Source organism: Dipteris shenzhenensis, chromosome 19, assembly GCF_047967505.1.
Source record: "Dipteris shenzhenensis isolate YYH24624 ecotype China chromosome 19, Dip_SZ_1.0, whole genome shotgun sequence".
Classification (NCBI taxonomy): domain Eukaryota; kingdom Viridiplantae; phylum Streptophyta; class Polypodiopsida; order Gleicheniales; family Dipteridaceae; genus Dipteris; species Dipteris shenzhenensis.
This window is the reverse complement of record NC_141614.1, coordinates 9,443,188-9,731,545: the sequence shown is the minus strand read 5'-3', so window position 1 is coordinate 9,731,545 and position 288,358 is coordinate 9,443,188. Positions and strand designations below refer to the sequence as shown.

Below are 288,358 nucleotides of genomic sequence, written 5' to 3'. Positions count from 1 at the left end.
GACGACGTTTTTCAAAACATTTTTGTGCTAATCAGTGTATGACATTAGATGTTGTTGATGAAAATACATCAAGTGGTGTGACCGGAGAAGCGCCATAATAACTGTCTTGCATTTTCCGTTGCGGAGAGTCGCCTCCGCTCCTTCCTTACGTTTTGCATTGACCGTTTCCACTGTCTTCACACAGGATCTCTGAAACTCTCAAGCTTCTGATTCGTGATTCACATTGTGAGAGCAGTTTCCTGTTCCGATAGCTTCTTTTGTGCTGTGGTGGCACGATAGCTTCTTTTGTGCTGTGGTGGCAGTTGGACTGCCTGGGGCAGCAAAAGAGGCAGCGCGTTAACGCGCTGCCTCTTTTGCTGCCCCAGGCAGTCCAACTGCCACCACAGCATTTGTTCTTTCCTTTCGTTCTTTCCTTTCGGCGCCTCGCTTTCATCTCCCTTTCTCTGGTGGCTTATATTGTAATGCCCATCGTTATGATGGATATTAGCTTGTGTGCCGAGTTTTCACTTCCAGCACGAACAATTCGTAAAACTCGCTTTATATTCAATGCCGAGTTTTCACTTCCAGCACGAACATCTCGGAGGTGGTGGCAGTTGGACTGCCTGGGGTGGCAGTTGGACTGCCTGGGGCAGCAAAAGAGGCACCGCGTTAACGCGCTGCCTCTTTTGCTGCCCCAGGCAGTCCAACTGCCACCACAGCATTTGAACTGTGGGAAGTGTGGGAAGGCATACACACCATAGCCTGGGGCAGCAAAAGAGGCAGCGCGTTAACGCGCTGCCTCTTTTGCTGCCCCAGGCTATGGGATGTACGCCTTTCTGTATAGTCTAATTAGTCTGCATTTTGGCGTCGGATTTTATCTCCTCGGGCTCTTCACGACTTTTTCTTGCTCCATTTTGTTTCGTTACTCCATTTTGCTTGCATTGCTCGGTGGTTGTTGCTTAGGACTCGATGGTGTTCACAGGTTTTTTGTTGACTTGGTTGTGTAGCAGCCCGAGGTTTCATTTCATTTTATAAGACTTGCCGTCAAAAATTTGTGCCCATATTCTACAAACCATATATACGAGGCATGTATGTGGTTGCTAGAGTTACCCAGAGTCATGCAAGGGAGGGGAACTTGGACTGTGAAGGGCAGTAAAAGAGGCAGCGCGTTAACGCGCTGCCTCTTTTGTTGCCCCAGGCAGTCCAAGACCCGCTCCCATGTGAGGCATTCAAGTGATATTCAACTCTTGAACGGATGAAAGAAGTTCACAAAACAAATGAGCGAGTGCAAGTCCAATGTTCAAGTGTAGAGAGATAAGAGGAAAACTTTTAGAAAACCTTGTAGACCATCGGCATCTAGGTAGCATTTCGAAGACAGTCCTATTTATGCTCTAGAATTGCATGAGAGACCAAAAGAGACAGCGCGTTAACGCGTTGCCTATTTTGGTCCCTCGGGCAGTCCAATAGTCCCCTCCTTGCATAGCGATCAAAAGACCATGTGACCTATCCCTCCAAGAGTTCAATAGCATTCCAAAGACCATAAGACTTGTATACCAAAGCATACTTGGAGACAAAAGATGAAATAGTCGAAGCAACCTCTTGTGAGTATTGATACATGGAGGATTGAGTAGAAAAGCCTTGCTGAAAAGCGTTCATCAGAGACAGCTTGAGATGCCAAAAAGGACAGCACGTTAACGCGCTGTCCTTTTTCGCTTCTCAAGGTGTCTTTTCATGAGGGTAAGGGGTAGGCATAGAAGTGCATATTTGCCACTGCAATTCCATATATCTAAGTGTATAGATACCACTGCAAGTTGATATACTATGTGCATTGGAGATGAAACTTTTTCTTTTAGGACACAAGTGGGTGAATGTTCCCTAAACTGGAAATCAATTGCATTGGTAGATACATGTATTTTTGTCTAGATATGTAAAATGATATTTATTCATAAGTGCGAGTTTACACACCTTTGCATTCATATATGTCAGCAGTTTGAGATATTTGTCTGAAGCTTTTTCCTTATGAGGTGTACACACTTCATTATCTGTTTGGGGCTTTGCCCTCGTGATATGTATTGCATATGTTTTCATAAACAAACCCTTTATCATATATATATGTGAAAAAGCTCTCATGTTTTTTTGAGCATATGGAAAGATTTGAGAAGACCTTTGAACCTGCCATAGGTTATACTCTATCTGTTGTTACATGTTGTTTCTTGTTTTTAGTTTTGGTTTTTATTGAAAACGTTTTGAGAACTATGATTGGAAAAATGCCTTGTTTTTTGTCTTTTCAGGATGACAGGAAAAAAAGGCAGAAAAGTTCAAGTGGCACATTCTACAAAGGTGACAAGAGGAACAAAAGTAGATCACAATGTTGAATCATCAGTAGGTGGAACCGAAGAGCAAGAAAGTGTGGTGGGTCTAGAGGTTGAAGTATCATCAACTCAAAGAGATGAAGGTCCAAGAGTGGAGGAGGATGAGTTGGATGATAGTGAAGTTCAGGTGGAAGGAGGAGGTGATGTGATTGGCAAATGTAGGATGCTTGATTCAAACCAGTGTCCTCGCATTCCCTTGTGTAGGTTGATACCTTATGCAAGAGTGAGAGGACTTCGTGATGATGTATCTTCACTCAAAAGTACATTTCAAGTGGAGGGCTATCTCCCGGAGAAAGGGTCTTTCATTGTATCTGTCTGCAAGAGTGATGGAGGGGAGATAGTTGTGACAGATGATATGAGGAAGAGTTGGTCTCCCACCTGGAGAGAGGTGGATGAGGAGTTTGAGAAAGATGTGATGTCTAACACTGACTTTCATTTTATGTCGCAAAAGATGTTATTTGTTTGGGAGGGCAATCATAGGACCACTGCATGGATGAGTGTTATCAAGGAAATCTTTCCTACAAACAAGAAAAGACATGTACGAGTGGTATGCACAATAATTGACCCAAGGAAAATTAGTGAGATTGCTCTCTTGGCAGGGCTACAACGAATGAATTCGTAAGTACATGGACTCTTTGAATCTTCTCCACATTTGTATTTTATGCTACTTTGCATTTATTGATTGGGTTGTGTACTTTATTGTTTGTTTTCTAGCATGAATGAACATGCCATTATCAAACCCAGTCTAAGGGACATACTCATAAATGCACACAACATTTGTGAGTGTGACTCTATGGTGTTTATGAAAACATTGTCTTTGAGTGAGATCAAATCAATAGAGAATTGGAGGGCTCAAGAGAGTAAAGGGAAGAAGCCATGGTTTCCATTGACAAGAGGTTATCTGGCAAGGCTTGTCTTCCAGGTAGAATGTTGCATTTGTATTGATGCTTACTTCTTTATCACTCCTTTGCTTTCTCTAATTGGAACTTATGTATGTAGGTTGAGTACAATACAGAGCTTAAAAAAGCAATGGACAAAATATCTACAAAGCTACCTTTAGATCAAAGGGGAGAGGCAGAAGGAAAGCAGCGTACCATAATTCAAAAGAGAATTGCTGATAGGATGGGAAAGGTGTGAATTGAATTTTCTATACTTTGTTGCATTTATTTTGAAGTTAAGTGACTGACATGTCATCTTTGGATAGGTGTTGAATTGTATAGATCCTGGTCTTGGAGAGGCTTGGTTGGAAAAGTTGTTTGCCTTGCGCTTTGATGGTGCGGACTCTTGCGTGACATTGGAGAAGCTCCAACTCATTGCAAAGTCTGATTTGAGATTAGAAAAAAAAAATATTTTCCTTTCTTTGTTAGAAGCCACTAAACCTATGCGAGACATGTACTTCATGCCTGTGGGCGACCTTGAGTACAGAGGGTGTGTTTCTTCTACCAATACAAATCATCTTTCATGGTGTTTGTTTGTTTCTTGCCAATAACATGACTCTTATTTTTTTATTATAAAATTGCGTCAACTTTTACTGTTTAGGTGGATTAGTAGAGAGATATTTTTGGAGAAGGTGGAGAGACAGTCATTGAAAGTGCTTGAAGATTTGAGGGTAATCACAACAATGGGCATGCCTTTGGATACCCCTAAGGATTACACATTGCAGCAATACATGGAGGATATAAAACTGGAGGGGAGAAAACATATGTTTGTGGTGCTAAGATCAAAGGAAACAAAGATGGAGAGCAAGGGTGGAAAAAAAGGAGATGGACTATCTGAGTTGGACATGGCTGCCCATAGGGTGGTTTATAGGTATGTTGTCAATTCATTCGAAGGTTCATTTTTCATTTGTCTATTTTTGTGCTATTGATTCATGTACTTACACAATCATTGATGGTTGTTCCACTTGATTTTTTGACCTTTTGATGGTTTGGGACATCCAATTTTTTTGTGTTTCTTGGTTGATAGATATCTCTCCCACTTGGCAATAGAGAAAAGGATCTCTGACATTCCAAATTTGTGCAAGAGTTGGGTGGAGATTGGTCATGCTGCATGCATGTATCCACCTGGCATGCACCGTCTCTCTCAATGGGAATTAGCACATTGTCCCTGGTGGATAGATTTTCCTAAAGGACAAGTACTGGTGCGAGAAAGAGACTTGTACAATACTTATGCTTCACAAAAAGCCAATGAAGCAAGTAAGGACAAAGTGGAGGGAAGCTCAAGGAGAGATAAGAAAGAGAAAGAGAAACAAGAACATCCTCCAGAAAAAGGTAAGGAAGATACAATATGATTGTTTGTTGATGCTGTCTTCAATTTGTTTTGACATTGCATTAATAAGTTTATGATTGTTCTCTTTCTAGATGAGGGACCATCTAGTCCTATGCGGCATGAAATGGATCACATAGAGAGTGCAGGTAAGGGTGTTGTTGTGTTTTGCATATGTAGTTGTTCCTTTAACACTAGTTTTACTTGTAATTAATTTGCTTTTGCATATAGGTGGAGAATCAATCTCGGGACTTGTGAAGCAATACGTGTTCCATCGATCACAGTCACCTGACATTTCCTTGGCCCGTGGCATCACACCTTTGTTTGCTTGTACAGTTGGAGATTACATTGCAATGGGCAAAGACTTTGCTGACTCTAAAAGAAATGATAAGTATGCTATTTTGCATGAGTTTTTTATTACAGTGGCTAGTCGAGATCAGGACTACAAGAGGATGGGTAAGAAGGTGAAGTGGGCTTCAGATTTTATATTGCTCGATTTTCCATCTGGCTATCCACTTGATGAGAGAGGATCCACTCCTACTTGGAATGTCTTGCTCGAGGACCATGTGCGGCATGGGCTTGCAGTTGCATCAGCTTCTTTGTCTGATAGTGGTTGGTTGGCATGCATATGTCCTTTGGCAGGTAAGGCACAATACCACAATTGACATTTCACATTTTTGTTTCCATTCTACTAGTTTTAAATAAAATTAATTGCTTGTAGGACAATGTATTGGTTGGATGGAACGGTTTGCATATGTCCAGGGCTTGGAGGTTGTCAGACGTGTGATCATTCATGACAAGTTTCCATATGGATTTTGTAGAGAACATGATAAAAGTGTTAAGGTAAGCTACCATTCCATGCATTCTATGTTTGCATTCCATGATAAAAGTGTCTTTGACAAATGTCTCCTCGTTGGTCCTATGCATGCTATGTTTGGAAGGATAAGTCCTATGCATGCTATCTTTGCCATCTTTCATGCTATAATGCTTGCTAGTTGAAGTCAATATACTATACATGTTTTTCTCCATGTGGTTTCCAGATGCAATCTTCAGTATTAGCTCTAATACGTAGAGCAAAGAAGAATCCAATAGTTTTTTGGGAGGAGAGCTTTCCACTTTTCCAACAGCTTTTGATTGATCCACGTGAAGATGTCTGGACTCATTACATACCTCCCTCTGCAAGGACAATCGTGCCTATGTCTTCTCAGCTAGCACGAGGTGGACTAGAGAGGAGTAGTTTTTTTGTAGGTTGCATTATGTCTCTTCTCTGTGTTCCTGGAGGGCTGGTTCTAGAGATGGGTTGTGGTACAGCCCCTCTTATGCGTGCTTGTCAGGCCATTGGCAGGCCTTGTTTTTCATTTGATTCAGACAACAGTATTATGGCTAGCATTGTTGAGCCACTTGTGGCAGATCGTTCTGGAAAACGGATCAGGTCAGAGCATGATGGAGAGGGGGAAGAAGAGAGAGTGGAACCTGTCACAAACCCCTTTGATGACTAGTATGCTACTGGCCCTGAGTTTTTTTGTTATATATTTTGAATGCTAAAATTGAGGACTTTGAAAGTGTTATTTAGCATCTTTATAATATGGTAGATAGTGAACATTTACGGGTGCCTTTGAATCAAGAAAGTACAAATTTTGATGCTTTGGATAGTGTTTGTAAGGCCTTGATCTAGCAATTGATTTTTTTTGCTTTTTGTTGGTAGCGAATTGTCTTTTGTATAACACATAAGGATGGCAAGACTTTCTTCTTGTTGGAAATTATTTTCATGGTTCCACTTTGACTTACTTTCCTTTGAAATGTATGTTTTGTTGTAGTTTGTTGCCATGCTATGCAGAAAAAATGGCAAGATTCATGACAGCCGACAAGAGATATGATGAGTGGCAATTAGATAAACCACATGCGCGCAACTACTTTCTTGATGATGAATGTCAGGGGGATTAGAACATGGTTTAAAACACCATTTTGTTCATAGACTGATAGTTGTTGTGGTGAACCATGGATACATTTGGAAAGTTTTGGTCTAGTGCATTTTGCGGGTGAAGTGGTATTTCAATAGTCATCTATGTTATGAGTTTGGTAATTAGTTTATGTTCTTCAAGTGAAAGATAGGGTGGATTGTAAGTCTGATTATTGGTATGCTTATTATGACAACATCTTGCTATAGTAAGTTCGGTTTCAAATTTGTTCTCATCGGAGGAATTGTAAAAAAACTCGCTCGCTTCATTGGGCCCGCTCGCTTTTTCTCGCTCGCTCTATTGACTACCTCGTATTTGGTGTGATTCTCTCTTGCAGGCACTAGCATTTGGGATTTTGTTTCATTTGCATCATGGCATCCTCTTCCATGTCTGAAAAGGAGTTTTTCAACATTAAAAAGTTTGATGGGACAAACTTTTCTTTGTGGAAAGAACAAATAAGGGATGTGCTTATTCAAAAGAAGCAGATTAAACCCTTGGCAGGGATTGAAGCTAAGCCTGCAAATATGTCTGAGGATGATTGGAATGAGTTGGATGCATTAGCAAAGTCTACTATTAGACTTCATCTTGCAGAGTCAGTTTATTTCAAAGTAGTAAATGAGCAGACTGAGCAGACTACGGAAGATTTGTGGAAGAAACTGTGTGCCACTTATGAGAAGGAAACTGCCTCTAATAAAGTTTACCTCATGAAGAGGTTGTTTGAGCTGCAGATGAAGGAAGGGGTCTCCATTGCTTCTCACTTGAATGAATTCAATATTATTTTCAGCCAGCTTTAGGCTCAGAAAAATGAATTTTGATGCGGAGACTAAGGAAATATTTCTCTTATGTTCATTGCCATCCTCATGGGATACCTTCCGTACAGCTGTCAGTAACTCTGCACCTGGTGGAGTACTGAAATTTGATGATGTTGTGGGTAGCTTGTTGGCCGAGGAGATTAGACGGAAGTCTATGGATGGCAACAAGCAGGATGCAGCCTTAAATGTGCAAAGGGGCAGATCACAGTTCAGGGGGAAGTCCCAAGAAAGAGGAAAGTCACGTAGCAAATCCAGGACACGGAACATTGAGTGTTACCATTGTGGCAAGAAGGGCCATATGAAAAAGGATTGCTACAAGCTGAAAAGAGAGCAAAAGGATAAGAAAAAGAATGCAAATTGGGGTGTAAATCAAAAGGAAGAGAGTCCAAGGGAGGACAAAGGAAAAGTGAAGATCGAGGAGATCAATGCAGTCACACATGATAGTGACAATGATGTTCTCTTCATGTCTAGTTTATCTGCAGAGTTGCTTACCACTTCAGATGATGCATATTCCTAGGATTGGATTTTGGATTCTGGTGCTTCATTCCATGTTACTCCCCATAGGGAATGGTTCTCCACTTATGATAGTGGAAAGACAGGTTGTGTGCATCTTGGAAATGACTATGCATGTGACATAGTGGGAGCAGGTGTGACATAAAGTTTTCTTTTGCAAATGGGTCTGCATTTGTTTTGAAACATGTGAGACATGTGCCTAAGTTGACCAAGAGTCTTATTTCAGTGGGTCAGCTAGATGATGCTGGTTTTCACACCACTTTTGGCTTTCAAAGTTGGAAAATTCAAAAGGGCTCTATGCTTTTGGCTAGGGGTGCCAAGTGTGGGACTTTGTATCCCTTACATGTATCAGGGGTATTTGATCATGTTGTTGCAATAACCGAGCAGCCAAGCACTTCTTTGTGGCATTGCAGGTTGGGGCACATGAGCCAGAATGGAATGAAACTCTTATGCCGTTTGGGTTATGTACCGCATTTGAGTTTCTCTGATTTTGAATTTTGTGAGCACTGTCTCTATGGGAAGCAGACTAAATCAGCCCATAAAAGAAGGGGAAAGAAAGAGTTTGAAATGCTTGATTTGGTGCATTCAGACGTATGTGGTCCCATGCCTACACGGTCATTAGGCGGGGCTGAATACTATGTGACATTCATTGATGATGCAACTAGGAAAGTGTGGGCTTATGCTATAGCTCGGAAGAGTGATGTGTTGTAGGTATTTCAGAAATGGCTGGCCTTGGTTGAGAATCAGTCAGGTAGAACGCTTAAATGCCTACGGACTGACAATGGTGGAGAGTATCTCTCTCATGACTTTCAGCATTTCTGTGATACTCGTGGGATTAAGAGGAGCTTACATCCCCTCGTACTCCAGAGCAAAATCCAGTTGCAGAAAAGATGAACCGTACCATTCAAGAAAGGTTGCAATGCATGCTTTCCAATGCATGCTTTCCAATGGTTTTTGGGCTGAGGCAATGAAGACTGCAGTGCATGTGATCAATAGATCACCTAGTAAGAGTTTGGATGGTGGTATTCCTGAAGAGGCATGGAGTGGCAAGAAGCCCTCTTACTCTCATTTGCGTATATTTGGGTGTGAGGCATATGCACATGTGCCAAAAGAGCTTCGAAAGAAGCTAGATCCTAAGTCTAGGAAATGCATCTTTCTAGGTTATGGTGAAAGTGGAGAGATGGGCTATCGTCTCTGGGATCCAGAAGCAAAGAAGATCATACGCAGCCATGATGTGGTCTTCAATGAGAAGAAGATGCATAAGGCACCCATGAGGGATGTGGAAATGAGGAGAATCACTTTCCAGGATGTGAATCCACCTACATATGTTGATAGACAGCAAGCTGTCCATGCACCAAATGTGCAAGAAATGGTACAACCAAGTACTCCCACAGGTATACAATCAAGGGTAGATGATCGATCATCTACTGGTGGAAATGATGAGCCAAATGTGGCTGATATGCAAGTGGGACAGCAAGCTGAAATGCCCTTGAGAAGATCACCTAGAGTGTCTAGATCGCTTGATAGGTTTGTTCGAGGGGTAGACTATGTGATGCTTACTGATTGCGGGGAGCCTTCTTGCTACAAAGAGGCTATGATGCGTGAGGATCAACGCAAGTGGGAGTATGCTATGCAATCAGAGATGAGTTCACTTATGAAGAATAAGACTTGGGACTTGGTTTCTTTGCCACATGGAAAGAAAGCATTGCCATGTAAATGGGTCTACAAAATGAAGGTCACAGGTGATGATGTGCCTAGGTACAAGGCCCGTTTGGTTGCTAAAGGGTTCAAGCAAGAGAAGGGTGTGGACTTTGATGAGATATTCTCTCCGGTTGTGAAGATGACCACACTTAGATGCATGCTTGGACTAGTGGCATTAGAGGATATGGAGCTTATGCAGATGGATGTCAAGACAGCTTTCGTGCATGGGGATTTGCATGAGGAAATTTACATGGTGCAACTGGAAGGCTTTGAAGAAAAGGGCAAAGAGCATTTAGTTTGCAAGCTAAAGAAGAGTCTCTATGGTCTTAAGCAAGCGCCTAGAGAATGGTATCAGAAGTTTGATGCTTTCATTCGGTCCCAGGATTTTAGAAGGAGTGAAATTGATCACTGTCTCTACACTAAAAGGGCTAAGGATAATAGCCTGATAATCTTGGCACTATATGTGGATGATATGCTATTGGCTAGCAAGAATACTTATGCGCTAGATGCATTAAAGGCCAAGTTGCATGAGGCCTTTGATATGAAGGATTTGGGACTTGCAGGTCATATTCTTGGTATGCGCATCACGCGTGATCGGAGTAGGAAACTCCTTTGGCTTTCACAAAAAGAGTATGTTACAAAAGTATTGCAGCGTTTCGATATGGAGGGGGGGAAGGCAGTGAGTACTCCATTGCCTCCATATGTGAAACTGAGTCATACAGATAGTCCCAAATCAGATGAGGAAAAGGCCATGATGGCCAAGGTTCTTTATGCATCAGCAGTTGGGAGTCTTATGTATGCTATGATAGCTACTAGACCAGACATTGCATTTGCAGTGGGAGTTGTTAGCCGGTATATGGCTAATCCAGGAAAGAGGCATTGGGAGGAAGTTAAGTGCATCATGAGGTACATGAAGGGTACCAAGGAGATGTGCATCTGCTTTGGTAAAGGAGACATGCGTGTACTTGGGTACACAGATTCAGACTATGCAGGGCATGTGGATAGTAGGAGATCCACTTCTGGTTATGTGTTCACCTTTGCAGGTGGTGCAGTGTCGTGGATGTCTCGCGCACAGAAGTGCGTTGCTTTGTCTACCACAGAGGCTGAGTATGTTGCAGCCACAGAGGGTTGCAAGGAGGCTATATGGCTTGATCGGCTAGTGGGAGATTTGGGGATTCATACAGGTATACCGACATTGCATAGTGATTCCATGAGTGCTATTCAGCTAGCACGGAATCCGGTCTTTCATGCAAAGACCAAACACATTGAGGTCAGGTACCATTTCATCAGGGAGGTACTTGAGGACAAGCGCATAGAGCTTGTCAAGGTTCATACAGATGATAACCCTGCAGATATGCTGACGAAGAGTCTACCTAGTCACGGTTTGAGTATTGTCGTGTATTGATGGGCATTGGACAGTAGTATGCTCACTGGTTGTTCTCCCTTAAAGGCACATTGTCCTTTAAGTGGGAGGTTGTGGGGTTAAAGGTCACTGTGCCTTAACCCCAGTTATGTACAATACTCAAACACATATATAAATGAATGAAAAATAAAATTAGGGTGGTTCTGCACCCACCAAAACTTGTGTGGCTCTCTGTCTCTCTCTCTCTCGCTCTCTCTCCCTTCTTCCGTTCTTGCTTCCGTTGAGAGCACTCTCACAGAGATCTATAACTCTGAAAATCCTCCACCGAATCGCGCAAGAACTGATAGGATGGGGTTTTTGGGCGTCCGAAACGCAATGGGACAGACGGTTTTGGAAACCGTGGTCTCAATCACTGGGTCCAATACACGGGCTGAAAAACGTTTTTTAAAACAGAGCTGTTTGTAAACTCCACCGGAGTGCAAATGATGAGCAACATAGAAGTTTTAGGACCTCCTGAGTCCACCGGAACTGACAAATCGGCAAATGGTTGCTCCAAACTTGAGTTCCAACACCCGGGCAAAAAATGCAGAAACTAACACAGTGAGTCAGAAATCCAATGAAATGATCCCAGATTCAAGAATGAAAGTGTTTCCAAGCTCCTAAAGTGAAGTGGACACTAAAAGCAAGCAATAGTTGTCTCTACAAGTCAATACGGAGTCTCTGTCGTCGAACGGAACAGGGAAAAGCTCAAAAAACGACTTTTTCTTTGGAACCACTTAACAGGCTCTCAAAACCACTTCGAAAAGCCAAAGTGACTTTTCCAAAGGTTCCTCCAAGGTCTCTGCACACTCGAATGCAAGTAAAGTCACCCACAAAGCTTCCCACAGAGCTTCTCCTTCCTCCCACAGAGCTGCTGAGCTTCAAGCATTCACGCACGCTCAGCTAGATCACCCGGGCTCTAATACCAGTTAAGAGTGCTCTCAACGGAAGCAAGAATGGAAGAAGGAGAGAGAGAGAGAGAGAGACAGAGAGCCACACAAGTTTTGGTGGGTGCAGAACCACCCTAATCTTCTTTTTCATTCATTTATATATGTGTTTGAGTATTGTACATAACCGGGGTAAAGGCACAATGACCTTTAACCCCCACATTTTATATTACTTCTCCCATGGACTTTGGGCCATATCTCACTAAATGCAAGCATGGGACCGCCTAGGTGGAGGAGTGGCACATGGAGGAGCCATGCCACCTTAACATTTTATAATATTTCTACCATGGATTATGTACAACACGCCTTATGGGTCCTCTTACGTGGAAGGGTGGCACATGGTCATGCCCTGCCCCCTCAACCTTGGTCCCTATGCACTCCATATTTTATTATACTATTGTCACACTTACAAGCACACACTCATATTTATGCCTTTTTACTTTGGTCAAATTTATCCAGAACAATGTAAGGTGGCATTAACCCCATGCTTCACCTCTCGTTTCTCATCTCCTCACATGGTTGCTTTATTACCTTATGTTCACAATCATTACGCTGTGTAATAGTTCCTCATGTGGTGTCGATTGATCATCCTTTCGAGGGATCCACTTTACGGAAGTTATCACATCTTCTTCCGCATCCTTGGCAGCTTTAGAACATCGATCAATTTGTGTGAAGGATGCTCTTATGCTTCTAAGAAATCCCACTGCTGCATGCTTAAATCCCACACTCGTTCAACATTTTCATCTATACTTCCGTCGCCCCCTTTGACCTTCCCAACATCTATTTTACTTGCATTCGTGATGCCATACCCTTCTCGATGAGGTCTTGCTGCCGTTCCATGCCATCTAAGTCTTGGAAAAGGGGTTGGATGTAAGAGTTAAGGTGAGGAGAGGCTGAGTGGAGGAGCCTCAGTGAGCATGCAAGCATAATCATTTTTTGGTCTCTCTCTCGTTGATTGTAGTAACGTTTGAGCTCCCATCGCCACGACAAATGCTTCTCCTGCGAGATCAAGAGCGAGGCCAAAGTTAGGTTATCACCATTGAGACAACGTAGCATACTATCGGCATATCGAACTCAAGCTGTGAATGCTCGAAAATGGAAGATCCAGAGCAAGTAGTGATTCACAGCAACAATAAGCCACCTTCAAAACATAGTCTGCAGGCCTTCATTCAAGGAAAATAGAGCCAATAAGCTCACCCAAAATTGTGCTCATGAGGGGTCTTAACTTTGCCTTCTTCAATGCAACGTTCTATAGAAAAAGTAACGACAAAGCTTTTGGATCAGTACTTTTCACAGCACTGATTTCGTAGGCAACTACGGCACCGTGATACAACTGCTTTATAATCCTATGTGCTCAAAGCTCTACTTTTCACACGACTTAGGCCACAGCAAAGAGCTCAATGATAAGCATATCAGTGAACGTAGGTTTGTGGCTCACGAACGAAGGTCTGTCGAAGTCTCTTGCAATGATAGCCCCTCCTGCACTCCCTCAGCATAAGTTAGCTACCACGGTCGATGTTACTGATCATAATAGAGTGCCCAAGTCATTTCTCGATTGACCCCAACCCCTTCCTTTCGTACATTACAATCGTTCCATTTCCCATATACCCTTCTATAACACTTATTCGTATTCATACAGAAAAGAGATGATCAGGAAAAACCTTAGTGAACCTCCAATCGTCTGTCAGTTTTAGATTAAATCAACCGAATGCTTGTCAATGCACCCAAAGGAGATATTGAAATGCTTGAGTGAGCATGTGAAGCCAACACATACAGCGACGGCAAAAAGTTGTTGATGCACTTTGAAAAGCAAAAAAAATAAAACTTTGCAAGAGCGTCCGAAATGGAGAGTAAGCAATCCGATTTGCTTGCATCATTGTGCAGGCTGTGGTCATGGAGCTGACTCCTCATTGTGCGTGACTATGCGACGGCGGCTATGGGAAGGCGTATGGAAAGGAGGTTGGCTGAGCTTGTGAGGAGCCATATCCATGACACATGGCAAAGTGTATGAGTGCCACATGGATCTGTGGTCATGGAGTTGACTCCTCATTGTGTGTGACTATGGGAAGGCGGCTATGGGAAGGCGTATGGACAGGAGGTTGGGTGAGCTTGTAAGGAGCCATATACATGACACGTGGCAAACTATATGAGTGCCACATGGATCTTTCAAAATAAGGTAGTATAGATGAATGAGAAAAGAAACGGTAGCTGCAAGGTTGCTAATATGCTTTGTATGCTTAGACAAAGGTGCCAAAAGGATTTTATTCTCAAGAGGCAATGATGTAGGACTTAGGGGCATATCTTGTACCTCCTTGATGATGCACAATGTTCGACAGTCTTCTACAGCTTTGTTGGTCGAAATGTGTTTTTGTTCACACGATATATCGAGTTAAAGCGACTTAAAGTTTGGCATGGCGTATATTCAAGTCTCGAAACTCTCTTCTTGTCAACCTTGAAAATCTTGTGACGACTTGCCTCAACATGCTACAAAATGTTTCTCTGGAAGTTCATTTGTTGTCTCGTAAATCTTTGTAGTCCAATAGCGATTGAAAAAATAGATCAATACCACCGGTCATCTTCTAGTGTTGTGCATTCACATAAATCTCCAGTTCGGTGCTAATGCCTTTGCTTTGAATGTTCTATTCCTAATGATGAGCGCTAAGCACTACATTCTACTCGCAAACTTCAAATGAGTGGTTGATCCACTTATCGGTGCCCTATTGCATGGAGCTCTCAAGGGAGGATAAACGGAGCTAATATTTCTCCTACATATGTTTATAAATCTCCCCGTGTTGGCAGGCCCAAACCCCCTCTCCATATCCAGCACACCCAAGGAGTGTCACAGCGACAGGAGACTGAGCTTCGCAAGTCCTGCCAAACCATTCAGCTCCCCCAGCGGCCTCGTGAAAAGAGGCTTCCCTGCTGCCTTTTCCTGAAGATAGCGATTAGTTTGGGTGAAACGGCATGCATGGAAGGCTTCTCCATTCCCGATTCTCATAGAGTGAAGCATGCCATCTCTATCAAACGGATGATACCCACCTCGTGGCATGTGAAGTGGGTTAGGACCGTTCCTCATGTAAACTCCATCAAGGCATTCCGGAATAGTCCCTGTGACTTCCAAGCAAGGCTGGGGAGGGATCTCATCAAGCAGCAGGAAGAGATTACCGGCGAGGTTGATGGCAAGGTCACTGGTTCATGGCCACGGGGGTTCCAAGGCATTCGCCGCGTCTTCTAAGAGGTTGCAAAGAGCAGAAGCTATCGATGAAGGGTTTGGTTGTCGGCCAATTGGCCAAGCAATGGGCTTGTGAGCCACTGAAGCTCCACTCTGAGGAGTCTCTGCTGGGCGAGGTGATGCGGCTAGCTGGGAGTAGATTGATAGAGCTTGGCATTCCACACCCCCCAACGGACTTACGATGAGAGTGCCCCAGAGTGTAGATGTGCCAACTGGCAAAGGACCTCCTCTTCATTCTCCTGCACCATGCTTCCCAAATCCTTTGCACCCCCTCCCATCCACCATCTCCCCAACAAGTCCACCCTTCTCCTCGCTCTGCTCTTCAGTATGCTTTTCCTCCTCTGGTCTATAGGCTCCAATCACCTCCTCGACAACACCTACACTTACATTGTTGCCCGCCACCCCCCTCCCACCGTTCCTCCTCGGCTTGGCATCGTTGGTGAGTTCTCACCTGCTTCGTCCAAGGCAATGCCTTCTCCCTCTTTTTGTTTCGGTCTTTTATTTTTTGCTCAACGAATGACATGCCATCCAAGGTCTTCTCGATCACGGCCAAGAACCACTCTAAGTTGCTGCATAGGAGTCAATAACTTCTCCAAATGCTAGCAAATAATGGCACTAAGCCTTGTCATAAAGTATCCACTGCTACAGCGCGTTTGTTTGGCCTGCCGATTCCAAAAAAATGATGACCCTATCTACCTACGGTGTGACTTGATCCATGAAGTGAATTTAGTGTCTTACGATGACTCTGGACAGCGGCGATGCATCGGGGGTGACTTCTTTGAAACGGATCTCTCCAGTCCTGGTTGGAAATAAAGACCACCTATCATAGACCTAGGAAATGGGTCGTATTCCATCCGTTTGTAGGTGCACATTGGCCTTGATCAGAGACCTTCGCAACTCGATACAACAGCCGTTCGTTCGAGAAGAGGAAGCGACCCCAATCAACAGCCATTCGTTCGAACGCTCAAAGAAGAGGATACGACCCGCTGATAGAAAAGAAAGCTGTCGACCAAACGAAAGAATGAAGACTAAGAAAAAAACCTTGAGTTTGACACGCTCCCTGAGTTAGTTGAGACGCTCCACACTTGCTCCTACGATAGCAGCTTGCTCCTACGCTCCATGCTCAGAACCCGTCGCCAGCATCATCTCCTACGCTCCACGCTCAGAACGCAATCAAACCCTTCGAATCAAACCCACGCTCAGAACGCAATCGAACCCTTCGAACAAACCCAGCAGCTCCTTCATCGTTGTGCGGGCAATCGGAAGGCGGGCTGGAGACTGGCAATGGGAAGGCGGCTGGAGAGGAGAGGAGAGGAAGAGGAGGACATGTGGAAGGTGGTGGAGAGGAGAGGAGCCTCAAGAGGACACGTGCAATATCCATTGGATGACGTGTGCTTCTTTCAAAATAAGGTAGTATAGAAGTAAGTATGTGATTATGACTATGAATGCGTAAGTAAGGAGTGGGCTTATGAATTTTTCTTTTGGGTATATTCATGGATGATTCGTCTAGGAGACATCCACTTTCCTTAAAATTATTTTTAGAAGGTGCCCAATGAGTTCCCATCGTTGGGGTACTTTAAAAAAATGGGATAGGTAGGTTGTAATGGGGAGAGCCTTTACGAACACATTGGCTGCTTGAAGGTGATAAAAAATTTGAGGCGCCCATTAATGAGCAACAAGTATGGACTGACAAACTCAGAGAGGAGCCCATCGTGGTAGGAAAGCACATTCATGGTGGTTGGTTTAATAGGTGCCCATCCATGGAAAGTTGACGTCAGCTTGATTTGGGCTTGACCTCGGCAACCATCATCGATCGAAGTGTTGGGTGCCCAATGAGTGCCCATTGTTGGGGCACTTAAATAAAACGGGATAGGCACGTTGTAATGGGCAGTGCTTTTACAAACACATTGCCCGCTCGAAGGTGATTAAAAATTTGAGGCACCCATTAATGAGCAGTAGGTATGAAACGGGCAAACTCAGGGAGGAGCCCATCGTGGCGGGAAAGCACATTTGAGGTGGTTGGTTTAATCAGTGTCCATCCATGGGAAGTTGACATTGGCTTGATCTGGGCTTGACTGTGGCAGCCTTCGTGGATTGAAGCGTTCAGTCGAGTGTTCACTTAAAACATTTTTCTCAACAAATCACAAAACTTTGGGTTTCAAAATTTGAAGGTTTTTCCGAGAATTTGTCGATTTTTTGGCTTAAATATAACTAAATTGTCTAAAATTTTACAGATTTTATAAAATTGACAAAATATCTTTGACAGGTGAAAATGAAAATGTTGCAGGTTCATTGTGTATAGTTTGCGAACACTGGTTCAGTCGGGCAGATGGGCAGACTCTGGGCTTGACGTAACAACCAACGTAGATCAAAGCGTTGGAATGGGGTGGGCGGCGTGTAAAGCCTTCTCACACTACGTGATGTGTAAAGCGCCTTACACTCACCTCTGCCGACGGCACGGCAGGATCACTCTTTTGTAAAGGGTCTTCTCGAGGGATTCGAATACGAGCAGCCAGCTGAGGTGGGCGAACTCCAAAAGACCTACATGCAGTTCCACATCCACATGATGAGCCAAGTAATTCCGAAATTGAGGAGGAGTTTGCAGACAGATACGCAAGAGTAGCATTCTTACTAAAACCATCATTTTTTTTTCTGCAACTAACATTTCATTCATATGATGATTGAGCTCCGAAGCCTTCGATTATCTGTAGCACCTCAGAGGTCCCGCAAATGCAAATGCCCACAGAGAGAATCCTGATGATTGATTGTCGGAAAGTTGAATCACCTGGAGCTGCTCTGAATTTTCGAACATCTATCGCCCATGTAAAAAGTTCCTTTTGACAATTTAAATGCACAGAGAAGCCAGTTTATCAATCCATGGAGCCAGCGTTCGCGTCGTCGCAAATTTCTGGCACTAACAGCCGTATGCCGTTGGTTGGGAGCATCCATAGCGGTGACCATTGGTTCCACCATCTTCACGATCTGTTTTTAATCGTGAAATCCAACACAGCAGCACATGTGTCGTGCACTGTGGCTGCGCGGACCCAAGACAGTCTTCAGCACGGCGCCCCAATCGACAGAAAGGAAGGTTAGTCTCTGGTCGCAATCAACTGGTCCAGTCCCGTACTAAGTAGGAATATGAGTTGGTGGGTTCTGGCGTGCAGAGCTGGCAATGGAAACACAACACGTATGGCAGCAAATTTTGGAGGACTCTTCACACTGCCGACACAAGAGGCGGATGAAGGTATGCCTGTATAAGTGTGGCGCGGCATAATATTTCGATGATTATGCTTATTTTTGACAGCAGTGGGTGTGGGCAAGTTTGTTTCTTGACTTGGTGTTGCTTGATCTTACAGAAGAACACCGATGAATTTGTTCATAACACCGATGCCTTATGGATTGACGATTGGAATATTTCTCGTTTAGTGCCATCAAAGCATGATACTTTGATGCAAAGCCATAGTTATACTGTCCGTGAATTAAGGGAACTCCCAGAATATAAGGGGGAGAAGCTCGGCACTCCGAGTGCAGCCTCAGGTGTTCATTTTAATATAAGGTTTGATAGGACTGGAATTTTGCTGCAGCTTTGATTTCATTTTGCGGCTTATGTGTGGCTATCTTCTGTGGTGAAATGGTTGGCTGGTTTTAAATTTAAGTAATAGCAGGTATGATTACAGAGGATGAGGATTCTTCTATTTGTTCTGGAGGAGTCAATGACCTACAGCTCAAGGAGGCAGTTCAGGCAGTAGACCACCTGTATCAACAAGGAGTCCTTGTTTCTACCAACACCTTTTTCCATCTCGTGCAAAGATGCATGAAGGAGAAAGACCACCTTGCAGGGAGGGAACTACACGTCCTGATTATGAAAAGGGGATTGGATTTGGATGCTTTTTTGGGAAGCCACCTGATCCGTATGTTTGCTTCATTTCAGAGTCTGTCAAAGGCAAACCAAGTGTTCTCCAGTCTGTCCAAACCAAATGTATATTCATGGAGTGCGATTATTTCTGCTCACGCCAAGCTTGGGCAGCATGAGGAAGCCATTGGACTTTATCATCAAATGCGAGAGTCAAGTGTGCTACCAGACGGACACATATTCAGTGCAGTTCTCAAAGCAGTTGCTACCACAGCAGACCTAACAGAGGGCAGGCTGATTCATGGCCACATCATTGAAAGGGGGATTGACTCAGATCTACTTGTTGGCAATGCTTTGGTCGAGTTGTATGCAAGATGTGACAACCTTCACGATGCACACATTATGTTTGACAGATTGACAATTCGAGATGTTGCATCATGGAATGCCATTATTGCAAGTTACTGCCAGCATGGGATTGTTAAGGAGGCTTTCCAGCTTCTTCTGCACATGCGACAGATGGGCATGCGGCCAAACATTGTCACAGTTATCAGCATTCTAAGAGCAGTTTCTAATGGAGCAAACTTAGAACAAGGCAAGTTTATTCACTTTCTCATCACAGAAAGTGGGTTTGAGGTGGACACACGTGTGGGCAACATGATCATTGATGTGTACAGCAAAAGTGGGAGCCTCAGGGATGCTCGTATAGTCTTTGACTGGTTGCCAGATCGAGACATAATAACATGGAACACCATGATTTCGGGTTATGGACAGCATGATTGTGGTAAACAGGCGTTTGAACTTTTCCAGCAACTTCTGCATGTAGGCCTGCAGCCCAACAATGTCACATTTATCTGTGTCCTGAAAGCATGCTGTGCCGCAGGTGCGCTAGAGCAGGGGAAAAAGATTCACTTTCAGGTTATAGAAAGTGGGTTGGAGTCAGTTCTGTCTGTTGGCACCACTCTCATAGACATGTATGCTAAGTGTGGAAGCCTCCAGGATGCCCGTACTGTGTTCAATAGATTACCAAAGCGAGATGTGGTCACTTGGAGTGTGTTGATTGGAGGATATGGCCAGCATGGGGACAGTGAGGGGGCTCTTCAGATGTATAAACACATGAAACAAGAGGGCATGGAGCCAGATAAGATAACATGTGTTTGCATCCTCAAAGCGTGTTCTGACACAGCAGACCTTGAGCAAGGCAAGCATGTTCACTCCTATGTCATAGAACTCGGATTTGAGTCTGATTTAGCTGTTGGCAGTGCCCTCATTGACATGCATGTCAAATGTGGGCACCTTGTGGATGCACATACTGTTTTTGACAGGTTGCAAAAGCGGGATGTTATCATGTGGACTGTGTTGATGACAGGGTATGCAGACCATGGACATTTTCAAACAGCTCTCCAACTTTTCCATAGAATGCAAGAGGCTGGCTTGGAGCCAGATAAGGTCACGTTTTTTTCTATCCTGAAAGCATGCTCCAGCATAGCATCCTTAGAGCAAGGAAAGTGGTTCCACTCTAACATTATTGAAAATGGGTTTGAGCTGGATATGTCTGTTGGCAGTGCCCTTATTGACATGTATGCCAAAGTTGGGAGTCTAAAGGAGGCACAGAAAGTGTTTCATAGATTGCCAAACCAGGATATCGTCACATGGAGTGCGTTGATTGCAGGCTATGGGCAGCATGGGCTTGTTAATGAGGCCCTTCGACTGTTTCAACTTATGCAAGAAGATGGAGTGAAACCAAACCAGGTTGCATTTGTCTGCATTCTTAAAGCATGTTCCAGCATATCAGCCTTTCACGAAGGCAGGCAGATTCATGCTCAAATCAGCAAAACTGGCTTTGAGTTGGATGCTTTTGTAGCCAATACTCTCATTGACATGTATGGAAAATGTGGTAGTGTACATGATGCACGTATCATATTTGATAGATTACCAAATCGAGATGTTGTGACATGGAATGCCATGATTGCAGGATATGCCAAGAATGAACATGGTCATGAAGCTCTTCAAAGATACAAACAAATGCTTCAGGAAGGCATTGAGCCAGACAAGTTGACATTTATCGCCATATTGAAAGCCTGTTCCAGCATAGCTGCCTTGCTGCATGGCACACGAATTCATGCGAGCATCGTTGAAAGAGGGCTTGAGTCAGATGTGCTTGTTGGCAGTGCCCTCATTGATATGTACAGCAAATGTGGAAGCCTTGAGGATGGATGCATAGTGTTTGACAGGTGGCCAAAACGAGATGTTGTGACGTGGAGTGCTATGATTGCAGCATATGTCCAGCATGGCGCATATAGTCTTGCTTTTCAGTGTTTTCAGGTTATGCAGAGAGTAGGCTTGAAGCCAAATAGTGTGACATTTCTATGCTTGCTTTCAGCATGCAGCCATCTGGGTCTAGTAGATGAAGGGTGTTTCTATTTCAAGTCATTGAGAGAAGAGCATGGCATATTACCAATCCCTGAACACTGTAACTCTATGGTTGATCTTTTTGGTCAATCAGGATTTGTACTTGAGGCTGAAGACTTGCTTGAAACCGTTCCATTCAGACCCAATATTGCAGGCTGGACAACCTTGCTAGGTTCGTGCAAAACACATGGGAATGTAGAGTTAGGAAGAAAATGCTTTAACTTTATTACCAGAATGGATAGTGAATATTCAACTGGACATGTGCTGATGGCCAAATTGTATGCTGATGCTGGCATGCGAGAGGATGCTGAAGAAATAGAAACGCTGAGAAGAAATGCAAATGTATGGAAGAAGCCAGCAAAGGCCTTTATTGAAATCGATGATCAGCTGCATAGTTTTATTGTGGGAGATGAATCCCACCCACAAAGCGATAACATCTATCAAAAGCTCAAAGCGTTGAGCACACAAATGAGAAAACAAGTATATGTTCCAACTTTGGATTTGTGGGATTCAATTCGAGATGAGCAAGCAGTCAACAGCTTGTGTGGTCATTGTGAGAGACTGGCTATTGCTTTTGGGCTAATCTCGACACCTCAAGGCTCAACAATTCGGGTTACAAAAAATCTTCGAGTGTGTGCTGATTGCCACAATGCAGTAAAAAAGATATGCAAGCTTGAAATGCGGGAGATTATAGTAACAGATTCCTACTGCGTCCATCACTTCAAAGATGGAGCATGTTCTTGTAAAAATTAATGCCAATACACATTAAGACCTGCTTTAAATGAACAACATAAAGACATGCAGAGGTATCTAAATGACTACAATGATCAATATGACAAATACTGATGCACGCAGTGTTTTGATGGTCTGGAAGATTGTCTGCCATGGCTTTTGTAAAAAAGGCAAAGTTTCATCATTAGATGGATGCAGTTTTGAGGTTTTGTGAAGATCTTTAAGGGGTGAACCTTCCCATATAAACACAGCAATATGGGGTCGACTACAGTTCTTGCAACGAAGAATCACTAAACTGCTGATGAAGCTTTTGTGAAGATCTTTAAGCGGTGAACCTTCCCATATAAACACAGCAATATGAGGTGGACTACACCTCTTGCAATGAAGAATCACTAAACTGCTGATGAAGCTTGACCATAGCTTGGGGTGAACAGGGTGGCTATTGCCAGTCCTTATAGATCCAAACAAATTGTACAGCTGCTTGGTCCATTGACAGTGACAAAGCTTTGCATCATTACGGGTATGCTCCCCTGTTCAAAGAACATGAGGAACAGTGTACCACTCCACTACATGTAGAAAAGATGAAGAGATGTCAGACTTAAGTAACATCCATAAATTGGAGAAGCACAATGTAGTGAGCCTCACAAATGCTGATGTCTTGTGGTGTGGGCTATTCTGTTGCACCTTGCACCAACCGCTTAGGTGTTTGATTGCGATTGAACGAAAAGCATCCTGAGCCCACACCTTTGTGTATTGGAGGGGGTTGGGGCAAGCTAGAAAAAAGGAGAGAAGGGGTGGATCGTAACCATAGTTACGCTGAAACGCCGAAATGGCACATCAAAGACCCGAAACGCCGTTTCGGTTGTGCCAGACCCCCCGAAACGTGAAATGGTTCCGAAACGCGAAATGCCGTCTGAAATGGCGATCAAAAACGCTGAAACGGCATCTTAAACGTTGTTTCAGACCTGAAACGCGCCGTTTCAGGTCTGATCTAAAAAGAGGGTAAAAACAGGAAAAAACGCCGTCCGTCGTCGTGTGTTTTCGCCCTTCTGCCTGCTGCTCTCCCCCTCGATTTCTTGCCCATCTGGTTCTCTCCCGAGTCTCGAGTCTCAGCCCTACGAGTGGCTGCTCTTTTGGACACCCGGCTTTGGTCACTGGTGAGCACATTTCCTTTCTCTATGCTTCTCTTGCCTCAAACATCTTGCTGTTTTTTGGCTGCAACCATTGATTCTTGGCTTTTCCCTTTGAAATTTGATCTATTGCAGCTTGTACAAGTGCTCTTTTTGCTCATGGATATGGCTTCACAAAGCGTTGTCCCTCAGCAAGAGAAGGAGTTCAGTAATCCTGATAGGGTCAAATGTCATCTTCTTGGCATTAAGGATGGGGGGATTGGGCTATGCTCCGTAATCTCACCACAAGAGAAAGAAAGGTTGCAAAGAGAGGTTGAAGTATTGCTCACTACAAAAAGGGCAAAGACAATGGCTTCCACTGGTGTAGGCTTCTTCAGGTGCTCATGCAGCACGTGTTCAATAGGCCACTGCATTTCGGAGTCCTCTTCCCTCTGCTACTTCGGCTTCTTCTTCTACGAGTGCACATGGAGCTCTTGCTAATATTCTTGCTACATCTCGGTCTACTTCACATAGGCAGGGCAGTCTTTACACATCATGGCATCCGCAAAGGAAGGCACAAGTAAATGCAGCTGTGGCTCGATTTTTTTACTCCAATGGGATTAGCTTCAATGTTGCTAGATCACCGTACTTCAAAGAGATGGTGTCAGAAATCAAAACATTTGGATCCACATATACCCCTCCCACATTTGATGCTTTGAGGGGCAAGCTTGTAGAGGATGAGGTGGTGGCAGTTAAGCAAGCTATTGAACCTGTGAAAGAGAAATGGGTAAAGTATGGGGTAAGTTTGGTTGCAGATGGATGGAGTGATGCGCGAAGTCACTCACTAGAGGGTATCCTTGCATATTGTAGGGGATCTGCACTCTACATACACTCCATAGAGTGTGGAGTGCAACAAAAAACAGCACCTGTATTGATGCAAATGTGGGCAGATGCAATGGAATATGTGGGGCCGTCTAATGTTTTGCAACTTGTTTCAGATGGGGAAAATACCAATAAGGCAGCATGTGCATTATTGGAGCAAAAGTATCCTCATATCCAGTGGAGTGCTTGTGTAGCACATTGCTTGAATAATTTATTGAAAGACATTGGCAAATTGGATTGGGTCAAGAATGTTATTGACAATGGAAAAGAGGTGGTTAACTTCATCACACGACATAATTTTTCTCTTGCTTTGTACCGTAAATTTGCCAACAAGGAGCTTTTGAAGTATGCAGAGACAAGATTTGCATACAACTTTTTGATGCTTCGCAGGCTCCTTGAAATGAGACCTGCACTGAAACAAGTTGTGGCAAGCCCAGAGTGGGATGCATGGCCCACTTCTTGGCAGGCTCTTGGAATTTATTGTTATGACTTGTGCATAGGCAGTGATGAATTTTGGGCTGATGCATCTCACATTGTTGATCTATGTGTGCCTATTGTGAAGCTGCTTAACTGAGTTGATGGAGATATGCCTTTTCTTGGTAAGGTGTATGAGGGGATGGATCGGATGATTGAGAATATCAGAGAAATAGAAAAGGATCCCCAAAGGTTGAGAGGATCAATATTACTCTCCCATGCATGCAGCAACTGCCTTTGTGTTGGACCCGGAGTTTCAACACAAGGCAAGTGCACAACAGAGTGATGCAGAGGTTGTTCGTGGTTGGAACCTCACTCTTCAAAAGATGGTGCCAACTCCTGATGGACGGCGGAGGATAAAAGACCAGCTTGCCAATTATCGCAATAAGGAAGGCATGTATGGATGGCCAGATGCACAGCATGATAGGTAATATTAACTCATTTTAATTTTCAGATTTTAGGAACTTGTAATTTGTTATTTAATACAAAATTAGAAATCTGAAATTTATGAGTTTTGGAATTTCAGATTTCGAGTTGGGGTTGTTACATGCCAAGATCTTGCAAAAGTTTGTCTTTTCAATCTTCCATTAGTTAACTCTCCATTGCAACGTTGACAGGCAATTAGTCAAGCAAGATTTAAGGATACATTCCATGACTGCCCTGCAACATTTACATTGAGTACCAATCTACACAGCTCATGTCCGAGATGTGGACACACTTTCTTGGTCCGTGAACAAGTCCTTCAACTCATTCATTTGTGTTTCAAAATATGTTTTTCGCTTGACATCTTGCTCTTTTGGGACGAGGTTACCTTCACCAAATTTGATGTCGTCACCCTCTTCTCCTCGAGGCTTTTCAAGTGGAGGTATGCTGGTTGCAGATTCCTCATGCATGACTCCCTCCAACCATGGGTAGGATAATAGAAGAGAAGTTTGGAGGTGAAAAGAGAGGGAAGAGAACTACGAGTAGATGAGTGAAAAGAAATGAGAGCTTAGGTTGGGATTGCAAAAAAACGAGGCACTTAGAATGAGTGATATAAAGAGAGAGAGAGAGAGAGAGAGAGAGAGAGAGAGATGTACAAAATAAAATGAATAGGAGGGTTGGGAATTTCCCAACCCTCAATATTGCTTTCATTTTTACACTGTACAGTGGTGTGTAAGGAGAGGAGAGAGCACGCGAGAGAGAGAGAGAGAGAGAGAGAGAGAGAGAGAGAGAGAGAGAGAGAGATGGTGGGAGGATTATGGAGCTGATTCCCCCAAGCTGCAAAAGCTTGCCATTTGCATTCTAAGCCAAGCTTGCACCTCCTCTTCTTGTGAGCGTTTGTGGAGTAGCTTTGCCCATATCCACACAAAGAAGAGAAATTGTCTGCGAACACAACAGGCCAATGATCTTGTCTTTGTTAATGCAAACTTGCGTTTGCTTAACAAGATGAGACACGAGTATACGCATGACAAATATATTGGATTTCATAGCCCATGATGCCCACTCACCTGATGATGATGATTTGCTAGTAGAGGAGAATGATGATGAGGAGGCAGAGGTTGAGTCTCAGGATGAGGATGAGGATGAGCTTATTATTTGATCATATATGATATGATCCTCAATGTAGCCTTTTTTGGGTTTCAGGCTTTCAGCTTTCTTTTTGTTACTATGACATTTGGGCTTTGAAAGCTGAATTACAATATATGAATCATGATTGGTCTCTTAAATATCATGAATCATAGAATCATTTTTCCTTTTTGTAACTTGTTATAGGATTTATAAATTACCCCACCTTACATAATTGAAATTTGCATTGTGTGATTGGTAACTGGTTGAACAATGAAACTTGAATCTCCAAAGTTCAAAGTTACAATCAATATTAATGGTACTAGGTAGAGCTTTGAGGGGCAAGCTTCTAAACCCCCTTGATGATGTGGCGTTTCCCCGTTTCACCCCCTCTCAAAAATCTCGAAACGTTTTCGTTTCCGTTTCTATTTCCCCGTTTCCCGTAACTCTGATCGTAACCCATATTTGGCTTGAGCCAGGACATAAGACATTGAGAGTTCAAGATGTGGTTGGCCGCTCCACTGATATGCAGAGTCCACATGGAAGAGACACTAAGAATTCCAAATGTGGGTGTGACTTTGCTCATACGTAAGGTCCCTAACCCTCATGCTCTTCTAGGGTCCATGGATTTATGGGCAATCGTGGAGTTTTTTGGGTCTGTGCAACTGCAGGTGCACTTTGTCTCCATTCTTGAATTCTAGATATATATTGTGCTCATTAGCATACTTTTTCTGTTTGGCCTGAACCTTTTCAGCTGTAAGTCACTCCTTGCTTGTTTATATTGACAGGCATGTCTGCAATAGTTGAAGTCATTCAAGCTTATAGCCATACAATGCCTCAAATGGGCTCATTCGAGGATAGACGTTGGTCCATCATAATAACATTCTTCTAGACAAAGCTACTTCTCCCTCTTCCTTTACTGCTGCCTTTGTCATGGCTAAATATGCCATTCACCTCTGGAGTGCTGACAGACACTCCATATGAAAACTTGTTTTAAAAGGGTTGCTTGTATGCATGGTGGATGTATGTATACGAGTGAGAGCATATTTTTATATTATGGTCTACACCCACCATTAGGCGTTGACTTCGATGGGGATGCCATTAGTCTCTGATGGTAGAGATGTTATAGTAGCTAGTGCTTATGATGCGCGAATGAGTCTATGGTGTTGAAGCTTGTGGGTGATGGCATGAGGTTAAAATTGATTGGCATGAGGTTAAAATTGCACTGTTTGTTTTGTTTGTAAAAATTGAGTTGGGCTATGCTCCTAGATTCAAAAGTATATATGTAAGTAAATACATACACGTAATACATATAGGCACTTAAACTCATTCTCGCATATGTTTGTGCCTGCATGTGCCTCTCTCTCTTCTGTTCCATCACTTATCTGGGAGGATTTGGTAGAGTTACCCACATTTAGGACTTTGTTAGCCTCTAGCAAGCTTCCTGTGAAGCTCAGCTTCTATAGAGATCACATCATATGGATATCGGAGGGCTTCAATTTGCTAGGCTATAGACGAGTCCACCTCCCCCATTCTCTAAGGATATCAATCAGGCAGTTTTGTGTTTCATCACACTAACTATGCATTGAGAGCGGACAGGTTCAGGGCATACTAGAGAGGTTCTCATCTACACTCTATATGATGTACAAGAGATTGAGTCAGAGGAGCACTTTGCTTTCACATGCCCTGTGTACTATGAGATATGAGGTCATTATCGTTGCCATTTGAGATATGAATTCGGACCCTGCTCTAACCTCCTATCTGATTAGGGATGTTTGGTGACTTACATTCATGAGGTTGTGTTGTTGACACAAACACTAGCTACTCTGGGCACATGGACGAGATTAAGGTGCTCAGCCAAATCCCAATCATAGTGTGATCACGAAGTTTTTCCAACCAGATAGTATGGCCCAACATACACCCAGGAGTTGGTGTAGTCAAGTCCTGGAGTGAGACATATGGTAGAGTCGTGCTTATGCGGAAGCACAATTTTTAGTTAAATTACTCGGTAAGCTTAAAATTTCAAATAGCCATTATTTTGAGATGAACATTCACACACATGATTCAAATTTCATAGAAAGGGTTTGAAAGAGCAAAAAGAGTTCGGCACCCGATGGGGTGTGAATGAGGTACACTTCCTACTTGGGCTGATCCCAAGTATATATCTTTATTACAATGATGCTCTGCTTCAATTACAATATAATGTAGACCCTTAGACAGAACTCGAGTGACCTAGAAATCCTAGGACATGAATAAGTTGCCCAAAACATATTCAATGATCTCCCCAATGAATGAAAAACGGGAGAACTCAACACATAATATTGTGGGAAACTATAGAAAAGTAACCATTGGTATCCCATGATAAAAATGAGGTGAAGAGAGACCCAAAACTCACCATTCTCAGCAAAAGGCTTGTGAAATGATTGAATTGGCACCAATCTCTCTCTCAATCTTTGAAACACATAGTTCAAATTAGAAATAATTAATAATTTTAACATAAACATGGTTAAAATCTTCGCGATTCTAAGGATATATGTTAGGAATAAATGAAGTCAGTTTTAGAAAGGCCTACAGCTGAAACACGGAATCTGAAAAATCACTTTTAAATGGACTTACAAGTGAAAAACAGAATCTAAACTCATTATTTTCATCCTAGACAAAGCTCGTAGTATTCAAGGCAGATAGTACACTTTTACAATTGATCAAAAGTGAAAAATGAAATTTGCAACAGAGGAAAACAATCTAAAATTGAATTGTGTTTTCAGTAGAAGGATACATTTGCAAATTACACACTTTGAGGCTTGTTGTGGTGGGAAGTTGAAGTAGAATTCTAGCCATTACGAAATTTTGGACTCGAAAAGGGCCTCTTGGTTTAGGCCCTTAAGATTTGTGATTAGCAAACCAACTGATGGGAAGGCTTGGGCATCAAAAGAATGTAGGACTCCATATTGGCCTCTCATTGGTTGAGAGACCGTGGTCCCCATTAGGTCTTGCCTCTCTCACTACCTGGGGCATTTACTCCCCCCCTTGACTTTTGGCTGGTCCCCACTACCCTCCTCCCTCTCTTAGTGGGCCTCAAATTTTTAGATTTTTTCGTCCTTCCAAAAAAATAGAAATTTGGAGAAATTCCCCTACCCCCTCAAACACCTCTCATGAGTTTCGCCAAACTATCCCCATTGACTTACGATCTTCTCTTAGCCTCTTCCACCTCTCAACCTCCTCTCAGCCGCTGCCTCCTCTCAACTTCTTTTGAGTTTCCTCCTCTCAATTTCTTCCTCCCAACCTCTCTCTCTTTGCTTGCTCCCATTCTTTCTACAATGGTGAAGTACTCTCCTTTCTCTAGACCGAAGCTATTAATTTAATTGTCTAGGCTGCATTTTGAAGGATGACAATGATGTTTGGATTGTCCAGTAGTTTAGGCTAATGTCTTCGGTCACAATGCAACCATCTACAATATATCCATTCAAGGTTTCAAGGAAGAGAAACATTGGAAGCAAAGAAAGAGAAGCATTGGAAGGGTCGCATTGTTGGGTTTTCAAATACAAATAAAGGACTCAAGGTGGTTTAGTACATGTACATGGCTCGAGACATGAATTTGGAACTTGTAAGTCGAACTAGCTTTCCTTCAAATTGTATCTTTCTTTTACATTGTCATTTCTGTATTATGGCACTTCATTTGTCCATTCTAATGTGTATGTGTGTTGAGAGAGGCAACCATTTGAGTATGAGAGAGTAGGAGGGAGAGAGAGACAAAGGGGTGAGGGGAGTAAGGGAGAGAGTAGGGATAGTGTGAGGGGGAGAGAGAGAGAGAGAGAGAGAGAGAGAGAGAGGGGTGAGGGGTGTAAGGGAGAGAGTAGGGATAGTGTGAGGGAGTAGTAGGAGGGAGAGAGAGTAGGGATAGTGTGAGGGAGAGAGAGTAGAGGGGGGAGGAGGAGGAATGAGAGAGAGAGAGAGAGAGGGAGGAAGTGTGTGTGTGTGTGTGTGTGAGAGAGAGAGAGAGAGAGAGAGAGAGAGAGAGAGAGAGAGAGAGAGAGTAGCGTGTATGTGAGAGAGAGAGAGAGAGAGAGAGAGAGAGAGAGAGAGAGAGAGAGAAGGAGGGAGAGAGAGAGAGAGGGGTGAGGGGTGTAAGGGAGAGAGTAGGGAGAGAGAGTAGAGGGGGGAGTAGGAGGAAAGAGAGAGAGAGAGAGGGAGGGAGTAGGGGTGGGGTGTGTGTGTGTTTGTGTGGAGAGAGAGAGAGAGAGAGAGAGAGATGTATAACATCTACGGGAGGCCTTGCGGGCCTATGAGGCAAAGTACAAACCCGAAAGTTACTCATACAAGCTGCTATGGGCTAAAGCAAAGGCCTCACTAAGGAGCTTGCTAAATGCTAAATTGCTAAGCTAGTAAACAAATAGAAAATAGCATCAGGTGCTCAAAGATAATGCTCGGAGTACACACCCAGGCTCCATGTATCCAGGAACCATGGTGGCTCTCTGATGAGAAGTAACGAGCTCTCGTATTTGTGTGTAGCGAGTTGTCTCTCGAGGTGGTGGGGGGCATGGTCTCCTCGATCTCTGTATCCGATGGGCTACATTAAGGGTGATGCCTCATCTCTTACGGTCTCCTCTGAGGAGGACTGAGATAGACAAGGCCTCGATTGTGTGTGCTCTGGTCACTCTCCATGCCACATGTGTGGGCATGCCTCTCGCCTAGCAACATCATGGCGGTGACTATCACTGCTAATTCATGATGTCCTCATCTCATCTAGCTTCTCTTCCTCAACCTCCCATGGAGCTAACTTAGATGCATAGAACTTTGTGACACATGTTTGTGCTCGGTCTCGATCTCAGTAACGTGTGGCATCACCCGCTGCTGCTCTCTGATCTATCGCATTTGTATCTCTATGTGGTCAATCTCAATCAAATAGAACGCAATGCAAGCCTGGTCAGGAAAATGGATCAGCCGTGTAAGCAGACCAAATCCATGACCCTCCTAAAAGAGGCCATGATATCATCCTTGGATCTCATAATAGACTAGGCAAACACATAGAAAATGCTCCTCGTCTCAAGCTCCCCCATCATGCTCTTTGGATATGCTTGCGGCTCTCCCTACCTCAATCCTCAACTGATGTGACAAAATTTGTAACTGTCTGACGGAAACCCTCAGTGCATGTGAGACTCTACTATCCTCGAGATACTGAGGTTTGATGACGAGACCATACTCCGAGACCCTCAAGAAGTGGTCATGTTAGAACTGGATCTTCGTGGGGAATTCCTCATCTCCCCCCCCAAAGATTGCAATGTATGAAGCTAGAGTAGATGATATAGTTGATCTCATCTCATGGGATCAGCTCGAGCGGTGCATCCATGCTATATAAAAAGGGGGGAAGTCTGTCCATTTGAATGCCGTGGCTATCAAAACATGTGGATATACCCATGCATCTCAATTTGAGAGAGAGAGAGAGAGAGAGAGAGAGAGAGAGAGAGAGATGTTAGCAGCAATGCAATAACGGAGCAACAATGCGAGAAGTGGAATGCATAAAATACACAATACAGAAAGTGCACGGAATGGAAGAGACAAAGAGACATCGATATATGTGGTTCACACAGTGTGGACTACGTCGAGGGAGAAACAGCTAGTCCTGCGTATTTCTTATCTAGCAAGTGAGAAGATACAAGATACAAGGAGTATGTCCACTACTCTTCTGCTATATGATCCACACCCTTATCTTACAAATTTGACCACACAACTCATAAGCAACTCATGCATCGATATTCATGTATTTTTCAGGGGCGTTGACCTTTCCTTCATGGAATGGGTATAAGCACGCCTCGATTCAAAGCACAACTCAAAATAATCTCTTAGAAAAGGATCAGGCTCCATGTACAACAATCTCCTGCTTGAAGATTGATGATAGTAACTCCACTTATACTACACTCACTGAAATTCTTTGGATCTGGCTGTCCTTCATATTTTCCTCATTCTTGAAGACCAATTGAAATTGAGCAAGAGCTCAACTTCTCCCTGGTTACTAACTTAGTCAACATGTCTACAGATTCTTCTACAAATTCTGACTAGTGTGTATCTTTTCCAGCTTCAATTGTCCATCCTCCAAAATAGACCGGATGAAATGATATCTGAGATGTATATGCTTGGTTCTTGAATGGAAGGCTGAATTCTTTGCGAGATGAATAGCACTCTGGCTATCACTATACAAGCTGCAATTTTCTTGCTTCTTCCCAAGCTCCTCCATAAACCTTTGCAACCAAATCATCTCTTTACTAGCCTCTATAACTGCAACATATTTTGCTTTTGTTGTAGAAAGTGTAGCAACCTTTTGCAACTTTGAAACCTAGCTTACTCTTGTTCCACCTACAGTGAAAACATACCCGGTGGTGCTTCTTCTTCCATCTTTATCACCTGCCATCTCTAAATCAACATATCCTTGTAGAGAAATGTTTGAACCTTTAAAACATAATGCATGAGAAGTCCTACCTCTCAAATATATGAGAATCCACTTTACAATCATCTGATGTTCTTTACCTTGATTATTCATAAATCTTCTCACCTCCTTCTCACATTGCATGTGCAATATCTAGCCTTGTGCATACCATTGCATACATCAAGCTACCAATTGCAGATGCATATGTAACCCTTGACATATAGTCAATCTCCTCCTATGTCTTGGAACACATATCGTTGCATAATCTGAAATGATTAGCCAAAGGTGTAGAAATTGGTTTTGCATTATGTATTTCAAAACTTTCCAATACATTTTCAATTACTCACTCTAAGATAATGTCAACGTGCGGCTTTTCCTATCGCTTATTATTCTCATTCCAAGGATTTGATTTACAGCACCCAAATTCTTCATTGCAAAAGTATTTTCCAACTTCGTCTTGAGCACATCTATATCCTACATGTTAGATCCTGCAATAACCATGTCATCAACATACAATAACAAGATCACGTATCTGCCATTGTCTAGTTTTTGAGAATAAACACAGTGGTATGAATGACATCTACTAAAGCCTTGTTCTGCCATAAAGCTGTCAAACTTCAAATACCACTGCCTTGGAGCTTGATTTAAACCATATAGGCTTTTCTTCAACCCGCATACTAATTCCTCCTTTCCTTTGACCTCATATCCCTGTGGCTGTTGCATATAAATCTCTTCCTCTAGATCCCCATGAAGAAAAGCCATCTTCACATCTAATTGTTTAAGATGCTAGTCTTCTATAGCTACAAGTCTTAGAATAGTTCTAATTGAAGTCATTTTAACAACGGGAGATAATATTTCATCAAAGTCTATATATTTATTTCGCAATGTGGTTTTTCCCATGGGCAAGTGAACCAAATCCCAAGTTTGGTTTTGTAGCAAAAAGTCCATTTCCTCTTCCATGCCTCGCTCCCACTCCTTGAATTCTACTTGCATTTATTCTTCATATGTTTCTGGTTCACCAGAATCAGTCAACCAAACATGATTGAAAGAAGGAGAAATCACTCAGGTGGTCTACTTACCCTCATAGACCTTTTAAGTGAACCTAGAGGAATTTGAGGTTCTTGCTGCTACTGCATATTCTTATTTTCTGCAATCTTTGGAATTTCATCCCCTGTGATTTCATTAAGAGTTGTGTCTTTTGCGTCTGCATTTTCTTTCTTCCTTTTCTACAAGTGATCTTTATAATAACAGTCCCATTGAATACAAAATCTTTGTTCCTAATGATTTTGTTACTTTCATAATCCCACAGGTGATAACCAAAACTCATTACCTTGATATCCAATAAGAATGCTATTCTTGGAGTTTACCTCAAGATTTGTTCTCAATTCCTTTTCAACATGGATAAATGCTTCACAACCAAAAACCTTTAGAAAAGAATAGTTAACCTTTTTACCTGTCCATGCCTCTTCTAAAATGCCACCATCTAAGGAACTTGAAGCCATCTGTTTATCAAGTAAATAGATGTATTCATTGCTTCATCCCAAAGCTATAAGGGCAGCCCTGTGTGCAGTCTCATGCTCCTTGCATGCTCCATGATTGTTTTGTTCATCCTCTCTGACACAAGATTTTCTTGTGGCTTTCTTGGAGTTGTCTTCTCCTGACAAATTCCATTGTATGAACAATAACTATCAAACTCTTTGCTGCAGTATTCACATCCATTATCAAATCTAAGTGCTTTCAACTTCTTTCCTGCCTCATTCTCAGCCAAATATTTCTCAGCCAAAGACATCGAATTTTCTTTGAATGAAATAAACCCAAGCATCGTCAATAAAAGTAACATAATAGTGAGAACCACCAAGAGATGATACATTAGTAGGACATACATATCTATGCACAAGCTCTAGCTTTTCTATCTTCTTTTCTTTCCCAACTCTGAGAAATCTAACTCTCTTCTATCTCCCATAAACACAGTTCTCACAAAAATCCAAATCAACCTGCTTCAAACCAAACAACAGCTTTCTTGAGTGAAGAATTTGCATCCTCTTCTCACTCATGTGTCCAAGACTATGATGCCACAGAGTTGTATCTACTCCTGTAGAAGCTAAAGTAATAGAGGAGTAAGCATTATGAGTACATAAATACAATGTACCTAACTTGGGTCCTTTTGCTATTACCATTGACCCTTTTGTGACCTCCCAAAATTTCCTACGAATGTGTTTGTGCAGCCTTCATCATCCAATTGTCCTACTGAAATTAAGTTTCTTTTTAAATTGTCCTTCATCATCCAATTATCAAGAACATTCCTTACCTCCTTCAGCAACCATTGTTTCCATTCTGTAATTTTATCAACACCTTGCCCTTTCCAACAACCTTCAATGTGCTTATCATCACCTAAATGATGAACAACTTTGAAATCACCTTGAACATAGTCTTGAAAATATTTCCTATGAGGTGTAGCATGAAATGAAGCCACTGAGTCCACTACCCATGCATTAATGATAATATTCAATGAAAGAATTAAGGCTTCCTGCATATTCTCTTGTTGTCCATCTCCTTGCTTTTTCTTTCATGACAACAGTCTTTCTTCAGGTGTCTTTTCTTCCCACAATACTAGTACTCTAGGTTCCCTTTGGATTTGGATTTTCTTTTTCTTGAATTGTCGTGATGTCCTGGGCTCTTTCCTCTCTCCCTTTGTCTTCTCTTGTTCTCATGAGTCAAAGAATTACTTGATGTTTCACCTTTGATTTTCCATCGCATTTCCTTGCTAAGGAGAATATCAACATCATCAAACTTTAAAGTGTTTGACCCAGAAACATAGTTACTCATAGCCATGACCAAGCTATCTCATCTTTTTGGCAATGAGCATAAAATCAAGAGAGCTCGAATCTCATCATCAAAGTTTACTTCCACTGACCTTAGTTGACTTGTACTCATATTGAACTGATTCAAATGATTACTATAGACCCACCTTCTGACATCTTCAGATTGAATAGATGCTTCATAAGAAATACCTTATTAGAAGCTGATGGTTTTTAATACAATGTATCCAGTTGTGCTCATCACGTCTTTGTTGTCTATTTTTTAAAGAACGTTGGAAGCCACTGATGCTCCCAAACACAATCGTTTTGTTCTTAGCGCCTTTCTATCAAGAACCTCCTAGTCTTTGGCTGACATCCTCGTAGTCTTCTTTGCAATCCCACCTAATGGCAAGAAAGGATCCTTTTGATATAGATAATCCTTAATCTAAATCTTCCAATGCTGGTAGTTCTTGCCATTGAATTTCTCAATTTAAACTTGCCTTCTTCTGTCATTGGAACCTCCTTCCTAATGAGTCAATCGATGTTGCTCAAAAAAAGTTCAAACGCTCTCATACCAATTGTTAGGAGCAACGTGATAATGGAGCAACAATGCGAGAAGCAAAATGGGCAAAATACATGATACAAAAAGTGGACGGAAGGAAAGAGACAAAGAGACACCAATATATGTGGTTCATCTAGTGTGGTCTACGTCCACAAAGAAACAACCAGTCTTGTATCTTTATTATCCAGCAAGTAAGAAGATACAAGATACAAGTAGTATATCCACGGCTCTCCTGCTATATGAGCCATACCCTTATCCTTACAATTTTTGACCACACAACTCATAAGCAGCTCATGCACCAAATTTCATGTATTGTTTGATCCGGGGAGCTACCCCCAAAACCCCACCAAGGGGGGCCTAATGCATGTTGCCAAGTCCCCTGGAAACCCCCATGACATCTGAGGGGGGGCATTGCCTCCCCTACCCCCCCTTCATGGAATGGGTATAAGCACACCTGGGTCCAAAACACAATCCAAAAATAACCTCCGAAAAAAGAATCAAACTCTAAATACAATGAGAGAGAGAGAGAGAGAGAGAGAGAGAGAGAGAGAGAGAGAGAGAGAGAGAGAGAGAGAGAGAGAGAGAGAGAGAGAGAGAGAGAGAGAGAGAGAGAGAGAGAGAGAGAGAGAGAGAGAGAGAGAGAGAGATTTGCTAATTGACATTTATCATTGCTTGGTTCCTGTCCATACATTCCATTCTACTAAAGTTGAAACCCAACCCTTGGAAAGCCTCACAGGAACATTCAAGATTTCCATTCAAATGTCAAGGAGTTAATGTTCTCAAGGAAAAATTCTAGCTCCTTAATAAAGTCTATGATTTTTTTATATAATGCATGCTACCAAGTACATCAAAGAGTTGGTGCATAGGCAAGCCTCCATCCTCTTCCTCTTCATAACTTTAATAGTCTAAAATGGCCTCTTTTTGATCCATTTTTTGTACATGCATTTAGGATGAACATGAGGTTTGATGAAGATGAGGTCTGATATTCAATCATCGATGAAATTTGCTTTTGGTTTTTGGTTCAAATTCTGCGGTTCATGCCCTCCATCATATTCATTCATTGCTTCAACGTAGTATTCATCCATAAAACAAAGATGATGTGGGGTTCCAAAGACTTGGTAGAGGAATTTCTTGATAATGTCCTGTAACCAACATGGGATGTTAGGGAAGGTTTCCAGAAGGGAGACCATTTTAGATTTGCAGTTAGTAAGGAAAGTCTAGTAATAAGGTATCAAGTAGTGCCTATCATTTCTTACATGAGATATGCTTATAGATGTTGGAAAAACAATCCTGACACATGGATACCTATGGATTGTGATATAGTGGACACCACAGAGGTAGTGATACATATGCCAAATAGTGAAATCCAATGTCTTGAGGTCATAGATAGTTGGAGCTTGAAGCGCATTCAAGAATACATGGCTATCACCTTTGATGATGACAATGATTTTTTCTTTACATTGAATGGACAAATAGTAAGAGGGCAACTTGAAGCAACATCAATGCTCGATAAATGGAATCCTCCTTATACCTTGGCCATTTATATTGGTATTGAATAAATTTATTAGACTTTGAAGTGTGATGTCAATTTGTGAAGTGGAAGTTCATAATTTTTGGATTCTGTGCAATGAGTCTATATTGTTTTTTAATATTTTGAAATGTTGATTACTTTTGGGAAAGTGTCATGTTAAACAATTTTTAGGCTTTTTAGTATGTAATCATGGTGGTGACAATTGAAAATTGGTTCTTAAATTTATGAGGAATAAGCTAATATATCCCTCCCACCACCACCTCCTTTCCCCCCCCTCCCATCGCCACCCCCTCCCGCCCCCCTCCCCTCCCCCCACCTCCACCACCTCCCCTTCCCCCCTTTCACCACCACCCTCCTCCCCCTCCCTTCCCCCCGCACCTCCACCTCCACCACCTCCCCTTCCCCCCCTCCCACCACTACCCCTCTCCACCCACTACCAATTCCCTCCCCCCCCCCTCCCTCCCCCCCCCCAACCACCCCTCCCACCCCCCCCCCCCTCTTTTCCACCTCCACACCCCCCCTGCCCTTCCACCCCCCTCCATCCACCTCCATGCCCCCCCCTCTCTTAAGGGCCTTAAGGCCTTGCTTGCCAACTGGCGATGGCAGTGCCTGCTAACTGGTGGCGTGATGCCAGCAACGGCCCTCGTCGTCCCGAGGCGACAAATACCTACAAAAAGGCTACGGCACCCGCCACACAAGTAGCTCTCACTTGCCCTCTGTGTCCTGCATGCTCGCCCACCCTCTATGTCCTACATGTGGCACCTGCTCGCCCTTCGTGTCCTATACACATGACACTTGCCCCACCATCGACAACAACGCCCGCGGCGGACCTCGCCCCCCACCCACTCCACAAGCATCCCCCGCTCCATTAGTTCCCACCCCCTGTCACCTTCACCTCTACCAATCTCCCTCCTCTCCCATTCATGACCCTCTCCACATCCACCCCCCATAGGCCCCTTTCCCCCCTCTCACCACCCTCCCCCTTTCCCAACCGCCAGCGGTGGCAACCCCCCCCCCTCCCGCAATTTTCGAAAAAAAGAAAAGAAAAGAAAGAGAGGACCTAACCACTAACCTTAGTTAGGTTAACTATTATTAGGTTAGGTTAGGTTAGGTTAGGTTCGATTAACTAAACTAACTAGTTAGGTTAATTGGACTAATTGTTAGTCAAACTAACTGTCTAGTTAGGCTAACTAACCGAAAAAGGTCACCCCATAAGGACATTTTTTACCCCTCCTTTAACCAACCATAACACGCCCATTTGGGACCCAAATCGGACCCTGTCAAAGGCCACCTTTCACATACTGAAAGAGAATTTTTGGCAAAATTTTTCCACTACTTTAAGTCTCATTTTTTATTTTTAAGGCCAATCATTGCTCCATTTTGAGGCACATTTCAATAGAAAAATGATCATAACTTCAAAATGTACCAGCTTGCAATCTTCACCGACATGATTAGCCATTTGCAAGAAATATATCATCAAAAATTTTAAGGATTATTAGGCAAAATTTTCAATGCATTATTCCATCTCGGTGACAAATTGGCATTGTTTAAAAAGGACATCAGCAAACAATTGGTGCTATAAACATCCCCCAATGGAACCCATATGGGATCAACTTCCAAATGACTACCCCAAATACATAGACATGTGTACCAACAATAAAATGGACCAATTGTGGTTAATTCCACAAGAACTTGACACACAACCAGATCTACTAGTATATCGAAGCTAGATCCTAAGTTTAGGAAATGTATCTTTCTAGGTTATGGTAAAAGTGGAGAGATGGGCTATCGTCTTTGGGATCTAGAAGCAAAGAAGATCATACGAAGCCATGATGTGGTATTCAATGAGAAGAAGATGCATAATACACCCATGAGGGATGTATAAATGAGGAGAATCACTTTTCAAGATGTGAATCCACCTGCATATGTTGATAGACAACAAGTTGTTGATGCATTGAATGTGCAGGAAATGGTGCCACTAGGTACTCCCATAGGTACACAATCAAGGGCAGATGATGGATCATCTAGCGATCATCTATTAGTGAAAATGATGAGCCAAATGTGGCTGATATGAAGGCCGTAGACCAAGCTGAAATGCCCTTGAGAAGATCAATTAGAATGTCTAGACCGCCTGATGATTTGTTCCAAGGTCAGACTATGTGATGCTTATTGATTGCGGGGAGCCTTTTTGCTACAGAGAGGCTATGATGCGCTAGGATCAGCGCAAGAGGGAGTATGATATGCAATAAGAGATGAGTTCACTCATGAAGAATAAGACTTGGGACTTGGTTTCTTTGCCACATGGAAAGAAAGCATTGCCATGTAAATGGGTCTACAAGAGATAAAGGTTACAGGTGATGATGTGCCTACGTACAAGGCCCGTTTGGTTGCTGAAGGGTTCAAGCAAGAGAAGGGTGTGGAATTTGATGAGATATTTTCTCCAGTTGTGAAGATGACCACACTTAGATGTGTACTTGGACTTGTGGTTGTTGGAGTAGCATGGAGACAAGGTGGAGACAAGATGGAGAGACCAAGATGATGGAAAGGGAATGTTTATTCATGAGAGATATGCCCAATATATAGGCACAAGTTACATCCAAGATTGACATTATATGTGAGCTCAAGAGAGCATCTCTAGATTATCTCTCAATCACACACCACACTCCTAGATTCACTCATTCACACCTACTAATTGACATATCATCAGTCACACCTATACACACCATGTGTTCATACACTCACAACCATAGACCTTATGACCCTAGGTATGATCCCATTACATCAATTTGTCCTTCATTCCCTCCCACAAATTGATGACCTCATCCCTCAGCAGTAGTACATGGGATGCTCCATGGCTTGCCCACCATCATGTGACAACACACATGGCCCCAACCTGTGACTCACTCCTAGGACTCTTGGTTTACAACAACTGGGAGATAAACAATGACTATGCATGGGAATACCCTTAGATCTAGCAAGGTAAAACATAAGGCTAACAATCATTTGAGGGGGACATCCCAAGGCAGAGAACCCTTATTGACCAAACACACACAAAAAAATCTGCTTTGAAGATGTGGGGAAATTGCCCCCTTTGATGGCATATCTTGTCCTTTTCCTCCTCCTCTTCCAAGCTACCATAGTGTGAGGTACATTGTCATTGGAGAGGTTCTTGGTGTAGCCCTTCTTGTAACTCCTTTGCCCTTTGATCTTTCTTGCATCCCATATGCCTTCCATAAATCAAATATGAAGAGGGTCTTACCACTTGTTAGCTCACTGGCTATTCTCCCTTAAAGGCACATTGTCCCTTAAGTGGGAGACTGTGGGGGTTAAAGTCCATTGTGCCTTAACCCTGATTATGTACAATACTCAAAGACACACACACACACACACACACACACACATATGGATGACATAGAAGATTAGGGTGTTCTGCACCCACCAAAACTTGTGTGGGTCTCTTTTGGCTCTCCGTCTCTCTCACTCTCTTTCGTTCCGGTTCTATTGAGAGCACTCTCAACAACTTGGGGAATCTCAGTGTTTCAACATGCACTTATGGCTGTGGTATATAGTCCTTACTTGATGCAGAGATTAATGGTAAGATACATGACTTCAGATTTAATCCCTACATCAACATTTGGGACCTCCTATGCCTCAGGGATATCTTATGTTTTCTCAATTGTATTTTGGGATTCTAGTCCTTTATTATGTCAGCTCCATCTTGAGTCTTTGATAGATACTACATCCCATATTGATGGATGTTTAGCTATGTACAAATAAGTCACCTTCAGCTCATGATAGCTGAGTGTCCAAGTTTGACAGGCTGCCATACCTTGTCAAATTTATGGGCCTCTTCTTCAACAAAGAGAGTATTATACTTGCAGCTTTGGCCCCAAATTTTCAGTCCCTGGACCACTTTGTCCACACAGACTATGTGGTCTTCTTCAACCCTCCATCATTTGAAAGAGATTATAGTTCTATTGCAGCATATCTCACATATTGTTGTCACTTCTTTTGGGATGGTGACACCCTTGTTTGTCACAACCTAATGGATTCTTTCTCCATAGCTATATTGACTAGCCTCACATCTGCATGCCTCTTGTATAGAGCAACTGCAACTGCAGAGTCCATGATGACACATGACATGTTTAACATGCAACCATACATGTAGTCATTCATGCAGTCATCTTTTAATCGACTAGTCTTTGATTTAGGTGGACTTTACTTTATGCATTTATGCGTATTTCCTCCCTCTTCCCTTCGGCCTATTTTTTGGGTTTATTAACCCAAAGGCAAAGGATGACCTACAACTTAAGAGGGCGGAAATCACTTTTATGTATAGGATCATAAGTTGTACTCATTGTATAGGCTTCCACTACGTAGTCATTATGCTCACACATGCACATACTACTCTACTTCTTTTCAATTTTCTTTTGCAATTTTGGATGCTACCATATGCACCAAAAAAGACATAAAAAGATCTTGTACATGCACCCTCTACTCACCCAGTGCAATTTAAGAGGGGGTGGTGTAAATTGCACCATATCTTAAGGGCATTAGGCACAAACCCTAACCCTAGCCCTAACCCTAAGGGGTTACCAGGTATATATCCATGATTATGTTCAAAACAACATAGTGTATAGCTAGCTATATTGTGTGCACTCCTCTGTGTGTGTGTGTGTGCGCATGTGTGTGTGTGTGTGTGTCTCTCTCTCTCTCTCTCTCCCCCCCCACTTTATCACCCTTTAGGTGATTGCATGCATACATTGCAAAATAGGTACATCTAATTTTTTAAAAAGGTCTCTTTGATTACAATTGCCAGTGACAAGGGCAAGGACAATGACATAATCATTCTCTTATCTATAATTAGTGCATTGATTGCATTTTATTTTTCCAATATTTAACTTGCCCAATATCTCACAAAATTTGTCGAAAGGGTGGAGAGGGGTAGGCCATCAATGAGATGATAATGAAAGTAGATAGAAAATTGAGAAGTAATGAAAAACCATGATCCAAAGTACCCAAAAATTTGAGATGATAATGAAAAGTATATATATGATTACATTTGTATGTATAAAAGTTGGTTTGTACACCATAATTTAGCTTGGTTTTGTTTACATGAATTTATTTTCTTTCACCTCTACAAATTTTTGCATGATAGCTGCCCTCCTCAAGGGTGCTAACATAGTTGGTTGTGAGAGAGTATCCATAATTTGTGTGGCATCGTAAACACCAATGGCAGCACCCATAGTAGCAGAGCTACCAAAATTCTTTCTGAAAGTTTTATCCCAAAAGTCAATAGCGCCATATTAGTGCCAACACTTCACCAATTCCCCCTTTCTATTTGTCGAGAAGTTTGAGTAATGTGCAAGCGAGGAGTCCACACCCACTCTCTCCCCTTGAACCCTATGTTGCATCCCAAAACTATTGACTTCAAAGGCACCCTAAAAAATGCAATAAAATTTTTAATTCAAAATCATTTATATAGAACGTTAAATCAATAAAACTTATAAAATAAAATTCACTTACAGTACCTTGTGCATTTTTTTGTCAAAACCTTGTTTATTCAGGTTGATAGAGCTCTTTCTCTCATTGAGGTGAGTTGATGAAGAAGATCATAAGGGGCTCTCTAGGGCTTGCTTTTCCTTTGCCCACATCTCGTACTCCATAGAATTCCAAAACTCATCCTCTCTAACTGTTTCTTGCTCCAATAGGAGCATTTCTTCCCAAGTCTAGAATAGTGATTCCTCTAGAGAGTTGATATGTGGTAGATCTATGGGCTGCTGCATCCCTTCTTCTTCAAAGCCTATATTTACATTAGTCTCCCAAGTAGAGAATATGCCCCCAACTTCACCTTCCCTCATCTTAAAAATAAAAAGATATTCTATATCTTCGATTACAACAGGCATAAGAGTCTCTAATAAAATCTCCTCTGACATGTCCTCTTCTTCCATTGTGTCCTCTTTAGGAGGGATTGGCCTTATGGGTGCTCTTCTCCCACCTTGGATGGTCCAGCTTTCTCTTGGTGGAGGGCTGCTCTAACCCTATTTCTTCTTCTATCTCCACCATGTGTTTCCCTTTCTAGAGAGCATCCTGTAACCTCATCAATATTTTCTTCTACCACTGGCTTTAGCTCTGGCACATGTAGAGCTGGAACCTCTTCCAAGAAACCTGGGCAAAGGGGGATCCTCCATCTCTAGCATCACTATGCAAAAGTCCATCCCTCTTGACAAAATTTGGGTTCCTATAGCACCCATTTGAATATGCTTCTCCTCCTCACTCGTTATTTTTATATAGTTTCTAGAGCCTATGGATTTACAAACTCTATACAATCTATTCCTAAACCTACATAGCTGCTACTATGAGATTCTAGGAGGAAAGTGCAGGGGACCCATAGTCATCTCTCGAGGTATACCTGGTAGGGTTTGGAGAGATTATGATGTCCAAGTAGTCTAGGACATCCTTGAAAATGTGCTTGTTCTCTTGTGTCATCTTTAAGAAATCAGATCGTAGTCAAAATTTTTGTAAAGCTCATCCTCTCTACTCACATAAGGAGTAGATGCCACAAAATTGTGGAACACATCACGCATAGTACAATCCAAAAGTTTCACATTCACAAGTGACGTCAAATTCAAAATCTATTAAATTTTTATTCAATCAAACTATGAACGGCCAAGTTACAAGGAGGCTTCCATGTATCAAGAAGTGATGTTGCTCCAAGTTGCCTTCTTACCTTCTTTTCATCCAACCAAAAAAAAGTCTACGTCATCAAAGGTTACAACAATGTATTCTCAAATGTGCTTCAAGATTCACTTATCTATGACCTCAAGAGATTGTATTTCACCATTTGGCATATGTATCTCTACCTCTGTTGTGTTCACTACATCACAATCCATAGGAATCCATGTGCCATGATTATTTTTCCAACCCCTATAAATATATCTCATGTAACAAATACTATGCACTACTTGATACCTGATTACTAAAGTTTCCTTACTAACTACACATCTAAAATGCTCCCCCTTCAGGAAACCTTCTCTGACATCCTACATTGGGTATAGGATATTGTCAAGAAAAAATGAGCTCTGGGGTCTTTGCATATCCACATGGTCTTTATTCCATGGATGAAGATTGATTTTAAAAAGTAAATAAAGACAATGGAGAGCATGGACCAACTCACACCCATATCTTTCAAATTGAAAGGAAAGCTCATGGATGAGTGAATATCAGACCTCATCTTCGTCCTAAATGCATCTACAGAGAATGAATCCAAGAAGAGGCCATTATGGACTCTCAAAGTTGGAAAGAGGAAGTAGATGGACGCTTCCATATGCACCCTCTCTTTGAGGTACTTGATAGCACTCATCAGGAAAAAACATACAAGACTTTGTCAAGGAGTCAAGACTCTACCTTGAGAACCAATGTTTGAAAGGAAGGCTTGAAATGTTCCTGTGAGACTATCCAAGGTGGGTTTTTTATTTGGTGGAAGGAGATATATATGCATAGTAACCAAACAATGATAGGCAAGATGTCAACATGCCATTCTCTCTCTCTCTCTCTCTCTCTCTCTCTCTCTCTCTCTCTCTCAATCTCAATATGGCCGCCGCTCTCAACACATACAAAGATACATAGTAGAATGGACAAATGAAGTTGTCATAATGCAAAATTGACAATGTAAGTGGTACATGCAATTTGAAGGAAAGCAAGCTTTGTTTGTAGGATCCAAGTTCATATCTCAAGCCATGTGCACATGCTAAACTTTCAACTTGAGTCCCTTTTTGGTTTTAAAAAAAGCAACAATGCGACCTTTCTGATGCTTCTCTTTCTTTGCTCTATACTTTATTAAAACCTTGAATGGACCTATTTTAGAAGATTGCATTGTAGCCCCTGGCATCAGTCTAAAAACTTCAGCAATCCAAACACCACTATCATCCTTCAAAATGTGACTGACACAAAATTGAAGAGAGAGCTTCGGTCTAGGGAAAGGTTGAGAGGAAGTTGGTGAGTGAATGGCCATATTTTGGGGAGACTCCTATGAGGTGTTTGGGGTGGTGGGGACACTTTTTCCAAATTTCCTTTTTTCTTTTGGAGGGACAAAAAGCATTAGGGGCAAAATGGGGTCTCAAAAGGGCCTCCAATTAGTGTTTCCTAATTTTAAGGGATTAGAGAGGGATTTGAGGTGTACCAATGAGAGTGATCCTTTGTGTGGGGCAATGGCATGTTGAGGTGGAGGGATGGCAGGCATGCAGAGAGCCCCTATTGGTTATTCCTCTTATGTTGGGGACCACCCAAACCATCCTCCCCACCCTTAACCCATGCTTGAGAACCCTCCCATGTGCACCCACCCCAGATTAGCCCAAATCTCATTTAAGTATTTGTAGGCCCTTGTGGGTGAATTTCTCTTCTCCTTGGGTGTGTTACAAGTCGGCGCCCTCTTTCTCTGCTCCTCTACTTTGGTCCCAACTGCCCTCCCCCTCCATTGTGGGACCTTTCGGATGAATTTCTTTTGTCCTCTAGCCTACTGTAGGCCTACCCCATGTCTTTCTTCTCCTTTGCTCTAGTCTAACTATTCTCTTCCTCCATTTTTCAAAATTTGGGTTGCAGCACCTCCTATAGCTAGTCTTCTCTCCCTCCATTTTTCAAAATTTAGGTTGCAACACCTCCTACAGCTAGTCTTCTCTTTCCTAGTCTTCCCACTTTTTCTGTGCCTCCTCCTACTCTACCTCTTCCTTCTCTTTCCCCTCTTGATCTGCCCTCTCTTGCTTTATGCCCTCTTGCTCATCCCTCTTTTGCAGGTGCTCTTTCCCCTCAAATAGTTGCTTTGTCCCCTCTTCCTTTTACTTTTGTTAGAGCAACTCTTTGCCCTCCTACAGGCGCTTTTTGCCCTCTTGTTTTTCCCTCTCATATAGGATACAATTGATCTTTGGACCCTCCTATAGCTATTATTTTCCCAACAAGAATGGTTTGGAACAAAGTGACACAAGATGGCAATGTTGTGAGCTCTAGTGTGTTCTAGAGGCATAGTCAAGAAGAAAGTGACACAAGCTAGCAATATTGTGAGCTCCAGTGTGTTGTAGAGGCATGGTTAGAAACAAAGTGACCAAAGTTGGTAATATTGTGAGCTCGTGTGTTCTAGAGGGATGGTCAGAAAGAAAGTGACACAAACAAACTTGTCCCTTTGCATTCATTTGTATCCAAAGTAATTACAAATTTATGACCGATATCATAGAGCTACTCATGCTCTCCATTTTGAACTAAAAGGCTTTATAATTGGAGTTATAGTGCAAAAGTTATAGCTATTTTACTATTCTCTTCATATTCCATGCAATTAAGTTCTATTATCTGTATATATGTTTTTGTAAAATTAATTTAGGAATATATTATGAATATTCCAAGTCAAAAAAATACTCTCGACTAAGTTTGGTCATTTTGGTGACCATTTTTGGCAAATGTAGAAGGAATTTGACCGCGGCGTAGAAGGCAAAGTTCATCAGGGTATCATGGGGTGTCCAAAAATGCCAAAACCCACCACGGAGCAAATTTGGCCATTTGTAGGGTGTCCAAATGGCCAAATTTGCACCATGGCAGGTTTTGGCATTTTTGGACACCCCATGATGTCTCGACCAACTTTGTCTTCTACGCTGCAGTCAAATTCTTGCCAAAAATGGACATTGAAATGGCCGAAGTTGTCAAATTCCTTCACCTACCCCTTCAAAATCTATATTTCTTCATGGAAAATCATGAAATGCATCAATCTTTACAAGGTGATATAGCCAACCTAAAAATCAAAATAAAAGATACATGGACATACAACCTCCATGACCAAGAAAACATAGAAAATGAAAATTTTAGATTCCTTTTCAAAAAATATATTTTCTCATGTAATGCATCAAATAATTTCAAGGTGAATTAGTGATATTAAATAAAAAATTACATTGACATAGCCAACCTAAAAGGTGGCTCCAAAGGCAAGATAAACAAAGAAAATGAAAATTGACAAGGTGATCTAGTGGAAGATCAAAGCCTTTTCAATTAAATGAAAAATTACATTGACATAGCCAACCTACAAGGCTCCTCCAAGGGCAAGAAATTATATAGAAAATATATTGCCTAAGGGTCTTACTAGAGTTACTCTATAAGGCATATAAGTTGTCATATTGACCAACCGTCATTTGCTAAGTAACTTTGTAAATATTTTATTTTCTATGTTTATCTATGTTGAAGTTGATGCACCCCATGACTTTCTATGAAGAAACATGGATTTCAAACAGGTAGATGAAGGAATTTGACAATTTTGGCCATTCCAATGTCCATTTTTGGTAAAATGTAGAAGGAATTTGATCACGACACAGAAGACAAAGTTGGTCAGGATGTTCAAATAAACAAATTCGTGCCATGGTGGCTTTTGGTAAATTTGGACACCCCATGATGTCTTGACCAACTTTGCCTTCTGTGCCACGGTCAAATTCCTTCTACATTTGCCAAAAATGGACATTGAAATGGTCGAAGTTGTCCAAATCATGAAATGCATCAATCCTTTACATGGTGATGTAGGAAATGCTCAAAATTTGGTTTTTTAACACTCCATCTAATCAATTTGGTGCGATGGTCAAATCCCTTCTACATATGTATTGGAATGGCCAAACTTGGCAAACAACATTTTATTGACTTGTAATTTACATCAAAATGTGATATAACTTTTGTGTGCAACATGATATAAAAGAAGATGCAATATAAAAACCAACAGATAATTAAAATAACCATAACAAAATATTCACCATTTGGCCATAGATACATGAAAAATTTTAGCTTTAGATAAAAGGACATTATTAGAAATAGGTGTTTGTATTTCAAATTTTATTACAAAGAGGCTTCATAGCATGTTTCTCTTCTTCTTCAGCTCTAATACACCAATAATAGGGTTTTTCAATCCTCAACTAGGTCCTAAGAAACACCGCTATGCTATTTGGAATCTCACATTCAACTTGTAAGTTTTTATAATCTTATGTACAACACATTGGAATGGATCACATAGGTTGCCTTGGGTCAATATTGTGAATTCTCCATGTCTTCTTGCTCTAGGTGGATAGATTCCCCATTCCTTCTTGCTATTGCACACATGAAGAAACATCATTTTAGAAATTTAAATTTAAATAGATCTAATGCATCATGTGAATTCTTCTTCTTGAATTAACTTCTGAGTTGCTTTAGAAAGAGAAAGGTGTTCAAGACTTACATCATCAGCATCACGAGCTCCAGGAATCTCCTTTGCATCGTCATTCCCTTCAAGTCCTACATCACCTCCAAAACAATTTGCTCATGCATGACTTTGTGTCTTTGGATATGAAGAGTCCATATCATCCATGTCCACCATTCTTCTCATCCTCCATGAAGTTCCTGTAACGAATAGCAAAGGGAACCTTAGAAAAAACAATGCACCACTGTGGATAATCCAATTTAAGAAATCTCATTGAAACACTATGGAATTAACCTTTTAGCTTATATTCTCGTCTTTAGAGCACCTCCAATGGTTCAAGATGCTTCTTTTATTGAAAGCAAAGACCATGGATCACATATTTATCATGCAACTGTACGTTCACATGGTAACATGGGAAATCTCCTCAAATGGTGCCATCAATAGTCGCAGAGTTTATAGAGATTGTGATAGGCCATGATATTAGTTAGGTCATGTTTGAGGAGGGATGAGCAGGACCATAAACGAATATGAGGGAGGAGAAGCAAGCAGAGGACTAGGTGTGAGGATGTGGGGAGATGAATAGGCATGAGTAGGAGGGAGGAGAAGCAATAGGAGCATGCTTGAGTAGAAGGAAGGAGAAGCAAAAGGAGGAGTAGGCATGAGCATGAGGGCAGAGGAGAATGGATGAGAATGAGGGAGGAGGAGCAGGAAAAAGCAGCAGGGTGGAGGAGGAGGAGGATGCATGTGGGAAGAGGGAGGAGGAGGAGGAGGAAGTGTGTGGACAAAGGGAGGAGGGGGGGGAGGGGGGGGGGGGAGGGAGGAGGGGGGGGGGGAGAAGGAGGAGGAATGGGACGTGGAAGAGAAGGAGGAGGGAGAAGGGAGACAGGGAGGAGGATGGGGGGAGGAGGGGGAGAGAGGGAATTCAAATTCAAAATTAAAAAATTTGACTTTGGAGGATGGGGGGAGGAGGGAGAGAGAGGGAATTCAAATTCAAAATTTAAAATTTTAACTTTACTCCCTCCTGGGTGTAAGAGGTGGCCCCCTCCCAGTTGTAAGAGGTGTAGGAGGTGGGCTCAACTGGGCTTAACCCACCTAGGTAGGGCAGGTTAGGACTCCCTTGGACCCCACAATGGGGCTTGCATTAGGCCTAATCCATTTCTCAACCCATTCCATATGAGGCCCTTTTGAGACCCCAATTCTCCCATAGTGTGAATTCAGGCCCACCATTGGAGAGGGAGGAGGGTAGGGGGACCATCCAAAAGTCAAGGGGGTGAGTAAATGCCCCAGGAGGTGGGGGACAAGAGGGAGGCAAGTGGTAGGTAGTGGGGACCAAGGGAGGTCTCTCCACCAAGGAGAGGCCAATATGGAATCCTTTATTCTTTTAATTCCCAAGTCTTCCCATTGGCTAGTTTGCTAATCTTAAGGTTAGAGAAATATTAAGGGCGTAATGCAAGAGGCCCTTTTTTAGTCCAAAATTCCCCTACCGAAGCAATGATTTTGTTGATTTTAGGATTTCTAAAACTATCCCCAAAACAAAAATCTATATAAGACTACTATGTAAATGTATAGGTTTAAATTTCACCTCAATTTTAAAATTTAGTTTTTGAGGGAATCTTAAAAGTGGGTAACACACAATATTGTTAACGTAGCCATGATGCATCTTTGAAGGGTACCTAACACTTTGCCTTTGTGCATGGCTATATCTTAACAAATTAAGAATCCCTTACCTCCTCCAAAAATTTTGCCAGTTGATTTCTTTTGCTTTGAATTTAGTTCCCTCCACATCTTTTTTGAATATCATGCATAGTTGTTAGTGTTTCAAACATTGAGGTGAATGCTCATAAATCATTCATAAGGACTGCCGTGCAGTGTGGAAAAGAGGGAAAAAAGCAGAGAGAGAGAGAGAGAGAGAGAGAGAGAGAGAGAGAGAGAGAGAGAGAGAGAGAGAGAGAGAGAGAGAGAGAGAGAGTATTATGTCCAAGTTAGATTCTAGTTGCATGTAGTTGCTTTGGAATATGTCGAAATTTGGAATAAGTTTAGGAGAAAGAATTTATTAAAATGAGAATTCTTAATTTCACTTCTAAGATGAGGCTACCTTTCAGGCAGGCCAAAAATTACAAATGTGAGAATTCCTTGAGAGGTTTATCATTCTTACTTGTTGTAAGACATTGCCCTTAAAAGACACGAGGCCAATGACTAAGAGGCTTTCCTTACCTTTGGTTATTTATGAATGGATATGGATTTTAGTATTCTATGCACAAAAAGTTATAGGATTCTAAAAGCAACAAAGACAAATGGTGCAATAGTGTAAGTGGGGCAAGCGGAGACGTGGGTATAGCTTGAGTGTAGATAAGGGTAACATTGGAAATGAAAATTTAAGGGTAAGAGAGGTGTGAGGAGTAGAATGCAAATGGTGTCGGCATTCAAATTAAGGGAAATAGTGTAGCAAATAAGGACTTGTCAATGAAAATCATTGCATGGATGGGCTTCAATGCAACCTAACAAGGGGATTTAAGGGAGGGTGAGCTACAAATGCAGTTTGATCAACCATGGGTATGAAAAATAAAGGGTTGTCAGGCTGAGGTCCAAAGTTTCAAGGGAAGGACTAAATGACTCACAACACATTAAAGCCTCATTTTTTCTAGCATACATTATGAACCTATAAAATAGGGCATTGCAAACAATTAGGCTAGTTAAAATGGCTGTGCTAATGTATTTGAGGATGCCTTAAATCTCTCCAAGTGTTTCCCGAAATGTGTTGGAATCATTGGCATGTTGATGTGCCATCTCTAAACAAGTGGTCTATTTTACACATGTTGAGGCTTAGCTTGGTTTTCATCAAGGATGTAAAAGAAAACACAAGTTCAAAGTATCATGCTCTATGTTGAATATATCAAATAATATTTTTCTTCATGTTGAAATCTTTTGTACCTTGAAGATCTAAGATGATGTTTCTAGAAAAAGCCTAAAGGATGGGCCATTATTGCCAGAATGAGCCAACTTAGTCATAATGCACCTTAAAGGGTGTGCTTACCACTTGCCTTTATGCATTCTCTTCACACATTAAAATTTCCTCTTTCCTCCTCCAAAAAAAGGCTTGATGAATTGATTTCTTTTGCTTTCAATTATGGTTACTTCCATATCATCTTCAAGCGCGTCATAGTTGGTGTTTAAAGTTTTCAATTAGAAATAAGATAATTCTTAGAGATTCATATAAACATGCATACTCGTCTACATAGCACAAGCTTGCTATTGGATCCTATGTGGTGGCATGTATAGAATTGATCAGTACTAGAGGTAATGAATAACATCCATGATGTAATCTCGGGGGGGTCACTCACAAATATGTAAGCATAGCACGTGGGTTCAACAGAAGGGATCTTAACCTCTCTTTTTTGCACATTTTTTACAGACAGAAGGGTACCATTTAAAGGGGTATTCACAAATTGAATAGAAAAAGGGTGTGTTTTATTCTTGAAAAATTCACAGATAAGGGACTTTTAAATTGGGCCTTGAACGCATGTGATATACAGAATATACATATAGTGACACCCGTGAGGATGTAATGCTCACATACTAGTAACCAAGACCACTATTATTTCAATAATTGCACGTAGGAATTTCGTATGTACCATGTTAAAGGTCTTTCAACTCTCTTGTCACATACTAGTTACCTAGACCACTATTATTTCAATAATTGCACATAGGAATTCCGTATGTACCATGTTAAAGGTCTTTCAACTCTCTTGTCAGAAGACAATCACCAAGAAAAATGTTTAGATTAGTGGGTCTAGTTTTGAGATGTTTAATCTCTTGCAATACAAATTCTTCTTCAAACTACTACCAATTCAAGTATTGAGTGTACTTGGAGCACGTAAAAATATATTCGTAACACTACTCATTAATCAAAGTAGTATTAATCAACTTTTCCTGGATAGAAAAGATAGATTGGTGTATTCGTATCGAGAAATAATAAGTTATCGAACAATCTTGAAGATAAGGAGTTGTCAATGTGAGAATAGAATGAGCAAGAAAGTTGAGGCTAAAACTCCATGTGAAGGTGTTAAATTGTATGACGAGTTGAAGCTAATTAGGTATGCAAGGAGATCTTGAATATATGCAACAATGTATTTTATAGAACGGGAATATTATTAAGCTTTGTATATGCAGTTCTAACATGATGGTAAGGTCCATGATCGGCATCTGTCCAAATACACACACATGGTAGAACACACTTGTTTACAAAGTACTATATGTAGCCCCACCAACAGAGCTTGTGATTGAAATGGTCCATTGCTCTCCAATTGTATCATTGCTCACCACGAGGTTTTGAAATGAGTAGTAAAAATATGGAATGCCAGTTCTTTGGAGTGTGCATGCAAGAAGGCATCCCAAGTCTTATAAAGGCATCCAAGTATTTCCTAGACTTTATGAAAAGCATCACAATTGAGAAGCTTCATCAAAGAAGCTAGCATCACAATTGAAAATCTCATCGAAGAAACAATGACATGTAATGTAGTGCAAAGGGAGGATCCAAAAAATTGAATTACATGCATCATGAAATGCAAAGGGACACGTTGAACATGATTCCAAAATTGAAACATGAAAGTGAGTTTCCAATGCGGAGGGAGGACCCAAACAATTGTTTAACATGATGCAAAGCAAAGGGACACAACCCAAATGTGATTTAAAAAGTTGAAACATGACAGATTTTTTGCAATGTGAAGGGAGGATCCACACAATTAACATACATGTCATGCAAAGGGACGTGACCCAAACGTTTGAATATGATTCAAAAGTTGAAACATGGAAGATGTAAATTAGATTGTTGATGGTTCAACATGAATAAAGATTATAGTATGGTAACATAGAATGCCAAATAGCGACTACCCCAAAATTCCAAAGATAACAAGGCGAGGATTCATATTTGCAATACCCTTAATTCCAAAGATAAGGCGAACCCTTAATTCCAAAGATAAGGCGAGGATTCATATTTGCAATACCCTTACTGATTTCAGACCATCCAATACTACCTTTCATGAGTTAAAGATTATGCAAAAGTGATATATTTGAATTAATAATCCCACTTCAAAACTACCTACCTTTCATGAGTTAAAGATTATGCAAAAGTGATATATTTGAATTAATAATCCCACTTCAAAACTACCTACCTTTCATGAGTTAAAGATTATGCAAAAGTGATATATTTGAATTAATAATCTCACTTCAAAACTACCTACCTCAAAAGAAAGGGATGTCTCGTCTATTGAAACATTCACTTGTATCTTCCGAGGTCTCTTTTGAAAGCCCTTTGTATTTTTGCAACTAAAAACTATAATCCATAATTTCAAGAGTGCATTTAGATTTCATAAGTGCTTCACTTTCCTTTTGTTCATGAACCCCATACGTAATGTGTTTAGTACAAAGTTGACCATGACCTTTTCTAAAGTCGAATAAAACAATAATGACTCATTCGATTTAAGACATTAGACTTTGAAATTTATGTTTCCCTTGGGTCTAGGGAATTTTTACAATTTTCATGAAAGCACTCAACATGAAATTCTGGTTTTTAACATAATGGCAAAGAGCCAAGCAAGGAAGCATGCTTTGTCTGTCGTATATAATTTTCTTTTGGGCATGATTTCAACCAAAAAATGCTCAAGCTAGAATTTGGAGCATTGCCAAACTGTTAGATACAAGAACGTGTCTTCTCCTTTGTGGACTGTTCTGCTGCTGTGAGGTCAATTGCATTCAAAGGTGGAAACATATAAATGAAAGTAACCAAGCAAAGTAATCAAACATCATCATCGTGTGTTGGGTGCGATTCCAAACAAAGCGGAAAAACAGAAAGCTCTAACCCAACAAAGAAAGGGGATCGTTTTCAGCATCCTAAGCTGAGCCATCATCTTCCAAACAAGAGCAACAAGCTGGTGAGCCTACTGGCCAGGCTTTATTCCTACCAGGATTTCAAGCAAAGTGAGCTCTGCTCTAAGCTTCTGAAGTGACGGAAGCTGTTGCTCAGCAACAATGGCCAGTGATGGAAGCTCCACTCCTGTGAACACGCACAATGCTTCAATCTCCTCTGCAATGGAGGGCATTGGTGACCCTTCATACCCCACGATCCTTTTCACAACTTCTATGTCTTGCTCCAGCATCTCTTTTTCCCTTTGCTCTTGTCTCACCCTTTCCGGAGACCTGCACGCATGCACTGAATCAATAGTTTAGTGGCATAACTTATGGACACGTAAATTTGTTTACTGCAAGATTGTTCTCTGATCGGTATGATTTGGCACGTTTTCTACGAAAATTTGTTTACTACATGGTTGTGTTCTGGTCAGTATGATTTGATTGTTTCTTACGTAAATATATATCTCCAGACCAATTTCTGTGTTCCTGACTGTGTATGCTAAGACACTCATGTTTTAACTTTCAAAGAATCAAGGTTCGACTAGTCTCTTACGATCATAAGGCTTGCCTCTCACGAAGAACTGCGCGCACTCTTTGATCTGTGCATGCTCTTGGAGTGGCTTTCAAAATATAGAGCCAATTGAAGGAATTAGATGGCTTAAACGTACAGTTCCGATCAGGAACAATGAAGCATAATGGCATGCATGTTTTTGACCTGGCTATGGGGCAATTCAGAAAACTGCGAAGAGTAAACTACATCGGACGGGAACATGCATGGCCTGGGCATTGCAAATTGAAGCGTTCTAATAAGGAGGCAGGTTTGCGAAACAGAAAATTCTTATTAATGATCACGTACCCGATTGCTAGCTCCTGTGCTTTTGATTCCTCTGCCATCGCAGGTCGATATGTCTTGTCCTGCATCTCTTTCTGCTCTTTCTCGGAGGTCACCGCTTCCCTAAGACGGTTTTCCCTGGCGTGTCCCTCCTTTTCCTCAGAGATGTCCTTCGTCTGCTGCAATTCTACTTCCTCACGCACTCCCCACTCGTCGCCTTCCTCACGATCAGCATCCGTGTATCCACCAATGCGTGCCTTCTCTCGGAAGTGTTCCACTAACTTCTTCAGGGAGACTATGCCTACTACTCCTAAAGCACCACAGCCCACAGGGATAACCAATACCGAGCACACGATCACAGCAGCGGGCAGCAAGACTGGAAGGGATACAACGACTGCAATCTTCAGAGCACACCTTGCACCGGTGTGCAGGATTCTACTGATCAGATCGCTTATCTCCATTCAGGCAACGTCCAGCCTTCATACAGGAAACTGTGGTGAATTCATCAGATGTTAGGGACGCGGTCGTTTGGTTTGCATGTGGCGAATTGTTCGAGGGCGCCTGTGCAATTTGGCGATGGAGGTGTTCCGGAGAGGTGAGTCAGCTGGAGTGAGTGTCTGTTTTGGCAAGTCGACTTGCCGTCATTCCTCGTCCTGCCACCTTCTGCATGACACTCGGTGTTCCGTTTTAGCAAGTGATGGCCATCTTCAATTATTTCTTGTGAGATGTGAGACATTTCCTCTCTCTCTCTCTCTCTCGTCCCACCTTCAATTATTTCTTGTTACACATTTCCTCTCTCTCTCTCTCTCTCTCTCTTCAACTACTTCTTGTGAGATGTGAGACATTTCCTCTCTCTCTCTCTCTCTCTCTCTCTAATTATTTCTTGTGAGATGTGACGTTTCTACTCTCTCTCTCTCTCTAATTATTTCTTGTGAGATGTGAGACATTTAGTGTTTCTCTCTCTCTCTCTCTCTCTCTCACACACACACACACACACACACACACACAACCATGCTTGCATGCAACAACTAGCGCAACTATCATCAAGAAAGAAGATAGCACAGATCATGACAATGAAGTGAGAGAGGAAGAGCAGCCCATCAACGTCCCTACTTGCAAAGTCTTGAATGACGTGAGGACATCAAACTCAAATGTGCCTCCTGTGATAAAGATTACACGGCACTGGCTGTTACTCCATCAAGAGCATCCAAACCAAGATTTATAGAATGAGGGTGCAAGCCCTACAGGACCCGCCTAATGGCCCGTTTCTAGAAACAATAGATGTCCATGAGTGCACATGTGAGCTATCTTCAGCGGCGTAACCGAGCATGCCCACCCCTTGAAGGGTTAAAGGAAACGCAAAAGAGCGGAGAAATCCCACCAGATGATTTATAGCAAGAAAATTGCAGATACCCCAATATTCCCATGTGCGTGCTGTGGGACTTGACAATTGATTCCATCCTGCAGAAGGTACCATCCAGCTGTGAGACCCTCTTGGCAGAGCTAGACACCGACATCGCTAAAACCGTGACCAATGTACGATGCATTCTACTAGTGGTGTGTATCAACTGAATAGACAAAGAGTGCCAAAATTTTACCTGGGAAACATGTCGATGTCTGATCAAACAAAATAAGTGTCCATGCTAAACAAGATGGAGGAACGACTAGGTTACCGTCTACACAAATTTGAGAATTGACACATGAAGGCCAATATGGACTGCACGACAGTGTTGTGAATGTTTTCGCAGACATTGATAGAGCTCAAAACGTTTTACCGCGTTTCATATCTGAGAATGCTATAGTCCTAGTTGCGATCAAGCAAAAGATTCAATACACACAGTGACTACATCAGTAGGCTAGTTCGTCCAATGGCAACAATGTTTGCACTGCAGGAACTGCTTTCCACACCCCTATACGAATAGAACAACATCCGGTTGAACCCACTTTGGCTCAACCACATTTTGGCATTGCGAGAACCAAAAAGCGCCGTCAAGGGTAACACTACGACAGAAGAGCAATCGCCCTCCAAAAATGATATCCAAACAAATAAGTACTATGGTGTAGAGCAACACTGCATGGGGTCCAATCTGCCCCCCCTAGATGGTTGCTCTTGCTTCCCATCTAGAGTATTTATAATTGTAATTCCAAAAAGCAAAGAGCCAATAATAGTACATCCAAAAGTATCCCTTGTCCACAATTAGAGGTATTGCTCAACATAGCTCCATGAGCTTAAAATATCACAAGGCTTAATATGCTCTCATCCACAATTAATTGAATAAATTAGCCCACGGCTTAAAATTCATTACTTTACAATATGGCCCATGGCCTTTGACAACCATTAGATACGTCGATCAATCCAAATCACCTTCACCATCTCCATTCCTCGTTATCCAACTCATCATCTATACTCAAGTCGCCAATTGTGTTGGTTGTTACAATCAATTGATGAATCATCACACCAACTAATCCCAACATAGTTGTACGCTTGATATACAGACATCAAAATACACACCTTGCGACCAATTGCAATAGCACCAGCAACACTAGCGACATTAGTATTAACATGGAATCACCCATAATACTAACTATCTAGCCTGGCAAAACAAGGTAGTTAGGCGTCCCCAATTAAACCCCACAAAGTATCCACTAGGAACCCTGTCGCGTCCGGTGCGCTCCTATGGAATACTTTGCCATAGTCACACTTGACTAAACTAAAATAATTTCCATAGCAAGAAATATTAGAAATACAATTCCGTAACATATATAGCTTCTCTACCATCAACATGCTTTTGGTGCGGGTTGCGAGTGCCTCTTAAGCATGTTTCCTTACCGTAATCATGGAGAACTTGCAATTGTCAATTTGTACAAAAGTCCCCATCGTCCAATAGACGAAATTGCTTTAGCAGCTGCAAAATCTTCTTGACATGCTTCCACCCTCGACACCGACATACGCTTTGGGAGACTTCAACATCGACCTCGGACGACGCTCGACCGCCATCGACAGACTTCAAGACTTCATGATGCACCGCAACATGCACCAACTCATCGAAGGGCCACCGACAATCTATTTTTGCTTGTTCGTACAACCATATCTTGAATGAGACGATGGGGTACTTGCGTCACCAACGTTGCATGGCCCAAGAACTGCAAACGCTATGCATCGACCATTGCAGCTGCCTTGGGAAAGCAAGAGGTAGAAGGTGATACTACCAATGAAGAAAATGACAAAGAGGAAGACCTTATTGGCCTTCCAAACCACAGTGATGATGAGCAAGGTGGTGATGACTCTAATTGTCAAAGACTAGATGATTTGTGAAAGTGGAATAAAATTTGGAACTTGTTTGACAAATGATATAAATGTTTTGAAATTTGAATCTACTTTTGGGATTTGTCGGCTCTCTTTTTAGCTAAAACTTTAGAAGTTATTTAAAAAAAAAAACTTTTTGTTGTATTTAATAGTTAAAGAGATAGATGTTGTTACAATGTAGCATGTTGTCCAATACAAAATTTATTGTATTGTTCACATAATCATTACAGCCAACCTTATCACTTGCCAATAGTATTTCAAAGAGTGAGGTACCCTAAAATAGAGTTGATATTTCCAAGTTACAAGGGTTGCTCAAGTGATTATGTGCACCAGATCATGTTAGAGTTATTTGCTTCTATGCATTGTGTGTTCATTGGTCTAATGTTAGCATGTATTATTGAGAGACCACGCTCAACATCATGTGATTACATGTGAATAGCACTAACACTTATAGAGTGCTATAAAGGAAAGGGTTAGATGCCCTAACCCTAACCCTAACCCTAAATGGGTTTGTATATATTTTACATTTTCAACTAAATCTAGTGTGCAGTTAGTCTTTTGTGGTGTGCTCTCTAGCTATGCCCTCTCTCCTCATCTCCACTCTTCTCCTCTCCCCTCTTCATATTTTGTCATGGTATCAGAGCTCCCTTGCCTTCTGCTGAGGCATTGCGATCCTTGTGAGAGTGAGAGAGAGTGATTGTGAGATTTTCGTTCATTCTTTCATGACAGAGTGATTGAGATTCATCCATTCCTTTGAGAGAAAAATTTTCGTTCATGAGAGACATTTCCATCCATACATTTTATGAGATATTCATGAGTGATTTCTTTGTGAGGATTGAGAGATTTCTATTCATTTCATTGAGAGGAATTCTGTTCTATTGAGAGAGAGAGAGAGAGAGAGAGAGAGAGAGAGAGAGAGAGAGAGAGAGAGAGATTTGTTCTTCTCTTAAGGAGAGAGAGCATTTCAACAAACAAGGCCGCAACCAACAGCCTCTCCAACGAGCTTCAAGTCTGGCTCCTACTCTCTATTGATAGCGAGAGAGCAAGAGAACTAACCTCATCTACAATAATTGACCAAATTAACAAGCAGCTACAAAGCCTCTATTTGACTCTATAGTAGGCAACTCACTACAGTAAGCAAGCAACGTGACCCAGCAGCACAAAGCAACACTCAATGCTCCTACAAGTGCATCATGCAACACAACCGCCTACAACAACTCCTACGAGCAGCCAACAACATAGCGACTAGCTCTACAATGATCCAGCGCATAGACAAGCAAACAACAAGCATCAACGATCAGCATCATCCTCAGCAACATCAGAATCAGCAAAGAGGAAATCATTCCAATTGAGGAAGATTCCAAGGATGAGGGAATGCATCCACCAATGTGTCAAACATCCAATGCAACTACTATCATACGTTTGGACACTATGAAAGAGATTGCTGCAAAAAGCAGTATGACCAAGGCGGTTAATCTAGTAGCAATTGAGGGAATTTTTGCGGTAGAGGAAATCATCATGGTGGACATTCTAGTCATAATCAATTTTGCAAATGAACATGGGAATATGTTTCTTGCAAATGAGGAAATGCAGAAGACTGATACTGTGTATCTAGACATTGATTGCAATACAAAAGAGGATTTCAGTTATCAAGTCGACCAAGCAGATCAAGATTGTTGGTACATTGAGAGCGGTGCATCATCTTATATGACAAATCATTAGGAATGGTTCAGAGAGATGAAACCATTAGAAGGTCAAAAGAATGTCATCTACACAGCAGATAATACAGCGAATCCAGTTCAAGGGATAGGCATTATCCCTATGAACAATTTCATTGGTATGAAAGGATTAGTGAAAGATGTACTCTACGTTTCGAAGCTCAGGAAGAACCTCTTGTCAGTAAGTCAAATGACGGAACACAACTACCGAGTCATCTTCGACAAAAATGAATGCACTATCTGAGACAAATCCAAAAGATTTCAGCTAGTAGGAAAAGGAGTCAAGGAAGGATGCTTGTACAAAATGCTAGCTCCAATACCAGATTTGCATGCCATGTCAGCTCAACCACAACAGATGCCACTATCCGCAAAATGGCACAAGAGATATGGTCATGTCAATTTCAAGAGCTTGCTAGATCTTAGGAATCTGAATATGGCAATCGGGATTTCTAAGCTACAGTTTCTTGGAAAAGTTTGTGAAGAATGCTACTTCGGTAACAAAAGTGAACCAACTTTGGCAGAAGCACCTCTCGAGCAAGAGCTATTCTTGATTCGATACATACAAATGTATGGGGTTATGTCCAGACCCCGCACCATCAATGGTTCACTTTACTACTTGACTTTCATCGACGACTACAATAAATATTGTTGGGTCTATTTTCTGAAAGAGAAATTTGAAGTGTTTTCTAGATTTCAAGAATTCAAAGCCATGGTAGAAAACTAGACAGGCAGAAAGATCAAAGTCATGAGATCAAATAGAGGAGGTGAATACATGTCTTCATCATTCATGAACTTTTGCAAAAGTCATGGCATTCAAAGACAATTCACTTGTGCAAATACTCTTCAGAAGAATGCAAGAGCCAAAAGGAAGAACGGTACTTTAGTAGACAGTGCTAGAGCAATGCTTAGTGAGAAGCATCTTTCGAATCGATATTGGGCAGAAGTAATAGCCACTGCCAACTACTTGCTTAATCGGCTTCCTACCGAACTAATTCAGGTATGACACCTTAAGAAGCATTCACTGGACATAAGCCACACATTGGGCATCTTTGCATATTTAGTTGCATAGCATATGCCTACATACATGATGGTCATTGTAGGAAATTGGATGCAAACTCATGTATCATGGTTGGCTCCAGTGAAGAAAGCAAAGCATACAAGTTGTATGATCCCATCAATCGCAAGGTCATTATCTCCAGAGATGTAATCTTTGATGAGGAATTAGAATGGAAAACCTCAAACACACAGGAGATAGACTCACCAATTTTATAGTCATCTACAAAAAAGGTTGATGAAGAAGAGCAAGAATTGCTAGAAACACCGCAAGCAGAGCCATAGCAACAACTCAGATGGTCTATTAGGGAAAGCAGACCTCCAGCCAGATTGACATATGCTCAAAAAGGCAAAGCAATTCAGGTTGAAACCACCAACTATTCTCTTATGACTACCATCATGGCTAGAGAAGAGCTAGTATACTTTGAATATGCAGTAGGCAGGCCAGAATGACGAACTGCTATGAATGAAGAAATGGATGCTTTGTATACGAATAATACTTCGGAATTATGCGACCTTCCACTCGGAAAGAAGGCCATGGCAAACAAATGGGTATACAAAGTGAAGTACAATCCAGATGGAAGTATTCAAAGATACAAAGCCAGACTAGTTGCAAAAGGATTTGCACAGCAATATGGTCAAGATTATGATGAGACTTATGCTCAAGTAGCAAAGATGGAGTCCATACGGTTCTTGATATCACTAGCAACACTTAGTAGATGGAATTTATACCAGCTCGGTGTCAAGAATGCATTTCTCAACGGTTATCTAGATGAGGAAGTCTACATGTAACAACCAATAGGTTTAGTTGAACCAGGAAAGGAGAATCAGGTTTGCCATCTTAAGAAAAGTCTCTACAGCTTAAAGCAAGCACCTAGAAGTTGGTACAACAGAATCGACAAGTATTTTGCTAATCTGGGATACATGAAGTCCCATGCAGATCATACTCTTTACTACAAAGTTCAACTGGAAGACATTACTATTGCACTTTTGTATGTAGATGATCTGATTGTGATCGGAAGCAAGGATAGCTTCATCAAGAAATTGAAACAAGACTTATCCGCAAAGTTTGACATGAAAGATCTTGGACTTATGCACTATCGTCTTGGTATTGAGTTTTGGAGAGATTTAGACAGCATCTTCATGAGTCAGCTCAAGTATGTTGATAGTCTCTTGAAGAAGTTTCATATGGCAGATTGCAAGATTGTAGCCACTCCCATGGAATAGAGTTTGAAACTTACTAAAGATTTAGAAAAGTCTACAGTCAATGACAGGTACTATAGGTAGATCATCGGATCTCTTATATATCTGACTATCACACGGCCAGATATTTGTTATGCAGTAAGTTCACTAGCATAGTTTATGGCAAAATCCAAAACAATCTCACTGGAATGCAACTAAAAGAGTCTTGAGATGCATCAAAGGTACAAGACAGTTTGGGATAGAATATAGAGGAAGTCATCCACGATTGCATGGATACTGTGATAGTGACTATGCCGTAGATCATGAGACCAAGAGATCCACACAGGGATATGCATTTTTCCTTGGTCAAGGTGCTATATCATGGTTGTCAAATAAACAGCCAACTGTTTCTTTTCTTTGACTGAAGCAGAATATAGGGCACTCACTACAGGTGCATGTGAGGCTATATGGCTCTGAAGACTAGTGTCAGAAACATATTACTTGAATGAATCAAAGCCAAAAACAATATACTGTGATAATCAATTGGCTCAAGCATTGGACAAGAATCTAGTATACCATACGATAAAGCACATTGATATTAGAGAGCACTTCATCAGAGAAAGAGTGTTACTTGGTGACATCACACTGCAGCATTGTGATAGCAAAGAGAATGTTGCAGACATCTTTACCAAACTACTCGATAAAGAGCTTTTCGAGAAACACCGACAAGCTCTTGGTTTGACGCAGAGGAAGGACATTCCCCTTAAAGGGGTGTGATGGAATGTAATGTTCAATCCTTCTTCGATTCCCTAGAATCATCATCTTGAGGGAATGCCTACTTCATGATGTTGATCTTGAGGGAAGGTGTTGAGAGACCACGCTCAACATCATGTGATTACATGTCAATAGCACTAACACTTATAGAGTGCTATAAAGGAAAGGGTTAGATGCCCTAACCCTAACCCTAAATGGGTTTGTATATATTCTACATTTTCAACTAAATCTAGTGTACAATGAGTCATTTGTGGTGTGCTCTCTAGTTGTGCCCTCTCTCCTCATCTCCACTCTTCTCCTCTCCCCTCTTCATATTTTGTCATGTATGTGCTAATGGTTTTCTCTAATGTCTTCATATTTTCTTTAATGGGTTTCTTTGATGAACAATTCCTCAAAAAATATATAGATGGTATACATTCAGAGATTTGAATCTTTTTAGTTCACATGACTCATGAGCTTAGAGCTAATGTGACAATAAATCACCAAGTTCCAAAAACCATATAAAGTGATGGTGAAAGCTCATGATAATAAAAAGTGGGCAGAACCTACTTGTTCATATGGTTCGTATAAAAAATCCAAAGTGAAATCTATTCCCACAAGATCTCACATAAAATTTGGTAGATGCATCAAAACTACCTCGTAAGTAGGACATATGAGTGCATCTCGTTGCTCGTTGGAAGTGCTTCCACTCAAATAGGTTGGTGTGAAAATGATGACACATTACCATCTTTGCATCAGAAAGTTGTGTCATTTTCAATGTGTCCATGCAATCTTGCATAAGTGCATGTTCATGTTCTTTAAGCTTTTGAACTCTGTCTATAGAGCCACTCTAGTGCTCATTGTAACTCCATTATTGTCACACTTCTCAAGCATTGGATAAAATGTGTTTTCATTTTCATCACATACCTTCTCTGCTTTCTCTTCCATTGTCTCTTGTGTTCCCATGAATGCATCTGAGCACATCTCTTGTGCTACTGTGACATCCATTTGAAGCCTTGTGCATTTATTGCTATACAAGGAAAAGTCTGCTAGGAGTCCTTTAACAAAGTGTGGATATAACATCTTTGCAAAGTATGAAGGCACATCACCATGGTGGGGCTTTTTTTCCATATACAAAAATGTATATGTGACATTTTGGAGCTTGGATCTCTGGGTACCAACAATTAATGAGCTTTCATCTCCCATGCTTATTAATGGCATCAATATAACCTAAGGCCAAGAAACTTTTCCTTCTTTTTCTTCCCTTTCCATTAAATTTCTTATCTACATCTAGTGCCTAGATGGACAATACCTTGCCTTGACACCAATCTTGATGTCCTTCCAATGAGTGCCCATAGGATCTATATCGTCTCTGACAATCATTGAGGAAGGGATGTGGCAATATTTTATAGGTGCTTGTAGTGTGCAAAAATTGCATGATTATGCTCCACTTTTTCTTGAGACTCTTCTCATGTCAATAGTCTCTTGCATACTCTTTTGGTTCTATCATCAATGGGCTATCTGAAGGTAGGAATTGATTGGAATGTGTATCTATGGTCATGTGAGAGTTGCAGAGAGTAGGTAAGGTATCTTGCATGCATAAATTCAAGAACATGGACAAATTTTATAACAATGCATGAAGGATGTAACATCTCACAATTCAAGCACATGTAACATTTAATCTCTATGCATGCAGCATCTCACATGAAAAGATGCAACATGGTTATGATATGATACATGATGCAACACAATGATCATCTGATGCATGACGGTGCTACATGACAAAATGTAACATGATGCCACATGATGCAACATGATATGATGCATGATGATGCTACATGATATGATGAAACATGATGATGCTACATGATATGATGCATAACAATATTGCATGATATATTTATAACTGATTCCAAGAAAATTTTACAACTTACAAATTTAAAAGTGCAATAGATCCTCAATAGATCTTGCATGCGTGATACAAAACATGCATGATTCAAAAATGCATTTTAACAAAATGTATGTATCCAACACTATATAGAATTTATTTTATGCATGCAAATGAAAAAATTCGTAAAAAACCTTGTCTCTCTTTGAGAGAGTCCAAGCACCTACACCTCAAGAGTAGTCGCATAGTTGAAAATTACCTCTCAAACCAAAGCATCAAAAAAGCCAAGCGAGAGCCAAGCAACTGTGTTATATAGGGGGGGTATACTAATATCATTGGTACTAGTATTGTTACCACCACTGATAATAGGTGTGTTATTGGTAGTAATACTATCATTACCGATGGTACTAGATCCTTTATCACTGCTGGTAATACTAGTAGTACCAGTGATCCAATTTCTTGCCAAGTTTATCATCAATATTTATGAATTTGTTGGCAATAGTGGCAAGGTCTAGTTCTACCTGTAGTAATCTTTAACGTATTGGTGGTATTGTTGAGACTACCTATAGTAGATTGCTGATTTCTAGTTTCTTAGTATCGATAAGGTCTTTTAGTGATTGCATGAAAATAATTTTTATGTTCATAAATCACATAAAAAGTGCACATGACTACATGAATATGTAATCTCTTTCATCACTTGTCACACAAATGATCTACAAAGCCCTTGTACAAGATACTAGCATCTAGTTAAAGACATGAACTCTCTAAAGGAATGTACTAACTTTGAATGCAATGATTTTAGCATATTCTTAGCATACGAACATGACCGTAGTCTCTAATAGACAAATAAAGTTAAGAATGTTAGGTGATTGCATTAGGAGTAGCCATCATGACATATTTGAAAGGTTGGGATAGTGATAGATGTAGGTTTTTTGAAAAATTTCTAGATGATGTGGCTAGCTACGTGTAGGGTTTTGAAAAGGTTTCCAAATAAGGTTGGACATGCTAAATGCTTGCATTGGGAGTGCCCTTATTGACATGTATGAAAGGTTGGGATACTTAGTGATGGACATAGGGGTTTTGAAAAATTGCTAAATGATGGCTACATCTTGCTGCAATGATTGTAGTTATGCTCATCATGTGTGGGGGCTTAAAATCATTGCAAAGTATTTCAATAGATAATTTCTTGAGACCTTAAATACTCTTATAGTCACTATCGACCTAGATAAGAGCATGTCGATTTATGATCACATTGTTTAAAGTGGCTTCAAAATGGATATTTTCAGCAACAATGCCCTAATTGAAAAATATAGAAAATCCAATAGCCATGGATGAGGATAGAATAATTTATTGTCAACCTACAAATGTTTTTTGGAAATGTAAATAAGTATTTTGAAATGTTTGATAAATTACCAATAGTACAATATGTGGTGACATGGAGTGCAATGATTAGAAGATATTCTCAAAAAACTAGAATTTGGATTGAGCCATTCCATGTCACAGGCCTCCCTCATAAGCTATAGCTCCACCTATATTTGTAAGAATCTATTTGTAATGATATAGAGTAATAAAATCCCTAGTGTTGATAATTCATGGTAAACTACCAAGAGTACATGACTAAGCATCCATGACCCAATTAGTTGGTTCTGTGAGCCTTTTATTTTTTGTAGATGCATCCATCAACACCCCAAGAAAAACACAAACCAAGAATGCATACATAAAGATGAAGATAGACTATAATTCCACTTTATCTTTACTATCCTATTGTTGATGAAGTTTAAAATTGAATACAATAAAGATTATGCCAACTTTTACATTTTTACATCTTTCCTTCTCCAAAGGAACTCTTCACGAAACCATCTATAAAAGACTTGTTTATCAATAGTAGTGATAGTAAGGATAAATGTCCCCCCATTTGGACTATATATTATTGTTGTCAGCCTACCTATCAAGACTCCTTTATGGGTTATAATAGTAATACTACCATATCCCCTATGCGGAGTAAGTACAAGAAAAATATACTCTTGTTGATCTCAACCACTTGTTACAACCAAAAAATCCACTAACACATAAGGAATGAATCCTCACCATTCGAGTGTATAGTAGTAGCATCATAAGGACGTGCCATTGGAGACCCACCAAAAAGCTTACTTAGAATTCGAGAAAAAAGAAAATTGAGCCTAAGAAAGAACACAAATAAGAGGCTTGCAGACATGTAACTAAAATGTTAAATTTGTAAAAGTACATTTCCACAAAAGGGCTAGAAGATGACCCAAAGATGAGGACTAGAAGACAAAGGTGGCGACCTTGCCACAAAATTTTTATACACTTAAGTAGTTTTTGGACTTTAATCATGATGCAAATTGCAATTAGCTCATACACTTAATTTCAATCAAATAAGTTTGGCCAGAACACATATCAACTAGAATGTTTTGTGGCCCTTTATTCTTTGTGTTTTTATTTAATTCCATTCTTTGATTACATTATTCCTTAGATTGCCTCATTCTTTTGAGACTGGTTAACTTTTAAGGCTACAATATTTCATGAAAATATCTTTAACTAAATGCACAGCTATGCATGCATTTTTAATTTCACTTGTGTGAAATCCAATCATATTTATGACAATTAATGATCAACATGTAATTCGAGCCAGTGCAATGGCCTTCATCCATCTTACTCATTGGAATTTACACTGAAATTCATATCATTGCACAAAAAGCTCTTTAATTGTGGCAACCGATCTTTCTTTTTATTGTTACATGAGATAACATATTTTCTAGCAATGAAAATATGAACTCCACAAGTTAATTTTTTATCTCTCATTACATTTAATGAGTCCATATATTCTTGAATACTCTACCTTATGAGCTATAATCATCAACTTCTTTTATATCATTACATGTAATCTGTGGATGTTTTTAGTCATGGGAATATTTATTTTGTGTTTGATATATACAAATAAAGCAAGAAGGAGATTCATCAAATTTGTCTAATCACTATCAAAGGTATAGTTACACTCTTCGAGCACTCTTCAACCAAAATAAAAGGTATATCGTCAAAATTTTCCATGACATTGCATTATGACTACACTTCAACTTTATCCTCTTCCTTAGAATTGACTCGCCACATCTCATTCACCACATCTTCTACAATAACATCTTCTACATAGGTCTCTTGCATGTAAATGAAGAGGAAGTATGAGTGGCCATGACAAAATTATTCTCGAAGAATCTTAATTTTGAGAAAATCTACAGCAAATTATTAGCATGAAATCTATTATGTCTATTCATGTGGATCAAATCAAATGCACGCCAGGAGTGCTTGCACCTACCAAAAGAGGCTACCAAATGTAAGAATACTTGCATGTGTTTTAGCTCAAGAGTTTCATAGCCTAATTCTCTCCACAATGTGGAAGAATCAAATTTATTAATGGCCTCTTGGTGCAAGGTTCTCCAAATAATGCTTCTTTATTAGCATATTTCAATAGTTAAAGATAAAAACCACCAAGAAATTGATTGCAAACCTTGTGAAAGAGTGCAAAGGCAACACCTTGTACTGGCATATGCATTTGCGCATGCTTCCTTGAGTTAAATGCAATTCATTTTTTCACATGCTCAATGTCTCATTTTCAAATACACATACCCAAAAGTAAAATTATCACAATTAGTAATTCTCAATGTAAGAACGAACAATTTTGTTGTAGTTATAAACATTCCACCTAAATCTCAAAGAAGTCATGGGACGCGTACATTTTGTAGCAGCATCATGATATTAAGGATGAGATTCAACCTCAGCACTCTAAGTTCTGTGATGGTTCCTCTTTTTTTGGAAAAAAACTATATTTGTATATAAAGAGGGTAAATGATTTTATCATTCATGTAGTCCACATCCTCTTGTGTGGCTACCATAATTCCCACAAACATACCTCTCTAGGGTACCCACACAATAATGCTCCAATACTTGGACATTGCATATTTCAACACCCCTCCTCAATGTACAATCATATGTGACCATTTCACCTCTCACCCCTTACACTTTGGCATTGCCAAGCTAATCTGTCAACACTCCCCCTCAATGAAAAATTTGGAGTGCACAACCATGTGCGTGTGCATGTGTCTACCAATCTAGACACTTGAACTCCACTTTGTGCACCGTGCTATGCGGGTGGGACACCCAAGTGCTTTTTGAACATCCCATGTGTTCGGGAAAAGGAACCAACCCTGTGCAACGTCCCATGCATGCACAACTCAAAGCACACCATCATTACATATCCTTTTGAGAGCTCTCTCGGCTCGGGCAAGACACCCTCATAAATCTGGGATAGAGGAAAAAGTTACATCCATTTTATGCATCAGTGGCAAGTGCTGGGCACCCACAACAATCTCGAACATAATACAAAATATTCATGACTTGTCACACAAGCCAATGCTGCACCATTTTCTCAAGGCGTAAGAAAAAATTAGCGAGTACCATGGGGGTGTATATGCACCATACACTGAAGGGTAAATGAAATATGACCACAAAATGCAATCCAAGAATGATATGGTTTTGCGACCCTTCCATCCCACAAGAGAATATATCAAATGTCATCTTCTCTATGTCCTTTGAGCAGCCGCCAATTGTCTTCTCCTCGCTCAGTTTTTATTATTTGCTACTTAGGTCTTCGATGGCTTGCTTACTCACCTTGCAGCCCCCAACTTCGGTATCTGATCCTCTTCGAGCCCCCAACTTTCGTTCTTGATTAATGAAAACATCCTTGGAAAATGCTTTCGCAGTAGTTCGTCTTTCATAACTCCAAGAATTCCACTCTGACAATGAAATACGAATGGCCGCAACTGTCCCTATTAATCATTACTCCGGTCTCGAAGACCAACACAATAGGACCAGAGTCCTATCGCGTTATTCCATGCTAATGTATTCAGAGCATAGGCTTGCTTTGAGCACTCTAATTTTTTCAAAGTAACATCGCCGAACCTGCGCATCTCTTTTTAACAATTTTGTTGCTATAATCTAATCTATTCGTGCATAGGATCTTCTCCCTGTCTCCCATCCTAATTTTGCACTTTTTCTTAGTCTCTCTCCCTGTGTAAATCAGATTTAGGGTTCCTTTCTTTCCTCACCCATGAGCGAATCTTTTCCCTTGTGTTATGTTGCTGTGGATTTTCAGTTCCGTTTTTTGACCTAATTTGGCCATGGAATCCACCTTAAAGATATCTTTTTCAACATTTCGATAGCCTTAAGCATTGGGAATCGTATATATATATATATATATATACACACACACACACACACACACACACATCTAGGTACTATTTTCTTGTGGATTTATGTTATTATGGGCTAATTACTAACCCTGAATGGCATGTAGGTGCTATTTTGTAGATTTTCACCCCAGATGGTGTTTCCATTGAGGGCATCTTCTACCAGCGAGTACTTCCTTCGGATTGATACTGTCATACTATGTATCTAGATTTTGCTACCAGTTTTGAGCCAAAAATACCTTGTAACCATCTCAAAAAAGCACCAAAAAAGATATTCAAATACGGTTGTCCTTGTCTTATTTTAGACTTGGCAGTGCGGAGGAAGTGTGCTTATTCACACCCAATCGATGCACCTACGTGCTATTTGTCTTATCTTGTGATTGTTATTGAATGTCTGCTATGGATGGATGTCTTGCTATGGTTGTCTTGAGTGTTTAAGTAATTCAATCGAATTTATGTTTCTACATGAGCACGACTCTTGACAAGAAGGCCAATAAAAATAATGTTCCATTGCCTTCACTATAAAATATATCCCTCTATGTCCTGAAACGAGGGAGCATGGCTCTCTATCATAACCTTTTGCCTCAGTGGCTGTGTAACACACAACTTACCATGCATCATAAGAAAGACTTCTTTCATATGAAACGTGAGCTGTGAGCTCCATCCAGAATCCTGAGAGAGTGTTGTGAGGATCTTTGCATCTGAGAGATGCTTCAATGTAATCTTCACCCTGTGGTGTTTTGACCACGGGGCCTCTTTCTTTTGGAATACAAGTGGCTCTTTTGTTGTCTCTCTGCTCTGTGTATGGGTTTCCTAAGTGTTGAGGTAGAGAGGCTTTCAAGCAATGCTCCCCTTCCCTTCATTGAATTCTGAGTGTGCAGGTCTTTTCGGAAGCTCTCCTTGGAGTCAGGGCTTCCCTTGGCCTAAGGAAGGAGCCTACTAGTGGGCAGCTCGTTTGGAAGCACAAGGGAGGCACCATGCTCATAGAGGTCTTCGCTCAGAAGGTATCTTGGCCGATGCAGAGAGCCGTGAGCCTTTTGTACTAAACCATTGGGTCCACGATCTCATAAGGGTCTGGAGGCCTTCCTAAATATCTCACCTACCAAGTTGCAAGACACACGCAGCTCAGACAAGGGAGAACCGAATCCCTGAGAAACCACATCGACGGACGGGAGCCGACAGAACTTGCAGTTCTGTCATGCCAAATCTTTGGAAGCTTCGTATAGGAACTCTACAGCTCCACTGAGTGAACCCGTTGGTCCAGAGCGTCGCCCCACCAACAAGATCATAGGGCCAAGCCCGTGATATTAGCCGTGCCTCAGATTGCAAGAACAAGCTCAACGAAGTTCTTGCCCATCGATCGAATCCACCAACAGAAGCGGACAAAAAGTTGAGGAGCATCCTCCCGGTCGATAGCGCGAACCATTGCCAGTGCCATCTTCCCTGTGAGCTCCCACCGACCCTTAGAGCTCGTGCGACGCCAGAGTTCCACCCTTTGACGTGTGCATGGTGGCGGGGAGGTCGCCATAGCTCCAAGGCCCCAATGCTTCTATTAAAGCATATGGGCAGGAGTTATACGTAAGCAAGGCCATGGCCCCGAGCCGCTGTGAGGTATTTCGGGTGCATGCGCAGAGGTCAGGGGTTCGATTTCGGGTGCAGAGGCAGGGCACGAGTCGACGAGGGGGCCGACCCCCTTTTGCTTATCTCTAAAGAACACAGTATAGCCAAGGAGCCCTGCTTGGTTACACTAACCAAGATAAGGCTCCGTGGCTAGCTCAACTTTCGGCACTGCGTGTGAGTTCCCGGCCGTGCTGTTTTCGATTCTGAGCATGGTGATGCGCAAACCTTTTGGGAGTGCCCGCGTTCGGGAAAGTACAAAATATAACTAAGTGGTACCGCTTGGTTATATCAACCAGGAGTTGGCTCGGTGGTTGGTGCCTCACGTGCATGGAAGGAGGTCGTGGGTTCAAATACCCTTGCGGCTATGCAGATTTTTGGGAGCCTCACGACCGGGAAGGTACTCTATTTCGCTAAGTGTCTAGCCTTGGTTACACTAACCAAGACTAGGGCACTCGGCTAGCCCAACGATAGGCGTTGCACGTATGAAGCTGGAGGTCTGAGTTCTCTCGGCGGTTGGCCCATTTCTTTTAGCACAATTTGCTAAATTTGGAGGCACACCTAGTCCATTTTGGCGGTCTTGCTAGTTTAGCCCCAACTAAATTTAGTTAGTCCCAACTAGCCAAAGAGGGGGCTTTTGGAATCAGACTTCATAGGCATGTTCCTCCTCTTGTCCTGAGTTTCCGGAGCAAGTAGCAGGCATTACTTTTGCTACACGGCGCTTTGGCAAGCTTTATGCTAAGGAGAGGTTCTTCATAGCCGGAGCTCTCGGAAGGAGTTCTAGTTCATTCCTTTGAGTGTTTGTTGGCCAGGAAACCTTTGTGAAGGTGAAGGATGGCAATCAGGTGGAGTTCCCCTCAGCAAGGTAGTTGCAAAACCAGAGGTCAAGCAGGTACTTTGGGATCTCGGTAGGGGACCAAACCGAGGAGCAAAGGAAAAGAGAAAAGAGAAAAAAACATTTAGGGAAACATTGCCCTCGTGACATCGGGGAGGGGCGAGATGACGTGACGGCCGTCTCACGACGAAAACCCCACCCAAGGTCAAGATGCCCCGAAGATGCACCGGGGAGGGGCGAGACGGCTGTCTCATGGTGAAAACCCCACCCAACGCCGAGACGCCCTGATGACACATCAAGGAGGGGCGACAAGGAGGGGCAAAACGACCGTCTCGCGGTGAAAACCCCACCCAAGGCCAAGACGCTGCGACGATGCATCAGGGAGGGGCGAGACGATGCGACGGCCGTCTTGCGACAAAAACCCCACCCAAGGCCGAGACGTCGCGACGACGCATTGGCGAGGGGCAAGATGACACGATGGCCATCTCGGGCCGAAAACCCCACCCAAGGCCGAGATACCGCGAGGACGCGTCGAGGAGGGGCGAGACGATGCGACGGCCATCTCGAGCCGAGAACCCCACCCAAGGTCAAGACGCCACGATGACACGCCGGGGAGGGGCGAGACGATTTGACGGCCATCTCGCGGTGAAAACCCCACCCAAGGCCGAGATGCCACAATGACGCGTCGGCGAGGGGCGAGACGACGCGACCACCATCTCGGGCCGAAAACCCCACCCAAGGCCGAGACACCATGAGGATGTGCCGACGAGGGGCGAGACGACGCGATGACCGTCTCGGGCCGAAAATGCCACCCAAGGCCGTGACGACGTGACAGGGATGGGCGAGATGACGCGACGGCTATCTCGAGCCGAAAACCCCACCCAAGCCTGAGATGCAGCGACGACACATCGGGGAGAGGTGAGACACGGCCGTCTCGGGCCAAAAACCCCACCCAAGGCCAAGACGCTGCGACGATGCACCGAGGAGGGGCGAGACGATGCGACGGCCGTGTCACGGTGAAAACCCCACCCAAGGTGGAGACATGGCGATGATGCACCGGAGAGGGGCGATAGGATGCGACAGCCGTCTCGTGGCAAAAACCCCACCCAAGGCGGAGACGCCACGATGATGCACCGGGGAGGGGCAAGACGACGGTCGTCTCAAAGCGAAAACCCCCCCAAGGCCAAGACGTCGCGATGACGCATCGAGGAGGGGCGAGACGACACGACGACCATCTTGCGGGGAAAACCCCACCCAAGGCCGAGACGCCGTGATGATACGCCTGAGAGGGGCGAGACGACGTGACGGCCATCTCATGGCAAAAACCCCACCCAAGGCCGAGATGCCGCGATGATGCGTCATGGAGGGGCAAGATGACGGGACGGTTGTCTCAGGGTGAAAACCCCACCCAAGACCGCGACGATGCACCGGGGAGGGGCGAGATGATGAGACGGCCGTTGTTATGGATAAAATTGTGTAAGGAAAAAGGCATTAATATATGTGTGTGTTTGTATATGTGGCAATAGTATAATAAAATATGGTGTGCATAGGGCCCAAGGTTGAGGTGGCAGGGCATGACCATGTGCCACCCTTCCATGTAAGAGGACCCATAAGGTGTGTTGTACATAATCCATGATAGTAATATTATAAAATGTAAGGTGGCATGGCTCCTCCATGTGCCACCCCTCCACCTAGGTTGCATTTAGTGAGATATGGCTCAAAGTCCATGGGAGAAGTAATATAAAATAGGTGGAGATGGATATTATATTGAGTTATTCCCTCCATATGGGATAGGCCCATGTGGGGGAGGTATAGAAGGTCCAAGAGAGCAAGTTAAATAATGGGGAAAGTAGGATGAGGTGGCAAGATTCCTTGTGCCAACCCTCCACTTGTCCTCCTAGAGGTTTGAACATATTATAAAATTGGGAAGAGACCAAGGGAGTATCATAGACTTGAGATATGGGGCTTGATTTATGTGGAAAATTGAGGCAAAGGGTTGTCGCACACAATTGAGAGTGCATAACTGCCTAGCCCACATGGGAGACTTTTCCACACACACCATGCATGTGGGAGGATACATTAATTAGGAGAGACCCCCTCTTTTGGGTATAAAAGGAGGGGGCTATTCCTTGATGAGACACGCTCATTCTTGTAAAGCCACCTAGCTAGTATTTTGATATTTCCCCTCTCATCCTTTCTTTCAAATAAAGTATGGTTCTCTTCCCTTGATGTCTCCATCTCTACATTCCTCCTCCTCTCATGTACATGCTTCTCTTCCCCCTCTCCTTTTCCCCTTGTGTCATAGTCTCCCTCTTCCTTCCCTCCACTTCTAATTCCTTTTTCCCTCCCATGACAACGGTTCGCCCTCACGATCTCCTTTTCTCTATTGCCCTCGAGCGTTGCCATGCTTAGCCTCTAGCCTCTGGTCTTGATTTCTTTTCCAGCTAATAGAAATGGTGTGGCTGCTGGGATACGAATTTCCATGGCTAGTGGTGAATCTTCTACTCGTACCGGTCGCATCTGCAAAACTGTACCATCTGTGCTCCTTCTAAGCTACTGCGTGCGCATTCGATTCGCGCATCTACTGTGTTTGACCGTGCGACAGTTTTTTGGGCTGCTGCAACTTCTGGTCGCAGACAGTTTTCTCACTTCGCATGTCTACTGCATTCACCTGTGCGACAGTTTCCTGGACTACTGCGGCTTCTGGTCGTGGACAGTCTTCTCGCTCCGTGCGTCTACTGCCCACGTGACAGTTTTCTGGGCTGCTGCAACTTCTGGTCACGGACAGTTTTCTCACTTCGCATGTCTACTGCGTTCACCTGTGCGACAATTTCCTGGACTACTGCAGCTTCTGGTCGTGGATAGTCTTCTCACTCCGTGCGTCTACTGCCCGTGCGACAGTTTTCTGGATTGCTGCGGCTTCTGGTCGCGGACAGTTTTCTGAGTTCCTGCAAAACTGTAACAGCAGATCCCGCGCCCCCCTCTCTCTTCTCTTTCTCTTTCTCTTCTCCTTCTCCTCTCCTCTCCTCTCTTTTTATTAAAGAGTAGGATTTGAACCCAAGACCTCCCCCTTCACAAAAGGGAGATTTATCATTGGGCCAACAAGTTGGAAGTGGTAAAAATGTAATGATTTTTGTTCATATATTGAAATTGCGGGAACTGTAACTCTCTAACCGTGGGGAGTTTGCTCTTGCTGTAAAAAGCAAAAATACTTCATTTTATGTGCTCTATCCACATCTCCTGCTAGATCGCCGATTCAGAACTTCTCCAAGATCACTTCACGGACGCATGCCACACGAGGAGGGTGGACATTTATGTCACTTCTCGATGCGTTTAAGGAATTGGTGCCTGGTCCTCCACACCTTACGGCTACCAATGCACGAGATGTCTTCCTTGATCTTCATGTCGACCTTCAACGCCAGCAGCCTTGGTGAGGAGTATTGTTACAGCAAGTCTGCACCTGCAAGTACTTGCAATCAAGCTGAGTACTTGGCGCTCATTTTTGGGCTACAAAAGGCACAAGAACATCATGCCAAGCAACTTGAAGTGCAAGGAGATTCTCAACTAGTGTGTGAACAAGTTAGTGGGAGGTGGAAGGTGCGGAGCAAAGGCTTGGTTCCATGACATCAACAAGCATTGGAACTTTGCAACCAATTTGAAGAGGTAAAAATTCAGCATATCCCTCGAGCTCGAAATCTAGTTGCTGATTTCTTGGCATGTGAAGCTTGTACTTCAATCACGCATGACGCGAGTGGAAGCACCACCCCAACAAAGCCACAAGCCATGAAGGATGGTGATCATTTGTAAGGAATGCAAAGGTTGTGGTCATCATGAAACTAAGTGTTGGGCATACTTGATACGAGTTCACCGACTTCGGAAGATCATCAGAAAGGTCCTCAAGGACATTGCTCAAAAGAACTATGCCAGACCGCACACCCCTTGAAGAAATATCATGGTGACTACAAGAACTAGAAGAAGCTGAAGGTGATGTGCAAGCTCTCCAACTGTTGACATTTGTCATGGCATTCTTGTTTGCCTTGATGAACAACCTCATGCAACGCCACGCCTCTAACCCTCGCTTGTAAAGATGGATGTGATATCATGAGGGTTGGCCCTTTTAAGATTGTCTATGTGCTATTCTATGCTAAAAATTCTTCCCGTGTAGTATTTCACACTACACCAGTCACACCCTACCCTGCCTATGTGTGCTTTGTGGATGTATCTTCACCCGATTTTCAGTTCAAGCTTTCTCTTTCTATTGTTGTCCATAGATAAGCCTCTCTTTTCCATCTTCTAAGCATGGCTGACATTCCCGTGTTTTGTGGACGGGTGGAAGAAAATCCAAATGAGTATCTTGTGGCCTTCAAATGCCATTGTGTTTCTCTCAACTTTCTTACTGAAGACAGATGGCTATTGGTTCTTCCCACATTTCTAGAGGGTTTGGCTCAAGTGTAGTATGAGAAGCAGGCCGAAGACGTTCGCAAAAGCTGGCCAAGGTTGACAGCAGCGATGATTGAGTATTTCAGCAAAGAAGAGGAGCCGGAGAATGTGTACCTGCAGGTGGCAAACTTGAAGCAATCAGAAGGTGAGATGGCACGTCGATATGTGGATCGAGCGGCCGTGCTCCTGGACCATTTAATTGCCACGCAGGAGGACAATGCCGGATTTAGAGCTGGAATGACTCAGCATGTGCTGGGCTACCTTGTAGTAGGAGCAAGTGATGAATTCCGCCTCAAGCTTAAATGGGAGAATCCAGAAACTATGGTGCTAGCACATGAGATTGCTCAAAAGTTTGATAAAGTTCAGTCTGACCCCGCTTCAAAGAAGATGATTGTCCCTCCGCAACCCCCTCAATTCCTGCAACAACAACTTGGGGGGTCTAACTCAGGGCCATACCCCCACCCCTCATCAGGGATGTATCCACCGCCTCCACCTCAAATGTATGGTCCTCCCTTAGATGCTTACCCTCAACAAGGTGTATATTCTCACCCTCCGCCTCGAAGATTTCCCCAGCCTCGCCCACGAGCCCCCCTCCTCTCTACTCCCGTGGCCCCTCCAACTAAAGAGGCCCCCCCTGCAACAGAACCTGGAGTCAATGACCTAGCCAAAGCCCTGAATGATCTTCGGCTTGAGATGGTGGACATCAAAAATCAAGCCAACCGCCCTCCAAGAGATCGTGCTAATGTTGTATGCTACGAGTGCCACCAGAAGGGTCATTATCGCACAGAATGCCCCAATATTCCAAGGGTGAATCTTCTAAGTGAGTCAGGCACTGAGGATTCTGATGAAGAGATCCTTGACCTCGGGAAAAGAAGTCGTGCCACCTCGGACCCCTCTCCAAATCGTGGACCGGGCCACCCCAGGAAGAAGGTGTCCTTTTCAGAGCCCTCAGATGCTGAGATGGCAGACCCACCAACAGAGAAGACTAAAAGATCTCGCAGGAGTAAGTGGTCACCCTCAGATTTTTCCATCGGCTCAAGGCAAGAAGACTATTCGGTCGTCCAGGACCTTGCTCATCAGTCTTTGAGCATCACGCTCCCTCAACTAATAGCATTAAGCCCTAAGGTGAGACGTGAGCTGCAGCAAGGTCTCTCAACAAGGAAAAGCAAGAAAAAGGGAAAGGTACGAGAGGTATCTTCTATCTCCGAAGAAATTGATCGGCACCCAGATACAGTAGATGTCATCATAGATAATTGCCACGTCAAAAATGTGTGTGTTGATGGGGGAGCTGCATGTAATATCATGGTGCCTCGAATCATGAAGAAATTGAATTTGAAATGTACAAGGCATTCCTCCACTCGAATCAAGGTAGCAAATGGTCGATGACTCGCCACCCTAGGAGTCATTGAGGATTTGCCCATCACTGTCAATGGGTAGACGACCACTGTCAATTTCTATGTAGTGGACATTGAAGATACAGGCATAAGTTACCCAGCCATACTCGGGAGACCATGGTTGAGAAAGAGTGATGCAGTCAGCTATTGGAAGACAGGACACATGTCTTTTGGTGCTTCCAAGGAGAAGATCTCGGTGCAACCCGGTGCCATGGAATCGGAAGAAGAAGAGGAGCAAGACAGTGATACTCTCTCATCCTCGATGTCTGAATCCATGGAAGAATCAGACGGGGGGGAGGAATTCTCAGAGGAGGAAGTTTACATGATGGGGGTGTCTCCGACCCTGCCACTTGCAGAAAAGATAATAGCTAGTCCTCAACAGCTTGAATCTATGCTTTCCCTAGACCTCACTCCAAGTGAGAAAGATGAGTTCCTAGAAATGTTCAAAGATTTCCCTGACCTCTTTGCAACTAGCTACCACCACCTTCGCCATGTGACTGCCATGTCCCTGAAGCCTAATGCGAAGCCTGTGGCTCAGAAGTGTCGGAGATTAGGGTCCCTATAGACCAATGCTTTGTGCTCAGAGTTGCAGAAGCTTGTAGAGGCTGGGTTTATTGTTCCGGTTCACAATACTGAATGGGTTTCACCAGTGGTAGTCACCCCAAAGAAAAACAACAAGTGGCGGGTCTGCATTGACGATAAGAAACTCAATGCCGCCACCAAGAGGGATCATCATCCTTTGCCCTTTCAAGACCTCATTCTTGAGAAGGTAAGTGGTCATGAGATGTATACTTTCTGTGATGGTTACTCTGGGTTTTATCAAATCAGAATTGCCGAAGAAGATGTGCTTAAAACCACATTTGCCACACCCTGGGGGACATTTGCATTCAAAGTAATGCCATTTGGCCTCACCAATGCTCCTGCTACCTTTCAAAGATTTATGCAGATGGTGTTTGCTCCTTATTTGGGGGATTTCTTGGAGGTGTTTTTAGATGATTTCTGTACAATCTCGTCACGTAAGGAGCATGTCATGAAGGTTAGATTGGCCTTCCAAAGGGTCAATGATGCAAATGGCAGTCTCAACCCTGAGAAATGCACCATTGGAGCCACTCAAGGGAGGTTATTGGGACATATTATCTCATCCAAGGGCGTTAAGCCTGACCCCGAGAAGGTAGAAGCCATCCTTAAGCTCTCCCCACCTACAACCAAATGTCAGGTACGCTCGTTTGTCAATCTAGCAGGATACTATCGCCGCTTCATTGATCAATATGCTACTTTGACACGACCCATGACTATGCTATTAAAAGATGGGGTTGATTTCTCTTGGGATGAGGATTGTCATCATGGGTTTGCACAAATCAAGAATGCTCTGGTTTCAGAACCCATTCTATGCAATCCAGATTGGTGGTCAAAGACTTTCTATATCAATCCTGGGTTTGGTGAGCACACTCTTGTAGGTATTCTTCTCCAGCAAGGGGAGGATCGGTTCATGTATCCCGTTCGATTTTCTTCTCGACAATTTCTCGACACTGAGCAACGCTATTCAGAGGTTGACAAGCATGCCTTGTCTTTGGTGTTTTGCATTGAGAAATTTAAGCATTATGTGGCTGGAAAGTCCTTCTTTATACTCACTAGCACTGGTCTTGCAAAGCAGGTTCTTCAATCACCAAATCCCATGGGCCGGTTGGCCAAATGGTTGGCAGTTCTACAAGAATATGATTTTTCTTTCAAAATTGTAAAAGGGGGTTGTTCCAACTTGAAGAATGCTTTGATTGATTTAGAGGAGTGCCTTGATGTAACCCTTGTAGCAGCCATAGAAGTTGGGGATCCATGGTATGGTGGTATCTACAAGTTTTTGACTGCTTTCTCCTTTCGTTCAGAAAGTACTAGCTATGAGAGAAAGAAGATCCGTAGAGATAGTAGGCGCTACACCCTCCTTGATGGGGTGTTGTACCGTCAAGGCATGGATGGGGTACTAAGACGGGCCATTGATGCAGATGAAGTGCCTAAGGTATTGAAGCATTATCATGATGGATTTTGTGGAGGCCACTATGCCAGTGACTATACAGCAAAGAAGATTTTACATGCTGGATACTATTGGCCGACCTTGTTCAAGGATGTCACTTTGTAATGCAAAACTTGTGAACCATGCCAATTCTTTGGTAGGAAGGATTTGCGTCCTGGGCAACATCACCCAGTGATGTCCATCCATCCGTTTCAGAAGTGGGGAATAGATTTTGTCAGGCCCTTGCCCATGACTGCCCGCAAAAAGAAGTATCTTTTGATAGCCACTCAGTATGTCACTAAGTGGGTTGAAGCTATCACCCTCCCCGCTGCAAATGGTAAGGCAGTTTCAAATTTCATATTTGAACGTATCTGCACAAGGTTTGGGACACCCATGGAGATTATCTCTGACCATGGGAGTCCATTCTTAAATGAAGCAGTGGAGTTACTCATGGATCGCATGGGTATTGATCATCACACTTCTAGCATCTATTATCCAGCATCCATGGGTCAAACAGAGCGGACCAATGGCCTCCTTTGTAAAACCATGGGAAAAATGGCCACAGGGAACAGGAGCCAATGGGATCAGAAGGTCACTGAAGCTGTGTGGGCTTACAACATCACTCATAAAACATCTATAGGTCACACTCCTTTTGAGTTGGTGTATGGTACTGAGGCAGTTTTACCACTAGAGATAGAGATTCCGGCCTTGAGATTGGCATAGGAACAAAGGATGGCAGAAGATGAACATGTAGAGGCCAGATTGGTACAACTTGAGAAGTTAGATGAAACCCGATGCCTTGCACTACACCAGACAGAGATCCAAAAGAATCGACAAAAGGCCCGCTTGGATGCTAAGATTCACAAGGGATGGGAAAGACAGTTTGCTGAGGGGGATGTTGTGCTATGCTTTGATAATAGATTGGACCACCAAATGGATAAGAAGTTTCTGCCACTGTGGACTGGTCCATACAAAGTCATCAAGGAACGTAGCAATGGCTCTGTACAAGTTCAGGAGTTGCATGAACCATATGGCAAGAAGGTGATCAACAAGCATTACCTCAAGCCTTTCTTTGTGCGTGATGGACCCAGGCATGGAAATGTTGTGCATTCCCTACCTGGGGGGGGGACTGTTATGGATAAAATTGTCTAAGGAAAAAGGCATTAATATATGTGTGTGTTTGTATATGTGGCAATAGTATAATAAAATATGGTGTGCATAGGGACCAAGGTTGAGGGGGCAGGGCATGACCATGTGCCACCCTTCCATGTAAGAGGACCCATAAGGTGTGTTGTACATAATCCATGATAGTAATATTATAAAATGTAAGGTGGCATGGCTCCTCCATGTGCCACCCCTCCACCTAGGCTGCATTTAGTGAGATATGGCTCAAAGTCCATGGGAGAAGTAATATAAAATAGGTGGAGATGGATATTATATTGAGTTATTCCCTCCATATGGGATAGGCCCATGTGGGGGAGGTATAGAAGGTCCAAGAGAGCAAGTTAAATAATGGGGAAAGTAGGATGAGGTGGCAAGATTCCTTGTGCCAACCTTCCACTTGTCCTCCTAGAGGTTTGAACATATTATAAAATTGGGAAGAGACCAAGGGAGTATCATAGACTTGAGATATGGGGCTTGATTTATGTGGAAAATTGAGGCAAAGTGTTGTTGCACACAATTGAGAGTGCGTAACCGCCTAGCCCACATGGGAGACTTTTCCACACACACCATGCATGTGGGAGGATACATCTCGGATACATTAATTAGGAGAGACCCCCTCTTTTGGCTATAAAAGGAGGGGGCTATTCCTTGATGAGACACGCTCATTCTTGTAAAGCCACCTAGCTAGTATTTTGATATTTCCCCTCTCATCCTTTCTTTGAAATAAAGTATGGTTCTCTTCCCTTGATGTCTCCATCTCTACATTCCTCCTCCTATCATGTACATGCTTCTCTTCCCCCTCTCCTTTTCCCCTTGTGTCATAGTCTCCCTCTTCCTTCCCTCCACTTCTAATTCCTTTTCCCCTCCCATGACAACGGTTCGCCCTCACAATCTCCTTTTCTCTATGGCCCTCGAGCATCGCCATGCTTAGCCTCTAGCCTCTGGTCTTGATTTCTTTTCTGGCTAATACTGTCTGGGGGAAAAAACCCCACCCAAGACCGTGATGACACGTCGGGGATGGGCGAGATGACACGATGGCCGTGTCACAACAAAAACCCCACCTAAGGCCAAGACATCGCGACGATGCATCAGGGAGGGGTGAGACGACACGACGGTCGTCTCGTGGCAAAAACCCCATGCAAGGCCCAGACGCCGTGATGATGTGCTGGGAATGGGTGAGACGACGCGATGGCCATATCAGGCTGAAAACCCCATCCACGGCCCAGACGCTGTGATGACGCATCAGGGAGGGGCGAGACGACGCGACGGTTGTCTTGCGGCAAAAACCCCACCCAGGGCCGAGACGCCGCGACGACACGTCGAGGAGGGTCGAGATGATGCGATGGCCGTCTCGCGGTGAAAACCCCACCCAAGCCCGAGAGTGAGAGCCCGCGACGATGCACCGGGTATGGGCGAGATGATGCGACGGCTGCAGAAACCCCACCCATGGCTGAGACGCTGCGACGACTTGTCGAGGATGGGCGAGATGACGAGACGGCTGTCTCAGGTCCGAAACCCCACCCAAGGGCCGAGATGCCACGACGACGCATCGGGGATGGGCAAGACGACGAGATGGCCATCTCCCGGTGAAAACCCCACCCAAGGCCGAGATGCCACGACGATGCATCGGGGAGCGACGAGACGATGCGACAGCCGTCTCGCGATGAAAACCCCACCCAAGGACAAGACGCCGTGACGACGCGTTAGGGATGGGCGAGATGATGCGACGGCTGTTTCGGGCCGAAAACCCCATCCCACGCCAAGGTGCCGAGACAACACGTCGAGGAGGGGTGAGACGACGCGACAGCCATTTCGGGGCGAGAATCCCAGCCACCCAAGGCCGAGACACCGCATCGACCAGAGGGCGGGATAGGGGGGCCGAGACGACAAGAGCATGTTTGGGGGACGAGACGATTGGGGCAGGATGGGGAACCGACTTCAAGTGAAGACCCCGCCATCCTCCTCCCATCATCTCCCACCCATGACTCCACCGGTCCCCCTCCCTTCGGAACAGGCAATCCAAAAAAGGGGGGGGTGGAGGGTGTCACGAGGGCAAAGTTCCCTAACTCTTTTTTTTTTTTTCTCTTCTCTCTTTTCCTTTGCTCCCCGGTTTGGCAGGTAGACCCCCAACAACCTCCAAGGTCCGACCGCAGACCCCTAGACCCAGCCCTCAGAGCCAATCCTTTTCCCGAAGTTACGGATCCATTTTGCCGACCTCCCTTACCTACATTTCTCTATCGACCAGAGGTTATTCACCTCAGAGACCTGATGCGGTTATGAGTACGATCGGGTGTGATCAGCAATCGCTCCTCCAAATTTTCACGGGCCGTCGGGGGTGCAGCGGATGCTGCGAGACGTGCGGCACTTTAACAGCTGCTAAACCCTATCTCCGGTTGATCCGATTCCAAGGTGGACGGGCCATTAAAAAGAAAAGAGAACTCTTCTTGAGGCCTTCGCCGGTGTCTCCGGATTCAGTCACGTTACCGTCCACCACCACATCTCGGTTTGAGAATGAGTCGACCCGATTCCCTTTCGATGCATGGCGCATTGCGCCCTTGACACAGGACTACCCCATCTCTTAGGATCGACTAACCCATGTCCAATTGCTGTTCACATGGAACCTTTCTCCACTTCGCCAAATTCTGCTTCGTAATGATAGGAAGAGCCGACAGTGAAGGATCAAGAAGCAACCTCGCTATGAACGCTTGGCTGCCACAAGCTAGTTATCCCTGTGGTAACTTTTCTGACACCTCTAGCTTCAAGTTCCGAAACACTAAAGGATCAATAGGCCATGCTTTCATACTTCATATTTGTACTGAAAATCAAAATCAAATGAGCTTTTCCCCTTTTGTTCCACACGAGATTTCTGTTCTCATTGAGCTCATCTTAGGACACCTGCGTTATCTTTTAATAGATGTGCCGCCCCAGCCAAACTCCCCACTTGACAATGTCCTTTGCTTGGATCGGCGCACGGGCGTGCCTTAAGGCTAGAAGCAGGGGCCGAGCCCCGCCTCCACCTCATGGAGTAAGTAAAATAATGTTAAAAGTAGTGGTATTTCACTTGTGCCAGAGGTTCCCACTTATTCTACACCTCTCAAGTCATTTCACAAAGTCGGGCTAGAGTCAAGCTCAACAGGGTCTTCTTTCCCCACTGATTCTTCCAAGTCCATTCCCTTGGCTGTGGTTTTGCTACGTAGTAGATAGGGACAGTGGGAATCTCGTTAATCCATTCATGTGCATCACTAATTAGATGATGAGGCATTTGGCTACCTTAAGAGAGTCATAGTTACTCCCGCCGTTTACCCGCGCTCGTTTACCCGCGCTTGGTTGAATTTCTTCACTTTGACATTCAAAGCACTAGGCAGAAATCACATTGCGTCAGCATCCGCTGGGACCATCCCAATGCTTTGTTTTAATTAAACACTCAGATTCCCCTTGTCCACTGGAGCTCACATTCTGTGCTGGGGTTCAACAGAGCCACCCTGGCCACTTACCTATGTAAAGTTTGAGAATAGGTCGAGGGTGTTGCACCCCCGATGCCTCTAATCGTTTGCTTTACCCGATAAACCTACGAGGAGCTCCAGCTATCCTAAGGGAAACTTCGGAGGGAACCAGCTACTAGATGGTTCGATTAGTCTTTTGCCCCTATACCCAAGTCTGATGAACGATTTGCATGTCAGTATCGGTATGAGCCTCCACCAGAGTTTCCTCTGGCTTCGCCCTGCTCGAGCATAGTTCACCATCTTTTGAGTCCCAGCAGGTTCCCACTCGAGCCTTTCACAGAAGATCACGGTCGGTCGATGGTGCACCCCTCGGGGGGGGTCCCACCTGTCAAGTTCCTTGCGCCTCCGTGGGTTTGCCACCCACGAGCTCACATACATGTTAGACTCCTTGGTCCATGTTTCAAGATGGGTCGAATGGAAAGCCCAGAGCGCTAGTGTCTCGAACACGTAGGTGCGTAAAGCCCGCCACGATCGATGCACGCTTCGTTCCTCAGCCCGCACGATGGCATAGGTGGGACTTCGAGAGCTTGCTCTTGTCCCGCCGCGCCAGCCCACGCTGACCAGCACCTCGCATCGAGTGGCGGACCAGCTCGCACCGTTTCACATCCGACTGAGGCACGCCCGCAGCCTCCGTTCGCTTCCCTCCCTTCAATTTCAAGCACTCTTTAACTCTCTTTTCAAAGTCCTTTTCATCTTTCCCTCGTGGTACTTGTTTGCTATCAGTCTTTCACCTGTATTTAGCCTTGGATGGAACTTACCACCTGCTTAGGGCTGCATTCTCAAACAGCCCGACTCACCGATGATGCCTCGTGGAGCGACAGGGTCCGAGCTCGTGACGGGGCTCTCACCCTCTCCGACGCCCCTTTCTAAGGGACCTGGGCTCGGTGTGTCGTAGAGGATGCCTCTCCAGACTACAATTCGTGTGGCGGGGCCGTGCGATTCTCAAGCTGGGCTCTTTCCTGTTCGCTCGCCGCTACTGGGAAAATCCTCGTGAGTTTCTTCTCCTCCACTTAGTGATATGCTTAAACTCAGCAGGTAGCCTCACCTGATCCGAGGTCCATGTCGCGAGCGCGGGTTTGAGGACCCGCGAGCCCTTCCACATCGACCAGCGCACCGTCACGCATCGTCGCGCCGTGAACAACTGCCCCTCGGTCGGGGGACGGCGGACCACCCTCACGGTGAGGCATCGCCCTGTGCCGTTGGTGCGTTTCAGCCGACCACGATGCCTGTGTCGATTGCCCCACTCGGGGAGCACGTCGATGACGGCCGTGTGGACGGCCAGCTCTGCCTCGTCGGTGCCTCACTAGGAGCAGACGGAGGGGCACGGTGGGGGTGTGGACACTCGGGCAAGCGTGCCCTTGGATGGGCCATAGGCGCAAGTTGCATTCAAAGACTCGATGATTTGTGGGATTCTGCAATTCACACTACGTATCGCATTTCGTTGCGTTCTTCATCGTTGTGAGAGCCGAGATATCCGTTAATGAGAGTCATCGCTTCGTGCATCACGTCTTCTCGGAGGGAGGAGGCTCGATTCGGTGCGTTCCCCTACCGGGATCCCAAAGTATCTGCAACTGCCTTGCTGATGGGAATCCACCTGACTGATTGTACTTCACCTTCCCAAGGTTCCCTGGTCCTTCAGACGCTCAGAGGAATTGACTAGAACTCCTTCCGAGAGCTATGGCTTTGGAGAACCGCTCCTTCGCATAATGCTTGCCGAAGCATCGCGTAGCAAAAGTAATGCCCAAGGCTTGCTCTGAAAACTCAGGACAAGAGGGGGAACATGGCTGTGAAGTCTGTTTCCAAAAGCCCCTTGTCTGACTAGTTAGGACTAACTAAAGTTAGTCGGGGCTAAACTGTCCAAATCGCCAAACTGCCTAGCTGTACCGCCAAAGTTAGCGGTCTGTGCAAAAGTATTGGCCAACCTCCAGAACTCAAACTCAGGACCTCCAAGGAACTACGCACAGAACCTGTCGTTGAGCTAGCCAAGTGGGCTGGTCTTAGTTAGTGTAACTAAAACCACTCACTTATATATATCATGTACTTTCTTCCACGCGCGTGTCCCAAATCTCTGCACAGCCGGAGAGTATTTGAACCCACGACCTCCTACCAAATACTCGAAGTGCCAACCACTGCCCCAACACTTCCTTGACGAAACTAGGCGGCGCCACACAGTTATATTCTATCCTTGCCCGAACGCGGGTGCTCGCAAAATGATCGCACCCCACCGCGCTTGGGATTCGAACACAGCACCACCGGGAAAGCAACCGCAGTGCCTATCGTTGCGCTAGCCACGGAGCCAAGTCTTGGTTAGTGTAACCAAGCATGGCCCCTTGGCTATATTGTGTTCTTTCATGATCAGCAAAAGGGTGTCGGCCCCCTCGTCGGCTCGCACTCTGCCTAGGACTCAAACCTGCGACCTCTGTGAAGATCTTACATCACGGCCCGGCTAACCACCGGGGCCGTGGCCTTGCTTGTGACCCAATCCTATCCATATGGTTTTATATTTGCCTTGGGTCGTCGGAGCTACATCACCATGCACACGTCGAAGGGCTGATCTCTCGTGTCGCACGGGTTCTTCAGGTCTATGGGAGTTCGTATGAACAAGGGTGCTGGCGATGGTGCACGCGATCGACCGTGAGGGCTTCCCACGTCTTTTCCGTCATCCTCCATCCGGTTCCGTCGATAAGTTTCTGTCGATGGTCTAGATCTCCGTTGGGTTCGTGCTTGCAAACCGAGGCGCAGTTATGATCCTGGGCTCAGCCCTGTGATCGCGTCAGTGGGGCGGTGCTCTGTACCAGGGGGCTCGATCAATGGAGCTGTGGAGTGGCTGTGTGAAGCTTCCAAAGCTTTGACGTGATGGAAGTGCAATTCCGTCACCTTCCGTTAGATGATGGCGGGATCTCAGTCAGCCAGTCCTCCTTTGTCCGAGCTTCGCAGACTCTGTAGCTTTGTAGGGGAGATATTCAGGAGGGTCTCTAGGCCCTCATGAAGTTCTGGATCGAATGGTCCACTACACGGGTCGCACTGCTCTCTGCATCGACCCGAAGATCCCCTGAGCGAACACCTCGATGGACATGGCTCCTCCCATAGGATACCAATCGATCTGCCCACTTGTAGGCTTCTTCCTTGAGCCAAGGGGAAGCCTTAGCTCAAAGGTGGGCTGATGAAAACACCTCCACGTTCAGAACTTAATGAAGGGGAGGGGAACGATGCTTGCCATCTATCTACCTCAACTTTTAGAGCAAAACACTCACAGAGAGAGACAATGAATGTTCTGTATTAAAAAAGAAGAGGCCCTGTGGTCAAAACGCCACAGGGTAAAGATTACATGGAAGGATCTCTCAGATGTAGAAGAAAAATCCTCACAACACTCTCAGGATTACCACAGGAGCTCGCAGCTCACGTATCCTTCTGGTTCTGGTCTCTTGGACTTCTGATCCCTGTGTGTGTAAGTTGTTTGATTTTTGGAGGGAGTATCCCCCTTGGTTCCGACGTTCAGCCACCTTCATTAAGGCTTCATTCCTCCTTTGGTACCTTTTCCCCAACAGATACTTTGAAGGGCCAATCAATTCAAATTCTCCTATTTGAATTGAGCCCTTTAGAGCCATAGTTGGGAGTCCAACCTTACCGTGGGCTGCTCCCCTTGGTTAGGTCCTAGGGATGTCAAAGGGTTACTCCCCCTTGACCCAAAAAGAGGGCAAGGATTTCCTCCTTGCTGCCGATGTCGAATTCGAAGGTGATGATGAAGGAGGGGCGGCAGACTCAGTCCCTTATCAACGGGCAACCCGTTACATTCCCCCCCTTTTACTCTTGCTCCCCCGCTTCTTTGGAAAGGGGTGTGAATCATTGTAGCTGCGCACGATGTCCACGAACCACCATAGAGAAGGTTCCATCCTCCATGAGTCTTCACTTGAAGGCTGCTCCCTCCAATGACAATGGTATAGCCTATTAGGCTCGAACTGATTCGGTCTATCACGGTGTGCCATGATACTCTCAAGGTCTTCACCCTCTCCACGATCCATCACGAGCGTCGGACCTCTATTCCGCTGCTCATGGGCTGGATCATCATCTTCTTGAGCACCCTTCAACATGGAAACGTGAAAGGTAGGATGAATATGTAGATGGGGAGGAAGTTGCAGATGATAGGCCAGCTTGCCTACCCTCTCAAGGATCTCGTATGGCCCATCGTACTTGCGCCCAAGATGATCCATGAACTCCTTTGGCATGCTGAACTGCTCGGGGTTCAGTTTGAGGTAAACCTTCTCGCCAACCTCGTACTCTACATGCCTCCTCTTGCGATCTACAAATTTTTTCATCCAGTCCTTAGCTTTACCTAGCTACTCCCGGGTAGTTTTAAGCCTTGTTACCCACTCCTTGTGGAAGGCTCCTCCTTTTGGAGCTACTCCCCCTGTAGTAGATAGTACGGATGCTTCCCTTGGAGCCAAAGGCTGATACCCATAGGCTAATTCGAAGGGGGAAAATCCTGTAGATGAATGCTGCCAACTATTGTAGCAGAATTCTGCTGCATCCAGATGCACGTACCAGTCAGCCTGGTGGACATAGTGTCTGAGAAAGTCCTCTGCAAATTGGTTGGTCCTCTCACTTTGTCCGTCAGACTGAGGGTGATACGAGCTGCTAAATGCAAGCTTTGTCCCACATGGCAAACAGTGTGCTCCAGAAACTGCCAGTAAACCTCCCGTCTCTGTCAGACACTATTTCCTTTGGTAGACCATGGTGTTTGACCACAAACTTGAAGAAGAGTTTTGGTGCTACTGGGGCATCCAGTGTACCCTTGTATGGAATGAAGTGGGCAAGCTTGGTGAGCCTACACACCACCATAAGTATGCCCGTATGTCCTCTGCTATTCAGTAGACATGTGATGAAGTCCATGGAGGCGCTCTCCCATGGCTTCGATAGAATGTCGAGGGGTTGAAGAAGCCCCACTGGTTTCATTCTTTCAGCTTCGTCTTGCCCACAAATGTGGCAAGTTCTCACGTATGCATCCGTATCTCTCTCCATCAGTGGCCATCAAAAATTTCTTGAGAGTAACTCAAGGGTCTTTTGTTGTCCCGGATGGCCTGCCCATTGTGGCTCATGATGCTCCTAGATCATCCTTTTTCTCAAGCCTCCTACGCATGGAACATACACTCTCCATTGCTTGAAGTAGATGATCCCATCATGCACCTCTATGTGCACCCTTTTTGCATCAGTCCCGAGTAGCTTCTTGGCGAACTCATCCTCTCCACAGCCTGTTTTGATTTCCTCTAGAACTGTGGATCCATGCAGAATCTGAACTGCAACTAGGTAGGGAACTCGCGAGAGGGCTGCCACTACGTTCTCTTTACCAGGCTTATACTTGATGTCGAAGTCGAAATTCGCCAGAAAATCTTGCCACCTACATTGCTTGGGAGAAAGCTTGGGCTGCGTCACAAAGTATGATGTTGTGACATTATCTGTGAAAACAGTGAATTTAGTGCCCAGTAGATAGTGCTTCCAAGCCCTCAAGCAATGGATTACTGCAGTCATTTCCTTGTCGTGAGTGGGGTAACAGGTCTCTCTATCGATTAGCTTCCGACTCTCGAAAGCTATGGGGTGCCCATCTTGAAGGAGGACTCCTCCTATAGCAAAATCAGAGGCATCCGTCTATACTTCAAAGGGACTCTCAAAGTTTGGAAGGGCTAGGACGGGCTGGCTGCTCAAGGCTTCCTTCAGTTTCTGAAAAGCATTCTCATGCTTGGGACCCCACTTCCACGGTGTATCCTTGCGGGTGAGATTAGTGAGGGGGGTTGTGATCTCACTATACATATCAATGAAGGACCGGTAGAATGAGGCTAACCCGTTGAAGGCCCACACATCATGCACACCCCTCGGGGTAGGCCACTCTACTACAACCTTCACTTTGCTCTCATCCATCATGAGTTTCCCTTGGGTCACCTTGAAACCCAGAAAGTGGATGGTCTCCTTGGCAAAGTCGCACTTGCTCTCTTTCAGAAACAGCCTGTTTGCTCTCAGCCTATCAAACACTTCTTTCAAATGCTTTACATGCTCCTTGAGAGTCTTGGAATAGATAAGGATGTCGTCCAAGTAAATGACTATGCACTCATCTAAAAGATCTATGAAAATACCATTCATGAGTGTCGTGAAGGTCGTCGGGGCATTGGTTAACCCGAAAGTCAAAACTTTCCAATCGTATGACCCATATTTGGTCCTCATGGTGGTCTTTTCCACATCAGCTTCTGCGATTCTGATCTGATGGTACCCTGATCTGAGATCTATGTTTGTAAAATACCTTGCATGCACTAGAGAGTCGAACAACTCCCTCATGTTGGGAAGGGGATACCGGTTCTTGATAGTGACTTTGTTAAGGGCCCAATAACCCACACATAGACGTAGGTCCCCTTTCTTCTTCTTCACAAATAGAACGGGTGCTCCGTATGGGGATTTATAGGGCTAGATAAATCCGGCCTCTAGCAACTCTTGCAACTGCACCTTTAGCTCCTTGTTCTCTTCTTGTGACAACCAGTATGGTGCCTTGGCTGGAGGGTCTGATCCTGGATACACCTCTATCCTATGGTCAATCTCCCGTTTAGGAGAAAGCTCCCTCAGGAGCTTCTCGGGTAGGATATCAGCATACTCCGTCAGTAAACCCTGCACCTCATGTGGTACATGTCCCTTAGATGAAGCTGAGTTCTGCTCATGTTCTTTGATGACCACTAGGTAGGCTTGCTTACCTTTTCTTACTACTTTTTTCAACTGCATAGTGGAGAGGAGTTGGGGCAAAGGGCCCCCCTTTTGCCTTGATGCCTTTACCACCTCCCAACCTCCTTCCTTGCAGAATACCAGCTATTCATCATGGCTGTTGATCAGTACCCTATTAGCTCTTAGCCATGTTTGCCCAAATACCACGTCGAAATCATCCATTTCCACTATAGAAAATTCTAACCTGTGAGAATAGCCTCCCACTTGGACACTTACCCCTTTGGCCACCTTGGCAACTGCTTGTCTCGGGGTATTTACTATTTTCATGACCTTGCCTTTACTGATTTCAGCCTTCAGCCTGATCTCCTTGGCTTTCTTGGAGGTGATGAAGTTATGGCTAGCCCCACTATCCACCATAGCCCTCACTAGGTGTCCGTTTACTGTAGCAGTAATGAACAGCAGATCAGAGGCTACCTTATCTTCACTTATGGCCCCTAGAAGCTGAAGGGGTGTCACGGTTTGAGTGGGCTGTCCATTTTCTATTTCCTGGATAGTCTGCAGTGACTGTCGCATAGGGCAGTCCCTAGCAAAATGAGCTCTTGTACAGATGTAACAACCACCCTTTGGGGGCTGAAAGACTCGACAAAGCCTTTGCTAAACCCACACTACTCTTGGGTTGCACCTTGGGCTGCACAGTACTTACTTTACCTTTACCTTTTTGAGCAGCACTAACTTCAGGTTTGGCCTGCTCAGCTGGAATCTCTCCCATAGGACAGTACTTCTTCTTTTTGAATGGGGGAATCCCTTGTCCCCTTAGCTTGGTCTTGGCTTGACCTTGTCTCTCACCACCATGTTGTTTCTCTTGCCAATTGATGAGGCGATCTGCTACCTTGTATGCTTCAACCACCGTCTTTACATGCTCCCTCATGAGCTCATCATGTGCCCAACGCCTTAGCCTTTTGATGAAGTAGTAAAGTGGATCGGCCTCACTCATCTCCTTGATTTGTAGCATAAGGGAAGAGTGAGCTTTGATGAAGTCCCTCAGGGTTCCAGTGTGTTTGAGACTGTTCAAGGCATCCCGAGCCTTCCATTCTATGTTAGAGGGAGAAACTGCAACCTCAGCCTTTGTGAGAGCTCCTCCCACATGGAAATTGTATATGTGTTGCGGTGGGCTCTCTCATTTTCCTTGTAATTTCTCCACCAAAGCTTGGCATCATCCACCAAGTAGGTTGAGGCATAAAGCACTTGTTCTTCGGGCTTAATTATCTTGGCAAGGGCAAGGTATTGCTGCATGTCATAGATGAACTTCTCTAATACCTTGACTTCTTGCACGCCCGTGTATGGTTCGGGCTCCTTGAGCTTGACCCGATGCCTTCCGGATGGTCCGACTCCATCATCCTTGATTAGCTTGCTCATCACATGGGCAAGCTCTATCTTTGCTTCTGAGAGTTGCTGCTGTAGCAGCCCCTGGCTAGTCTCTGCAACTCAGTTAGAGCAAGCTCTATGGCCTCAAGCCTTGCATCATGCTCATGGAATTTGAGCTTGGTTCTACTCCTGGTGTTGCTTGGCTCAGCACCAGCTACCTCATTTGAATCACCCATGAGAAATGGCCTTCAAATGGGCTGGACTGTCTATTCTGAGAAAATATAGAAGGTGGGAGAAACCTGTCAATTCCACTTGACTTCCCAAATCCTATCAAGCTGATACCTTTGGGGAACTGACTCTGCTCATTTCCTTCAGCTCTGATACCACTGTCACGAGGGCAAAGTTTCCCTAACTCTTTTTTTTTGTTCTCTTTTCTCTTTTCCTTTGCTCCTCGGTTTGGTCCCCTACCGGGATCCCAAAGTACCTGCTTGACCTCTGGATTTGCAACTACCTTGCTGATGGGAATCCACCTGACTGACTATACTTCACCTTCCCAAGGTTCCCTGGCCCTTCAGACGCTCAGAGGAATTGACTAGAACTCCTTCTGAGAGCTATGGCTTTGGAGAATCGCTCCTTCGCATAATGCTTGCCGAAGCATCGTGTAGCAAAAGTAATGCCCGAGGCTTACTCCGAAAACTCAGGACAAGAGGGGAAACACGGCTGTGAAGTCTGTTTCCAAAAGCCCCTTGTCTGACTAGTTAGGACTAACTAAAGTTAGTCGGGGCTAAACTATCCAAACCGCCAAACTACCTAGCTATACCGCCAAAGTTGCGGTCTGTGCAAACGTATTGGCCAACCTCTAGAACTTGAACTCAGGACCTCCTAGGAACTACGCACAGAAACTGTCGTTGAGCTAGCCAAGTGGACTGGTCTTAGTTGGTGTAACTAAAACCACTCACTTATATATATCATGTACTTCTTCCACGCGCGCGTCCCAAATCTCTGCACAGTCGGAGAGTATTCGAACCCCTGCCCGAACTCAAACTCACGACCTCTGTATAGATGCTCGAAATACATCACGGCTCGGCTAACCACCGGGGCCGTGGCCTTGCTTATGACCCGATCGTTGTTGAGAGGTATGGTGCCATGAGCACATAGATTAAAGGGCAAAGGTATGTGATAAGGAATGTATTAAAGTAGCCACCCTAAGATGTGGACTACATGATGTGGAGATGTGGATCAAGGATATCCATAAGGAGAGATGTGGATGAGAGGATCCCACATGGTTGACTATTCAAAGGGCACTCTCTATATAAGAGGCCTGTCATGTATTGTTGAGAACACACATTGCAAGAGATATAGATTTGCTATCTCCCTCTCATGTCTTATTTAGTGTGCTTTGAGCCTCCTTAGTTCTTTCGCTGATCTTGTGTGCACTAGGCTTAGTGGCGATCACATGTTGGCCTTTTAACATGGTATCAGAGCATAGGTTGTCCACTAAGTTTAGGTAGTTTAGTATGTGTTTTCATGCTTTGAGTGTAGAGAAGATTATGGCACACTGATGTTATTAGAGCTTATGCCCTTGGTGCTGTCTAGGAAGAAAGGAGTTGATGATGCATAGAAGGAAAAGCTTGCTGCGGTGAAGAAGATAGGAAGAGAGACTAGTGCTGCAACAAGCGGATGCAAAGCTGTGCAAATGACTCGCTTGGCTGCAGACTCTTTGTTTGTTGTTTATGGTTCAGCCTCCAAGGAACTCTACAGATGAGTTTCAAGCTCGGCCTACAAAGGCGACTCTCAAGAGCAACAAGCACGATTGGCTATCTATATCAAGCTCTTGCATCGCCAACGGAGAGCTGCAAGCTGGAGCCAGCATATCCAAATTTTGCGTGTTGCTGCGTGTTGTTAATCCATGCTCATGTTTTGTTCTGAAACTCAGAATTTGTTCTCCACGGACAGCACGTGCACTCAACACAGCAACAATGAGCAGCCTACACTGCAGAACAGACAACCAATGACTTCGACGAAGGCCAATGCGCAATGAACCATCCAAAGCCTATAGACCAGTGACCTCTCCAACGGCAAAGCATCCTTGAAGGCAAGAAAGCTCATCAGCCTCTGCACGGTATCAAGCCTTCCTCTTCAACAACGCGACAACTCTCAAGCTCCCATAGCGACCCTTCTCCATCAGTAAGCTTCACGGGCTGCTCCAAATGACAAGCAGCAACTCGGAGCTCTTCTATGACTCCACAGATCTCTCCATCCATAGCGACTCAGCGTCCTAGCTCCAAGCGCATCCAATAGCCCCGAACCTTCAAGGCGGCTTCTACAAGCCTCCAAGGGCAAGAAGCAACGATTCGACCCCAGCGCATCTCCTCCAAGCCCATCTTCTCCCCATTGCGATGCCCGCGACAAACCGCCAGCAGCAGGAAGGAAACGACGAGCCGCAGTAGTAGGAGGCACCATAGCCGCAGCGCCAAGGCAGCCGAGCAATCCAGTAGGCCAGCCACCTTCTTCGAACCATTGACAATGCCCCGCTCCAAAACGGTGACATTCCAAGACGAAGGAGAAAGAGTCAGAGAAGAGCCGCACATCATTCCCGTCTCGGCGTCTCGCATCGACATCGCCATAGGTTTCCTAAGGTTCTCAAAAATTGCCACGTGGTAGATAATAACTAACCAGGGTTAGTTAGAAATACCCCTGGTTGAGTTGGTGGTCACACTAGTTCACCCTTGGTCAAATGGGCAACCATGGTTAAGTCAGAGTTAGGGTTAGTTAAGCCACATCAACATGCACAGTCAGCAGTGCCTTCTAAGCACACAGCCTCTTGTTAAGCATAGTATGGAATTTAGCATGTGAATCCCTGTGCCACATCATCAAGGCCCCCTCTTCTTCACAAAACCTTCAACAAGGCGTAACTTGCAATCCAGAAAGAATTCGGACATGTCCAAAAAGGAAAAGTGATCATCTTTTCGAGCTCTACGCGCTTGTTAGATCAGAATCATTGTATGCAATTAGACACTGCCAATATTGAAAGAAATCAATTGGTAAGACCTTTGCAACAATTGGAAAAGCAAAGCATGAATGCAAACATCGATGAAAAAAAAAGCAAGCCGAAAGCACAAGTGTACGAGATGACCATAGCCCGAAACATGGCATCCACACATAAAGCATTAAGGCACATAGAAGAACAAAGCATCATGCATGAAGCTACACCAAGCAAAGAAGCAAATGCCATCGTCATCAAGCCATGAGCCAAAAGGTGACATCAATGGAATGTATTGAGAAACAAAAACCTTGCCAACCTTGCCTATGTTTTGTAAATCAAGCCTGACCACCTGAGAGTAGCTATGAAAGCACCCAGGGGAGGTATTGACATGTAAAAACCACACTTTACCACCTTAAGTAGCAATGCATGCACTAAGGGGAGGTGATGGAATGTAACTCACATCTGACCACCTTGTAGTAGCCAAAGGATCATGGCACCAAGGGGAGGTGTTGAGAGATATGGTGCCATGAGCACATAGATTAAAGGGCAAAGGTATGTGATAAGGAATGTATTAAAGTAGCCACCCTAAGATGTGGACTACATGATGTGGAGATGTGGATCAAGGATATCCACAAGGAGAGATGTGGATGAGAGGATCCCACATGGTTGACTATTCAAAGGGCACTCTCTATATAAGAGGCCTGTCATGTATTGTTGAGAACACACATTGCAAGAGATATAGATTTGCTATCTCCCTCTCATGTCTTATTTAGTGTGCTTTGAGCCTCCTTAGTTCTTTCGCTGATCTTGTGTGCACTAGGCTTAGTGGCGATCACATGTTGGCCTTTTAACAATCCTATCCATATGGTTTTATAGAAGACTTGGGTCGTTGGAGCTATGGCGACCTCCCCGTCACCATGCACACGTCGAAGGGCCGATCTCTGGTGTCGCACGGGTTCTTCAGGTCTGTGGGAGTTCGTATGAACGAGGGTGCTGGCGATGGTGCACGCGATCGACCGTGAGGGCTTCCCACGTCTTTTCCATCGTCCTCCGTCCAGTTCCATCGACGGGTTTCCATCAATGGTCTAGATCTCCGTCGGTCGTGCTTGCAAACCGAGGCACGGTTATGATCATGGGCTCAGCCCTGTGATCGTGTCAGTGGGGCGGTGCTTTGTACCAGGGGGCTCGATCAATGGAGCCGTGGAGTGGCTGTGTGAAGCTTCCAAAGCTTCGATGTGATGAAACTGCAGTTCTGTCACCTTCCGTTAGACGATGGCGGGATCTCAGTCGGCCGGTCCTCCTTCGTCCGAGCTCCACGGACTCTGTAGCTTTGTAGGAGAGATATTCAAGAGGGTTTCCAGACCCTCACGAAGTTCTGGATCGAATGGTCGACTACACGGGTCGCGCTGCTCTCTCCATCGACCCGAAGATCCCCTGAGCAAACACCTCGACGGACATGGCTCCTCCCACAGGATACCAATTGATCTGCCCACTTGTAGGCTTCTTCCTTGAGCCAAGGGGAAGCCTTCGCTCAAAGGTGGGCTGATGAAAACACCTGCATGTTCAGAACTTAACGAAGGGGAGGGGAACGATGCTTGCCATCTATCTACCTCAACTTTTAGAGCAAAACACTCAGAGAGAGAGAGAGAACGAATGTTCTGTATTCAAAAAGAAGAGGCCCTGTGGTCAAAACGCCACAGGGTAAAGATTACATGCTAGCATCTCTCAGATGCAGAAGAAAAATCCTCAGAACACTCTCAGGATTACCGCAGAAGCTCGCAGCTCACGTATCCTTCTGGTTTTGGTCTCCTGGACTTCTGATCCCTATGTGTGTAAGTTGTTTGATTTTTGGAGGGAGTATCCCCCTTAGTTCCAATGTTCAGCCACCTTCATTAAGGCTTCATTCCTCCTTTGGTACCTTTTCCCCAACATATACTTTGAAGGGCCAATCAATTCAAATCCTCCCGTTTGAATTGAGCCCTTTAGAGCCATAGTTGGGAGTCCAACCATACCATGGGCTGCTCCCCTTGGTTAGGTCCTAGGGATGTCAAAAGGTTACTCCCCCTTGACCCAAAAAGAGGGCAAGGACTTCCTCCTTACTGCCGATGTTGAATCCGAAGGTGATGATGAAGGAGGGGCGACGGTGAGTCCCTTGTGAACGGGCCACCCGTTACAGAGGGTGCAGCACTAGGACTTCCCGGGAGGTCACCCATCCCAGTACTATTCTAGCCCAAGCATGCTTAACTACGAAGTTCTGATGGGATCTGGTGTAGTAGCGCTAGTATGACCGCACCACGCAATCATAGTGCACGAGGAACCTCTTAAAGGAGGACTCCATCCATCCACCATTGCAAGCGCAAGTCCCATTGCCTCCCTTTGGCTGCCATCTCTCGAAGGGACATCGAGTCGAGGGGCGAATCGAGCCAAGCAAGGCGAGCACCACCCCACCGCCCAACGGAGATGCGGGCAGTACCCAAGGAAGGGAAGGAAGTGCCACCCCACATGGAAGGGAAGAGACTAGACGGACACGAAACAGCCGCGAGCCTCGGCACACATGCCGATGAGCAGGAAACATCGCACCACTGAGAAATGAAATGAAGGAGGGGCATCCTTTATCGGCGGAGCCGGGACATCGGCCCGGGAGAACCCCTCCCACGGAACGAGGCGGGACAAATCGGTGCGACAGCGGGCTGAATCTTAGTGGGTCATAGTAGCAAGGCTACTCTCCTAATTTCAATACCTGACCACATATTTAAGTCATCTACAAAGGATTTATCTTCCCGATCGTCTGGAATTACCATACGGAGTCCCTAGGGTGGCCGCTTCCACTGCCTTGGGGGGGGCTCTCGACACATGCTCTCGGGGGCGCACAGGCACCTCTACTATCAGTCGGGTAACAACCGGGGAGGTAGAGAGCGCCGCATCTAGCATGGATTCTGACTTAGAGGCATTTAGTCATAATCCTACACATGGTAACTTTGCACCACTGGCTTTTCAACCAAGCGCAATGACCAATTATGTGAATCAACGGTTCCTCTCGTACTAAGTTGGATTACTATTGCGGCACCGCTCATCAATAGGGTAAAACCAACCTTTCTCACGACGGAGCTCACATTCCCTATTGGTGGGTGAAAAATCCAACACTTGGCGAATTCTGCTTCGCAATGATAGGAAGAGCCGACATCGAAGGATAAAAAAGCAATGTCGCTATGAACGCTTGGCTGCCACAAGCCAGCTATCCTTGTGGTAGCTTTTTTGACACCTCTAGCTTCAAGTTTCGAAACACTAAAGGATCGATAAGCCATATGATTTTAATGATGATAATGAGTGGTAGGATTTGGATGAGCTTGCTCCATCTATCATTATGCTGATGTTATCCAAGTCGGTATATTTTAATGTAAAGGAAATTGCAAGTGGTTCTTATGGTGTAGGTAAAAATTGTGTGATTTGTATGACAAGCAAAGTGCTACTAGCCAGCTATATTAGTTAAAGAAACTCATTGATTTGTAGATCAAAGAAGGGATATCTATGTCGAATCATCTTAATGAGTTTAATACTATTTCTAGCCAATTGAGTGCACAAAAGGTTATGTTGAATGATTTAATCAAGGCTATGTTTTTGCTTGTCACTTTATCAAAAAGTTGGGATCGCACTACCATATGCAACTCAACTCATGTGGATAGCCTCACAAGTATGGATGTTGAGATTAGTTTGCTCACTGAAGAGGTCAATCAAAAGAATGTTGATGCAAACAAGAGCTCCAATACATTGACAATAAGAGGGAGATCCCAATCAAAGAGGAAATCTCATGAGAGAGAGAGAGAAAGAGATCACGTAGTAATTCAAGATCCAAAAAGGATATTGAGTGCTATTATTGTGGCAAGAAAGGTCACATAAAGAAAGATTGCTTCCAATGGAAGAAGAACAAGAAGGCCAAAGAAGAATACAAAGATGCAAATAAGGATGCAAAGGCTTAGGCAATAGTGACTGAAGAAGTGAATACCATTTGCAATGACCATGATGATGGTGATGTCTTGTATGCTTCCACTTTGCCAAATGACTTTCTTGTTGCCTAAGATGATGGTTACCATCCAGATTAGATCATTGATTCAGGCACATCTTTTCATGTTACTTTGCATAGAGAGTGGCTTCACTCATATGATGCTAGTACAAGAAGATGTGTAAAGCTGGGCAATGATTATGTGTGTGATATTGTTGGTGTGGGAGACATATATTTATCATTTGCAATTGGATCTACTTTTGTTATAGATAATGTCAAACATGTGTGGAAGCTCACTAAGAGCTTAATTTCTATAAGACAATTGGATGATTGTGGTTATCACGTGTCTTCTAGGAATAAATCCTAGAAGATTGCAAAAGGATCACGAGTTATGGCTAGAAGATCTAGATGTGGTACAGTATATCCATTGCATGTATCCAATGTGAATAAACATGTGATTACCATTACCAATCAATCATCTTCATCCTTGTGGCATTGCCATTTGGGTCACATGAGTAAGACTAGGATGAAAATGCTTTTCTGTTTGCAATATGTCTCAGACTTCAATTTTTTAGATTTTACCATTTGTGAGCATTGCATGTATGGCAAATGTACTAGGTCTCCACATAAGAAATCATGTGGCAAGCAGAAGAGTGAACCATTGGAGTTGGTTCATAGTGATGTATGTGGACCTATGCCTACTATTTCATTGGGTGGTGCATCATATTTTGTCACATTCATTGATGATTCTACATGCAAGGTATGCATATATCTGATTCAATAGAAGAGTGATATCTTTGATGCATTGCATAAGTTCTTGGCATATGCTGAAAATGAGTCTGGCTGTGCATGATGCTAGTGCCTACTCCCACACTTGACCTAAGCTAAATTCTAGACTTGGAAACTCCGAAATACCCCTAAGCTTATAGGCCACCCTTGAGGCCATTCTTCAACCTAGAGCCGTGTGTGTACCCCCAAAAATGGGTAGTGTTATTCCCCCTGTGGCAGCACCACTTTTGGGCTATGTTCATTTTGGGTATGTGGAATGAAGAAGCCACCCAGCCTTCGCATCATGACCTCCACCAACAAGTTGAGATGTTAGGCCTACAACCCCATCCATCTATCATAAGACAGAGAGCTATCCATTGCTAATTCCACCAATCATACCCCTGCTAGGGCCAAGACCCATGGTTACCCCAATTTATACAAACATTATGGTCCCATTCCACCAAACATCTTGCCAACAGTGTATATAATCCCTCCAAATTAACCATTCCCTATCCCAATCCGACCCTCAGGTGAACCGTCCCATGACTATGCAAGATACACCCTAAACCTCCACCTGACCCAACAATAGCTGATCCTATTGATTCCATTACACGCATGATCTAAGCATTGAAGAGAGGTGCGTAATCCTTATGGAGAAGTGGAGAATCATTTGGGAGAGGTGTAGAATCCTTAGGGAGAGGAGAGGTTGTTGTTCCTACAACTTGTAGAGAGTCCACTTACAAGGTACGGTGAACCCTCCCTACACCTCCACCTAACCCAATAATCTATGATCCTATTGATTACACGCATGCTAGAAGCATTGGGGAGAGCTTCATAAGCCTTAAGTAGAGGAGCGGCAGTTGTGCCCACAGCTCACAAACAGTCCATTTACAAGGTAAAACTAAACAATTTATCCAAGTTACTAGACTTCCTCATGGCCAATTAGTAAGAAGTCCTCACATGATAGTTTGAAGACTATCCTTGAGAAAGAACCCGCTCCTACCCAAGCTATGTCAAAGATAGTACCATCAATTCCCAAAGGCCTTGGTGAGTACCCAAACCCTATTAAGATATCAAGCTCCATCCTTGATGTATCTTTTGTGTGACTCTCATTTATGTCACCAACTTTAGTTAGTTGTACTTGTGGCATAGTTAAGAAAACCATGTATGTTTGGATTGGGTTCACATACGAGACATGTATTCTAGCTTGGTTACACATACAGGGTATACACATCTCTCATTGTATTGTTGTTGTGTACTAAAACATTGTATTCATCAATTTTGGACTCGGCCACTATCCAAAATGAGAGAAGACAAGTCCAAAATGAAATTTGTCAAATATATTGGACACTTGTAAGACATATTAAACTTTTAATAAAACATTTTTTTATGAACAATACAAATTATAAAAGAAGTTTTACCTACGATTTATGTAAGCATTTTCACTACTTTAAATTCTAGCAACACCTAACAATGGTTTCAATAAAAAAGATTACACCAAAAATTGATAGAATGATAGAGTGTTTGGCCGTGGTGTTAGCAAACACCTTTTAGTATTTACAAGAAATATAATCAATTACATTTTTTTCACTTTACATGTGAAATAATAATTCTCCTCTGGTTGTAATATAATATCCTCTATGTTGTCGCAATAGGGTTGGACTATTAGGGATTTTGTCTGGTGCGAGAAGAAAAGGTTCTTGCTAGATTTTCTCCATTTGAATATTTAGTTCTTGGACTATGGAAGCAATTAAGTGTTCTACGATGTACAACTTAAAAGCATGTCAATTTGCATCCTTGTATAAAAATCTCGAGTAGCGAAGTTCAAATAAATGATTAGGCACATGAAGCGGTTGAAGTAGACTCTCCAACTATTGTTGTGACTATCCATTTGCTCCACTACACCAACTCCATGGTCCAAGAAGAACCAAGCTTTCTACTTGATTTTAGTATACTTCACCCTCAAATACTCGTTTGCCGTGTAAACTTTTCCCTTGCACGTCAAAGTCTTTCTCTTGAAAAACTTTTCCATGTATTTTCTACCATGCTCCATGATTATAATAATTCCTTTAAGATAAAACAACAAATCAAGTTATAGTTTAAAACAAAAAATTTTATGAATTTAATAAGTCAACTAATAATTTAAAAAATTATTCACTAAACTAGTAAACAATCAAATAATATACAAGGAAAGAAAATTAAGAACCTATTTAACAAAACATTATGTTATCAATGTGTACTTGACTTTCAAAAATGAAAGTAAAGTGTGGAAAACAAATTACAATTTTTTAGTTTTTCAAATTTGAGCAAAAAGTGTGGCAAAAATTTTAAGATCTGAAAACGTGCAAGAGACAAATTTCAAATTTGAAAAAATGCAGGAGACGAAGTTCAAATTTCAAAATGTGCACGAGACGATGAACCTCGAATTTCAAATTTCAAATTTGAATGAAAAGTGTGGGAAAATTTTTAAATTTTAAAAAATGAGACATACTTTGGATTTGGAAAAGTGTGGGAGACAAATTTTGAATTTGAAATTTTTTGAAAAGATGATTAAATCTTTCAGATTTGAAAAAAAAAGTAAGATGAAATTCAAATTTCAAATTTCAAATTTGAATGAAAAGTGTGGGGGATAAATTCGAATTTGGAAAAGTACGAGAGATGAAATTTGAATTTGGAAACATATAGGAAACAAAACTCAAATTTGAAAAAGTGTGGGAGACAAAATTCGAATTTGAAAAAGTACTAGTGAATGAATTTGAATTTGAAAAGCTATGGGAGACAAAAATAGAATTTCAAATTTCAAATTTGAATGAAAAGTGCAAGAAAAATATGGAATTTGAAAAAGTGTGGGAGACAAAATTCGAATTTGAATTTGAAAAAGTGCGGGATATAAAACTTGAATGAAAAGTGCATGAAAATTTTTGAAATTGAAAAAGTACAAGAGAATATGAAATTTTTGAATTTTCACAATGAGAGTGGGAAACAAAATTCAAATTTCAATTCTAGTACACCGTCTAATCCCTCTTATATGGCTATCCCTCTCCTCATTTCTCATTCTACTCTCCCACAGGTATCCTCCTCCTCTTTCTCCTTCACCCTCTCCCCTTCTCTTCCTTCCCTCTTTCGCTCTATGTTTCCCTCCTCTCTCTCTCTCTCTCTCTCTCTCTCTCTCTCTCTCTCTCTCTCTCTCTCTCAGCCCACCCAGTAGCACTACTATCGTCCATTGGCCCCATCTGAATTTTGCACTATCGCAGATGTGGGCACACACAACCTGCGCCCCCACAAGAAATTGTTAAAAATATTTTCAGAAACAAAACTTATGTTGGAAATTTTTTCCAATGCTTGCACTACTCGGGAGTGTGAGGTAAGGGGGAAAATTTTTTTAAAACAAAATTTGTACAATTTTTAGTTTTTTAAAAAATTCAAAGAGAGAGAGAGAGAGAGAAAGAGAGAGAGAGAGAGAGAGAGAGAGAGAGGACAATAGACCACGGAATTCTATTTTTAGATTGAGCTTTTTTCTCCTCTCCCATTAGTTCACATTTACCCTTCTTTATCTCATCTTTCCCTCTAATTTCATGCATCCTTCTCTGCACCTCATTACTTTGCCCTAGACACAATTAACCGTTTTGTTTTAATAATAATTCTTTTCATGCACACATTGGAAAGGTGCGATTGTCTACGCAAGATGATAGATGAAGTACTTGGAAGATGTACGTCACGTCCCAAATATAACTAAAAATTTAGTTTCTATGGAACAGATGGTTGAGCAAGGCTGCAAGTGAAATTTAATTCTCATGGATGCTTTCTAGAAGACATGAAAATGATTGTTTTCTAGTTGCAAAAGGCAACAGAAATGGTAGCATGTTTACTCTAGATGCAGGGATACCATAAATGAGTGCTACAATGTGTGCACATGGAAAAGGGGTTGTTGCAAATATTGATATTTGGCATAAGAGTACAGATGTAACCAGCCCTTCAAGTGGAAATTCAAATGAGTAGAGAGATGTAACCAGCCCTTTGATAAGTTACATCTCTCTACTCTTCACTTTTGATAAGTGAAGAGTAGAGAGGTGTAACTAGCCCTTCAAGTGGAAATTCAAATGAGTTTGCTTTTTATTTAGATTTGGGTAGAGGTAGAGGTGGATGTTCAAGGGGACAGTCTGGAAATCTAAGAATCTGGTTTCTATGGAACAGATGGTTGAGCAAGGTTCCAAGTGAAATTTAATTCTCATGGATGCTTTCTGGAAGACATGAAGATGATTGTTGTCTAGTTGCAAAAGGCAACAAAAATGGTAGCATGTTCACTCTAGATGCAGGGATACCATAAATGAGTGCTACAATGTGTGCACATGGAAAAGGGGTTGTTGCAAATATTGATATTTGGCATAAGTGCATAGGCCATGTCAACATCCAAAGGTTAAAAAAATGCAGGTTCAAAATATTGTTGCAAGGTTTCCAAAGTTTACGGTGGATAATATGCATAAGGTATGTGAGACATGCCAGTTGGGTAAACAAGCAAGGCTGGCATTTCCACATAATGCAGAAATAAGTAAGATACCCTTGGATGTAATACACAGTGATGTGTGGACTACCAACATCTATTGGAGGCTATAATTATTATGTCAGCTTTATTGATAACCACAAAAGGAAGGTGTGGGTCTATTTTAGGAAATAGAAAAGTGAAGCATTCAGCCACTTCAAGAAATTTAGAGCAATGGTGGAAATAAAAAAGGGTATGCATATCAAAGTGCTAGGGTCTAATTGAGGGGGAGAGTATTTCTCTAATGAATTTAGTGAATACCAAGGAATTTAGAGAAAATATTCAGAAGACATACCCCTCAACAAAATGGGGTTGCAAAGAGGAAAAACAGAGATATTGTAGAAGTTGCTCGTGCCTTGATGAATGAGAAAAATATACCAAATTACTATTGGGATGAAGCAATAGCAATAGCAATGTATATCATGAACACAACTCCCACTGTAGTAGTGTAAGGAGTTACAACAAGCAAGTCAAATCTTTCACATCTAAAGGTTTTTAGATGCATTGCATATTTGCACATTCCAGATGAGAAGAGGGCTAAGTTGGACCCTAAAGTAGAAAATCGCATCTTCATTGGTTAATCTCTACACTGAAAAGGGTACATATGCTATGATCTTATGACTTAATAGGTAAGGGTGAGCAAAGATATTGTGTTTGATGAGATGAGTAGCTCGTATGCACTATTGAAAATGATAGAAGATGTAGATGCAAGAAATGACAGTGATGTACAAGATGTATAGCAACAATCATCACAAGTCTTGAGTGGACTATGAGAGTTCTCTAACAGTGGGTCTAACATTTCTCCATAGACAGGGAGATTGCAATCAAGAGCACCATCTCATTGAATTGTAGAAAGTGAAAAGAAAAGGTGAATTAGCCCATATATTTTTATGTGTCTTCAGGACACTCACAAGTTGATGTCAAATCAAGTGGCTCAAAATAGAGCCTTGATGAGGAATTGGGAATACCAAAGGGTTGTAACACCTGGTTCAAGGAGAAGTAGGGATGCTTCAAAGACACCTAGCAATGAGTTAGTGTTTCAGAGATCCACAAGACTAACATACCCTGTAGTTGATAGGCTCAAATATGATGGATATACAACACACCATTATGCATACATGACAAAGGTCATATAGGAATCTAAGCCTACATGCTTTGAGGAAGCAGTAGGAAAGAGAAATTGGGATGTAGCCATGTACAAGGAAATGGCATCTTTGGATGCAAACAAGCATTGGGATTTGGTGCCATTGCCTAATTATGAATCATAAGAGGGCTATTGGATGCAAGTGGGTTTACAAAATAAAGCACAATGATGATGGGTCTCTAAGTAGGTATAAGGCAAGGCTAGTTGCCAAGGGATATGCGTAGACTTATAGCATTGACTATGAAGGGACATTCAACCTAGTTGCAAGGATGGCGACTGTGAGAGTAGTGATTGTAGTGGCTATAGCAAAAGGATGGTCATTGCACCAAATGGATGTCAAGAATGCCTTCTTGCATGGTGATTTGCAAGAGGAAGTTTATATGACAACCACAATGATATGAGGATGATGCACACCCCAATTTTATATGTAGGGTACGCAAAGCCTTATATGGCTTAAAACAGGCACCCAAGGCATGGGCTAATAAGATTGACCAGTATATTATCGCCATTGGATTTTAGATTTCCAATGCTAATTTTTCACTTTTTGTGAAAAAGATAGAGAGGTTGCTTGTGTTTATAGTCATATAGGTTGTTGATTTGATTATCACTAGAGATAATGATGCAGATGTATGTGATATCAAGCTACTCTTGAAGTAGAAATATGAAATCAAGGACTTGGGAGAGATGTAATATTTCTTGGAAATTGAGGTGATTAGATCACCATGTGGCATACAGTTGTTGTAGAGGCAGTCTGGATTGGATATGAATCAAAGCAAAGGGTTGTAAAGGTTATGCACTCATTTGTGATGTTTTTGGCATTGGTTTAGGTGTGGAATGGAGTGGTTTTGTCTCTTTCTAGTTTTGTGGGTTCATACTTGTGGATTGCAGTTACATCACTTGGTAGTGATAGTGACACATGCAATTGCATGCATATTGTTGATGCACATGCCTATGTGATTGTAGAGGGTTGTGGATACTTGCATACTAGTTATTTGGCACATATATTTTGTGGACATATAGAGGTTTTGTAGGGGAAACTCTATCTTTATTTTTTTGGAAATTATGTGAGCTTTGCTATTAGCATTATGGATCATGTCATCATCTCAATCAGAGCGTGAGATGTGCAACATTAAGAAGTTTGATAGCATAAACTTCTCGCTCTAGATAGAGCAAATACAAGATGTGCTCATTAAAAAGAACTAGTTGAAACCTTTGAAGTGGATAAGGGCTAAGCCTATAGCCATGTCTGTAGAGGATTAGAATGACTTGGATGCATTAGTAAAGTCTACTGTCACAGACTTCATCTTGCAGAGCTAGTATACTTCACTACTGTAGTCAATGAAAAGACTATGCATGAGCTATGGAAGAAGCTATGTGCCACATATGAGAAAGAGACTACATCCAACAAAGTCTATCTCATGAAATGGTTGTTTGAGTTGTAGACGAAAGAGTGTGGATCCATTGCATCACACCTAAATGAATTCAATATTAGCTTCAGGCATAGAATCTAAATTTTGATGTGGAGATGAAGGCAATATTTCTCTTATGTTCATTGCCCTCATTATGGGATACTTTTCGCATAGCTATCAGTAACCATGCACCTGGTGGAGTACTAGATTTTGATGATGTTGTGGGTAGCCTGCTTGTAGAGAAAATCAAGAAGAAATCCATGGATCATGGCAAGCAAGATGCAGCTGTTAATGTGGATAGTTGTAAAAAGCAATTCAAGGGGAAGTCCAAGGAAAAAGGCAAATCACATAGTAAGCCAAGAGGATGCAAAGACATAGAGTGTCATCAATGTGGCAAGAAGGGACATATCAAGTGTGATTGCCATGTATGGAAAAGAGAATAAAAGGAAAAAGTCAAGATGTAGATATTTCCAGACATAAGGAAGAGCCATAGAAGACTAAAATCATAGTGAAGATTGAGGAGATCAATACAGTCACTAATGATAGTGACGATGATATTCTTTTCATGTTAGGCCTATCTACAAAATTTCTTACCACTTCAGAGGATGCATATTCCCACGATTGGATTTTGGATTTTGGTGCTTCATTACATGTTACTCCTCATAGTGAATGGTTCACTTATGACAATGGACAAACAGGTTGTATGCATCTTGGCAATAATTATGCATGTGACATAGTGGGAGCAATTGACATAAATTTTGATTTCGCCAACAAGTCTGCATTTATTTTAAAGAATATCAAACATGTACCTAAGCTGGCCAAGAGTCTCATTTTAGTGGGTCAGCTAGATGATGTTGGTTATCATGTCATTTTTTGTTTTTAGAGTTGGAATATTTAGAAGGGCTCTATGCTTTTGGCCAGAGGTGCCAAGTGTGGGACTTTCTACCCTTACATGTATCATGGGTGTTTGATAATGTTGTTGCAATAATTGAGCAGCCACGTACTTCATTGTGACATCGCCGGTTTAGGGTTTAGTGAGACAAAATCGAATGAAAGTCTTATGCCCTTTGGGTTATGTACTGGTCTTGAGTTTTTATAACTTTGAATTATGTGAGCATTGTCTCTATGTGAAGCATACTAAATCAGCCCATAAAGACAGGAAAAGAAAGACCTTGAGAAGCTTGATTTGGTGCATTCAAACGTATGTGGTCCTATGCCAATATGGTCATTATGCAGGGATGAATATTATGTGGCATTGATTGATGATGCAGCTAGGAAAGTGTGGGCTTATGCCATTGCTCAGAAGAGCGATGTTTTCTAGATATTTCAGAAATGGTTGGCTTTGGTTGAGAATCAATCAGTTAGAACACTTAAATGCCTATGGACTGACAATAGTGGAGAGTGCCTTTCTCATGAGTTTTAGCATTTCTGTGATATAGGTGGGATGAAGAGGAAGCTCACATCTCCTTGTACACCACAGCAAAATCTAGTTGTGGAAAATATGAACCACACGATTCAAGAAAGGTTGCAATGCATGCTTTCAAATGCAAGTCTTTCAGGTGGCTTTTGGGCCGAGGCAATGAAGATTGCAATGCATGTGATCAATAGATCACCCAGTAAGAGTTTGGACAGTGGTATTCTTGAAGAAGCATGGACTAGAAAGAAGCCCTCTTACTCTCATTTGCTAATATTTGGGTGTGAGGCATATGCACATGTGCCAAAATAACTTTAGAAGAAGCTAGATCCTAAGGCAAAGAAATGCATTTTTCTGGATTATGGTGAAAGTGGAGAGGTGGAAAGGAGCCATGATGTAATCTTCAATGAGAAGGAAATGCATGAGACACCCCTCAGAGATTTTGAAATGGGCAGAGTCACTTTGTAGGATATCAATCCACTTGCACATGATGGGAGAAGGCAAGCTGTCCATGCACCTAATGTGGATCAAATGGTGCAATCAGGTACTCCCATAGGTTCACAATCAAGGGCAGATGATGGATCATCTATTGGTGAAAGTGATGGGCCAAATGTAGCTGACATGTAGGCGGGATAGCAAGCTGAAATGCCCTTGAGAAGATCAGCTAGAATATCTAAACCGCTTGAGAGATTTGTTCCAGAGGCAGCCTATGTGATGCTTATTAATTGCGGAGAGCCCTCTTGCTACAAAGAGGCTATGATGCATGAGGATCAGCACAAGTGGGAGAATTTTATGCAATCAGAGATGAGTTCATGCATGAAGGATAAAACTTGGCACTTGGTTTCTTTGCCACATGGAAAGAAAGCACTACCATGTAAATGGGTCTACAAGATGAAGGTTACAGGTGACTATATGCCTAAGTTCAAGGCCCGTTTGATTGCTAAAGGGTTCAAACAGGAAAAGGGTGTGGATTTGATGAGATCTTCTCTCCAATTGTGAAGATGACTACACTTAGATGCATACTTGGAGTAGTAGTAGCCAAAGATATGGAACTTATGCAGATGGATGTCAAGACAGCTTTCTTGCATGGGGATCTACATGAGGAGGTATACATGGTGTAGCCAGAAGGCTTTGTGCAAAAAGGCAAAGAAATTTTGGTTTGCAAGCTGAAAAAGAGTATCTATGGAATTAAGCAAGCACCTCGAGAATGGTATCACAAGTTTGATGCTTTCATTCAATCTCAAGGTTTCAAGAGAAGTGAGATTGATCACTGCCTCTACACCAAAAGGGATAAGGACAACAACAGCTTGATACTCTTAGCACTTTATGTTGATGATATGTTGTTGGCTAGCAAGAACACTTATGAGCTGAATGAATGCATTAAAGGCCAAGTTGCGAGGCCTTTGACATGAAGGATTTGGAAGCTACATGTCATATTCTTGGTATGCACACCATGCGTGATCGGAGTAGGAAACTCCTTTGGCTTTTGCAAAAGGAGTATGTTACAAAAGTCTTGTAGCATTTCAATATGGAGGAGGGGAAGGCAGTAAGTATTCCATTGCCTCCATATGTGAAACTGAGTCATGCAAATTGTCCCAAATCAGATGAGGAGAAGTCCATGATGGCCAAGGTTCGTTATGCATCACCAGTTGGGAGTCTTATGTCTCCTATGATAGCTACTAGACTGGACATTGCATTTGCAGTGGGAGTTGTTAGCCGATGTATGGATAATGTAGGAAAGAGGCATTGGGAGGAAGATAAATGCATTATGAGGTACATGAAGGGTACCAAGGAGATGTGCATCTATTTTGGTAGAGGAGATTTGCGTGTACTTGGATAGACAGATTCAGATAATGCAAGGCATGTGGATACCATGAGATCTACTTCTGGTTATGTGTTCACATTTGAAGGTGGTGCAGTGTCATGGATGTCTTGCACACAGAAGTGTGTTGCTTTGTCTACCATAGAGGCCAAGTATGTTGCAACCACAGAGGGTTGCAAAGAGGATATATGGCTTGATCAGCTAGTGGGAGATTTGGAAATTCATACAGGTGTACCAACATTGCATAGTGATTCCATGAGTGCTATTCAGCTAGCACAAAATCCGGTCTTTCATGCAAAGACCAAACACATTGAGTTCAAGTACCATTTCATTAGGGAGGTACTTGAGGACAAGTGTGTAGAGCTTGTCAAGGTTCACATGGATGATAATCCTGTAGACCTTGTCATGAAAGTTCTACTAATAGAGCAGTTTGCATGTCTCAAAGAGATGATGGATATTGGGTGAGCATCATGCTCATATATATCATTCCTGCTTAGAGATACATTGGCCTTAAAGTGGGAGGTTGTGGGGGTAAAGCCCTATGACTATGGTCTTAACGCCTATGTACATTGGGTACATGTAAACCCATCATATATATTTGGATATACTAAAAGTTAAGGTAGTATTGGGCTACCACCAAAATAGGTTTGTTTCTCTCTATGCAAAATCCAAATCCTCTCTCACCTGTGTGGAAGCTAAATCCCCTCAACATGTGGGCGGCACCCACCTAAACCTTCATGCAAAACAAATAAGAAATAATAAAAACCAGATATTTATTAAGTTAAATTAAAACAAAGTACTCAATAAGTAAACTAAGTATGATCTAAAATTAAAGATCAAGTGTGAATTAATTAGGTTAATTAGACATGAAATATATATGATAAGTAAATTGAAGATTAAGTATGGATTGAATATGGTTAAGTAATATGAGTGTCATATCTTTGTTTTAATATATATATATATATATATATATATATATATGTATGTATGTATGTATGTATGTATGTATGTATGTATGTATGTATGTACACACACACACACACACAATTAGCTGGAAAAGAAATCAAGACAAGAGGCTAGAGGATAGGTATGGCGATGCTCGAGGGCCATAGAGGAATAGGGAACGTGAGGGGAGGAGCGTTAACATGGGTGGGGGAAAAGGGAGTAAGAGGGGAGGGAAAGAAGAGGGAGACTATGGCACAAGAGGAGAGGGAGAGGGGAAATAGGAGTATGTACATGGGTGGAGGAGGAATGTAGAGATGGAGACATCAAGGGAAGAGGGGAGGGGGAAATATCAAAGTACTAGCTAGGTGGCTTTACAAGAATGAGCATGTCCCATCAAGGAATAGCCCCCTCCTTTTATAGCCAAGAGAAAGGGTCTCTCCCAATAAATGCATCCTCCCACATGCATGGTGTGTGTGGAAGAGTCTCCCATGTGGGCTAGGTGGTTACACACTCTCAATTGTGTGTGATAACACTTGGCCGCATTTTTCCACATATATCACCTCCCATATCCCAAGTCTATGATACTCCCTTGGTCTCTTCCCAATTTTATAATACGTTCAAACATCTAGGAGGACAAGTGGAGGGTTGGCACAAGGAATCTTGCCACCTCATCCTACTTTCTCCATTATTTAACTTGCACTCTTGGACCTTCTATACCTCCCCCACATGGGCCTATCCTATATGGAGGGAATAACCCAATATAATATCCATCTCCACCTATTTTATATTACTTCTCCCATGGACTTTGAGCCATATCTCACCAAATGCAGGCATGGGACTGCCTAGGTGGAGGGGTGGCACATGGAGGAGCCATGCCACCTTAACATTTTATAATATTACTACCACGGATTATGTACAACACACCTTATGGGTCCTCTTACATGGAAGGGTGGCACATGGTCATGCCCTGCCACCTCAACCCTGGGCCCTATACACTCCATATTTTATTATACTATTGCCACACATACAAGCACACACTCATATTTATGCGAAAGGTGCTAAATGAGAGGGTCAAAAGGTTAATGAACTAGGACCATCAACACCAAGGGGACTTCAAGAATATCCTTACATAACTCTGGGGGAAAAAAGGCTTGCTCAAGCCCAACATTAGTGGAACAATACTAAGATTTCAAGGAGTCAGTTCTTGAAACATGGACTGACTGGGATACTAGGTTCCCAAAATATGACGTATCCACCCCAAAAGAAAGCAGTCACAATACCATTTGTAGTGTTGGAATGTATGAAGAGAAATTCTCCATTGAGAGTCCACTCCTTATGGATCGTATGCTCGATGAAGACCCCGTTATAGCAAGATTATGAGAGGAAGGTCTAAACAATTTGTACGACAACATGGACAAACAATCAAATGGCATTACAATGCCAGATGGACCAAGAGATGTCTCTAGATTGTTGACCGTGTTCCTATCCATGGAAGTCAAGATGCCTATAGCTTCATTGCTAAAGGGTAACCTCACATTATGGCATATGACCTTATAGATTGGATGACTTTTTGCAATATGCAACATTTTCTATCATGGAGTTAACCATCTGTTGCATCACAAAAAGGCACTCATTTTTGCATCACCATGCCCACTGGATGATGCATAGTTGCTTTGCTCCAACTTTCCATTTCTGATATCATTCTACTTTTTATAGCGGGTCTTCTCTTTATGTCAAGGATTCCCACAATAATAGCACTCTGTGTTACTATCTACCCACTAGTTCCTTTGCCATGAACCGCATCCTCTTTGGCTCCCCCTGCCTCTAGAGTTACCATGTCCTCCTCCATAGGACTAGTTTTCTTATTGTTGTTGTTGGTTTTGATTTTGTGAACGGCTACCAAAATGGCCTCTTCCTCTACCTCTGCCTTTATCCTGATTTGAGTAGAGTGCAGACTCTTGAGAACTTCTTGTGGTTGAACCACCATTCCTTTTCTCTTCACTCAATAAGAGAGCAACAAGTTCTTGAAAATCAGGAAAGGACTCATGGACTCTAATGGATGTCCGAAATTGTGGATATTCTCTCTTAAGACCATTCAAGGTCACATACACTAAGTCATCATCAACAATACTCCAATTGAGCCAAGAGAACCTGCAAGGCCTTTAACCTTCATGGAATACTCATTTATGTTCAGCTTATTCCTCTACACATTATGCAACTCCTACTTGAGCTACATCTTCCCCGCAATGGTATCGGTGTTGTACATCTTCACCAATGTATCCCATGTCTCCTTCAATGTCTCTGCATCCTATATATGCACAATTATGGAGTCTAAAACACTAACAAACAACCAATACATGACCTTCCTGGCCTTTTCATGCCACTCTTTGAATGTCTTCAAATTTGTAACAGTAGGAGCAGCACCCAAAATTGGTTCTTACTCATCACCATTGATGAATGGCCATACCCCCTTTCCCATAAGGAGGTTTGTCATCCTGAACTTCCATGCTTGAAAGTTATCTTTCTCAAGCTTCTCACTAACAATAGTGGATAGATTCTTAGACATTTTGCAAAATCAAAATATGTGCCTGTAAGAGAAAAGAACAAAGTTCTGCCTCACTAGGGCAAATCGGCAAAAATTCTACAACACCAAAAATTATGCCTCATAAGGGCAGTGACAAGCAACCATGAGTCACACCAAGTGACAAAAATGCATTAACACAACAACCCAAAATTAGCCTGTGTTTCCCAGTATCTCTGCAATGGGGCACACATCAACCTTTTTATTGCAACTCGCTCGATGGCGAAAAATGGGCATATACAGTAGAAAATGGCCACTCTTTCTGAGTGCCTGTTGAAACTTTGTGACACCAAAACGAAGGCCGAAACGATCTCAAAATGGAAGTTTAAATTTTCCAGGAAATGCTCTCGTGCTTCACAACGAAGGGTGCCTCAATCTGAGGTTGTGCACCAGTATGCTCCCAGAAGCTCGAAAGAAAGGAGACGTTGATCCTCTTACTAGGGTTTCATGACCTCTCCTTGCTACTTGAGCTCCTCACCACGAACCAAGCTCTCATACCATGTAAAGAAGTAGGGAGAGAGGGAGGAGACTCAACTACAGCTTTCTTCACAACTCACAAAAGAGAGAGGACACAAAGTTGGAGGCTGAAGCCTATCTTCACTTTAGCACACAACAACAATATAATGAGAGATGGATATACACTATATGTGTAACCTTAGAATACACGGTTCATATGTGAACCCAATCCAAACATACGTGGCTATCTAACAATGCCATAAGTATGCCTAGTAAATATAGTTCTGAATTGTTATGTGATAGTAGGCAGGTCAACTTTCTCTTGCCAACAACTAACATGGCTTTGTTCCTTGTTTTTAATAGCGTATCCCAATGATGAGCAGAAACATGTACGTGTACAATGTCGCCTGGTGAGTGTGGATGTTAAGCCTTCGATGGAGACTAATGTGTCGTGGGGATCTTCAGCCAAGCCGCTTTGGAGAGCTCGTCCTCCAAGCAACTTCCTTGTGGGAGCTGATTCGCATGCGGTTGCACGATGTTGTCACGGACACCGTCCTTGGATTCAATCTGAGTAGCTAGACGATCGTAAGGGGGAGGGGAATGAGAAGAAGAGAAGAGATAAGCATGCGCGTGGTGAAGGGGGAATCGATCGTAGTCATAGCAACAAGACAAGAGTAAAAGGAAAACAAAGCAATGGACATCAACACAAGGAAAGTTGCTCTCTATTCCATACTTAAGCAAGGAAAGAATGAAGACCAAGTCAACAACCTTGGCTTTTATACATAGACCTTTGAAGGGAGGTTTAACCCTAATTTCCGGCCTTAGCCTTCTAGCCCCTGTTTGACACTCTTTGCCCACGGCCTATAATGAATAGAATACAATCAATTGCCAAAATGGAAGATGCTACTTGCGTAACATGCCCCCCTTCCTGATCCAAATTCCATCCTTGGAATTCATCAAAATTAGGATGGCTTCAAAATGTTAGTTGTCATACATGCTTTAATTAAAGCATGTCTGGCAAACAACTTCTTGGAGAGTCTCGTAAAATATGGATGTGGTGGCAAAAAATGAGTATCTACCATATCCTCAAAGGTGTGGAAATGGTAGGCATGCAAATTGCGGACTCTTTTATATAATCGGCAGATCTGTTTTAAATCCGGCCCAATGTCTGGGTTGAAGTTGATTTCATGCCTTAGCCCCATTTCTTATTCTTCTAAGGTAGGTGAATGTTGAGGCATAATATCTAGCAGTAGTATAATAAGCTGGTTGAAATGACTTGCCACAACAAATGGAGGTGCACACCCTTTTGGGCATTTGGGGGTGTGTACTTTATCTCAGGAAAGGAAAAGGAAGTAGTTAATTTGCTTATGAATACTTTTATTATGTCCAATTCTAAAAGATTCTAAAAGCTTTTGTATGGCCTTGACACTGGTTATAACTCCTAGAGTTTGTGGGTCCTTAATTTAAGACAATTTTTTTGTTATATTTTCACTCATCTCTACACAATGCTAGATTTTCTTTAGTTTTGAGCCCTTATCTTTGTGCATCACTACAACTAGTCCCAAGTATGGTGTGAGGATTTTTTAAAATAATTTGCTGAGATTTTAAAAAAAAAATTAAGGGATTCTTTTCAAAACTTGATGGATTAGATTTACAAGATATTTTTTTGAAATTTGAAGGGATGTTTTTAGATTTCTAAAATTTTTTGGAACTTATAAGGAAAATTTTAAAAAAAATTGGGGGGGGGGGTTTTGAAAATTTGAGGGATTTATTTGGGATTCTCAAGAAAATTATGAGATTCTTTTTATTTTTTCAGATTTTAAATTTTGTTTTTAAAAATTGGCTTAATTTAGCGTCATAAAGGTGGGTGCCAACACCCCCCTTTTCGTGCCAAATTAAGGGCCCAAAAGTTATTGGCCCTATTTTGGCCCCTTTGTGGTGCCAAATTAAAGACAAAATTTTAAATAAAATTCAAGATATATTTTAACAACAAAATAATCGTTCAAAATGTTCCATAAAAATCCCAAAAGATCCTTGAAAATTTCTTCACAAATCCTTACGAAATTCGAAAAAGCCCCGAAAAAATCTAAAAAAATCCCAAGAACATTTAAAAAACCTAAAAAATCTAAAATTAAGGGTAAAAAATAAATTTTAGAGAAAAAGATTTGGACCTTAATTTGGCGCCATAAGGGTGCATCAACACTCCCCTTATGGTGCCAAATTTAAAAAAAAACCCTTAAAATTCCTTCAAAATTTCAAAAAATCCCCAAAAAGTCCCTCAAAATTTTCTTTTAAATCCCTTTTTAAAAACAAAAAATTTATTAAAGTACTAAAAATTTCCCCCAAAATCTAAAATTTTTGCAAAAATATTTGACAAATGTCTCCTAAAAATCCACAAAATTCTTTTAAAATTCCTAAACATCGCAAGAAATCTCTTAAGAACCCCCAAAAATCCCCAAAAAATTCTCTAAAAAATCTTTAAAAACATATGGCCTTAATTTGGCATCAATTTTTGTTCTGTTTTGTTTTTCTAAATTCCCCAAAAAATGTTTTAAGAGAAAATTTAAAAATTTTAAAAAAATTTTATAGAACAAATTTGGCATCGATTTTGGCCCAAAAAAAGTTTCGAATAAAAAAATAATCACTAGCTTGGCACATAAACTACTAGCTGATGGATCCATACTCTTGGGTTGCAAGGTCGTTTTGGGGCCCCAGACGATCTTGGATGGCTCTTGTGAGGCCCATATTCAGTACAATTATAGAAACCATGATTCTGCAACATACAACCTCTGTTGACATTAGAAGTAGCAAGAGGTCGAGAAGGACACATGGAGCTGAGAAGGCAAGAATTCAATAAATAGTACATTAGAATTGTGATCGAGATTCTTGGGATTCACCCCTAAGGAACTTAAAGCAAGGATGCTGAGATAGACCAATAGGAAAATGATGACCAACTCGATCGACCAACTAAGGGAAGTGGTAAAAAGAATTTCGATGTCACCGAGGAACTTGGGAAGTAGACCAATCATAGGAAGCAGCAATGACGATGATGAAGGATGTGGAGAAGGAAAGAACCAATGTCAATCTTCTATAAAGGAGTCCATACATTTGATAGTAGATAGAGATAGTAGAGAGGAAAGACGAAGTCAAAGTAGGAAGAGAGCAGAGACAAGGAGCCAGAATAGAGGTGCTACACAAGGATGAAGGAGATCATCAAATAGTGGATTCACGATATTGAGAAGGCAAAGAAGACACTCATGCTTCTTTGATAGAGGAGGCAAAGATGAGAGAGGAGTTCAAAAATAAACAATTGGAGCGTTGTCAACAGTGTGAGAACACCTTTGCAAATCTTACCAAGGTTAACATGGCAAGAGAGAGGAAAAAGGACTGGATCTTCTTGTAGCTGTCATTTCCAAGGAGCAGTAGTAAGAGCAAGGACTTCCATCCCCATACATAATACTTCCTATTGAGAGTAGATTGACTCATATCCGTTTATTCAAGAGTAGTTAGGATTGTGTGATAGAGAGTAGACCTCATATTTGTAAGGTCTGCCATATGCGCAACAGACCTAGGGGTTGAATGCTTGATGAAGGAATGAAAAGTCTTTGTTTCCCCATTCATCACACTGTATAATTGCAATTATTAATTATTAGCTTCTAGTACCCCATCTACATACAACACCACCATTGCCCGTGTCAGGGACCCATAACTTTGTGTTACATAAAATATATCACTTGTACACCAAGGTTAGCATTTAAGCACCGAGTAATTGCATGAACCCATATGAGTGATGAAATTTTTGGTGATCCTATTGGGGAAGACATTGGAAGGAATGTCAATAGAAGAAGATGTATGAAGATTGATGAAGCGGTTAACCGACACTTTGATGATGGAATGGTTGAAAGAATGTGTGAAGCTACATTGAAGTAGAGTTATGGTCATGGATAGGATGAACAACTTATTATCACTGCTTTGTGATGAGATCTGGAAGGGGGACTTGAAGGCATTGTGTACCTGTTTGTGGTCAGAAGAGTGGATGGAAGAAACTCTTGGAGTTATTGTCAAAATACAAGAAGCCTTGCAAGATGGCAGATGCTCGGGAGTGACAATGAATGGAATATGCATGACATCGAGAGGAGTTTATTCTACATAATCAACCATGGAACCTAGGAGATGACCTACTAGTGAAAGGAATACCTATTCTCTCTAAACTAGGGTAAATGTATGCGACATTGAGATTAAGAAGGGACCAAGAATAGGGAAGGGCTATAGGCATGAGCTTGCCAGGGAAGGGTCTAATCGTCAACAAAACCAACATTGGCACAAAAGACATACCAGGTGGAATCAAGAATATGTCTAGGATGTTGGCTAAGAATTCCATATGTGAGGAGGAGAAGTATATTCCCCCCCCAGGCATCTCAAAGGGAGGGGTTGAGAGCTAAAACTCAGGATTAGCAGACAAGCAAATATAAGACCTTGGGATGAGGAGGAAGAAGTACCATCGAGTCCTCGAGGAAACGAAGGAAAGAAGATGGAGGAACATTTTGACTATTTCAAGAAGACACAGGGAAGTGAAAATTCACATGCATCAACTAAAACATTGAAGTCTGGATGTAGCAAATGTGATTCTCATCATCATTTCCATAATCCCAAAGAGGACATAAATCAAGTGGCAACAAAATTTTGACACCATACGAGATGATGTCACAAGGAACCGCACTAGCGAGAAGGATGCTTGGATAGCTCACCTTCACACTGGTAGTACTCGATTGAATCTAACAAAGCCCAAAGTAGAGTGATTCATTCTAAGGCTAGATGTGATCATTGGGAGAAATAAAATAGTTTTCAACATCAAAGTCAAATTTTTGCAATTCAAGGGAGAAGTGGATGAAGACCCATATAGTCATCTTTGAAGTTTTCTTCAAGCATGTTATTTGCAAGGAGTAAGGACCGATGAAGTGGACATGAATTATTTCCCAAAAATGACTCAATGATGGTTCAATCCATGACTGGGAGCATATGTCGGGAGCTTTTGTGAAATGATTGAGACCCAAGATCAATGAGGAAAATGTATGAATGAGGTTGAGTGAGTTGAGGTAGAATGAAGGCAAATCCATTCAAGATTATGTACTAAAGATTAGTGCCTTGATTAAACAGGAAGGGTGTTTGGATGTACACAAATAGACCCAAAGAAACCCAAGTTTTTAAGTCTAACATGTTCCTTTGAATACCTCCTAGAAAGAGTAGTGGCACTAGAGAAAAAAAATGAAGAGGAGAAAAAAGATTCTAATAAAGTAATTTGTTAAGAGAAAACCTGAGTCTGAGGATGAAATGGAGATGATCGCTAGAAAACTTTGAGCTGAGCTATGATAGGCCTTGAAGAAAATGGGTATTCGAGGTAGGCCAAGAACTCGAGAAAAGTGGTGTACTCGATGTATGGTGTCATGCCGTATAGAACAGGAATACCAAGAAAAGTATTGTGAAGATTGTCAGAAGGTTGGACATACTTAAGAAGAGTGTTGGTTCAACAAAAATAAGAAGACTGAGGACAGACTGGAAAGAACAAAAGTCTAACAAATAGATTGAGATAGACCCAATGAAGGGAGACCTCTGAGAACAGAAAGAGGAAAATCCAAGGATGAGGATGGTAATAGCAATAGCGAACCATCAAGAATTAGCTATTTGTTCTCTAAAAGGCATATGAAGTGTAGCAAGTTGCATGTAGCAAGAAGATCTGAAGATGTTATAAGAAAAAACAGAGAAACGAGATATTAAATGTTGACTAGTATTCACTGAACCATAAGAGTGAGACGTGTCTAGTCATGAGGTCAAAGAGGGTGGTTATCAAGGAAATTACTGAAACAATCCTAGCAAACCTAGTTGAAAGGCCAATAAAAATTGGGTGCAGATAATCGCAATGGATCCAAAGGGACCACTATACAAGTAAAGTTCATACTAAATTTTTGTTCATACCTCCCAAGTTCTGTGCAAGTTCATACCTCCATCATATTTTAGCCTAGAGGTCTATTTGTGTAAGTTCATACCTCCATCGTATTTTAGCCTCGAGGTCTATTTGTGATTAATCATCCCTTGCAAGTGACAAAGTATGTGACAAGTGGTATACCTCTAGTGCAAATTAAAGGTATGTCACATACTTTTTGTCACAATTTTATGTGCCTAGAGGTATTTCATATACCTCTAGGCTAAAATCACTCAAATGTGGGTTAGAATTGACCATACTTAGGGCCACTCCAAATTTCATGGACACACCTAAATAGCCCACTTGGGTTTGCAATAGCTTGCATGCAACCAACATGGCCCCTCTTGTTGACGAGGGGCTAGAGTAGTTGGAAGGAGGGCTACATGTTACTTGCAATAGTAGGTATCATCTCCACAATTTTTTTGGATGTTGTTGTCATGTAGCATATATTTTGTACCCAAAACCAGCTGCACTAGTCAATTGTCCTCTTTAAAGGTTGCACTTTAAGCATGTGGCCTTGAATGAGGGGTCAAAATTAGCTACAAGAGTTATCTACCCAGGGCAAATATGTTGCCACCATTTAGCTCTTGTCTAGTTCGTGTACCTTTGTGTCACAAGTCCATGATTTCAAGGAAAGGTCAACCATTGCTAGTGGCCAATGACTCCCTACAACAAGCTCCTAATGTGTTTTGCAACTAGGGATGCAACACAAGTAAGAGAATGGCAATAGAGCAAGTAGATAACATTTGAAACCATTCATGCTATGTACTTGGTCTACAGAGCAACCTGCTTTCTCCAAGCAACAACTGATAGCCATGCCCATGCCCTCTCCCATGAACATAGCCTTAGGTGCAAGTGGGATTTTTTTCACCTTGATAACAGTCTATGGAAAGTAGCTACTTTTTTGCTAATTTGGACCCATTCCATCTTCTCCTTTGCCTTTGGTCAAAGCCACCCCAATAAGGAAAGTACTTAGGAATAATTTTGTGTTAAGAGTTGACTGCTTTTAATGATTTGCATGGCATCTCAACCACTAGTAATGAGGACTTAAGAAGTGCCTAGCTAATAATTACATGTTAAGAGTTCATTGTTTTAAGCATTTATATGCAACACCATTGAAAGCAACCAAGCACAATGGTTTTATGCCTTGTTTTACTAAGTTGTCATCAGAATCTAGTGTGCATGACTTTATGGGTTAATTTGCCTAGAGTTAGGTTGCAATACCCCCATCAAAATTTGGCATGTCTTGCCAAATGTCTAGTTCTCTTTTCAAAAGATGTACCATAGCTACAAAAAACACACCACTTAAACCCCTTCATGCCACCTAACATTATAGCTGGACTTGGCACAAGGAATGCATAAAAGCCATCCTTGGCCCATTCTAGTATCCAACCTATTAGGGTAAATTGCACTTTGTTAATCAATAATGGCTCATTCAAATGCCTAGTCAAAAAAATAAGTGTACCTTAAACTAAAAAAAGGAAGTAAATATTTTTATGTTAATATTGGTGGTATATTTTGATTACATTTCATGTTTCTACCATATGTTATTATGGCTTACACCATTTGCTTAGAACAAATAGGCACATGTGGAATATAGTACGAGTGTAAATAATGGTCAACCTTTGGTTGGTGAGGTTCATTAGTCTTTTACTTACTTGCATGAGAGCATCATATTGACTCTCTATTGACAAGGAAATTTGCTTGTACAAATTCCCAGCATACATCACAATTTGGAAAATACAAGTTCATTGTTTTATCAAAAGTTATTTCATTGGCTACGTGAGCCTTCATTAGTAATCACATGAATTTCCTATTATTACATGCATAGCTCCACATTCCTTGAAACACATGTGTACTTAATCTAAGCACTCTCAACACTTGTTATGATATTGCTCAATTAGTGCATGGACTCCCACCAAGTTATAGCCACACATACCCATGTTAGGGCATGCCATTAATTTCAAGAATGGATAGAACTTAAATATCTCTTTGTTAGTATTGTAAGAATGGCGTGCCTTATGGCATTAATGGCCCTATGAATATGATATTGCTCAATTTATGCATGGAATCCTACCAAGTTATAGCCACACATACCAATGTTAGTTAATTCCAAGTAGGGCTAGAGCATAAAAGATCTCTTTATAACTATTCTAAGAATGACATGCCTTATGGCATTAATGGCCCTATGAATATGACAAAGATTTAGAGGAATACATGTATAGTGTGTAAGTCTTCTTCTATGTAAATCTACAAGCCCTACACTCCACACGGTTATCTACAATAATAAAACAAACGTTTTAGGCATTATGTGAGAGAATTCATCAATGTTTTAAAAGATACCAACTTTGCTAAAGTGATATTGGCTATGTAGGGTGCAAATAGGTAGAATGCTCATAGTTTAAAATTGGAGCTCAAAGTTTGTAAGGATTTAAAAAATGGGGAATTTTGAAATTAAAGAGCCCATGCCAGCCCACTAGTGCCACAAAACTTGGAGGTGACTGTAAATTCAAATCAAGAAAAGGCAACACTCACAAAATACATCATGGTGTTGCTAAGCAATCGTCCTAGCCATAAGGGTGAAATTAACAAGAAGCAATGAAAATCCCACTATATGAAAACTTTATAGGAATGAGATGATCTCAAAATATTTGTTTTATAATGAGAACTGATGGCTCTCTAGTTCTCCACAAGTCTTCCTCATCTAGAGAAGATTGTGATTCTCGAAGACTTCAACTATTTAGTCCAATGGTCAAGGTGGGCAACTAAAGATGTTTAATGTTAGCAACTTTTTAACATCACAAGCTTTATTTCATTGTATGGAGTTTTCATTTCTTAAAAATCCATACAATGTTAGTGCAATTGATTTTTGCACTTGTTGCAATATTATATGATGTCTGCAACCATACCTAATGCCAAATTTTGTGATACTAATTTTATTGACAATGATATTTTATTGCATTATATACTAATTATTTCATAAGGTTATGGATGTAGAGGTATACATCAAAACATACCAATTCCAATTACACCATGGTATCAAGGAGTTATTGTCTATGTTCTATGCATGTGCATGTGATGCTAGATTATGTGAGGTCCAAGAAGAATCTTTTAGAAGTGGAGAGAGTTCACATCTTGTGAGAACCATGAGACTATGCCCATAATCAATTGTGGAGTCTTGAAAAGGGACCAAGATAAAAATTGCAATCCATCTTTTAAAGATATTTTTATGAAAATATGACAACTATAGATTATGAAGTTTTTGAAAGGGGCGAAAATAAAAATTGGAACCCATATTTTCAATTTTGAATTTTGTGGGCACCTTTAGATAAATATTTCTTCAAATGACTTAAAATGGTATTGTAGAAAGTCATTCATGTTGAGGGGAGGGTGTGGAATAAATAGAGTTTGCACATGGGGGTGTATTCCTACTTATCTTCTAAGATAGGGTCATCAACTTTTCCTAGATAATAAAAGACATTGGTGAAACATTCAATACCATGATTAATAATGGGTGTACAAACAAGAAGAGAAACATAGGTTGATGTGTAGGAGGGCATTGGGATTTATCAGTTGAGACATTTTGTAGGGAAAACTCCCAAAGTGTAGGTACATAGCCATCTAGCCCTCCCACTACCTTTCATGAAAGTTGGCTCATATGTTCAATTTGTGCAATCACTATAGCAAGGACCAGCATGCTAAGACTTCAATTACTCCTTGTACAAAACTCCAAACTATAGAATCCATGGAGCATTTTCATTAACTTGTGGATAGTGCTTAACATTGATCGGCTCTAGCTAATAAATTTTGGTTCACAACTAGTCAACCGCACATAAGAACAAAAGTCGACTGTTGAGAAAAACACACATGAAAAATGTGACCAACAATTTTAGAGACAATTGAGAACATAATAGCAAAGCATTTTATTAATGTTAGTGTAGATACATTTCCTTGATTTGGAAGACCTTCATATCACCAACTTGGAACACTGCATCACATCCAAATAGATTTCTATTAGTTTCAAGCCAGATGAAAAACAATATGCCTCCTCGCATTGTGGTGAATCGATTCACTATGAAGCGAGAGCATGTGCCAAAGGAAGCACTATTTAACTCTTGTATGGTGATTCATATAAACATCATGCAAGAGAGATACAGAGAGAAACTCACTTTTCATGATATGCCAAAAAAATTACTCAAGCATCATCTAAATGGACCTCCAGGAACCAATTCAGCACATCAAGGTAGGGAACTGACTCCACTACCAAAAGTGTTGACACCAGCGAATCAATCTGGAACACCCGATGCTATACATCCTTGGGCAATTGCGAAATAACAAAACTTCATAGAAAACATATCAACAATTAGGCATAAATTTTTAAGCGCCAAGAATGAAAAATTAAGGGAGGATAGAGAAAAGAGTATACCTGAAAACACATCTGAGCACTTTGTCATTGACTTCAGTTCTAGGATCAAACAAAATGTTTATCTCCTCAGCATGAATCGGGAAATGACATATTTGCCCTCTAATATGATAGGGTACATAGAACTCCGGCAATAAAAATTGAAGCGCCTCTCGATTCATGGCGTGGAGTGCACGAACATTTTCTCTTTTTGTCTACAATGCAAGCATTGCCAGACGATGTTCCCTTTGAGCGCTTGCTCGAAAATTCACCCAAGTCTCATGTTCATGTGTTGGAACTTCCTCTATCACCTCTTCAATTCTCACTTTTTGAATGGGACGGACATCCAAAATTTGCACCATTCATGCATCAGTAATTGTGACCGGCCTAAGTAAATTATTATATCTAAAACGTAGGGCTACTAGGCTGAAAAAATCTTTATTCATCACTGTGACCCTGTGTGCATGGGCCGCAAGAACGTAACTATCCAAAAAAAAATCAAGCATTCAATCATCCGCGGCCTTTTGCAAGAAAAACAGGGCCGATGCCTTCCACCTAAACAAAATTCCATTTCGCTCGCAAATTCTCCTGACAAGCCTCTGGAAAGGTAGTCTTGGAATAGCAGCAGTTGGGTGCTTCATAAAGCGTGTGATTTCTCGCAGCACCGATGAATGCTCTGTGAAATGCCTTTGTCTAGGCTACAGTTTGGATAATCAAGAAGGACAGCTTGATTTCCTTGATCTTGAGGCTTTTAGAGTGCCCATCTTCTTCCCACTAGATGAGGGACCTAAATTGTCCTTGGGTCTAGCTATATGCCTTACACGAGCCATCTGAGAATGCAAACAAGTGGAGAAAAGTTAACTATTCAGTAGTACACGATTAACAATTCACCATAATGCGAGAGAGGGTGGCCAAGAAAGCAATATGCACTTCCTCGCCTTATGTTGAACCCATTCACCATAACGCGAGATGAAGGGCCACTGAAAGCACAATAATCATCCTCGCATTATGGTGAATCAATTCGGTGCAATGCGAGGAGGATTATCGTGAATCCTCTGCCATTTTATCTTGCATTATGGTGAATTGATTCACCATAACGCAAGACCAAGAGCCAGTCAAAGCACAAGAATCCTCCTCGCATTATGGTGAATCGATTTACTGCAATGGGAGGAGGATTATCGTGAATTCTTTACCATTCCATCTCGCATTTTGGTGATTTGATTCACCATAACACAAGGAGCTGTATTGAGATCCTAATGGCCCTTCATCTTGCATTATGGTGAATTGAATCACCATAAAGCAAGAGTGAATGGCAGAGGACAGACTGTTAAGGTTTCCTTCTTAACGTGTCATGGGGAACTTGGCATGAGCTTGTGAAGAGCTCATCTTTCACATGAACCTTCATTTGAAAGCTACCAAACCTTCCAACCGGCAAGAGTGTCAATCTTGCTCCCGGTCTCACTCATTCATGCGCCAAACAAGAGGAGAAGAAGGGGAGAGAGAGGAGAGTCAATGCATGAGCGTGGTGAAGGGTGAATACGTAATCGTGAATGCAAGAAGGAAATGAGAACAACAACAATGACAACACAAACAAGAGTGGGAGACAATGTAAGGGAAGCTTGTTGCTCTTTTCATTCCTCAAGTGAGTCCCTCCAAATGGCCAAAAGTTGGCCTTTATACATAGGCTTTTTAGGGTTCAGCCCTAACCCTAAGTACATTTAGCCCTCTTTTGATGTGTACCTTTTGTCGCATAGCCCCATGAGGGCTTTTGCCGACGCTCAAGCTCTTATGGAGGAAAGGAAGAAAATGAATCTATGCTACTTTTGTGGAGAGAACTTGTCCCTAGACAATAGGAGCTGTTAGAATTATTATTGTAATAATTATAAGGCAGTGGCCAATGTGTAGTAGGGTAGGGGCACTTTTTCCCTTCTTAAAAGGTTTCCCCCCCCTAACCCTAGTTGGTTGAGTTAGTATGTGTGTGTGGCACTGTGGCCTAACCCTAGTTAGGGTGACTACTACGGTTTTATCATGTTGACAACTCCACCATGAGTGGTCAAGGTGCAGGACAGCAAACCTGATTTACTTTGATCCCCTTTAGGGTATCATAGAAAACAATCATCCAACTTACTGAGCCACTCCAATTCACTGCGGGTACATGATTCACCCTTGAACTTGGAGAGATCAATCTTGTCATTTACATCTTTGTCTGGATGCAGGGTTCATTTAGGTTCAGTTGCTTGACAGCTTGGATATAATGTTGAAAAGCCAACACTGCCCTGAGATGTGCTGGTAATCCTTTATATTCTTTTTTTTTAATAAACCATCAGCATCAGGACTGTGACCTCTAGGAACATTCAGATCTAGAGGATCCTTGAACATGTGTGACCACTCCACTAGAATGATAAGCCCTCCTAGCAGAGGACATAAATCGCATTGCATCAGCTTCACACACTGGGTCGTCATCTGAATCAGAGTCCCCATCAAGAGTAGGCTTCACAAGTCTCTTCCTATAATATATTTGACTTTTCTTGAGCTGGTCCAGTCTTCTATTGATAGTGGCAGATATATTTTGCATCCTCTGGTCAATCTTCTGATTACTGGCCTTAATTTCAATGGTCAATGTCTAAAAATCTGCAACATAGGATCCAAGCAGTTATTGATCAATTGCTCCTGACAAGATTGGCTTAGATATGGATTAATCGCTTGAGAAGAGACTGATTTATTACCTTGAGGATCATCCCTTTTGTTTAAAGGGGCTGGGCCTACCACAGATATTTGTGAAGGGCTGCGCATGGACAGAAAACACATTGGAAAGCTAGCCATAGCAATAGCTCAACCGAGTAATCATGTCATTAATGATTGCAAGATGTAAGTACAAGTGGTAAATTACACCCTTTTATACTTAATCTGACTATAGGATGTAGAATTGTAATTATGGGATATTCCCCCGAATTGCCACATGGCATCATCCATTTAATCCACCAAAAATAGTACTAACCAACCAACTAGAATAACAACTACTTGGGGGGCCTATGTTACAGCTTCTTGGAGCTTTTAAGGACTTTCCTAGCTGCATAAAGAAAAGGAAGAGAAGGATCGCAAAGAGAACCCAAAAGTTCTACATATAAATTTGTGTTCCTTGATAATCGTCTCTTAAGAAAAAGAGCAAATAGCATAAGTCTTTATTGAAGAATTTAGTTCTCCTCGAAGGCATTGTAGATACAACTTCTTACATGTGAAAACAAAACTATTACGTCATGTGTCTACATCAGAGATGACAAAATGTTTGTGAATTTTGAAATGAAGGCCAAGATTGGGCCAATTTAGAGAAATTTTGGCTAGGGTTGTTCAGGCCTAGAGAGTATAAGTCAAATCCCCACTTGTACGTACCTTGATTTGACATCTTATCATACTACCCTCTTGTTTCTAGCTCTCTTGCTCCTACGTGCCTACTCTCTCTCTTCTGCTCTTGTGTCTCACTCCTCCCTCTCCTCCTTCTCCCCTAGCTCTCCCTTCTGCCATCTTTGGTTGCCCCTTCATTACATTGGTCAACCAGAAAGCTTGGGCAATGCCCAAGACTCAGGGACCTCCACCCATCCTGTCGCATACCTCCACTATGAATTCCACAGGCTGAGGACAACATACAACAACAGACTCTACTTTATGCTGCATGCAGTTATTCTAACTTGTCAAGAATAAATGTCCGTGGATGTTGGTATCACTGGAAGACCACCCATTCATGGCCACATGCAAAAGGTAATGTTGGATCGGAATCATGTTGTTGAAATGAATGGCTGCTTGATAGACAAACTTTCAAGCTTGGATGGAAATGGGTCCATTGTGATTTCAGAGTTGAACATAGTGGCGATGGAACTGAAATTTTTGATACAATTATTTTCACAAGAAAATGAAATACACTGCCTTATGTGCATGCCAATATTTCAGTCCATTCATAATGAGAATTTATGGAAACTTATTGATATGTTGATTGAACATTTTGCAATTAGGAATTGTGCCTTGTATGGAAAGCTTAAGCAAATGCAGCTTTGCAAAAGAACTAACTGAGCTTGAAAGGTGGAACGGAATGATTCCAAGTGGATGTGTGATTAGACCTTTTCATTCCAATTTTAACATTCATGTTACATGCAGCTTGTTGGAACAGCGCCAAAAGCATGCAGCCAGTGAATCGCAATATTATTACAAATATGGTTGCACGTGTCTTGAATATTAACATATGCAAGTTCATGCCTCACTTGCAAGAAAGGAGTATTCATTTGAGTGCATGACTAGATCTTGGTTATTGACATTTGAGGATTATGGAAACGAAGATTGGCTTGATAGTTTTCAGCTGCAGTCAATATGGCACGCACAATCACAACTAAGGATGGGCAAATGTACTTGAGGCTGCACATGGCTGATAGCTTTTTGGGGATCTACATGTTTATATTGTTTCCTTACTACAACGGTGACATGGACAGTTGATGCATTTCAGCCTGAAGCGAATGGAGGTCCAACAGGTTTTGGCAACTGCAAGTTTCATCTAAAGGCCCCTCCTTGCTCCACCAAAACAAGTTCAAATTAGTATTTTGTTGTCAGAGGGTTAGACTTTGGTGTATGCAGTAACAAGGAAAGACTGTGGGACAATGCTTACATGACTCCTAGCAAGCTTGGCTTGTCTCTCTTGGATTATTTGGCTGTTTGGAAACTAGATGCACCATGTTTCAGCAAAGACATGCATGCTAGCATCCATGTATTGAATCCCTACATTGTCTCATAAGTGGAAATTCTAGATCCATGGAATGCTGAGGGACTAGAGAAATTTATGGAGCTGTTTGAGTCCAAACACAGCAGCTATAATGAAGATGTTTTTCAGTTCTTCACAATTGGTAAGGATGGCAGAACCGGAGCTGCAATGCAAAGACAGCTCATTGAAGTTACCATGTGGGGTATATGGCAAAGAAATCAATTATCCCGATGTACAGAAAGCTGCACAGCAAAGCACAATTGGGTGTGCATAATTAAAGTCGAGATGGGTTACCATCCACATGACCCTAGGGTTGCCACATTCAAGGCAAAGAGATATATCAAGTTTTTGACCCTAGTGGCATGCATCCAGGAGTATGCCCTTTTGATTAGCAAGGAGCTGTGGTGCTTAACCATCACCTGCAGTTTTAAAGAAAAAATATTTTTGAGGAGGGATGGTTGTAATGAAGGCTAAGACTGGACCTCTCAGGGCTAATCACTCTTGCCTGGCTTTCAGCATCTAAGGTACCACACCAGCCATACGGACCGCCCCCCGTACACAGCCTCGTATCTGGGTACATTTTGATCATGCACTTGATCTAGTATACATAAGCCATCTCACCCAGGCACTTGCCTTGCTTAGTGAGGAGACGAGACCTCAGCTACGCCTCAGATGCTCTCGTCTCAATGATACATGATGCTGCCACTAGATCCTTTCCCACCACACGATCTTCAGCACATACCCCTGTCGGGACTATGCCTCAGAACACGTGGTATGATGATGAGTGCAGAGAGCTGAGATCTCACTTGACACATCAGCAAGCTTTTTGGGACACATGACAACATAGGAGGCACAACAGACATTACGGTGTGTAAACGGCAGATTTTTTTCTACATGCAAGATGGAGGAGGTGATCAGATCTTTTCGTGGAAATGACCCTACCTTTGGTTAGGGGATTTTATCCGAGGAAAAACCACCTATTCCCATCACAAATCTAAGGATCTAGCACGCATTTGCTAGCTTGCTATATGATGTACCGTTCCAGACTCCACCTGATATGTCTTCCATGCCTCGGCCTACCACATGTCAATTGTTCGCAACACAGAATGTGCGAGAGGCACTTCGTCGACTCCACACTCAGAGAGCTCAGGACCACAAGGGCTTGCAGACTGAGCACTTTGCACATGCACAGGAGGTTCTTGCCCCGATCTTAGCACATATGTTCAACCATGCTGTGTATCATTGTTTTCCACCCAATTGGAGTACTACCACCATTGTGCATATACATAAGGCAGGAGATACCATGGTTTCTAGGAATTACCGCACCTTGATGATTGGTCACACCTTGGCCAAGATTTATGGGTCGGTCCTACAGAGGGAAATCAACAGCTATACATACCCAATGTTTCCAACACCTTCACCAGCCTTAGGGGTGAGCCTTGGTGTGTTTGGAACCAATTGACGCTTACCAGATAGGACAAGATGAACCCGTTCTCGCAATAGATCATGGAGAGATCTATCTAGTGGTTTTAGTTTGAGCTAAATCTGAGTTGTCTAGGTCTAGTTATGGACAAATGTGCGTGTGAACGCATTAATTAATTAAATTTTCCAAAGTAAGGGAGTAGAGTGGTTTATTATTTAAAATTGAGTAGGTTATTGGCCAATTAAATATTCAAATTTGGCGCTTTCGCCATTTTTGGTTGCTTTTTCGCCCGCTTTTCGTGTTTTTCCTTCACTCTCTCATATTTAAACCTAGGCCTCAGGCGACCTGGTTGTGTTGCTCCTTTATTTCCATCGTCCCAGTGTTCCAAATCGACGTGGTGGTGCTGCCGGGATCATCTTTGCATATTCTCTACGTGAGTTTCTATCTTTTTCTGCCAGTTGACAACTTCTTTTGATCTAGGCGCATCTCTTTTTGACGATTTTGTTGCTGTGATATGATCTATTCTTGCATCGGATCTTCTCCATGTCTCCCATCCTAATTTCGCACTTTTTCTTGGTCTCGCTCCTTGCGTAAATCAAATTTAGGATTCCTTTAATTTTCTCAGTCATGAGCGAATCTTTTCCCTTGTGTTATGTTGCTGCGTTTTCAGTTTTACACGCGTGGACTGTTTCCCGGATCGATTCCCTAATTTTGCTGATTTTCAGTTCCGTTTGACCTAATTTGGCCGCAGAATCCATCTTAAAATATTTCAATAGCCTAAAGTGTTGCGAATCATATATATATATACATCTAGTACGATTTCCTTGTGGATTTACGTTACTATGGAATAGTTACTAACCCTGGATGGCATGTGGGTGCTATTTTGTATATTTTCACCCTCGATGGAGTTTCCGTTGAGGGCATCCGCTTCCTTGGAATTGATACTATCATGTCTACCAATTTTGAGCCAAAAATACCTTGTAACTATCTCAAATAAGCACCATAAAGATATTCAAATACTGCTATCCTCGTCTTATTTTAGACTTGGCAGTGCAGGGGAAGTGTGCCCATTCACACCCAGTCGGTGTACTTGCATGCTATTTGTCTTATCTTATGATTGTTATTGAATGTATACTATGGATGGATGTCTTGCTATGGTTGTCTTGAGTGTTTAGATAATTCAATCGGAATTTACATTCCGCATAAGCACAACTCTTAACAAGTATCAGAGCCTAATTGTCCATGATTGCTTGGATTGCTCGAGTCCAACCTACGTCATCCTAGCCGATTCAGTGTGACTTGTGTGTTTGCTTGGAGTCATCAAGGTCAATAATAGAGGAAGATCGGCAGACATCCCTAAGGAAGTACTCGTGGAAGCGCGAAAGACAATGGCAACTAAACGACAAGGAACGAGGCAAAAAGAGCCAACTCCACCACCCGTGAATTCAGCCAATGAGCTATGGCAAGAGATACAAAAGATGCTAGCTGCCCTTACAGAAAGAATGGCGACTTTTGAAAAGAGATTACCAGTTTCAGATAGCAATGACAAGAACAAAGCAAAAGACCTTCAGTGCATAACCGGCAAGCCCTAGAACCCCTAGTTTTCACAGGGATCGAAAATATATTGAAGGATGAAAGAAGAGCAGAAGTGAAGCAAAAAGACAAGTAGTGGCTGAGACAAAGAGAAGAATTGAAGCACAAGAGAATAGAAGAGCAAAAGAGGAGGAAGAGTAAGAAGATGAAGTAGAAGAAGATAGTATGAATGTCGGCCAAACAAGAATATCAAGCTAGGTGAGAAATGTACAGATGATGAAGTACAACTGCAATTCCAAAGCAGAGGAAATACTACTGTGGATTCAAAGCTTGGATACATACTTTGCGCATGAGGAGACAACAGAACGTGCCAAATTGAACTTTGCTACTATTCCTCTCAGTGGATCTGCCGCTCTTTGGCACCAAACTCAGGAAGTACAAGGAACTATGGTTCGCACTTGGGAACGGTTCAAGAAACACATCAAAGGGCAATTTTTATCTCCTGACTTTGGTTCAAAAATATGCTAGAGTGGGATGACTTCGCTCAAGAAATTGGAGAGATTGTTCGGGCATACACGGATCGGTTTAGACATTATTGTTGAAGGTATAGACGATTGAGATAAAAACTAAAGAAGCACAGGCTTGCAAGTATTTCAGTGGACTTTATGGACCAATGCGCAAGAGGTCAAGTGTTCCAACCCAAAGACGCCAACAAATATTATTTCTCTCGCAAATCGGATAGAAGAAAAACATCAGGATGGAAATCAATTTGGTAATGGAAAAGATAGATCACACTTGGAAGAAGATATGGAGACCTCATTGGCATCGAGAAGAGGAGAGTATTTTCCACTAGATCATGGGACAATGGCGCGATATAGGAAAGAAGGCCTATGCATACGGCATGATGGAGCACACAAGTTCTTTCATTGTCCCTTGAGGAAGCCAAAAGATCCAAGGACTACTGAGCCTGAAGCAGGAAAAGACACAGCACAAGTCAAAGCAATTGTAGCTACCGAAGAAGGAGATGAAGAGGAGAAGAAAGTGCGGCAACTTTCTGAAGCATGGGGACATATTGGTGACCGACCCATTCTCTTTTTCTTTAATCCAAGATCTACTCATAATATTATCTCAACCAATATAGCTACTTCACTTGGTATTATTCCGAGTTCAGAAGGGAGGATAGGAGCTTCGGTTGTTTTCAAGGACACTCCAGCCAATATTATCAAACCAGTTATTGAGGATTCAATTGCAGGATTACGTGGACCACATAAACTTTCATGTGGGTAACATCATAGATGATGATGTGATATTGGGACAACCTTGGCATTATAAGATGGAACCTGATTATGGTTGGAGAGAAAAGACAATTACTATTATATCCAAGGGGCACAAGGTGCTTATTCTAGTTGGGGTCTTGAATCATCATATTCCAACGGTTAATCATATTCAAGCACAAGATAGATTCGATTTCACAACAGTGCATGACAATCAATGCTAGAGGATTATGGGCTCACTAGCACTCATCTATACCTTGCCAATTGCCAATTTGGAAGGGTTTACTATTTGGAGCTGATTTTGTGGTTCAGCCTGATCATCATAGTATTTCATACCTTTTTATTACTCTATGTACAGTGCAAGACAAGTACACGCAACAGGCTAATATTTTGGTTGCCTTCAATTTTTAGAATTCAGCATACTCTAGTATTTTTTAGATTATCCTCAGTTCATTCAGCCATATGAGGACGCTTGCAGTTGATACTTCCACTCCATTCTCTTTCAGTTGAGAACAACTAGATTTCACAACAGGGAGTATGTAAAATCCCATGTTTTCGGGAACATTATTATTTACTACTAATCACGCATGTTTATGAGTTCCCTTGTAAGACTCATCATTTTCGGGTTCCCTTGTAATCATCATTTTCGGCCGGCCTACATTTTCTGCTACCATATGCACATGCTATTTGTAGACAGAGTACTCTCATATTCCATGGCTGATCACCATGAGGCTATTCGTGTCATAGCTTAGCACCTTCAGTGTGTTCTTGTCACCTCTAGTGTGACCATCTATCACCTTCAGTGTGATTCATAAACTTCAGTATGACCCTCTTTTCCCCCATCTCTAGTATGGTGTGCCAATCACATCCAGTGACAAGATAACAGAGACTAGAGCATGATTCTTTACCAGATTATCCCTCTTTTTACATTATGTCATACGAGAACGAGATGTCTCCCGCATCCACAAGGATTTTTCATACCCGACATTTCCAACACCTTCATGGCCTAAGGGGTGAGCCTTGGCGTGTTTGGAACCAATTGACACTTACTAGATAGGACAAGATGAACCCATTCTCGCAATAGATTGTGGAGAGATGTATCTTGTGGTTTCAGTTTGAGCTAAATCTGAGTTGTCTAGGTCTAACTATGGCGAAATGTGCGTGTGAATGCATTAATTAATTAGTTTTTACTTGGCCAGCACTAGGACGATTTTCAGAAATCTCAAATCCTAGGCAGCCAAGTGGCTTGAAAGGAACCGTGAGATGTAGGAAGCCTTTAATAGATGTGCTTTTCTTAATTTGTTGGAGCCATTAATAGGTTGACAGCTAATGTTATTGCATCATGTTCAAAAAAATAGCCTCCCCCGTCACTTTCGAGCTTAGCCAGCTGATTTCAGAACTGCGCAGTTCTCTTCGGACTCTCCGGAGCTCTTTCTGAGGCAAGGCGAGAGACTTGCTGGCGAACCTGTTCAATTGCCCGCTCAAACCCCTGACGTTCCTCGTGGTTAGACGACTATTCTTCGGACTCTCCGGAGCTCTTTCTGAGGCATCAACGAGATCCCGCTTCTCCCCCTCCATTTGCGTGAGTCCATTCAGGCGGATCTCATCCGCTTTCACTTTTGCTTGTTGCAAACGAGTCCGAGCCTGCTTGAGTTTTTCGGTAGCCTCTTTATAACGTTCCTCCGCGTCACGAATAGTACTCAAGATTGGATCTTCATCAGCCGCATCAACGAGATCCCGCTTCTCCCCCTCCAATTTGCGTGAGTCCATTCATGCGGATCTCATCCGCTTTCACTTTTGCTTGTCAGTGAGCCAAGGCCGAAGGCTTTGACTGAAAACGCTCCGCGTTTTCTTCTTTCCGAGCCTTCGACCCACGTTTGATTGGGAGAGCGCACAGAGTGATTTTTTGGCGCCCTGGGCATTTTGGAGAAAAAGCTTCGCGTTTTCGAAAGGAAAGAATGACAACCCTCGCCTTCCGGGGACCCTTACCACGCGAAATCGCCCCGTCCCCTCTAAGGCTCCCCCCGCGATTTAATTGGTATATGGCTTTTATATACCTCGATATGCTTCACGTCGCCGGTTTCGTCAACAAGCTGGCGACACAGACTCAGAGGCCGCCGGGCCCTCCGCTCCAGAAGCGGACGCACTCGCTGATGAGTGAAAGAAAAGCCCGCACGCAGTCCGCTAGGCCCTCAACCGCGTGGATATGGGTAGCCAAATGCTATGCTTGTGATACAGAGCTCAACACAGCACTCACCCCTTGACATAACCAAACGAGTACTACATAGTCAAATCGGTTTCCATCGGACCCGGAACGGGGGGGAGTAGGGCATACGAAGACGAGACGAGCCTAGCCATTTGTACAAAAAGATCTCAGGATACGAAGTGTGGATCTCATATTCCGAATTCAAAAAGGGACTCATTTCAAGTGCTATATCCAAAACGTACGAAATTTCGGAAATATGGGGAAGGTGAGTGGAAAGGTCGCAAAAAAGGGTTGAGTTATATGTCAAGGTTTAGTCATATGTCATTGAAGGAAGTTATATGGGTGTCTAATAAGAATATATGAGATCAGAACCTATGAAAGCTTGCGGCTAAATATGAATTAAAACGAATGCTCCATAAAGCCATTTGTTAAGATATAATTCCTTCTGGTCGGGTGCGAAACAAAACTCTAAACAAGTCGTCTAAGTTGCCAAGAAATAGTTCATTTACATGAGTAAGAAACTGACGTATTTCCACCGGTCGCTTTCGTTTCGTATATTAGTTATCTTGTATGTCTCGTATAGTTTCCTGCGAATTAGCATGAAAAGGTGCATACTAATAAAGTAGCTACATGTGATCACTCGACTATCCAAGAACCAATTATGCATGCATAGCATCACTGACAGAGAGAGGATTTGCAAGAACGTCGAGTTGTGTAAATTGTTGTCCTAAGCTCCATAGGTCATTGCAAAGACACATGTCGCAGCTTTTTCTTGCATGTCCTTTATTTTGTTATGTACTGAAACTTGTCCTTGAAATTTTTAACTCTATCCAATCGCTCCCGTCCATTGGAATTGTTCGATCGCTTTCGTCTCGCGGATGAGCTGCAGAAAAACCACAAACAAATCTTTTTTTCTTTCTCAGATTCCTATTGCGAGATGTACTTCATCTCAATGAATTAATATTGACTAATCATGATTGTTTTTCAGATTCCAACATTCCAACAAAGAAATAGGTGACTTCTCCTCGAGTTGTTGACGTCAGAAAGGATACTCCACGTAAGTAGCATGTACGGTCATTTCAATTCTGAAACATATCTGCACCATTTGTTGCTATGGTCCGCATTAATGCGCTACACCTCCAACACTGGAGGTGACTATTCGAAACGGGGGGATGGCACGTTCCCCTATGATATAAAATTTTTGGAGAGACATGTGCCGGCTCTCCACCATACATTACGTATGGTTTTTTTTTTTTTACTCCTCATCTTGAGCACGCACACTTCTTCGCACATTCTGTTTCCGCAAGGGAACATTACATTTGCTTGGTTCGACCAACATACTAATCATGTCTGCAACACTTCTGTTTTCGAGATGTTTGCAGCCTCCAAACGAGTCTCTTCTCCTAAAGGTACGCACAACAAAATGTATTTGCTTGATTCGATTTATTTTATCAATTCTTTCACCTTCTAAAGATAGAGGTTCAGTCCATTTTGTTTTTCCTGTTGCATTTAGACAAAACCACGTGAGTGAAATTGTAGCATGCTTGATTCAATTTATTTTATCAATTCTTTCACCTTCTAAAGATAGATGTTCAGTCCATTTTGTTTTTCCTGTTGCGTTTAGACAAAACCACGTGAGTGAAATTGTAGCAAAGTTTCGGATGGTTTTTATTATTAATCCATATAGGTGTTTAAACCCGAACATAAGACATCGATTCATGTCACGATGTAGAAATGACCACCGGAAACTCCTTCGAACATGACCATTCGTCAACGCTCAGAGCAGCCAGAGATCGAGCTATTCAACTTGATATAACATCAAGAAAGATGTCCTTGAGGCCAGCTACGTCATCGTGGTTGACCATCGCAGATAGATACAAGCAATGGGTTAGTAATTGCGCGGCTATTTTCTCAAGCCTTCAAATCTGCGGTGTCTGTGGCATAACCACGCTAGTGTCTGCAAACCAAAGGATCGTTTCTTCGCAAGGCATAGGGATCTCAAGCCACACCGCCGCACTCGGAAACATGATACTTTTGGATGCCTGCGAGAATATGGGCATGCAAGTGACTTACTGGAAATGCCAAAGCTGCACACGAGATGCCCAGCGGAGCAAATACATTGTGCGGTTGATGCCACAGTACTCTCGGCAGTTGCTTAAAACAAACCACCTCCACACGCAACTGCTAAGCATCATAGATGTATCCATTTCAGTTACCACGACTGCAAATGCGATTGCTCGTGGCACACTCGATCGAAGGTCACTTCTAGACAATCCTCTGATATCTTGGCGAAACGTCCCACTAAGCTCGGCTCAAGAAATCGTGACGAACGAGCTGTCAAGTGTGCTCGCATACAACATCGAGAACAATCCAATATTGCGCAAGTACAATTCTTTAGCAGAGCGTGCGGACATCAAGATGGGTATGTGCATCTTGAGTCCTCAAACCATTGCAGGTATCTTGGAACTACACGATGAGACAGCTCCCTTCGAGTTAATGTCAATAGCGGAATCTCAGCCTGAGCTCCTGCTTTTGCAAAACATGGTGGACCCCGCGAACCGTCGCGCCTTTGATGCAAGGGACAAGCATGAGTTTGCCTCCATACAGCTACGGGGTACAGAAATGCTTTCAGAGAGGGTCGCTTTATTCCACGTCGACGGAATAGCAGCAGCTGGCAGTGCGTGCGTTGACATAACCATGGAGTCAGCAGTGTTCCCATTCCTGTTCCCTTTCGGACGGGGCTACTATGATGGCTGCATACAGTTCAGCAACTATGTGAAAATGAGAATATGCACCTTATTCTCTATCTACACGCTCTACAAGCCGTACCTGTTGATCATGTTCCAGTTAAAACAGGCAGTGATGATTGCCAATTCAAGCAACTCTACATGCTTGCAACGAGACATCGACCAATATAGGAAAGCCAACCCTGCCACGACCGATGAAGACGCAATGAGACACGTGCTTCGCTACAGCATGCCATCAACAATGCCGGGGTCCCCATCGTGGCATCGACGGCAACTGAAGGACCTCATAACGATGGTCGATGCTTGGGGCCTCCCAGATTTCTTTCTGACATTCACTGCAGACGAGGTCACCGATACACGGTGGCAAGAAATTAATGTGATCGAGAGCATCGCAACGCATTATAATGCGCAATTCACTTGGAAGGACTGTCCTGTTGAATGCGTGGCACTTTTCCACGCACGCTTCCACATGTTCATGCGCAAGCATTTGCTTTCATCCGACGGTCTGCTTGGCCGAATACAACACCATGTCGTTCGTTATGAGATACAAAACAGGGGCTCCCTACACGCCCATGTCATATTGTGGGTCCACCATGATGATCGTCGGCGAATTGCAAATGAGATTGCAGCTTACGTCCCCAGGGACGAGTCCCTGGATCCTCGAAACACAAGGCTGCGAGAACTAGTTCTCAGAAAGCAATCGCACGTATGCAGGAAAGCGTGCTATGTCGGACCGTCACACCACAGTTGCAAGCACGGCTTCCCTTTCGCAACACAGCCAGAATATGAACCCATCCTCGACCCTCTGACGCAACGTTGGTTGTATTACCGGCCGGGACATGCGCACCGAAACGTCGTCCCCTACCACCCTTCCGTGTTACTGTTGTGGGGTGCGCACATGAACATACAGCGGGTGACAAACTCTTCAATCTCTCACTACCTCCTCAAGTACGCGATGAAATCTGAACCAATGGGCAAACTGAACATCCGTTCAGAAGACGCCTCACGTTTGGGATTGCAACATCTCGACGAAGTAAAGCTGAAACTCATCGCCGCGAGCCTCCTATCAAAACCAACCTCTCCAACAGAGGCCGCGCTAAACTGCATGCAGATACCAATAATCACAAGGAGCGAGACCGTTCACTATGTCGACTCCTCGCCACCATCTCTAAGACAGCGCATCGTCTCGCGAAACAACAACGTCACCCTGCACCCGGTCGACATATACTGCGGGAGACCGAGCGTCATCGAGGAGAGCACGTTCTACGATTACCATAGGCAGTATGTGATACGAAAGCCCAAGGAAACGCAACGTGGAACGGTCGGTCTTGACCTCTTCGGCAACAGGATCGCAAAATGTGAGCGAGTAGTCAGATTCACTGACTACCACCCTGGACATCAACCAGAGGGGTACTTTTACAACGTGCTCTTGCGAAAACTCAGCTTCAGGAATGAAACGGAGCTCATATCACCTGCCAACACAGCTGGATCCTACTTTGTCGAATGCCAAATGCGCGGCCTCATATTGAGCAACGAGGACCTCGAGATGTATGTGACCGAATACACGCAAAGGAACTTGCTAGCGACTGACCACACGGACCAGTTGATCAATATGATATTGCAAAAGGTTGCGATCATCCGAGACTGCCCGATGGAAGCGCCTAACATCGACCAGCAAACCGTCGAAGGGCCAACACGCGCGAGGATGTTGCAAAAAATGGCCGAGTTTCGCACCGTCGCCAATGCCGCATTGACAGTAGAACAACAAAGAGTCTTCGAAAGCTTGGCTTCAACAAGCTCGGGGCTACACGTTGTCTGTGGAACACCAGGTAGCGGCAAAAGCTTCTTGATACGATACTATGTTTCGCATCTGGTAGCGCAAAACAAAACGGCAATACTCTGTGCATCAACAGGGGCGGCTGCAACGCGGCTGAGCGGGATTGCAACCACTGTACACTACCAATTCAAGATCCCTGTGCGCAGCAGTCAATACCCACTGAACATCCACGAGACGGATGAACGACACCTCGCAATCAAGGAAGCCAACGCGATCATCATTGACGAGATGTCCATGCTAACAAGGATGACTTTCGATCTCGTGGTAAGACAAATCGTCAATGTCACGAATGGCACATTGCATGAGCCATTCAAACACAAAATGCTGATAATTTTTGGAGACCTGGCACAATTACCGCCAGTCTGCAAACACCGCGAGGATCTCTGCGAGCCGTGCCACATCACGTCCTCCGCGCACTGGCCTGCAGCGAAAATGTACCACATGCAATTCTCGGTGCGACATGCACGAGACATGCCGTTCCTGGCATTCTTGCATACCATAAGACTCAGGACGCCCACAACTGACGAGATTTCCGACTGTTTGGGACAGTGCATTGTCGACAAGGAAGGTGCATGCCACTTCATCGATGCCGAAACAACCATCATTTGCACACACAGAGTCGATGTCGCTACCTTCAACGATGAGCTTCTGGAGAAATTCAACACTCCCGAGACGATTGTGCATGTTCAAATACACAGTAACGCCGCGAGCGAACCAGCTCTCAAAGAATGGTTGGAGGACAAAAGCTTCAACGAGATAGGAAAAATTTGCGTGGGGGCGAAGGCAATGATAACGGAAAACATCGACCTCGCAATAGGTGCCGCAAATGGAGCAATGTGCAAAATCAAGAGCATCAATGCAACTAGCAGGGGAGAAATCAACGGTATCACTGTCGTCGTGGACACAACAGCGGCCGTGCTCACATTACGACGCTCGAAGCATCAGCGAAAGGCAATAAATGGAAAATGGTTCCACAAGTCCACATTTCCACTGACCCTAGCATACGCTATCACGGGACACAAATCCCAAGGCGCAACCATATCCAACAAAGCGCTGCTCATATTCCGAGGAGTGTTTGCCCCTGGCCTGGCATACGTGATGTTGTCCAGAGTGACTGAGAGAACGAGGCTGCGCATACTACATTGCCCGCAACCAGACATATTTAGACCAATTCCACGAGAGTTCTCACAGCCGACAACACAACCACGCGCATAAAGGTATTCACTACCAGAGAAAAGGCAGAGGCAAGTCATGAATATGTTGCGTCAAACATGCGTGCAAGGAAAATGGTTTTAATATCTTGTCTGTTGTCGAGAACAGGTGCAGAGAATCATAAAGCTCGGGACATTGCAGCATAAGACATGGACGCAGACAAGGTAAATTCCACCAGCGTGAAAGAATCTTTTCTTCTTGAAGATTTAAAAAGACGGCTCATTTGAAAAGACGGTGTAATAAGTCGTGCCTGCAAGCAGCTATTTGCGCTATACAAAAGCAACGCGAAGGCAACAAAACCTCCACCAGCAAAGAGGAGGTTCTTCCTAACCACAAAGCAATTCCGGCTAGCAAACAATGCAGGAGAACGTCCGGGAGCTTACATCAACGGCTTCAACACGTATGCAGAACTACGCGACTTCATTGACAACTGCAATAGGCGTTTGCCAGCTAAAAGAGAGCCGGGAGGCTTGAGATTCGCAAATGGTGCGTAATGCTTCCGGAAATTTAAAAGAAACACAACAATTGAGAAAAAGATTTAACTAGTTGCAAGAACAACAAAACTCATCATTGATTGCACTTCTCCTGCAGGACTCCTCAAAGAGATCCTTGTCGAGCTTGACATTGAGTTCGATGAGACCGATAGGATGATGGAAAGTTTGGAGGGGCAGAAGCTACTAGACACGAAGACGAAAGGGATCACAGCGTATGCGTGCGAGCTGCTGCATTACGGGTACAACGTATCCTTGGAGTTGCTGAGGGACACGACGCGCGATCAAGCAACGGCTATACTCGAACAATTCATGGAACAATTTGGAGGGACGCACGACGCGACGCACCCGGTGACGACAATGGAGAAGCTAACGTATATTTTCGACAGGGACTTATACGAGGAGCGTTTCGGGATTGGAAACGATCCTTTCACGGCAACAGAGAAAAACCAGGGCAAGTAAATAAATGCATTCTATTATGGACGTCAAATGAAAAAAAAAGACCGAAAACCTCGATGACTAACGTAATTGTCAATGTTTTCGCAGGTACGACATTGAAAGACGCGAGCCTCGAGATGAAGGAGGAGCCTCCACTGAAGCGCCCGCGCAAGGGAATCGCGCGAGCCTCGTCGTCTACTGCATCACGTGCAAGCCCAACAACAGAAAGTACATAGGGAGCACGACGGACCTGCCGCAGAGGATCAAACAGCACAATAAAAAACCACCGGCGAAAATGAAAGAGGACTTGCAACGTTACAAGCCCTTTGAAGAAAATTTCGAAATCAAAGTTTTGGAAACAACAGACACCGTAGACAAAGCACGAACTTTAGAGCAGTACTACATAAGGAGCCACAACACAGTAGGTCCATTAGGTTACAACACGCTCGAGGGCCATCCGGCCAGAGCGCGGAAGTACTATTTCCTAAAGCGTAGGAACATAATTTGACCCAAAAAATATACATTTGTGCCTTCGAAAAAAGGGATCCAATGAAGTTGCAAATGGTCTTGGAACTTTTGTCATACATGCAATGCAGCTTTGGGTTTGGATTTTTCCTGTCACACTTGCATGCTTCTGGCTCAATTTCGTTTAGATTTATTATTTATACATTTCTGAAATACATCTCCTCGTCGTTCGCTCGAAGTGGAATGACAATAGATTTGCTTACAATGCAAAGAATAGGAATTTGTCTTTCTCCGAAGAACATCTCTAAAAAAGGTTACATGCAATTGAACAAGATAGCAAAAAACAAGATAGCCCAGCTGGACAAGCACTCTAGTTACAAAGTAACAGGGTTGAGTGGTTTATTATTGAGTAAGTTATTGGCCAATTAAATAAATGATTAAAATTTAGGAAGCAAAAAATAATTAAATATTCAAATTGGGCGCTTTTGCTCAAAATAGCACTTTTGCTATTTTTGGTTAATTTTTTGCCTACTTTTCGTGTTTTTCCTTCACTCTCTCCTATTTAAACCTAGGCGCCTATCTCTTTCTCTCATCTGAAGCTAGGCAAGTTGGTTGTGCTGCTCCTTCATTTCCATCATCCCAGTGTTCCAAATCTACGCAGTTGTGCTATCGGGATCGTCTTCGCATATTCTCTACGTGAGTTTCCGTCTTTTTCTAACAGTTGACAACTTCTTTTGATCCAGGGGCATCTCTTTTTAACAATTTTGCTGCTATGATCTAATCTATTCGTGCATAGGATCTTCTCCCTGTCTCCCATCCTAATTTTGCACTTTTTCTTGGTCTCTCTCCCTGTGTAAATCAGATTTAGGGTTCCTTTCTTTCCTCAGCCATGAGCGAATCTTTTCCCTTGTGTTATGTTGCTGTGGATTTTCAGTTCCGTTTTTTGACCTAATTTGGCCATGGAATCCACCTTAAAGATATCTTTTTCAACATTTCGATAGCCTTAAGCGTTGGGAATCATATCTATATATATATACACACACACATCTAGGTACTATTTTCTTGTGGATTTATGTTATTATGGGCTAATTACTAACCCTTGGGTGCTATTTTGTAGATTTTCACCCCAGATGGTGTTTCCATTGAGGGCATCCGCTACCAGTGAGTACTTCCTTCGGATTGATACTATCATACTATGTATCTAGATTTTGCTACCAGTTTTGAGCCAAAAATACCTTGTAACCATCTCGAAAAAGCACCAAAAAAGATATTCAAATACGGTTGTCCTTGTCTTATTTTAGACTTGGCAGTGCGGGGGAAGTGTGCTTATTCACACCCAATCGATGCACCTGCATGCTATTTGTCTTATCTTGTGATTGTTATTGAATGTATGCTATGGATGGATGTCTTGCTATGGATGGATGTCTTGAGTGTTTAAGTAATTCAATCGAATTTATGTTTCTGCATGAGCACGACTCTTGACAAGAAGGCCAATAAAAATAATGTTCCATTGCCTTCACTATAACATATATCCCTCTATGTCCTGCAAACGAGGGAGCATGGCTCTCTATCATAACCTTTTGCCTCAGTGGCTGCGTAACACACAACTTACCATGCATCATAAGAAAGACTTCTTTCAAAGTATAATGATCATGCCTCTGACCTTCTACAAGCTGATGATAGATCCTAGCAAAGCGTTCATCAATAGCATACTGATCTTTCATGGCATCCAACTCGTTGTGGCAGGCAATAGATACCGCATTAACTTGTGGCTTCTTTGACATAGCCTTTGTCTAAGGCTTCCTTGAAAGGCATCAGCCACAACATTCTTCTTTTCTGGCAGGGGTATAATATGTAAATGAGACATGGAAAGAAAGTTGTCCCACCTCATGTGCTTATCTGATAACTTTCTCTGAGTGAGAAAGCACCGCAATGACTGATGATTAGTTTGCACATAAAAATCAGCACCTAATAACTAGTGTTTCCACACTGTCAAAGCATGCACAACTGATAGTAATTCTTGCTCATACAGGCATTCATGGAATTCTCAGCATTCTAGAGCAGTCTACTCTCATATGCCACAACCTTTCCATCCTACATCAATACGGCTGCGATGCTATGACCACTAGCATCATACTATAGCACAAAAGGATTAGGCAAGTCTGGAAGAATGATGACGGGATTAGAGCATAACTTATCCTTCAAATTCTCAAAAGTTGTAATCTCTTCCTGACCCCATCCGAAAGGTGTAGTCTTCTTCTATGGTGCATGCAACAGAGAAGCAATCTCAGCGAAATGGCAAATGAACCCCCTGTAGTACGACCAAAGACCAAGGAAACTACGTACTTCATGAAGATTCTTCAAGTGTGGCCAATTCCTGATTACTTCTATCTTGGCAAGATCCATTCTCAACCCATCCTTAGAAATGATGTGGCCCAAGAAATGGATCTCTATCATGTAAAACTCACTTCTCTTACCATTTATAAGCAGCTTGTGCTTGCATAATTCAGCAAACACAATGGCAAGATGAAGGGCATGCGCTTTCATGTCTTTTGAATGCATAATGATGTCATCAAAGGAAGTCCCTACAAACTTTATGTGCACTCTGAATATTATGTCCATCATCATGTTAAAGGTAGTAGGAGCATTGGTCAATCCAAACGGCAAACAAGAAATTCATACAATCCAAATGTTGTTCTAAATGTCATCATGTGCACATCTTTTGGCTTCATGCATATCTGATGGTAACCACTCTTCGAGTCAATGTGACAGAAGATAGTAGACCCCTCCAATCGATCCAAAATGTCATCAATGCGAGGATGGGGAGCCAGTTCTTCATGGTGATCTTATTAAGCGCTCTCTGCAGTCAATGCACATTCTCCAAGAACCATTGTTTTTGTGCACAAGTAAAATTGGTGAACACTATGGGGAAGAGTTGGGTTGAATCAACCCCTTCTATAACAACTCATTGACTTGGTTGATTATCTCCTAATGATGTGCTGCACGTACACGGTAAGGAGGGCGGTTGGGAGGGGAACCACTTGGAATAATATATACTCCATGGTCCTCTAGCCTCTCAGGCAATAACTAGTCACAAGAAGTGCATTAGAAAAACAATCTCTAAACTGAAACAAAAAATCAGATTGCTCTTTTTCTAACTTAGAGAGATTACTTGCTTCTACATCATGCTCTTTATCTTCTACAAATACCAAGTACACTGAAAGATGATGTTTCATTACTAATGAAATGGCAGATGCCAATACAACTCGGGCAGAAGCCCCTTCGGTAGATACTTTCGGCACTTTGGTTTTACCCCTATGGGTGATGGTTATAGTCTTCTCATATGTATCAATTATTGCCTTGTGATCAAAGTGCCATGACATACCCATTAAGACATGACAGTTTGGAAGAGGCATAATGTAATAGTCATCAGTATCAACATAGTCCTTGAGATACCTTAGCTTCCCAAGGATAGAAGTGACAGGTGTGGACAACTCAGGATTATCCACGTTTGCATCACATGTAGGCCCCATTTCTTAAAGATGAATGCCCAACCTCCCTGCAAGCTCCGAAGAAATAAAATTGGCTTTTGCTCCATCATCAAAGAAGAACAGGCATTGTTCATCATCCCTAACTTTTCCACAAGTCTTGCATAATGTTGTCTTCTTTTCATCCTTTGAGTCCCCAATAAATGGCAATATTAAGAAAGAGGAGGCAATGTGGAAGAAGAAGAAGAAGAATGTAAAACAAATATAGAAACCAATAATAAATGAACCCATAAAAATGTAATTTTCAATCAAACGTTGCACCATTAAAAGAAGTACTGGCAATGCATGGATGAATAAGGTACATTTTTAAAAAGCTAATTTCGATAAGAATAACCCAAAGTTCCTTCAAGTGCAAGTGCATTAGTAAGGGAATGCTCAATAGAAGAAGTTTAATAAGAATAAGGTAAAGATAAGGAAACCCACTTATCCATGTGCAATAACTCTTAGTAAGGGAATGCTAAATAAAATAAGATGTTGTATAAGAATAAGGTGAAGACAAGGAAACCCACTTGTCCATGTGCAACAAAAAGTGATTCCTTGGATTGCAAGTGCATTAGTAAATCATGTTGAACTAAATTACATGATCTTAACAAACAAAGCTCATGTTGCCCTAGCACTGAATCAAGTCTCAAAATATTGCACAAGTCTCAAAATTACTAAACATGTTTCTATAAGGCCACGAACTACCAGGCATTAAATTACCGTTTCCAGTTGTATTCTATCACAATTTTCCACAATTTCTAGCATCCTCAAACTGCATCGCTTCTTATCAAGAGCAAGGTCAACAACCTTAAACAAGAGCCTCAATTCATCTACTTGGTTCTATCGATCTAGAAGAGCTCCTCCAACAATCTTTCGATCGGGAGGTAGCTGATGAAGTCTCATCATCAAAACCCACCCAAAAAACAACCATGTCCGAATCCTCAGCACCGACCCCATATTCCGAATACAATCTCATGATCTCTCACCATTTCCCTCTGAGGACTGAGTGGGTGAAGAAACTGAATGGTATAATTGTGCACTCCAACTATCAAGTGGAGGGCACAGAGCACTCTAAAATTACTTAGCATAGTGCATAGTGTTATAAATCTTTGGAGGGCCCGAAGGTGTTGTCGCATGTGCAGGCAATTGGCTTTGGCCCACTACAAACAAAATTTCCATGTCACCTTGGCATGAAATTTGCTGCGCAGTTTGTTAAAAACTACGACTGAAACACACGAGAGAGCTTCATCCTCTCTGAAGATGGTTAACAATAAAAATTTTCATTGAATATTGATGCAGTAAAAAATGCATACGATTTGCTAGTGGTTGTAGCACCATATGTGGATTTAAGGAATCTCACACAAAAACTACAAGGTGCAGCAAAGTATGATCAGCACAAGCACAAGGGCGGTATTCCATTCATGGATGTCACATCTTAACTCCAAAAGGCGGCTCGAGTTTTGAGATTCTTGACATGGATGAAACCTGTAGACCATCATAACATTATACCAACCAATCTACTTTTGAGATTAGATAAGCCACATGTACACAAAACAAATTGGGCTGACTATTTTTACCAGAAGATCAAGAAAGCCTGCGAGAGGCACAACCACCACATATTACATTTGATGTTCCTAGTCCCACTCATTTATCATGCCGCAACCATGAAACTAGATAGGATAACATTTGGATTAGCCTCTAGGTCAAGGGTGGAGGTAGAAGACTTGGAGTCAGACGAGCTTGAAGAAAAGAAGATAAAGATCGATCCGGCAATAAGTTAGATGCAAACCCGCAGTCAAGGGAAAGATGAAGCAAAGGAAAAGAGCCAGGAAGAAAAACAAAAAGAAGCCTCAGAACCACGGTTGGGTGTTCTTTACCTTACAGAAGTGGATATTCTTGTGTATGATTTCCAACTTACACATGGTGGACGTCTCAAAAAGAAGACAATTGACATTCTTTTCTAGAAAATTCCATCCTATGCCTGACATCAAGTTATTGGATCTTCCTCTAAAATGACACGATCACAAATGGAAAGAGCATTAGGTCTTCATAGGGACGAGGAGAATGTTGTTGATAGTGCTGAGGAGGATGGATCATCTACTTTAGAACTTCAAGGATCACACAAGCTATATGGGGTTTTTTGATAGTGATTCTCACTCTCACACACACACACATGCATCTACATTGGTGCACATCTGCACACATATACATTGATAAGCATGCATGCACCACATACACTCATGTTTGTTTTTATAGTGGGGTGTGTGTGTGTGTGTGTGATTTATTAACATCAAGATGCCAAAATGGCCTATGAGACCCAAAAAAGGTACAATGTTGTGATCTTGGTAAGTACATCATCATCAAAAAAAATTTTAAAATAAATGTTTAAATATCCATCTACATGAGAGAGAGAGAGAGAGAGGGAGAGAGAGAGAGAGAGTTGTGAATGCAATAAAAGGGCTTATCCAAGCTCCCACTTGAATTTTCTATTAAAATACATTCCTTTATAGATAAATCTAAATTTTTGTATATTGGAATTGCATACATTTTTCGATCCTTTCTAGAGACACGGTGAAGCGGGTCTCTACCGTACTCGTCATCCTTGATTTCAGTGTTGGATAAAGGATGTTGTACTGAACACAACAATGAAGATAGACACGAATGCATGCTAACTTGGAGTGTGAATTCATGTATTACAATGCTTTCTCAACGCTATCTTCCGGAAATTTCCAAGGAAGAGAGAGTGGCTGTGGAACATTGAGGAGCAGGATTGGGAGAGGAACCCAGAATATTGAGGAATGATTGCCTGATAGCAGTTACAGAGGGGTTTCTGAGCACAAAAAGAAGACCCTGGTGGAGACTCGAGAGCTGAATATGAGACAGACGCACATTCCCTTCTAGCATCTGAACTACTTTCTCCATTGATGGTCTCCACTCTGGATTCTCCAAAACACATAGAAATGCCGTTTTGATCATTGTCTTCAATTGTATCATGTCTTCCTCATTTTCTAGTTTGGCATTTGTCAGCTGATCATGAGCTTTTCCTTCTTGTGCCTGCCAAAATGCCCATTCTGGATAGTAGATTTTCTCCTCAGGTTCTCCTTTAAGATCCAAATTCTTTCGCCCACTTATGATCTCCATCAATAGCATACCAAAACTATACACATCACATTTCTCATCAATTGGACCTTCTTTGAGCCACTCTGGTGCCAAGTAGCCAGGAGTGCCCCTCATTGTTGTGACGACATGGGGTTTGTCTCTCTCCACCAATCTCGACAGCCCAAAATCTGCTACTTTAGGATTGAAATTTTCGTCAAGTAGAATGTTTTGGGGCTTGATGTCCAGGTGAATTATCGTCTCTCTGCACTCTTGATGCAAGTACGCAAGACCCCGAGCTGCACCCAGAGCTATTTTGCACCTAAGATCCCAGGATAATGGCTCCGGAACAGTGAAAAGCCAGTGATCCAAAGACCCATTTTCCATATACTCATACACAAGTAGCCTCTGTACTCCTTGCGCACAGAAGCCCAGCAAGCGTAAAAGATGGTAGTGATGGATTCCTCCCATAATTGCCACTTCTGATCGGAATTCCTTGTCCCCTTGCTTGACACCCTCGAGCTGCTTCACCGCCACTTTGGTGCCGTTTGGCAAAACGCCTGCATACACTGCACCGAACGCACCTTGCCCCAACTTGTTGGTGAATCCGTTTGTGATGGATTGTAACTCTTTGTAAGAAAACCTGGTAGGCAATCCTGGGATCAAATTGAGGATCATGTCTTCTTCTTTGTCAGTCTTAAGATCCGCACAAACCATGCGACGGACGCAAAGGAAGCATACAACAAGTAAAGCTACCAAACCAGAGAGTGTTCCGATCAAGATATTGCGCTTCGAGACATGATCTGAGGCACTGCTGGGCGTAGTGTCCATCTTTAGAAAGACCATGTGAGATTGATTACCAGAGTATTGCAAGCTACCCATTTGATCCACAAGGAAGCAAGCCCGTGTGCCGACCTCCCAAAAAGCAGCAAGGCAGGAGCAGTTTTGCAAACACTGCTCTTGACAACTTTGTTCTGACAAATAATCAAAAGGTTCAAGATATGCGTTTGAGAAATAGTCGTATCCTTGCAATGCTGTCATCTGCTGGCTTTGAGATGCATTTTCTGAGCTGCAGCTGGTTAAGGGCTGAGCGAGGGCACAACCCTTGGCGGGGTTCGAAAAATTGACGGGTGAAAATGTCGGATAAATTGGACATGTTGCGCAATTTCCCTGCACGCAAACAGCATATGGTCCGCAATTATCTGGAAGAGAGCACAATTGAGATGGGCCATAAAGATCATAAAGAGTTTGCCAAGATGTCTCTTGCATAGCAAATGCGTGCAAATTCCCAGATGGATCCAGCCTTAAGAGAGTCATGTTGATCTCATAAGCAGGATCGGTGAATGAAAGAATTGTGTCATAATTGTTTGAGTCTCCGAATTGCAAGCCATGAGCACCGACGAAAGCGGCCACAGTTTTGTTTCCATGGACGCAACTAGAATTCTTGGCACTCTGTAGAGTCGGAGGGTCACAAAGCGGTGACCATATCCAGTAAGGTTGGGGTGCAGGAGAGCTCCAGTAAAGCACAAGCCCACCTGCTTCCACCACAAGACTATAATTGCCTTCAGAAGGGTCGGTCAGAGAAGCCCAGCTAACGAGTTTGCTGCCCACTTGTAGCGATTGTTGAATGGTGAGAGTATCTGTAAGTTGATTCATGCTTTGCCACACCGTAGCATTCTGGGAATCATACAGTATCAAATTGACAGGATATTGAGAGAGCTCCATTCTCACGACACCTTTGTTTGCAGTGTTGGTGATCCAATGAATATTGGAAGCGTTGTTATGATTACCACCATGATCACCAGCTACAACAACAAGATTTCCATCGCTTTGCAAACGTAGAGATACAATTACACCTCCTAATTGCTGGACAGGGTTGTTACGATGAGCAGACCAGACAATGGCAGTAAGAGAAGCAAACCCATCATCGAATGCATGCGCATCCATGCAGATTGAAAAGGTGTAAGAGCGAGGGGAAGGGGGGGAGATGAAGCAAGGAAAAGCATAGAAATCGTTACCATTGACAAGATTTACGTCGGAGAAATTTGCAAAGAATCTCAAAAGATCTGGCTGACTTGAATCCTTAGGGTAACCAAGGTCGGAGGGGAGCACGGTGATGATGGTGGAGTTGAGATTCCACACAAGCGAGTTTGTAGCCCAACAACTACACCAATATTGCAAGAAGAAGAAGAACAAAAACACTACATAATCAAAAGAAAACAACTGCATTGCTCGCAAAGCTTAGTTGCAACAGGATCTCGTCAAAATGGAAGAATATGTCACAAAGAGAGAGACAGAGAGAGAAATGAGATCCAAATTATGCACGAGTTTCACGTGTCACTACCTACTATATATAGCACCAACTAAGCTTCGTTTTTGTTTGCAACGGACCTTGTCAATGATGACCTTGTCAAAAAAATGAATGTCAGCATACTCTAGCTGGCAGTCAAAGTTGTCTTTCTGAATATTTAAAGATTACGTTTAGGAACGAACACGTCTACTGTAATTTAAGGAATTTAAGAAAAGGAAAACATGGAATAGATTAGTGGAAAAGGAAAGGATGAGTGTAAATTTTGATTTTACATCCAATCATAACTGGGAAGGGAAAATGTGTACATCACATATTGCTTGATGCCATGTTATTTCCCCTCACAAAATAACAAAATAAGTGTAGACTTTTGCATGCAATGTTTCACATTTCATTCTAAGTCAATTTGTGTGTGCTAACTTTAATAAATATGGGAGAAATGTAAATTTGAAAAGACAATGGATACAATGATATGATCATATGCTAGGGTCATTGGTGGGGTGGAAACTTTTTAGAACACATACTTTATTTGCTATTTTAACTTGAGTCTACAAGGGGGTGGACAACAAACAATGCATCAGGCTTTCCTCACTCATAGTATTGCAATCAAATGCTTGATGATATTAATTTTTATGTCAGCTCACTACAAGGTATACATTGGCTTCCAATGTTTATTCCGATGGTAAACACAAATGAACTAAAATTTTTCCAAGTCCCAAAACATCGTTAATTTTGTCCAAAAGGGTGCATCGAGATTGGTGTCGGAATATCTGGAATCTTGTTAGTGTCAGTATATATGTCGGTGTATGCGTTGGTTTGGGCAAAATGTAGCTGATCTAACCACATTCTGCCCTTTTTTTTCCCCAATTTGACAGCATCAGTATATGACTCATATACCAACAAATATTGCGAGAAGGAGAAATATTGAGATAGACTGTAAGGAAACATATTAAATAAGTATCCATGTAAAATGGCCACAAGCTCTTGACAATGAGCCGGTCTTATGGGATGAGAGCAAAACAAAGACCGTGGGGGAAGGTGTGATCTTATATGTTTTCCCGGGAGACTCTATAAACTTTGACCTATTGGGTAACGATTGCATTGGTGTGGGTATTGAAAAGAAAGAACAAATTAGAGGAAGTGACTCAGGGTCTTCTACGCAAGATGTACAAGAGAGACACATGTATTAGCATACTACGAAGATGATGTAGAAAAGCAGGAGAGCATTAGGGGAAATTTGGAGTAAAAAAGGGCCTCTTTTCCTAGGGGCTAATCTGTTCTCTAATGCAAAGAGTAAGAATTCACCAATGAGGAGGCTCCAACATTTAAAGTTTGGGGGGGAAGCTCTTTGGCCTCTCATTGGTGGATAGGCCTATCACCCTTTTACTAGGCCTACAACTTGCCCCCCACTCCCACATGCCTTTTGGCTTTTTATGCCTCATCTCCACCCTCACCCCTCTTGGATTCTTGTGCCCCTCCCCCTGGCATTTACTCCCGTCAGTCCACCAACTCAATCTCACAGATTTCCCCCCTCCAAATTTCACTTTTTAAAATTTTTCTCCCAAGCACCCAAAGACCTCCCAAACCACCCCCATGCACCCAAGCCCCTTTCCATGATGAGAACTGCTCTCTCTCCTCTTCCAAACTGTGCCCACAGCTACATCATCTCTTCCATGTAGCACCTTATCCATTACACAATGGTAAAGCCTTCCCCATCCAAGAAGCCAAGGACTTCTGTCCTATCTTGTGTTTGCCACAATGTGAAGGATGTCAATGGAGTGTGGACTCCTCAGGAGTTCAGGATCATGTCTTGGGTTACGATGCAACCCTCTGCAATAGGTCCACACAAGGTTTCCAAAAAGGATCAAGGGAATAAGCTCAAAGATTGGAAAGGATGCATTCTTGGCTTTTTGAATACGTGCCAAGGCATCAAAGCAAGGGTTCAACATGTGTACATGGCACAAGATTTGTGCTTAGAACCTTCCCATGAAGCTCGCTTTCCTCCACATTGTGAGTTCACTTTCTTTTTTGTTGTATATGTCGGTATTTTACTTGTTGTAGATGTGTTTGATTTCTTTGATGCATGTTTTGTTAAACGGTGTATGTGTGTGGATTGTGTTGGGTTTAGGAGAGGGAATACTCTAATGTCATTGCTTGTGCATATAGACATTTTTCCTTTGACAATGATTGAACTTTAATCTTTGGAGACTCTAATAGGAGCATTTCAAGATTTTGATTCCAACATTGGAGAGTTGATGTTTCCAGGTCACAATGGTGCCTCCTTAGTCAATTTAGGTATCTACTTTTATAATGCAAGCTACAATGTGCTGGGTAGAGATGGGGCATACAGAAGCATTTGCTTGCTTTCAGCTCCGACCTTTGAGAGCATGGAATGGCCTCACCATTGATGAATTTAGGATGGGGATGAATAGGGATATCCAAGCATCCATGAAATTCACATTCCGTTCAAAGTGTGTAGGTGTCAATTGGTTCACGCTGAGTTTGGTATTTGTTTACTTTTTTAAGTAGATAGTGTTTCACCGCATGAAGACCATTTGGGTTTGTAAATAAATTACCCCCGGGGGATTCACTCTTCATTAAAGGCGGACGTCACCTGCATGCATGAACTTCAAGAAAACCCCCTATTTAAGATCCATGTAGGATTATAAAACACCCCTATTTAAGCTTATAAGGTACAAGCAAAAGTCTAGTGTGCCCCCCCCCTTTCCTTAAACCTACATCAAGACGGCTATCCTATTTTGTCAAACAACAAGACTATAAGACGGCTATCGTATTTTGTCAAACATCCATCTGTCATCCGCACACTTGTTACCATACATGGTTAGCATGGTGGTTCTTGATTCAAGCCTAATAATGATGATAACAGCATTTGTTAAAGTTACATCTATCAAAATAGATGTTCTTGATTCATGCCTCCCATACACAAGCTTGACTTATGTAACTACAATATATTAAACCATTTCCTTTAAAGTGGGAAAATTGCAAGGCCATTTTGTGGGCCATTTTTTACAAACACTCTTATAACCATAACTACTAATTTGAAAAGCGCACACAATATAGTAAAGTCTTAGAATAGGCTTGAAATATTCTACATGTTTCCAAATTCAAGGGAAAAGTTTTCACTTCAAAGAAAGCATTGTATTGTGGTTTGTAAACCTTCATAAATATGAATTCTTTACAAATTTATTGATTCATCCATTACCTCATCCCTTATTTGGATCAAATAATTCATACCAAAAGTAGAAGATGACAATCCAATGACAATGCACAATAATGGGGTTCTCAACTAGGTGGAAATAGAAGAAACAATACATTTTCTTGTAGTACAACATAATCTTACTCCTTGAAAATCATTTGCTAGCAAATGAAACACAACCCTTCTACACTACATCTCCAAAATTCCTTGATATCAATACAGCAAGAGAATAAGGACAACTTAGGAGAACCAGCTTGTGGTCAAAATCAAAGAGTGAAAGAGTGAAAGAGTGAGAGGGTATAGGTGTGGGTGTGGTGGTGTTCATGTGGCCATGTTATGCTTAATTTGCTTGTAGGAATGCATTACTATGGAACATTTCTTACACCTTTTTCCATAGTCTTTTTTCTTATTTTCTCTAAACATTAGCCCCTTTAATTAGCCATGATTAGTTCTTTGATTACCATAATTAACAATAAGAATCACCATCAATGAAGGAGACCTAATGTTAGTTTTGGGCTTAGTTCATGAACACCCAGTGACTAACTTATCAAATGAGTATTTGTGTGTCATTTCTACATCGGGTCTACATCTAGGGTAAAGATTAGTACCCCCCCAACTTAAATTTAAGATTAGCCAAAACATAAAAGGGCCCCCACCGCTAATGTATAAGCTGATGCATCATCTGCAAAAAACCCCCCTAGTGTACACTCACGTGATATCATCAGGTTCCCCTTGTGAATCCCCCGAGAAATTACCCCACAATTATTGGACAATCTCCTCTACCTAGGCTGGGATGTAAATGAGGGTTTAAAGCATCTCAGAGATTACCTCGCCATTATCTTGGAAACCTCAGACTTCTATTTCGTATTAAATGGGAGAGTGGTGTGCAAAAGACTCGAAGCTATGTCACCATTTGCTCAATGGAAGCCTCCATGTACAATTGTTCTTCACTTGCATAATGAATAAACTTGGTTGAAAAATTGCTTTTGTGGCAAGGGATTTCGAAAGAAATATTTAATGCAAATGGCTTATTTTTGGTATTCAAGTTTTGTGACATTTGAGTCGTGTTTATGTCTAAAGGAATTTGCTACACACAATTATTTATTGCTTTGTTTTTAGAAATACATTCGTTCCTGCCATTTTTTTCTTTGATTATTGCTCATTTTTTCTTAGTTGGGGCAATGTTAGTTCGCGGCTAGGATCTTAACCAACACAGTGGTAGTATGGAAAGTGATTTTAGATTCAACAAGATTGCAAACTAACACAATGGTTGCGCATGATTATCAGCATGATCATAGTAAATGTGATGTTTTAGTCACCATCATGTTCATGGTTGGTCTCTCTTTAGGGCTAGGATCTTAACCAAGGTGGTGGTAGGCAGAATAGGTACATATGATTTAGGATGGTGGTAGGTAGATCAGGTCAGAAGTGATAACTAGCACGGTGGTAGCATGGATTATTGATCATTGTTACATTGGTAGGTGTTCATGATAACTGGCACAGTGGTATAACTGATCACCACTTCCGTCCTTACATCACATAATATTTCATTTAAAAAAGATGAATGCCATAAAATTGGTAGGTGTCCATGATAACCAGTGGAATGGTATAAGTGAGCACTAGTGCATTGGTAACAATCACACGACATTTCGTTTGTAAAATATGAATGCCATAAAATTTAATCCACATATGCAAGTAACATTGGATAATTCATTCCATCTATCGAATTAAATTAATTTTTTATTTTTCTTAGTAAAATTAGACCACATTTTTCCTAGTTTTGAAGACACCCCATGATTTGCTCATGCATTTCTAAATCCTTTTTTCCCCTTCTTTTGTGAAGAAATAGCCTACAACTAAAATTTATGTAGGCTTACCCTAAACCTTCAACCACTACATCCCACTTCTCAAATATATTTCCCCAATGATCCTCAAGTGATTCCTCATCCTTGTGCTTGGGTTTGGTACACTTCAAGGAAGACATTGCACACTACACTATTTCTCTATACTTTTTTGTTCTATGTCATTTGCTCCCCCGTGGAGTGGTTGGGCATTCCACAACTTTTCATGGGGAAATGTTAAATTGGTATTTATACAGATCTCTTTCAATAACAATATCATCATGGGGACTCTATGACTTCTCATGGGGACATTAATATTTGTGTTTATACAATTCTCTCTTAATAATAGTGGACCACATCCCAATAAACTCCACATGAAATTTACACCACTCAAGGGTTTTTGGCCCTCTACTATGGCCTATGGAATGGTGGTGGTTGTTTTGGTTAATGAGGGACACTTTTGAAAATTTCCATGTAGCATGTGAAGTTGACTTTGTAGGAGTTCATGATTGCATATAAGAAGTATCTAGTTGGTTCAATTAAGTCTCAATTGGTCTTTAGTTAGCTTTAGTGATTTGCTAGTTAGAGACTTTTCTGGTAGAGCTAAATAGAGCAGATGGATAGTGTTGTCTTTTAGCTTCTATGGCACCACCTTTATTACAAGCATGTGATGCAATAGGTAAATATAGATAGGGGCTCTAGTGATGCCACCGCACATATCTAATGGTACCAAGTCTTTCACCTCTTTCATCTTCTCTCTTTTCAACTTCACATATTTTGTCTCTTTCCCTTTCTTTCCAATTCTACTCCTAACTTGCAAATAAGAACACCTAATCAAATTCAACTTGACCCACTACTAATAAATAGTATTAAAAAGAAGATGATCAGTAAATGACAATTCCTAAAAATTACTAACTATTTCTAAATAGTTGTGGCATATGACATTTGATATATCATATGTTAGTGGTACCTAGCATATGACAAAGATACTTATCTTTTGAGGATGGTGCCCAAAATCTAAGAGGGAGTGCAAAGTAAGAGATAATAGTAGCTCTATTAAGGGAGTCTTACCAAAGGAAAATAAATAAACACTAATTTGGCAAAAGTGCTTAACAGAATCTTCGATTTCAAATAGCCTAGCTTTGCAATAAAACAAAAAGTACTAGATTTTATGCATGTAAACAAAGCAAATGTATGTTTGGGCTAGTAAAACGAGAGTAAAACTACATCCAACGAGATGGCATATGGATTAAAGAATGCGTGTTCTTCATTAAATTCTTCAACTAACTTGCCAATTCTTTGTAATGGGAGCTCCATGCAATTTTGTAGAGAGTATTAACTATGCACGATCAAAGCTAGCCAACATCCTCCATGCCAAAGAGCTTGCTAGACGGCTAAAGGTTTGCACTCCAACAATGCTATGATTATTTTATGAAGATATCCACAGCATCAACTTAACTTTTTATCGACTCAGTCACCTCATTTTTCTTGCATAGGAAGCTGGTGCTTATGTTATTGCAAACTCTCTACACCCAGGAATAGTAAGGACAAACATTATTCGTGATCGTGGAGGAATTGTTACAAGTAAGGTTATCTTCTACCTTCATATATACTGGTGACCTGAGTGCCACACGCCTAGTTCTTTCTTGGTTTCTAGCTTGCTCATTTGCAGTGACGCTCTAACTTTCTAAGGCCATTCGCTATGCAGATGCTATCTTGAGTGTTGCATCCATTTTCATGAAAACAATTCCCTAGGTTACCCTTCGTGCTTTTGTGCATCAATTTGACATATCGAGAATCATAACAAAGCTATTTTTTATCTTAGCAAGTGCCTCTTGTACTTGCATCAAACTATTTCGAAGTCAATAATTTCAATGTACAGTAATTCCTTGGTGTTATTCTTGATGTGCAATTGATATGTTTTGAAGTTCATAGTGTGATTTTCCAAAACCAACCAAACCAATCTGGTGGTAGGAACATCAAGCAACATACCACCCACCTGTTTCAGGTGTAATATTCGTTGTGTGGTTGGAGAAGAAATAAACAACAACTTGCCACCGAGCTGGTTCAAGTCAAACACCACTCCTAAATCATTATTTGTTGGAATAGAAATAAATAAATATTATTGAGGTGGTGATGTTCTTCATGTGTAATTGATTTGTCTTATATTTAGTAGTACTTGTGACATAAGTGCACACAAAATTCAACTTTACTAGGAGAATTATTATCTTTTGCTTAAGTATTATCTCTTTCTCAATGGCAACTTCATGAATGAAGATCAAGGGAATGATGGTATACATACAATGGAAAGGTCCATATGCATGCCTTATATGTATCTAACTTATATGCATGCAAAAGGATTGTGGTTAATAGTAGCTTGAAATATGACATACTTAGTAGAATCTTACGTGGCTTTCTTTTTAGTTTAATATTGCAGCAACTTATCTATTGTAATAATGGAGTTCAAATATAGTGGAAGACAATAGGTGCATCCCTTATATTAAATGCATGCAAAAGGATGGTGGTCAATGGTAGCCTAGAATATTTGTGGCTTTCTTTTCGTATAATATTGTAGCAACTTATAAATTGTAATATAGGAGTCCACTTGATAGCAAGAGCTTGAAAAGGAGTCCCTTTATGAAGAGACACATTATGCCAAACTAGTTCATTGTGGAATTATCCAACAAATGATAATCATAATTTGACTTTTATGTTTCCTGATGTGCACTCCGTTTGTAATAGCATATTTGTCTTTGAAAAATGGAGACTAAATGAAATTGTAATATAGGAGTCCACTTGATAGCAAGAGCTTGAAAAGGAGTCCCTTTATGAAGAGACACATTATGCCAAACTAGTTCATTGTGGAATTATCCAACAAATGATAATCATAATTTGACTTTTATGTTTCCTGATGTGCACTCCATTTGTAATAGCATATTTGTCTTTGAAAAATGGAGACTAAATGAAATTGTAATATAGGAGTCCACTTGATAGCAAGAGCTTGAAAAGGAGTCCCTTTATGAAGAGACACATTATGCCAAACTAGTTCATTGTGGAATTATCCAACAAATGATAATCATAATTTGACTTTTATGTTTCCTGATGTGCACTCCATTTGTAATAGCATATTTGTCTTTGAAAAATGGAGACTAAATGAAATTGTAATATAGGAGTCCACTTGATAGCAAGAGCTTGAAAAGGAGTCCCTTTATGAAGAGACACATTATGCCAAACTAGTTCATTGTGGAATTATCCAACAAATGATAATCATAATTTGACTTTTATGTTTCCTGATGTGCACTCCATTTGTAATAGCATATTTGTCTTTGAAAAATGGAGACTAAATGTCATATTCAGGACGAGAAGTAAAATAAATATGCATTTTGTGACTTGCATTTATCGGCACTTCGTTTGATGATTGATTGGACATTCAAATATGCAATCCTACTCGACCAAGAAGAATGTATTTTTGTAAAATTCCGACATGAAGCACTCGTTGGAGCCATAAGCCTTAGGTAATTCTAGAGTAGTTAGCATGGGATACCATAGGTTGCATGAAAGCACGATGGCAATCAGGCTGTGGAGTAACTTACGACTGCTATTCGAGTCAAGCAATAGCATGGGCGCAGCATGCTGGTGAAGCTATAGCCAAGACGCCAATATACAGTGAATTCGTCAAGGCGATGCTTTGAAGGCAGCTTGGAAGCATGCACTAGGCGTTCATTGTAGGCTACAGGTTTTCCGGAAGATGCAGGAGTCGTCTCGATATTTCGAGGCAAAAGTTCTTATAACTAGGGCATTTCTACACGACTACATAGCTGCAGGATTTTTACACGTTTATGCAGCAGACATTGTTTATGGAACAAGTAGTCCTGGTTCTGCTTTCGATAATGGATGCACAGTAGACAATAGCCTCCATGTCGGCAAGGTAAGTTAGAAAGGATTGAAAAAAGATTGAAATCTGGCAAGCAAAGGCAGTTGGACCGGCAACAGGGATACACGTTTTCATGAAAGGGTTGACGCCGTCGTTTTTAAAAAGCTTTCTAGAGGCTAGAAGTGTATTCTACAGACAGCCGGAATACAAGTCAAGGATTACTTCATTAACAAAGGGAATTTAGGAAGTGGAAAGTGTAGTGTCTGCATGGAAATTCTAGCCAGCAATTCTAGAAAGAAGACCCAAGATTTGAGGATGGAACATGGATCATGGCCGAAGTTAGCACAAAGAGGAAGATACTAGACAATAAATTATTAAGGAGCTGTGGGAAGTCCAACAAGTACGAGCCGTGGGTTGCAAGCCGAAATGAAAAAAGGTATACCGTATTCACCTGTTGTTTTGTAACCTTTTGTAATTTGTTGGCTCCACAGTCCACCTTTTTGAGAAGTCGGAGAGTGGATTTCTTGGGAAGTTCACTAAGATTAAAAATGTCTACTCGAGGACTCTTATTTCCTACCAACACTAATTCTTAATTAAAGACAAAATATGTCCTAATCTATCCCATTCAGCACCTTGTGAAAGCATAGAAATTTTGCAAATTATGCACCTCCCGACCTTAGAACTTTGCAAATTATATACCTCCATTCTCGTTGTGGCTTGTCAATCGCTTGATGTTGACTACTTTATTTTATGTATGGTTATTAATGTGGGCTTGGTAGTAATTATAATAATTAGTGGGATGATTAGTGGAGTGCATCATTGTAAATACCATGGGTATAAATTATAAATACCTTGGTATAAGGATAGAGTGGTTTGGGAGTGAAATATTATTTAGATTGTATTTGGGAAATAGAAATGAGTCATATATTTAGAGTGGGCCAAAAGCCTACATGGACTCAATAATGTACTAAAATAATAGAGAGAGTACATGGTAAGCATGTGGAGGGCATGTGGAAGAGTGTGGAGGAGTGTGGGATCAAGAGGAATCCTTCTAGAATTCCTAGGTGGAATATGGAGGATGTTGACATGTGGAAAGAGAGAGGAACCTCTTGGGCTCCATGTGGGGGGAACTCTTGACTTTTCCACTTTAGAGGATAAAGAAGCATCTTTTGATGGGACACTTGTACAAATGTGCCTAAAAGGACAATTGATGGTGACCCGTACCCTTATGTCACATGGGGGTGAAAGAATCTATTGGCAAGAAATGTAAATGGTAAAGGAGAGTGAGAATTGCACTATAAAAGAAGCCCCTCCCCTCCCTCTCAAGCATCTCATTTTCTCATTGTAGCCTCGCCGTTGCCTTGTATCTAGCTCGTTCTATGCCTCTCCTTCCCCTTAAGCCTTAGCCCCTCTCTTCTTTGTAGTTCTCTTCCATTGGGGAGCTTTCTTAGCTTCTAGAACCAAGATCTTCTCTTCTTTTTCCATTTTCTCATATTTTTCCCTCTTCACTCGGGAGCTCTGTTTGTGCTCATGTATGGCTTGTTTTGGGATCTGTTCTGAAAGAATTGTCTACCCTTTAGGGCGACCTCATTCCAATATGTAATGTGGAAGCAACCCCTTCAGTAAGAGAAATCATTGCCTCTCTCTATCAGTGTAGCAGAAAAACTTATATCTGTCTGATCAGAGCAGACTTTGTATATGGGACAGTTTTGGCATGTTTTGCTAAAATGGTCATAACTCTTTGCTCGCTTCTCCGTTTCCTACGAAACCTATATGAAAATGTTCATTTTTTTCAAGCTCTATTCATAGCGGCCTCAAATTTTCATGAGGGAAACTAAAAACCATTTGCAAGATAGCTATAATGCTCTAGCAATTACAAAATAAGAGACTTATGATGGTTTCCACTGATGCAATTTTTTACTTGTTTTAGTCAAGTTGTTGAAAAAATTTGCAACGCGTTGTGAGAATGTGTTCTCAACAATGTAATAGTGTATTGATACTCCTTAACAAACTTCACAAGATAAGGTGCAAATTAAGTTTGATAAGACATTTGTAATACCTTATGCAAATGCATTCTAAATGATGCAATAGTGTATTGACAATCAACAAACTTCATTAATAAATTTTTATCTTGCAAGACATGCTAGTTAAAAGGAAACTTTCCAACGTCTTGTAGAAGAAGATTCAAGGTGTATAGACCACAAGGGGCCCAAGTGATCACTTTGTATTTGTATGTGATTAGAGCACCTATAGATTTGTTATTCAATTCATTGTCAATAACGATGGAAATTATATTGTGACATCCACCCACTATTGTAACAGTATGTTTGTATATCTTCACAATTTAATCTAAAGTCTTAGCTTTCGAGGATGTATCATTTTTTCCCAAAAAAATTAGCCCCTTTGTACATATGCACATCACATTCTTTGAAAAATCATCCATCCTTGAATGGCAATGTTACATCCTTATGTATGTGTAGATCTCTTCTGAAGGTACATCCATCAATAGCAATGCTATATTTTTATGCACACACATAGTCAAAAATTGTCCTCGTGAGGTATTTTTCAAAGTGCTTTTTATCTTATCTAAATATCAATTCTCATCTTATTGTACTTAGTATACCAAATTGTCATCCATAAAAAAGGATTTCTAATTACATTAAATGGAAAACTACAAGCAATGAAGTCCTTCATCGGAGCTTGTAGTGTTGTTCAAGCATGAGTTGTTTTCAAATCCTAAACATAAATATGTTGACGTGGTTTTTTATGTTGCCTACCTCTTGTGCCTCTATCTGACATCTTTGCAATATTGTCTGTATAATTTCATCCCCTTTTTCAGCCCATGTCTTCTTTCAAGAATACTAGGACTCATGAAAGGAGGTGTCACATTATCTAGCTTGACAACATCTTTAGCATCAGAATCATGATCTTTACATTGTCCATATTGATAGTAGGCATATACAATCTTCTTCTAGTTGCCTCAATGACAAGGGCACCATCTTAAAAAACAATAGCATGCAAGAAGAAACGTATCAAATGTATTAAATATCACTTATTCTAGGACATATTTAATAAAATATATGCACACAGTCAAAGCTTTGATGAACTCAAAACATCAAAGAAAAGCTAAGAAAAAAGACACACTTTCATCCCCCCCCTCCCATGGGCCTTCTCCTCTCTCACTCCCTTATTCTCTCTCTCATCTACCTTACTTTTCTCATTACTCCTCCCTCCCGCCCCCTCCCCCCCTTCTCTCTCTCTCTCTCTCTCTCTCTCTCTCTCTATCCCCCCCCTCTGCACTTCTTTCTCTCTCTTCTCCCCCCTACCTTATTGACTATGCATCATGAGGGCACCACAAGGAAATGACAACTTATCCCTTTCTCTTCCCTCATCCCTCTCTCCACTCTCCCCCTCCCCCTAGCTTTCTCCCCCCCCCTCCTCCATGATTGCACTAGTGATGGTGATCGTGCTGATGCCCCTTTAAACCATCCCCCTTTGTTTACTCCCCACTCAGACTTCCCCCTTTGATTATAGATGGCGGATCCCTAGCATGCCCCCTTTCCTTGCCCCCCTTTGAATTCTCCCCTTTCATTCCCTTCCCCCAAAAATCCCCCCTTGATTTTCGCTGGTGGCGATTCCCTCACACATCTCCCCCTCCAACTTCCCCCCCCTTTCATCGTGATGGTGCCACCTCACCTACACCCTTCATGCATGCCTGCCCTCCTCGGCCATTGTACCTACCCCAATGACCCCCCGTCACCCCTCCCCTCCCACCATTAATCCCTAACTTAACCCAACCCAATAATCATCTTTAAGATAACTAACTATAACTTGTTAATGTAACCATAGTTAGACAAATTTAGCCTTAGTTAATTTATTCATAATCAAGAGAAAGACAAATGCCCAAAAAAAGGGTGTTTTGGAAATTTTATTCAAACTCAATCCCAAGTTTTAAAGGATATGTTTTGGATGTTTGGGAACCAAATTGAAACTCATCAAAACCCAAATGTCACCCACTCAAAAGAAAATTTGTGGGATTTTTCTATTCTATTAACAATTATTTTTTTACATCATTTGTTTGCCTAATCAATGTGCTAGTTTCATCTAGTATTTTGCACATAACTCATTATAACTTAGTCCAAATGAATCATAATTGAGTGCAACCTTCTCTAGTCTCTTTAATCCATTAAGTGTCAAATATTTGAAGTCATGAAGATTTATGATTAGAATTGAAATTTATCGCTAAGTTTTCCACAAGTGCACAAAGCGCTCTAGCCACAAAATGTCTCACTCAATTTTCCACAAGTGCACAAAATGATCTAACCAAATTAGCTAACTAGGAGTAGTAGCCCTAGTTACATAAAACCACCACCTAGGAGAAAATATAAACACAAATAGGAGAATCAAGTCACAAGATTTATGAAAAACTCTATATCTTAACAAATATCTCATCTTTACTTACTTAAAGAATTATTACCATAGTTACTACAACCAATTCAGGGGTATTTAATTCATAATTCCAAAACTCTCATAAGACAAAGATCTAACTAGATTAGAGAATATAAAAACTAGCAATGGAGTCCATATGGGATCTAATTCAAAAGGATTACCACCAATACATAGCCATCTATACCAATGATCCAATGTGATAGTTGAGAAAATCACTGAAGAACTTGACAATGAACATGATCCACTTTCATACATGCTAGAAATCTTAGGAAAGGGTGACCCCAAGGAATTTATTGCTTTGTTTGGGTGAAGATGGTTACTAGATACATCAATCCAAGAGGAATAAACATATTCTCAAAACTCCAATACAAAAACAATTGATTGTCACCTTAACCTAGATGTGGAGACTTAGTATTCATAGCCCATCCTCCAAAGTTACTTTTTTGATACAATTTACATCATATGATGGAATAATGATGAGTCTAAATTAAATCATATCATCGACAAATCCTTATAGTCATGAAGATTTATACAAAAAGAGAGAAGAATTAACATTATGGATTATTGTTTCAAGAACCTACAAAATAGTGTCATGAAAATGACTAATAAGACAGCAATTAAGAAATTCAAGAGAAATTGAAACATTATAGCTGTCAAACAATGATGGCTAGAATGTTTGATTAAAGAAATAACTACTACTAAACAATGTATATAGTGCTACAATGACTATTGAAGAAGTAATTGAAAGAGAATTTGAAACATTATAGCTATCAAACAATGATGGCTACAATGTTTGATTAAAGAAATAACTACTACTAAACAATGTATATAGCGCTACGATGATTATTGAAGTAATTGAAAGAGATTAGGTATTGATAGAAGCAAAATTGGAAAAGGAAATTTCCAAAGACACAATTGAAACAAGTGGATCCAATTCAACCTCCAACACATGCATGACAACACCTAAGAGACCTCCAGACTAAATGTGATACCTATAAATGAAAATATGTCATAGAGGAAGTCTACTGGTTTTGAAGTAGGCTTGAACCAAGAACTTCCACTATGTTATTATTCTAGTTTTATATTTCAACTTCATGTTTGCATTTTGATAACCAATGCACATTCTTTCCCAACACCTTGTTTTCAATCCTCCCCTTGGATTAGTAGGCTTCATTTGACTTGATAGCCATTTCTCTAGCAACGACTGCCACCATGAGGCCTTCAAATGATGTGAGAATCTCTAGAGTATGCACTGTACAAACTTACAATCTTTGTATCAAAGCCAATTTTAGCTAGTCTACCCTTCAAGACCTTCAAATTTTCCAAATGGTCCATCACATCGTCTCCATCTTGCATTCTCAAGTTTACCAATTGCATCTTGAGATGAAGGTGGCTTTCGTAGATGTATCACTTGGGCAATTGTATTCCTCTATGAAATGTTCAATCAAGTTGGCATTCATCTTATTATGGGCATCCTTCTTCGCTCTTAGTGCATCATGTGCTTGTACATACAACTTGGCCACCACTGATGTCATCACAGCATCACATCGATGACAGATGCACTTGGGCGTGCAAAACCCAGGAACAATATTGTATGCACGTTGTCGATCTCATTGGCCACCCCAATTTATTGAGTTCTACATTTTGAGCAATGCACCATGTGGAGGGAGTCTTGCCCTTGCACTACTATGCTCTTGTATGTTACGGCTTGTCTTGATTAAATAATACCTTCATAGAGGCAAGATTCTAAGGTTCAAAAGACCCGATAAGAGCTTGGATTTCCTCTTGTGGTGTATTGTGAAAGTAAGGGCTCATTCTATCTTTAGCCTATGGCAAGGTGGGTTTCTCTACCAAGAAGTAATACCTTATGTCCCCCACAAATGGATCTAATCCTCACACGTCAAAGTGGGAATAAACCCACACAAAACAAATGAAGAACCTTGAATTCCAATTGGGATAGGATCTTCTCTTACAAAGAGAGAAAATAAGCTCTTCACCAAGAATCAAATCAATGAGCAGGGGTTTTAACAACCCTTCCTTTCACAAGGTACCATAAGTGCAAAACCAAGCTTTGGAACTCACATGAAAATTTGGGAATAAACCCATTCAAAAGAAATTAAGAGCCCTGAATTACAATTGGCATAGGATCTTCTCTTACCAAAAGTAAAGAGGGGGGAGTGGACCTAGCAAGAGAGAGACTCAAGTAATGCCATTATGGCCTACTTCTTGCTAGACCATGATGCATATTGACAACACGAATGTGTATCCAAAATTGAATATGCTTGGCTATACGTCCCTAAGTTACAATACAAAAACCAATAAATTGTGGGTTTGTGGCACTATTGTCCTTGAGGTGTGATAGCTTATCGTCTATTGTCTTAGTGAGGTATTTTAAAATCCTCATCAGTCTATGGTATCCTTAAGAGGATCACTTTGAAGCTTACAGATATTATGTCTAGTCTTCATGGCTGTGCTAACTAGTATGGCATACAACATCCTAAACTGTTTAATCATTGTGTCAATGTATCCAATATCCATGGGATCCTTAAGAAGGACCACTTTGAAGCTAATGAATGTTGTGTCTAGTATGCTGACTAGTATGGCATTCAATTTCCATAGGATCCTTAAAAGGATTGCTCTAAAGCTTGCAGATATTGTGTCTGGTTCATGGTTGTGTTGACTAGTATGGCATCCAACATCTTGAATTGTTTAATCCTTGAGTCAATGTATGTTGTTTGGCTCAAAAATTCACCATCCTCATTTTGCTACACTTCAATATTTAGCATGTGATGTAATAACCGCAAAGCATGCATTTCACACTGTTTACATAAATTGGCCCTAGCCATGATCAACTTGTTGCTCTTCTCTATGATAACATATAGTGCCATAATAAGGAACGCCTCTCCGCTTTCCATCACATACAATTCAGACCTTGAGGATATCTTTTTTCACCTTCATCTTCTCCCCCGTATCCCAAAGTGAAAGGAAGTTTCAGGATTAGTAAGAAATTTGTAGAGATCCATATAAACTAACGTGGATATGCCCTAATTTTTGGCCAATCAAGTGTCTTGATTTTCACTGAAAAGTAGTATCTTCAATTCAAAACAACTAAGTACCATCATTACATCAGAGGTGGGAGAGCTATCTCCATCCCAAACTCCACCAAAACGCATTACATCAGAGGTGGGAGAGCTATCTCCATACCAATACTCCACAAAAACCCCAAAATGCAATTACATCAGAGGTGGAGAGTTAAATCTCAATCTGTAACCTCTCAATGCCTGCTCATGAGGTAGGAGATAGAGGTCGATCCCAAACATCACTACACATTGTCAACTAAAAGCTAATAAAAGGGCTGCTGGACTCACAGGAAGACCTCAAAAACTTGCATTGTAGGATACTTTCTTTCCTCCCAAATGACGTGCCAGAAACAATTTGAGGGAGCAAACTGGGACTTGCTTTCCTCCATCATGTAAAACATCATGTCGCCCCAAAGTGTCTCCCTCTCAAAACATCCTTCTCTAATCCAATGATTGATGGGAGTGGCAGTGTCCAATGCTTCAATATATGGACCACCTTTTGGACACTAGCATGTTGCATGGATTGGAAATTCCTAGCAGCCGCAGCATGATCGCTCAAGCATATGCTGATGATTCTTTCTTTACCCCGAAAAATACTCAGAGCGATCTCTCCCTGATTATGCAGGCTCTTTCCACATATGGCTTGGCTACTGGTTTTCATGTGAATTTTCAAAAATCCAATCTCTTGCCGTTGCATGCTAAAGAGTGGCATAGTCTTTTGTGGCCTGGGAAAATTGTTCCACCTTCTCAATTGATTCGACATCTTGGCTATCCTTTAGGTTGGGGGCTCACTCGTTCTCAACAAACTGATTGGGTGCTCACAAAGCTGTGGAAAAAACTTGAATATTGGAAGCTTGCAACTTGGCCATTACATGTTCATTTGCGAATAACGCAATCCATTTTGATAGCATACATACAATTCGATCTGCCCGTCATTATGTTTACTAAGGCAGATCTGGCTTCCTTTATGTCTGCTATCATGGAGATTTTCTGGCATTCAAAAAATGGCAAGAAAAGTCTCAGATTACTCTCTATGCATCGCCTCTATTCTCCAAAGATGCACCGGGGTTTGAACATACTCAATATTCAAGTGCATATACTTGCTCATAGGGAAAAAATGATGTTGCAGTTTATGCAAGGGGATCAGCCTTGGGCTTTCATGATCCACTCTCTTTTGTTGCATATTGATACTTCTGCTTTTGGGCATTTGCAACCTACTCAGTGGGATTTTCTACTTAGCTCTATTCAAGGCAAGATCAAAAGCTTCCCCTTTGTCTCTCGTTTGCTTCTTGATTGGAAGCATATTTTATCCCACTTGGAATGGAATGGCAGGGATTCTTTGTTCGAAAATTCTTTGAGAGCTGAGAATATTTATTGGTCCAAAGTATTCCACCCTCCTTTGGCTATACAAGAACCCAGGCGTTCTTATTTTATATCTTTCAAAGGTATTGCTTCTGTGGCGGATTTACTTCAAGATGATGGCACTCTTTTATCTTTTTTTGCGACTGCTAGCAAGTATGGTTTGGAAGCTCATTCTCGTCCTTTATGGCATAAAATTTCAGAAATGCTTCAATCCTTCTTGCCCGTACCTCGTTTGGAACTTCAAGATAGGCTTGAGGATTGGACTCTCCATTCTTCCTCTTCTTCAACCCGTCCTTTGAAGCTGTCACATATCACAGTGCCTTCTCTGTATAAAGTGTTGTTACCTCCGTCTTGGGTTTCTGACAGAGTCAATTTTATTTGGCATATGGATCGCCCATCAAAGTGGTTGAGAAAGCGGCTGCGTCTCCTTTGGCATTATAAAGTCCCTCTTCGGCAACAGGTTTTCCTCTGGCGAGTCCTACTTGGCATTTTTCCATCTGGGCAGTTACTCGCGCATAGACATATTGCCTCGGCTATTTGCCACCGACCCGATGTCTACATTCTGCTGAATCTGTGCCTCACATTTTCTGGCACTGTCCACATACTTGTGATTTCCTCGCTCTCATTCGTCAGGGGCTTCAAGCGAGATTTCCTACTGTTACTTTTGGCAGGTTCTTCTAATTATTTGGTTTTCATCCAACTAGATAGGGTTTTGATTTATTTTTTGTTTGGGTGCGCTACTCGGCACTTTGGACTCTATGGATGAACAGAAATCATAGAGTCTTTGGTGATCCTACTTTTCCATCTTGTGTTTTTCTCAAATGATCTCTGCGGCAATCGTTTTATGATTGCTTTCAGACTCATTTGATTGACCATGATGTATATATGGCTTATACTGAGATTTTCGGTTGAGTAGTAGTTACTCCGCTTTTGGAGTACCTATGAATGTAATTATTTCACAGCAATAAAATATTCTTCTCACCAAAAAAAAGATTGTGTTTGTAGGCATGTACGTGCATGTGTGCGCATGTTCCTGGTACATCCTCATGTGTATCCATATGCATAGGTATCCATGTATAAATGCACACACGTATGCAATCAGATTGACATTACTCAGTGTGCACTCTTAACAGTGCACTGAGTACCTTCATGATGTAAGGGAAGAAACATTGATAATGTACCAGCACAGTGATTTATTGTCGCATGACATCTACAGAAAGAACATATCTCAAGAGTTTATTTTTTACAAAAGATGCCAAAAGAAGAGAGGAGAATATACACTAGCACTTTGACACAAAGAAATCTGCCTTAAATAATATCTCCAACAAAAAAATCAGTGTACTAAAGCATATATGACCGCACAATAAGCACAGGTCACGGTATAGATCTTCAGTTTTCTTGTTTTCTTCCTTCTGTTGACTAGCGTAAGACCAAAATCTTGGAAATGACCTGGCAATTTTAAAAGGAGAATTATGTGGAAAACTAAATTTTCATTCTAAAAAATCAATCAGATGAATTTCTGCTGTTGAAAGTCAGTCAACAGAAGCCTTGGACCTATGAAAGTGAACATTCTTCCATGCAAACTTCCCAGTACTGTCTTTTTTCCATTCCCAAACTCTGGTCTCATTATAAGATTTCACAATTACATGTCCCTGTCTTCCTGTCTGCTGACATAGCCTTGTATATGTTATAAGCCCGATTTTATCACCAAGAATTGAGATTTTCGGGGAGGAAATCTCTGACTGTGCAGATGTGGAAGATGGACGCTCATCAAAGTAGAACTTGTGGAATTCCAGTCCTTCAACCAAGTGACCTGAATAATTCAAGCAGAATATAACTCATAAAGCTTATAGAAAAGTCTAGATTCCACCAAACTAATATGTGCTCTGTTTTCTTCGTAAGGTGACTTAGACCAATACATCTTAATACCCAGATAAAAATAAATATATGGCATGCACACACTAGAGAAACACATCTTAAATATAAGGCACAAACATAGCATATTAGCATTTGAAGGGTTTGCTTGGATACAGAAGATCCTTGAAAATTTCAGGAAAAGTAAGTAAACAGAAGATAATATCACCTTGTGCCTCAGGTTCAAACGCTGTCAGTGCAGGAGCACAAAGTTTCTTATACGTTTCATAATCTCCCATGTCAATAGATTGCAAGAGTTCTTTTGTTGATTGAAGCAAGTCTTTCTGTACGATTTCAGATGGTGAGCATCTAGTCACTCTAATTAGACTGACATATTTGAAATCGATTTTCAGCAGAAATCATCTTTTATGAAATTCAACTTATTGATTGCAATACAGATAGAGCAACAGGGAGATAGGAACATAGAATTAATGGAAAGGAATAAGATCACATTCATGCAGAGCAGAATATTCTACTGTGCAGCCAAAATCATGACTGCAATAAGATAGACAGTATCACAATTTGATTTTGTCTTATGCACATCCTGAGGCTGTATCCTCACTTGGTGATAACCACTCTTTAAGTCTATCCTGCTGAAAATCAAAGCCCCATTTAACTAGTCCAGCACCTCATCGATGCATGGAATTGGGAACTTGTTCTTGATGGTCATTTTGTTTAGTGCACGGTAATCAATGCACATACGAAATGAACCATCTTTATTCTGTAGAAGCAGTACACGGGAGCAAAAAGGAGAAGAACTAGGCTGAATCAGCCCCTTGGACAGCAAGTCTTGCACCTGGGCCATAATTTCTTCTCACTGAGTTGCACTAACTCTATATGGGGGCCTATTTGGTGGCTCACTACCAGGAATGAGTTCTATGCCATGATCTTCTGGTCTCTCAGGAGGTAACTCGCTTGGCAAAGTGTCAAAAACAATCTTTATAGTTTACAAGAAACTGAAATTTATTTTGATCTGCCTCACTCATTTCAGCATGCACTTCAAAATCTCTCTTTTGTAAAAACCATGTACGCTGAAATTGCAGACTTTATTGCTTTTCCAACCGAAATATTTGATACAATGGGGATAGTCTCCCCCCTATTCCCGGCGACCACACGCTGTATTTTACCCCTATGTACAAATTCCAACACTCTCTCAAGAAGAGTTAACTTCACTGCCTTGCGATGGAACCAAGGCATACCCAAAAGCACATCGTGATGTTTTAGTAAGAAGATGAAGAAGTCTTCCTGATCCACATGACTTTGTACATGAAGACGGAGCTTCCCTATCAAGGGAGTAACTGCCACAAGGTTCCCATAGAACATCTGGTCAACATCCAGAGCCCTACCCAACTCCTCCATCTTTATCCCCAGCCTCAGGGCTATAAATCCTGTAATATAAAGTTATTTGTAGCCCCGAGATCAAACAAAATCAGCACTTGCTGGTCTCTGAAGTCTTGTTGACCGAAGCCAACACTCTCTAACCGAAGTCAATGCTTTGGTTCTTTGGTTAACCGTGGTTAACCATCATGGCCGAAGCCAAATCTTCCTAACCAAGGTTAGGTTTACTTAACCGAGGTTAAGTGTCTTTGACCGAAGTCCATACTTTGACCAAATAAATATAACTCTTTGAACATAATTAGATAAATGAAGAGCTCATTAATTATGATCAATAAATGGTCAACTAGAACTTTGACTTTGGAGTATTTACAGCTTGGTGACAGTTTTTCCTTCAAATATTTAGTTTATCTTGATAATCCATTCACTTTCACTTCTTCCTTATCCACTAGCAATTCCAAACGTTTGGGGATACTTTGACATAGGCAGGCAGATAGGCAACCACTGCGTTACAAGAATAGATTTGGGATTAGACAATTTCGCAGGTGAATTTTTTAAAGAGAAGACAACAATGTGTGGAGTCAAAGAAGAAAAAAGACAACTGAAGCTGCATACTAGACTGTAGTATTAGACCAGGGGGTTTTTCATAGTTTTGAATTCGGCCTTGTTGGAGTTTTGGATTACTTTGTTTTCCATTTCTCTAATTGGAAGTCTACAAGAGATCATTCACTAGTGGCAGCAGCCACCTCAATGTTGGATAGAGAATATGAGCGAAAGGCCCCTTTAAGAAAGTCTTTTTTGAGAAAGAAGATGGCTCACTACTACCCGCTGCCAGCTGTTTTCTTTTGGTAGTCATAAGCTTTATCCGATTCAGGGTCTTTTGTGAATATGAAGGGTCTAAGGGAGGAAGTTTTTTACTAGCAAGTGGTTCATGAGAGTGTAATGTAAGGGATCAAAGAGAGTCATTTGCTCATCAGGGCAGACAAAAGCCAATCTATAACCCTTTTAATAAGGTCTGAAAAGTGAACCCTGAAGTGAGTTCGGCCCTCAATAAACATATATAATTACAATGACAAAGATAAAGAAATAAAACAAACCAGAAATTAAACTAGACATAGGATCAAATGAGCTACTTGGTTTTCATGGCGGGGAAAACAAAAGAGCTACTTAGGATTACAGAAAACCACCTCTCCGGTCTTTTAAAAGAGCAGGAAAGAAGGACTCACCTCCATGAAAGGTACAAATAGAGGTTGAAGATTCTTGAATACCTCTTCAATTGATCTTGATGCATTTATCTACAACAACTTAGATGTTTAAAATGAAAGAAAAAAAGTTTAGGTCAAATTGATGCAAAACAATTACATTGTTTCCCTCCTTTAATCATCCAGCTTCATCTCTCTACCTTTCGAACTTTCCCTCGCTCCTCATATTTTTGCAAGACTGGGATGCTGGATTGAACAAACACTTTGAAACGATTCTTTATGGTCTCAATGTTGTCATCAATTCTTCCCTGCAGAGCATGCACACGAAAACAGAGCCATGACATCCCATTTCTATTCATCATTATAATAAACGTGTGGCATTGTGAATGAAAAACTGTGATTTTTAATTTCAGAAGCCACATTCTTTCCTTGTGTGTGTTGGGGGCCATGGGCAGGAAGACACCTGATTCCTGCTTAGCAGGCGTTTTTCCATTTCCTCCTCTGTGCAGTCAAGAAAAATTACAAATTCTGGCTCGATTCCAGTCTGTAATTAAAATTTTGTTAGCAAAAGATTGGAATATTGGAAAACATCCATTACCAAAGCTGATTATAATTCTTATTGAAATGATTACTTTCATCTTGCTTTTGCTGTGCCCGGATCCAAACGTAACTTGAGAAAATACAGGCCATTTAAAAGCGTGTACATGGACATTAGTACAGGTGTGTTGGAAGGAGGTCATATTTCGCTGAACAGCTCAAGAACATATGATACTTTTTGATAACTCCAACACTCATAATCAGGATGATAATACGGCTGCTGCTCCAAGCTGCTCCCTCCCCCTCTCTATGCATCAGCCCTCTCCTCTCCCTCTCCCTCTCCTTCTCCCTCTCCCTCTCCCTCAGCCCCTCCCTTCCCCTCCCTCTCCGCCTACCCCCTCCCTCCCTCAGCCCGCCTACCTGCCCCCCTCCCCCCACCCTCTCAGCCCCCTCCTCCCCCGCCCTCAGCCTGCCTCCCCCCTGCCATTCTTCCTGCCTCATTCCCCCTGTCCTCCCCCGCCCTCAGCCCGCCGCCACCCCCGCCCCTTCTCGCTCCTTTGCCCACCCCCTTCCCCGCCTCTCAGCCTGCCCTCCCCCCTGGCCTTTCTCGCCTCTCCTCCCTCCCCTTTCCCCTCTTCCTACCCTCTCCCCCGCCCATTCAACCTGCCTCTCGCCCTTTTCTTGCCTCCCTCCTCCCTGTCTGCTTCCTCCTCTGACCCCTTCTCCTCCTCTATCCTCTTCTTGCCCCTCTTTGCCTTTTTCCCTTCCCACAGCTTTTCTGGAATGGACAGATCTTTCTTCTATTCGAGTCGGCCTTCTCACCTTGACTGATGATGTGGATCCTCTTTCAACCAATCCTACTCTGCCTCCACCAGCCACGAAACTATCACATTAAAGACGAGTTGCAGTAGCTCAAGAAGGATGTAGAGCTTGAATGGTTGACCACTTTGATCGCACGCATCTAATGGGTCTCACCCTTCCAGGTCTCAAGCTAGATATTGGATGCTTGCTGTGCTTCCCGCAGACCTCACCCCTCGATTTAGAGATGTTCGCCTTTTGGGAAGAGGTTATTTCCAGGTTGTATTTAACTCTTTAGAGGCTGCAAGCGCCGTGCTCCAAGCCCGTTTTGTATACGTGGGACACAGGAAGATTTTCTTTGTTTCCTTCTCTCTAGGCTTTGACCCTGTGGAGGAGGATAAGGAGGTGTTTTTGTTCTTCATCTGGTTTACCGAGCTCCCCCAGGTCTACCGTTGCCTTCTTCATGTGATTGGGGAGCACTTCGGTATGGTCATTGAGATCCCCCCCCTCCTTAGGTTGCCCTTGACAGCTACTGCAAAGGCAACTACTAGGTCTAACAGGGTCCCTAGAGTTAGGATCCTTACAAAGGACCCTAACATTTCAGATGATCATATCTTGCTTCACTGCCCGGATGGATCTTTCTTTCGACAGAGAGTGGAGGTTGCAAGAAGACAAGATCAATGCAGGATCTACAAGACCCTTGGGTATTTCGCCAAGGAGGATTGCCCCAGGAAGAAGAAAAGGCCTAAAAAGCCTTTTGGTACAGCAGCTCCCCTTCGACCTTGGCAGGGGTGGGACGGCTCATGCGCCTACTCTTCAACCTTGGCAAGGTGGTGGTACTGCTCCTCCACGACAGAGCGCTCCTCGACAAAGTGTCCCTTCTGTACTGCCGCCTCCTGCCTCTGGTGCCTCACATCCCCTAGTGGCACCCGCAGCACTTCGTTGGGTTCCGATTCGTACGCAGCCTCCACCCTCGTCAGTTCAGGAGGCCGCCGTCCTCGACTCCACCTCCTTAGGAGCTTTGGAGTCTCCCATTTTGGTTGTTCCTAGTGTTGCACCTCACGCAATCCAGGACGCTTCAGCTACAATTGCAGTCCCGGTTGTAGCTTCTCCCCTGGACCCATTGGTTGCCCCTCTCCCTGTCATAGTGGTATCCCCTCTCCCTGACCATGCACATTCTCTGGTTGGAGGGGACTCCGAAGCTTTTCAGACACAGGAATGACATTCTTCAGAAGATCCTCACAGCTCAGACATAGATACAAGCATTCGCTCAAAAAGAAGATGAACTTGCCCGTGAAGAAAACAGCCTGCTGGAGCAGATATGACTACTTGCTGAGAAGGAAGCAAACGAAAGAGAACAGCCTCAACACTAAGAGAACGACAGCCTGACCCTCTGTAGACCACAACTCCTATCTCTATTGATCCTATCTCTGTATCTGCCAGTGCGCTTGAAGAGAGAGCAGCGACACAAAGTGCCATGCATGCACAAGCACAGAAAAGCACTACCCCTGCTGAACCACAGAAAGCTCCGCCAAGCCTACCTTCATACAAAAGACCAGTGTCTTGCGCGGACCCGGCGAGTGTTTCAGCTAAAGTGCGCAACAAAATCATGTCAAGGGAGCAATTTATGCAGACAATCCAGAGTCTAGCCAGAGAAGCCAAAGAAGTGCTAGGAAAGACCCAGAAACGACGACGCCCATGTCCTTACCTTCACATTCCAGGCACAGTTGTCATCAAGGTGGTATCCCATGTGGTTCCGAAGGACGACGCTAACTAAAATGCATCCTAGATCAGTTAGACTCTTAGATCTCATTACGGTCTCCCCCCGTGTAGGGGAAGGAGTTGTTTTGTTATTTTTGTTGATGTAAAAAGCTTGTATATCTTCTTGACTTTATAATATAAACCCGCATTCAACAAAAAAAAAAATCCTGGCAAAAGCAATCTGCCTGCTATGGTTGCATCCCTTACTCCCTAATCTTATTCATGATACGCAGATAGGGTTTGTTCATGGCAGAAGGATTTTTTATAATATATTCTCCTTTTGGGAAGCTTCTAAGTGGGCCATGCAGAGCGGGCAAAAGCTTGAAATCCTACTCCTAGACTTTGAAAAAGCCTAGAGGGCACCCTTCATCACTTTGGATTTTCAAATGCATGGATCAAAGGGGTCTCAGCCTTGTACAGGTCAGCCCATAGCCAAGTGCTCATAGGAGGGGTTAGGGGAGACAAGTTTCAGATTTCCAGATCAGTCCGTCAGGGATGCCCTCTTGCCCCTTTTCTTTTCCTTTTTGTGGCTGAGGCTATGAGCATTTTTCTTAGGTCTCGAGCTGACATTCCTGGGCTTAGACTTCCGCTCAGACGGGAAGAGGACCACGTGGATTACGAGTTAGCGGATGACACTGTCATCTTCTTGGAGGTCTCTCCCCACCTAGGATGCCAAGTCAGTTTGGGTATCTCTTCTTCACACCAGTTCTCTCCCATTAGGAGGAAACTCCTTTTCTAGAGTTCAGCTAGACTGGACCTTGCATCCAGAGTGGTGGTTGTGAACCAGGTTTTGCTGGCCATAGCTTGGTATGTGTGTTCCTATTGGTGCACTTCTAGAGATTGTATGACTCAGCTCATAAGTCCTATCAGGAATTTTTTATGGAGCGGGCTTGATGGCACTACTGACACTATTGCCAAAGTAGCTTGGGACACCTTGATCCTTCCCACACAAGAGGGGGGTCTAAACATCATAGATTCATACTTGCAATGCAAGGCCTTGCTTTGCAAGTTTGTGGTTAGAGGACTTATGCCTGGAGATGAGCCTTGAAAAAATTTCTTCATTCATGGTATTCAGGCTTGCAGCCTGTCCTCAAGGGGAGATTGGATGGACAGCACTAGATGGATCTTCACCTCAGCCCGGTCTCAGGTCTCCTTCCTCCCCGCTTATGGTTGCGATTTTGACGGGTTGGGCCAGCTTCAGAAGTATCCTTCGAAGAGTTACTCCCTCCTCTATCGGAGAGATTGACAGGCAACCGATTATGTGGAATGACAGTATACTTGATGAATGGTAGGCAGCTTGGTATGTCTCACTATATGTAGTGGTCCAGGTGGGAGAGAGGCCCTGCCGCCTCCGTAGGTTCTTGGAAAGCCTTCAAGAGACTTCAGAAGTTCGTCAAAAGCAAACGGTTATTCACCTTAGAGGATGTGCAAGGAGGATACTTCAAATTGATGCAGCCCTTCCCCTTGATTGGGTGGATATAGATGACAAGCCGTTGTTTCGTGTGAATGGGGGCTTTCTTGAGGACAGGCATTCCCCTCCAGGTTATAGCTTTTTTGGGAGCACAGGCAGGTCAGAAGCTAGTTATTTCTTTAGAGGATATTCTTGTGGGCATGCCTTTTCAGTCTGCCAGGATCATAGGCTTTTTGGATCAGGGCAAGGACTCTGCATGGTATATTGATCCGAGCCCTTGTCTTTATCTTTCGGGTTCTTAGAGGTTGTGTCTCTTTAGAGGAGTCCCCATAAAGTTTCCCCGGAGAGTGGGAATGTATTGTTGTAGGGAACCATGAGAAGAGCCTTCCCTTTTTTGGTTACACGGCTAGTAACGCCAGGAAGTTCCCAAATCAGATGTAGAGGTTTGAGACCTTCCAGGGCCCCTCATTGGGAGAGTTATCAGGTTTCCACTGATTTACAGAGGGTCTTCCAGCGGAGGCTTTGGAGATCCCAAAGAAATAGAAAGGTCACTCTATTTTTTTTGCTTTCTATTCATGGAGCGATTGCAGTGAACAGGTGGAGGTCTAGATTTGGGGTAGACCCCACTTGTCCTAGGTGCTCGTCTGTTGATATCATTGTCTATGGGACTGCAGGCATGCGGGAGCCATTTGGATGGGAATTGCCAGGGTCCTCAGTACTTTTGCTCCTTCTCGTTTCTTCATGACGCGGGGATCAGTGGCTTGGCTCTCCCTGTCAGGGCCTCATATCTTCTTTGAGTGGTAGGATGCTTCTTGGGCCATATCGATTCGACGTCACATAGTCGAGACTTGCTCTCTGGAGGATATGTCTCTCTCTCGCTATTGACCAGTATATGTTGATGGGGATGCTGCTTGGGAGAACTGGCTAGCATCACTGCTTGGCAAATTCGGAGGGCCAGATGCATAGAGGCCTTAGACAAATCTCAAGTCCATCCCTAGCACACCCTGGCCAGTATTTGGGCTGACACCGTTCACGCACTGATGGCCAGTTGGACAAGCATGCAGTGTTCTTCCTAAGCAGCCTCAGCCAAGAGAATTATATTCCTTAGGGAATGGAGGGGTTCCCCCTCTTTCTTAGAGACTGTATTAGGGTTGAGGTGGGACTTTCAGCCTCAACTTTGGTTTCTTTTCAGTTCATTTTGAGTTTTCTACTCCCTGTTTTAGGGGGGTTTCCTCGTGCACAACATGATGTATTTCCGCTTTGAGCTTGCTCATGTGGGTATTTTTCATACTTACAATAGCAAGTCTACTTAACACCACATACACTAGTCTACTTCTCACAATAGCAAGTCTACCTAACACCACATACACTAGGCTCCAGAAAGCCTATGCTCCTATCAATAGCACCTCGCTGCTCCACTCCCTACCCTTCATGTCCTCCTACAAGATAAGAATTGGATGTGTGCACTGTGCTACAGCTTCCATACATTGGTGTCCTTTGCTGATTATTGTTTTCAATTATTTTTCTCCTCCTTCTGCTAGTCCTCATTGCAACTTCTCCCTGTGCCTCCCCAGCCATCTTCTACTGATCCTTGTCTCATTTATTATGCCGCTCTCTTTTTCTGTTATATCCTATGTCTTCAAGGTTCTTATCAAAATTTTCCCTCATGATACTCAATAGCGAATTTCACAATAAAATTTATTTCAACCCTACTTTATTTAGAAAGACTTTCCAGAGGTTGCAGCATGAGCATAATAACTGCTCAAAAAAGAACATTCTTATGCTCAAATCTCAGACCTGCCCTCATGCAGGGTAAGGAAAAGGCTCTAGGTAAATCTCACCCCATAGATACAACAATAACTGAGATGCACCCTTATTGGGATAGAGCTCCTCCTTCAAGTTGGAATCAAATGTTTCAGTCACCTACTTTGCTCAATTATTATATGCATGGTCAACCAAGGCTTGCTAGTGGCTAGCCAAAGGTAGAACCCTAGAGGGTTAACTTACTAGCATAGGATTAATGAAAGTGGGGAAACAACGATAACATGCTACTTTTAAAACAGATTAGTGCCAATCATGACAAGCAAATTCCAAAAGAAGCCACAAGAATGGGTGGAGGCCTTTGGGACAGAGGAGAATGAAGGTACATGGCACGGAATGGAAAGGAAATGGAAAGACTAAAATGAAGATACAAGTGCAAAGCAATGATAACCAAAGTACTCACATGATAGAATGGAAAGGAAATGGAAAGACTAAAATGAAGATACAAGTGCAAAGCAATGATAACCAAAGTACTCACATGATAGAAAGCTTGATGTTGACTAATGTGACAAGACTAGACAAGTACAACACAATGTGTGTGACACTAGACTCTAGAAAACACACAATGTATATGGAATAAGTCCCATAGTGACATGTGGCACTCTAGGATATAAAGTAGAATGGTGTCTACTAAAATACACTAGAAACACCACCTAGAGACCTAGTACACTCCAAATAACTCACACTTTGACTTCATATTCTAACATACCCCCATGAAGGAAAGGTGAGGGACTATTGGAATGAAGCCAAGAACATAACATGACAATCATGGACTACTAATCTGTGCACCCCATGTAGCTCAGAGTCTCATATCATAGCATGGCTACATGACCCGCTCATAGGTCTAGGGAATACACCACATCCTGGAACTCGTTCAGGCTTGATAAAGAGACCCATCAAAGCCAATAGAAAGGCTCCTACAATACATCCCCTCCTGACTCCATAACAGAATGGTGGGGAGTCAGACATGAAAAAACAGAAAGATTGCAACATTTTAGGAGGACAATCCAAGGTTGTGAACCTTTATTGACTCAAGCACACAAGGCATTATTACAAGCATTTTTGGGGGACTACCCAAGGCAGAGTACCCAAGCACACAGAGAATAGATCAGAAACAAAAGTCCCGATCATCAGGTACATAGACCTTTGAATGGAGAGAGAGATCTCTAATGTCGGCAGTGAGAGCATGAGTCGGTGTCGAAGCATCATCTTCTTCTTCGTCTTCACTTGTTGCAGCCCCAACCAAGTTGGCATGATCCTTGTTTTATTGCTTAGCAAGCTTCTTGAAGTAGCGATCCTTCCGACAATGATTGCATTTGAAAGGCTTGAATTTGCCTTTATCCTTGGAGTACAATGCACTGGAGTCCGGAGTGTCTGCATACCGTCTTTCATGATCAATGAGCATAGCAACCATGTCATGATAATCCATTTGTGTCACACGCAATGCTGGTATGATCTCCCGGTACTTAGAAATTTCCTCAATGCTCGAGAGGAGCATAGCAACTTGATCATCTTCCCCTACAGGGGCCTTCAGACTAGCAAGCTGAGTGACAAGGGGATTCCATATGATTCAAGTGAGCAAGAAGAGAGTCTTCATGCTTCATTTGCAGCTTGAAGAATTCCTGTCTTAGGAATACCTTTGAATTGATGATTTTGTTGCCGAACAATTCTTCAAACTTAGCCCATAATTCGTGAGCAGTGGAATCAAAATCAAAATGATGAATGACTTCATCACCCAACCCCAAACCAATGAAAGAAAGAGCTTTGTACTTCAAATTTTCCCAGTGTGCAATTTTCTTTTCATCTGATGGTGGCCTTTTATCCTTGCCACTAACAATATGCCACACTCCATCTTTCATAAGTAAAAGACGCATCTTTGTTTGCCATATAGGGAAGTTCTTACCAGAAAACTTCTCAAACGAAATGGTAGTTGATTTGGAAGAATCCATGCTTGGGAAAGAAGTGCAATAAGCGCAATAAGCTATAACAAATCACCTCGGTTAATCACTTCATTCGTATGGGCAGCTTCATTCGTTGGCCAGCATCTCAGAGGATCTCATAGTGAACTGTTTCAGCAAAGTGTTGCTGTAGATGGCGGGCTAGAGAGGGCTGTAGTGCTGCTGTAGATGGCGGACAGCGAGCTGCTCATCTAGCTGTAGAGAGAAGTGCGCAAGGGAGAGAGGCATTGCTAGGAAAGAGCAGCAGTGTGGGAAATAGAAGGTGGCGGGCAGAGGGAAGCAGCAGTGCGCAGCAAATCCGTGCTGTAGAGAGAGGCGCAGCAATCACGAATAGCTAGGCAGGGCAGATGGAGATGAGCAGGGCGGAAATGCGGGTGAAGGAGCTCAGAAATGGAGGGACTGAGGAGCAGCTACTAGGCGGAAATCACTGCAGCATCATGGCAGACTGTTTGGCGCTGATAATGGAGCTGTGGATGGCGGGCAGAGCAGAGAAGATCCCACGAACAGTCCACAAACAGTCACGAACAGTCCACCTTGTTGGAGAAGTCAGTAGGCAGCAAGGTGGAAGCTCATGTTCACCTCCAAGTCGAGATCTTCATGTCGGAGATGAGGCAATGTTCCATGGTGAAGCTAAGTTCCGTTGTATATAAACTGTAAATATGCTGTCACAAATCAAATGTTTAACACTTGATGTACACGGGTTGTGTGGTGCTGGGAAATGGAAGCTAATTTGGGCATATCTCAATAATTTGCAGCCTGATATTGTGGCTCTACAAGAGCACAATCAGCATATGTAACATGGTCATTTTGTTGGATATGACATCTTTTATGCGGGAGAGCATTCTTTCTCAGGTGTAGTCTTTTTTGTAAAGCATGATCTCTAGCCAATTGCAGCAGCCTTTGATGATACTCAAGCTAGATGGATTCTTATTCAGTGTCTTATTCAGAGCGAGATTTTTGAATTTGCTTTTGTTTATGCCCTGCAATCGTCTCCTGGTGGAGGTATGATTGGGGATGATATGCAGTGATATCCCTAGAGACATCATGCTTTCCTCTGTGGAGACTTTAATAATGCCCCTCAACAGGGAGATAATACATTTGGTCATATTCATATGCTGGCCTTTGAAAGGCATCTTTGGTCTCAATTATTGTTTTAGCTCAGTTTGGCTGATCTTTGGAAGGAATCACAACCATGTTTGCTAGGCTACACATTCCAACATAATGCACTTTCTTATCAGGCTCGCCTGGATCGTTGATATAGGGTCAACCCGCAACAATTCCGACCATGCCCCCTTACGGTTGAAAATTTCTTTACACGAAATGCTTGATAATAGGCTGTCACAAAGAAGGCTGCTCATTGTAAACAACAGTTATTTGGAGCATGATGCATACAAGGCAATGGTTTATGATGCCTGTAAGCCTCTTTTGCCTCACAGTTTCATTGATATGGATTACGCTTGAGATGCTTTTATTGCTAGAATGCAATTAGTTATTTGGGATTATGGCAAAATTTATATGAAAAACTTGCGGGACACTATTGCTCGGGCCAACAATACTCGCCAATCTTTGACTGAGCTTAGCCACTTTTGGCCTTTGTCCAAGGAAGAAAGCACATCTCTATGTCCAGCTAGATTTTGTCTGCAAAGTAAATCACTAAATGCGAGACAAGAGCAAGAGAAAGAGATTTCTTGGATAAGGGTTGTTCATCCAAAGAATTCTATATTACAAGAGACAATCTGCAAGTATTTGCCGTGCTCTTATGCCAAATGGTTTGGACTTCTTCTCGAGCACAACTTGCTGCAGCATGTGTTGCTCGTTTTTGGGATTGCAAATTCTCCTTCACAAGAGGTTCTTGCAGCAGCGAGAAGCCAACTGTTACAGCATGTCTCTCCCATTGTTACTCCTGCACAGGCTCTGAAGCTAGAAAGTCCTTTCACTGAGACATAATTATCCGATGCGGTAAAATCCTGTGGTAGATGGAAATCTCCAAGATGGGATGGTCTTACTGTTGAATTCTTTCTTGCATACTGGAATATCCTAAATCAACTTTGCTGTGCCTGATCAATTTTGCTTGGGAAAATCAGCACATGCTGGATTCTTGGAAAAAAGGGTAGTAAAACTTCTTCCCAAGAAGCAAATATGTGAATTCTTGGCTGATTGGAGGCCTATCACTCTCATGCTTGTTATTTACAAGATCATCACTAAAATGGTAGTTGATCATATTAAAGGGAATCTAAATGATGGCCTAAATTCACCCAGCACAATATGGGTTTGTGTTCCTCGCCGGCATATCACAGATGACATTGCAAATGCTTACGTTGGAATAGAATATGCCAAATACACAAAGCAGGATGTTTTATTACTGCAGATTGACATTGCCAAGGCATTTGACAAATCCAATGGGATTTTATATCACAGAGTATGCATGCATTGGGTTTTGGTCAAAAATTGCAGCATGTTATTTATTGGCTCTACGGTGACAGTAAAGCTGCCTGCATACTGTCTAGGGATATTTCTAAAGCATGGACTCTTCGTTGTTCGGTCCGTCAGGGCTGTCCACTTAGTGCACTTTTATATGCCATCACCACGCATCCCATGCTTCAATACATGGATCATCTGGTGGCGACCGACATGTTGCGTGGATTAGAGATTCCTGGAAGCAGCACTATGATTGCTTAGGCTTATGCTAATGATTCATTTTTTAATCCTCATAATACTGAGAATGATCTATCCTCCCTGATGCATGCCTTATCCTTATATGGGTCGACTGCAGGTCTTCATGTCAATTTTCAGAAATCTAAGTTGTTGCCTTTGCATTCCAAGGATTGGCATTCTCTTTTATGGCCGGGGGAAATTGTCCAATCCACTCAATTGGTTCGCCATCTCGATTATCCTTTAGGTTGGATGATTACTCGTCGCCAACAGTCTGAATGGATACTTGCAAAGCTGAAGAAAAAGCTTGAATATTGGAAGTTGGCCATTTGGCCATTGCATGTCAGGCTACAGATTGTTCAATCCATTTTGATGGCATATATTTAGTTTTACTTGCCTCTTATTATGTTCATCAAGGGAGATCTTACATCTTTTATGTCTACAGTTATGGAAACCTTCTGGTGCTCCAAACATGGCAAGAAAAGTTTGAGATTGCTTTCAGTGCAACATCTCTGTTCACCAAAGATGCGTGGGGGACTCAATATTCTTAACATCCATGTGCATATTCTTGCTCATAAAGGCAAAATGATGCTGCAATTTATGTATGGTTCTCAACCTTGGACTGCCATGATGTGGCAACAATATATAATCTTATACACAGCATTCCAAATGGATAAGTATGAATTCAACGTTGTCAAACGTATAATGAGCTGTCAATGACATGTGGACGAAGCCAAATGATCATTACTTGTAAAAAAAGGTGAAAATGAGAAAGAATGAAATCGAAGTACCTAGAGAAAATGACTTACTACAGCTTCAAATGCAGCACGATTCTCCTCATTTCTAGGGAATCCATCTATCAGAAATTTGTTGCTCCCACTCTCATTCATAGCCTTTTGTAGCAACTTCACAGTGACTTCTGATGGAACGATCTTACCTTCTTTAATAGTCTTCTCTATCATGGCCCTATCACAAGAAAAAACGTGTCAAACTTAAGAAGCAAAATCCTCATATCTATACAACTAAGAACACACATACATTGAAGTCTTACCCATTATTAGAACCTGATTTTATTTCAGCCCGCAACAAATCTCCAGCACTAAGGTGTATAAACCCATAAGTGTCCACAATCTTTGAGCATTGTGTACCCTTCCCACTACCTGGACCACCTGATGCACGTAGCCATAACAAATCGTATCCGTGTCAGAAGTCTTCACTTGGATACTTTTTTTTTTTGTTGATTTTAGGGTGATAATGTGATTCCCCATTTGTTGTATATATTGTCTAAACTAATATATTCCACTTATAAATTATACAAATTTTAGCTCCAACTCTTGTGAACTACTACATATCATTAAAATGAATTTACTGCAATCCACAAAGTTAATTGATTATCCTAAGGCCTCTTTTTAATTAATTGGGTGAATGGCTACAAGTCATGGGAGTGGTTTTTTTTAACAAGCCTAGTTAAAATAACCAACCTACTTCTAAACTCTAGCACTAGAGTGAGCAACAGTTAATTCTGATTAGCTAATTATGTATAATAAATAATTCTAGCTTTTGGATTGAGTTACACCGTTACTTTTTATAGTTTTCTCCTTCCTTTTGAAGGAACATGGTGGAGAGAGAGAGAGAGAGAGAGAGAGAGTAGACTAGGGAGAGAGGAAGTGATACTCAAAGAGAGACATAATGAAATGGAAATGAAATGACTATAGCAATGAACCAAAATAAAAGTACTCACATGTAGACCAAAGAGCTTGTAGCTTGATACTTGATTGATTTGACACTAGATAAGTACAACTTTTTTTTTGGGTGAAATCTTTGATTGATTATATTATATGAATAGCAACCTCAAAATAAGATGCTACAATTACATCAACTGAAAATTTCAGTAATTGCCAAAAAGACCTCATGATCTATGCAGCGGGTCTGCAAGCAATCAAAGAAAGATTCCTGCAGAGAACGCCTAAAAAAGCCAAACATAGAACTTTACAATTCCTATATGTCCATAAAGTCCATAGTGCCCAGTAGCAAACCCAAACGAAGAAAAGATGAAACTCTGGTCTGGATGGATGAAACCCAAATAGCCAGAAGAACTTCCCAAACGGAACAGATGGGAATCTCGCTCGCAGGCGCTATCGAAGTAGATTAAAAAACTCACAAGAGCACGGACAATGCCAAAACAAGTGAGGCACAGTCTCCAAAGACGCAGAACATTTGTGGCAAAGTGCAGGAGCAATGTGTCGATGAGCTAATAGCTGTCCAGATGGAAACACTCCCAAAAGAACTCGCCAAAAAAAAACTTGTTGCCGAAGCGGTACTTTATAGGCCCAAAGTTGCTGTAATCTTTTCCTCCACCACTTGGCTGGGCGATGCATTCGCCAAACAGAATCACCTCTCTCTGAAACCCTTGTATAAGAGCACATACACACATATGAACACCTATGCATACGGGATAGTTCCCAATATGACACGTGGCACCCATAGGACTCACTAGACTATAAAACACCTCCTAGACACCTAGTACACTCATTTTTGACTCACTTTGGCTTCATATTCCAACACCCCCCCATGAAGGCAAGGTGAGAGACTACTGGAATGGAACCAAGAACAGAACATGACAGTGATGGTCTAAGGTGAGGGACTATTGGAATGGAACCAAGAACAGAACATGATAATGACGGTCATCAAACTGTGCACCCTATGTAACTCAGAGGCTAAAGTCTAAGTGTGTTCAGAGGTTGATCCAAGCACTCTCATGGCTTGAGACTAACATGCTTAGAGGCTCATATTATAGCATGGCTACATGACCAACTCCTAGGTCTAGGAATACACCAACATCCTCGAACTCGGCCAGGCCTGATAACGAGACCTATTAAAGCCAATACATGGCTCCGACAATACATCCCCCTCTAAACCTATCAAAGCCAATGCATGGCTCCCACAGTACATCCCCTCCTGGCTCCAGGGGCTAATGAGAGACATGGAGCCACACACCAAAACAAAATAGGAAAATACATCTTTTTAGGAGGACTATCCAAGGCAGAGAACCTTTGACTCAATACACATGATTTATTTGCATTCATTTTTGGGGGACAACCTAGGGCAGACTACCCTTGACTCAAACAAGAAAGTAGTAAAGATATATATCATTCATTTTATGCATAGCAAGGGCAGAGAACCCATGTGCTCGAAGTAGCTGCCGCACAAAAGTGTGCACATCCTGCTCGTCGATGATGTGTCGAAGATGCTCATGTCGAGGATGCCTCGGAAGATGTGTCGATGAAGACCATAATGTGCCGATCAGAGAGTCACCGAATGTGCAAAAGAGGGTCAAAAAAATGAGCAAAAGTGCTCAAAAACATGAGCGAAAATGTACTGTAGGAGATGACGAGGTGTGAAAAGAGTATTCCCCGCTATCGGAAGCCTCAAATCAATGTACCGGAGTGTCGGTACAGTCAAAATGACTTGTGGGTAAGCTCGGGAAGCTCAAATCACTGGTGGACGTCACGGAAGTCCAAATCTGATCAAAAAATGTCAAAAAGTAGCCTAAAACTGCTCGGAATCGCCTTCTGACAAGTTGTACGGACTCCTGGCACTGTCGTGCGTCCGCCTGCAGAGGTCCGGACGGACATCCGGACAGCTGTACAGACAAAAAATCAAACTTTTTTTCCTCTCTCAAAATGGTGCGGGACAGGCTCGTTTATGTTCGGGCAGTGCCAAAATGTCAAAAAACGTCAAAATCAGACCTCAAAAGGTCAAAAAACAGCCATTGCACTGCTCCAAAACAAGTTTTTGGCGACCAACTGACGAGGAATGTCCGCCAATGCTGAGGGAGAACCACGAACTAATGCGAGAGTGAGCTGAACTCACAAATGAGGACCAAGAGCAATCACTAGGACACTGGAGTACTTGATGGCGAGGAACCATGGCGAGGCTAAGGGAAGGGAGGCTCTACCTTAGAGGAGAGGGGAGCTTCCATTTGCGGGCTTCTCACATCCTCTAGATAGAGCAAGAAGAAGGGGAAGGTAGGAAGGGAGGCTCTGATACCATATGAAGGAACATGGTGGAGAGAGAGAGAGAGTAGACTAGGGAGAGAGAGTGATACTCAAAGAGAGACATAATGAAATGGAAATGAAATGAATATAGCAATGAACCAAAATAAAAGTACTCACATGTAGACCAAAGAGCTTGTAGCTTGATACTTGATTGATTTGACACTAGACAAGTACAACTCTTATATAAGAGCACACACACACATATGAACACCTATGCATATGGGATAACTCTCAATATGACACGTGGCATCCATAGGACTCACTAGACACCTAGTACACTCTTTTTTTTTTTTTTCCCCCAAAAAAGAGACTTCTATTAAGTAAGAAAGAAACCCACTAGAGCAAGCTCTGTGCAGAAACACACCATGCTAAGCATGTAATAAAAAACACCTCAGAGGAATGAGGTAGAAAGAAACCAAGGCTGAGGCTGAAAATGCCATCTCAACCCTGTAGAAGTCCCAGCAAAGAAGGGAGAGTCTCTCCAATATTTGAGAAAAGTAACTCTCCTAGAGGAGGCTGCTCAAGATGATCCTTGCATGGTTGCCCAAATGGCCATCAAAGTGTGTATCGTATCTATCCAAGTACTGGCCAAGATCTAAGAAGGGTGAACCTGAGAAGGGTACACTCATTTTTGACTCACTTTGGCTTCATATTCCAACATCTTCCACTTTAAACTTCCTTGATTAGTTAGTCCTTCACTCTTAGAGCCTTCTTCCTCAGTTGCAAGTTTGTTTCTAGCTGACAACTCCAATCTTTTCTCATCTACATTAACCAACGATCAATGGGTAGACCATTGTGGACCATCAGCCAGACAAAGTATGAAATCTTGTCACACCTTCTCCACCTTGACCCTCTCTTCCCTTCCTGCCACCTCTCACGCCCTTCCTTCCTACCCATCCCCCCTTCTGCTTCTGTTCTCCCCCCAATCAGCCCATCTTGTGGGTCTGATAGCAGCCCGTTTCTTGGGCCATTGACTCCCTCATTTGGGGCTGTTTGTGCTCATGGTCTCCCCGTCATTCCTCGGAAGCCTTTGAGTTGGTGTTTGACCTGGCAAAGGCCTTGCACTTGTGTTGCACTCGCTGGGGCCATTTCAACTACCCCTACCTCTGTAAGAGCTTTCCAACCCGTTCTGCCGCTCCTAAGAGTTGTTCCAGCCTAGAAGTTGTTCACAACCCCCCGCGCCCCCCCCCCCCCTCGGGGGTGCCCTGGAAAGGGCTTATACAACACCCTTTCAAGAAGTCTGCCCTAGGGCTTCAACCCTTCATTTCTAATCCTTTAGTCTTCCCTTTGACAATCAATGAAGGCCTTTTGGGGTGCCTAGAGGCTGCTCCCCCCCCCCCCCCCCCCCGCCCCCCTTTCCCCTCTTTCCATCCCTCCTTTTCCCTTTTGCATCCTGCATGCCATTTTCCCCTTCACCCTGCCTTAATTGCCAAGACATTCCACAAGAACAAGCAAATATAGTAAGCAATGCAATCCTCATGACCTCATCATCAATACATTTAAACACAGATCAATATGCAAAACATAAGGCCCATTTTAAAATACATTATACATGGACCATTTTACAATTCACGTAGAAGAGAATGGTAAGTTCTACATGCATGAAATTCTAGTTCTCATAGTGGATCCAACCTATATGCCTATGAAGAGATGGTAAGCTCAGCTGAAATTGTAGGGGAGACCAAAAAGTTTTCAAATTTGTATTATACCTTTTGGGCCCTGTAAAGGGTCTATGGAAAGCTGGAGATCTTTTTGCTAATCACGACAAATGTTGGAAAAACAGTCCAAGGCCTTCAAAAAGTCATGCTGACTTTCTTAATGTTGCTTATTGTTAGTTTATATTAAGTTACTGCTAGTTTAGTTGATACTATTAGGTTTAGGATTGAGTTTTTGGCCTTACATGAGGGGTAGTGAATTATTTGTCCTTTAGCTTGTATGGCACCACCTTTATTAAAAGCATCTGATTATTTAAAGGAGGGTCCCACTCATATTTAATAGTCCATGCCCTCTCTCCTCTCCTTTCTTTTCACACATCTATGTTTCCCCATATTTATTCACCTTCACTTGCTTTTTTCTATTTCCCTTTCCTTCCAATTTACACCTTTTCTTTCCCTTTTACAACTTATTAGAAAACTATATTGTAACATTTATCCGAGATACTTTACATTTTCACTAAACGGGGATTTAGCGATCGTGCCACCCATAGTTAGGTCTGTACGCATACGGACGTTTTTCCGTACCCCATCCGTACGTCATCCCGTACGGCCTTCCGTACGAGTTTTTTTTTTTTTGGGGGGGGGGGGAGGAAGGGGATCGATTTTGTGACTGGCCAAAACCTTGGAAAATGCATTTTTTAGCACTATTCTTACCCATACGCTGCTAATTCGTACTCCGTACACTGTTGGCCGACTTTGGCTGTGGTTGGCCTCAAGGACGGTCTCAAGGAGGAGGAGGAGGAGGAGGAGGATGGCACTGATGCAGATGATGATGAGAATGAGGATAAGCAAGAGAATGAGGATGAGGATGCAGCTTGAGGCTTGAGCCTCATCGGTTGTGAATTGTGATGCATTTCAATTTTCAACTTTATTTCCGGGCTGTGGCAGCCTTTTCTCATACAATGTTTTGCCTTTGATGTTTTGGTGTAGTGACTACTTCAAGTTTCTACTACCTACTATCTTCGATCCTGATGTTTGGTGTAGTATTGATCTATCATTGACACTATGTATCAGAATCCAGATTCCACATGACTATGGTCTCTGGAGGCTGGACTCTTTGAACTTTCATGAATCATTATTCATGACTTTAATATTAATACAAGTTTGAAGTTTCAAGTTGAAATTTTTGTAGCTCTATGTCAATGTAATGTGTACAGTGTAATGTGTACAGTGTATATTTTTCTAAATGTTTTTGGGTAAAATAAGGGTCACATATGTTTCAGCCCTAGGGGCTGAACCATACTCCAATCATACTTCCATACTCGTATGACGTATGCGTATGGCAACGTATGGAAAAAACTATGGTGCCGCCTTGTTAAAAGCAAGGCTATAGTGGTTTGCAACCTTGTTATATTTCTACTCAGCTATGTTTAACACTATAGAATCAAAGGCTCCTATGGATTAAAGCTCGGTGGAAGATACCCAATTGACCAAAAGAAAGACTTGTGTGAGGCCTATGATCTAGGAATCCTCTCCTTTCTACATGAATAGAGGCCCCACCAAAGAGGTTCTGATGTACTACTACCATTGTGTTCATTGACTACCTTCTTATATGCATCAAGCCTCCCCTTTTTTCCCTTCTTTTCTAACAAGAGCAACTCTCTATTCCAAATTTGGGGATTGAGATCTTGTTGGTGACTTTTCAGTCTAGCCAGAGAGGTTCTCATGGCAACTTCTTGGGTCTCCCTTAGCTGTTCAGGTCTCCCTTTCCCTCAAGGACAAGCAACACGTGTAGACAGCCATACAATCCCATCACAATAGAGTAGTGGTGGGCTGCATGGTGAGCCTCACGCCCACTTGGAGTCAAGTTTGAGATTGGATTCTCAGCCGAGCTTGGCATCAGATAGTGACCACATCCAAGAGGTCACAATTTGTGGGATCCAATTAGTGCCTTGAGGAGCAAAGTCCCATCTTCATTGGCCCGCACTTGGTCTTCTTCATACCTTTGTATGATGGTTTGATGGTAGACAACATGGAGAACACATACTTGGTCTTCTTCCTACCTTCGTACCACGGTAGATGACATGGAGACAACCCACCTCACAGGGTCCAACTTGCCTAGGCCTTCTGCTCAATTTGGCCGAAGCTCCAATTCGTTGTCCCAATTCTAGCCTGCCCACTCACCGGACCAAGTAACAACTCCCATTGTGCCGGCATAGGAACTCCCCCCTTTTCTCTTGATCCCTAGGGACGAAGCCTCGCTTAGAGAAGCCCCTCCCAAGAGAATTCTGGCGACTAGGGCCGTGAAGTTAGTCACATGATTACCCCATGGCACTGGAGATGCAGTCTTTGACCTTAGAGCCTCGCAAGAGGGTTCCATTGGAGCAATTTGGGATTACCTCCTATCTATTCCAAAGCAAAGGTGCCCTTCTTCTCATACACAAAGCGGCAGGGCAAAGCTGGCTTCGAGCCCTCTGTGTAGGAGGGGGCATGTACCACTTAGGCTTTCAGTGGCCGACTTTTCACGGGTATGTCAGATCGTCGTTCTGTAAAAGGATAAATTTTAGAATTTTGAGCTCTACACATTTGATAGCCTAATGTGTTCTTTAAGTGACCGTGTTTTAAGAAACACAAAATCCCTTAAGATAGTAACCAAAGGTTTTCGCTTGGGATTCTTACTTTTGGCTAGAGTTGAAACAATGTTATCTCTCCTAGCCTCTTTGGTTATCGGTTGGGATTCTTATTTTTTGCTAGAGTTGGAACTATGTTATCTCTCCTAGCCTTTGACTGATGTGAAAATTAGAGCTCTCTTGAGGTTTGTTCTTTTCATGCATGTGACGGCCATCTCTGGAGACTGTTACATATAATCGAGCCGTGGATAGCTCCTATGTCAAGTAGATGACGCCCATATCCTGTCACATGTGGTGCATCTGCTGAGTGTCTCACTACTATGAGAGAGTAATCTTCAAAGTTTAGCAAGCCCACCTGTCTATCTCTTGTGCGTGCATTGAAGTCACCAAGAAGGAGGATATCTCCCTGCCTGAAGAACTCAATGATGTCATCATATATCATCTCATATGGGCTATGTCCCTCTGTGGCGACCTCATGTGCATAGGTTGATGTAGCTGGTGGGAAGTAGCACACTACAATGAAGAGTGGGCATGCCTTCAGTAATCGGACTCGTATCCAAATATGTCATGCATGCTCCCCTCTCCATACTATGGATATGAATGGCCTCAAGTGTGATCTGAAGAGAACAGCTACACCTCCAGAGCCCCATACTCCACTATCTCTCCTCATTTCTCTTGTATGAGAAGATTCCGAAATCCACGTGTACCCTGTCACTGTAGGCAGCCCGGCTCTCATGTGTCTCGCTGTGAAAGATCATGTCTCTATCAGTGTAGTTCTCCAAGAGCCCCCCCCCAACCCCGAAAGGGTACCATTGCAATTCCACACTGCCATACACTGCCCCGTCTTCCTTATCTTTCTTCACTAGGTGGTGTAACCTTGGTACATCATGTCTCTCTCTTGGCTGTAGCTGCTCTGGAGGATCCCTGCATGCTCCCCCAGATGGCCATCAGTGTGTGTATAGTATCAGTCTATATATTGGCCATAGACTGGGAAGGGTGAACCTGTGAACCCTCCATCGCCTTCGTACATCTAGCCCTCCAAATATGCCAAGCTGCAATGCTAGCCAGAATCACCCATGATGTGTCTACTGAGGCATGAGCAACTCTGAGAGAGTAAAGGGAACATCCTGGAGAGAACATGACTCCACAAAGTGTCATCGTATAATGAAGGCTGTGAGTCTGAGTCATGTCCCTCAAAAAACACCTGAGGGCCAGTAAGAGATAACTATGAAATATGCTAAATATCTTGGCAACACCCTTCGAGATCATCTTCGCCTGTCTGCACTCCCAGAGGCAATGCTGAGCTAACTCAACTGCTACGTGGCATTCAGGACAAGTAGGGTCCCTGAACCTGGATCTCCATAGGTTCACTGCAATCCCTCCATGAAGAGAAAGTCAAAAAAAGAGACCGTACTCCGCCGTCTGAGGTGGCCAACCGATAAGAGTCTCCGTAAGTGAGTCTGGCATCTCACCCAAGTTCCAAACGCCCTGCAGGGATGAGGTAATGTGATCCCCAATCTAATACAAAATGAAATAAAGAAATAAGGGGTATACCATCTAAACCAGGGCACTTGCCCTTGTGAAGGGTAGAGAGAGCAGTCCTGAACTCTATGTTGGTGAAGGGTGCATCAAGTGAGACTATCATATCTCCAGTCACCAACATAGGTAAGTACTGGCAAATAACAACTTGAGCATCATCTCTGGCTTGTGTGTCAGGATTTGCTGTAAGAAGGGAGGCATAGAAATCTATGGCTACCTGCAAGACGGCATCTGGATGTGTCTGTAAAACTCCGCCCGAGTCAACAAGCTATGTAACGCTCTCCTTACTATGTTTGGGGCCAAGAGTAGAGAAGAACTGCTTGTTGACCCTACCTCCCGTCTGAGTCCAAAATGACTCTCTGGCATGAAAGGCATACTCTACTCTTTGATCTAACAGTGACTGCCGCTGAGCTCTTGCTACAGCAAGGCGCTCCTGAACCCAAGCATCTGTAGGCCTCTTCTGCTCTTCCCTCTGAAGAGCAGCCAACTGCTGGCGGATACCTATCTCTCGCTTGAGGATCTCACCTCTTCTGATACAAGCAACTGAATGATAAAAGTTGCTAATATCCAAGAGGGTTGCAGCTATATCTGACGAGGAAAGCTGCCCATCGTGCATCTGAGTACGAAGTCCGCAAAACTACCTCTGTGAGGCCCTCCTCTGTATAGAAGGCATCTGGAATCCTGATACTGGCAGAGCAGCTCCTCACCTGAGGATTTGAAACCAAGAAAACAACTGGAAAATGATCTAAAGTGGACACCCTAGGTGTAATGCATATTGTCCCACCTTTGTCCAAAGCCCGATCATCCACATAAAATCTATCAAACCGTGCATGGATAGGCATCTACAATCTCCTATTCGACCAAGAAAACAGGAGTGACTGTGGTTTGAGTATGGAAAGCATCATCATGCCAAGTATCTCTGTGAAAAAGGAAGGCATCCCAAGATGCTCTCTCTAGGGAGTGGATACCACTTTCCCTACCTCCTCTTTTGTATGTGGGAATTTCAACCATGTTGAAATCACCTCCGATGATCCAAGACTCTGCAATGCAAGACCAAGAAAGCAGCTCCTTCCATAAAAGGACATGGTTCCCTCTTAAATTGGGGGCATACAGGTTTAAGAAAACAACGTTACGCCCACCAATCAAAAGAATGATCCACTGAGCTCTAGAGGGAACGATGATCTCATGTCCAATCACCACGGGGAGCATTGAAGAAGAAACAGAAATGCAAGTACCTCCCCTAGTGCCCAAGGCGGGTGACCAAAAAGTATGGCCTGAGAGAATATTACCCAACTTGGCACAATCCCTGACATCTAGTTTGTGTTCCTGAATTGTAAGAATTTTAATGGAGCCCCCAGTAACACCTGGATGAATTTGGTTACGAATCAGGTGCCTAAGGTGGCGGTGAGGTACACCTCCGAGGCCCTAAACGTTCCGACTGACAATCCTCATCGACGAGAGGAAGAGGCCGGATGGAAAACCTTACCCGACGTGGTAGCGGAGGCATCCCTCTCTTGGGAAAATTTCCTCCCATTAAGAGGAGGGAAGTCAACTGGGGAAAGTACTCCCACACCTGTAGAAGGGGAATCTCTATCCACAGTGATCTGAACAACCTGCTCTCCAAAGGTAGAGGGTACAAACTCCTCTAACTCAAACTCTGCCATTTTGCCAGGACTGCAAAATAATTCCTGAGTGATGCATGTGGTGCATGTGTGCGGAGGATCCCTGCAGAAGGTGGAGTAGAAGCAATAATCCCTTGCCTCTGTCAAGAGGTGAAGAAAGATTAGCAAAAGAGAAAGGGGGGCGCTGACGAAGCTTGGCCATATAAGTAGCATTTGTTAGAGTTAGCTCAAATGTCCACCTCTCATGTAACCCACCAATATTCTGTGTACCCAATGTTGTAAGGCCCCCATATGAGGAGAAGCCATGATGGGTATCAGATATTGGGAGGGATCCCCAGTTTAGACCTTGGCGGGGGGGCACGCTAGGCACATGCTCTTGGATTCTAACATGGTATCAGAGCCCGGGTCTGGTCCCCGGCCACCTCTCTCCATGATCGATTAGAGGGGGCTGAAGCTCTTGGAAAATTCAAACAGTGGCAAAAGATGGTGGAAAACGAAAGCGGGCTGAAGGTAAAGAAGCTTCGCACGGATCGAGGAGGAGAGTTCCTCAATCGAAGCTTCACAAAGGCCTTGACGGGCAAAACACCTTTGGAGGCTTACTCAGGTAAAAAGCCTTCCGCTTCTCATTTCAGAACATTTGGATGTGAGTGCTTTGTTCATGTTCCAGATAGCACCAGAAAGAAATTAGATCCAAAGAGCAGAAAGTGTATCTTCATGGGCTATAGCCAGGAGTCAAAGGCGTACCGGCTATATGATCCAGAGGCAAAGAAGATCGTGGTCAGTCGTGATGTGGTGTTTTGGGAACAGCCACATACAGTGGAGGAGGAGGTATGCCCTTCCACTTTATCATCAGCCGTAAAAGTAACTCACCTTGTGCCCGTATCTAAAGCAGAGTTGCAGAATGAGGAGGAGTACTTCGAGGAACAGACTCCACCAACACCACAACATGCCTTGGCTCCACAAGGTAAGCCACTTCCAAAGTGGGCAAGGCAGCTCTTTGATGAGAAGAATCCGGCTCCAGACTTGGCGGAGTCATCTGCAGATGGACTTCGACGATCAAAGAGGATAGAGGAGCAGAAAAGGGCTTCTGAACACATAGTCAATATGGCCTTGATGGCTGAGATTATGAAAGTTCAAGAGCCTATGAATTTGGATGAGGCAATGGCGGATCCAAATTGGAAAGCTGCCATGCAAGAGGAGTATGACAGCATCATGAAGAATCAGACTTGGGACTTGGTTGATCGTCCAGAAAAAAGGAAGATCATTGGTACCAAATGGGTATGGAAGGCCAAGTACAAATCTGATGGATCTTTGGAAAAGTACAAGGCTAGGCTTGTTGCACAAGGATACTCTCAAGTTGAAGGCTTTGATTTTGAGGATTCATTTGCTCCTACAGCAAGGATGACAACTATTCGGGTGGTACTTGCCTTGGCTGCTCATAAGCAGTGGCCGGTGTTTCAAATGGACGTGAAATCTGCGTTCTTGAATGGACATCTCAAGGAGGAGGTATATGTGTTCCAGCCACCAGGATTTGAGGTGCCCAATTCAGAGAACAAGGTTTGCAGACTAAAGAAGGCATTGTACGGGCTGAAACAGGCCCCAAGGGCATGGTACCAACGGATTGATAGCTTTCTCATATCTATTGGTTTCTCAAAAAGTGCTTCTGATGCTAACCTGTATGTTTGTAAGCAGGATGGCAAGTATGTGGTAATAGTCCTTTACGTGGATGACTTGATCATCACAGGAGATCATGAGAAGATGCTGCAACAGTTGAGGGAGTCGTTGAGTTCCGAGTTTGAGATGACAGATTTGGGGCTCATGCACTTTTGCCTCGGCATTGAGGTTTGGCAAAAACCTGGCAGGATTTTCATCTCTCAGCAGAGATATGCTCGCGAGATCTTGAAGGCATTCGGTATGACCGAGTGTAAGGACGTGGTCTCTCCCATGGAGGTGAATGGTAAGCTCTCAGTGGAGGATGCATCACCACTTGTCGACATCAAGGAGTATAGGAAACTTGTGGGGAGTCTCATTTTTCTGTGCAACACTAGACCTGATATCAGCTTTGCAGTTGGTGTACTTAGTAGGTTCTCAAATCAACCTCGAGAGAACCATTGGAAAGCAGGGATGCGTGTGCTAAAGTACGTGAAAGGTACACTAGAGTATGGCATTACCTACAGAGCAGGGAAGACCTTGGCGGGTTACTGTGACTCAGATTGGGCGGGAGATTGTGATTCTAGAAAGTCAGTTTCTGGATATTGTTTCTCACTTGGTTCAGGAGTGTTCTCTTGGATTAGCAAGAAGCAACCAACAGTGGCACTATCTTCGACGGAAGCTGAGTACAAGGCAGCATGCATTGCTGCTTGTGAAGCAGTTTGGCTAAGGAGGATCTTGCAAGACATAGGAGTTCCAATCGAAGATGCGACGGTTCTAAAATGCGACAATCAGAGTTGCATGGCCATTGCAAAGAATCCTGTGTTCCATGCTCGTACAAAGCACATAGAGATCCAGTATCACTACGTACGAGAGCTCATCGAGGATGGAGTCATAGAGCTGGAGTATTGTCCCACAGAGGACAATTGCGCAGACATCTTCACGAAGGCTCTTGGGAGTGATTTATTGTTGCGGCATCTACATCGACTCGGCATTGGTCCGAACACGTAGTTCATCTTCGGGTGAACATTGAGGGGGGGTGTTAGAGTTAGCTCAAATGTCCACCTCTCATGTAACCCACCAATATTCTGTGTACCCAATGTTGTAAGGCCCCCATATGAGGAGAAGCCATGATGGGTATCAGATATTGGGAGGGATCCCCAGTTTAGACACTGGAAGGGGTCTTAGAGTAGACCAGATGGTTATGAGACGGCTTAGGAGCCAAGAGTAGATACCCGTCTGCACAAAGGGGGGGTTCGGGGGGGCGATAGCCCCCCCGATAGCAGGGGGTCCGGGGGGCGCAGGCCCCCGGTGGGGGTCTGGGGGCAAAGCCCCCAGCGGCAGGCCCGACGGTATGACCTATGCGCGATCCTTCATCTGCCCGACGGCATGTTTTCTGAAGGGTCGGTTGGTCTTCCAGGCCGACTGTCTATTAGGCCGACTGCCTATTACAGGGCCGACCGTCAACCACTTACACTATATAAGTGGCCACCCCCTATCATCAGATCACCAGTTCTTCACGCTCATAGTCCTCCGTCCAGCATCTGTCTAGATCACCATCGAAGCTCTGTCTGTAGAGCGCACGGGTGGACAGCCAACCATCAGTTGTATCAGCAGTTTGGTATATCAGAATTTTTGTATTCTCTCCAGCTTTCCATCGTGTACTTGCGTTTTGTTGTTATCTTCCGCTGCGTACTATTTTCTTACAGCATTAGCATGGAGTATGGCACGGGTTTCAACAACAAATTGCTCCATAGATGGAAGCTCCTTCACATGAATATTTGAGGGGACAGGAGCAACCTCATCAACACTAGGAACTAGGATAGGAATATCTCCTGCTTGTAAGGAAGGGTCCGTGGCACAATCAGTAGCCTCCTGATGTGGAACTAGCTCAACAACTCTAACTGGCACCCAACGGGGGACGACTAGAACCAGACGTGTCGACGGTCCTAGCCGTGCTGTAGAAGAAGGTCCAGGACGAGAGGCTATAGCCGCCGGCGGTCCTAGGCGGTGGAAGGTCCAGTAGCACAAGAAGTGATAGGATGCACAGTAGATCATGAAGTAGGTCCAGCCGAGGTGGTGCTACAAGGTGCTACACCGGTAGACCTTTCAGGCCTTTTCTTTCTTCTCTTCCTTGGGCAGTCTCTCGCAAAGTGCCCAGGGGTCCTACAAATACACGGATCCTGTCTCCCAGCGATCTCGACTCTCTACCTGAAGAATGAGCCATCTGGACGCTGGAGCATGATGTGGTCATTCGTGATGTTAGGGTCAGAGACAACGACCCTACTGCTTCTGGTGCTGAAGAAGGCATCCCAGGGAGGGGGGGATCTTAGTGACCATCCCGAAAGTGGCTCCAATGGAAGATAAGAGTCGATGGTACACCTGAGGGAGGACGGGGAATTTGAGGAAGAATGAAATCATCCGACCATCCTCCTCCACAGGGTCGAAGCCAACAAGAAGGGCGTCAAGAAAATCCTCCTGGAGCTCAGTGCTAAAGGATTGGCCTGAAGCACTGTACCTGCTACATAAAAACAACCTGAAAGAACCCTCAACCAAGCAAATGAACATCTGTGAGGTGCCCTACGAAGTCTCCTAGTAAAGTGGCGAGCATTCAATCCCTGGCCTGTAACCTGGAAGAGTGGGACCCATGGATGCAAGCAAAGAGTGATGTCGAACTCTCTTGCTCTGTATCTTTTTTGAGCTGCTGCAGCTCGTCTTTTGAGAACGTGATGGTTTTCACGGCCGATGGAAGCGAGCAAGGATTGGCTAAAGGCTGAGACATCATCAATCGAGGTGGGAAGGTCAAGTCAAACACTGTTAAGCTCTGTCGACTAAAAATTCTGCTAGAAGAGATAAAGGGGAGGAGAGGGTGAAGGCTGAGGGGAGAGAGGGGGATGAAGAAGGCTGAAGGAGGGGGAGAGAGGCTAGGACTAAGGGTAGGAGTAGAGAAGTGGAGGGGGGGAGAGGCTAGGATAGGGGGTAGGAGTAGAGAGAGAAGTAGAGAGGCTAGGACTAGGGGGTAGGAGTAGAGAGGAGGAGGGGGGGAGTGGCTAGGATAGGAGGTAGGAGTAGAGAGGTGGAGGAGACAACCCGAGGGGAGTGGAGAGGAAGACCCCGGGGCGGGACAGAAGTGCCGCGGGGGGGGAGGATGAGACCCATGGGGGGGCAGAAGTGCCGTGGGGGGGTGTAGAGGTTCCGCAGGGGAGGGAAGGCCTGTGGGGGAGGGAGGAACAGGCTGGCGGGGAGAAGGAGGACAGCGGGGGAGGGAGGAGCAGGCCAGCGAGGGGGAGCAGGCCGGCCGGGAGGGAGGAGGCTGACAAAGGGGAGGTGAAGGCAGCTAAGGGGCAAGGGGAAAGGGCTGAGAGTGGAGGCTAGAGGATGAGGGGAGAGCTAGGGATCGGACCCCAATACCTTGAGCATCGAGGAGTCTCACATGCACTAAGGATTGCCATTGGACAATGCGGATCTCGTCACATCAGCTGGGGATCAAGGCAAGGAGAGCTGTAGGTATACCCAGAGAGCAATAGATCTACAGGTTATGCACACTGGAGGTAGTTGAGACAGAGGAACATTCTTATGTGTCAGCCCAGCCTATTATGAGATCCAGGGATGCCTTTCAGGAGGGGCATGGTTTTGGTCCACTGTCCCACGACTGATCCACTTCCATGATTAGATTTGCATTGGGCTCTATCCGATCAAGATGCGACAACACAAAGAGGCGCTACTACGACAGGTCAGACATTGGCAGGCAATCATAGTGCCACAGGATGTTGAGGTACATCGATCACAGCAACATGTCATGGACTTCTATGCATTCGAGTCGGCTCCGAACCATAGAGGGGTGAAATTGGAGTTAGCACACATGCAAGCAGCATGGATCAGCCAGAAGAGACAACATGGTACCATTAGCGAGGGATGCGGAGTCCGCACATGACACGGGGAGTGACCAGAGCACGCATGATCGAGGGTCCGACCCATCTCCGCCCTCCTTAGAGGGGAACGCCCGAGACAAGGCGTCACTCTTGATATAGCTCCTCAAATATAGAGGTCGAGGAGACCACACCCTCTGCCAGTGGGAGACAGAGGGTTAAGAGCAGCGACGGCGGTGATGTAACAAAAGGAAGCTAGAAAAAAAGGTCCTGCCAGATGTAGATCCGAGATATCTTTGCACCCCATAGGAGAGCCACCACCACGGTGCCGAGTTTCAGCTACTGAGTCCTAGCTTCTCAATTCTTCAGCTTCAGTTTTGTGTTTTTTAGATTTTGAGCTACATACATAGTTTAGCTAGGCATAGCACTCAGCAAGGGCCCTAGCACACCCTTTGCTTCAGCCATCCACTCAGAGCAATCAACAATCTATCCATTCCAAGCACGTCTGGGGAAAATTCAGCTCGCACTTTGCCTTGTCCCCAAATGTGATCCACATAGCATATGCATGCCCCATGGCTCCCATCCACCATCCCATAAAGGACAACATCTGATCCCTAAAGAAAACGCATGCAGAGACCATTCCTCATCCGTAGCTGTTGCGACAAACAGAAAATCCCAAGACAGGCAAGCCATGTGGAGCTCCCCTGTGCACATCTAGAACTCCATACTGGAACCCACATGCTCCTAGAAGCTGAAAGCTCAAATCCTCTGGTTATTTTTGCTGCCCCCAGCTGCTTGGAAGGCTTTTGGCATTAGTTTTTGAACTTACATGCAGTCCACACCTCTTGCTATCTTTTCTCTACCCTAGTCTGAACAGAGCCTATCTTCACGCAATGTTATACAAAATACCTCCACTTGTCATGGATCTTACATCATATCTTGCTTGACCTTTCCTCTAACCTACAAATCCACAAGTCTCCATAGGAGATGATTTGCAGATTTGACACATCTAAACACGTTTTGGCTGACAATTTCAACCAGGAGCACCTCGAGTAGTTACGATTTGCCACAAGGTTTACAACCCTAAGTACAATTTGAACTGGAGAGAAAAATGGCTGGTTTTCTTGCGGCAATTTGATTCCATGCTGTGTTTTGTTATTCATGGTTCTTCCTAGCACTTGGGATTGTCTAATTGGAATTGTTGATTTTCTACTATCAGAATGTATGGTTCTTTCTGGATCTGACAATGAAAGGTTTACAATAGATCTCTCAAAGAAGATTGCTACCAGTTGGTTGATCTTCTATTCTCAGCTCATTATTTTCTGAGTTATTCTAGTAGATACAAGGTTTCATGAAGGAATTTTGGCTATTGGACATCTCTAGAGTTCACAGACTCTACAGTGTTATTTTCTATTTTCTTATTCCTGTTTAAAGGAGAAATAATTGTTAAGTCTATTCAGCTGTTATATGTTTAAGACTCCTAGTTTTGCATCCATCTGAAACTCTGAATTACTATCGTAATCAAGTTTAGTACTACGAATAAAGAACAATCCCAGCATTTTAATCCTTGATAGGGAGTAGTCCTCATTTATACTCGATGCGGTGTTGCAATTTCTTTATTCTTTTCTTCTCTCTTAACGCTTTTCAATATGCATGCCGAGTGTGATATTTGATTTTATTGTTCTAGAATATTTTTAATCTGTGGCTATTTAATTTCAAGTTGTTAATTAGGTGTTTGATGGAAACCATGTCTCTACAAAGTGTATTTCTGACAAGTATTAGAGCCTCTGCTTCTTTTTTATTGAACTACTTGATTAATCCTGGAAATATAGTCTTAGGATGGCCTAGGCTGCCTGTGTCATGACTGTATGAGAGCTAGTGTTTCCTACTTCTGTTATGACACAGGCAACTAAGTTCACTGGCTCCAAACCTTGTAGGCCCACCTCATCACTGTGGATGCTTTAATATCAAGACTCTAAGCTATCCAATTCATGCCCAATGGGAAACGTCCAAGGAGCAAACCCTTTCTATGGCTGATCCTCATCCCGCTCAAAATGAAACCAATAATCTCCCAACTCCTAGTGTAATACCTGAGAACACAAGCTGATACATCATCACTATACCTGGCACAAAGTGTGTGGCTAAGGGTCCCCAACCATTACCCTTAACAGCACCTAGTCGAGCCACAAAACATTAGAGACCTGGAATCCAAAATTTCACCTTCAAGGGTGCATACATGAAGACCTAAAAGGATGGCAGAAACTACTCATTACTTCCATCAGGCCATTTTCCCTCAAGGCTGGTGACTCTCTTTGGCCTATCCAGTTATTTGCCACAAAACGAGAAGAGCTTATAAACAATGATCCTACCGTTGATAAGGAAAAAATGGAAAGACAACCAGGAATTATGTACTTCTCCACGTCAGATAGCTGAGACTTCATAGGGATCAGCTGCAATGTGGGCTCGTACATGATGAGCTTATGAACCAGATTCCAGAGTATGTGTCTTTGTAATAGGCACGAGACAAACCCCCATAAAAACTGACTGAACATAGATCACACAGACTCAGAGAGAACCAAAGGACTACACAACCCAAGAAAACTAGACGTTAGAACTGAACTTTCCTCAACAACTCACAGAACAGTCAACCTCAGAATACTACGAACCCACAACCCACATGAAGGTTATCTTTGGGACTTTTCAAAACATCAACCCACAATCAAGATCCCACAGCCAAGACACGTAAGCCTCCATCAAGAGCAACAGCTCGTAACTCTTTACGTGATCATAACTGCTCCACAGCATCTCCTTCTCAAACACCGAGCTCCAGCATTCCATAACTCTCCCCAAAGCTGCAGTCAATAACCAAAGAGTGAAAGGGACTGGCTAGCAGGTCGCATCAATCATCTCTGCTCTTACACAACTACATCCAGCGTCTGTATCTTTCTCTTGCTTGTAGAGTCCACACTCATAGCTTCATGTTCGCCAGTCAGCAGAACTGATACCATGGCTATGCCTCAAGATTTTACTAAGCAATAGCTCATAACCAGCCACCTACAAGCCCACACGGAAGACATCTCAAGCAACAGCCTCAGCCTCTTCTATTTCCCCTATTGTATGCTTTCCGTCACTCAAGATATTCTGCCCAAAACCTCCATGATAGCTATGCTTCTCACAGCCAAGAAACCCACATCTCCAGTAAGAGTAAACAGCCCGCTGGAAAACAGCGCCAACTCACAGCTTCTCTTTTTCATGGTGTATGCTCTCCCTCTATCGTCCAAAATCCTCTAGCACGCAATAGCCATGCCCAGCCAAATCCCAAAGCTCTCAGTCGCCCTTCAAAGTACTCTGGCCTCCGTAGTTGAGACGCCCTTCTACAACCAGCAGCTCATGGTCTCCTTGCGCCATCTTTCCCAAGCCACGTTCAAGCTCTCAACCCCCAAACTTCAGAAGCTCCTCTCCAAGGCAACCATCACGCCCTCTTACAGAGATGCTCCCCTCTATTCATTTGTCTTCTGGTCTGATCAGTCACAACCCCTAGCTCACGGAACCCGCGATCACCTCTCTTTGCTCATGGAGTTCCTGCAATCGAGTTGCCTCCAGTAACTCAAGCTCCCAGACTCTGTCTCCTCTCCAAGGTCCCCGGTATGCCTTCCTCTGCATCATCTTCGACCTCCCCGTGTCTCCAAAGTTTCCCCAGCCACACAATAGCGACGCCACAGCTGCGTCCCCTAGCACCCGACGCTTCTCCGACACCTCCTTTTCGTGATCACTGCTGCCTCACAGCTCCTCTTCTCCTCATGGAGCACACGCCTTTTTTCAAGGCTTGCTCTCCGAATCCTTCTTCTAAAGCTCTCCAGCTTTCCTCTGTGACGCTCCCTCCCTGCCAGTGTATCGTCCCCTTTCAGCAAGCCTACCTTCGAAAGCTCTCTAGCTCGTATCATATAGTAGCCTCCTTTCACATAGCATGCCAGCTCGTCGTCGAGAAGCATCCCTTCATCCATCACGTAGCCACCTTTGCATGAGCAGGATGCCTTCCCAATTAGTCCAGCCACCTCAGCCTAATCTGCCACCTCATCAGTGACATTTTACCACTCTCAAGAGCCCTTCATGACTTGACTTTACATGACCCCAAAAGCATTTCGCTTGATCACACATTGGACACCCTTGCTCTGGAAGTCTGGTACAACCACATTGCATTTCATCATTTCCCATGAAGTCCCTGCAAAACATACTTTATTATCTCAAAAAAGTATACATCAGTCCATCATGCTTGTGAAAGAAAAATCCACAAATGCCAAAAGCCCACACCTACCCTTGATGTGTACAAGTATGTGCCTACCCACAGCTATATACAGTGCTCAAAAACTTGATACAGATTTTGTCCTATCATTTTGTCCATCCCCAAGTCTGCAGACATTCATGTCTTGCAGATAGAGGTATATAAGATTTGCATTTCTTTAGAGATATCCTCATCCATGAGGTCTTCTGACTTGTCTGATTTCATCACAGTAGGTCCACAACTGCCCACACTCATGATCCTATGAAAGTATTTCTTTAGTCTGAAGCCATTGACTCTATTCTTATGCTGCTGACCATCCAAATCCTCAAGTTGATATGATCCATTTTTGAATTTCTTCGTCACACGAAAAGGTCCATCCCATTTGGTCACAAATTTCTTCTTGAAGGTAGAATTCAGACTATTGTTGTATCTCAAAACTAGATCACCCTCCCCGATTTTCTTATCCCTGAATTTCCTGTTTGCTCTCTTCTGATTCTCCTCTTGAATTAAAGCATAATGTTCCACCGCCTATCTAGTTGTGCTTCCTGCAAATCCAATAACCGGTTGTGGAAAGTAGAATTTGAATCCTCGTTTATGTTCATTAACATCTGTAATGTAGGAATTTCTACTTCCAAAGGCAATAGAGCTTCTTTCCCGTAAACAAGATGAAATGGTCCTGATGCGATAACTAGAGGAGCGAGATATCTTCAGTCCTAATCTTTCCACACAAGCCTAGGTAATCACACAAATCTGTGCACCTCCATCTATATAGGCCTCTCCAAAACCCTTTCCTTTATGCCAGGCTTCTACAGCAAGTAAAAGATCCGGCAACTCTGAGACAGACATCAGCTTAATTGTACCTTTATGAGAGTTCTTCTTTGCTGGATTTACAGCCTGCCTCCATTCTTTTTTCAGCTTTGGGCATAGACCAATCATTTGAGCAAATGTAATGTCCGGTTTCCTCGCTCAAAGATCTTCCACCAAATCATAATCACCCTGCTCCTTTCCCATGGGATAATCTGCAGTTTTGTACTTTCTTCTGGGCTTCCTGCTCTTCTTCTTTTGGTAGGTCATCATCACCTCAGACTGCTTCCCCTTCTTTGCACTCGGACCAACCTCCTCTTCTCTATCTCTCTTCCCTAATGGCATGACATCTTTAACTTCCTCCAACTCCAACAAGCCAAATGTAACTACCTTACCTTCCCCTTTCTCTTTTGCAGTGGCTTTCCAGAGGTACTAGGCTGACTTGCATCTTTTACTTCTACACTATGATCATTCACCCTATTGTTTAACCCTGTTGAAAATGGATAAACATCACCTCCAACACAAGGAGGCTTATCACAATGTGTGCTGTAATGTCCCCACTCTCCACAATTAAAGCACTGGACACAAGTTGCAAAAGTTGCAAATGACCCTTGACCTCGTCCTGCCTGCCATGGGCCTGAATTATTTGAAGAAGGCATATTGCCTCTGCCATAACCACCCGATGATCTACCTCTTCCCCTACCATTCATCAAATTCAAACTCAAACTCTTCATAAGCTCCGACATTTCATGAATTTCTTCTTTTATATTCTCCTCCTTCTTGACTTTATTTCTGGCTTCACATGAGAGAATTTCATGCACATGTTGAACCATTGGCATCTCTTGCATCATTTGTGACAATCTAATCTGCTTCCTCTCCTTCTCTTTCGCTACCCTAAGAGCATCCTCATAAGTGACCAGCTCTTTACATTCAATCTTTATCCTAATCTCCAGCTTCAGACCAACAACAAACCTATCCTTTTTTATGACTCTAGGAGGAACTTCAGGTAATAAGGCCACCTGCCATTTATTCCACAACACAGTGAACTTACCGACATACTCATCCACTAGCTGAGTCGGCTGTTGCTGCAATAAACATAGCTCTCTCCAAATGCCATCACGATCTCTAACACACATAAACCTGTCCAGGAAAGCTATCCTCACCTGTAGATAAGTTGGGTTTCTGTGAGCACCCTGATCACCATGCATCCATGCAGAGAAAGTCTGCAGCCAAGTTCTCGCTTCTCCCAACAAACAAAAGGATAGAATCTGAAGAAGGACTTCTGGAGCATTCCTGTCTTTAATAAGAGCTGTGAACTCCAAGCACTCTAAAAACCTCTCTGGGTCTTCATTGGGCAACCCGTGAAATCGAGGAAATTCATGAGCCATCTCTCCTCTTGACTAACTTATCTCAAATACACTTCCAACCAGAAATACCACCCAACCTCTTCTGGGAAGAAAGCAAAAATAATCACTCTACTGAATAAAGCTTAACCTGCATCTGACTGGCATTCTTCTTCCTAAGAGCAATCACTTTCAAAGCCTTTTGAACCTTAGCATGGAGACGTATCACCCGAAGTTCAACATCAAGGCATCTATCTCTCCTGTGTCCACACTCCCCACATAACTCACAATGAATCGCTCTCATGCGAGGCTTTGTCTTCATAGTTTCAATCCCTAACCACACAGAAATTCAAGCAACATTCCCCAGCCAATTCTTCTAGGCCGTTTTGTCTTGAGTACCCAATCTCAATTCAAAACTCCTCCTATCCCCAGCAGGATCGCCAAAAAAGATGATAAAAAATGGAAAGACAACCAGGACTTATGTACTTCTCCACGCCAGATAGCTGAGACCGTCAACTATTTATATAGTCTACATGACCAAGTTCTTGCCTTGCTTGGTCATGTAGGGCATTAATGGGAGGCTCGTACATGATGAGCTTATCAACCAGATTCCAGAGTATGTGTCTTTGTAATAGGCACCGAGACAAACCCCCATAAAAACTGACTGAACATAGATCACACAGACTCAGAGAGAACCAAAGGACTACACAACCCAAGACAACTAGACGTTAGAAATGAACTTTCCTCAACAACTCAGAGAACAGTCAACCTCAGAATACTATGAACCCACAGCTCACATGAAGGTTATCTTTGGGACTTTTCAAAACATCAACCCACAATCAAGATCCCACAGCCAACACACGTCAGCCTCCATCAAGAGCAACAGCTCATAACTCTTTACATGATCATAACTGCTCCACAGCATCTCCTTCTCAAACACCGAGCTCCAGCATTCCATAACTCTCCCCAAAGCTGCAGTCAACAACCAAAGAGTGAAAGGGACTGGCTAGCAGGTCGCATCAATCATCTCTGCTCTTGCACAACTACATCCAGCGTATGTATCTTTCTCTTGCTCGTAGAGTACTCCACACTCATAGCTTCATGTCGCCAACAGTCCTCCAGTCAGCAGAACTGATACCACGGCTATGCCTCAAGCTTTTACTAAGCAATAGCTCATAACCAGCCACCTACAAGCCCACACAGAAGACATCTCAAACAACAGCCTCAGCCTCTTCTATTTCCCCTATTGTATGCTTTCTGTCACTCAAGATATTCTGCCCAAAACCTCCATGATAGCTATGCTTCTCACAGCCAAGAAACCCACATCTCCAGTAAGAGTAAACAGCCCGCTGGAAAACAGCGCCAACTCACAGCTTCTCTTTTTCATGGTGTATGCTCTCCCTCTGTCGTCCAAAATCCTCTAGCGCGCAATAGCCACGCCCAGCCAAATCCCAAAGCTCTCAGTCGCCCTTCAAGGTACTCTCGCCTCCGTAGTTGAGACGCCCTTCTACAACTAGCAGCTCACGGTCTCCTTGCGCCATCTTTTCCAGGCCACGTTCAAGCTCTCGACCCCCAAACTTCAGAAGCTCCTCTCCAAGGCAACCGTCCCGCCCTCTTACAGAGATGCTCCCCTCTATTCATTTGTCTCCTGGTCTGAGCAGTCACGACCCCCAGCTCACAGAGCCCGCGATCACCTCTCTTCGCTCATGGAGTTCCTGCAGGACCTCCCCGTGTCTCCAAAGTTTCCCCGGCCACAGTAGCGATGCCACAGCTACGTCCCCTAGCACCCGACGCTTCTCCCACACCTCCTTTTCGTGATCACTGCTGCCTCACAGCTCCTCTTCTCCTCATGGAGCACATGCCTTTTTTCAAGGCTTGCTCTCTGAATCCTTCTTCTAAAGCTCTCCAGCTTTCCTCTGTGACGCTCCCTCCCTGCCAGTGTATCGTCCCCTTTCAGCAAGCCTCCCTTCTAGAGCTCTCCGGCTCGTATCATATAGTAGCCTCCTTTCACGTAGCATGCCAGCTCATTGTCGAGAAGCATCCCTTCATCCATCACATAGCCACATTTGCATGAGCAGGATGCCTTCCCAATTAGTGCAGCCACCTTAGCCTAATCTGCCACCTCATCAGTGACATTTTACCACTCTCAAGACATTTCCCCCCAAATCACATAAATGCACATTTTGGACCTTTAGTCACACAATTCCCACACACATGAGCATGCACATTAAAGCTTGCATGCAACCCCGTACACACACATGAAAAGCCCTTTGACATGGACACCATAACATATCAAATTCCTGTAACATGCAAGTGCACATTGACTCAAGAAAATATAAAGAAACCCTTCATGACTTGACTTTACATGACCCCAAAAACATTTCGCTTGATCACACATTGGACACCCTTGCTCTGGAAGTCTGGTACAACCACATTGTAATTCATCATTTCCCATGAAGTCCCTACAAAACATACTTTATTATCTCAAAAAAGTATACATCAATCCATCATGCTTGTGAAGGAAAAATCCACAAATGCCAAAAGCCCACACCTACCCTTGATGTGTACAACTATGTGCCTACCCACAGCTATATACAGTGCTCAAAAACTTGATACAGATTTTGTCTTATCACCGTGTACAAATCCGGTTTAGGGACCATGTATGCAGCACAAAGGAAGTGGCTAAAGTATCAAACTCACCACTTTAGTGAGAATCTTGTAGGCCGTGCCTAGGACAATAATATGCCTTCACTGCATGATGGAGGTCATGTCTCTCCCTTTGGAAATGAGATGAGGCCTTTTGCGAGAGAAGGCAGCATGATACCACTATCCCAAATTCTTGGAAGGCTGCAGTGATAGAAATCCTATCGACTCCCAATGAGTGATGAACAAAGTAGGAATGATGCACCTAGACATTTGCATTTTGGCAAGACAAGAAGCATTTTCCTAAACTCATGTGACGTAAAAGGTGCATCCAGGCATAGTCTGTGGCTAGAAGAAGGCAAATGTGCCCTAGTTCCAAGGCCCCAAGCGATGGTAGAGTCATTGTTTTCACAAAGCGAGCTACATCCACAAGGGTGTATCTTATTGCGAGACGAGCCTCATTCTAATAGTCTTGTGGGAGACTGCTGAAGTAGAACAATCGTGAGACCAAAGAAGGAAGGAAACTCATGCTGCAATAAGATGAATTCATTGCTGTAGAGATTGTACCAGCAAGGGAGTTTGTTTCTAGTTTCTCTTTTACCTATCAAAGGAATCTTTTCTGAACAAAATACAAAAAACACGATGTCACAATAGGTATAATTTGATGCTTCTATGTGGCCTGAGCACTCACCAAAAAAAAAAGGTTTTTTCAACATCAATATATTGCAATTACAGACACTGAACTCACCTAATACAAAAACCACTTTGGGTCTTTTGCTACTAGATATAACTCCAATATCATCACTTTTATTCTGCATTAGCGAGATACTTTAATTTAGTGAAAGATGTATGCATAAGATACTACTAGTCTTAAACTTGTCAGTATATTGATATTTACCTCTTGTATACATAGAGACGTAGGTTCCCCGATTAATGACGTTGAAGACAACGCTATAAATCCAGCTGCTGCAGCAAAGTACCATGTTGATCCCCATGAAGCCTACAACAGACCACATAAATTCAACAATATATGCTCAAAAAGGTACCCTGCATATTTTAAGAGGTGTCACGTTCCTCTATATATGCTAGCTAGCACACACGCACACACACACACACACACACACACACACAGAGTAGCACAATGGTCAAGCAGCCTCAATGTCATTATAGTTTATAAAGGCCACAAATTTAAATGTGACAACAAACTCTTGAAAAGAACGCAAGAGATTCTCCATGAAACCTCGCCTTCATGAATCCCATGCCATTGAGCTACTAAAGGCAAATTCTTCGGACAATCAAAATTTGTACTGGTAGACAGCTTAAGCAGCTATCAAAGCAAAAAAATATATATAAGAGGCATCTTAACTATTTTGGGAATTGTTCAACACAACCACACTTCGAAAACAGACTTATATGCAAGGATAAGGAAGAAAGAAACAGCAAATGACTGATAACTACAATTGCATGGACCAGGTAGTTTGTATGTTTGTGATTCAAGATTAGCTATTACCAGCTGATGGGCGATTGGTTTGACAAAGCAGTTCGAACTAAAATAGTGATAGTTTGGGGGACTTAGGTGCTCTGTTCAGAGAATTGCCAGAGTAGTCTGGATGTGGGGATGGAAAAAATTGCAGAAATCAGCTGTGCGGTAGTTCACATAGCTTTTGGTGAGGGATTTGGATACCATGGAGGTATATGCAAGCAGAACAGGGAAAGGTTGTTGTGTTCTGATCTATTTTGGCGACCAGAAGGTAAAGATACAATTCTAACAGTACCTTGGAAAGTATGCTCTTGCGTGGTGTAATGAAGTGGGGGAAAGGGCTACTTTAGTGGCCCTTTAGCTAGAGTTAGTGGAAAATGTAGAGGGACTATATAAGTCTCCATCCACCACTCAATGTACAATTTTGGATGTGACATCTAATCCTATCTACTCTCCCTCCTCCTCCCTCCTACTTGCTGCCTGCACTCACTCTCCTAATCACTCTCTCTGCAGCTCCCCATCACGCTCCATCCGACTCCACCCCGTTGGTGGCTCCTATCTCAGGTGTGCCTACAGCGTGAGTTGCTCCGACCTAGCCACACAGCCGTGGGGCTTCTCTACACTGTGGGACTGCTCCAGCACAGTCACGGGACTGCTCCTAGCCCCCACCTAGGGGGCCCCGTCTCAACACATAGTCACGGGGCTGCGTCCCCCAAATACCTCCTGGGTCCCCTCCAGGACTGTACTGCATAGGAGCCTGGATCCTACCTGCTTCAGCTTCCCCAAGAGAAGCCACAATCCAAGGGAAGGACCAGCTCTCCAAGAAAAACGCGCCCCCGACCTGAGAAATCTGCTCCGACTGCAAGAACAGACCACAAAGGACTGCAAGACCTGCTACAAGCATGCGCAACCTGCAAGAACAGCCCCCCAGGACCTGATCGACCTGTCCTACTCCTCGCCTGCACGACCTGCAAGAAGATCAAGAAAACGCCAGCTCCTCACAGAGAGGACCATTTCGAACTGTTAGTGTCACACTGGGCAGGAGCCCCCTTCAGTCCACTGTCTTGTGATTATCCTATCTAACGGATAATGGAAGGTATGGAGGACTGTATGCCTTCTCCCCTTCCATGAATTACAGCAAGAATTTCAGCAAGAGATTCAGCCTCATCTGGAAAAGAAGAAAATAAAAAGCCAATGGCTAAAGGGGACAAAGGCGACCTGAATAAAGGGATACCCAAAAAGGAAGACAAGCCACAGAAGCAGCTTACCATGGATGATATGAACAAGTGGAGGAATCGCAGTAGCCTACAAGTGGACAGCACAGCCACGCAAAAGGGAGCCATGAACCCGATTTCCAAACAATATCTCACTCCACTTCAGCCTCTTCAGCCTCTACAATGGCCTCCACATCATCATCAGCATCTTCAAGTTCACCTCCATCATCCTCTGTAACATCATTGGGAGTGACTGCATCCATATCACCCGTACTTGGACTAGAAGGGGGCCCTCTCAGCCTGACTCACTATTCTACCACTACACACACACAGTTTGCCTCATTCCTGTCACCCCTACCACTCACCCAGCAATCTTTCCCCCTCACACTCAGACCTGCCACACCTCCACTCCAGATGTCCCCTCACCATGCCTCACTTCCTGCCCCCATCATCTAGCCCCCTTTCACACCGCACCCCTATGCACTTCATGGCCTCACGGTCTGTCAGACTCTTGGGACCATGTTCTTCTAAAGGTACACCGCCTCTGCACATGAGAGGCAGAGAAGGATCATGTTATCCACAGTTTGAGCCAGGACGTATCACAGCTCCATAAGGAGATGCTACCGCTAGCGACGACAACTACAAACAGTGGGCCAGCTATAGAGGCTATTGAGTCACAAATAGCCACCATATTGCAGAGACCTCCAGGGGGGTGGATGTTGCGAAATGGGAGCCTGCGAAGTCCACTGTTTCGGCCACCATTCTAGAGCAACAACAGAGGGACAGTAAGGCTCTCAATGTCAGAGTCCGTGGGATACCACACACAGCTACCATCCCCATAGATGATGATGCGATCGGCTTCATGACTTCTACACTTGGGGTTCAGGTACATGGGATCGATGGAGCCTGGCGTATTGAGAGGGATGCCAAGCACGAGCAACCTCTCATCATCACTTCAGAGATGCCCAAGAATGCCTCATGGTGCTACGCAAAGGAAGTCTTACATCCTCACCCAAAGATCCAGAAGTGCACCCTCCTACAGCACAACCAGACGAGGCCCGCAAGGAGGGGAAATGGGTAGTGGTCCGAGAGGGATGGCTCTTGACAGGCCGGGCATCTAGTGGCCCTCCTACATAGGGGGTCAGGGTCTATGAGATTAAGAGCACCAAGACCCTGACTTGCAGTGTTTGGAATTGCAAAAGTTACTTTATTGTCAGATCCAGAGAATTTCTTAGAATCATACACAGGTCGGGACATAGCCTTTTACACAAAGACACACCAGAGTCCAAGAGCGCCCTTTACCTATAGTCAGTGGGTATACAGGGGAGACAACATTTTGGGATGAGACCCGAGAGATAGGAGTCGCGTCCGTGGATCTGGAAGAGTGGGAGTGCTATATCGATCATCTCCGGTTGGGATGATCTCTATTAAGAGACGAGACTTGCATGCTAGGTTCCTATGGGTTCGGATCAAACGACCTCCCAGTTGGGACCTTTTTGTTATAGTCTATTACTTCCCTCCCAAGACCTCATATTTCACCAAGGATCTATGTGAGGAGGCTGAGACTTTGCCATACATAGCCCTCTACTCTGACATCATGGATTTCTCGAGCCGCGGGGAAGTTCTTCTTGTTGAAGACTTCAACGCAAGGACAGGTACACATGAGGTATCACTTCTAGATGTTCGTGATGATTCTATGCTGTTAACAAAGATTGACAGGTGAGACCAGGATGTCTCGAATCTTTGCGGACGGACAGGCCCTAGTCACAGCTTATGGGCATGCACTACTCGACATGGGTAGGATACATGATCTTATCATCTACAATGACCTGATTCATTGGCCATCTTCAGGTGGGTACACTTGCTTTCCCCATGGGGGGGGGTCCAGCGTAGTTGACTACCTCATGGGATCTCCTACCTTCACTTCACACGTCACTGATTTCTTTGTCTCACAACCACCACCGGGAGCAGATCACTATTATATGTTCTTTAGTATCTCCACCCCACTGCCCACATCACACACTACGCCATCACTTACACACACTACCTACCATGACATACACTTTGACCACACACTCAAGCCCGAGTACTTTTTCGCCGACCTGGTTAGAGACATGCATCTCATCCCACTCTTAGAGGACCGAGCTGCCTTGATCACAAAGTCTCTCCATGAGGCTTCCCTACACACCTTTCCACACACCACTCGATCCATGCACCCCCAACCTCTCAATTTGGTACCCTGCAATAGCTGGTATGACGACGAGTGTAAGGCTTTACGCCAACAACTCCGACACAAAACCAAGCATCATCTTCCCTAGAGAGGCAGAGAGGGTACATGAGTACTGCCGCCTGGTTCGCCGAAAGAGCAGGCGTACGGATTCGCAGGAGGGCTTCAACTACCCACCTAGATACACGCGGATCCACCTCCCCCACTCCAGGAGGATCTTGATTGGGCAGTTTCGGATCTCATCACACCGCCTCCATATAAAGAGTGGTCGATCGGAGGGCATACCCAGACAGGGCCGTATTTGTACTTCGTGCAATTCCAGAGAGATCAAGTCAAAGGAGCATCTCACTTTCAGATACCTGGTGTACTATGAGATACCATTGTCTCTTCAGAGACGGTTTCAGCTCCCTACCCAGCCTGCTATCCTACCCAGACCAACGGTGCTTGGCAACTTTCATACATGAGGCCGTTCGGCATAGAGTGCGGTTGCTCAGAGCACATAGGGGAGACCAGGCACACATCTAGACGCTACTCAGAGTATGATCACTGAGTTTTTCCGACTAAACAGTTTTGATCGGGAGGGCTTACAGAGGCAACGACCGTAGGGACCCCAGCTAGAGCCAAAGACACGCAGACACGCCAGTGTACTCAGGCACAGATCATGCTAAGGCACCCTACCTCGATGTTTGTTCGACCAAATGCACGACCCACAGGAGTAACTATGGCACTTGTTCACCCCAGGGCTATAGCCAAGAGACCTCAACAGGCTGTACATGCCAACAGCCGCCAACGCCCTATCACAGGATTTTTGCCCCTATAGCACCCTCACACACTGACGCTGATAAGACAAAAAAAGAAATAACATGCTAGCACTATGAATAATGTGGGGAGACACATAGGTGCACATAGTTAGCTGGTGACGGGGGTTTTTTCTGGCTCTAAAGACATTTTTTCCCAAAAAAAGATGATATGATGTAAATATTTGACTATGAATAAAATGTTTGTAGGAACTTCCTATGGGAAGTGACCAAAATGCAATATGGATGCACTCCAGAGTAATGTACCCATGTGTGACAGTCGGTGATTGAATGTCAAATGTAAAGTTTTTTTGTGTTTTTTTACGTGTGGTAAATGTGTGGGCATGCATCAAAATGCCTTGCTTTGAAGGATTGTTGTGTGCTAGTTGTGTGCTAGTGAAATGTGACCCCAATTGTATGAGCAATGGTCTTGGTGCAATGGCTTTTGAGGCAAGGTAGAAGAGTGGTAAAAGGAGGCAATGACGTGGAAAATGAAGTGGAGAGGTGGCTTGCATGAGGAAGCTACGATTTACGTGGAGCCAATGCTGCAATACGTGGAGACATGGCTCATTCCATGGGTGGCATGAAGGGATTTCCAAAACTGAGTCAACGCTGCGATTGGAAAAGGGGGAGCGCGGATTGTAGAGAAGGGGAGAGAGGTTTTCCATAAGCGGGAAAGAAGGTGACGAATCTAGGATTTTGTAATGAGGAAGAGGAGTGCCCTGATGCACGTCGTTGGTGATCTACAGTGCCAGTGCGCTTAGAAGGGTGCCCATGCACTGATTGTGAGAGAGAGCCTTTGCTTGCTTGAGGCGCACGTATGAAGCTGACCCCCTTCGATGGATTTCTGTCATTGGTTCTTGAGGAGCTGCTGATCGCTTTTTCTTGAGGTGAACAAGAATTTGAGGACAAGAACCGGAGGATTGCACAGGAAACTGCTCATACACTAAGAAGAGGTTGCTCTGTACGTGAAGACAACGCTGATAGGGAAGCTGCCCATACGTGTGGACAAGGAAGCATGAAGACCTGTTCGACTTAAGCCTGGAGGATCTTGGATGATCTGTAGGAGTTGTGGCTCATTCCTATCACTTGTGGTACCACAAATGTGCATTGTTCCCGTCTGACCGTGTCTTGTTCATCATGTCATTTGTACCATCTCAATTGAGAGTCTTCCTGGTGTCTTTGTGCTTGTTTGTGGCCTGTTGAGGGTATCATCTCAAGTCATTGTGGTCCGGGTACATGCTCTGCGCGTTGTGCATTCGCTCTATTTCTATTGGAGCCCATACTGCTAATCTAATCCCATAGGGAGTCCCGACCTCATCTACAGAGCTAATTGAAATATGGTGATTGCTAGTTGGTTTTTTTCTCTCCTTTTGCTTTCATGAAGGTTACTCCTGGTTGTCTGAGGCATGACCATGCATGCTGAACTGGTAAACATTTCCATGGAATGAAAGAGAGTTGCTTCGCACTCATCTTGTCTTCGGTTGCATAGGCTCTTCACTAGTTCCCCTACCACTTTTCTTTCATCATCTGTTCTGGCGATCCTGCTGGGGACCCCTGTGAGTCTTGAATTGGGATGTGTGTACCCATGACAAGGACGCCCAGAAGTGTGCAGAGCAGTATCTAATGACGAAGCCTCGCATGCGGGTGATTATTTGCGAGGAATGTAAAAAGTGTGGTCACCGGAGCAAAGATTGCATTGATTACCGACTTCGTGTGATTTGTCTTCGAGCTATAATCCAAGGAGTCCTCAAAGAAGCTGCCCAGAAGGAAAAGATGCAAAGTTAAATGCAAGCTTGGCACTGAAGGATGGAGATTCTGTGAGGGACTACTGTGTACAAGAGATAAGCAAGAACCGGAAGGTATGGCTCATGAATTTCCCCACTTCTATGGGTTGCCACATGAGGATCCCAAAAAGTTTATTGAAAATCTGGAGTTTACAGCTCTGATCAAAGATAGGAATGCACCTGCAGTGTTGCTACAGATATTGACCTTTTGTCTAGTAGGAGAGTCTCGTGTTTGGCTGCAAGAATTTATAGCTGGTTTATATACTGAAGACGGGGCACCAAGGAATCCGAATTATGCCGAGGTGACGGCTGACTTTGTGGCACAGTTTGCATGCAACCAAGATTCTGATAAGATGTGGAGGGAGCTGTGTAGTTTGTAGTAGCATTCTAACCAGACTGTGGACGAGTATCTGAGTAGATTTACTATGTTGTGGAATAAGTGGCAAACAGCCCTGCTGCCAGAGGTTCCACCCCGAGTGATCAAGAAGGATCATTTTGTCTCAGGATTGAAGCCCGAATTAAAGATAAAAATTGAGTGCAAGGATTTGCCCACTTGTGAGGATGCTGTGAGGAAGGCCAGGGTAAAGGAGAGAAAACAAAGGAGGTTGGTTGAGTTAAGTAATGAAACACCTGTGGTGCAGCCTAGACCTCAAGTCACCTTTGCTATGAAGGATGATCCATCTAAGGCAGAGCCTAAAAAAGAGAAATCCTTCAAAGAAGAGCTCCAAGAGATGTCAGTGCTTATGAAAAACCTCAATCTCAATTTGATGAGTGGTAGAGGACGAGGAAGAACCTCCAATGGGAGAGGAGCAGGAGGGCTGCCTCCTCCTGGTACTCCATACCCTTGGCAAGCAGGCCGTGGACGCGGGATTTATGTGCCTGATGTGCAGTGTTACAACTGTGGAGAGTGGGGGCATTACAGTACTCATTGTGACAAGCCTCCTCAGGTGGGTGGAGAAATGTATTCTTTGCCGGTTGGATTAAATAACCAAGCTAACGATCATAATGTGGAGGTGAAGGACACAGGCCAACCAAGTAATAGTGGAGTCGTGAAGGCTACAGCCGAGGAAAAAGGAAAAGGGAAGGTGGTAAGCCTGCTTGGGTTAGAAGAGGATGAGGTGACAGCCATGCCATTGGGGAAAAGAGACCGTGAAGATGAAGCAAGCACAAGTACAAATAAAGGAGAACCTGCTGAAGAGGGGGTTACTTACCATAGGAAGAGGATTAAACGGGTCAAGAAGCCTAGAAGAAAATTCAAGACTCTAGACTATCCAATTAGGAAGGAGCAAGGAGAATAAAAATTTGGTAGAGGATCTTTCCAAGCGGAAGCCCGACATCACGTTTGGTCATATGATCAGCCTGTGTCCCAAGTTGAAGAAAGAATGGAGAAGAGCAATAAACCCTGGTAAGTGGATCCCTCAGAAGGAAACAATCAAACTAATGTCAGTTTCTGAGCTTCCAGATATCTTGCCTTTAGTAGAATCCTGGCACAAAGGAGTGGGACTTGGTGAGGCTTATGTCGACGGTGGAGCTCAAATCTATGTAGTCACACAGTCATGTGTGGAGACATTGGGCTTAAAGATTTCATCCCCTTCAAGGTTCTGCATCCGAATGGCGAATCATGCAAGGGCTAAGACCCTGGGAATTGTGGCTGGAATGGAGATTGAAGCATTCAAGATCCACTGCAAGGTAGATTGCCATGTCATGCCGGCTGGTCTGGGAGCTTACCCTCTCATTTTGGGAAGACCTTGGTTACGGAAGGTAGGAGCAATACAGAATTGGGGAAACAGAGTGATCACAGTACATGGTTCTAAGGGACAGAGGATGCGGTTTGATATGGTTAGTCACGCTGAAGTTTCTGATCCTGAAAAAGAGGCAGAGGGGGACAGTGAAAGTGATACTGATAGTGAAGAGGAGAGCAGCCTTACTTCAGATAGTGATGATGCTAATGTAGCCTTTATAGGAAGGATGGAAAATCTGCAAGTGGATCTCACAACTGAACTCAGTGAGCAGGAAGAGGATAGAAGTGAGGTAATGGAGAGCCCAGGGATGCTCATGAGTCTAAAGAAGAACTGGTTCAGCATACAATAAACCCAGATATTACTCCTGGAGAGAAAGAAGAATATTGTAGGATGTTGCAGAAGTACCCCAATTTGTTCATCACCTCATATGAAGAAATTAGGGGATTCCAGGGGAAGCCACTAAGAATTGAGTTAAAAGAGAATGCTGAGCCAGTATATCAAAAGATGAGGAGATTAAGCCCAAAACAAACAGAAGTGTTGAGAAGCAGAGATAGTGGAGTTGTTGAGAGCTGATATTATAATGCTAGTGACACATTCGGATTGGGCCAGCCCTGTGGTGATTGTTCCAAAAAAAAAGGGAATGGAGAGTATGTGTGGACTATAAGCCCTTGAATGTTGCTACCAAGAGTAATCACTATCCTCTGCCACATGGATGACATATTAGACAGGGTAGCCGGCCATGACATGTATAGTCTTTGTGACGGTTACTCGGGTTAGTTCCAGATTGCTATAGAGCCAGAAGATCGACTGAAGACCACCTTCATCACTTCGTGGGGGTGCTTCTGTTACAAGCGGATGCCTTTTGGTCTCAAGAATGCCCCGGCTCACTATCAGGAGAATTCTAATGAGGTACTGGCTCCTTATTTGGATAAATTTTGCAATGCCTTTATTGATGATATCTGTGTGTACGGTAATCGCAAGGAGCATTTGCAGAAGCTAGATGTTGTGTTTGAAAGGGTGGATGCAAGTGGTGGACAGCTGAATCCTATTAAGTTTTGTTTGGCAAGAAGTAGTATCAAGGTTTTGGGGCATACTATTTCTGAAAATGGAATTGCACCTGACCCAGATAAAGTGAAGGCATTGATGATGTTGTCTACTCCTTCAAACACCAAGCAATTGCATACTTTCATTCAAAAAGTGAAATATCTTGCAAGGTTTATTCACATGCTGTCCCAGGTGTTGTTTCTGCTCCAGCAAATGGTTAAGCACGAGCCATTGAAATGGACTTGCGAATGTGAAGAGGTATTTAAAGCTGTGAAAGAGATGCTTGGTCACATTTCTAGTGTGAAGGCTCCTGATTTCAAGTAGACATTTTATGTGAACCCTTCAGTGGGTCCTGATGCCATTGGAGCAATACTCTTGCAATAGGGTAAAAGCTCGAGGTACATGAGGCCTACGTACTACGCCAGTAGGGTGAAACGTGGAGCTGAAAGGGGATATACAGCAGCTCAGTTGGTGTTGGCCAGCTTGGTATATGCTTGTCGGAGGTTTTGACCATATTTGTTGTCTCAACCTTTCGTAGTCTTGACCAATTGTACCTTGCTTCCGCAACTGTTTAGCAATACTAATCTCTTGAGATGTATGATTAGGTGGATAACTGAATTGCAAGAGTATCCATTTACCTTCCTGGTAGAAGAATCTACAAGAGCATCATTGGCTGATCTGCTCACGTACAAAGAGGGTCCCATTTTGGTGAAAGAAGTGGAAAAACACACAGCAAAGATGGAGGACCAAGTTTTGGAAAATGCATTTGTCTTGTATTTTGATGGCTCTTTCAAAAAGAGTTTAAATAAAGCGACCGGAGGAATTGTAGTGCATGATTCAGAGAAGAAGGAGGTTCAAAGGGCATGCATTCAGCTCAAGGCAAGCAGCAATAATAAAGCTGAATACACAGCTTTGTATGAAGGCCTCCAGGTATGTGCTAACTTGGGAATTAGGAGATTGATAATCAAAGGTGATGCTTTGCTGGTTGTAAAACAGATTTTAGGTGTTTGGAAAACAAAACATGTCCATCTCAGGAACTGGGTAGGTATCATCAAGAAAAAATTGCGACAGTTTGAAGCCTGGACTCTACAGCATCATGTAAATAGAAGTCAGAATATTGTTGCTCATGATGCTGCCCAGGGAATGACTGAAGCACATGTGAAGGCTGCGAGAATACAAGAGCCTCTTTTTTGAGGTAGGGAGTTCCTGGCAAAAGAAGAAAGCTTTCTGCTGTCTGGAAAAGTTCCTGATGGCATACCCAAGCAAAAAAGATACAGATTTGTGAAAGCCTATCAACCTTATGTCATGATTGGTGATGTTCTGTATATGAAGGGAGCTGATTTGATTCTCAGGAGGATACCATGGCATCCGCGGAGATCTTGCATATATTAGAAGCCAATCATGAAGGTATATGCGGAGGCCACTTTGCCTTCAAGATCATGTTGAGGAAGATTCTGACAGAGGGGTATGTATGGCCTTCCTTACAGAGGGACATCACGCATTGGTGTAAGTCTTGCTTCCAGTGCCAGCAAATGGGTAAGAGAATCATTCATCCAGAGCTTCGAAATGTAGTAGTTGCTTTTAATATCTTTGAGAAATGGGGTATTGATGCAATCGGACCAATGCCAATGACTGCGCGAGAAAACTGTTACTTGTTGACTGTTGTTGATTATCTGTCTCGATGGGGTGAGGCAAAGCCTGTAAAGGCGGTCAATGCAAAGATAGTCAGTAAGTTTATTTATGAAGATATCTATTGCCGATTCGGTGTACCCTTGGAGCTTGTATCTGACCGTGGACCCGGGTTCAGAAGTGAATTGATGGATCTCCTTTGTGACAAACTGAAAATCAAGCACAGGTATGCAACTCCTCACTATCCACAATGCAATGCTATGGATGAGTATTTCTGTTTGTGGGCATATCATGTCGCTGTAAAACAAGGTACACAGTTTTCTCCTTTTCATCTGGTGTATGGCAAAGAAGCTCTCTTGCCAATTGAAGTGGAGATTCCAGCCCTTCAATTTTTGATGAAGATGAACGAGGAGCCAAATTCAGCATATGCAAATAGGCTATTAAGTTTGCAAGAAGCACAACTGGACCGGTTGAAGGCTGTGGATCATTATGTTGCTGCTCAAGAAGCAAATCAAAGGAGGGTCAATCTGAAGTACAAAGATAAGTATATCAGAGAAGGGGATCTAGTTCTGAGATATGACAGTAAGTTGGATTTCACTTTCAGGACACGGTTTGTGACTAAGTGGGGAAGGACCGTATCAGGTAGTGAAGAAGTACCCAAATGGATCTTATCAACTGGCTGATTTGGACGGGATGTTGCATAAGAATAGAGTCAATGGGCTGAGGTTGAAGAAATATGTGATCAGGATCATGCAAGTAAACACATGTGGCCCTCTTGTGATGCTGCAAGGCGGGACTGAAGACCTCATGGATGAGGACATCTCTGAAGAACTTAAAACTATTTGACTGCAAGACATGAATGTCTGCAGCTTGGGGTTGGGCAAAACATGATAAGACAAAAAAAGCAATAAAATGCTAGCATTATGAATAATGTGGGGAGACACATAGGTGCACATAGTTAGCTGGTGGCGGGGTTTTTTTCTGGCTCCAAAGACATCTTTTCCCAAAAAAAGATGATATGATGTAAATATTTGACTATGAATAAAATGTTTGTAGGAACTTCCTATGGGAAGTGAAGAAAACGGAATAACGACCTGCAATCTCAATCCTCTGCCAAAAAAGATGTGATCATTAGTCATGTTAGGGTCCAAAGCAATGACTTAACACAAGGGACCCCATCAGTCCTAACTGCCTTTGATACCGAAGAAGTCAAACCAGGGAGTGGAGGAACCTCTGTGACCACTCCGAAAGAAGCTCCTATGGTGGAGAGGTGATAAACTTATGAAAGGCCTAGAAACCCAATGAATAAAGTGGTGATCTATCTAGACACATTCTCATATGAGTGGAAGAAGGCTTGGCTAAATGTCTAGACATTCACCAATCTTGAAATGGGAGGCTGACTTGAAACCTTTTGAAGAAAGATCCACTACTGTGCCCCAAAGGAAAAATGGGGGAAACTAACAGGCTGAGGGAGGGCATGGACTGGCAAGGGGGGCTAAGGAAGGAAGAGGGACGATAAGCAAACAGGAAGAGGTGGAGAGGAGAAGAGATGAGGGATGAGGAGTGGAGGGGGCTGGGGAAGAGGGTGACCAGAAGGAGCGTAGACCCAGCATAGAAGGGCTGAGAGGAGAGGGAGGGAGCAGGCGGAGAGGGGGACTGTATGGCGCTATATGGGTATTCATACAGACTGTACGGAGGGAAGCTGGGAGGAGGGGCTAGGCAGGAAAGCCACCAAAGGGAGGCTGGAGCAAGGTGGGAGAAGGGGCTAGGTAGGAAGGTGACCGAAGGAAGGTTGGAGGGGCAGAGAGGAGGCAGAAAGGGGGGCGGGCAGCCGGTCACGCAACAGGGGGGAGCAGCCCCAACAATTGCAAATCTACTACCACTTCAGTGAATATACTATCAAGTTTCTCCTCCAAAAGGTAAGGGGATTCAAGGTTAGTCAATATATTGCAGAAGTCAAGCACAGAGAAAGTGGAGTGATGTTTGCAATGTGCATAATTGTCTTGTGGAGGGACGCACAACTTCCCTGATTTTCCAAATGTAAACTACAAGCTGAATGGTTCCTTGTGCAAAATTGTAGAGTTGAATTAAAGATACACGATTCCTTATGCAGCCCATTGAAAAAGTTGCATGAACAGAAGACAACAAAAATGTCCTTTACCTTTTTCTCAAAATGTGAGCTTCTCTGATCTTCTTTCAACCTAAGGCTTTCAAAAAGACCAATGGAAGGTCCTTCCTTGACCTGTAATACACCAACAATTATTCTCTCTCTCTCTCTCTCTCTCTCTCTCTCTCTCAGGCATTCCCATTCAAGGATTTACAGTTCATTCAACCACAAACATCAGCTCAAGGCGGACTAGAGACAGCATAACTTCAGGTTTCTCCCACTACCTTCCCGCTTCAGACCTCTGATTTAGCTTTTAAGCCTCCTACCCCTTTCGCATAGCCTCTGTTGGGGGCTGCTGGTGGGGGAGATTCTCCCTCCTTGAGTTGGGCTGTGCCCTTGGCCTAGCTCAAGGGTTAGTCTCTAACTAAGGATAAACACACGCAAAGACAATGGAACGCTCTGAACCAACCTCCTTTGCTACCTTGAGTGCCACAGGCAAATACTTATACTCGTTCATTAATTCAGCCCCTATTGTGTTTGAGAAGACATACCATGGACAACATGCCAGGCACACAAGCCTCTTGGAACCACCAGAGAAGATTTTCCAGTTACAGTAAAATATCAAAGCACTCAAACTTGGAGAAAGTCCAAAAGATGGAAAGTAATGGTAAGCAAAAACTTGTATAAAACAACACAGTACATCTTTTCTTGCACCACAGCTTGGTTCTACTGTTCAAGGAATGATCAACACTCAAATAAAGTCAATAAAAGAGGATTTAACAGCAGAAGCAAACACAAAGTTAGCAAAGTTTACCTTCATGAGAAATAACAGAGCATAAAGCAAAGTTCAACAATGCTTTGTTTTTACGAATTGAGGATGGATGGTATAATGAAGATGGTTACACATAAAATAAGTTCAATTGCGTCATAGAAAAGATACCCAATGTGGAGTAGGATTATGATGGCATATGTGAGGTTTATACAGGGATCACATGCCCTGAGTTCCTTGCAAAAGTAGGGCAGCAAAGATAAAGATTCTAAAACCAACCTGACAAATTAAAAGGCATGAAGATTTGCATATCAGAGAAGCTCACTCTGAGCCAGCTCAAACATAGAGCAGTGGAGCTCGTAAAGGAAGGATGGACAAATGGGCTGTTCATAGAGAGGGGAAAGCACTTATAAGGGAATTCAAATCTAAGCCTAAAGACTCTAAATCTGAAATTGATGTAATGATTGCATATTATGTTACAGTACACATAGTTTTGTCTTTATAATAAGGGTGGAGATGCTTCATGCACACTTATTGAGATGCCTCATGCACTCAAAATTTGGGATTTGATGGTCCCATAGATCTTTTTGGCCTTCCATGCAAGTTAATCTCTCTCTCTCTCTCTCTCTAGATACCTCTCTCCGAGCACGGCGACACGAGCAGCACACACAGCGTGAGGACACCCAGCGGCCTATCACTGATTTCTTCCAGTCACAGGATACCTCTCCTCAGTCTAGCCGACGACGCGGACGTGAGCGAGAGTCAGAGCCACGACAGCTGCGCCAGCGGACAGACTCACACATCCGGGTCCATGACATCTCGTCTCTGCTCTCTGCCCGCCCCACCGGGGTTACCGTTGCCCTCATCCACAGGGCCACCCGCCGCCCCCGACGACCGAGCTCGACTAGGCCGCGTGACGTCAGAGGCCAATCATCTATCGTAGGGTTTTTTCCGACCTCCCATTTGACGGCCCCTCTATGATTGGTCTCTGACAATCACCACCTGCACATATATACTGTATCTCCCCCCTCTGCCCCATTTTTGGTGCCCCCCCCTTCTTTTTTGTATCATCTGGAGGTAGACACATATTTTTTGTATCAGGACTAGACACACCGTCCTTCATAACCTCTTTTTTGTAGAAACGGTTGGCTGGCCCATTTTGAGACCGCCACCGTTATGCTCATTGTATCAGTTATCTTTAGTCTCATAGACCTTCACGGTCTCCCGAAGACTTTAATAAACTTTCTTTCTTTATACACTCCATAGACTCCAGCCAACAGAATTTGATACTCTACAATTGCAGCTAAGACACCCTCTCCCTATGCATAGACATTCTACTGAGGAGGTATGAATCAACCCATCCTTGGGACACATGAACATGTTTTTTTAATCTACAGCAAGAGGTGAGAGAGTTAAAGGTGCAATGGGCAGCTGTGACAGCTAAACTTCCGGTTCTTGAAGGACCTGGCAAGCAAGCAATAATAGATGAAGTAGTGAAAGCTTGCAAGGCTTCTCCCCCTATTCGTGAGCCAGTCTCTTCAGTTTAAGATCTCATTCACACTTAAGTGCAAACAATTAAGAAAGAGGGAAAGAAGTTACTCTGGGAGTTGATACAAAGGAAAATAAAACTGATATCCAGGAAGAGATCAAGGAACGCGAATCCAAACGTAACACTGCACTAAAGACTAGAGTAGGAGGACTCCCTGAAGGCTGGTACAAAGAGGACTCTTTCAGTGAAACTTTAGCACATGTCAAAGCAGCCATGCCTAGCGTTGCATGGATGGTTGATGATGATGATGATAATGGAGCAACTAATATCCGACACTCCAAAGGACATGCTATCATTACACTCAAATCACGAGACTTTTGGATCAAGCTCCGCCGCCAATCCTACAAGTTGAAAGGTACTAAGGTATGGATAGCAACGAAACTCACACGAGCTCATTTGAAGAATAAGGCAATGGAGTGCTAGGAAGGATGGAAAATGGGCTGTATACCGTGAAGGCATAGCAATCATCAAAGAGTTTAAATCCAAACAAAAGACTCTTAGTCTTAAATTGGTGTATGGCTGATTATGTTTTTCAAACTATTATGTAGGTACTCTAAATTACTAGATGGATTTTTGCTGTCACATAGGCGTATTGGTCTCTCATGGAAGACTCTCTCTCTCTCTCTCTCTCTCTCTCTCATAGGAGAGCTGGGGAACAAAGTGCAAACCCACTATCGCGGCATGTTAGCAGGGAGGACATGGATGATACCACTTGAAGGGGAAGCTCTATGCCAATACGTAACATAGCTTCACAAGGTAACAAAGATGGACACAAGCAGACTCCAATACAGAGCTACGAAGGCAACAAAAAATTCAGGTTGCCATAGAGAGGGAGTCAAATGGATGGAGAGATGGCTACATGCTGTAGATATCGCAGAGGAAGAAGGAGAAATTACACAGCTAGTCATGCAGAAAATCCTAAGGAATTATGAAGCGTCAGCATGGTTGCCTCAATCCTGCCCGCTTGCAAAATGCTACATCAATCATGGAAGAGTACGAAATGCAGGTATATCTCAGGAGGATAGCTCAATATTCAAAAGGCTGCAGAATAAAAACCAGCTGCCACGATCTAGGAGTAGAAAAAGGCAGACGACCAAACCAAGAATCCCTAGGCAGGTAAAATTTTGTAAAATCTGCCCAACAGGAATATAGTCTGCCGAGTGAGTAGCATCTATGGTGCTCCGAGCTCCATTGGACTGACTACGGCCTTGCAATCCTCCCTCCAAAATCGCTTCAATATCTCCAAGTAGTATTTTTCCTGCAAGATGAACATACTGACATGCTCCTGCCAGATTTCAATGCTGAGAAAATAATGAAGCAAACCGAGGTCAGCCATGTACGAAGCATCTGAGGTGTCTTCTATGTTTCATATTCTACCTTCGTCCTCTGTTCCCTGAATTTGTTGAAGGCTGGAGACTTCTTGGATGGAGAGGATTCTAGGTTCACTTTTCACTCGGTTGGGTTGGGGGGGGGGGTACCAGGATCATGTATCCTAATGATAGGATGATTAGGACATGAGGTACCTTTGGTACAGTTAGGGTAGTGTTAGGGTTGACACCCTCTAACTATAAAAGTGTGAGTCTTCGCTCATTTGGGCATGGTCACTCGGTTGGGTTGGGGGGGGGCGGGGGTACCAGGATCATGTATCCTAATGATAGGATAATTAGGACATGAGGTACCTTTGGTACAGTTAGGGTAGTGTTAGGGTTGACACCCTCTAACTATAAAAGTGTGAGTCTTGGCTCATTTGGGCATGGTCACTCGGTTGGGTTGGGGGGGGGCGGGGGTACCAGGATCATGTATCCTAATGATAGGATAATTAGGACATGAGGTACCTTTGGTACAGTTAGGGTAGTGTTAGGGTTGACACCCTCTAACTATAAAAGTGTGAGTCTTGGCTCATTTGGGCATTCTTGGGTTGGGCCTCCCAAGAATACCCCGCTCGGATGGAAGTTGGAACCCGTTCAGGCCTGTGTCTCCTTATAGACATTTGTGCGCAACTCGGGCTGTGTGGTATGGGACACGTAGTCCTACCTAGGAGTACGTTGGACCTGACCTCCAGCTCGAGGGTCTCCAGGGTGATCCTTGCAAGGAACTACCATTGGGTGGTGATGCACTAGCCTACACCATCATGTGTCCCAACGTTTGTGTTCTAACCTTTGATAGGTGGCTTGAGGATAGATATCAGCATTGTACGTCTGGGTTAGCAGTGGCTAACCTCGTAGGGTTTCAACCTTGCTATAGCAGATGCTTCCATGGCTCTGAGCCTAGGAGGAGGCCTTACACAATAAGGCCCAGCACTGCATATATGGATCAATGATGGATAAATCCTCACTCAGAATGAGGAAGGATGATTGTCTGCCAGGACAACCCAAGCTGTTATTGTCTGGTATGCCATCTGATCCTACCCATAGAAAGTTGTCTAGTGATCTATGCCATGCATCCTTGGTTAACAACTAAAGCTCTACCTACCAGGTAAGTTTGGTGGAGCTCCAAGACAATAGCTTATGGCAAACACCCTCAAGGATTGGAGGAATCGCCTTCTTAGTATATATGTCAATCCAACCTAACACCGTACATGGCCTGCAGTTTAACATCTGATTTCTCATGGTACCTTCTAGAAAGGTCAATCCACCCTGTCATAGGCCTTCTCGAATGTAGGAGGATTGCAAGAAGCTAAGACTCCTAGCCTGCCCGATCAAAAATGAATATATTATCTAGGATGCTCTGCTTGTGGACAAAACCTGTTTGCATGTATTTATTAGTGATTAATTAACTTTTCCTCTTACTAGTTAGTACTTCCCTCTCATAATTATAGCTCTCTATGATAAAAATCACAACACAATGTTTTCTAGCACCAAATCTGTGAACTAGCATGGCTCAGTAGCTAGATATTGCTTTTATAGCTTCTCATTGGGCTACATGGAGGCTACATGCAACTGCCACAAGGAATATTGACACTTGTCCATTTCACTTTATGAAAGATCTCATTCGTTTGACTAATGTAGATTATGGGCCCATTATTACCCAAGAATATTTGTAACTTTTGATCAAATGGTCTATATAAATGTTATAAATTGTGTATACACTATGAAAATTTTAAAAATCAGATAAGAAAGAGAAAAGCACATTCCTAAGAAGAGTAGTTGAGCCATACTTTTCCTCCTACCATGTGGTATCAGATTCATCGTTCTAGTTTTTGTTGGACCGTTGTAGATAGGAGGTGATGTGTTTCTTCAACATCAATCTCCATAATAGGTTTTGGCATAGTGATTGGCACACTTCCACATGTAAAATCCTTGAACTCCCTTATGTCTATCTTAGAGTGAGATGTAGTTAGCTCATTTTGTTTCTTTAGTTCAGCATTGCCCTCCTCAAAGGGAGTTTCTATTGGAGTTATGTGCATCTTATAGTGAGTGAGGGTTGCTTTCATGGTAGGTATTCCTCTGTTTGGAGGCCTATTCCAAGGAGATTTTAAGGCTATTCATGGGTTGCATGGCTCAGCCTTTAGGACCACCTAGCCAAGGCAGTTTAGGGCGAAATCTTGGTCGAGTCAACAGACCTGTAGGTTGGGTCGATCAAGCTGACCTACAGGTCAAGTATTGATGACCACATGGCTGGCCTTGGGTCATCCACGTGGCAAGCATGCAAAAGACCCTACCCTCCTGTCCTGTACACACATCTCTTGGAGCATTTTTCCACCTCATTTGTGTGATTCTGAGACGAGGGCACAAGCATAGACTCAAGGCCTTGCCTAAGATCTGGTAAGCTATATCTACAAGGGTGATCACTTGCCGCTGCCAAATGTCAGCTCTATCTCCCCTTTTGGGGATGAGGCGTATTCGACTGCAAGACAGAGAAGGTGGCAAACAATGCAGAATCAAAATCTCCTCCCAGAAAGCATGCTCAAGAGGGACACCAAGCAGATCTCAAATTCAAATTCCTGTTGAGCCAAGTTTTCTGTCTACCCTGCCAGACCTACTGTGGAAACGTTGCTTCTTGTCTATGCTCTTCCAATTCTTCCGGATCCCACAACCATTCAATTGTGCAGACCTCAAAGTCGTCATCCATCTCTGCACACACTGATGTGACCTGCATATGGAATTCATCTCTGCAGACACTCATGTGACCTGCATAACTTCCTCTAGGACCGAAAACTGCAATATCCAGTACTGGTCTTGTATGCTCTGCGACAAGCAAACAAAGCAATTGGGAGTAACACATCCCTACCTCTTAGACAAATGATATACAGCTTGGTCAAGAGATAGTATATGGATTTATTACTACTTTTTGCCAAGCCATTACCCTTGGGTAGTATGACCTAGATGCTTTACGAACAATTTGAAACTCATGAACCAACTCCTCAATCGCTTCATTCAAGAAAATGCACACTTCTGTCCGTCATCAGCTCCATACGACCCAAGTCTTGAAATGATCTGGTCATATAAGAAAGCTATCACCATCTGTGCTGAACATGTGACAGTGAGACCCTGCATCCACTTGATACCATAGTCAGTACTAGTATGCACCTAGTGAAGAGGTAAGGAGGGGTGAAATTCCTTTCAGAGTTCTAACTGCTTTCGGGCTTATTGAGCCAGGCTTAATAGTTTTTAAGTTTTTCATTTCATTTGTGATTATTAATGGAGCTTTTCATTTCTTCGCCAGAAGCCTGGACATTTTGTCAAGGCTTGGTTTCATTCTCCCTCTCATTCATAATTTCTTGGAGTGTCGGCCCAGCCTTGAGCAAATTGGACTGGAACTGATCGTGGACAATTTGGAACTACATGTTCCTAATCAATTTATCGGGATTGCACGGAAATAACCAGGCAGCTACACTCGCTAATAGTAATAAGCTTTGTGGTGTGCATTAGATCATACACTCGTTTATTATCTTGAGGTGAAGAAATGCATCTAAACATGCACCCACACAATCGTACATGGCTGTGGCAAAACAGGATACGCTTTGAATGTTGCCTCTGTATTGCTGAACAGCCTTTCTGCTAGTAAGCTCGTCCTGCTGGGTTCATTCTGCCGTAGTCCTACAAACAAAGACTGAATCTATGGAAAGAAGGTGCAAGAGACCACAAAGCGATCGTAGAAACGCATTGATAATCTGTAGACGGTCATGCAGATCCTCAGGGCTGAGAAGAGGGAAGCATTCCTGTCAAGACAAAACATGTAGTGTTTTCCATTGTATCGTCAAATCGTCAAGCGAGTAACTCAATTATCCTTATTATTCAATCTTCAAAACTGGTTATATTCTGGAAAGCTGCGTCTGAACATATGTTACGATCGGTTGAGAAACAAGCTTGCGAGGCTTTCTCCGGAACGGAATTCCGATCTGGAAACTGAGAAACTTATTGTAGTACCTCATACTAAGTTCTAGGAGCTAAACTTTTGCTAATCAGCGTAAGTAGTCCTACATCTTCGCCAGCAACAGCAAAGGCGAGAAGTCACCACCAGCTACACATGAAGGGAGGCACATAAGGATGAACTAAACGATTGCGACGATTTCTTTGAGTAAAAATCTTAGTGTGCACGGATGGGCTAGCGGGTGCAGAGTCGGGCCATAACAAGATCAACCGACAGACGTCTCGCAATAAATTCGTCAACTCAAAGAATGAATCTGAAGATGAAAATTTGAAAGGATGAAGATGAATGAGCTAAAGAATTACAATGGGGAGGGTCGAGGATGGAGGGAAGCGAATTGCGCGTCGATAATTTCGGAAAGAGAGGATGAAAGCTGTAGTGGAACGTGGCATGATGCAAATGTGAAGATGGTGGCAACAAACAACATCAAAGCTTCTCAAAGTTTTGTATATAGCTTCCTTGCAGCACCCCAAGTCCCTCTCCTTCCACTTCAAGCAAAGTTGCCCACATTCTTTACTCCATCTTTTACATATATTCCCCCATTACAACAACATCATCAGCTTCATCACCACCCGCATAAAAGATGTATTCCCCCATTACAACCACAACATCATGAGCTTCATCAGCTCCGACACTCCGTGCCTCGCTCCGCCATGCAGCTACGTGTGCAAGAGACTACGTCGCCCCCTGCCCCTCGCCACACCTAGCTCGGTGCATGGTGTCTCCCCTCCATGGTGTTGAATACTATAGTCTCCACAACATGTCCACATCAGCTCATGGAGGCATCATGATGGAAGAGTAAAGATGGTAGTGAAAGCTTATGAGAGGTTTATATACAAATTCAGTAAGATGACAGCTTATGAGAGGTTTGTATAGAAATTTTAGGATTCCTTGCTTGGAAGAGAAAGGCCCTCTACTTGAAATTGAAGCAAAGGCGCCCAAATATCATGAGGACAAAGATTTGGTCATCATGAGCATTGCACAATCACCACCTCCTTTGGCATCTCTTTACAATTCCACTAGTGTGTGCACCTAAAAACAAGGTTTAGTCCTAAAACTAAGGTTTATTATCCAAGTTTTGGAAATTTGTAAAGGTTTTTATTGAAAATTTTAAGCAAAAGTATAACTAAAATATAAAAAATTTCATGTATTATGCGAAAACATAACTCAAATGAGCTTTAAGCAAAACGTAACTAAAATCAGGTTTTAAGCAAAAATATAACTAAAATATGAACATAAGTAAGATGAGGTTTTAATAACTAAATTGCAGATTTTAGTTATATTCATAAGCAAAAATACAACTAAAATGCAAATTTTAGTTGTTCAACTTGAAGGTTTTTGTACCTGTAAAGAAAAATGTTTTCTGTGAACACCGTTCAGACCCTCCCCACATGCTTAATCGCGACCCTTGATCGAGGCTTGCCACCGACATCCTAATTAGCGATTCATTGTTTGCATCGCATCTCGACTATCTGACCAACTCAAATTGAGTTAAGAGTCATGTCTGAGTTAGGACATGCATGCCAACAAACATTAAGTCATGCCCACATAAGGGACTCAAATTAATCACACTCTAGTCTCCATTTTGCTCCACTAAATGATCCTAACTTTACCAAAGTTAGGATTATATTTTAGACAATTCTAAGCATAATTGAATGTATGAAGTGTCCAACCCTTGCAAGATCAAGAGAAAAAAGGATGGGATCTTGAGAACTTAACTTAGTGTTAACTCTAACAAAGTTGCATGCTTCTGTACCTAGTGCCATGTGAAAAATATTAGTTCTTACTTTGTTTATTATGCTTATTTCGAGTTGTGATTCATCTAAGCATTGCTCATGGAAGCACTAATTCAACATCTTGGGTCTAGGAATGGAACACCACTTGTGCACATCCCCTTGGTATTTATGCTAAGGAGAGCTCAATAAGACATTGCCTAAAATGATGTTTTGGCTGAAAACCTAAGGTGCTCCCTCATTATTTTTTCTAAAATGCTGTGAATCTAGTAGTTGATTTTTAGAAAAGTATTCCATCTTTAGGCTTCTTTTGGGTCTTTCTTTTAAAGAAAACAAGAAGCTTTTAGGTAAAATTTATCACCTTTCCACTACAAATGTTTTGCCTCTTTCTCACTCTAACAAATTTTTTTGTGAGACTACTTTGTTTATGCCTCTGTGCTATTACACTTTCCACTCCAAAACTTTCCTCTCCATCCAAGAAAGTAATAAGGTTGTAATTAAACGTAGAAATTTAATGCTTCGATGATCATGTTGTCACCTTAGTTCAAGTGCATACTCTTCTTGCCTTCCATTTGGGTAACTATTGGATGGTATGAGTGTCGAAGAGAAGATTTGGGTTGCTATCCTATCAAGAGTGGGTGGGTTTTCTATTGATGAAGATGGCAAATTTGGAATACCTCTCGTCAATGATGACCATGAAGATAACATCGAGCTTGAGTAGTGTTGGGCATTTGAGAGAACAGCATATTGAGATAAGTGCTTCAACACACACACACGCGCGCGCGCGCACACACACATAGAGAGAGATGAAAAAATGAATGACATACCATAATGTCAAGGTAAAGTTAGATAATCCTTTTTTGAATAGATAGAGTTAGATAAACTTTTTGAGTGCTTCAATTCACATATTGAGATGACTAACCTAATTGTTATGAATAGATAATCCTTCTTTTGCACTTTCTTTAATTCTTAATTGGTGTCTTGTTTCTGTTACTTTCTAATCTTTACTCTTCTTAGGATGTTCTTCATGTTCACCTACTTTATGTATTCTCGTAAGCTTTTGTTTTTGTTGATTCTTCATGTTTGTTTGATTCTTGAGCCAAGAACTTAGCCAAAAGACCCACAAAAGTAAAGTACTAAACAAAAGTAATGGGACTATTCTTTGTCGAATTGTGTTGTCTGAGGACAATATTTTATTCATCCACATCACCATAAGCAACAGAATGGCTTTGGACAAGGTATAATCTATGACTCATAAAATAGGGTGTACTATTAATAATTCATTGTATGTTGATACATAAGACAAAACAAAAAATGATCACATGTACACTGGACAAAAAATTAGATAGTTATAAAAATTATTTTACCAAGATATGACATGGATTACAACTAGGGAATTGCATCTACCTAGCATAAAATATATTGTTTTAACAAAGTCGCATTGGATGGCGCTATGTTAGTACTTCCCTTTCAACTTATATGTCAAGTTTCATAATAGGCAAGGCTGTATTAATTTCTTGAGTAAAAAAGAAATTGGATTTACATCTAGATTCCGCAGGCAAATTAAATAATTGTATCATAGTACCAAAAAATGTTTTGCTTTGTATACAAAATGTATGATTAAGAAAAGCATAGCTTTGCTTTATAAAGATTTAGATGTATATTATAAACACATACAAAAATCTTTTAGACTTCATAGAGGTATCCTCAATTAGTCTTTATTACAGATGTTTTTTTTGAAAAAACCACACACACACACACACACACACATGTATGCATGCATGCATGCATGTATGTATGTATGTATTTATGTATGTATGTATTCATGCATGCAAGCATGCACACATAAATACGTACATGCATGCATGCACACACACACACGCGGGCGCGCGCGCGCACACACACACACACACACACACACACACACATACACACACACACACACACACACACACACACACACACACACACACACACACACACACACACACACATGATAACTAGACATATATCTAGTCCATATTTACGTCATAAAATGCACCTAAGTCCTAGACTATATCTATTGGGATATAAGGAATTACCTATCATGAGGTGTGCCTTTTGGGTTATGACTCGCTTGATTTCGATAATTGGAACCACTTTGAGATGATCACTGTCTTTTGTGATGTAATATACATGTTGATGATAGAAAACTCTCTCATCAAAATTTGTGATGAATGAATAATACTATTTTCCAATTGTATTCTCTGTTCTTTTGAGATGTTTGTAATGCATTTTTGTACTAAGTGACCTTTAGAGATGAATGCATATCGGATTCTTTCCGCATTATTAACAGAGAATGTTATATATGTTTTCCCAATCAATCATGAAAAATAGTTTCGTAATTGTCATTTTAAAATCCAATCCAAGCACGACCAACTTGTTCTAATCACTATACGATTTTCAAGCCTCTACAAACCTTTAACATTGGCGATCATGTGGGCTCTAATCAAGTACGGTGATTGGAGATGCCAAAGGAGAGGGGGCGGGATGCACCACTGAATGCAATTTCAAGTTGAATGATAATTTTTTTAGACTGAGAAAGAAAGGGCCAAGAAACATGCATCTATTTGGGATGAAAATTCTTAAGAAAATGAGACAATGCCTCAATAATCTTTCTAGAGTAGCATTGCTGCAATCAAGGGGTGAAAAGCCCAGTTTTCATACCAGGGTTCAAATCTCCCCAATCCGATGGCTGGCATCGAAAAGAGACAGGTTATTGATAGTTTTGGCATCGTAATCAGGTATTGTTTTGGGTCTCATTGGTTTGAAGCTAAAAGTGGGAAGATCATTGGTATGTATGTTAAGATGCAGGAGACTGCATGTCTGAAGAACATGATAAAGTGAATTGCATATCCCATCGTACATGTCTACAAGATCTACTATGAAGGAAGTAGCTTCAACAAGAACATGGTTCTGAGCCTTGACCTTTGGAATACCGTTGTAGGCATAGACCTACTAGTAGATGCAAGAGGGCTCAATTCCTTGATTGAATCAACCAAGCATGTTGAAATAAGAATTGGCATGACCAAATGAAAGAAAAAGGATTCCAAAAGTGAGTCCAAATCTGATCTTGAGGATATGGACAATGAGTCCAAAGAAGAGTCTGATTTTGATGACGACTCATCGGACGTTAATTTCGATGATGATGAAAAAAAAAAGAGATGGAAAAACTAGAAAAAGTCCAAGAAGTCAAAGTATGGGGCAAAAGAAGCCACGAAATAAAAGTCAAAGTCATTGAAAAGCTTAGGTGTAGCCAAGACTAATCCACATTTGTAGTGCTAGATCTACAATAAAAGCCACCCGACAGAGTTGTGTTGGTACAAAGCAAATGAAATCTAGTTCACCAAGTATTCTATGATGACAATAGGATCAAATCAAGTTGCCATGGGACCAAATCGGGCATTGCAAGCACTGCAATGGCAAAGAAATCGAAACCATTATGCCAGCCAATTGTTGACACCTATTGAGTCCAGTTATAGTACCACCAAGCGTGAAGCTTTGGGAATGATATTTAGTGTGTAGAAACTACAAAATTATTTACTTGGTAATCCTTTTGTGTTCTATGTGGACATCAAGCATTGCTTTATCTTATTAACAACAAGACTGTTATTTAAGGACATCTTGTATGTTGGATGCTTCTTCTTTAGGAGTTCAACTTTAAAATCATTCATAAACCCGAGAAAAGCCATGTAGGATCTGATTCTTTATCCAGGTTACCTGCACCCGAGGATGCACAAGGGGTCATTATTGAATTGCCAAATGCTGAACTCTATGGAGTGGACTATTGTACGCATGAGTATGCCGAGTTGATGGATTATTTATCTAAGGGTACGTTTCTTGATACAATGCCTCGGGATAAATGCAGAGAACTAGCCTTGAAAGATAGGAAATACACCCTGATCGATGGACACTTGTAAGATCTGTGTGCAGATGGAGTTCTTTGTAGATGGGTTATGCCACACAAGCGAGATGTTGTGTTGCAGGAAGCTCAATTTCCATAGGCAGGCTTTGTGGTGGGAGACTTTGTTCAAAGATGCTAAGTGTATGTACTATGATGTCTGTCAACACATTGGACAGTTATGGCTAATTAGTCTATGCCTTTACAACCTACTCGTCCATGGGAAGCCTTTCAGAGATGGGGTTTGGACTTTATTGGTCCTTTCAAACCAGCCAGGTTTACATAGAATGAATACATCATTGACTATGCTACCCAGTGGATAGAAGCTAAGGCACTCCAAGACAACTCACCTCAGAGTTCATTTGGAGAATATCATCTGTAGATATGGATGCCCTTTGCAGCTTGTTAGTGATCAAGGTACAAATTTTCTTAATGACGTGGTACAGTCCCTAAAGACTAAATTCAAAATCATGCATACAGTTTCCACCACTTACTATCCTCGTGGGAATAGTGAAGCCGAGTCAACAAACAAAACACTTAAGCTCATCCTCACCAAGACAGTGCAATTGGCTAAGGGTGAATGGGATACTAAACTTCATCCTACTTTGTGGGCATATCGAACTGCTTACAAGGTCAATACAAATCTTACACCCTTTCGTATGGCCTTCGGTTTGGAAGTAGTTGTTCCCTTAGAACTTATTGTTCCGAGTTTTTGAATTGCTATTGTGCATCACCTGGATGAGCCAGAAGTAATCAAGGGGCGATTGCATAAGCTAAACCACTTGGATGAGTTATGCCTCCAAGCAGCTTGGCCATAGCAGATGATACAACATAGGAGAAAGGCATGGCATGATTGGCACATTGTGCCAAAGCATTTGAAGAAGGGTATTCTCATATTAATCTACAATGCTAAGTTGTGGCCTCTCAAAGCAAATTTGAAATTGGGATGGAATGGTCCCTACTAGTAGTTAGCTGAAGTATGGGACAGTTCAACTTGAATATTTACAAGGGAATGTTTCTCCAAATTGTACAATGGAAGCAAAGTGAAGCTGTACCTAACACTGAGTTCCTCAGACAGACAAGACTCGGATGCAAACCACTTGATCGACAATGCATTGGTGGTGATTTTTGCAGAAACTAGAGTGCTAGTTTGCTATTTAGTGACAGTGGAAAAGATGCATAGTATGCCGACACATGGTAGTCTTAACATTGTGGACGCATTAATGCAGAATCATCATGTTAAAGAAAGGGATACTCATGCAGCCCTTGAATCTGAGGGGATGACCAGTTGTAGATCTCGTTCGGCTACATTGGGCTAGAGACTCCAATTATCATCTTCATTTGCATTCTCAATTTTCTACTACTTTAAATCTTCGTTGTTGTCCACAGCAGCTTCATACTTTCCATCATCTTCCCTACCCTCTTTGTTTCCGTTGTGCCAGATCATTTTTGTGCTGCCTAGCCTTCCCTTCCATCTTTCTCATCTTCACTCAGTTCCTACATAGTGTTTGTGATCATGGAGGAGAGGAGAGAATGTTCTGATCGCCAGAGGAGAAGGAGATCTTTGTCTTGTGTGTGGCCTCCATAGCCCATTGAGAACTTTGAAACTGACGTCCTCACGGGAATCGTACAGGCCAATCAACTCATGAATCTTGAAAGTCTGTCGTGGAAAGATATATGGGACGAATCATTGGATGAAGAAATCCTAGACTCTATGACAAATAGGACCATAGTGTCATCATTAACGACACCCATGTCCACCTCAGTTAAGGATTTCTGAAGAAGGCCTTCAAGCTTAAGTCATGATCCATAAGTCATGATCCAATCGTGGGAAGTTTGCTAATGCCAAACAGTGTGACGTATATTTTAAAGATGATAGCTATTCATCTTGCCAAGGCTACCTCATCACAACAAAGTAGTTGACGAGAGCCTAGGACGACATGCAGGTTCTTGTTTGGGTTCATGGGATTGAAGAAGAGCGTGGGCTATGTTCCATAGAAATATGTGGTGTGGCTACTAACCACAGTGGAGGATGGATTACCTATTGGTTCACCATATTTGAAAAGGCATTTGAATCCCAGCTAAGGGCGGTACATAGAGGCCAGACGCATTGCAATTTCCCGCACCTTTGCATGCTGCAACACCATCTCATGAGAGGGCGGGTGCCGTGGCTGAATGCATTGCCACTACCAAGTGGAGTAGGGTCATAAAGGGGCCAAAACAATGAACACCGGAAAGAGGTAAATAAGGCAACAAGGACATGGAAGGGTAGGAGCAAGAACAGGGATAGGTACATGGAAAGGAGAGCAACGGTCAACAAGAGCCGAGAGCAACAAAGAATATTAGGAGCGTTAGATTAACAGTGGCACCAAATAGAAGGTGAAAGGGGACAAAGGTGCTGAGTAGAAGGCACACGAGTAGGAGCAATAGGATAAGGGTGCCGGGGAGGCATAAGATAAGACATTTAAGGGGAATGACCATGAAGGCACCTCTGAGCAATAGAATCAAAATAACCTAGAGGGGAACAACAATAAGGGCACTCCTGAGGAGCTAGAGAAAGGAAGTACAGAGGGGAATAGTGGGAAGGGCATATCCAAGAATTTGGAACAAGAGTCTAATAAGGGGGAAGAAGGCAGTGGAACGCTCAAATAGTGGGAAGAAGAGGTCGCATCCAAGGAGCAAAGGGAGGCTAAAGAAGACAAGGCCAATGCTAAGACCTATTGCAAATATTCAACTTCAAGCATTCAAGTTCAAGTCGAGAGCTGACAACTATGTCAACGAGCTGACCAGATGACAACCATGTCACCGATTGACAACTATGTCAGCGAGTCCAAATGACAACCATGTCACCGGGTGACAACTATGTCAGACAACTGACTAGATGACAACCATGTCACCAAACTGACCAAATAACAACTATGTCAGCAAGCTAGCCAAATGACAACTATGTCGGTGAGCGAACAAGGTGGCCACAAATGTCACCATGTCAAACAAGTGACAACTATGTCAACTAGAGATAGAAATAACCGTGGCCTCATCACCAACTAGTACCAACTCAGTCACACTAGAGGAGCATCCCCACCTCCTTCCTCCAAGGTGGACAATGGGCACAGGAATGCATCACCCTTGTCTTCTCCTGTTAGTGGATCGAAGGGCTTCACAGCCATCAAGACCTGTCACTAGCTCTAAACGTACCTCAACTAAAGTTGAAAGCAGATGGAAGATGGTGATGGAGATCGAGATGTAGATGGAGACTTGCAAGCTAGATTTCCTCGCCCACCACTCAGGCCAGACTACGGTGCAATAAGCCATGGAAAGGACCCGAATGAAAAGATGGAGGATGAGAATGGAAATGGTAATGGTGGTGGCTTGTCACATCATGCTCTTCGATCTTACCAAGACTAGTTTGCTGTCTTTAATCCTGACCTACCTAGGGCCACTATTACCCCTGTTTGGGTGGAAATTCTAGATTTTCCTCTGTTCCTCTATAACCAACTTGCCTCCCTGTGCAGTGGTCTAGGTGAGATAGTGGGTGTTGAGAAAGAAAATTTTATAAATCCTAGAGCTAACCCTCAAGTGTGCATTAAAATGGATATTGCTGAGGACCTTCCTAGCACTCTGGTCATGGTGAATAGAAATGGCAGTATATACAGAGAGCAACCCCTCCTTTACAAGAATCTACCAAATTCATGCTTCCTCTATGGATTGGCAATTCATGTAGTTTAAAAACTGCCCATAGAGGAGATCTAAAGCCAAACCCAAGGATCCTCCTACACCTAATAACCCCAAACATAATGAGAAATGGATTCCCAAGTCCCTGCCACTATTGAAAAGTCCCTATCTCTAAGTGAAGCTGCTACCAAGCCCAAACCCTCTCTGGACAAAAGTAAAGGGAAAATAGATGACTCTCTAGACTTGAACAATACCTTTGCTGCCCTTGCTTATTGTGAGACAGAAGAGTGGATTTAAAAAAATAAAAATATGGATTTGGATGCTCAAGTAGAGCCAGGCTGGTCAAAAGACTTTGCAGAGAACATCAATAGAGATGATGAGATGACCTCTACTAGAATTAGTCAGGAGGACCTAGAAGATAACCAAGACATTGTTACTACTAGTGAAAAGGATATTTTGGTACAAGGAAAGACCTTTACTCAAGTGCAAAGGAAGAGAAAGCTCTCCCAAGGTGGCTCATCAATCCCCTCATGGTGGCCATCACTGCTACGCCCTTTTTATCTTCTATTATCTCTCCAACAGCTGTGATTTGATAGGATAGTTCCTCGACCGGGTAAGGAGGACTCATGGTAGTGGTAGAGTCAGAGCGAGTGGTGTTTGTGCGAGCACTTCCGGAGCAAGGAGTAGCAGTGGGAGTAAGAGAGAGCAAGGAACCTGATTGGTACTGGGTCTTGGGATCAAGTGGAGACCTGTAGGGATGTGAGTGTATTGACTCGTCTACATCTCCCGAGTCAGCACAACATAAGCGATCCCTCCTACTCTTCCTTTCCTTACGATGGGCATGCCTAGGTGATGACCCATCAGTTGAAGGGACTAGAGGGGACGATTGGATAGTAGGTCCAGTCGTTGGTGTAGGAGAGGGATTTGCTGAGGTCCTCTGGGATAGTAGAGAGAAGAATCTCACTGCCTCCTCATCAGTCATATGTGCGACAAACTCGTCGAGACTCCTGACAAAGCCATGGGCTACTAGCAAAGGAGTTCCCCGAGGGGTAGTCACAGTGCTATGTTCAAGAGGAGTCGGGCCAGGGGTAGTCATAGGGGTAGGCCCTTGAGGTATTGCCTAAGTGGAATCAAAGTCCTCTGGAGAATAGAGATCATGTTGTCTCCCCCTATAAGGGTTTTCGTACTCGTCGGATGTGCGACATGATCCCATGTCTAACTCGGGGGGATTGGACAAACGTAGACACAAACATGAAAACAAAAAACAAAAAACAAGAGTAGGTAAGAAGCAGAAAGCATATGAGGGAAGGCATAAGAAGCAAAAGAGAAGAAGAAACATAAGAGAAGGAGAGAGGAAAAGAAGAGAAAGAAAAGGGAAAAAGAGATTGAAAGAGGGGAAAAGAACCAAATATGCATAAGAGAAAAAGAGAGAGCATATGCATAAGAGAAAAAGAGAGAGCATATGCTTATGCTTATGCATAAGTATATGAGCATATGCTCATGCATAGGCATAGGCATAGGCATAGGCATATGCGTATGAAAAGAAGAGAAAAAGAGGAAAAAAGAAGAGAAGGAAAGAAGAAGGAGAAGGAGAAGGAGAAGGAGAAGGAGAAGGAGACATATATATGCTCATGCATAAGCATAAGCATAAGAGAAGAAAAAACATATGCATAAGAGAAAAAGAGAGAAAGCATGTGTTTGAAAGAGGGGAAAAGAGATTGAAAGAGGGAAAAAAGAGATTGAAAGAGGGGAAAAAGAAGAGGGAAAAAGAAGAGAAGGAAGAGGGGAAAAAGAAGAGGGGAAAAGAAGAGAAGGAAGAGGGGAAAAAGAAAAGGAAAGGAGGAAAAAAGAGATTGAAAGAGGGAAAAAGAGATTGAAAGAGGAGAAGGAGAAGGAGACATATGCTCATGCATAAGCATAAGCATAAGAGAAGAAAAAATATATGCATAAGAGAAAAAGAGAGAAAGCATATGTTTAAAAGAGGGGAAAAGAGATTGAAAGAGGGGAAAAGAAAGAGGGAAAAAGAAGAGAAGAAGAGAGGAAAAAGAAGAGGGGAAAAGAAGAGAAGGAAGAGGGAAAAAGAGATTAAAAGAGGAAAAAAAGAAGAGGCGAAAAGAGCATAAGCATAAGAGAAGGAAGAGGGGAAAAGAGATTGAAAGAAGGGAAAAAAGAAGAGGGAAAAAGAGATTGAAAGAGGGGAAAAAGAAGAAAGAAAAAGAAGAGAAGGAAGAGGGGAAAAAAGATTGAAAGAGGGGAAAAAGAAGAGGGAAAAAGAGCATAAGCATAAGAGAAGGAAGTGGGGAAAAGAGATTGAAAGAAGGAAAAAAGAAGAGAAGGAAAGGAAGGAAAAAGAGATTGAAAGAGGGGAAAAAGAAGAGAAGGAAAGGAGGGAAAAAGAGATTGAAAGAGGGGAAAAAAGAAGAGGGGAAAAGAGATTGAAAGAGGGGAAAAAGAAGAGGGAAAAAGAAGAGAAGGAAGAGGGAGAAAAGAAGAGAGGAAAAGAGCATAAGCATAAGAGAAGGAAGAGGGAAAAAGAGCATAAGCATAAGAGAAAAAGAAAAAAAGCATATGCTTATGCTTATGCATGAGAATATGAGCATAAGAGAAAAAGACAGAAAGCATAAGCTTGTGCTTATGCATGAGCATATGAGCATATGCTCATGCATAAGCATAAGTATAGGCAAATACATATGCTTATGAAAAGAGGAGAAAAAGAGAGGAAAAAAGAGAGTGAAAAATAAGAGAAGGATACGTGGACTAGCATGCGCTCGAGAGCGGACAAAAACAACGTTTGGGCGGCTTATGCAGAGCCTAGTCGGGGGTGGAATGATCCCGACATGTTGGAAGTTGGAAACGGGGGAATGACCAAAGAGGAGTACCGTTCTCATTTCAGCGTATGGGCTCTCATGAAGGCTCCTCTCCTTATCGGGTGCGATCTCATGAACATTACCGAGGACACTCTTGAGATCCTGACGAACAAAGAGGTAATTGCTGTGAATCAAGACTCTCTGGGAGTTCAAGGGAGAAAAGTGAGTACACAAGGCCCTTCCAAAAAGCTGGAGGTGTGGGCTGGACCTCTCTCGAATGGACGTAATGTTGTCCTACTTTGGAATCGCACGCCTAAGCCTAGCTCAATCAAGATCGACTGGAAAGACCTTGGATTGAATGACACACATGCTTTTAAACTTCGTGCCTTATGGGAGCACAGAGATCTGCCAGGGATGTGGAAAGGTAGTTTTGAGGCTCGTGTAAATCCACACGATGCCAACATGTACATATTGAACGAGGCATACTAATAGGGATTGTTTACGAATGCTTTAAGCACAAGGGATAAAATCTATTGAGACATTCTTGTAACCTGTCAAAGCATAAGGGATAAAATCTATTGAGACATTCTTGTAACCTGTTTGGAGAGAGAGAATTCTTAATGGCCAGTTTGCATCTTTGCTTCCTTCTCTAATTAGGAACCCAGTTATTGTAATTTGAAGCAATAGCGCAGAGTGATTTCACCTGTTGATTGATGTTCTTCTTTCACGTGCACGCAAAGCTGCTCTGGCAAATCCGTCTTAGTGAGCGAGAATTGCTTTTGCTTCGAGTTTCACTTTTTATGTTGTTCTCGAACGCGAGTCTGAACGAGAAAATTCTTCGCGTTTGCCGTCGTGCAAGCTTGACAATTGTCTCGCAAGACGACTCAAAGGTAGATAAGACGAAAAATCTCCGGCTGATTTTCATCCGTTCGCTACACCTTCTTCGTTAGCTAACTACTCACCCATATTTCCCGCCTCTCAAGCACATATTTCCCGCCTATCCATCGCCAGGCTCGAGGCCATTTTTCCCGGCTCCAATTCCTTTATTTTTTACTTTTTTACTTTTAACATTTTTAAAAAGACACTCATCGGCCAACTAAACAGGGCACACTGCCTGAGTTACTTCAAGTAGACATCAAAAAGCACTACAAGCCCGTCGCAACAACGGTTTACGAAGCTCCTTGATTGGAGTTCAGACGAGAAGTTACGGTCCCTCAAAGTTTCTGACCTCAAGCCCTCGTGCATGTGCTGTGAGTGTGGGCTTGGACGTTCTTCTAATTTTACCCGATTCCCTCCTATATGTGTTCTTTGGCCCAACTTGATTTACAAGAGTATGCGAGCGCAATCTCAACAACGAGAATCCAAGCAAGGCACCAAAGATGAATGGAGAGGCACTTTATTACAAAAGAATGTATAAGGAGTGAATTCTGCAAGAGCAGTAGCTTCCATCCTTTTTATTGATTAGCCAACCAAGATCACTTTCAAGTTAGTGAAGCTCTTCGACTCTTTGACGGATTTCTAAACCCTCACATAACAAGAACAACAGCCGCATGAAGATATGGTCAGCAGGCCACGAGATGGGCGTCGATTGTCACCCATTACTTGGTAACCTTCCTTTTTTTCCATACCACTTAGGCTTCGCACAACTCATTCATAGTGAATGGTCTTGCTAGGGCACCACATTTAGAATCTCAATCTAGTCTGTAATATTGGTAGAATATAGTACTTTTTTATATATTTTCTTTTGAATTTTGAAGGAAAAAATGTAAATCCTGGTGAAACTTTAAATTTTCTTGCATAAAAGTTTCAAATCCTCACGAATGTTTCAAAATTTTATTTTTATTAGGGTACATAAACTTTTGACGCCAATATAAAAGTTTAGTTTCTTAACGAAACTAACTTGAAAAAATCATCCATGCTCGGATCGAGACCATGTAGGTGAGTAGTGATAGGATTTGGCCAACACCAATGGGCAAGTGGTATGCCCCCAGCTTTCCGGAAAGGCAAAAGGTCAGGAGTACTCATGGGCTAATCATCATCAGGAGTAGTCTAGGAGTAATCATGGGCTAATCATCAGGAGTAGTCCAAGAGGTTGGTGGAAACTAATTAGGAACGGGGTTTAGCTCGACTGCCTAGCCTAGTAGAGTGTCTTAGTATGTAAGTAATGAATGTGAGTTGCGATGGACTCTTCCATGTATTCGATCTAGTCTGGTTTTGATAGGCTAGGTGGATTAAGTTAGAGCTGCTGTGCTCATAGAGTCTTGTGTCTCAAGACGAGGCAAGTGCATGGGTGAATGTCTATAGTGGTTCCACAACTACAAGCTGTTGTAATACAAACAAATAGACATTTCTATTAAATACCACAGATCTTGAATATAGCATTTCTAACATCTTCTTGTAAGCACCATTTTATTGTAATTGATAGGATGAACTATTAAAGCAACAATGAAGTCATGTCAACAATATAACATAATAATAATTACGCTAACGCATCACGATTATCGGTATACTAATTCTACTTAGAATACCTATAAGACCTTGTGCCAATCATGGGACTTGAGCCCACTAAGCTTATTATCCTTTGAAAATGCTCCTTTCAAGCAACGCATGTACCCTGTCGGTGTTTGAAAAGAGGCAATGTCTACCTTGACCGCTGCCTCCTCCCTCATAGAGAGGATCCACGTTGCTTTCGGGAGGATAACTTTTCTTGAAGCATGCACTTGGGGCCACAAACGAGACATCCTATTCATAGCACGCAAGTCTTCTTGCACTCCTCTCGAGTCCTTGGAACCAACCAAGTGTGCCCAAATAGTAGCCCCCACATTCTTGAAGATATGCATGGGATCTAAGAGATGATTGATTTGTAACTGACCCCAATAAGGAAGCTCGTGAAAGATCGATAGCCTCTTCATACTAGGAGGAGGTTCTTCTCCATTCGTCCTCCAAGCTTGAATCCAGTCACTTGCCTTCAAATATGATGTTGGTGGATCAAGCTGACCTCCACGTGCGAGATGGTCGAGCAGAAGGTATCGAGCATGACCTTCATAAACATTTTTCCTCATATGTTTGGAGTAGCGTGGAAGCGATTTCAGAGCCGGTCCACAAACAGGACAAGCATGGTACCCACTTGTAACAAGTCCTGCACGTGTGCATGAATGTGTTAGTACAAGACATGCATACGAAAGAGAGTTAAAAAAGCATAATCCCTCATTGTACATGTAAAGGCACAACCACATACCTACGCACTCTCCATATCTTGGGTAGTCATGCATGGTCCACATCAAGATACCCCTGACCAAAATATCATTGGTATGTCTAGGAGCTCTGGAAATATCAAAGACCTGCACTCCTCTCCATAATATATGTAACTCCTCTATCAAAGGTGCCATGTACACGTCCATATTTTTTGCCTTGTACTTTCCTGGCACAAGTAGTGCAAGCATGAGGTGTCCCTTTTTTATTGTTAGCCATGGTGGGATATTGTAATTCACCACGACTATGGGCCATGTCGACCAAGATGTTGAGCATAATCCAAAAGGATTCACGCCGTCCATGGCTAGCCCAAGATGTAAGTTGTGTGGCTCCCTCGCAAAGTCCGGCCACTGATTATCTATGTGCTTCCAAGCTGCACAATCTGCGGGAATCCTCAATGTGTCATCAATGGATTGATGAGATGCATGCCATGTCATCAACTCCGCTATGGATTTGCATCGGAACATGTGTTGTATTCTTGCAATGATGGGAAAGTGTCTCAAGACCTTTACCGGTATCCGCTCACCCTACAAGTCATCTCTATATCGTTGTTCCCCACACTTTGGACAACTAGCCAAATCTCCATGCTCACGACGAAAGAGAATACAATCATTACGGCAAGCATGGATGGTATCATAATCCATACCCACCATTGTTAGCATCTTTTTCGCTTCATCTCTTGATGCGGGCATGGTATTTGGTGCAGGCAACATCTTTTGGAGCAACCTATGACAATTCAAAACATACATAGGCTTCGAACAATGATGATTCGGTATACACTATCCAAATGATGATTCTCAAAACAAACAATATCCAAATAATGAGTCAAATTAATGCAAGAGCTAACCTCATTAAGGCCGAGACACTTGTATCCGGCCACCCATACTTTACTTGTAGATTCAAGATTGAGAGACAAGCACATAGTTTAGACATCCTAGCACCCTCATACAATTGTGTTGATTGCAACTCTCGCATTTTGACCTCAGACTCTGACATCACGTTTATATGGGATGTAGTGCCCCTAAAAATGGAATCCATCACGTCGACCATACCCTCGTCATCATCCAGGAGACTATAGTCTTGCTGAAAGTGAGAAGGTATATGCGTACCCTCGTCACCCTCCTCATCCTGTTTTAAGATTTTGTGTAAATATAAGATCTTGTATTTCCTAGTATACAATAAGACTGTGAACTTAAATAGCTTTGACTTACCGATGGTCCATCAACATGTGCAACACCAACGGTGGGTACTGGTTCCGGCTCCTCCCCATACATCCGCAAGTGGTGCATGATAATATGACATTGATGTCATACTTCTCGCTTGCAACTTGCAATGAGTGCAATGATAGTATAACCTCTCCATAAGCCACTTTGTGCTCTCGGGCATTGGTGCATCATCGAATGAGCTTCCACTCGTCCCTTCCATCTACACTTATAAAATCACAACATAAGCATGAAGAAGAGATATTAACAGTTATAAAATAGCATCTATGAGCTTTTTTTCATGCTACAACAAAAAGTGACTATAAGCGTTGCTATATAGTGCTCATATAGTGACCTTTTTGCTATGTTCCGTCGCTATATAGCGACGTTTTTAATTTGTTCCATCGCTATATAGCGACGGATAAGCGTTGCTATATAGTGACGTTGTGGGTTAAAACCTGAGATCCCGCCACGCGGTGCTTTCTTTATCCTCTTCTCTTATCTCTCAAGTAAGCAAGCCAATCTCTCCTCCCATCTATTTCCGATGACCTCCCACCTATTTCCGACAACCTCCCACTCTATTCTCCACTCCTCACCCTTCTCCTAGTTCTTGTACTCCCTCTCTACCCTTTTCCCTCTTTGGTTTCTTGAAAGGAAGTTCTTCAAGAGGTGAGTTTGTTTCAACAATGTAGGTTGTTTGTTTGTTAGCTTTAGTTTTGTGAGTGCTTCTCCTTGTATTGCTAAACCTGTAAACTAGTTTTCATGCTTGTTTTCAAAGGATTGAAACAAAGAGATTTCAAGAAAGAAAGAAGATTTATCTCTTTTTTATGTATTTCTCTTCCTTCTCTTTGTCCTTGTCTCCTCAATCTCCTCCTTTCCTTGTCTCCTCAATCTCCTCCTTTCCTTGTCTCCTCAATCTCCTCCTTTCAAGAAGTTACTTTTGTAATCTCCTCCTTCCTCTAACATCTTATTTGAAAAATGGGTTGTTTCCTCTCTTTTGTAAGGCTAGTCCACAACACCGAGTGGGACGTACTATTTCAAGTAAGTGCTTCCTCTTTTTTCCATTTATTATTTTTGTTATTTGCATTGGCTTGTAGCTACCACCTTAAGCGCTAGCTACAGTGATGGGTGTAGGAACCCTCTCTTCCCCTCAATCTCTTTCCTTCTTCCCTCTTTTAATCTATTTCCTCCTCTTTTTCCCTCTTTCCTTTTCCTCTTCTTCTCTCTTTCTTTCCCTCTTTTTCCCTCTTTCCTTTCCCTCTTCTTCTCTCTTTCCCCCTTCTCTTGCTTATGCTTATGCATGAGACATATGCTCATGCTTATGCTTATACATGAGCATAAGAGAAGTAGACATATGCTCATGCATAAGTATGAGCATATGTCTCTTTTTTCCCCCTTCTCTTATTCTCTCTTTCCCCCTTCTCTCTTTCCTTTCCCTCTTATTCTCTATTTCCCCTTCTCTTATGCTCATGCATAAGCATAAGCATGAGCTTATGCTTATGCTTATGCTTAAGCATAAGCATGAGCATAAGAAAATGAGACATATGCTCATGCTTATGCTTATGCATGAGCATAAGCGAAGTAGACATATGCTCATGCATAAGCATGAGCATATGTCTCTTTTTCCCCCCTTCTCTTATTCTCTCTTTCCCCTTTCTCTCTTTCCCCCTTCTCTCTTTCCTTTCCCTCTTTCCTTTCTCTCTTATTCTCTATTTTCCCCTTCTCTTATGCTCATGCATAAGCATAAGCATGAGCTTATGCTTATGCTTAAGCATAAGCATGAGCATAAGAAAATGAGACATATGCTCATGCTTATGCTTATGCATGAGCATAAGCAAAGTAGACATATGCTCATGCTTATAAGCATGAGCATATGTCTCTTTTTTCCCCCTTCTCTTATTCTCTCTTTCCCCTTTCTCTCTTTCCCCCTTCTCTCTTTCCTTTCCCTCTTTCCTTTCTCTCTTATTCTCTATTTTCCCCTTCTCTTATGCTCATGCATAAGCATAAGCATGAGCTTATGCTTATGCTTAAGCATAAGCATGAGCATAAGAAAATGAGACATATGCTCATGCTTATGCTTATGCATGAGCATAAGCAAAGTAGACATATGCTCATGCATAAGCATGAGCATATGTCTCTTTTATGCTTATGCTTATGCTTAAGCATAAGCATGAGCATAAGAAAATGAGACATATGCTCATGCTTATGCTTATGCATGAGCATAAGCAAGGTAGACATATGCTCATGCATAAGCATGAGCATATGTCTCTTTTTTCCTCCTTCTCTTATTCTCTCTTTCCCCCTTCTCTCTTTCCTTTCCCTCTTTCCTTTTCCTCTTATTCTCTATTTCCCCCTTCTCTTATGCTCATGCTTAAGCATAAGCATGAGCATAAGAAAATGAGACATATGCTCATGCTTATGCTTATGCATGAGCATAAGTGAAGTAGACATATGCTCATGCATGAGCATAAGAGCATATGTCTCTTTTTTCCCTCTTCTCTTATTCTCTTATTCTCCCTTCTCTCTTTCTCTCCCTCTTTTTTCCCCCTTCTCTTATGCTCTTCTCTCATTTTCCTCTTCTCTTATGCTCTTCTCTTATGCTCTTTTCCCCCCCTTCTCTTATGCTCTTCTCTCATTTCCCTCTTCACTTATGCTCTTCTCTCATTTCCCTCTTCTCTTCCCTCTTCTTCAGATTCCTCTTCTCTTCCTCTTCTTCTCTCTTTCCCCCTTCTCTTATGCTCATGCATAAACATAAGCATGAGCATAAGAATGCTTATGCTTATGCATGAGCATAAGAGATTCCTCTTCTCTTATGCTCTTCTCTATTTCCCCCTTCTCTCTTCCTCTTCTTCTCTCTTTCCCCCTTCTCTTATGCTCATGCATAAACATAAGCATGAGCATAAGAATGTTTATGCTTATGCATGAGCATAAGAGATTCCTCTTCTCTTATGCTCTTCTCTCATTTCCCTCTTCTTCAGATTCCTCTTCTCTTCCTCTTCTTCTTTTCCTCTTCTTCTCTCTTTCCCCCTTCTCTTATGCTCATGCATAAACATGATCATGAGCATAAGAATGCTTATGCTTGTGCATGAGCATAAGAGATTCCTCTTCTCTTATGCTCTTCTCTATTTTCCCCTTCTCTCTTCCTCTTCTTCTCTTCCTCTTCTTCTCTCTTTCCCCCTTCTCTTATGCTCATGCATAAACATAAGCATGAGCATAAGAATGCTTATGCTTATGCTCTTATGCTCTTCTCTCTTCTCCTCTCTTCCCCTCTCCTTTCCCTCTTCTTTCCCTCTTCTTTCTCTCTTCTTCCTCTTCTCTCCCTCTTCTTCCTCTTCTTTCTCTTCTTCCTCTTCCTTTCCCTCTTCTCTCCTCTTCTTTCCCTCTTTCCTTTCCCTCTTCTTCCTCTTCTCCTCCCCCTTCTCTTTTCCCTCTTCTCTCCCTCTTCTTCAGATTCCTCTTCCTCTTCTTCCTCTTCCTCTTCCTCTTCTTCCTCTTCCTCTTCTTCCTCTTCTCTCCCTCTTTGCCTATGCCTATGCCTATGCCTATGCTTATGTTTGTTTTTTTGTTTTTAGTTTTCGTGTTTGTGTCTATGTTAGACATGGGATCATGTCGCTCATCCGACGAGTACGGACAGCCTTGCAGGAGAAGAGCTCATGATCTTTATGCTCCAGTGGACTTTGATTCCTCTCAAGTGACTACCTCGAGGACTACCCCTGGTCTGAATCCTCTCGGACCTAGCACCACCACTACCCTTGGTCCGACTCCTCTTCCATGTAGCACTGCAACTACCCCTCGGGGAACTCCTTTTCTAGCCGTGCATGGCTTTGTCGGGAGTCCCGACGAGTTTGTAGCGCAGATGAGCGATGAGGAGGCAATGAGATTCTTCTCTCTCCTATCTCAAAGGACCTCAGTAATTCCCTCCCCTACACCGATGGCTGGACATACTTCCCAGCCATCCCCTCGTGCCCCTTCGACCGAGGGGTCATCACTTGCGCATGCCTCTCATAAGGGAAGGAAGAGTAGGAAGGGCAGCTTATGTTATGCTGACTCGGGAGATGTAGACGAGTTAGCACACTCACGTTTCTACAGGTCTCCACTTGGTCCGGAGACACAGTATCAATCAGGTCCCTTTCCCTCTCCTACTCCCACTGCTACTCCTCGCTCCGGAAGCGCTCGCGCAGCTTCCACTCCTTCTGATTCTGCTACCATCAGTCCTCCTTACTCATCAGGGGATCTCTCCTATCAAATCACAACTGCCGAAGAGATAATAGAAGATAGAAAGGGCAAAGCAGTGATGGCCACCATGAGGAGGTTGATGAGCCATCACTTCAAGAGTAGCATTGCTACCGATTGGCAGTATCAAGATGGCCAAAAGAAGCAGGCGGTCATCGATGAGTTAAAACAAAAATACCCTAATCCGCCAAATTGGGAGTTTAATGAGGATTATATGCGAGAGCGCATGGGTTTCGTCTTGAAGCATCGTAGATCAACCTTGCGTACTTTCATCACAAAGGGGTTGGCTAAACCCAGCTGGGCAAACAAAGCTGATTGGAAGTTCTTCAAGAAGCAAAATAGGGACAATCCTGAATTGTTTGAGGGTCAGAGGAGGGCTGCAAAGAGATGGCTGGACGTCATAGGTACTTCGCACTTTGGTGCAAGTGGATGGTTGGCGTTCAGGGCAACCGTGCTAAGTCTACTTCTTCTCATTTAATGTATTATTCTATTTGTTTTACTACATATTACATGCACTTTAGCTAACTCTAACTCTCGTAAATTGGATCCACAGCAAGCTGCGATGGGTCGTCTTCCTACAGATGCAAAGACGCGACGCGCATTTCGGATAGGAACAAAGCCGTGGTTTATTGAGCAAGAGGCAATGGGAGCGACGGTCGATTGGGTTGAGGTGGCTGCTCGCACGGTATAAGTTTACTCCTACTTGTAATCTCACTTTTTAATTTGTTTTATTCTTTAAGTTTCAATCTAATTTTCGATTTATATGGTTCACTCTTAGGATCAAAGCTCAAGCGTCCCATCATCGCGGAGGCGAGCGATCAACAGGGCCAGGGATCAGATGCATGTGACGAGGATGAGGGAGAAGACGCAGCTGACGAGGACCAAGGAACAGGCCAACAAGACGAGGATGATTCAGATTCGGATGAGTAGTAGTAGTAGTAGTGGTAGTAGCATTTTCTTTGCCCTGTATGTCATTTTGTATATCCACTCGTTTGAGCAATTTTGTATCGCCCTTTCGAAAGGGTAATTTTGTTACAAACAATGTTGTATATGTCCGACATGTATATGCTTTTGTTGCTCGATCATTTCATTTGAGCGATTTTGTATCACCCTTTTCGCAAGGGAAATTTTGTTATAGAAAAACTTTGTTTTGTAATTACCCAAAAGAAAAAGGATTAGTGGGGCTAAACAGGGCCATAGCAAGCCCTGTTTAGTCCCACTAACCCTTTTTTTAAAATTCTGTTAATCGTTGCTATATAGCGACATTTACCAGTGTCGCTATATAGCGACGATTAACAGTGTCACTATATAGTGATGTTTGTCATCATCACTATATAGCGACGGTTCTTTTCCGATGCTTTTAGTGACTCTTATAGCGACATTTGCACCTGTAAATTTTTTTTTTAAAATGTAAAAAGCATCGGTATTTTTGTCGAAAAATGGCCTATGCCTTGTAGTGAATCTTGTTCAATTGCAACATGATTGCACAAGCCACCTACAATAACTCACCTTAAATTATTTAGTATTTGACAATGAAAACTTGAAAAACATTCCAATTCACAATGAAAACCTCAAATTTAACATTGCAATGCCATACATGAGAGTTAACTTTGTTGAATTATCAACACATTTATATATTAGTTGGTGTAAAGATATAAATGCCAAATGTTTGTTTAAAGCAATGACCTGAGTAAAGCTAAGCTTGTTATCATCACCATGACATTGTCAATGGTAATTGTTATGCATTCAACCAATAGGAAGACAATGAGCTAAAGCTAAGCTTGTTATCATCATCATGGCATTGTCAATGATAATTGTTACACATTCAACCAATAGGAAGTTAATGAGCTGAACTACTCAATACAAGACCTTATTTAAAGAAAACAAAACCTTAAGAACATTGACTATTAGCTTAGGGCCAACTTCCAAGAATTGAACACATGAAAGTGCTCAACCAATAGGAAGACAATGAGCTGAACTACTCAATACAAGCCCTTATTTAAAGAAAACAAAACCTTAAGACCATAGAGTATTAGCTCAAGGCCAACTTCCAAGAATTGAACACATGAAAGTGCTCAACCAATAGGAAGACAATGAGCTGAACTACTCAATACAAGCCATTATTAGACCATTGAGTATTAGCTCAATCTGCACTCTTGTCATTTACTTGATTAGCCCCTTCTAGGCTTGCTTCTGCTTTCTCATGCACGGTAGGTGGAATTTTGATCTTCTTGGGCTTCTTCCCTCCTTTCGGTGTCCAACTCCATACTATTGAGTCTGCTTGCTCCCAACGTGTAGGATCTTTGTCATTGCACATCCAAAATTTCTCCCAACAATTTGCATACACTTCTTCCTCGCTTGCATTCTTCTTACAGGAACATGGTGCCCAATATTGTATCAATACCATGTTGTATTCTTTAGAGGAAGTGTTGGATTCAATGTCTAACTTGGCTTCACCCAACCAAATTGTCGCTTGGCCTCACAAGAACAAAGTCACCCTTTTTTACATCTATAAGAGGTTGAAATGTATCTTTTGGCTTGTTATGTTGTGGACCACAGTAGTGGTCTTGCAATGCCTTTAAACCCATGAAACCTTCATTTTCGGTGCTTGTGTTATGCTTTGCTACATGTGTTGTCTTTGGACAAAAGCTTGAACATATATCTTGACTTTGCATAGTTGATGCAGATTCTAAAAATGCATTGATCATGTTTTTATCACTGGCGTAATGTATATAGAATAAGGATCCAGTGAGCCTTTGTCAATGCGATGCTTGTTCCAATATTTTATATAGTCCTTTATGCCATTCACCACTTGAGCACTATCTTTTAAGTACTCAGACATTGGAAATACTGGTGGTTCCCCAAATGGCAACAAAGGTTTTCCAAGAGTATCTCTTTTCCACAACTCTATGCCACCACCCTTTGTCATCCAATGATATTGCATGTGATTCATTTTGTACTGCATTACTATAATGCCATCTTGCATGAAAAAATGAAAATGCAGTGGCTTTGAATGTCCAATAAGTTTATCCTGGCTTTCACATAAGTAACCATCAATAAACCCTTTGAAGTCTAGAACCTCTTTCATCATAAAAGGGGTAGGCCTTGAGCTTGTGCACTTGTTGAAGGTTTTCATAAGATGTGCAAGAGTGAGAGAATGACTTGTCCTCAACTGCTCTAAAAAATGGCTAAATAATGCATCAATATCTTCATGGGTATGACCAACCATTAAGAAACCCATCTCTATCGTTAAGAAAACCTACCTAGCCACCAGCAAAGATAGGCATGCAAAAACATAAATATTTTTGTTATCCGATCCACAATTGTTAGCCCCATCCTGTATTCAATTCCATTCTAGTGAAGAAAATTAGACAAATATGTAACCCCAAACTTAGGTACAATATAAAAGCTAGCATCCCCAAATTTACCTACATAATATTTGAAACTTATCTTGTACAAAAAGCTTTAAGACTAGAGGAATTTCAAAAAACTAGTTCAAATTTTTCAAAATTTGAATTCTGGACCAACTATTCAACTTTTTTTTCCTATCCTCCATCGAGATCAGTTTTAAAACCAATCTTCGTGTAAATTTTGGAATTAGCGTTAAGGGAGAAATTCAGAAGGTGAAACCCTTTGCCCTTCATCCCCTTAACCAAGATCAGTTTTAAAACCGATCTTTGGTTGAGGGAACGAAGGGCAAAGGGTTTCACCCTCATCCTTTAATTCTTTATCTTGGAATTCCATACAAGCACAGTCATATAGATATAATATGGTGATTGATCAAGGCATCTTTTCCTCAATATTTCATTGATTTGTCATGGTTAGGACACCCATTGTTAGTAGCATCTAACATTACTCAAATGAGTTAAAGCTTGCGACTATAGAACACGCTCAGTAGTTGGTTGGGAAAAAAGTTTGAAGAGTAAACTTACCATGAAACTTACAATGCAAGGTACTATTATCAAAAGGGAGACTTAATCAAACCTGAGACAATGTAACATGCATCAAGCCTATTGCTAGCTTGCCCCATGCATGCATGTGAAAAACTTGCATACATGCTACCATAACTTCAAATTACTGGCTTAAGGCTTTGCTCTTAATCTTCCCATCAAAGATCGGTTTTAAAACCGGTCTTTGTTGGGAGATCAAAGGGAGGAAAGTGAAAGCATTTGTCCTCCATTGAAATCAATCTTCTTCAGATTTGAATCAATCTTCTTTGGATTTGAAGGACCATGACTTTGCTCTTATTCTTCCCATCAAAGATCGGTTTTAAAATTGGTCTTGGTTTCAAAACTGATGTTTGATAGGAAGATTAAGAGCAAAGCCATATTGTTTTTCAAATCCAAGGTCACCCTTACATCCAAGTTTTCATTCACCGAGATCCGTTTTAAAACCGGTCTTAGTTAGCGGATGAAAGACCTATCCTTTTTCTGTTATCCTTCCCTACCTTCCTTTCTTCTGTTACCTCTCCATCCCCAAGAAGATTAATGGCAAGGCCTTTTAGGTCACCAAAGACCGGTTTTAAAACCGACCTTGGAATTGAGCTCAAATGCTAATGGTAAATTTTGGCATTCAAATTTGATACTTGCTTACAATCTTAGTCATTCTAAAGGTGGTAGTGTTTGGGATTTTATTTTGTTTTTGTCGATTTGACATTGTGTTGTGAAATAGGACATGGCATGTAAGAGTACCGAATTGTCAACTAAGAAAAAGACAGTAAGTGGAAAGACTGGTGATAGTAGTGCAACCAGCAAGAAGAGCAAGCCCTCCCAAGATGTTTGTAATGGTTGCAATGATCCACAGTGGGGATGGTATGTGGACACATATAGTGAAAGTGGAAAACCTTTCAAGAAGGTCCATTTGTTTGTTAAAAGAAATGATTCTTTAGAATTCGAAGATGTGGGACATGTAACAAGAGTAAATAAGGGTATAGTGGGTCAAGAAGGTAATGAGGCCATCTTCATCCAAGTCAGCTTAAAAGTCTACTACCTATCACCAGCACATTATGATGAATCAAAACATAAGAAGGACAAGAAAGATTCCATGCAAAAAATGGGTTGGAATATTGTGATTGATGAAAACACAACTCCAAACGTGATTGTTGACAATATCAACACAATCGGTCAGACGATAAAAATGCCAAGAAAAATAGGTGAGGGTAATGTAAAACAAGCAAATACTAAGGAGAAACATGAAAGAGCCTTGGTGACTATCACTAAAGTAGAGCCATTGAGGATAGCACCATCAGAAGAGGAAATTATTGGTTGGAAGGAGAAAGTAGAGGGGATACACTACAAGGCATAGGCCATTTTCCGACGAAAATACCGACGCTTTTTACATTAAATTTTTTTTTTTTACGGGCGCAAACGTCGCTATAAAAGTCGCTAAAAGCATCGGAAAAGAACCGTCGCTATATAGCGACGATGACAAACGTCGCTATATAGTGACACTGTTAATCATTGCTATATAGCGACACTGGTAAACGTCGCTATATAGCGACGTTTAACAGAACTTAAAAAAAAGAGTTAGTGGGACTAAACAGGGCTTGCTATGGCCCTGTTTAGCCCCACTAATCCTTGCTATGGCCTTGTTTAGCCCCACTAATCCTGTTTAGAGAATAAGAGTTAGAAAAATGAGAGAAGGGGGAAAGAGAGAAGCATAAGCATGAGCATAAGCATGAGCTTATGCTTATGCTTATGCTGCTCATGCTTATGCTTCTCTCTTTCCCCCTTCTCTATTTCCTCTAACTCTTATTCTCTATTTCCGCATAAGCATACGGAAATAGAGAATAAGAGTTAGAGGAAATAGAGAAGGGGGAAAGAGAGAAGCATAAGCATGAGCATAAAAGGAAGATGCACATAAGAATGAGAGAAGGGGGAAAGAGAGAATCATAAGCATAAGCATGAGCTTATGCTTATGTGGAAATAGAGAATAAGAGTTAGAGGAAATAGAGAAGGGGGAAATAGAGAAGCATAAGCATGAGCATAAGCTCATGCTTATGCTTATGCATGAGCTTATGCTGAAATAGAGAATGAGAGAAGGGGGAAATAAAGAAGGGGGAAACAGAGAAGCATAAGCATGAGCATAAGCTCATGCTCATGCATGAGAGAAGGGCATGAGCATAAGCATAAGCATGAGATTATGCTTATGTGGAAATAGAGAATAAGAGAAGGGGGAAATAGAGAAGGGGGAAAGAGAGAAGCATAAGCATGAGCTTATGCGGACATAGAGAATGAGAGAAGGGGGAAATAGAGAAGGGGGAAAGAGAGAAGCATAAGCATGAGCTTATGCTCATGCTCATGCATGAGCATAAGCATGAGCTTATGCTTATGCTTATGCTTCTCTCATTCTCTATTTTTGCATAAGCTCATGCTCATGTTAAGCATAAGCATAAGCATAAGCTCATGCTTATTCTCATGCATGAGCATGAGCTTATGCGAAAATAGAGAATGAGAGAAGGGGGAAATAGAGAATAAGAGGGAAAGGAAAGAGAGAAGGGGGAAAGAGAGAGGGGGGAAATAGAGAAGGGGGAAATAGAGAATAAGAGAAGAGGGAAAAAAGAGAAGGGGGAAAAAAGAGAATAAGAGAAGGGGGAAGAAGGAAAGAGTTTGAGGGGAAGAGAGGGTTCCTACGCCCATCACTGCAGCTAGCGCTTAAGGCACAAGCTGCAGGCCAATGCAAATAACAAAAATAATAAATGGAAAAAAGAGGAAGCACTTACCTAAAATAGTATGTCCTGCTTGGTGTAGTTGACTAGCCCTACAAAAGAGAGAAAACAACCCATTTTTTCAAATAAGATGTTAGAGGAAGGAGGAGATTACAAAAGCAACTTCTTGAAAGGAGGAGATTGAGGAGACAAGGAAAGGAGGAGATTGAGGAGACAAGGAGAAAGAGAAGGAAGAGAAATACAGAAAAAAGAGGTGAGTCTTCTTTCTTTCTTGAAATCTCGTTTTTTGTTTCAATCTTTTGAAAACAAGCATGAAAACTAGTTTACAGGTTTAGCAATACAAGAAGAAGCACTCACAAAACTAAAGCTAACAAACAAACAACCTACATTGTTGAAACAAACTCACCTCTTGAAGAACTTCCTTTCAAGAAACCAAAGAGGGAAAAGGGTAGAGAGGGAGTACAAGAGCTAGGAGAAGAGTGAGGAGTGGAAAATAGAGTGGGAGGTTGCTTGAAATAGGTGGGAGGTCATCAAAAATAGGTGGGAGGAGATATTGGCTTGCTATCTTGAGAGATTAGAGAATAGTATAGAGAAAATGCTGCGCGACGAGAGTTTCGGGTTTTAACCCACAGCGTCGCTATATAGCGACGCTTATTCGTCGCTATATAACAACGTTTTTAATTTTTCCGTCGCTATATAGCGACACGAAAGAGTCGCTATATAGCGACCTTTAACACTAAACCCAAACCCTAAAAGTCGCTATATAGCGACCTTTTACCCTAAAAGTCGCTATATAGCGACACTTAACCCTAAGTGTGGCTATATAACAACCTTTTACCCTAAGTGTCGCTATATAGCGACACTTATACCTTAAAAGTGTCAATTCAAGGCACTTGATCTAAGAAGAGAGGGAAGGAGCTCATGGGTGGCTATTTATTGGATCTTAATGGATTTCCTTGCATTTTGTGTTGTGACTTTAGAGGTGTGCAGATGGAAGGGACGAGTGAAAGCTTGTCAGATGATGCGTCAATGCTCGGGAGTGTAGAGTGGCTTACAGAGAGGTTGTACTGTCATTGCACTCATTGCAAGCGAGAAGTATGACATCAATGCTGTATTGTCATGCACCACTTGAGGATGTATGGGGAGGAGCCCAAACCAATACCCACTGTTGGTGGTGCACATGGTGATGGATCATCGAAAAGTCATTGCTATTTGAGTTTGTGATTAATATTGCATGTGTACACGACACAAAATCTTGAGACAGGATGAGGAGGGTGTTGTGCATATACCTTCACACTACCAATGTGGATATGAAGATCGATAGAGATCATGTGGATATGGAGATGCCACTACCAATGCCGGATCCAATTGATCCAGATGGATTTGGAGAAGAAGATGAAGATCACAATATGAGCCAAGAGGAAGATGTGCATAATGACATTATATGGGAGGAAGATGGAGATCACAATATTGAGGAAGAAGGTGACGATCATCAAGAATCACCCGACTTTATTGAAGAAGATATTCAAGTAGTCTATGGTGAACGTACGATGATGATATAAGAGATCAACTCAGTATAGAGTTGGAGATAGACTTGTTTGGCATACTAGACTTGGCTCAGGATGAAGCCAAGTCTCAAACATAGACATGAATATATGAGCTTCAAACTTGATGTACATGCTCTTGTACTTTTATTCTTTCAAAGGATCAAACATGTACATGCTCTCATATTTTTATTCTCTATGAGATCAAACATGTATGAAAATTTAAAAAAATTTGTCATTGGAAAAAACTAACTTTTAAGGCCTATATGAGTAAAAAACATCTCTGGAAAATGTCGCTATAAAATAGTATCTCAGTGTCGCTATATAGCGAAGTGCCTAATATGATGAGGCACAAGTGGCAAGAGCACCAAGGGATGGCGAACACCCAGATAGGACAATACAGGGCATGGGCATGAGTGGGGTGAGGGGGTATAAAGAAAGAGAGTGTTAGAGAGTGGTGAGGGTTGGAGTTAGAGAATATAGCGACACTTAAAAGTCTCTATATAGCGACCTTTATAATCGTCGCAATATAGCGACGTTTTCTTAACGTCGCTATATAGTGACGCTTTACGGGATGTGCTTTTCATACCAACGATTATCGCCCCGTGCGCGCTAAACGTCGATATGTAAACGTCGCAATAGGATCCGTGTGTAGTAGTGATACACAATTTTCAACAGTACTATCCTTTTTGTCTAAATGGGTTCTCAATCCTTGTTTTAAATTGTACACAAGCACTAACTGATTACGTGTATAGGCCCCTAGTGGAACAACACATTTGCAATTTGATCAAAGAATTCTGCATGAATCTAAGAGACTGCTCCACAAAAGCAAATGTGATGCCTTATGATCCAAACACTAATTTGCCACTAACCAATGTGATGTTTAAAGAAATACATGCCTATAGATGCTTATTGGGTGCTATCAGGCTAGCACTCAATTGAAGCAGCTAAAATTTTGCAAATGAGTGATTTTCCAGCAGTTAAAGAAATCAAAGGTGTTTATGCAAGAAGAACCACAAGAATAGTATTGAATTGTCCAAAGCATATGTCTCGGCTAATTTCACGAGAGGCGAATGAGGAACTTCAAAAGAACATGAAGGATGCGCCTTATGTAGAGCAACTGAAGCAACTACGGAGTCAGTGGGTTGCATTTGGGAGACTAGAGAAGCCTAAAGCTAGAGCCACCAAAGGACACCGATCACAAAAAGAATGGGATGTAAGCATTTCTTCTATAATTCTATTTTTAAAAGTTGCTATCTTCGTGATATTATTTATTAACTGTATAAGATCAGTTTTAAAACCGATCTCGAGAGAAGTATAACATACTATTCAAAAGTTTTAGACTTGTGTAAAGTCCAATTTGAGAAATGGACTAAAAAACAGTCCAAAAATTTTGAATATACTAGTAATGGTGTTTTTTGAACAAGATTTGACAACTCAAAATAAAAGATTTGATGATTAAGTACTAAGAACATCAATGCATAACCAAATCTCTTACAAAGGTGGTCTACATAAACATCTTCATAACTTCACAAAAATCTCTTACAAAGATGGTCTACATAAACATCTTCATAACTTCTTGTGAATTGAGCTACTATCACCTAAGAACATCAATAGATGACCAATTCTCTTAGAAAGGTGGTGTAAATAAACACCTTTATGTATAAGTGGTGTGTACACACCTTTATGACCATTTCTTTTAGAAAGGTGGTGTACATAAACCCCTTAGAAAGGTAGTGTAGATAAATCCTTTTATGTGTAAGTGGTGTACATATACACCTCACTTGGTATTAAAAAACACCCTTAACTATAAAAATACATTTGACATAAAGTTTAAAATACACCATTAAGTATAAAATGGGCCTCATAAACAATCTTTATACACAATAATGAGAGTAAAGAAATAAAAAAAGTAGTAAACTTTTTATTAGATATTCGCTTTACATAGAAGTTCAAAACTTGTGATTACAAAGCCGTCAACCATCATGTTACTCGGTACCAATGTCCTCAATGCCAGGCCCTTAACTACCAGGGTCCTGACTAATAGGCTGCTCTAAGATATTACCTATGTCCTCAATGGACCCTTGACTACCAGGGTCCTAACTAATAGGCCAGGGTCCTGACTAATAGGGTGCTCTAAGACTGGAGTCTCAGTAGCAAAGTCCTTAGTAGTTTGCTCTTTAGTTTCAAGCACCTGACTAGTAGGCTACTCTAGAGTCTCATGACCAAGTTCTTGGTGAGTAGGGACTTGGCTACTAGGTTCCTGCCTCGTGGTAACTCCTCCTGGTCATGCTTTGCCTCGTCCATACCTTCTTTGAGTAAGGCTTCCTTGCTTGATCCACTTGCATGTCCTTCACCCAAGATCAAGGGTGCCTTCCTCACTTTTAATTTCAAGGGAAGTGCTTCCATCTCTTTAGCCTTACCTTTTCCTATGACGTGCTATACTACTTCTTGCTACCGTGAGCCTTTGCGTATGATGAGTGGAACCTCCTTGACTCTAGTTGACAATTGATCACCCTTATTCTTTGTGCGGATTTCTTCTTGGCGTAAGTCATCGGATGCAGAGCTTTCATCCTCATCATCACCTGAGCTAGAATCATCACGCTCAGACTCACTACCCTCATCTTCGACATTTTTCTCACTACCCTCTTCTTTGACATTTTCCTCTTCAAAGAAGGTAGTGCAATTGTAATATGTGTCAAAGAACTCAATTTGATGGGGGGTATCAATGACATTTACATTTCTACCTTGGCATAGCAATTTCTCAGCAGCAAAACCCATTCGATACAATGCTACTTCCCACCCATCATTCAGTAAATTCTTTGTCATCTTTAGTATCACATCAAGATCCATCGGCTTTCTATAATCCACCATTGCTGCATCAAGCTTAACCTTATTGTCCTAAAAGTAATGAAGCTCGAGATTCCTTAAAGGAATTTTGATTAGATTGCCACCACCCCTGGATAAGAAGCACATCAGGAAAGGCTACAAGACTTGAATGGCAGTGTCTTCCAAGATAGTCATATGATTGCATAGGACTATACCATGGTATACTTTTGAAAGTAAATACCCAAATGCAGATGTCAAAATCATATACAAGGCATCCCTTTGTGATTCTGTCATGAATAGGACCAACGTTGATCTTTTCTTATCTGCCATAGGACCTTCTACGATAAACCGCACAAGTTCAACTATTCGTGACACTGCAAGGTCTTGCAATTCATCTATGAAAAATACGCATGGCTTCTCCCAAGCATGACCGCTCATTGTTATGAAATGCTCTGTATCAATGCCATTGATGTGTGCAAATTTTATATCATTCTCTGATAGCAAGATATCATAGGAGAAGCTGAATGGAGAACCATCATCTAAACCACCAATTGCTCTACCTTGGGTAGTGGACTGCAAGGCCTTTTTCTTGATGTCCATATATTCTGTCTCAACAACCTTTGGCATTTTAGCTCTTAGATCCTTTGTTGGTGTGGCATTTGCATCCATTGAAGCCAACCACTTTCTAGCCCATGTCTTATCAAGGTGTTGACCTAGGCTAAGTGCTTTCTTCTTATCCACATCAATTGACTTGCCAGCTAACTCATCAACATATTTCAATAAAAACAATAGTGCCGAGAGAGCAGCCTCACTTTGAATCATTTGGGTGACCACTTCATCCAAGTTACTATGCTTGCTCTTCTTTCCAAAGAAGCAGTCACCACTTAGGATCTTCTTGCATACTTTTTTTGTTATTGCATTTGGAACAAACCTTAATGCTCTCCACTAAACAATAGACATCGGTTTCTTTATTTCTTTCCTCTGAGTTGCAGTGTGCTCTGGTGCCTCAAAGGATATCTTCCCTGTTTCATATGCTTGGCAAACATCCACCATGCTCTGAAACACTGAGTCCTCGTGGAAGATAATGCAAGTAACATCCCTGTATCTTGCAACGGCGATGTTCAAATCCTTTGCCTCAACCTTATTACTTGGTATGCTTTGCGTATTGCTTACAACACCTTTCAAGCATCTATAGAACCGAGTCCTCTTTACCATGTACTCATATGTAGGTCTCTTGCCTTTCACTGTTTGTGGCTTTCCACAGCCCACCCATAACTCCCTTGCCTTTATCAAGATCTCAGAAAGAGAAGAGCTTTTTTTTAACCTAAATGGAGCAGAATTCAGCCTTTCTGATTCTAGAATGTACTTCGAGTCATCGTTAAATATGCATACATGACAAATGACCCGTTGAAACTTTTCCATCCACTCAATCTGTGGCAAGTTTCCTTTTCTTCCCTCATCAAGGGCGATCCTGCAAGATTCACAAAAGTGTTGCCCATTAATGGGCTCAAACCTGCATCTTTCCAAGAATCTAATCTTTGCCAGCATGTATCTCTTCTCAATGTCAGTCCCATATCGGCTTTGGTACAAAGCCTCTCTACGAACAAAGTCACTCCTTCTAAAGTTCTCAAAAGCATCAAGAAAGTCCACACGCTTTTGAAATGTGACATCAGGCAATGTAGGATCATCTTCTTAAAGTCTCTTAAACACCGTAGGACGAAGAGTGATATTAGTCGCAACTGGAGTTCTTGTTTCCCTCGTATATTCATACAATTTGCATGCAAATGTCTTATCGAGCTTTCTTTGGTTTTTGTGAACAACGAAGCTCGATCAATAAGCATTGTGGCCACACTGAATTGTAAAAATCCCGAAATGTACCCCTCATTCCAAAGTATTTAGTTTAGATATATATAGACTATACGTTATATGCTTTCCAAAGTGTTTTGTTTATAGGTATGATCCTTTGCAAAGGCTTTACTTTAAGTAATTATAAGTCTACCTAGTCAAAGTATCCTACTGATTAGGGACAAGCACATAGGCTAAAAGCACACCGATTCATATTTTCTTACATTCATGATGCATGGTGTATCCGAAAGTATGATCCTTTGCAAAGGCTTTACTTTAAGTAATTATAAGTCTACCTAGTCAAAGTATCCTACTGATTAGGGACAAGTACATAGGCTAAAAGCACACCGATTCATATTTTCTTACATTCATGCTGCATGGTGTATCAGAAGAAATGAAAAAGTATGTGATAAGAAATATTCAGAAGAAATATGTATTCCATATCATGGATTCATACCATGGACATCTGGTGGCTGCTAAAGTTAAAAAATGATATGGATGCAATGATACTATAGTTTTGTGCAAAGCCTTAAACAAAGTTTAAGGCTTTTGCAAAGTATTACACATAGTAACAAAGATAAATAAGTATGCTAAACCTCTTTTTGTTTAAGGCTTTTGCAAAGTATTACACATAGTAACAAAGATAAGTAAGTATGATAAACCTCTTCTAGATTCTATGGTTTTAAATACCTACCTTATAAATACATTCATGCTGCATGGTATATCAGAAAATGAAAAAGTATGTGATAAGAAATATTCAGAAGAAATATGTATTCCATATCATGGATTCATACCATGGACATCTGGTGGCTGCTAAAGTTAAAAAATGATATGGATGCAATGATACTATAGTTTTGTGCAAAGCCTTAAACAAAGTTTAAGGCTTTTGCAAAGTATTACACATAGTAACAAAGATAAGTAAGTATACTAAACCTCTTTTTGTTTAAGGCTTTTACAAAGTATTACACATAGTAATAAAGATAAGTAAGTATGATAAACCTTTTCTAGATTCTATGGTTTTAAATACCTACCTTACAAATACATTATCTAATTTTTCATTCTTCGACTAACTAACAAGTATTATACACATGGAAGAAAAGCATACATGCTAAAAGTACGTGTGTAAATTTTAATATTTTCTTATTTTTAAAATTAATTCAATTCTTTAATTGACTACTTTTTAAAATTGAATGGTTATTAGTATATGATCTACATAATTTTAAATGTTATTAATGTATAATATTAATAGTTTATATATTTATTTAAATTTATATAATAATTAAATTATATTTATATTAGTTTTTAAGTTAATAATGTATAGAATAGCAATATATTCACTAATTCTTCATTGTTTTAAGAATAAGTATTATATAAAGCACATATGCTAGAAGACCTCCCTTTCAAGTTATATTTTTTAAATTAATGTATTTATATATTTATTTATATAATAATTATATAATATTTATATTAATTTATAGATTAATAATATATATTTTTAGCAAAATTATATTTTAACATTAGTTAATAAAAATTTATTATATTATGGAGTAACAATATTATAAATGGATTTCTTATATTAATAAAGTGTCATGAGAAGAGTTTTTTGGAGAGATTTATGATTAAATTTTGTTTTGAAGTTGTTGCGTATGCAATAGGTAGGGAGGTTTGAGTGGTTTTGAGGTTGAGAGAGAAATTTGTAATAAAATGTCGTGAGAAGAGTTTTTTGGAGAGATTTATGATTAAATTTTGTTTTGAAGTTGTTGCGTACGCAATAGATAGGGAGGTTTGAGTGGTTTTAAGGTTGAGAGAGAAATTTGTAATAGATTGTTTTTTTTTTTGTTGAGGAGTTTTTTGGAGAGATTTATGATTAAATTTTGTTTTGAAGTTATTGCGTATGCAATAGGTAGGGAGGTTTGAGTGGTTTTGAGGTTGAGAGAGAAATTTGTAATAGATTGTTTTTTTTTTGTTAAGGAGTTTTTTGGAGAGATTTATGATTAAATTTTATTTTGAAGTTGTTGCGTATACAATAGGTAGGGAGGTCTGAGTGGTTTTGAGGTTGAGAGAGAAATTTGTAATAGATTTCTTTTTTTTTGAAAAATTGTTGCGTGCCCAATAGGCTAGGAGAGAAATTTCTGAAAATAGGTTGTGAGAGTTTGAGGTAAAGAGGAAAATTTGTGGGAAAAAAGATTTAATGAAAAAATGGTTTTTTGAAGTTGTTGCATACACACAAGTTTTTTAGAAAAGAATTAGATTTGAAAAAAAATTCAAATTTACAAAAACTTGATTCTTAGAAGTTCTTGCATATGCAATAGGTTAGAAATGAACTCACCTTTTGCAACATTTTGAAAATTTTTGAGAATCCTACAACAGGTTGATGAGAGGAGAGAAGCGTGGAGTGTGAAAGAATAATCTTTGAATGAAAGAGAGAATGAAGAATGTTCTACTTATAGTGAACCTAAAAGAACTAAGAAGACCTTAAAAACTAAAAAAGGCTTACTTGACCTAAAAGCTACCCATTTCCCATAAAACTCTACTTCTCCTCATTCTCTCTCACAACTTTCTTGGAGCTCCTCCACCACCTCTCCACCCAGGTACTCCCTCCCTCCCTCTCCTCCCTCCCCTCCTGCTTCCCATCCCCTCTCCTCTTGCTTCCTCTCTCCCTTCCCTTCCCCTCTCCTCCTGCTTCCTCTCTCCCTCCTCCCGCTTCCTCTCTCCCCTCCCTTGCCCTCCCCTTCCCCTCCCCCTCTCCTCCCCCTTCCCCTTCCCTGCCTCTTCTCCCGCTTCCTCTCTCTCCTCCCTTCCCCTCTCCTCCCTCCTCCCGCTTCCCCTCTCCTCCCTTGCCCTCCCCTCCCCCTCCCTTCCCCTCCCTCCCCCTCCTCCCCCTTCCCCTTCCCCTTGCTTCCCCTCTCCTCCCCCTCCCCACCGGCCCCTCCCTTCCCCTCCCCCTCCCCGCCGGCCCCTCCCTTCCCTGCCTCCCCCTCCCCCTCCCCGTCGCAGGTGGGAGGGCGGGAGGAGAGGAGGGAGGGGGGGAAGGGGGAGGGGAGGCTGGGAAGGGGCGACAGGAGGTCACAGGCAGGAGGGAGGGGAGGGGGCCGATAGGAGGCAGAGGCGGGGAAGGGGGAGGGGAGGCAGGGAAGGGGTGACGGGAGGGCGGGAAGAGAGGAGGGAGGGGGGGAGGAGAGGAGGGAGGGGAGGGCGGGAGGAGAGGAGGGAGGGGGGTTAACCCACCCTCCCGTCACCCCCTCCCTACCCTCCCTTCCCTGCCTCCCCTCCCCCTTCCCTGCCTCCCCCTCCTGTCGACCGTTACCCCCCTTCCCTCCTCTCCTCCCGCCCTCCCGTCACCCCCTCCCCGCCCTCCCTTCCCTGCCTCCCCTTGCCCTACCCTGCCTCCCCCTCCTGTCGGCCCCCTCCCTTCCTCCCTCCGCTCCCTTCCCCTCTCCGCTCCCTTCCCCTCTCCTCCTGCTTCCCCCCTCTTCTCCCTCTTTTTTAAGGCGGGGAGCGGTGAGGAGGACGGGAGGGGAGGGAGGAGGGAGAGGAGAGGGCAGACGAGAGGGAGGAGGCAGGTGGGGAGGCGGGAGGGAGGAGGGAGAGGAGGTAGGCAGGGAGGCGGGAGGGAGGAGGGAGAGGAGGCAGGCAAGGAGGCGAGAGGGTGGGGAGGGCGCAAACGGGAGGGGGAGGCGAGAGGGAGAGGAGGGGGTCGACAGAAGGGCACAGACGAGAGGGGGAGGCGGGGAAGAGGAAGGGAGAGGCGGGAGGGCGGGAAGGCGGGAGGAGAGAAGGAAGGAGGGGGGGTAATCCCGTCCCCTACCCTATGCCCCCAAAGGGACTTTAAATTTTTATTTTACTTTTCATATTTTATATAGTCTATATACCTTAAATCTTACACCCTAAATCTTAAATCCTAAAGTTTCCTAAATCTTAGGTTATACAATCTAAGCTCTTAAACTTATATAATAGTTATAATCCCTAAACCCTAAACCCTAAACCTTAAACCCTAACCCTTATAACTTAAATTCTAAAACCTAATTTTCAATCCTAAACCCTAGATTCTAGACTCTAAGCTCATGATCTTATATACTAAACCCTAAACCCTAAACCCCAAAACCTAAATCCTAAATCCTAAACCCTAAAACAATAATCGTAAACCCTAAATGCTAAATCCTAAACCCTAAACCCTAGATTCTAAACCCTAAACCCTAAACCCTAAATCCTAAACCCTAAACCCTAAAAACATAATCATAAACCCAAAATCCTAAACACAATCTTACATCTTAAGCCCTAAATCCTTAACCCTAAATACTAAATCCTAAACCCTAAACCCTAACCCTAAAATACAATCAAAATTTAATGATTTTTTTCAATTTGTGCAATAGGTTTGATATATCCCCCAACCAGTTGCACAAGCCATCCCTCTGCCATGCTTGCTTCTGGTCTTGCTCTTTGTCTTACAAACCCCTTTAAAGTTTTCATAAACCGCTCGAGAAAAAACATCCATCGATTATGAACGGTACCTGCTATAGCCACCTCATCAACTATGTGCACAAGCAAGTGGACTTGAGTTGTCATAATGCTTGAGGGAAAGTGCTTCTCAAGCAAGCATACGGCTTCGATGTATTCCACCCTAGCCTTCTCGATGCTCGATATAGAGATCTCTTTTTGAGATATCCACCTATTTCACATGTCCATGCATATGTAAGATATTTGAGATATCCACCTATTTCACATGTCCATGAAGAAAATACATAATGCGAATTGATAGTAAGCATACCTCACAATACCACAGATCTTGAATATAGCATTTCTAACATCTTCTTGTAACCACCCTTTTATTGTAATTGGAAGGATGAACTATCAAAGCAACAATGAAATCATGTCAACAATATAACATAATAATAATTACGCTAATGCATCACTATTATCGGTACACTAATTCTACTTAGAATACCTGTAAGACCTTGTGCCAATCATGGGACTTGAGGCCACTAAGCTTATTGTCCTTTGAAAATGCTCCTTTCAAGCAATGCATGTACCCTGTCGGTGTTTGAAAAGAGGCAATGTCTGCCTTGATCGCTGCCTCCTCCCTCGTAGAGAGGATCCACGTTGCTTTCGGGAGGACAAATTTTCCTGAAGCATGCACTTGGGGCCACAAATGAGACATCCTATTCATAGCACGCAAGTCTTCTCGCACTCCTCTCGAGTCCTTGGAACCAACCAAGTGTGCCCAAATGGTAGCCCCCACATTCTTAAAGATATGCATGGGATCCAAGAGATGATTGATTTGTAACTGACCCCAATAAGGAAGCTCGTGAAAGATCGATAGCCTCTTCATACCAGGAGGAGGTTCCTCTCCATTCTCCCTCCAAGCTTGAATCCAATCACTTGCTTTCAAATATGATGGTGGTGGATCAAGCTGACCTCCACGTGCGAGATGGTCGAGCGGAAGGTATCGAGCATGACCTTCATAAACATTTTTCCTCATATGTTTGGAGTAGCGTGCAAGCGATTTTAGAGCGGGTCCACAAACAGGACAAGCATGGTACCCACTTGTAACAAGTCCTGCACGCGTGCATGAATATGTTAGTACAAGACATGCGTGCAAAAGAGAGTAAAAAAAGCATAATCCCTCATTGTACATTTAAAGACATAACCACGTACCTGCACACTCTCCATATCCTGGGTAGTCATGCATGGTCCACATCAAGATACCCCTGACCAAAATATCATTGGTATGCCTAGGAGCTCTGGAAATATCAAAGACATGCACTCCTCTCCATAATATCTGTAACTCCTCTATCAAAGGTGCCATGTACACGTCCATGTTTTTTGCCTTGTACTTTCCTGGCACAAGTAGTGCAAGCATGAGGTGTCCCTTTTTTATTGTTAGCCATGGTGGGATATTGTAATTCACCACGACTATGGGCCATGTCGACCAAGATGTCGAGCGTAACCCAAAAGGATTCACGCATCCATGGCTAGCCCAAGATGTAAGTTGCGTGGCTCTCTCACAAAGTCTGGCCACTGATTATTTATGTGCTTCCAAGCTGCACAATCTGCGGGAATCCTCAATGTGTGATCAGTGGACCGATGAGATGCATGCCATGTCATCAACTCCGCTATGGATTTGCATCGAAACATGTGTTGTATTCTTGCAATGATGGGAAGTGTCTTAAGACCTTTACCGGTATCCTCTCACCCTGCAAGTCATCTCTATATCGTTGTTCCCCACACTTTGGACAACTAGCCAAATCTCCATGCTCACGACGAAAGAGAATACAATCATTACGGCAAGCATGGATGGTATCATAATCCATACCCACCATTGTTAGCATCTTTTTCGCTTCATCTCTTGATGCAGGCATGGTATTTGGTGCAGGCAACATCTTCTGGAGCAACCTATGACAAAGACACTATCCAAATGATGATTCTCAAAACAAACAATATCCAAATAATGAGTCAAATTAATGCAAGGGCTAACCTCATTAAGGCCGAGACACTTGTATCCGACCACCCATATTGTACTTGTAGATTCAAGATTGAGAGACAAGCACGTAGTTTAGACATCCTAGCACCCTCGTACAATTGTGTTGATTGCAACTCTCGCATTTTCACCTCAGACTCTGACATCACATGTACGTGGGATGTAGTGCCCCTAAAAATGGAATCCATCATGTCGACCATACCCTCGTCATCATCCGGGAGACTATAGTCTTGTTGAAAGTGAGAAGGTATATGTGTACCCTCGTCACCCTCCTCATCCTGTCATAAGCTCATTCATGTAAATAGAAGATCTTCTATTTTCGGGTATACAATAAGATTGCGAACTTAAATAGCTTTGACTTACCGATGATCCATCAACATGTCCAACACCAACGGGGGGTACTGGTTCCGGCTCCTCCCCATACATCCGCAAGTGGCGCATGATAATACGACGTTGATGTCATACTTCTCGCTTGCAATGAGTGCAATGACAATATAACCTCTCCGTAAGCCACTTCGTGCTCCCGGGCGTTGGCGCATCATCGGATGAGCTTCTACTCGTCCCTTCCATCTACACTTATAAAACCACAACATAAGCATGAAGAGGAGATATTGACAATTATAAGCATAGCATGTTTAATTTGAGCTTCTCTTGAGGCCATATAAAAAGAATGACGTCGCTATATAGTAAGGATTGAAACAAAAAATCCTATATAGTAAGGCTATATAGTAAGAGGAGATATTGACAATTATAAGCATAGCATGTTTGAGCTTCACTGGAGGCCATACTAAAAAAATAAACAGTAAGCGTCGCTATATAGCGACGCTCTATTCCGTCGCTATATAGTGACGTTTTTAATTTAGCAACGCTTTAAATTAAAAACGTCGCTATATAGCGACGAAACAGCATCGCTATATAGCGACGGTGTGGGTTAAAACCCGAAATGCCGAAACGCGCGGCGTTTTGCTCAATCCATTCCTAATCTCTCAAGTAAGCAACCCAAAATCTCCTCCCACCTATTTTCGACGACCTCCCATCTATTCCAAGCAACCTCCCACTCTATTTTCCACTCCTCACCCTTCTCCTACCTCTTGTACTCCCTCTCTCTCCTTTTTCCCTCTTTGGTTTCCAGAAAGAAAGTTCTTCAAGAGGTGAGTTTGTTTCAACAATGTAGGTTGTTTGTTTGTTAGCTTTGGTTTTGTGAGTGTTTCTACTTGTATTGCTAAAGTTGTAAACTAGTTTTCATGCTTGATTTGAAAGGATTTAAACAAAAAACGAGATTTCAAGAAAGAAAGAAAGAAAACTCACCTCTTCTTCCTGTATTTCTCTTCCTTCTCTTTCTCCTTGTCTCCTCAATCTCCTCCTTTCCTTGTCTCCTCAATCTTCTGTTTCCTTGTCTCCTTTCAAGAAGTTGCTTTTGTGATCTCCTCTTTCCACTAACATCTTATTTGAAAAAATGGGTTGTTTTCTCTCTTTTGTAGGGCCAGTCCACTACACCGAGCGGGACATACTCTCTCTTTTGTGGGGCTAGTCCACTACACCGAGCGGGACATACTTTTACAGGTAAGTGCTTCCTCTTCTTTCCATTTAATATTTTTGTTATTTGCATTGGCCTTAAGCGCTAGCTGCAGTGATGGGCATAGGAACCCTCTCTTCCCCTCTCTCTCTTTCCGTCTTCCCCCTTCTCTTTTTCTCATTTTTCCCCATTCTCTTTTTTCCCTCTTCTCTTATTCTCTCTTTCCCCCTTCTCTCTTTCCCCCTCTCTCTTTTCCCTTCTCTCTTTCCTTTCCGCATTCTCTTTTTCCGCATAAGCTCTTTCTCTCATTCTCTCCACATAAGCTTATGCTTCTCTCATTCTCTTTTTCCGCATAAGCTCTTTCTCTTTTTCCGCATGAGCATAAGCTCCTTCTCTATTTCCGCATGAGCATAAGCATGAGCTTATGCTTATGCTTATGCTTAAGCATAAGCATGAGCATAAGCTCATTCTTATGCTCATGCATGAGCATAAGCTTATGCATAAGTTTCTGCATAAGCTCTTTTTCCGCATGAGCATAAGCTCCTTCTCTATTTCCGCATGAGCATGAGCTTATGCGTAAGTTTCCGCATAAGCTTATGCGGAAATAGAGAATGAGAGAAGCATAAGCTTCTCTCATTCTCTATTTCCGCATAAGCTCTTTCTCTTTTTCCGCATGAGCATAAGCTCCTTCTCTATTTCTGCATGAGCATGAGCTTATGCGTAAGCTTCCGCATAAGCTCTTTTTCCGCATGAGCATAAGCTCCTTCTCTATTTCTGCATGAGCATGAGCTTATGCGTAAGTTTCCGCATAAGCTTATGCGAAAATAGAGAATGAGAGAAGCTTATGCTTCTCTCATTCTCTTTTTCCGCATAAGCTCTTTCTCTTTTTCCGCATAAGCTCCTTCTCTTTTTTTGCATGAGCATAAGCTCCTTCTCTATTTCCGCATGATCATAAGCTCATGCTTATGCTCATGCATGAGCATGAGCTTATGTGTAAGTTTCCGCATAAGCTTATGCGGAAATAGAGAATGAGAGCTTATGCTTCTCTCATTCTCTTTTTCCGCATGAGCATAAGCTCCTTCTCTATTTCCGCATGAGCATAAGCATGAGCTTATGCTTATGCTTATGCTTAAGCATAAGCTAAGCATAAGCTCATGCTTATGCTCATGCATGAGCATGAGCTTATGCGGAAAAAGAGAAGGAGCTTATGCGGAAAAAGAGAATGAGAGAAGCATAAGCTCCTTCTCAATTACCTCAAAACACTCTCCAAAATATCATAAGACACCAAGACCCATAACTTTCAGCAAAGACATGATATCAAATATTTAAACACATATTGAGATGCGCCTTGAAATGGGCTTTGCTCTAATATAAGTTTCATAAGAAATAGAGAAGCGATCGGAAACATATGTGCAGTTTACTAGACGGGGGTAAAAACTATCTAAAAAAGAAATGGTCACACACAAAGAGTCATAGATTTTTTGTTTAACATCCAATATAGTAACAAAAGGCATAAAATGATGCTCCTTGAAGAGCTTCGTGTTGATATAATTTTCGTCCAAATCGGACGATGGAGTAAAAAGTTGTGAGCAAAATACTGACAGGGGGTCAAACTGTCATGAAAAATACCTATTGCTTCTACTAGTGCCGACTTGGGAGAATACTACCTCCATGCTTAGACTTCATCGCCTAGGAGGAAAAAAAGAGGCTCCTTTGTGGCTTGAGAAATAGATAAACCATGTATGCGCAATGAGCAGCCGAATAGACAACACTTTTGAGTACTTTAGAAGAGAAAGCAATGGAAAAAAGGGAAGAGACACTCAAGAGAGAGAAACTGAAGTGACCTTCATTACCAATAGAGCGAGACTCCACTCTAATGCAACTCAAAATACTATAAACACAAGGGAGAAGAAGAGGTTTCATACGTACAAGAGGGAGCGAAAGCTCCAAGACTACTCATAGAGAGAATGAACTAGAGAGAGGAGGACTCAAGAGTCTACATAAGAGAATATCTAGAAGAGGGAGAGAAGGCTCATGGAAGGGGCTTGAAGAGACTAGAGCTACAGCAACATGAGGAACAAGGGAGAGGAGGGCTCCTTTTATAAAGATTTTGTCACCCTCCTTCACCCATTTACAATTGCTACCTGTAGATTCCTTTCCCCATCAATCACATAAGCCCGTATACCATCCATGTCCTTTTTGGCTACTCTTGCCATTTGTCCCATCAAAAGATGCTCAAGACTCTTAAAATATTGAGAAAGTCAAGAGTCTCCCCACATGGATTTCTAGAAGGATTCCTCTTGACTCCACACTCCTCCACATGCCTTCCACACGCTTGGCATGTGATCTCTCTTATATTATTGAAACACATGGACATGAGCCCACCTCTTTATATGACTCACTCTTCCTATTTTCTAAAAACCAGATAATATCCCATACACAAATAACTCTCACCCCATACCAAGGTACTTATCATTCATACACATGGTATTTACAATGATCCATTCCACTCATCCTCTCAATCCCATACAATATCTTAGAAAATAGAAATAACTGAGAACCGCTAGGCTATCACTTGATACTCAAACTCTTATCAAACATAGAAGAAAACAATACCAATGACAAATAAAAAATATCAATTTTTGACATCACAATAGTATGACTGCGCAGGACTAGCAGCACAATATACACCACTTTTTAGTAGCAGTATGTAGTAGCACTAGTAGCACATTTATGTAGCACCAACTAGTAGCACTAGTAGCACCAACAACCAGCTCTAACCACTTATACAAGCCAATCACTATATACATGGAATGAAAGGGTGGTAGCTGTTCAAAGTATAGCAACACACACTATTGCAGGGACAATAAAGTAATGCTCCCAATCATTCATGAAAGTATGAGAAGACATTAGAACTATGATGTTTGCATCTCAAATGGCATGCTGTTGTATATGGCTTCATGTACCTCATCCGACATGAAGAGCAGCTTGTCACCATCCATAAGTTCCGCCATGGAAATCTTTATAGCTCTGATAAGGTGAGAATATAAAAAAACCTCAGGTTCATTATCAAGAAGGTAGTAATAGTTATCTACCTTCTTTCCATAGTACAACCCCTTCACTACAAAACCACCAAATGAAATAATGTTTCCCCATCCATCCTTCAAATTTCAATTCATAAGCTCCTTCTTGGCATGCATCGTAGGACATAGAAATCTGCACCCTCATCATTTTCAGTCTCTGCATTGACTACAAAATTGTCTCCAACATAGAGAGCATCACTCAGTGTATCATGATGTCCTTCACATGCAGGATCATCACATGGGTTTTCTTCAGCTTCCATGTCGTCTCCAGGGACAATAAGTTGATATTCCCAACCTGTCACATATGCTTTATTGCAACATCTATTCCAAGAACCTGAAATGCAAGCACAACAATAGCATGACAACTTTCGCGTTCTGAGCTCTTTGCATTTGTGCTCTGAGAATCCAGAGACCAGTGCAGTGATCACACTAGGGGAATAGGAGCACAGTCCCATGCTACTGATCTATCCACTTCTCCTAGCTTCACCTCCTAGAACAACCTTCTTATATTCCTTTCTTTTGATGGATAGGAGACCTAAGCTCCGTTTGAGACATCTGAACGCTGAAAACTCACCACATCAGCAGGCACGAGTAAGCTTCTCTGAATTTTCCTTCAATTGCTCGTGTGTCAAGGCACTTTTCATAATAGCTCCTACTCCATCATGCTCACCCTTTCCATGTCCAGAGCCAAAGACATTCCATGTCATCTTTAGGTTAGTTAAGGAAGGAGATCTTGCAACAAAGAAAGCAGGCCGTCTCGATTTAAACTAGGAAGCCGCACCATCTGACGAAACCCAATGTTGCTTTAGTGCTAAATCTTTTCCTTCCAACCAATTGTGATGTAGCATAAAACAATGCTGAACAAACAGAGTATCATGCACCTTGTCATCAAATATGTAGAAATGGATGGTTTTTTGAACCTCACCTCTTGTCCAAACATATGTTATTTGAACAAGAATAGTGACTTGGTCTGAGTGCTAGTGCATAGATTGTATCTCATTTTGTTCCTTAAAGGTGTAATTTTCTACAAAATCCACCACAGACACCACAACATCTTTAGGAAACCTTTGCAGACACTCTTTAAATTGTTCAGCTTGCCACTTGTATATGAAGTTGTGCTTGATGAACTTCTTCATGCAATCCCGAGACATTCGTAATAAGGCACTGTAGGTCATTTTCTTGGGGACGAGCTTTTTTCAAGCGAAATCTTCCGAGCGTTTGAGCGAAGGAAAAAAAAAGCTTCCAACTATGCAAAAATATGACAAAAATGGATCAGAAGAAAACATTGTTTCACTTAGAAATATGAAAAGTATTATAGGAATGCCTATTTTATACACGAATATTTATGTGAATCTTTGGGAATGGTGAGAACATAATGGGATGGCTTTTGAAGAAACCCATATGTAGAGTAGGCTTCTCTATGAAAATTCCCTTATGATCCTTCTTACAACTTTTTACTTAATAGGGGGTGACATTGAAAAACCTCTCTCAACCTATCTTCATGAAAGGGTTTCTCCAAAGAGAACTCATTGAAGCAAGCCATCAAGCTAGTTTCGCCAGCGAAACCCCTTTGAACAAGGTCTTTCAAGGTAGTTTCGCTGGAACTACCTTGGACAATACTTTTAAAAGTGACATAACTTTCACATCCAATGGCCAAATATAGTCATTCAGCCACTCAAATTGATCAAAAAACCCCATTTGAGCACATCTATGGGGTTATATTTTGGAAAACCTTGCATATATAGTATTAAATATTACATGTATTTTATGAGAGTGATATATAAGCCCAAGTTAATACTTATTTACAGTAATTTAAACTTCTGTAGAAACATGTCTATAAGTATCTTGTTATTAATACTATAAAAACACTTGAAAGATATTGCCATATGATATAAATGTGTTTAATAAGTAATTATTTATGTATAATATTATTATATTGAGAGTGATTATGAGGGACATTTCTTAAATGAATTATTTTTCAATACTTTTTTAAGGTAATAACAAGGGTACAAAGGGATGTCTATGAATAAGAAGATTTATGTTATGTAAAAATGAATGAGTGACTAGTCTATATAATTTCATAATAAAGGGATCTAGTTCTAATGAAAATAAAAGTGTAAAAACCATGTTTCCTAAAGAAATACTATTTTTAAAATCTCTTGAAAAACACGCTCGTATAAACTTGCTCATAGGTTTTTGCTCGTAAAATTGACGCATCGCATTTTCTTGAATGTGAGCACCTTTCTTCTTTTTTTCTCCCCCTGTTTTCCAACAGTTATGTCTAGATCCTCAAAAACCTTAACGGAAACATGGTGGGTAGAGTCAACCTTCTCTTGTAGGTAGGCCAAAAAAAATTTTGGCCCACAACTAGTACATTCTCCCATGAGGCATTCCAAGTGATGGTACATGCTTCCTGAAGGCTTTTGACACAACACACTTTCCCAAAAGCATGTAATGCCAGTGTATGTATGATTAGAAGCTTTACAAACAGCTCCGGTATTATCCCTTGCACATATTTCACAATTGTAATAACAATGCACTCCATAGTAGACCAGTATGGGATGATGCATGATATTGATGGAGTCTTTCAAGAGGGCCATTTGGACATGTTGAATGCATTAACATGTATATCTGTCCTTCAATTTACGGACAAAAAATGGTTTTAATCATTCAAATGAGCATTGTTGCATTGTGATGTCTAAATAATTTTTCTTGAACTGTATAAATAACTCAACTTGCACATGAAAACATCCAATGTGATCAGAGATTTTATCTACAAAAGTGATCAGATTAGGATCAAGCATCAACAAGTATTAACAGGCACTAACAAGTACTAATTAGTAGGTTTCTGAACTAGCAGGAACTAACAAGCACTAAGTGGGGTAATAACAAGCAACACTAGAAGGCAACACTAATAGGCACTAACAGGCATTATTAGGCACTAACACACACTAACAGGTAAAAACAATCAACACTAGATAGCATTAAACTAACAAGCACGAAATAGCATGTCATTAAGTAGTACTAATTCACAGGTTACTGAACTAATAGGCACTAGAAAGCACTAAGCGGGGCAATAACAAGTAACAACAAGTATTAACAGGCACTAAAAGATACTAATTAGAAGGTTTCTAAACTAACAGAAGCTAACAAGCACTAATAGCCACTAACAAGTACTAAGTGGGGCAATAACAAGCAACACTAGTAGGCAACACTAACAGGCATTATCAGGCAATAACAGGAAAAAAGCAATGCTAGAAACAAGAAAGTTTTCTCATTTTAATCAATTGGTTGTTTGAAAAGCCCCATATGCTGTGCAGACCATGAACTCCCTTAATTTTCTCGCAATCGTGCTAGCTTCTCCTTTGCACTTCATCCACTTTCACTTCATGAAACACTCTGCGTACTACAATCACTACTACACACGGGTCCTATTCCAACACTTAAGGATCGACAATTAGCATGCGCGGGGTGGTAATCGTCGGTAATCAAAGCGGGATTCGTTAAGGGTCGCTATATAGCGACTTTAGGCAAACGTCGCTATATAGCGACGTTTAAAGAGCGTCGCTATATAGCGACCTTTATTAGACATGTAAATGGTTACTATATAGCGACACTTATTAGACTTGTGAATGGCTACTATATAGTGACAGTGAAATAGTTTCCTATAGCGATATTTTACAGAGAGTGTTTTCTCATACCGACCTTATAAGATTTTTTCCCAATGATAAATTTTTTTCCCTTTTCAGACAGTTTGATCCTTTGAGAGAATAAAAGTACAAGAGCATGTACATCAAGCCTTTGAAGCTCATATATTCATGTCCAAGTTTGAGATGAAAAAAATTAATAAAGAGCATTTACATCAAGGACTTCATCTTGAGCCAAGTCTAACGCACCAAACAAGTCTATCTCTAACTCTATACCGAGTTAATCTCCTATATCATCATCGTACTCTAGCATCGTACGTTCACCTAAGAGTACTTGATCATTTTCTTTAATAAAGTGTGGTGATTCTTGATGATCATCATCTTCTTCCTCAATATCATGATCTCCATGTTCTCCCGTATGATGTCATTATGCACATCTTCCTCTTGGCTCATATTGTGATCTTCATCTGCTTTGCTAGATCCATTTGGATCAATTGGATCCGGCATTGGTAGTGGCATCTCCATATACACATCTCTATCTTAAAAAATTTTCTTACTTCTTGGATCACGTACCACCATCTTGGATCAGAACGATCCTGATGAAAAACCACCTATATTAAAGATGGGTGCCAAATGCCATCAATTACATATATGAAATTATGCTTAAGTACATGTATCAATGGATCTTAAAAAATGAAAGCTTTGATAAATAAAATAATTAGTATGCATGTGCTCACAATGCTTGGGAAGAATAAAAGTATCACTTTCATCGGTCCAAAGTTTAGTGGAGTCTATTGCAAAGAAACCGCTACTATCTTTTCTCATTGTAGCATGGGGACCGTTGCAAATAGTTCTAAACCATTTTACATCCAAAATGAAAATACTAAATCGTTTGAAATCAATTTCATAGATTTCGTGTATGGTTCCACATGGTTCCACAATAATCCAATTGTGAGGAGAGAAGATTGGTATTCGAAGCACTTGCTCAGCTATCCAAGGTGTGAAGTTAGCCATGACTCCACAATCACATGTGACTCTCTTTGAATCGATGCGTTCCACATAAAAATGTCGTCCATGTGACCATAATGCACTGTACTTTTTGTACTACATAAGAGCATCATTATAACAATGAAGGTGCATCTATTTTATAGCATATATTGCCACAAATAATTACTTAATTACGTCAAGAGGTAAGAAACTTACATGCATCATAGATCCAGATAATAACTCTCACTCGCGCTCGTTTATTGTCTCTCGCATTCGGCTTTATGTAGATCCATTGTAGCCAATCAAGTGACATGTGAGTGGGGAGAAGGGCGAGATCCTGTGGATATGGTTGCGATCGCCTGTACATTACTCTAAATCTTATCCTTGCATTTATTCTTTCTGCATATATAGGAAAAGAGAGGAAAAGAGAACCGTTGCTATATAGCGACACTTTGCCCTATTCCGTCGCTATATAGCGATGCTTTGCCCTGTTCCGTTGCTATATAGCGATGCTTTTTGGATATAAACGTTGCTATATAGCGATTGCCTAGCGTCGCTATATAGCGACATTGGGCACTCAAACCCAAAACCCCGTGTGACGCTTTCTTTCACATCTCTATTGCAAGAAAAGAAAAAATCTCTCCTCCCACCTTATATTCGACGACCTCGCTTTCTTCCTCTCTATTCTCCACTCTTCACCCCTACCTAGCCCCTCTCCCAACACTTGTGCTCCCTCTCCACCCTTCTCCCTCTCTACTTGTGTGAAAGGGAGTTTTTCAAAAAGGTGAGTCTCTTTAAGCAATGTAGGTTCATTTTTTGTGAGATTTTATTTAGTGAGTGTTGAAGCATGTTTCTCCTTGTATTGCTAAGGCTATGTGCTAATTTTCATGCTTGATTTTCAAAGATTAAGGACAAAAAACGAGATTTGGTGAAAAAAAGAAGACTCACCTTTTCTCTTTTTAGTATTTCTCTTCCTCCTCTTTCTCCTTGTTTGTAGGCTTATGCTTTCTCCTTGTTTGTAGGCTTATGCTTGTCTCCTCAATCCAATCCCTTTGAGAAGTTGCTTCTCTAAACTCCTCCTTCCTCTAACTAGTTATCTAAAAAATGCTATGTTTCAGGACTCTCTTTTGTAGGGCCAGTCCACAAAACACCGAGCGGGACTTTTCCAGGTAAGAAAGTGCTTCATCTTTTTTCCTTTTGTTATTTTCGTTATTTGCATTGACCTACAGCTAGTGCGTTATGCACTAGCTATAGTGATGGGTATAGAAACCCTCTCTTTCCCTCTCTTCCCCTCTCTTCTCTTATTGCCTCTTTTCCTCTCTCTTTCCCCCCCTCTTTCCCTCATATACTCATGCATAAGCATAAGCATAATATTTCTCTCTTCCTTCTCTTATTTTTCACTCTCTTCTTTCCTCTCTTTTTCTCCTCTTTTCATAAGCATATGTATTTGTCTATCTTATGCTTATGCATGAGCATATGCTCATATGCTCATGCATAAGCACAAGCTTATGTTTTCTCTCTTTTTCTCTTATGCTCATATGCTCATGCATAAGCATAAGCATATGCTTTCTTTCTTTTTCTCTTATGCTTATGCTCTTTTTTCCTCTTCCTTCTCTTATGCTTATGCTCTTTTTCTCTCTTCTTTTTCCCCTCTTTCAATTTGCTTTCCCCTCTTCTTTTTTCCCCTCTTTCAATCTCTTTTTCCCTCCTTTCCTTCTCTTCTTTTCCCCCTCTTTCAATCTCTTTTCCCCTCTTCCTTCTCTTATGCTTATGCTCTTTTCCCCTCTTCCTTCTTTTCTTTTCCCCTCTTCTTTTTCCCCTCTTCCTTCTCTTCTTTTCCCCTCTTCTTTTTCCCCTCTTCTTTTTTCCCCTCTTTCAATCTCTTTTTCCCTCCTTTCCTTCTCTTCTTTTTCCCCTCTTTCAATCTCTTTTCCCCTCTTCCTTCTCTTCTTTTACCCTCTTATTTTTTCCCTCTTTCATGAGCATACATTTTTTCTTCTCTTATACTTATGCTTATGCATGAGCATATATCTCCTCCTTCTCCTTCTCCTTTCCTTCTCTTATTTTTCCCTCTCTTTTTCTCTTCTTTTCATAAGCATATGCCTATGCCTATGCTTATGCTTATGCTTATGCATGAGCATATGCTCATATGCTTATGCATAAGCATAAGCATATGCTTTCTCTCTTTTTCTCTTATGCATATGCTTTCTCTCTTTTTTCTCTTATGCATATTTGGTTCTTTTCCCCTCTTTCAATCTCTTTTCCCCTTTTCTTTCTCTTCTTTTCCCCTCTCTTTCTCTTATGCTTCTCCTCTTTTGCTTCTTATGATTTCCCTCATATGCTTTCCGCTTCTTACCTGCTCTTGTTTTTTGTTTTTTGTTTTCGTGTTTACGTCTACGTTTGTCCAATCCCCCCAAATTAGACATGGGATCATGTCGCACGTTTGACAAGTACGAAAACGCTCGTAGGAGGAGACATCATGTTCTCTATTCTCCAGAGGACTTTGATTCCACTCAGGCAACACCTCAGGGGCCTACCCCTAGGACTACCCCTGGCCCAACTCCTCTCGGGTGTAGCATTGTGACTACCCCTCGGGGAACTCCTTTGCTAGCAGCCCATGGCTTTGTTTGGAGTCCCGACGAGTTTGTCGCACAGATAAGCAATGAGGAGGCAGTGAGATTCTTCTCTGTACTATCCCAGAGGACCTCAGCAATTCCCTCTCCTACATTGATGGCTGGACCTACTATCCAGCCATCCCCTCTAGCCCCTTTGATTGAGGGGTCATCACTTGGGCATGCCCATCATAAGGGAAGGAAGAGTAGGAGGGGTCTCTTATGTTGTGCTAAATCGGGAGATGTAGATGAGTCAACACACTCACATCCCTACAGGTCTCGACTTGGTCCCGAGACCTAGTACCAGTCAGGTCCCTTGCCCTCTCCTACTCCCATTGCTACTCCTCGCTCTAGAAGTGCTCGCACAAACACCACTCACTGTGACTCTGCCACTACCATGAGTCCTCCTTACCCGATTGAGGACCTATCCTATCAAATCACGGCTGTTGGAGAGATAATAGAAGATAAAAAAGGCACAGTAGTGATGGCCACCATGAGGCGGTTGATGAGCCACCACTTCAAGAGCGGCATAGCTACTAACTGGCGGTACCAAGATGACCAAAAGAAGCAGGCAGTCATCGATGAATTAAAAAGAAAATACCCTAACCTCCCAAATTTCAAAGTACAATAAGAATTACATGCAAGAGCACATGGGTTTGGTCTTGAAGCATCGTAGGTCAACCTTGTGTACTTCCATCGCAAAGGGGAAAGCTAAACCCAGCTGGACAGACAAAGCTAATTGGAAGTTTTTCAAAAAGCAAAACAGGGACCATCCCGAAATGTTTGAGGGTCAGAGGAGGGCTGTGAGGAGATAGTTGGACTCCATAGGTACTTTGCACTTTGGTGCAAGCGGACGGTTGGCATTCGAGGCAAATGTGGTAAGTCTACTTCTTTTCATTTAATGTATTGTTCTATTTGTTTTACTACATATTGCATGCACTTTATCTAACTCTTGTAAATTGGGTCCACAGCAAGCTGTGATTGGTCACCTTCCTACAGACGCAGAGACAAGATGCACATTTTGTGTAGAAACAAAGCCGTGGTTTATTGAGCAGGAGGCACTTGGAGCGACCGTCGATTAGGTTGAGGTGGTTGCTTGCACGGTATAAGTCTACTCCTACTTGTAATCTCACTTTTTAAACTATTTTATTCTTTAAGTTCCAATCCAATTTCCAATTAATATGGTTTCACTCTTAGAATCAAAGCTCAAATATCCCATCAGCAGAGGTGAGCGGTGATGATAAGGGATTAGGCTTACACGGCTTCGACGAGGGCCAGGGATTAGGTGCAACTCACGAGGGCCAAGGAGTACATGCAGCTCACGAGGGCCAAGGATCAGGCCAGCAAGACGAGGATGACGATGACGATGATGATTCGAATGAGCAATAGTAGTAGTAGTAGTATTAGTAGTAGTTTGCATATACTTCACCATATATATGATTTTGTATATCGGCTCATTTGAGCGATTTTGTATTACCCTTTACACTAGACAAATTTTGTAATTAAAAACATTCTTTTGTAATTACTAAGTAAAAAATAGTAGTGGGGCAAAACAGGGCTTGCTGTGGCCCTGTTTAGCCCCACTAATGTTTTTTTTAAGCTTTTGTTAATCGTCGCTATATAGCGACGTTTACCACTGTCGCTATATAGCAACGTTTACCAACGTCACTATATAGCGACGCTTATATAGCGATCGTTCTTTTTCGATGCTTATCACGACAAAAATAACGACCTTTGCGCCCGTCAAAAAAAAAACTTTTTAGTATAAAAAAGGTCGGTATTTTTGTCGAAAAAGGACCTATGCCTTGTAGTGAGTATTCTTAAGGCTTTGTTTACTATATGTTGAATGTGCACTGTGGAGAGGTTGGTTGTAAGCCATGTTACAGCATCATGGGCATCATTGAGTTTTTCTTGAGGGCAT

The 288,358-nt window shown here is 42.4% G+C and overlaps 4 protein-coding genes, 1 non-coding gene and 5 pseudogenes across 7 annotated transcripts; 2 read left to right on the top strand and 8 right to left on the bottom strand.

Moving 5' to 3' along the window:
• Positions 1-17,534: 17,534 nt before the first annotated feature.
• Positions 17,535-22,987, top strand: LOC147890046 (pentatricopeptide repeat-containing protein At3g03580-like). 2 transcript variants are annotated; one of them, XM_087390192.1, is made up of 4 exons: positions 17,535-18,269; positions 18,346-18,425; positions 18,538-18,718; positions 18,847-22,987. In XM_087390192.1, the coding sequence occupies exons 1-4, from the start codon at positions 18,059-18,061 to the stop codon at positions 22,194-22,196; spliced, it is 3,822 nt and encodes a 1,273-aa protein (XP_087246318.1). In that variant the 5' UTR covers positions 17,535-18,058; the 3' UTR covers positions 22,197-22,987. The 2 variants fall into 2 exon arrangements, with proteins under 2 accessions (XP_087246318.1, XP_087246319.1); XM_087390193.1 differs by lacking the exons at positions 17,535-18,269; positions 18,346-18,425 and having other exon boundaries at positions 18,614-18,737.
• A 31,643-nt stretch (positions 22,988-54,630) lies between these two features.
• LOC147890045 (uncharacterized) lies at positions 54,631-55,894 on the bottom strand. The gene is made up of 2 exons (XM_087390200.1): positions 55,458-55,894; positions 54,631-54,889 (listed from the first exon to the last, which is right to left on the bottom strand). Exons 1-2 carry the CDS (start codon positions 55,892-55,894, stop codon positions 54,631-54,633), a joined length of 696 nt encoding a protein of 231 aa, XP_087246326.1.
• A 28,702-nt stretch (positions 55,895-84,596) lies between these two features.
• On the bottom strand, positions 84,597-86,612 carry LOC147890044 (25S ribosomal RNA; annotated as a pseudogene).
• Positions 86,613-86,889: 277 nt separating this feature from the next.
• LOC147890043 (5.8S ribosomal RNA) lies at positions 86,890-87,042 on the bottom strand. Its single transcript, XR_015542818.1, has one exon. It is a non-coding gene; the product is annotated as a 5.8S ribosomal RNA (ribosomal RNA).
• Positions 87,043-98,779: 11,737 nt separating this feature from the next.
• LOC147890042 (5S ribosomal RNA) lies at positions 98,780-98,898 on the bottom strand (annotated as a pseudogene).
• A 15,609-nt stretch (positions 98,899-114,507) lies between these two features.
• LOC147890041 (uncharacterized) lies at positions 114,508-115,211 on the bottom strand (annotated as a pseudogene).
• A 10,616-nt stretch (positions 115,212-125,827) lies between these two features.
• Positions 125,828-126,894, bottom strand: LOC147890040 (uncharacterized; annotated as a pseudogene).
• A 23,782-nt stretch (positions 126,895-150,676) lies between these two features.
• Positions 150,677-153,309, bottom strand: LOC147890039 (G-type lectin S-receptor-like serine/threonine-protein kinase SD2-5). Its single transcript, XM_087391056.1, has one exon. It carries the CDS (start codon positions 153,287-153,289, stop codon positions 150,677-150,679), a length of 2,613 nt encoding a protein of 870 aa, XP_087247182.1. The 5' UTR covers positions 153,290-153,309.
• Positions 153,310-172,504: 19,195 nt separating this feature from the next.
• LOC147890038 (UMP-CMP kinase 3-like) lies at positions 172,505-234,847 on the bottom strand. 2 transcript variants are annotated; one of them, XM_087390456.1, is made up of 11 exons: positions 234,696-234,847; positions 226,757-226,837; positions 213,574-213,675; positions 213,424-213,487; positions 187,632-187,749; positions 187,390-187,546; positions 176,106-176,186; positions 175,843-175,950; positions 175,667-175,735; positions 173,275-173,389; positions 172,505-173,004 (listed from the first exon to the last, which is right to left on the bottom strand). In XM_087390456.1, the coding sequence occupies exons 1-11, from the start codon at positions 234,780-234,782 to the stop codon at positions 172,724-172,726; spliced, it is 1,263 nt and encodes a 420-aa protein (XP_087246582.1). In that variant the 5' UTR covers positions 234,783-234,847; the 3' UTR covers positions 172,505-172,723. The 2 variants fall into 2 exon arrangements, with proteins under 2 accessions (XP_087246582.1, XP_087246583.1); XM_087390457.1 differs by lacking the exon at positions 173,275-173,389 and having other exon boundaries at positions 172,734-173,004.
• An 11,651-nt stretch (positions 234,848-246,498) lies between these two features.
• On the top strand, positions 246,499-247,097 carry LOC147890037 (alpha-galactosidase 3 pseudogene; annotated as a pseudogene).
• The last annotated feature ends 41,261 nt before the right edge of the window (positions 247,098-288,358 follow it).

What these genes read in the sequence shown, in the direction of transcription:
- LOC147890046 (XM_087390192.1), top strand. Translation starts at nt 18,059, where the DNA reads ATGGAGCCAGCGTTCGCGTCGTCGCAAATTTCTGGCACTAACAGCCGT. An exon ending in CCCAATCGACAGAAAGGAAG is followed by an intron (nt 18,270 to 18,345) that starts GTTAGTCTCTGG and finishes TCTGGCGTGCAG; the next exon opens with AGCTGGCAATGGAAACACAA. An exon ending in GACACAAGAGGCGGATGAAG is followed by an intron (nt 18,426 to 18,537) that starts GTATGCCTGTAT and finishes TTGATCTTACAG; the next exon opens with AAGAACACCGATGAATTTGT.
- LOC147890039 (XM_087391056.1), bottom strand. Translation starts at nt 153,289, where the DNA reads ATGCAGTTGTTTTCTTTTGATTATGTAGTGTTTTTGTTCTTCTTCTTC.
- LOC147890038 (XM_087390456.1), bottom strand. Translation starts at nt 234,782, where the DNA reads ATGCCACGTTCCACTACAGCTTTCATCCTCTCTTTCCGAAATTATCGA. An exon ending in GCTCACATTTTGAGAAAAAG is followed by an intron (nt 213,676 to 226,756) that starts GTAAAGGACATT and finishes GGTCTGTTGTAG; the next exon opens with GCTTCATGGGGATCAACATG. An exon ending in TATTTGTACCTTTCATGGAG is followed by an intron (nt 173,390 to 175,666) that starts GTGAGTCCTTCT and finishes GAAATCGTACAG; the next exon opens with AAAGACTTGCTTCAATCAAC.
- LOC147890045 (XM_087390200.1), bottom strand. Translation starts at nt 55,894, where the DNA reads ATGGAGATAAGCGATCTGATCAGTAGAATCCTGCACACCGGTGCAAGG. An exon ending in GCACAGGAGCTAGCAATCGG is followed by an intron (nt 54,890 to 55,457) that starts GTACGTGATCAT and finishes GCATGCGTGCAG; the next exon opens with GTCTCCGGAAAGGGTGAGAC.